This window comes from Athene noctua, chromosome 1 (genome assembly GCF_965140245.1).
Source record: "Athene noctua chromosome 1, bAthNoc1.hap1.1, whole genome shotgun sequence".
Taxonomy (NCBI): Eukaryota; Metazoa; Chordata; class Aves; order Strigiformes; family Strigidae; genus Athene; species Athene noctua.
Window position 1 is genome coordinate 124,962,339 of NC_134037.1, and position 252,329 is coordinate 125,214,667.

Consider the following 252,329-nt stretch of genomic DNA (forward strand, 5'->3'; position numbering starts at 1 on the left):
GGGAATAAAAGGCGTGGGAAAAAGGCGTGGGATAAAAGGCGTGGGAAAAGGTCCTGGGAAAAAGGCGTGATAAATAGGCGTGGGAAAAGGACGTGGGAAAAAGGCGTTAGAAAATAGGCGTGGGAAAAAAGACGTCGGAATAGAGGAGTGGGAATAAAGGCGTGGGAAAAGGGCGTGGGAAAAAGGCGTGGAAAAAGGGCGTGGGAAAAAGGCGTGGGAAAAGGGCGTGGGAAAAAGGCGTGGGAAAGAACGGCGTGTGAAAGAAAGGCGTGGGAAAAAAAAGGCGTGAAAAAAAAGGCGTGGGATAAAGGCGTGGGAAAAAAGGCGTGGGAAAAGGTCGTGGGAAAAAGGCGTGGGAAAAAGGCGTGGAAAAAGGGCGTGGAAAAAAGGCGTGGGAAAAAAGGCGTGGGAAAAAGGCGTGGGAAAGAAAGGCGTGGGAAAAAGGCGTGGGAAAAGGGCCTGGGAAAAAGGCGTGGGAAAAAAGGCGTTGGAAAAAAGACGTCGGAATATAGGCGTGGGAATACAGGCGTGGGAAAAGGGCGTGGGAAAAAGGCGTGGGAAAAAGGCGTGGGAAAAAGGCGTGGGAAAAAAGCGTGGGAATAAGGCGTGGAAATAAGGCGTGGGAAAAAAGCGTGTGAAAAAAAGGCGTGTGAAAAAAAGGCGTGTGAAAACAGGCGTGTGAAAAAAGCGTGGGAAAAAGGCGTGGGAAAAAGGCGTGGCAAAAAAGCGTGGGAAAAAGGCGTGGGAAAAAAGCGTGGGAAAAAGGCGTGGGAAAAAGGCGTGGGAAAAGGCGTGGGAAAAAGGCGTGGGAAAAAGGCGTGGGAAAAAGGCGTGGGGAAAAAGGCGTGGGAAAAACGGCATGGGAAAAAGGCGTGGGAAAAAAGCCGTGGGAAAAAAGGCGTGGGAAAAAAGGCGTGGGAAAGAAAGACCCGGGGAAAAAGGCGTGGGAAAAAAGGCATGGGAAAAAGGCGGGTGATAAAAAAGGCGGGGGATAAAAATGCGTGGGATAAAAAAGGCGGGGGATAAAAAAGGCGGGGGATAAAAAAGGCAGGGTATAAAAAAGGCGGGGGATAAAAAAGGCGTAGGAAAAAAGGTGTGGAAATAACGGCGTGGGAAATAAGGCGTGGGATAAAAAAGGCGTGGGATAAAAAAGGCGGGGAATAAAAAAGGCGGGGGATAAAAAAGTCGGGGGATAAAAAAGGCGTGGGATAAAAAAGGCGGGGGATAAAAAAGGCGTGGGAAAAAAGGCGTGGGAAAGAAAGGCGTGGGGGGAAAAAGGCGTGGGGGGAAAAAGGCGGGGGAGGAAAAAGGCGGGGGGGGAAAAAGGCGGGGGGGGAAAAAGGCGGGGGGGAAAAAGGCGGGGGGGGCAAAAGGCGGGGGGGCAAAAGCCGGGGGGGTAAAAAGGCGGGGGGGCAAAAGGCGGGGGGGGCAAAAGGCGGGGGGGGAAAAGGCGGGGGGGCAAAAGGCGGGGGGGGAAAAAGGCGGGGGGGGAAAAAGGCGGGGGGGGCAAAAGGCGGGGGGGGAAAAAGGCGGGGGGGGAAAAAGGCGGGGGGCGAAAAAGGCGGGGGGGGAAAAAGGCGTGGGGAAAAAGGCGTGGGGAAAAAGGCGTGGGGAAAAAGGCGTGGGGAATAAGGCGTGGGAAACAAGGCGTGGGGAAAAAGGCGTGGGGAAAAAGGCGTGGGGAAAAAGGCGTGGGGAAAAAGGCGTGGGGAAAAAGGCGTGCGGGAAAAGGCGGGGGAAAAAAAGGCGGGGGAAAAAGGCGTGGGAAAAAACGCGTGGGAAAGAAAGGCGTGGAAAAAAGGCATGGGAAAAAAGGCGTGGGAAAGAAAGGCGTGGGAAAGGAAGGCGTGGGAAAAAAAGGCGTGGGAAAAAAAGGCGTGGGAAAAAAAGGCGTGGGAAAGGAAGGCGTGGGAAAGGAAGGCGTGGGAAAGGAAGGCGTGGGAAAGGAAGGCGTGGGAAAGGAAGGCGTGGGAAAGGAAAGCGTGGGAAAGGAAGGCGTGGGAAAATGGCGTGGGATAAAAAAGGCGGGGGATTAAAAAGGCGGGGGTTTAAAAAGACGTAGGATTAAAAAGGCGTGGGATTAAAAAGGCGGGGGAATAATAGGGGGGGATTAAAAAGGCATGGGATAAAAAAGGCGTGGGAAAAAGGCGGGGGGAACTAGGCAGGGGGAACAAGGCGGGGGGAACAAAGCGGGGGGAACAAGGCGGGGGGAACAAGGCGGGGTGAAAAGGCGGGGGGAAAAAGGCGTGGGGCAAAAGGCGTGGGGAAAAGGCGTGGGGAAAAATGCGTGGGGAAAAAGGCGTGGGGAAAAAGGCGTGGGGAAGAAGGCGTGGGAAAGGAAGGCGTGGGAAAGGAAAGCGTGGGAAAGGAAGGCGTGGGAAAGGAAGGCGTGGGAAAAGGGCGTGGGAAAAGGGCGTGGGAAAAAGGCGTGGGGAAAAAGGCGTGGGGAAAAAGGCGTGGGGAAAAAGGCGTGGGGAAGAGGCGTGGGAAAAAGGTGTGTGAAAAAGGCGTGAGAAAAAGGCGTGCGAAAAATGCTTGCGAAAAAAGGAGAGGGAAAAAAAGAAGTGGAAAAAAAAGGCGGGGGAATAATAGGCGGGAGATTAGAAACGCGGGGAATAAAAAAGGCATGGGAAAAAAGGCGTGGGAAAGAAAGGCGTGGGAAAGGAAGGCGTGGGAAAGGAAGGCGTGGGAAAGAAAAGAGTGGGAAGAAAAGCGTGGGGAAAAAAGCGTGTGAAAAAAAGGCGTGGGAAAAAAGGCGTGGGAAAAAAGCGTGCAAAAAAGGCGTTGGAAAAAAGGCGTGGGAAAAAGCCGTGGGAAAAAAGGCGTGGGAAAAAAGGCGTGGGAAAAAAGGCATGGGAGAAGGGCGTGGGAAAAGGGAGTGGGAAAAAGACGTGGGAAAAAAGGCATGGGAAAAAAGGCGTGGGAAAAGGCGTGGGAAAAGGCGTGGGAAAAGGGACTGGGGAAAAAGGCGTGGGAAAGAAAGGCGTGGGAATAAAAGGCGTGGGAAAAAGGCGTGGGAAAAAAGGCGTGGGAAAAGGTCGTGGGAAAAAGGCGTGAGAAAAAGGCGTGGGAAAAGGACGTGGGAAAAAGGCGTTAGAAAATAGGCGTGGGAAAAAAGACGTCGAAATACAGGAGTGGGAATAAAGGCGTGGGAAAAGGTCGTGGGAAAAGGTCGTGGGAAAAAGGCGTGGGAAAAAGGCGTGGAAAAAGGGCGTGGGAAAAAGGCGTGGGAAAAAAGGCTTGGGAAAAAGACGTCGGAATACAGGCGTGGGAAAGAAAGGCGTGGGAAAAATAGGCGTGGGAAAAATAGGCGTGGGAAAAGGGCGTGGGAAAAAGGCGTGGGAAAAGGGCGTGGGAAAAAGGCGTGGGAAAAAAGGCGTTGGAAAAAAGACGTCGGAATATAGGCGTGGGAATAAAGGCGTGGGAAAAGGGCGTGGGAAAAAGGCGTGGGAAAAAGGCGTGGGAAAAAGGCGTGGGAAAAAAGCGTGGGAATAAGGCGTGGAAATAAGGCGTGGGAAAATGGTGTGGGAAAAGGGCGTGGGAATAAGGCGTGGAAATAAGGCGTGGGAAAAGGGCGTGGGAAAAAGGCGTGGGAAAAGGGCGTGGGAAAAAGGCGTGGGAAAGAAAGGCGTGGGAAAAAAAGGCGTGAAAAAAAAGGCGTGTGAAAAAAGCGTGGGAAAAAAGGCGTGGGAAAAGGGCATGGGAAAAAGGCGTGGGAAAAAAGGCGTTGGAAAAAAGACGTCGGAATATAGGCGTGGGAATAAAGGCGTGGGAAAAAGGCGTGGGAAAAAGGCCTGGGACAAAGGCGTGAAAAAAAAGGCGTGGGAAAAAGGCGTGGGAAAAGGTCGTGGGAAAAAGGCGTGGAAAAAGGGCGTGGGAAAAAGGCGTGGGAAAAAAGGCGTGGGAAAAAGACGTCGGAATACAGGCGTGGGAAAGAAAGGCTTGGGAAAAATAGGCGTGGGAAAAATAGGCGTGGGAAAAGGGCGTGGGAAAAAGGCGTGGGAAAAGGGCGTGGGAAAAAGGCGTGGGAAAAAAGGCGTTGGAAAAAAGACGTCGGAATATAGGCGTGGGAATAAAGGCGTGGGAAAAGGGCGTGGGAAAAAGGCGTGGGAAAAAGGCGTGGGAAAAAGCGTGGGAAAAAGGCGTGGGAAAGGCGTGGGAAAAGGGCGTGGGAAAGAAAAGCGTGGGAAAAAAGCGTGTGAAAAAAGGCGTGTGAAAAAAAGGCGTGTGAAAACAGGCGTGTGAAAAAAGCGTGGGAAAAAGGCGTGGGAAAAAGGCGTGGGAAAAAAGCGTGGGAAAAAGGCGTGGGAAAAAAGCGTGGGAAAAAGGCGTGGGAAAAAGGCGTGGGAAAAGGCGTGGGAAAAAGGCGTGGAAAAAAGGCGTGGGAAAAAAACGTGGGAAAAAAGGCGTGGGAAAAACGGCATGGGAAAAAGGCGTGGGAAAAAAGGCGTGGGAAAAAAGGCGTGGGAAAAAAGGCGTGGGAAAAAAGGCGTTGGAAAGGCAGGCGTGGGAAAGAAAGGCGTGGGAAAGAAAGGCGTGGGAAAAAAGGCGTGGGAAAAAGGCGTGGGGAAAAAGGCGGGGGAAAAAGGCGGGGGATAAAAAAGGCGTAGGATAAAAAAGGCAGGGGATAAAAAAGGCGTGGGATAAAAAAGGCGGGGGATAAAAAAGGCGTAGGAAAAAAGGTGTGGAAAAAACGGTGTGGGAAATAAGGCGTGGGATAAAAAAGGCGTGGGATAAAAAAGGCGGGGAATAAAAAAGGCGGGGGATAAAAAAGGCGGAGGATAAAAAAGGCGTGGGATAAAAAAGGCGTGGGATAAAAAAGGCGTGGGATAAAAAAGGCGTGGGAACAAGGCGTGGGAACAAGGCGTGGGAAAAAGGCGTGGGAAAAAGGCGTGGGAAAAAGGCGTGGGGAAAAAGGCGGGGGTAAAAAGGCGGGAGTAAAAAGGCGGGGGAAGAAAAGGCGTGGGAAAAATAAGTGGGGTAATAATAGGCGGGGGAGTAGAACCGCGGGGAATAAAAAAGGCATGGGAAAAAAGGCGAGGGAAAGAACGGCGTGAGAAAAAGGCGTGGGAAAAAGCCGTGGAAAAAAGGTATGGGAAAAAAGGCGTGGGAAAGAAAGGCGTGGGAAAAAAAGGCGTGAAAAAAAAAGGCGTGGTAATAATAGGTGGGGGATTAGAAACGCGGGGAATAAAAAAGGCGTGGGAAAGGAAGGCGTGGGAAAGGAAGGCGTGGGAAAGGAAGGCGTGGGAAAGGAAGGCGTGGGAAAGGAAAGCGTGGGAAAGGAAGGCGTGGGAAAAGAGCGTGGGAAAAGAGCGTGGGAAAAAGGCGTGGGATAAAAAAGGCGGAGGTATAAAAAAGGCGTGGTAGAAAAAAGGCGAGGGATTAAAAAGGCGGGGGTTTAAAAAGACGTAGGATTAAAAAGACGTGGGATTAAAAAGGCGGGGGAATAATAGGCGGGGGAATAATAGGCGGGGGATTAAAAAGGCATGGGATAAAAAAGGTGTGGAATTAGAAACGCGGGGAATAAAAAAAGTGGGGGAAAAAAGCGTGGGATAAAAAAGGCATGGGGACAAAGGTGTGGGAAAAAGGCGTGGGAAAAATGAGTGTGAAAAAGGCGTGTGAAAAGGGCGTGGGGAAAAAGGCGTGGGGAAAAAGGCGTGTGGAAAAAGGCGTGGGGAAAAAGGCGTGGGGAAAAAGGCGTGGGGAAAAAGGCGTGGGGAAAAAGGCGTGGGGAAGAGGCGTGGGAAAAAGGCGTGTGAAAAAGGCGTGTGAAAAAGGCGTGGGAAAAAGGCGTGCGAAAAAAGGAGAGGGAAAAAAAGAAGTGGAAAAAAAAGGCGGGGGAATAATAGGCGGGAGATTAGAAACGCGGGGAATAAAAAAGGCATGGGAAAAAAGGCGTGGGAAAGAAAGGCGTGGGAAAGGAAGGCGTGGGAAAGGAAGGCGTGGGAAAGAAAAGAGTGGGAAGAAAAGCGTGGGTAAAAAAGCGTGTGAAAAAAAGGCGTGGGAAAACAGGCGTGGGAAAAAAGCGTGCAAAAAAGGCGTTGGAAAAAAAGGCGTGGGAAAAAAGGCGTGAAAAAGGCGTGGGAAAAAAAGGCGTGGGAAAAAAAGGCGTGGGAAAGAAAGGCTTGGGAAAAAAAGCATTGCAAAAAAAGGCGTGGGAGAAAAAGGCGTGGGAAAAAAGGAATGGGAAAAGGGCGTGGGAAAAGGGAGTGGGAAAAAGAAGTGGGAAAAAAGGCATGGGAAAAAAGGCGTGGGAAAAGGCGTGGGAAAAGGGAGTAGGGAAAAAGGCGTGGGAAAGAAAGGCGTGGGAAAGAAAGGCGTGGGAAAAAGGCGTGGGGAAAAAAGGCGTGGGAAAAGGTCGTGGGAAAAAGGCGTGGGAAAAAGGCGTGGGAAAAAAGACGTGAGAAAGAAAGGCGTGGGAAAGAAAGGCGTGGAAAAAACTCATGGGAAAAAAAGCGTGGGAAAGAAAGGCGTGGAAAAGGAAGGCGTGGGAAAAAAAGGCGTGATAAAAAAAGGCGTGGTAAAAAAAGGCGTGGGAAAAAGGCGTGCGAAAAAAAGGCGTGGGAAAAAAAGGCGTGGGAAAAAAGGCGTGGGAAAAAAGGCGGGGTAATAATAGGCGGGGGAGTAGAAACGCGGGGAATAGAAAAGGGATGGGAAAAAAGGCGTGGGAAAGAACGGCGTGAGAAAAAGACGTGGAAAAAGGCGTGGAAAAAAGGTATGGGAAAAAAGGCGTGGGAAAGAAAGGCGTGGGAAAAAAATGCGTGGGGAAAAAGGCGGGGGAAGAAAAGGTGGGGGATTAGAAACGCGGGGAATAAAAAAGGCGTGGGAAAGGAAGGCGTGGGAAAGGAAGGCGTGGGAAAGGAAGGCGTGGGAAAGGAAGGCGTGGGAAAGGAAGGCGTGGGAAAGGAAGGCGTGGGAAAAGGGCGTGGGAAAAGGGCGTGGAAAAAGGCGTGGGATAAAAAAGGCAGGTGTATAAAAAAGGCGTGGTATAAAAAAGGCGTGGTATAAAAAAGGCGGGTGATTAAAAATGCGTGGTATAAAAAAGGCGGGAGATTAAAAAGGCGGGGGATTAAAAAGGCGGGGGAGAAAAAGACGCGGGGAAAAAGGCGTGGGAAAAAGGCGAGGAAAAAGGCGTGGGAACAAGGCGTGGGAACAAGGCGTGAGAACAAGGCGTGGGAAAAAGGCGTGGGAAAAAGTCGTGGGAATAAGGCGTGGGAAAAAAGGCGTGGGAAAAAAGGCGTGGGAAAAGGGCGTGGGAAAAAGGCGTGGGAAAGAAAAGCGTGGGAAAAAAGCGTGTGAAAAAAAGGCGTATGAAAAAAAGGCGTGTGAAAACAGGCGTGGGAAAAAGGCGTGGGAAAAAGGCGTGGGAAAAAGGCGTGGGAAAAAAGCGTGGGAAAAAAGGCGTGGGAAAAAAGGCGTGGGAAAAAAGGCGGGGGAAAAACGGCGTGGGAAAAAAGGCGTGGGAAAGGCAGGCGTGGGAAATAAAGGCGTGGGAAATAAAGGCGTGGGAAAGAAAGGCGTGGGAAACAAAGGCGTGGGAAACAAAGGCGTGGGAAACAAAGGCGTGGGAAAAAGGCGTGGGATAAAAAAGGCGGGGGATAAAAATGCGTGGGATAAAAAAGGCGGGGGATAAAAAAGGCGGGGGATAAAAAAGGCATGGGATTAAAAAGGCGTGGGATTAAAAAGGCGTGGGATTAAAAAGGCGTGGGTTAAAAAAGGCATGGGATAAAAAAGGCGTGGCATAAAAAAGGTGTGGGAAAAAAGGTTTTGGAAAAAAGGCGTGGAAAAAAAGGCGTGGAAAAAAAGGCGTGGAAAAGAAAGGCGTGGGGAAAAAAGGCGTGAGGAAAAAAGCGTTGGAAAAACAGGCGTGGGAGAAAAAGGCGTGGGAAAAAGGTGGGGGATAAAAAAAGCGGGGGATAAAAATGCGGGGGATAAAAAAGGCGGGGGATAAAAAAGGCGGGGGATAAAAAAGGAGGGGGATAAAAAAGGCGTAGGAAAAAAGGTGTGGAAAAAACGGCGTGGGAAAAAAGGCGGGGGATAAAAAAGGCGTGGGATAAAAAAGGCGGGGGATTAGAAACGAGGGGAATAAAAAAGGCGGGGGAAAAAAGGCATGGGATAAAAAAGGCGTGGGATTAAAAAGGCGTGGGATTAAAAAGGCGTGGGTTAAAAAAGGTGTGGGAAAAAAGGTTTTGGAAAAAAGGCGTGGGAAAAAAGGCGTGGGAAAAAAAGCCGTGGAAAAAAAGGCGGGGGGAAAAAAGGCGTGGGAAAGAAAGGCGTGGGGAAAAAAGCGTTGGAAAAACAGGCGTGGGAGAAAAAGGCGTGGGGAAAAAGGCGTGGGGAAAAAGGCGTGGGGAAAAAGGCGGGGGAAAATGGCGGGGGAAGAAAAGGCGTGGGAAAAAGGCATGGGAAAAAAGACGTGGGAAAGAAAGGCGTGCGAAAGAAAGGCGTGGAAAAAAGGCATGGGAAAAAAAGCGTGGGAAAGATAGGCGTGGGAAAGGAAGGCGTGGGAAAAAAAGGCGTGGGAAAAATAGGCGGGGTAATAATAGGCGGGGGAGTAGAAACGCGGTGAATAAAAAAGGCATGGGAAAAAAGGCGTGGGAAAGAACGGCGTGAGAAAAAGGCGTGGGAAAAAGGCGTGGAAAAAAGGTATGGGAAAAAAGGCGTGGGAAAGAAAGGCGTGGGAAAAAAAGGCGTGAAAAAAAAAGGCGGGGTAATAATAGGTGGGGGATTAGAAACGCGGGGAATAAAAAAGGCGTGGGAAAGAAAGGCGTGGGAAAGGAAGGCGTGGGAAAGGAAGGCGTGGGAAAGGAAAGCGTGGGAAAGGAAGGCGTGGGAAAGGAAGGCGTGGGAAAAGGGCGTGGGAAAAAGGCATGGGATAAAAAAGGCGGGGGTATAAAAAAGGCGTGGGTATAAAGAAGGCGTTGTATAAAAAAGGCGGGGGATTAAAAAGGCGTGGTATAAAAAAGGCGGGGGATTAAAAAGGCGGGGGATTAAAAAGGCGGGGGAAAAAAAGACGCGGGGAAAAAGGCGTGGGAAAAAGGCGAGGAAAAAGGCGTGGGAACAAGGCGTGGGAACAAGGCGTGAGAACAAGGCGTGGGAAAAAGACGTGGGAAAAAGGCGTGGGAAAAAAGGCGTGGGAAAAAGGCGTGGGAAAAAGGCGTGGGAAAAGGGCGTGGGAATAAGGCGTGGGAAAAAGGCGTGGGAAAAAGGCGTGGGTAAAAGGCGTGGGAAAGAAAGGCTTGGGAAAAAAAGCGTTGGAAAAACAGGCGTGGGGAAAAAGGCGTGGGATAAAAAAGGCGGGGGTATAAAAAAGGCGTGTTATAAAAAAGGCGGGGGATTAAAAAGGCGGGGGTTTAAAAAGACGTAGGATTAAAAAGGCGTGGGATTAAACAGGCGGGGGAATAATAGGCGGGGGATTAAAAAGGCATGGGATAAAAAAGGCGTGGGATTAGAAACGCGGGGAATAAAAAAGGTGGGGGAAAAAAGCGTGGGATAAAAAAGGCATGGGGAAAAATGTGTGGGAAAAAGGCGTGGGAAAACAGGCGTGGGAAAGAAAGGCGTGGGAAAAAGGCGTGGGGGGAAAAAGGCGTGGGGGGAAAAAGGCGTGGGGGGAAAAAGGCGTGGGGGGAAAAAGGCGGGGGGGGAAAAGGCGGGGGGGGAAAAGGCGTGGGGGAAAAGGCGTGGGGGAAAAGACGTGGGGGAAAAGGCGTGGGGGAAAAGGCGTGGGGGAAAAGGCGTGGGGAAAAAGGCGTGGGGAAAAAGGCGTGGGGAAAAAGGCGAGGGGAAAAAGGCGTGGGGAAGAGGCGTGGGAGAAAGGTGTGTGAAAAAGGCGTGGGAAAAAGGCGTGCGAAAAATGCGTGCGAAAAAAGGAGAGGGAAAAAAAGAAGTGGAAAAAAAAAGGCGGGGGAATAATAGGCGGGAGATTAGAAACGCGGGGAATAAAAAAGGCATGGGAAAAAAGGCGTGGGAAAGAAAGGCGTGGGAAAGGAAGGCGTGGGAAAAAAAGGCGTGGGAAAGGAAGGCGTGGGAAAAAAGCGTGGGAAAAAAGCATGGGAAAAAAAGGCGTGGGAAAAAAAGGCGTGGGAAAAAAGGCGTGGGAAAGGAAGGCGTGGGAAAGGAAGGCGTGGGAAAGGAAGGCGTGGGAAAGGAAAGCATGGAAAAGGAAGGCGTGGGAAAGGAAGGCGTGGGAAAAGGGCGTGGGAAAAGGGCGTGGGAAAAAGGCGTGGGATAAAAAAGGCGGGGGTATAAAAAAGGCGTGGTATAAAAAAGGCGGGGGATTAAAAAGGCGGGGGATTAAAAAGGGGGGGTTTTAAAAAGACGTAGGATTAAAAAGGCGTGGGATTAAAAAGGCGTGGAATTAGAAACGCGGGGAATAAAAAAGGTGGGGGAAAAAAAGCGTGGGATAAATAGGCATGGGGACAAAGATGTGGGAAAAAGGCGTGGGAAAATTGAGTGTGAAAAAGGCGTGTGAAAAGGGCGTGGGGAAAAAGGCGTGGGGAAAAAGGCGTGGGGAAAAAGGCGTGGGGAAAAAGGCGTGGGGGAAGAGGCGTGGGAAAAAGGTGTGTGAAAAAGTCGTGGGAAAAAGGCGTGCGAAAAATGCGTGCGAAAAAAGGAGAGGGAAAAAAAGAAGTGGAAAAAAAAAGGCGGGGGAATAATAGGCGGGAGATTAGAAACGCGAGGAATAAAAAAGGCATGGGAAAAAAGGCGTGGGAAAGAACGGCGTGGCAAAGGAAGGCGTGGGAAAGGAAGGCGTGGGAAAGGAAGGCGTGGAAAGAAAAGAGTGGGAAGAAAAGCGTGGGGAAAAAAGCGTGTGAAAAAAAGGCGTGGGAAAACAGGCGTGGGAAAAAAGCGTACAAAAAAGGCGTTGGAAAAAAAGGCGTGGGAAAAAGCCGTGGGAAAAAAGGCGTGGGAAAAAAGGCGTGGGAAAAAGGCGTGGGAAAAAAGGCGTGGGAAAAAAGGCGTGGGAAAAAAGCGTGAAAAGGCGTGGGAAAAAAAGGCGTGGGAAAGAAAGGCTTGGGAAAAAAGCGTTGGAAAAACAGGCGTGGCAGAAAAAGGTGTGGGAAAAAAGGCGTGGGAAAAGGGCGTGGGAAAAGGTCGTGGGAAAAAGTCGTGGGAAAAAAGCATGGGAAAAAGTCGTGGGAAAAAAGGCGTGGGAAAAAAGACGTCGGAATACTGGCGTGGGAAAAAGGCGTGGGAAAAAGGCGTGGGAAAAAGGCGTGGGGAAAGGGCGTGGGAAAAAGGCGTGGGAAAAGGAGTGGGAAAAAGGCGTGGGAAAAAAGGCGTGGGAAAAAAACGTCGGAATATAGGCGTGGGAATAAAGGCGTAGGAAAAGGGCGTGGGAAAAAGGCGTGGGAAAAAGGCGTGGGAATAAGGCGTGGGAAAAAGGCGTGGGAAAAAGGCGTGGGAATAAGGCGTGGGAAAAGGGCGTGGGAAAAAGGCGTGGGAAAAGGCGTGGAAAAAAGGCGTGGGAAAAATGCGTGGGAAAAAGGCGTGGGAAAAAATGCGTGGGAAAAAGGCGTGGGAAAAAAGGCGTGGGAAAAAAGGCGTGGGAAAAAAGGCGTGGGAAAGGCAGGCGTGGGAAAGAAAGGCGTGGGAAAGAAAGGCGTGGGAAAAAAGGCGTGGGAAACAAAGGCGTGGGAAACAAAGACCTGGGGAAAAAAGGCGTGGGAAAAAAGGCGTGGGAAAAAGGCATGGGATAAAAAAGGCGTGGGATAAAAAAGGCGGGGGATAAAAAAGGCGTTGGAAAAAACGGCGTTGGAAAAAAGGCGTGGGAAAAAAGGCGTGGGATAAAAACGGCGTGGGATAAAAAAGGCGTGGGATAAAAAAGGCGGGGGATAAAAAAGGCGGGGGAAAAAAGGTTTTGGAAAAAAGGCGTGGAAAAAAAGGCTTGAGAAAGAAAGGCGTGGGGAAAAAAGCGTTGGAAAAACAGGCGTGGGAGAAAAAGGCGTGGGAAAAAAGGCGTGGGAAACGCGTGGGAAAGAAAGGCGTGGGATAAAAAAGGCGTGGGATAAAAAAGGCGTGGGATAAAAAAGGCGTGGGATAAAAAAGGCGTGGGAACAAGGCGTGGGAACAAGGCGTGGGAACAAGGCGTGGGGAAAAAGGCGTGGGGAAAAATGCCTGGGGAAAAAGGCCTGGGGAAAAAGGTGTGCGGGAAAAGGCGTGGGGGAAAAGGCGTCGGGAAAAAGGCGTCGGGAAAAAGGCGTGGGGAAAAAGGCGTGGGGAAAAAGGCGTGGGGAAAAAGGCGTGGGGAAAAAGGCGGGGGAAAAAAAGGCGGGGGAAAAAAGGCGTGGGAAAAAGGCGTGGGAAAAAACGCGTGGGATAGAAAGGCGTGGAAAAAAGGCATGGGAAAAAAGGCGTGGGAAAGAAAGGCGTGGGAAAGGAAGGCGTGGGAAAAAAAGGCGTGGGAAAAAAAGGTGTGGGAAAAAAAGGCGTGGGAAAGGAAGGCGTGGGAAAGGAAGGCGTGGGAAAGGAAGGCGTGGGAAAAGGGCGTGGGAAAAAGGCGTGGGATAAAAAAGGCGGGGGTATAAAAAAGGCGTGGTATAAAAAAGGCGGGGGTTTAAAAACACGTAGGATTAAAAAGGCGTGGGATTAAAAAGGCGGGGGAATAATAGGGGGGGATTAAAAAGGCATGGGATAAAAAAGGCGTGGAATTAGAAACGCGGGGAATAAAAAAGGTGGGGGAAAAAAAGCGTGGGATAAAAAAGGCATGGGGAAAAAGGGGTGGGAAAAAGGCGTGGGAAAAGGGCGTGGGGAAAAAGGCGTGGGGAAAAAGGCGTGGGGAAAAAGGCGTGGGGAAAAAGGCGTGGGGAAGAGGCGTGGGAAAAAGGTGTGTGAAAAATGCGTGGGAAAAATGCGTGCGAAAAAAGGAGAGGGAAAAAAAGAAGTGGAAAAAAAAAGGCGGGGGAATAATAGGCGGGAGATTAGAAACGCGGGGAATAAAAAAGGCATGGGAAAAAAGGCGTGGGAAAGAAAGGCGTTGGAAAGGAAGGCGTGGGAAAGAAAAGAGTGGGAAGAAAAGCGTGGGGAAAAAAGCGTGTGAAAAAAAGGCGTGGGAAAAAAGGCGTGTGAAAAAAGCGTGCAAAAAAGGCGTTGGAAAAAAGGCGTGGGAAAAAGCCGTGGGAAAAAAGGCGTTGGAAAAAGGCGTGGGAAAAAGGCGTGGAAAAAAGGCGTGGGAAAAAGGCGTGGGAAAAAAGGTGTGGGAAAAAAGGCGTGGGAAAAAAGGCGTGGGAAAAAAGCGTGGAAAAGGCGTGGGAAAAAAAGGCGTGGGAAAGAAAGGCTTGGGAAAAAAGCGTTGAAAAAAAAAGGCGTGGGAGAAAAAGGCGTGGGAAAAAAGGCATGGGAAAAGGGCGTGGGAAAAGGGAGTGGGAAAAAGACGTGGGAAAAAAGGCATGGAAAAAAGGCGTGGGAAAAAAGGCGTGGGAAATAAAGGCGTGGGAAAGAAAGGCGTGGGGGGAAAAAGGCGTGGGGGAAAAAAGGCGTGGGGGGAAAAAGGCGTGGGGAGAAAAAGGCTTGGGGGGAAAAAGGCGTGGGGGGCAAAAGGCGTGGGGGGTAAAAGGCGGGGGGGCAAAAGGGGGGGGCAAAAGGCGGGGGGGGCAAAAGGCGGGGGGGCAAAAGGCGAGGGGGAAAAAGGCGGGGGGGGAAAAAGGCGGGGGGGGAAAAAGGCGGGGGGAGAAAGAGCCGGGGGGGAAAAAGGCGGGGGGGAAAAAGGCGGGGGGGGAAAAAGCATGGGATAAAAAAGGCGTGGGAAAAAGCCGTGGGAAAAAAGGCGTGGGAAAAAAGGCGTGGGAAAAAGGCGTGGGAAAAAAGGCGTGGGAAAAAAGGCGTGGGAAAAAAGCGTGAAAAGGCGTGGGAAAAAAAGGCGTGGGAAAGAAAGGCTTGGGAAAAAAGCGTTGGAAAAACAGGCGTGGCAGAAAAAGGTGTGGGAAAAAAGGCGTGGAAAAAGGGCGTGGGAAAAGGTCGTGGGAAAAAGTCGTGGGAAAAAAGCATGGGAAAAAGTCGTGGGAAAAAAGGCGTGGGAAAAAAGACGTCGGAATACTGGCGTGGGAAAAAGGCGTGGGAAAAAGGCGTGGGAAAAAGGCGTGGGAAAGAAATGCGTGGGAAAAAAGCGTGGGGAAAGGGCGTGGGAAAAAGGCGTGGGAAAAGGAGTGGGAAAAAGGCGTGGGAAAAAAGGCGTGGGAAAAAAACGTCGGAATATAGGCGTGGGAATAAAGGCGTAGGAAAAGGGCGTGGGAAAAAGGCGTGGGAAAAAGGCGTGGGAATAAGGCGTGGGAAAAAGGCGTGGGAAAAAGGCGTGGGAATAAGGCGTGGGAAAAGGGCGTGGGAAAAAGGCGTGGGAAAAGGCGTGGAAAAAAGGCGTGGGAAAAATGCGTGGGAAAAAGGCGTGGGAAAAAATGCGTGGGAAATAGGCGTGGGAAAAAAGGCGTGGGAAAAAAGGCGTGGGAAAAAAGGCGTGGGAAAGGCAGGCGTGGGAAAGAAAGGCGTGGGAAAGAAAGGCGTGGGAAAAAAGGCGTGGGAAACAAAGGCGTGGGAAACAAAGACCTGGGGAAAAAAGGCGTGGGAAAAAAGGCGTGGGAAAAAGGCATGGGATAAAAAAGGCGGGGGATAAAAAAGGCGGGGGATAAAAAAGGCGTTGGAAAAAACGGCGTTGGAAAAAAGGCGTGGGAAAAAAGGCGTGGGATAAAAAAGGCGTGGGATAAAAAAGGCGTGGGATAAAAAAGGCGGGGGATAAAAAAGGCGGGGGATAAAAAAGGCGGGGGATAAAAAAGGTGGGGGATAAAAAAGGCGGGGGAAAAAAGGTTTTGGAAAAAAGGCGTGGAAAAAAAGGCTTGAGAAAGAAAGGCGTGGGGAAAAAAGCGTTGGAAAAACAGGCGTGGGAGAAAAAGGCGTGGGAAAAAAGGCGTGGGAAACAGGCGTGGGAAAGAAAGGCGTGGGATAAAAAAGGCGTGGGATAAAAAAGGCGTGGGATAAAAAAGGCGTGGGATAAAAAAGGCGTGGGAACAAGGCGTGGGAACAAGGCGTGGGAACAAGGCGTGGGGAAAAAGGCGTGGGGAAAAATGCCTGGGGAAAAAGGCCTGGGGAAAAAGGTGTGCGGGAAAAGGCGTGGGGGAAAAGGCGTCGGGAAAAAGGCGTCGGGAAAAAGGCGTGGGGAAAAAGGCGTGGGGAAAAAGGCGTGGGGAAAAAGGCGTGGGGAAAAAGGCGGGGGAAAAAAAGGCGGGGGAAAAAAAGGCGTGGGAAAAAGGCGTGGGAAAAAACGCGTGGGATAGAAAGGCGTGGAAAAAAGGCATGGGAAAAAAGGCGTGGGAAAGAAAGGCGTGGGAAAGGAAGGCGTGGGAAAAAAAGGCGTGGGAAAAAAAGGTGTGGGAAAAAAAGGCGTGGGAAAGGAAGGCGTGGGAAAGGAAGGCGTGGGAAAGGAAGGCGTGGGAAAAGGGCGTGGGAAAAAGGCGTGGGATAAAAAAGGCGGGGGTATAAAAAAGGCGTGGTATAAAAAAGGCGGGGGTTTAAAAACACGTAGGATTAAAAAGGCGTGGGATTAAAAAGGCGGGGGAATAATAGGGGGGGATTAAAAAGGCATGGGATAAAAAAGGCGTGGAATTAGAAACGCGGGGAATAAAAAAGGTGGGGGAAAAAAAGCGTGGGATAAAAAAGGCATGGGGAAAAAGGGGTGGGAAAAAGGCGTGGGAAAAGGGCGTGGGGAAAAAGGCGTGGGGAAAAAGGCGTGGGGAAAAAGGCGTGGGGAAAAAGGCGTGGGGAAGAGGCGTGGGAAAAAGGTGTGCGAAAAATGCGTGGGAAAAATGCGTGCGAAAAAAGGAGAGGGAAAAAAAGAAGTGGAAAAAAAAAGGCGGGGGAATAATAGGCGGGAGATTAGAAACGCGGGGAATAAAAAAGGCATGGGAAAAAAGGCGTGGGAAAGAAAGGCGTTGGAAAGGAAGGCGTGGGAAAGAAAAGAGTGGGAAGAAAAGCGTGGGGAAAAAAGCGTGTGAAAAAAAGGCGTGGGAAAAAAGGCGTGTGAAAAAGCCGTGGGAAAAAAGGCGTTGGAAAAAGGCGTGGGAAAAAGGCGTGGAAAAAAGGCGTGGGAAAAAGGCGTGGGAAAAAAGGTTTGGGAAAAAAGGCGTGGGAAAAAAGGCGTGGGAAAAAAGCGTGGAAAAGGCGTGGGAAAAAAAGGCGTGGGAAAGAAAGGCTTGGGAAAAAAGCGTTGAAAAAAAAAGGCGTGGGAGAAAAAGGCGTGGGAAAAAAGGCATGGGAAAAGGGCGTGGGAAAAGGGAGTGGGAAAAAGACGTGGGAAAAAAGGCATGGAAAAAAGGCGTGGGAAAAAAGGCGTGGGAAATAAAGGCGTGGGAAAGAAAAGCGTGGGGGGAAAAAGGCGTGGGGGAAAAAAGGCGTGGGGGGAAAAAGGCGTGGGGAGAAAAAGGCTTGGGGGGAAAAAGGCGTGGGGGGCAAAAGGCGTGGGGGGTAAAAGGCGGGGGGGCAAAAGGGGGGGGCAAAAGGCGGGGGGGGCAAAAGGCGGGGGGGCAAAAGGCGAGGGGGAAAAAGGCGGGGGGGGAAAAAGCATGGGATAAAAAAGGCGTGGGAAAAAAGGCGGGGGGAACTAGGCAGGGGGAACAAGGCGGGGGGAACAAAGCGGGGGGAACAAGGCGGGGGGAACAAGGCGGGGTGAAAAGGCGGGGTGAAAAAGGCGTGGGGAAAAAGGCATGGGAAAAAAGGCGTGGGAAAAGGCGTGGGAAAAGGCGTGGGAAAAGGCGTGGGAAAAGGGACTGGGGAAAAAGGCGTGGGAAAGAAAGGCGTGGGAATAAAAGGCGTGGGAAAAAGGCGTGGGAAAAAAGGCGTGGGAAAAGGTCCTGGGAAAAAGGCGTGATAAATAGGCGTGGGAAAAGGACGTGGGAAAAAGGCGTTAGAAAATAGGCGTGGGAAAAAAGACGTCGGAATAGAGGAGTGGGAATAAAGGCGTGGGAAAAGGGCGTGGGAAAAAGGCGTGGAAAAAGGGCGTGGGAAAAAGGCGTGGGAAAAGGGCGTGGGAAAAAGGCGTGGGAAAGAACGGCGTGTGAAAGAAAGGCGTGGGAAAAAAAAGGCGTGAAAAAAAAGGCGTGGGATAAAGGCGTGGGAAAAAAGGCGTGGGAAAAGGTCGTGGGAAAAAGGCGTGGGAAAAAGGCGTGGAAAAAGGGCGTGGAAAAAAGGCGTGGGAAAAAAGGCGTGGGAAAAAGACGTCGGAATACAGGCGTGGGAAAGAAAGGCGTGGGAAAAAGGCGTGGGAAAAGGGCCTGGGAAAAAGGCGTGGGAAAAAAGGCGTTGGAAAAAAGACGTCGGAATATAGGCGTGGGAATACAGGCGTGGGAAAAGGGCGTGGGAAAAAGGCGTGGGAAAAAGGCGTGGGAAAAAGGCGTGGGAAAAAAGCGTGGGAATAAGGCGTGGAAATAAGGCGTGGGAAAAAAGCGTGTGAAAAAAAGGCGTGTGAAAAAAAGGCGTGTGAAAACAGGCGTGTGAAAAAAGCGTGGGAAAAAGGCGTGGGAAAAAGGCGTGGCAAAAAAGCGTGGGAAAAAGGCGTGGGAAAAAAGCGTGGGAAAAAGGCGTGGGAAAAAGGCGTGGGAAAAGGCGTGGGAAAAAGGCGTGGGAAAAAGGCGTGGGAAAAAGGCGTGGGAAAAAAGGCGTGGGAAAAGGGCATGGGAAAAAGGCGTGGGAAAAAAGGCGTTGGAAAAAAGACGTCGGAATATAGGCGTGGGAATAAAGGCGTGGGAAAAAGGCGTGGGAAAAAGGCGTGGGAAAAGGCGTGGGAAAAAGGCGTGGGAAAAAGGCGTGTGAAAAAAGCGTGGGAAAAAAGGCGTGGGAAAAGGGCATGGGAAAAAGGCGTGGGAAAAAAGGCGTTGGAAAAAAGACGTCGGAATATAGGCGTGGGAATAAAGGCGTGGGAAAAAGGCGTGGGAAAAAGGCGTGGGAAAAAGGCGTGAAAAAAAAGGCGTGGGAAAAAGGCGTGGGAAAAGGTCGTGGGAAAAAGGCGTGGAAAAAGGGCGTGGGAAAAAGGCGTGGGAAAAAAGGCGTGGGAAAAAGACGTCGGAATACAGGCGTGGGAAAGAAAGGCGTGGGAAAAATAGGCGTGGGAAAAATAGGCGTGGGAAAAGGGCGTGGGAAAAAGGCGTGGGAAAAGGGCGTGGGAAAAAGGCGTGGGAAAAAAGGCGTTGGAAAAAAGACGTCGGAATATAGGCGTGGGAATAAAGGCGTGGGAAAAGGGCGTGGGAAAAAGGCGTGGGAAAAAGGCGTGGGAAAAAGCGTGGGAAAAAGGCGTGGGAAAAAGGCGTGGGAAAAGGGCGTGGGAAAGAAAAGCGTGGGAAAAAAGCGTGTGAAAAAAGGCGTGTGAAAAAAAGGCGTGTGAAAACAGGCGTGTGAAAAAAGCGTGGGAAAAAGGCGTGGGAAAAAGGCGTGGGAAAAAAGCGTGGGAAAAAGGCGTGGGAAAAAAGCGTGGGAAAAAGGCGTGGGAAAAAGGCGTGGGAAAAGGCGTGGGAAAAAGGCGTGGAAAAAAGGCGTGGGAAAAAAACGTGGGAAAAAAGGCGTGGGAAAAACGGCATGGGAAAAAGGCGTGGGAAAAAAGGCGTGGGAAAAAAGGCGTGGGAAAAAAGGCGTGGGAAAAAAGGCGTTGGAAAGGCAGGCGTGGGAAAGAAAGGCGTGGGAAAGAAAGGCGTGGGAAAAAAGGCGTGGGAAAAAGGCGTGGGGAAAAAGGCGGGGGAAAAAGGCGGGGGATAAAAAAGGCGTAGGATAAAAAAGGCAGGGGATAAAAAAGGCGTGGGATAAAAAAGGCGGGGGATAAAAAAGGCGTAGGAAAAAAGGTGTGGAAAAAACGGTGTGGGAAATAAGGCGTGGGATAAAAAAGGCGTGGGATAAAAAAGGCGGGGAATAAAAAAGGCGGGGGATAAAAAAGGCGGAGGATAAAAAAGGCGTGGGATAAAAAAGGCGTGGGATAAAAAAGGCGTGGGATAAAAAAGGCGTGGGAACAAGGCGTGGGAACAAGGCGTGGGAAAAAGGCGTGGGAAAAAGGCGTGGGAAAAAGGCGTGGGGAAAAAGGCGGGGGTAAAAAGGCGGGGGTAAAAAGGCGGGGGAAGAAAAGGCGTGGGAAAAAGGCATGGGAAAAAAGACGTGGGAAAGTAAGGCGTGGGAAAGAAAGGCGTGGGAAAAATAAGTGGGGTAATAATAGGCGGGGGAGTAGAACCGCGGGGAATAAAAAAGGCATGGGAAAAAAGGCGAGGGAAAGAACGGCGTGAGAAAAAGGCGTGGGAAAAAGCCGTGGAAAAAAGGTATGGGAAAAAAGGCGTGGGAAAGAAAGGCGTGGGAAAAAAAGGCGTGAAAAAAAAAGGCGTGGTAATAATAGGTGGGGGATTAGAAACGCGGGGAATAAAAAAGGCGTGGGAAAGGAAGGCGTGGGAAAGGAAGGCGTGGGAAAGGAAGGCGTGGGAAAGGAAGGCGTGGGAAAGGAAAGCGTGGGAAAGGAAGGCGTGGGAAAAGAGCGTGGGAAAAGAGCGTGGGAAAAAGGCGTGGGATAAAAAAGGCGGAGGTATAAAAAAGGCGTGGTAGAAAAAAGGCGAGGGATTAAAAAGGCGGGGGTTTAAAAAGACGTAGGATTAAAAAGACGTGGGATTAAAAAGGCGGGGGAATAATAGGCGGGGGAATAATAGGCGGGGGATTAAAAAGGCATGGGATAAAAAAGGTGTGGAATTAGAAACGCGGGGAATAAAAAAGGTGGGGGAAAAAAGCGTGGGATAAAAAAGGCATGGGGACAAAGGTGTGGGAAAAAGGCGTGGGAAAAATGAGTGTGAAAAAGGCGTGTGAAAAGGGCGTGGGGAAAAAGGCGTGGGGAAAAAGGCGTGTGGAAAAAGGCGTGGGGAAAAAGGCGTGGGGAAAAAGGCGTGGGGAAAAAGGCGTGGGGAAAAAGGCGTGGGGAAGAGGCGTGGGAAAAAGGCGTGTGAAAAAGGCGTGTGAAAAAGGCGTGGGAAAAAGGCGTGCGAAAAAAGGAGAGGGAAAAAAAGAAGTGGAAAAAAAAAGGCGGGGGAATAATAGGCGGGAGATTAGAAACGCGGGGAATAAAAAAGGCATGGGAAAAAAGGCGTGGGAAAGAAAGGCGTGGGAAAGGAAGGCGTGGGAAAGGAAGGCGTGGGAAAGAAAAGAGTGGGAAGAAAAGCGTGGGTAAAAAAGCGTGTGAAAAAAAGGCGTGGGAAAACAGGCGTGGGAAAAAAGCGTGCAAAAAAGGCGTTGGAAAAAAAGGCGTGGGAAAAAAGGCGTGAAAAAGGCGTGGGAAAAAAAGGCGTGGGAAAAAAAGGCGTGGGAAAGAAAGGCTTGGGAAAAAAAGCATTGCAAAAAAAGGCGTGGGAGAAAAAGGCGTGGGAAAAAAGGAATGGGAAAAGGGCGTGGGAAAAGGGAGTGGGAAAAAGAAGTGGGAAAAAAGGCATGGGAAAAAAGGCGTGGGAAAAGGCGTGGGAAAAGGGAGTAGGGAAAAAGGCGTGGGAAAGAAAGGCGTGGGAAAGAAAGGCGTGGGAAAAAGGCGTGGGGAAAAAAGGCGTGGGAAAAGGTCGTGGGAAAAAGGCGTGGGAAAAAGGCGTGGGAAAAAAGACGTGAGAAAGAAAGGCGTGGGAAAGAAAGGCGTGGAAAAAACTCATGGGAAAAAAAGCGTGGGAAAGAAAGGCGTGGAAAAGGAAGGCGTGGGAAAAAAAGGCGTGGTAAAAAAAGGCGTGGTAAAAAAAGGCGTGGGAAAAAGGCGTGCGAAAAAAAGGCGTGGGAAAAAAGGCGTGGGAAAAAAGGCGTGGGAAAAAAGGCGGGGTAATAATAGGCGGGGGAGTAGAAACGCGGGGAATAGAAAAGGGATGGGAAAAAAGGCGTGGGAAAGAACGGCGTGAGAAAAAGACGTGGAAAAAGGCGTGGAAAAAAGGTATGGGAAAAAAGGCGTGGGAAAGAAAGGCGTGGGAAAAAAATGCGTGGGGAAAAAGGCGGGGGAAGAAAAGGTGGGGGATTAGAAACGCGGGGAATAAAAAAGGCGTGGGAAAGGAAGGCGTGGGAAAGGAAGGCGTGGGAAAGGAAGGCGTGGGAAAGGAAGGCGTGGGAAAGGAAGGCGTGGGAAAAGGGCGTGGGAAAAGGGCGTGGGAAAAAGGCGTGGGATAAAAAAGGCAGGTGTATAAAAAAGGCGTGGTATAAAAAAGGCGTGGTATAAAAAAGGCGGGTGATTAAAAATGCGTGGTATAAAAAAGGCGGGAGATTAAAAAGGCGGGGGATTAAAAAGGCGGGGGAGAAAAAGGCGGTGGATAAAAAAGTCGGGGGATTAGAAACGCGGGGAATAAAAAAGGCGGGGGATAAAAAAGGCATGGGATAAAAAAGGCGTGGGATTAAAAAGGCGTGGGATTAAAAAGGCGTGGGTTAAAAAAGGCATAGGATAAAAAAGACATGGGATAAAAAAGGCGTGGCATAAAAAAGGTGTGGGAAAAAAGGTTTTGAAAAAAAGGCGTGGTAAAAAAGGCATGGGAAAGAAAGGCGTGGTGAAAAAAGCCTTGGAAAAACAGGCGTGGGAGAAAAAGGCGTGGGAAAAAAGGCGTGGGAAACAAAGGCGTGGGAAAGAAAGGCGTGGGATAAAAAAGGCGTGGGATAAAAAAGGCGTTGGAACAAGGCGTGGGAACAAGCGTGGGAAAAAGGCGTGGGAAAAAGGCGTGGGAAAAAAGGCGTGGGGAAAAAGGCGGGGGGAAAAAGGCGGGGGAAGAAAAGGCGTGGGAAAAAGGCATGGGAAAAAAGACGTGGGAAAGAAAGGCGTGGGAAAGAAAGGCGTGGAAAAAGGCATGGGAAAAAAAGCGTGGGAAAGAAAGGCGTGGGAAAGGAAGGCGTGGGAAAAAAAGGCGTGGGAAAAATAGGCGGGGTAATAATAGGCGGGGGAGTAGAAACGCGGTGAATAAAAAACGCATGGGAAAAAAGGCGTGGGAAAGAACGGCGTGAGAAAAAGGCGTGGGAAAAAGGCGTGGAAAAAAGGTATGGGAAAAAAGGCGTGGGAAAGAAAGGCGTGGGAAAAAAAGGCGTGAAAAAAAAAGGCGGGGTACTAATAGGTAGGGGATTAGAAACGCGGGGAATAAAAAAGGCGTGGGGAAAAAGGCGTGGGGGAAAAGGCGTGGGGAAAAAGGCGTGGGGAAAAAAGGCGTGGAAAAAAAAGGCGGGGGAAAAAAAGGCGTGGGAAAAAAAGGCGGGGGAAAAAAAGGCGTGGGAAAGGAAGGCGTGGGAAAGGAAGGCGTGGGAAAGGAAAGCGTGGAAAAGGAAAGCGTGGGAAAGGAAGGCGTGGGAAAGGAAGGCTTGGGAAAAGGGCGTGGGAAAAGGGCGTGGGAAAAAGGCGTGGGAAAAAGGCGTGGGATAAAAAAGGCGGGGGTATAAAAAAGGCGTGGTATAAAAAAGGCGGGGGATTAAAAAGGCGGGGGTTTAAAAAGACGTAGGATTAAAAAGGCGTGGGATTAAAGAGGCGGGGGAATAATAGGCGGGGGATTAAAAAGGCATGGGATAAAAAAGGCGTGGGATTAGAAACGCGGGGAATAAAAAAGGTGGGGGAAAAAAAGCGTGGGATAAAAAAGGCATGGGGAAAAAGGGGTGGGAAAAATGCGTGGGAAAAATGAGTGTGAAAAAGGCGTGTGAAAAGGGCGAGGGGAAAAAGGCGTGGGGAAAAAGGCGTGGGGAAAAAGGCGTGGGAAAAGCGCGTGGGAATAAGGCGTGGGAAAAAGGCGTGGGAAAAAGGCGTGGGAAAGAAAGGCTTGGGAAAGAAAGGCTTGGGAAAGAAAGCGTTGGAAAAACAGGCGTGGGAGAAAAAGGCGTGGGAAAAAAGGCATGGGAAAAGGGCGTGTGAAAAGGGAGTGGGAAAAAGACGTGGGAAAAAAGGCATGGGAAAAAAGGCGTGGAAAAAGGCGTGCGAAAAAGGCGTGGGAAAAAAGGCGTGGGAAAAGGTCGTGGGAAAAAGGCGTGGGAAAAAGGCGTGGGAAAAGGACGTGGGAAAAAGGCGTTGGAAAACAGGCGTGGGAAAAAAGACGTCGGAATACAGGAGTGGGAATAAAGGCGTGGGAAAAGGGCGTGGGAAAAAGGCGTGGGAAAAAGGCGTGGGAAAAAGGCGTGGGAAAAGGGCGTGGGAAAAAGGCATGGGAAAAAGGCGTGGGAAAAAGGCGTGGGAAAAAGGCGTGGGAAAGAAAGGCGTGGGAAAAGGGCGTGGGAATAAAGGCGTGTGAAAAAGGTGTGGGAAAAAGGCGTGGGAAAGAAAGGCATGGGAAAAAGGCGTGGGAATAAAGGCGTGGGAAAAAAGCGTGTGAAAAAAAGGCGTGTGAAAAAAAGACGTGTGAAAACAGGCGTGGGAAAAAAGCATGGGAAAAAGGCGTGGGAAAAAGGCGTGGGAAAAAAGCGTGGGAAAAAGGCGTGGGAAAAAGGCGTGGGAAGAAGGCGTGGGAAAAGGCGTGGGAAAAAGGCGTGGGAAAAAGGCCTGGGAAAAAAGCGAGGGAAAAAAGGCGTGGGAAAGACGGCATGGGAAAAAGGCGTGGGAAAAAAGGCGTGGGAAAAAAGCGTGGGAAAAAAAGCGTGGGAAAGGCAGGCGTGGGAAAGAAAGGCGTGGGAAAGAAAGGCGTGGGAAACAAAGACCTGGGGAAAAAAGGCGTGGTAAAAAGGCGGGGATAAAAAAGGCGGGGGATAAAAAAGGCGTAGGAAAAAAGGTGTGGAAAAAACGGCGTGGGAAAAAAGGCGTGGGATAAAAAAGGCGTGGGATAAAAAAGGCGGGGGATAAAAAAGGCGGGCGATAAAAAAGGCGGGGGATAAAAAGGCGGTGGATAAAAAAGTCGGGGGATTAGAAACGCGGGGAATAAAAAAGGCGGGGGAAAAAAGGCATGGGATAAAAAAGGCGTGGGATTAAAAAGGCGTGGGTTAAAAAAGGCATAGGATAAAAAAGGCATGGGATAAAAAAGGCGTGGCATAAAAAAGGTGTGGGAAAAAAGGTTTTGGAAAAAAGGCGTGGGAAAAAAGGCGTGGGAAAAAAAGCCGTGGAAAAAAAGGCGTGGAAAAAAAGGCGTGGGAAAGAAAGGCGTGGGGAAAAAAGCGTTGGAAAAACAGGCGTTGGAGAAAAAGTCGTGGGAAAAAAGGCGTGGGAAACAAAGGCGTGGGAAAAAAAAGGCGTTGGAACAAGGCGTGGGAACAAGCGTGGGAAAAAGGCGTGGGAAAAAGGCGTGGGGGAAAAGGCGTGGGGAAAAAGGCGGGGGAAAAAGGCATGGGAAAAAAGACGTGGGAAAGAAAGGCGTGGGAAAGCAAGGCGTGGGAAAAAAAGGCGTGGGAAAAATAGGCGGGGTAATAATAGGCGGGGGAGTAGAAACGCGGTGAATAAAAAAGGCATGGGAAAAAAGGCGTGGGAAAGAACGGCGTGAGAAAAAGGCGTGGGAAAAAGCCGTGGAAAAAATGTATGGGAAAAAAGGCGTGGGAAAGAAAGGCGTGGGAAAAAAAGGCGTGAAAAAAAAAGGCGGGGTACTAATAGGTGGGGGATTAGAAACGCGGGGAATAAAAAAGGAGTGGGAAAGGAAGGCGTGGGAAAGGAAGGCGTGGGAAAGGAAGGCGTGGGAAAGGAAGGCGTGGGAAAAGGGCGTGGGAAAAAGGCATGGGATAAAAAAGGCGGGGGCATAAAGAAGGCGGGGGTATAAAAAAGGCGTTGTATAAAAAAGGCGGGGGATTAAAAAGGCGTGGTATAAAAAAGGCGGGGGATTAAAAAGGCGGGGGATTAAAAAGGCGGGGGAAAAAAAGACGCGGGGAAAAAGGCGTGGGAAAAAGGCGAGGAAAAAGGCGTGGGAAAAAGGCGTGGGAAAAAAGGCGTGGGAAAGAAAGGCGTGGGAAAAAAGGCGTGGGAAAAAGGCGTGGGGGGAAAAAAGCGTGGGGGGAAAAAGGCGTGGGGTGAAAAAGGCGTGGGGGGAAAAAGGCGCGGGGGGAAAAAGGCGGGGGAATAATAGGCGGCGGATAAAAAAGCAGGGGATTAGAAACGCGGGGAATAAAAAAGGCGTGGGGAAAAAGGCGTGGGGAAAAAGGCGTGGGGGAAAAGGCGTGGGGAAAAAGGCGTGGGGAAAAAGGCGTGGGAAAAATGCGGGGAAAAAAAGGCGGGGGAAAAAGGCGTGGGAAAAAACGCGTGGGAAAGAAAGGCGTGGAAAAAAGGCTTGGGAAAAAAGGCGTGGGAAAGAAAGGCGTGGGAAAGGAAGGCGTGGGAAAAAAGGCGTGGGAAAAATAGGCGTGGGACAAACGCGTGGGAAAAAAGCGTGGGAAAAAAGCGTGGGAAAAGGGCGTGGGAAAAATGCGTGGGAAAAGGGCGTGGGAAAAATGCGTGGGAATACAGAGGTGGGAAAAGGGCGTGGGAAAAGGGCGGGGGGGAAAAAGGCGGGGGGGGAACAAGGCGGGGGGGGAACAAGGCGGGGGGAACAAGGCGGAGGGAACAAGGCAGGGCAAAAAAAGGCGGGGCAAAAAAAGGCGGGGGCAAAAAAAGGCGGGGCAAAAAAGGCAAAGGCAAAAAAGGCAGGGGAAAAAGGCGTGGGAAAAAGGCGTGGGAAAGAAAAGCGTGGGAAAGAAAGGCGTGGGAAAAAAAGGCGTGGGAAAAAGGCGTGGGAAAAAGGCGTGGGAATAAAGGCGTGGGAAAAGGTCGTTGGAAAAAGGCGTGGAAAAAGGGCGTGGGAAAAAGGCGTGGGAAAAAAGGCGTGGGAAAAAAAGCGTGGGAAAGAAAGGCGTGGTAAAAATAGGCGGGGTAATAATAGCCTGGGGAGTAGAAACGCGGGGAATAAAAAAGGCATGGGAAAAAAGGCGTGGGAAAGAACGGCGTGAGAAAAAGGCGTGGGAAAAAGGCGTGGAATAAAGGTATGGGAAAAAGGCGTGGGAAAGAAAGGCGTGGGAAAAAAAGGCGTGAAAAAAAAGGCGGGGTAATAATAGGTGGGGGATTAGAAACGCGGGGAATAAAAAAGGCGTGGGAAAGGAAGGCGTGGGAAAGGAAGGCGTGGGAAAAGGGCGTGGGAAAAGGAAGGCGTGGGAAAAAGGCAGGGGATAAAAAAGGCGGGGGTATAAAAAAGGCGGGGGTATAAAAACGGCGTGGTATAAAAAAGGCGAGGGATTAAAAAGGTGTGGTATAACAATGGCGGGGGATTAAAAAGGCGGGGGATTAAAAAGGCGTGGGAAAAAAAGACGCGGGGAAAAAGGCGTGGGAAAAAGGCGAGGAAAAAGGCGTGGGAACAAGGCGTGGGAACAAGGCGTGAGAACAAGGAGTGGGAAAAAGGCGTGGGAAAAAGGCGTGGGAAAAAGGCGTGGGAAAAAAAGGCGTGGGAAAGAAAGGCGTGGGAAAAAAGGCGTGGGAAAAAGTCGTGGGGGGAAAAAGGCGTGGGGGGAAAAAGGCGTGGGGGGAAAAAGGCGTGGGGGGCAAAAGGCGGGAGGGGCAAAAGGCTGGGGGGGCAAAAGGCGGGGGGGGCAAAAGGCGTGGGGGGAAAAAGGCGTGGGGGGAAAAAGGCGTGGGGGGAAAAAGGCGTGGGGGGAAATAGGCGCGGGGGGAAAAAGGCGTGGGGGGAAAAAGGCGGGGGAATAATAGGCGGGGGATAAAAAAGCAGGGGATTAGAAACGCGGGGAATAAAAAACGCGTGGGAAAGAAAGGCGTGGAAAAAAGGCTTGGGAAAAAAGGCGTGGGAAAGAAAGGCGTGGGAAAGGAAGGCGTGGGAAAAAAGGCGTGGGAAAAATAGGCGTGAGAAAAACGCGTGGGAAAAAAGCGTGCAAAAAAGCGTGGGAAAAAGGCATGGGAAAAGAGCGTGGGAAAAAGCCGTGGGAAAAAGGCGTGGGAAAAAGGGCGTGGGAAAAAAGGCGTGGGAATACAGGCGTGGGAAAAGGGCGTGGGGGGAAAAAGGCGGGGGAGAAAAAGGCGGGGGGGGAAAAAGGCGGGGGGGAAAAAAGGCGGGGGGGGAAAAAGGCGGGGGGGGAACAAGGCGGGGGGGGAACAAGGCGGGGGGGGAACAAGGCGAGGTGAACAAGGCAGGGCAAAAAAAGGCGGGGCAAAAAGGGCGGGGCAAAAAAAGTCGGGGCAAAAAAGGCGGGGGTAAAAAAAGGCGGGGGCAAAAAAGGCGGGGGCAAAAAAGGCAGAGGCAAAAAAAAAGGTAGGGGCAAAAAAGGCAGGGGCAAAAAAGGCAGGGGCAAAAAAGGCAGGGGCAAAAAAGGGAGGGGAAAAAAAGGCAGGGGCAAAAAAGGCATAGGAAAAAAGGCGTGGGAAAGAACGGCGTGAGAAAAAGGCGTGGGAAAAAGCCGTGGAAAAAAGGTATGGGAAAAAAGGCGTGGGAAAGAAAGGCGTGGGAAAAAAAGGCATGAAAAAAAACAGGCGAGGTAATAATAGGTGGGGGATAAGAAACGCGGGGAATAAAAAAGGCGTGGGAAAGGAAGGCGTGGGAAAGGAAGGCGTGGGAAAGGAAGGCGTGGGAAAGGAAGGCGTGGGAAAGGAATGCGTGGGAAAGGAATGCGTGGGAAAGGAAGGCGTGGGAAAAGGGAGTGGGGAAAAAGGCGTGGGAAAGAAAGGCGTGGGAATAAAAGGCGTGGGAAAAAGGCGTGAGAAAAAAGGCGTGGGAAAAGGTCGTGGGAAAAAGGCGTGGGAAAAAGGCGTGGGAAAAAGGCGTGGGAAAAAGGAGTGGGAAAAAGGAGTGGGAAAAAGGCGTGGGAAAAGGACGTGGGAAAAGGTCGTGGGAAAAAGGCGTTGGAAAATAGGCGTGGGAAAAAAGACGTCGGAATACAGGAGTGGGAATAAAAGCGTGGAGAAAAGGGCGTGGGAAAAAGGCGTGGGAAAAAGGCGTGGGAAAAAGGCGTGGGAAAAAGTCGTGGGAAAAAGGCGTGGGAATAGGGCGTGGGAATAAGGCGTGGGAAAAAGGCGTGGGAAAAAGCCGTGGGAAAAGGGCGTGGGAAAAAGGCATGGGAAAAAGGCGTGGGAAAAGGGCGTGGGAAAAAGGCGTGGGAAAAAGACGGGGGAAAAGGCCGTGGGAAAAGGGCGTGGGAAAAAGGCGTGGGAAAAAGGCGTGGGCAAAAGGCGTGGGAAAAGGGCGTGGGAAAGGGCGTGGGAAAAGGGCGTGGGAAAAGGGCGTTGGAAAAAAGGCGTGGGAAAAGGTCGTGGGAAAAAGGCGTGGGAAAGAAAGGCGTGGGAAAAATAGGCGTGGGAAAAACGCGTGGGAAAAAAGCGTGGGAAAAAAGCGTGGGAAAAGGGCGTGGGAAAAGGGCGGGGGGGGAAAAAGGCGGGGGGGGATAAAGGTGGGCGCGGGAAAAAGGCGTGTGAAAAAAGGCGTGGGAATACAGGCGTGGGAAAAGGGCGTGGGAAAAGGGCGGGGGGAAAAAGGCGGGGGGGAACAAGGCGGGGGGGGAACAAGGCGGGGGGAACAAGGCGGGGGGAACAAAGCAGGGCAAAAAAAGGCGGGGCAAAAAAAGGCGGGGCAAAAAAAGGCGGGGCAAAAAAAGGCGGGGGCAAAAAAAGGCGGGGCAAAAAAGGCAGGGGCAAAAAAGGCAAAGGCAAAAAAGGCAGGGGAAAAAAAGGCAGGGGAAAAAAAGGCAGGGGCAAAAAAGGCAGGGGCAAAAAAGGCAGGTGAAAAAAAGGCAGGGGCAAAAAAGGCATAGGAAAAAAAGCGTGGGAAAGAACGGCGTGAGAAAAAGGCGTGGGAAAAAGCCGTGGAAAAAAGGTATGGGAAAAAAGGCGTGGGAAAGAAAGACGTGGGAAAAAAAGGCGTGAAAAAAAAAAGGCGGGGTAATAATAGGTGGGGGATTAGAAACGCGGGGAATAAAAAAGGCGTGGGAAAGGAAGGCGTGGGAAAGGAAGGCGTGGGAAAAGGGAGTGGGGAAAAAGGCGTGGGAAAGAAAGCCGTGGGAATAAAAGGCGTGGGAAAAAGGCGTGGGAAAAAGGCGTGGGAAAAAGGAGTGGGAAAAAGGCGTGGGAAAAGGACGTGGGAAAAGGTCGTGGGAAAAAGGCGTTGGAAAATAGGCGTGGGAAAAAAGACGTCGGAATACAGGAGTGGGAATAAAGGCGTGGAGAAAAGGGCTTGGGAAAAAGGCGTGGTAAAAAGGCGTGGGAAAAAGGCGTGGGAAAAAGGCGTGGGAAAAAGGCATGGGAAAAAGGCGTGGGAAAGAAAGGCGTGGGGAAAAAGGCGTGGGAAAAACGCGTGGGATAAAAAAGGCGGGGGTATAAAAAAGGCGTGGTATAAAAAAGGCGGGGGATTAAAAAGGCGGGGGTTTAAAAAGACGTAGGATTAAAAAGGCGTTGGATTAAACAGGCGGAGGAATAATAGGCGGGGGATTAAAAAGGCATGGGATAAAAAAGGCGTTGGATTAGAAACGCGGGGAATAAAAAAGGTGGGGGAAAAAAAGCGTGGGATAAAAAAGGCATGGGGAAAAAAGGGTGGGAAAAAGGCGTGGGAAAAATGAGTGTGAAAAAGGCGTGTGAAAAGGGCGAGGGGAAAAAGGCGTGCGGAAAAATGCGTGGGGAAAAAGGCGTGGGAAAAGCGCGTGGGAATAAGGCGTGGGAAAAAGGCGTGGGAAAAAAGGCGTGGGAAAAGGCGTGGGAAAAGGCGTGGGAAAAAGGCGTGGGAAAAGGACGTGGGAAAAAGGCGTTGGAAAATAGGCGTGGGAAAAAGGACGTCGGAATACAGGAGTGGGAATAAAGGCGTGGGAAAAAGGCGTGGGAAAAAGGCGTGGGAAAAAGGCGTGGGAAAAGGGGGTCGGAAAAAGTCATGGGAAAAAGGCGTGGGAAAAAGGCGTGAGAAAAAGGCGTGGGAAAAAGGCGTGGGAAAAAGGCGTGGGAAAAAAGGCGTGGGAAAAAGTCGTGGGAAAAAGGCGTGGGAAAAAGGCGTGGAAAAAGGGCGTGGGAAAAAGGCGTGGGAGAAAAGGCGTGGGAAAAAAGACGTCAGAATACAGGCGTGGGAATAAAGGCGTGGGAAAAGGGCGTGGGAAAAAGGCGTGGGAAAAAAGCGTGGGAAAAAGGCGTGGGAAAAGGGCGTGGGAAAAGTGCGCGGGAAAAAGGCGTGGGAAAAAGGCGTGGGGAAAAGGCGTGGGAAAGAAAGGCGTGGGAAAAATAGGCGTGGGAAAAAAGCGTGGGAAAAGGGCGTGGGAAAAAGGCGTGGGAAAAGGGCGTGGGAAAAAGGCGTGGGAAAAAAGGCGTTGGAAAAAAGACGTCGGAATATAGGCGTGGGAATAAAGGCGTGGGAAAAGGGCGTGGGAAAAAGGCGTGGGAAAAAGGCGTGGGAAAAAAGCGTGGGAAAAAAGCGTGAGAAAAGGGCGTGGGAAAAGGGCGTGGGAAATAAAAGTGTGGGAAAAATGCGTGTGAAAAAAAGGCGTGTGAAAAAAAGGCGTGTGAAAACAGGCGTGGGAAAAAAGCATGGGAAAAAGGCGTGGGAAAAAGGCGTGGGAAAAAAGCGTGGGAAAAAGGCGTGGGAAAAAGGCGTGGGAAGAAGGCGTGGGAAAAAGGCGTGGGAAGAAGGCGTGGGAAAAAGGCGTGGAAAAAGGCGTGGGAAAAAAGCGTGGGAAAAAAGGCGTGAAAAAGACGGCATGTGAAAAAAGGCGTGGGAAAAAAAGCGTGGGAAAAAAAGCGTGGGAAAGGCAGGCGTGGGAAAGAAAGGCGTGGGAAAGAAAGGCGTGGGAAACAAAGACCTGGGGAAAAAAGGCGTGGGAAAAAGCCGTGGGATAAAAAAGGCGTGGGATAAAAAAGGCGTGGGAAAAAGGTGGGGGATAAAAAAAGCGGGGGATAAAAATGCGGGGGATAAAAAAGGCGGGGGATAAAAAAGGCGGGGGATAAAAAAGGAGGGGGATAAAAAAGGCGTAGGAAAAAAGGTGTGGAAAAAACGGCGTGGGAAAAAAGGCGGGGGATAAAAAAGGCGTGGGATAAAAAAGGCGGGGGATTAGAAACGAGGGGAATAAAAAAGGCGGGGGAAAAAAGGCATGGGATAAAAAAGGCGTGGGATTAAAAAGGCGTGGGATTAAAAAGGCGTGGGTTAAAAAAGGTGTGGGAAAAAAGGTTTTGGAAAAAAGCCGTGGAAAAAAAGGCGGGGGGAAAAAAGGCGTGGGAAAGAAAGGCGTGGGGAAAAAAGCGTTGGAAAAACAGGCGTGGGAGAAAAAGGCGTGGGGAAAAAGGCGTGGGGAAAAAGGCGTGGGGAAAAAGGCGGGGGAAAATGGCGGGGGAAGAAAAGGCGTGGGAAAAAGGCATGGGAAAAAAGACGTGGGAAAGAAAGGCGTGCGAAAGAAAGGCGTGGAAAAAAGGCATGGGAAAAAAAGCGTGGGAAAGATAGGCGTGGGAAAGGAAGGCGTGGGAAAAAAAGGCGTGGGAAAAATAGGCGGGGTAATAATAGGCGGGGGAGTAGAAACGCGGTGAATAAAAAAGGCATGGGAAAAAAGGCGTGGGAAAGAACGGCGTGAGAAAAAGGCGTGGGAAAAAGGCGTGGAAAAAAGGTATGGGAAAAAAGGCGTGGGAAAGAAAGGCGTGGGAAAAAAAGGCGTGAAAAAAAAAGGCGGGGTAATAATAGGTGGGGGATTAGAAACGCGGGGAATAAAAAAGGCGTGGGAAAGAAAGGCGTGGGAAAGGAAGGCGTGGGAAAGGAAGGCGTGGGAAAGGAAAGCGTGGGAAAGGAAGGCGTGGGAAAGGAAGGCGTGGGAAAAGGGCGTGGGAAAAAGGCATGGGATAAAAAAGGCGGGGGTATAAAAAAGGCGTGGGTATAAAGAAGGCGTTGTATAAAAAAGGCGGGGGATTAAAAAGGCGTGGTATAAAAAAGGCGGGGGATTAAAAAGGCGGGGGATTAAAAAGGCGGGGGAAAAAAAGACGCGGGGAAAAAGGCGTGGGAAAAAGGCGAGGAAAAAGGCGTGGGAACAAGGCGTGGGAACAAGGCGTGATAACAAGGCGTGGGAAAAAGACGTGGGAAAAAGGCGTGGGAAAAAAGGCGTGGGAAAAAGGCGTGGGAAAAAGGCGTGGGAAAAAGGCGTGGGTAAAAGGCGTGGGAAAGAAAGGCTTGGGAAAAAAAGCGTTGGAAAAACAGGCGTGGGGAAAAAGGCGTGGGATAAAAAAGGCGGGGGTATAAAAAAGGCGTGTTATAAAAAAGGCGGGGGATTAAAAAGGCGGGGGTTTAAAAAGACGTAGGATTAAAAAGGCGTGGGATTAAACAGGCGGGGGAATAATAGGCGGGGGATTAAAAAGGCATGGGATAAAAAAGGCGTGGGATTAGAAACGCGGGGAATAAAAAAGGTGGGGGAAAAAAGCGTGGGATAAAAAAGGCATGGGGAAAAATGTGTGGGAAAAAGGCGTGGGAAAACAGGCGTGGGAAAGAAAGGCGTGGGAAAAAGGCGTGGGGGGAAAAAGGCGTGGGGGGAAAAAGGCGTGGGGGGAAAAAGGCGTGGGGGGAAAAAGGCGGGGGGGGAAAAGGCGGGGGGGGAAAAGGCGTGGGGGAAAAGGCGTGGGGGAAAAGACGTGGGGGAAAAGGCGTGGGGGAAAAGGCGTGGGGGAAAAGGCGTGGGGAAAAAGGCGTGGGGAAAAAGGCGTGGGGAAAAAGGCGAGGGGAAAAAGGCGTGGGGAAGAGGCGTGGGAGAAAGGTGTGTGAAAAAGGCGTGGGAAAAAGGCGTGCGAAAAATGCGTGCGAAAAAAGGAGAGGGAAAAAAAGAAGTGGAAAAAAAAAGGCGGGGGAATAATAGGCGGGAGATTAGAAACGCGGGGAATAAAAAAGGCATGGGAAAAAAGGCGTGGGAAAGAAAGGCGTGGGAAAGGAAGGCGTGGGAAAAAAAGGCGTGGGAAAGGAAGGCGTGGGAAAAAAGCGTGGGAAAAAAGCATGGGAAAAAAAGGCGTGGGAAAAAAAGGCGTGGGAAAAAAGGCGTGGGAAAGGAAGGCGTGGGAAAGGAAGGCGTGGGAAAGGAAGGCGTGGGAAAGGAAAGCATGGAAAAGGAAGGCGTGGGAAAGGAAGGCGTGGGAAAAGGGCGTGGGAAAAGGGCGTGGGAAAAAGGCGTGGGATAAAAAAGGCGGGGGTATAAAAAAGGCGTGGTATAAAAAAGGCGGGGGATTAAAAAGGCGGGGGATTAAAAAGGGGGGGTTTTAAAAAGACGTAGGATTAAAAAGGCGTGGGATTAAAAAGGCGTGGAATTAGAAACGCGGGGAATAAAAAAGGTGGGGGAAAAAAAGCGTGGGATAAATAGGCATGGGGACAAAGATGTGGGAAAAAGGCGTGGGAAAATTGAGTGTGAAAAAGGCGTGTGAAAAGGGCGTGGGGAAAAAGGCGTGGGGAAAAAGGCGTGGGGAAAAAGGCGTGGGGAAAAAGGCGTGGGGGAAGAGGCGTGGGAAAAAGGTGTGTGAAAAAGTCGTGGGAAAAAGGCGTGCGAAAAATGCGTGCGAAAAAAGGAGAGGGAAAAAAAGAAGTGGAAAAAAAAAGGCGGGGGAATAATAGGCGGGAGATTAGAAACGCGAGGAATAAAAAAGGCATGGGAAAAAAGGCGTGGGAAAGAACGGCGTGGCAAAGGAAGGCGTGGGAAAGGAAGGCGTGGGAAAGGAAGGCGTGGAAAGAAAAGAGTGGGAAGAAAAGCGTGGGGAAAAAAGCGTGTGAAAAAAAGGCGTGGGAAAACAGGCGTGGGAAAAAAGCGTACAAAAAAGGCGTTGGAAAAAAAGGCGTGGGAAAAAGCCGTGGGAAAAAAGGCGTGGGAAAAAAGGCGTGGGAAAAAGGCGTGGGAAAAAAGGCGTGGGAAAAAAGGCGTGGGAAAAAAGCGTGAAAAGGCGTGGGAAAAAAAGGCGTGGGAAAGAAAGGCTTGGGAAAAAAGCGTTGGAAAAACAGGCGTGGCAGAAAAAGGTGTGGGAAAAAAGGCGTGGGAAAAGGGCGTGGGAAAAGGTCGTGGGAAAAAGTCGTGGGAAAAAAGCATGGGAAAAAGTCGTGGGAAAAAAGGCGTGGGAAAAAAGACGTCGGAATACTGGCGTGGGAAAAAGGCGTGGGAAAAAGGCGTGGGAAAAAGGCGTGGGGAAAGGGCGTGGGAAAAAGGCGTGGGAAAAGGAGTGGGAAAAAGGCGTGGGAAAAAAGGCGTGGGAAAAAAACGTCGGAATATAGGCGTGGGAATAAAGGCGTAGGAAAAGGGCGTGGGAAAAAGGCGTGGGAAAAAGGCGTGGGAATAAGGCGTGGGAAAAAGGCGTGGGAAAAAGGCGTGGGAATAAGGCGTGGGAAAAGGGCGTGGGAAAAAGGCGTGGGAAAAGGCGTGGAAAAAAGGCGTGGGAAAAATGCGTGGGAAAAAGGCGTGGGAAAAAATGCGTGGGAAAAAGGCGTGGGAAAAAAGGCGTGGGAAAAAAGGCGTGGGAAAAAAGGCGTGGGAAAGGCAGGCGTGGGAAAGAAAGGCGTGGGAAAGAAAGGCGTGGGAAAAAAGGCGTGGGAAACAAAGGCGTGGGAAACAAAGACCTGGGGAAAAAAGGCGTGGGAAAAAAGGCGTGGGAAAAAGGCATGGGATAAAAAAGGCGTGGGATAAAAAAGGCGGGGGATAAAAAAGGCGTTGGAAAAAACGGCGTTGGAAAAAAGGCGTGGGAAAAAAGGCGTGGGATAAAAACGGCGTGGGATAAAAAAGGCGTGGGATAAAAAAGGCGTGGGATAAAAAAGGCGGGGGATAAAAAAGGCGGGGGATAAAAAAGGTGGGGGATAAAAAAGGCGGGGGAAAAAAGGTTTTGGAAAAAAGGCGTGGAAAAAAAGGCTTGAGAAAGAAAGGCGTGGGGAAAAAAGCGTTGGAAAAACAGGCGTGGGAGAAAAAGGCGTGGGAAAAAAGGCGTGGGAAACAGGCGTGGGAAAGAAAGGCGTGGGATAAAAAAGGCGTGGGATAAAAAAGGCGTGGGATAAAAAAGGCGTGGGATAAAAAAGGCGTGGGAACAAGGCGTGGGAACAAGGCGTGGGAACAAGGCGTGGGGAAAAAGGCGTGGGGAAAAATGCCTGGGGAAAAAGGCCTGGGGAAAAAGGTGTGCGGGAAAAGGCGTGGGGGAAAAGGCGTCGGGAAAAAGGCGTCGGGAAAAAGGCGTGGGGAAAAAGGCGTGGGGAAAAAGGCGTGGGGAAAAAGGCGTGGGGAAAAAGGCGGGGGAAAAAAAGGCGGGGGAAAAAAAGGCGTGGGAAAAAGGCGTGGGAAAAAACGCGTGGGATAGAAAGGCGTGGAAAAAAGGCATGGGAAAAAAGGCGTGGGAAAGAAAGGCGTGGGAAAGGAAGGCGTGGGAAAAAAAGGCGTGGGAAAAAAAGGTGTGGGAAAAAAAGGCGTGGGAAAGGAAGGCGTGGGAAAGGAAGGCGTGGGAAAGGAAGGCGTGGGAAAAGGGCGTGGGAAAAAGGCGTGGGATAAAAAAGGCGGGGGTATAAAAAAGGCGTGGTATAAAAAAGGCGGGGGTTTAAAAACACGTAGGATTAAAAAGGCGTGGGATTAAAAAGGCGGGGGAATAATAGGGGGGGATTAAAAAGGCATGGGATAAAAAAGGCGTGGAATTAGAAACGCGGGGAATAAAAAAGGTGGGGGAAAAAAAGCGTGGGATAAAAAAGGCATGGGGAAAAAGGGGTGGGAAAAAGGCGTGGGAAAAGGGCGTGGGGAAAAAGGCGTGGGGAAAAAGGCGTGGGGAAAAAGGCGTGGGGAAAAAGGCGTGGGGAAGAGGCGTGGGAAAAAGGTGTGTGAAAAATGCGTGGGAAAAATGCGTGCGAAAAAAGGAGAGGGAAAAAAAGAAGTGGAAAAAAAAAGGCGGGGGAATAATAGGCGGGAGATTAGAAACGCGGGGAATAAAAAAGGCATGGGAAAAAAGGCGTGGGAAAGAAAGGCGTTGGAAAGGAAGGCGTGGGAAAGAAAAGAGTGGGAAGAAAAGCGTGGGGAAAAAAGCGTGTGAAAAAAAGGCGTGGGAAAAAAGGCGTGTGAAAAAAGCGTGCAAAAAAGGCGTTGGAAAAAAGGCGTGGGAAAAAGCCGTGGGAAAAAAGGCGTTGGAAAAAGGCGTGGGAAAAAGGCGTGGAAAAAAGGCGTGGGAAAAAGGCGTGGGAAAAAAGGTGTGGGAAAAAAGGCGTGGGAAAAAAGGCGTGGGAAAAAAGCGTGGAAAAGGCGTGGGAAAAAAAGGCGTGGGAAAGAAAGGCTTGGGAAAAAAGCGTTGAAAAAAAAAGGCGTGGGAGAAAAAGGCGTGGGAAAAAAGGCATGGGAAAAGGGCGTGGGAAAAGGGAGTGGGAAAAAGACGTGGGAAAAAAGGCATGGAAAAAAGGCGTGGGAAAAAAGGCGTGGGAAATAAAGGCGTGGGAAAGAAAGGCGTGGGGGGAAAAAGGCGTGGGGGAAAAAAGGCGTGGGGGGAAAAAGGCGTGGGGAGAAAAAGGCTTGGGGGGAAAAAGGCGTGGGGGGCAAAAGGCGTGGGGGGTAAAAGGCGGGGGGGCAAAAGGGGGGGGCAAAAGGCGGGGGGGGCAAAAGGCGGGGGGGCAAAAGGCGAGGGGGAAAAAGGCGGGGGGGGAAAAAGGCGGGGGGGGAAAAAGGCGGGGGGAGAAAAAGCCGGGGGGGAAAAAGGCGGGGGGGAAAAAGGCGGGGGGGGAAAAAGCATGGGATAAAAAAGGCGTGGGAAAAAGCCGTGGGAAAAAAGGCGTGGGAAAAAAGGCGTGGGAAAAAGGCGTGGGAAAAAAGGCGTGGGAAAAAAGGCGTGGGAAAAAAGCGTGAAAAGGCGTGGGAAAAAAAGGCGTGGGAAAGAAAGGCTTGGGAAAAAAGCGTTGGAAAAACAGGCGTGGCAGAAAAAGGTGTGGGAAAAAAGGCGTGGAAAAAGGGCGTGGGAAAAGGTCGTGGGAAAAAGTCGTGGGAAAAAAGCATGGGAAAAAGTCGTGGGAAAAAAGGCGTGGGAAAAAAGACGTCGGAATACTGGCGTGGGAAAAAGGCGTGGGAAAAAGGCGTGGGAAAAAGGCGTGGGAAAGAAATGCGTGGGAAAAAAGCGTGGGGAAAGGGCGTGGGAAAAAGGCGTGGGAAAAGGAGTGGGAAAAAGGCGTGGGAAAAAAGGCGTGGGAAAAAAACGTCGGAATATAGGCGTGGGAATAAAGGCGTAGGAAAAGGGCGTGGGAAAAAGGCGTGGGAAAAAGGCGTGGGAATAAGGCGTGGGAAAAAGGCGTGGGAAAAAGGCGTGGGAATAAGGCGTGGGAAAAGGGCGTGGGAAAAAGGCGTGGGAAAAGGCGTGGAAAAAAGGCGTGGGAAAAATGCGTGGGAAAAAGGCGTGGGAAAAAATGCGTGGGAAATAGGCGTGGGAAAAAAGGCGTGGGAAAAAAGGCGTGGGAAAAAAGGCGTGGGAAAGGCAGGCGTGGGAAAGAAAGGCGTGGGAAAGAAAGGCGTGGGAAAAAAGGCGTGGGAAACAAAGGCGTGGGAAACAAAGACCTGGGGAAAAAAGGCGTGGGAAAAAAGGCGTGGGAAAAAGGCATGGGATAAAAAAGGCGTGGGATAAAAAAGGCGGGGGATAAAAAAGGCGTTGGAAAAAACGGCGTTGGAAAAAAGGCGTGGGAAAAAAGGCGTGGGATAAAAAAGGCGTGGGATAAAAAAGGCGTGGGATAAAAAAGGCGTGGGATAAAAAAGGCGGGGGATAAAAAAGGCGGGGGATAAAAAAGGTGGGGGATAAAAAAGGCGGGGGAAAAAAGGTTTTGGAAAAAAGGCGTGGAAAAAAAGGCTTGAGAAAGAAAGGCGTGGGGAAAAAAGCGTTGGAAAAACAGGCGTGGGAGAAAAAGGCGTGGGAAAAAAGGCGTGGGAAACAGGCGTGGGAAAGAAAGGCGTGGGATAAAAAAGGCGTGGGATAAAAAAGGCGTGGGATAAAAAAGGCGTGGGATAAAAAAGGCGTGGGAACAAGGCGTGGGAACAAGGCGTGGGAACAAGGCGTGGGGAAAAAGGCGTGGGGAAAAATGCCTGGGGAAAAAGGCCTGGGGAAAAAGGTGTGCGGGAAAAGGCGTGGGGGAAAAGGCGTCGGGAAAAAGGCGTCGGGAAAAAGGCGTGGGGAAAAAGGCGTGGGGAAAAAGGCGTGGGGAAAAAGGCGTGGGGAAAAAGGCGGGGGAAAAAAAGGCGGGGGAAAAAAAGGCGTGGGAAAAAGGCGTGGGAAAAAACGCGTGGGATAGAAAGGCGTGGAAAAAAGGCATGGGAAAAAAGGCGTGGGAAAGAAAGGCGTGGGAAAGGAAGGCGTGGGAAAAAAAGGCGTGGGAAAAAAAGGTGTGGGAAAAAAAGGCGTGGGAAAGGAAGGCGTGGGAAAGGAAGGCGTGGGAAAGGAAGGCGTGGGAAAAGGGCGTGGGAAAAAGGCGTGGGATAAAAAAGGCGGGGGTATAAAAAAGGCGTGGTATAAAAAAGGCGGGGGTTTAAAAACACGTAGGATTAAAAAGGCGTGGGATTAAAAAGGCGGGGGAATAATAGGGGGGGATTAAAAAGGCATGGGATAAAAAAGGCGTGGAATTAGAAACGCGGGGAATAAAAAAGGTGGGGGAAAAAAAGCGTGGGATAAAAAAGGCATGGGGAAAAAGGGGTGGGAAAAAGGCGTGGGAAAAGGGCGTGGGGAAAAAGGCGTGGGGAAAAAGGCGTGGGGAAAAAGGCGTGGGGAAAAAGGCGTGGGGAAGAGGCGTGGGAAAAAGGTGTGCGAAAAATGCGTGGGAAAAATGCGTGCGAAAAAAGGAGAGGGAAAAAAAGAAGTGGAAAAAAAAAGGCGGGGGAATAATAGGCGGGAGATTAGAAACGCGGGGAATAAAAAAGGCATGGGAAAAAAGGCGTGGGAAAGAAAGGCGTTGGAAAGGAAGGCGTGGGAAAGAAAAGAGTGGGAAGAAAAGCGTGGGGAAAAAAGCGTGTGAAAAAAAGGCGTGGGAAAAAAGGCGTGTGAAAAAAGCGTGCAAAAAAGGCGTTGGAAAAAAGGCGTGGGAAAAAGCCGTGGGAAAAAAGGCGTTGGAAAAAGGCGTGGGAAAAAGGCGTGGGAAAAAAGGTGTGGGAAAAAAGGCGTGGGAAAAAAGACGTGGGAAAAAAGGCATGGAAAAAAGGCGTGGGAAAAAAGGCGTGGGAAATAAAGGCGTGGGAAAGAAAAGCGTGGGGGGAAAAAGGCGTGGGGGAAAAAAGGCGTGGGGGGAAAAAGGCGTGGGGAGAAAAAGGCTTGGGGGGAAAAAGGCGTGGGGGGCAAAAGGCGTGGGGGGTAAAAGGCGGGGGGGCAAAAGGGGGGGGCAAAAGGCGGGGGGGGCAAAAGGCGGGGGGGCAAAAGGCGAGGGGGAAAAAGGCGGGGGGGGAAAAAGGCGGGGGGGGAAAAAGGCGGGGGGAGAAAAAGCCGGGGGGGAAAAAGGCGGGGGGGAAAAAGGCGGGGGGGAAAAAGGCGGGGGGGGAAAAAGCATGGGATAAAAAAGGCGTGGGAAAAAAGGCGGGGGGAACTAGGCAGGGGGAACAAGGCGGGGGGAACAAAGCGGGGGGAACAAGGCGGGGGGAACAAGGCGGGGTGAAAAGGCGGGGTGAAAAAGGCGTGGGGAAAAAGGCATGGGAAAAAAGGCGTGGGAAAAGGCGTGGGAAAAGGCGTGGGAAAAGGCGTGGGAAAAGGGACTGGGGAAAAAGGCGTGGGAAAGAAAGGCGTGGGAATAAAAGGCGTGGGAAAAAGGCGTGGGATAAAAGGCGTGGGAAAAGGTCCTGGGAAAAAGGCGTGATAAATAGGCGTGGGAAAAGGACGTGGGAAAAAGGCGTTAGAAAATAGGCGTGGGAAAAAAGACGTCGGAATAGAGGAGTGGGAATAAAGGCGTGGGAAAAGGGCGTGGGAAAAAGGCGTGGAAAAAGGGCGTGGGAAAAAGGCGTGGGAAAAGGGCGTGGGAAAAAGGCGTGGGAAAGAACGGCGTGTGAAAGAAAGGCGTGGGAAAAAAAAGGCGTGAAAAAAAAGGCGTGGGATAAAGGCGTGGGAAAAAAGGCGTGGGAAAAGGTCGTGGGAAAAAGGCGTGGGAAAAAGGCGTGGAAAAAGGGCGTGGAAAAAAGGCGTGGGAAAAAAGGCGTGGGAAAAAGGCGTGGGAAAGAAAGGCGTGGGAAAAAGGCGTGGGAAAAGGGCCTGGGAAAAAGGCGTGGGAAAAAAGGCGTTGGAAAAAAGACGTCGGAATATAGGCGTGGGAATACAGGCGTGGGAAAAGGGCGTGGGAAAAAGGCGTGGGAAAAAGGCGTGGGAAAAAGGCGTGGGAAAAAAGCGTGGGAATAAGGCGTGGAAATAAGGCGTGGGAAAAAAGCGTGTGAAAAAAAGGCGTGTGAAAAAAAGGCGTGTGAAAACAGGCGTGTGAAAAAAGCGTGGGAAAAAGGCGTGGGAAAAAGGCGTGGCAAAAAAGCGTGGGAAAAAGGCGTGGGAAAAAAGCGTGGGAAAAAGGCGTGGGAAAAAGGCGTGGGAAAAGGCGTGGGAAAAAGGCGTGGGAAAAAGGCGTGGGAAAAACGGCATGGGAAAAAGGCGTGGGAAAAAAGCCGTGGGAAAAAAGGCGTGGGAAAAAAGGCGTGGGAAAGAAAGACCCGGGGAAAAAGGCGTGGGAAAAAAGGCATGGGAAAAAGGCGGGTGATAAAAAAGGCGGGGGATAAAAATGCGTGGGATAAAAAAGGCGGGGGATAAAAAAGGCGGGGGATAAAAAAGGCAGGGTATAAAAAAGGCGGGGGATAAAAAAGGCGTAGGAAAAAAGGTGTGGAAATAACGGCGTGGGAAATAAGGCGTGGGATAAAAAAGGCGTGGGATAAAAAAGGCGGGGAATAAAAAAGGCGGGGGATAAAAAAGTCGGGGGATAAAAAAGGCGTGGGATAAAAAAGGCGGGGGATAAAAAAGGCGTGGGAAAAAAGGCGTGGGAAAGAAAGGCGTGGGGGGAAAAAGGCGTGGGGGGAAAAAGGCGGGGGAGGAAAAAGGCGGGGGGGGAAAAAGGCGGGGGGGGAAAAAGGCGGGGGGGAAAAAGGCGGGGGGGGCAAAAGGCGGGGGGGCAAAAGCCGGGGGGGTAAAAAGGCGGGGGGGCAAAAGGCGGGGGGGGCAAAAGGCGGGGGGGGAAAAGGCGGGGGGGCAAAAGGCGGGGGGGGAAAAAGGCGGGGGGGGAAAAAGGCGGGGGGGGCAAAAGGCGGGGGGGGAAAAAGGCGGGGGGGGAAAAAGGCGGGGGGCGAAAAAGGCGGGGGGGGAAAAAGGCGTGGGGAAAAAGGCGTGGGGAAAAAGGCGTGGGGAAAAAGGCGTGGGGAATAAGGCGTGGGAAACAAGGCGTGGGGAAAAAGGCGTGGGGAAAAAGGCGTGGGGAAAAAGGCGTGGGGAAAAAGGCGTGGGGAAAAAGGCGTGCGGGAAAAGGCGGGGGAAAAAAAGGCGGGGGAAAAAGGCGTGGGAAAAAACGCGTGGGAAAGAAAGGCGTGGAAAAAAGGCATGGGAAAAAAGGCGTGGGAAAGAAAGGCGTGGGAAAGGAAGGCGTGGGAAAAAAAGGCGTGGGAAAAAAAGGCGTGGGAAAAAAAGGCGTGGGAAAGGAAGGCGTGGGAAAGGAAGGCGTGGGAAAGGAAGGCGTGGGAAAGGAAGGCGTGGGAAAGGAAGGCGTGGGAAAGGAAAGCGTGGGAAAGGAAGGCGTGGGAAAATGGCGTGGGATAAAAAAGGCGGGGGATTAAAAAGGCGGGGGTTTAAAAAGACGTAGGATTAAAAAGGCGTGGGATTAAAAAGGCGGGGGAATAATAGGGGGGGATTAAAAAGGCATGGGATAAAAAAGGCGTGGGAAAAAGGCGGGGGGAACTAGGCAGGGGGAACAAGGCGGGGGGAACAAAGCGGGGGGAACAAGGCGGGGGGAACAAGGCGGGGTGAAAAGGCGGGGGGAAAAAGGCGTGGGGCAAAAGGCGTGGGGAAAAGGCGTGGGGAAAAATGCGTGGGGAAAAAGGCGTGGGGAAAAAGGCGTGGGGAAGAAGGCGTGGGAAAGGAAGGCGTGGGAAAGGAAAGCGTGGGAAAGGAAGGCGTGGGAAAGGAAGGCGTGGGAAAAGGGCGTGGGAAAAGGGCGTGGGAAAAAGGCGTGGGGAAAAAGGCGTGGGGAAAAAGGCGTGGGGAAAAAGGCGTGGGGAAGAGGCGTGGGAAAAAGGTGTGTGAAAAAGGCGTGAGAAAAAGGCGTGCGAAAAATGCTTGCGAAAAAAGGAGAGGGAAAAAAAGAAGTGGAAAAAAAAGGCGGGGGAATAATAGGCGGGAGATTAGAAACGCGGGGAATAAAAAAGGCATGGGAAAAAAGGCGTGGGAAAGAAAGGCGTGGGAAAGGAAGGCGTGGGAAAGGAAGGCGTGGGAAAGAAAAGAGTGGGAAGAAAAGCGTGGGGAAAAAAGCGTGTGAAAAAAAGGCGTGGGAAAAAAGGCGTGGGAAAAAAGCGTGCAAAAAAGGCGTTGGAAAAAAGGCGTGGGAAAAAGCCGTGGGAAAAAAGGCGTGGGAAAAAAGGCGTGGGAAAAAAGGCATGGGAGAAGGGCGTGGGAAAAGGGAGTGGGAAAAAGACGTGGGAAAAAAGGCATGGGAAAAAAGGCGTGGGAAAAGGCGTGGGAAAAGGCGTGGGAAAAGGGACTGGGGAAAAAGGCGTGGGAAAGAAAGGCGTGGGAATAAAAGGCGTGGGAAAAAGGCGTGGGAAAAAAGGCGTGGGAAAAGGTCGTGGGAAAAAGGCGTGAGAAAAAGGCGTGGGAAAAGGACGTGGGAAAAAGGCGTTAGAAAATAGGCGTGGGAAAAAAGACGTCGAAATACAGGAGTGGGAATAAAGGCGTGGGAAAAGGTCGTGGGAAAAGGTCGTGGGAAAAAGGCGTGGGAAAAAGGCGTGGAAAAAGGGCGTGGGAAAAAGGCATGGGAAAAAAGGCTTGGGAAAAAGACGTCGGAATACAGGCGTGGGAAAGAAAGGCGTGGGAAAAATAGGCGTGGGAAAAATAGGCGTGGGAAAAGGGCGTGGGAAAAAGGCGTGGGAAAAGGGCGTGGGAAAAAGGCGTGGGAAAAAAGGCGTTGGAAAAAAGACGTCGGAATATAGGCGTGGGAATAAAGGCGTGGGAAAAGGGCGTGGGAAAAAGGCGTGGGAAAAAGGCGTGGGAAAAAGGCGTGGGAAAAAAGCGTGGGAATAAGGCGTGGAAATAAGGCGTGGGAAAATGGCGTGGGAAAAGGGCGTGGGAATAAGGCGTGGAAATAAGGCGTGGGAAAAGGGCGTGGGAAAAAGGCGTGGGAAAAGGGCGTGGGAAAAAGGCGTGGGAAAGAAAGGCGTGGGAAAAAAAGGCGTGAAAAAAAAGGCGTGTGAAAAAAGCGTGGGAAAAAAGGCGTGGGAAAAGGGCATGGGAAAAAGGCGTGGGAAAAAAGGCGTTGGAAAAAAGACGTCGGAATATAGGCGTGGGAATAAAGGCGTGGGAAAAAGGCGTGGGAAAAAGGCCTGGGACAAAGGCGTGAAAAAAAAGGCGTGGGAAAAAGGCGTGGGAAAAGGTCGTGGGAAAAAGGCGTGGAAAAAGGGCGTGGGAAAAAGGCGTGGGAAAAAAGGCGTGGGAAAAAGACGTCGGAATACAGGCGTGGGAAAGAAAGGCTTGGGAAAAATAGGCGTGGGAAAAATAGGCGTGGGAAAAGGGCGTGGGAAAAAGGCGTGGGAAAAGGGCGTGGGAAAAAGGCGTGGGAAAAAAGGCGTTGGAAAAAAGACGTCGGAATATAGGCGTGGGAATAAAGGCGTGGGAAAAGGGCGTGGGAAAAAGGCGTGGGAAAAAGGCGTGGGAAAAAGCGTGGGAAAAAGGCGTGGGAAAGGCGTGGGAAAAGGGCGTGGGAAAGAAAAGCGTGGGAAAAAAGCGTGTGAAAAAAGGCGTGTGAAAAAAAGGCGTGTGAAAACAGGCGTGTGAAAAAAGCGTGGGAAAAAGGCGTGGGAAAAAGGCGTGGGAAAAAAGCGTGGGAAAAAGGCGTGGGAAAAAAGCGTGGGAAAAAGGCGTGGGAAAAAGGCGTGGGAAAAGGCGTGGGAAAAAGGCGTGGAAAAAAGGCGTGGGAAAAAAACGTGGGAAAAAAGGCGTGGGAAAAACGGCATGGAAAAAAGGCGTGGGAAAAAAGGCGTGGGAAAAAAGGCGTGGGAAAAAAGGCGTTGGAAAGGCAGGCGTGGGAAAGAAAGGCGTGGGAAAGAAAGGCGTGGGAAAAAAGGCGTGGGAAAAAGGCGTGGGGAAAAAGGCGGGGGAAAAAGGCGGGGGATAAAAAAGGCGTAGGATAAAAAAGGCAGGGGATAAAAAAGGCGTGGGATAAAAAAGGCGGGGGATAAAAAAGGCGTAGGAAAAAAGGTGTGGAAAAAACGGTGTGGGAAATAAGGCGTGGGATAAAAAAGGCGTGGGATAAAAAAGGCGGGGAATAAAAAAGGCGGGGGATAAAAAAGGCGGAGGATAAAAAAGGCGTGGGATAAAAAAGGCGTGGGATAAAAAAGGCGTGGGATAAAAAAGGCGTGGGAACAAGGCGTGGGAACAAGGCGTGGGAAAAAGGCGTGGGAAAAAGGCGTGGGAAAAAGGCGTGGGGAAAAAGGCGGGGGTAAAAAGGCGGGAGTAAAAAGGCGGGGGAAGAAAAGGCGTGGGAAAAATAAGTGGGGTAATAATAGGCGGGGGAGTAGAACCGCGGGGAATAAAAAAGGCATGGGAAAAAAGGCGAGGGAAAGAACGGCGTGAGAAAAAGGCGTGGGAAAAAGCCGTGGAAAAAAGGTATGGGAAAAAAGGCGTGGGAAAGAAAGGCGTGGGAAAAAAAGGCGTGAAAAAAAAAGGCGTGGTAATAATAGGTGGGGGATTAGAAACGCGGGGAATAAAAAAGGCGTGGGAAAGGAAGGCGTGGGAAAGGAAGGCGTGGGAAAGGAAGGCGTGGGAAAGGAAGGCGTGGGAAAGGAAAGCGTGGGAAAGGAAGGCGTGGGAAAAGAGCGTGGGAAAAGAGCGTGGGAAAAAGGCGTGGGATAAAAAAGGCGGAGGTATAAAAAAGGCGTGGTAGAAAAAAGGCGAGGGATTAAAAAGGCGGGGGTTTAAAAAGACGTAGGATTAAAAAGACGTGGGATTAAAAAGGCGGGGGAATAATAGGCGGGGGAATAATAGGCGGGGGATTAAAAAGGCATGGGATAAAAAAGGTGTGGAATTAGAAACGCGGGGAATAAAAAAGGTGGGGGAAAAAAGCGTGGGATAAAAAAGGCATGGGGACAAAGGTGTGGGAAAAAGGCGTGGGAAAAATGAGTGTGAAAAAGGCGTGTGAAAAGGGCGTGGGGAAAAAGGCGTGGGGAAAAAGGCGTGTGGAAAAAGGCGTGGGGAAAAAGGCGTGGGGAAAAAGGCGTGGGGAAAAAGGCGTGGGGAAAAAGGCGTGGGGAAGAGGCGTGGGAAAAAGGCGTGTGAAAAAGGCGTGTGAAAAAGGCGTGGGAAAAAGGCGTGCGAAAAAAGGAGAGGGAAAAAAAGAAGTGGAAAAAAAAGGCGGGGGAATAATAGGCGGGAGATTAGAAACGCGGGGAATAAAAAAGGCATGGGAAAAAAGGCGTGGGAAAGAAAGGCGTGGGAAAGGAAGGCGTGGGAAAGGAAGGCGTGGGAAAGAAAAGAGTGGGAAGAAAAGCGTGGGTAAAAAAGCGTGTGAAAAAAAGGCGTGGGAAAACAGGCGTGGGAAAAAAGCGTGCAAAAAAGGCGTTGGAAAAAAAGGCGTGGGAAAAAAGGCGTGAAAAAGGCGTGGGAAAAAAAGGCGTGGGAAAAAAAGGCGTGGGAAAGAAAGGCTTGGGAAAAAAAGCATTGCAAAAAAAGGCGTGGGAGAAAAAGGCGTGGGAAAAAAGGAATGGGAAAAGGGCGTGGGAAAAGGGAGTGGGAAAAAGAAGTGGGAAAAAAGGCATGGGAAAAAAGGCGTGGGAAAAGGCGTGGGAAAAGGGAGTAGGGAAAAAGGCGTGGGAAAGAAAGGCGTGGGAAAGAAAGGCGTGGGAAAAAGGCGTGGGGAAAAAAGGCGTGGGAAAAGGTCGTGGGAAAAAGGCGTGGGAAAAAGGCGTGGGAAAAAAGACGTGAGAAAGAAAGGCGTGGGAAAGAAAGGCGTGGAAAAAACTCATGGGAAAAAAAGCGTGGGAAAGAAAGGCGTGGAAAAGGAAGGCGTGGGAAAAAAAGGCGTGATAAAAAAAGGCGTGGTAAAAAAAGGCGTGGGAAAAAGGCGTGCGAAAAAAAGGCGTGGGAAAAAAAGGCGTGGGAAAAAAGGCGTGGGAAAAAAGGCGGGGTAATAATAGGCGGGGGAGTAGAAACGCGGGGAATAGAAAAGGGATGGGAAAAAAGGCGTGGGAAAGAACGGCGTGAGAAAAAGACGTGGAAAAAGGCGTGGAAAAAAGGTATGGGAAAAAAGGCGTGGGAAAGAAAGGCGTGGGAAAAAAATGCGTGGGGAAAAAGGCGGGGGAAGAAAAGGTGGGGGATTAGAAACGCGGGGAATAAAAAAGGCGTGGGAAAGGAAGGCGTGGGAAAGGAAGGCGTGGGAAAGGAAGGCGTGGGAAAGGAAGGCGTGGGAAAGGAAGGCGTGGGAAAGGAAGGCGTGGGAAAAGGGCGTGGGAAAAGGGCGTGGAAAAAGGCGTGGGATAAAAAAGGCAGGTGTATAAAAAAGGCGTGGTATAAAAAAGGCGTGGTATAAAAAAGGCGGGTGATTAAAAATGCGTGGTATAAAAAAGGCGGGAGATTAAAAAGGCGGGGGATTAAAAAGGCGGGGGAGAAAAAGACGCGGGGAAAAAGGCGTGGGAAAAAGGCGAGGAAAAAGGCGTGGGAACAAGGCGTGGGAACAAGGCGTGAGAACAAGGCGTGGGAAAAAGGCGTGGGAAAAAGTCGTGGGAATAAGGCGTGGGAAAAAAGGCGTGGGAAAAAAGGCGTGGGAAAAGGGCGTGGGAAAAAGGCGTGGGAAAGAAAAGCGTGGGAAAAAAGCGTGTGAAAAAAAGGCGTATGAAAAAAAGGCGTGTGAAAACAGGCGTGGGAAAAAGGCGTGGGAAAAAGGCGTGGGAAAAAGGCGTGGGAAAAAAGCGTGGGAAAAAAGGCGTGGGAAAAAAGGCGTGGGAAAAAAGGCGGGGGAAAAACGGCGTGGGAAAAAAGGCGTGGGAAAGGCAGGCGTGGGAAATAAAGGCGTGGGAAATAAAGGCGTGGGAAAGAAAGGCGTGGGAAACAAAGGCGTGGGAAACAAAGGCGTGGGAAACAAAGGCGTGGGAAAAAGGCGTGGGATAAAAAAGGCGGGGGATAAAAATGCGTGGGATAAAAAAGGCGGGGGATAAAAAAGGCGGGGGATAAAAAAGGCGGGGGATAAAAAAGGCATGGGATTAAAAAGGCGTGGGATTAAAAAGGCGTGGGATTAAAAAGGCGTGGGTTAAAAAAGGCATGGGATAAAAAAGGCGTGGCATAAAAAAGGTGTGGGAAAAAAGGTTTTGGAAAAAAGGCGTGGAAAAAAAGGCGTGGAAAAAAAGGCGTGGAAAAGAAAGGCGTGGGGAAAAAAGGCGTGAGGAAAAAAGCGTTGGAAAAACAGGCGTGGGAGAAAAAGGCGTGGGAAAAAGGTGGGGGATAAAAAAAGCGGGGGATAAAAATGCGGGGGATAAAAAAGGCGGGGGATAAAAAAGGCGGGGGATAAAAAAGGAGGGGGATAAAAAAGGCGTAGGAAAAAAGGTGTGGAAAAAACGGCGTGGGAAAAAAGGCGGGGGATAAAAAAGGCGTGGGATAAAAAAGGCGGGGGATTAGAAACGAGGGGAATAAAAAAGGCGGGGGAAAAAAGGCATGGGATAAAAAAGGCGTGGGATTAAAAAGGCGTGGGATTAAAAAGGCGTGGGTTAAAAAAGGTGTGGGAAAAAAGGTTTTGGAAAAAAGGCGTGGGAAAAAAGGCGTGGGAAAAAAAGCCGTGGAAAAAAAGGCGGGGGGAAAAAAGGCGTGGGAAAGAAAGGCGTGGGGAAAAAAGCGTTGGAAAAACAGGCGTGGGAGAAAAAGGCGTGGGGAAAAAGGCGTGGGGAAAAAGGCGTGGGGAAAAAGGCGGGGGAAAATGGCGGGGGAAGAAAAGGCGTGGGAAAAAGGCATGGGAAAAAAGACGTGGGAAAGAAAGGCGTGCGAAAGAAAGGCGTGGAAAAAAGGCATGGGAAAAAAAGCGTGGGAAAGATAGGCGTGGGAAAGGAAGGCGTGGGAAAAAAAGGCGTGGGAAAAATAGGCGGGGTAATAATAGGCGGGGGAGTAGAAACGCGGTGAATAAAAAAGGCATGGGAAAAAAGGCGTGGGAAAGAACGGCGTGAGAAAAAGGCGTGGGAAAAAGGCGTGGAAAAAAGGTATGGGAAAAAAGGCGTGGGAAAGGAAGGCGTGGGAAAAGGGCGTGGGAAAAAGGCATGGGATAAAAAAGGCGGGGGTATAAAAAAGGCGTGGGTATAAAGAAGGCGTTGTATAAAAAAGGCGGGGGATTAAAAAGGCGTGGTATAAAAAAGGCGGGGGATTAAAAAGGCGGGGGATTAAAAAGGCGGGGGAAAAAAAGACGCGGGGAAAAAGGCGTGGGAAAAAGGCGAGGAAAAAGGCGTGGGAACAAGGCGTGGGAACAAGGCGTGAGAACAAGGCGTGGGAAAAAGACGTGGGAAAAAGGCGTGGGAAAAAAGGCGTGGGAAAAAGGCGTGGGAAAAAGGCGTGGGAAAAGGGCGTGGGAATAAGGCGTGGGAAAAAGGCGTGGGAAAAAGGCGTGGGTAAAAGGCGTGGGAAAGAAAGGCTTGGGAAAAAAAGCGTTGGAAAAACAGGCGTGGGGAAAAAGGCGTGGGATAAAAAAGGCGGGGGTATAAAAAAGGCGTGTTATAAAAAAGGCGGGGGATTAAAAAGGCGGGGGTTTAAAAAGACGTAGGATTAAAAAGGCGTGGGATTAAACAGGCGGGGGAATAATAGGCGGGGGATTAAAAAGGCATGGGATAAAAAAGGCGTGGGATTAGAAACGCGGGGAATAAAAAAGGTGGGGGAAAAAAGCGTGGGATAAAAAAGGCATGGGGAAAAATGTGTGGGAAAAAGGCGTGGGAAAACAGGCGTGGGAAAGAAAGGCGTGGGAAAAAGGCGTGGGGGGAAAAAGGCGTGGGGGGAAAAAGGCGTGGGGGGAAAAAGGCGTGGGGGGAAAAAGGCGGGGGGGGAAAAGGCGGGGGGGGAAAAGGCGTGGGGGAAAAGGCGTGGGGGAAAAGACGTGGGGGAAAAGGCGTGGGGGAAAAGGCGTGGGGGAAAAGGCGTGGGGAAAAAGGCGTGGGGAAAAAGGCGTGGGGAAAAAGGCGAGGGGAAAAAGGCGTGGGGAAGAGGCGTGGGAGAAAGGTGTGTGAAAAAGGCGTGGGAAAAAGGCGTGCGAAAAATGCGTGCGAAAAAAGGAGAGGGAAAAAAAGAAGTGGAAAAAAAAAGGCGGGGGAATAATAGGCGGGAGATTAGAAACGCGGGGAATAAAAAAGGCATGGGAAAAAAGGCGTGGGAAAGAAAGGCGTGGGAAAGGAAGGCGTGGGAAAAAAAGGCGTGGGAAAGGAAGGCGTGGGAAAAAAGCGTGGGAAAAAAGCATGGGAAAAAAAGGCGTGGGAAAAAAAGGCGTGGGAAAAAAGGCGTGGGAAAGGAAGGCGTGGGAAAGGAAGGCGTGGGAAAGGAAGGCGTGGGAAAGGAAAGCATGGAAAAGGAAGGCGTGGGAAAGGAAGGCGTGGGAAAAGGGCGTGGGAAAAGGGCGTGGGAAAAAGGCGTGGGATAAAAAAGGCGGGGGTATAAAAAAGGCGTGGTATAAAAAAGGCGGGGGATTAAAAAGGCGGGGGATTAAAAAGGGGGGGTTTTAAAAAGACGTAGGATTAAAAAGGCGTGGGATTAAAAAGGCGTGGAATTAGAAACGCGGGGAATAAAAAAGGTGGGGGAAAAAAAGCGTGGGATAAATAGGCATGGGGACAAAGATGTGGGAAAAAGGCGTGGGAAAATTGAGTGTGAAAAAGGCGTGTGAAAAGGGCGTGGGGAAAAAGGCGTGGGGAAAAAGGCGTGGGGAAAAAGGCGTGGGGAAAAAGGCGTGGGGGAAGAGGCGTGGGAAAAAGGTGTGTGAAAAAGTCGTGGGAAAAAGGCGTGCGAAAAATGCGTGCGAAAAAAGGAGAGGGAAAAAAAGAAGTGGAAAAAAAAAGGCGGGGGAATAATAGGCGGGAGATTAGAAACGCGAGGAATAAAAAAGGCATGGGAAAAAAGGCGTGGGAAAGAACGGCGTGGGAAAGGAAGGCGTGGGAAAGGAAGGCGTGGGAAAGGAAGGCGTGGGAAAGGAAGGCGTGGAAAGAAAAGAGTGGGAAGAAAAGCGTGGGGAAAAAAGCGTGTGAAAAAAAGGCGTGGGAAAACAGGCGTGGGAAAAAAGCGTACAAAAAAGGCGTTGGAAAAAAAGGCGTGGGAAAAAGCCGTGGGAAAAAAGGCGTGGGAAAAAAGGCGTGGGAAAAAGGCGTGGGAAAAAAGGCGTGGGAAAAAAGGCGTGGGAAAAAAGCGTGAAAAGGCGTGGGAAAAAAAGGCGTGGGAAAGAAAGGCTTGGGAAAAAAGCGTTGGAAAAACAGGCGTGGCAGAAAAAGGTGTGGGAAAAAAGGCGTGGGAAAAGGGCGTGGGAAAAGGTCGTGGGAAAAAGTCGTGGGAAAAAAGCATGGGAAAAAGTCGTGGGAAAAAAGGCGTGGGAAAAAAGACGTCGGAATACTGGCGTGGGAAAAAGGCGTGGGAAAAAGGCGTGGGAAAAAGGCGTGGGGAAAGGGCGTGGGAAAAAGGCGTGGGAAAAGGAGTGGGAAAAAGGCGTGGGAAAAAAGGCGTGGGAAAAAAACGTCGGAATATAGGCGTGGGAATAAAGGCGTAGGAAAAGGGCGTGGGAAAAAGGCGTGGGAAAAAGGCGTGGGAATAAGGCGTGGGAAAAAGGCGTGGGAAAAAGGCGTGGGAATAAGGCGTGGGAAAAGGGCGTGGGAAAAAGGCGTGGGAAAAGGCGTGGAAAAAAGGCGTGGGAAAAATGCGTGGGAAAAAGGCGTGGGAAAAAATGCGTGGGAAAAAGGCGTGGGAAAAAAGGCGTGGGAAAAAAGGCGTGGGAAAAAAGGCGTGGGAAAGGCAGGCGTGGGAAAGAAAGGCGTGGGAAAGAAAGGCGTGGGAAAAAAGGCGTGGGAAACAAAGGCGTGGGAAACAAAGACCTGGGGAAAAAAGGCGTGGGAAAAAAGGCGTGGGAAAAAGGCATGGGATAAAAAAGGCGTGGGATAAAAAAGGCGGGGGATAAAAAAGGCGTTGGAAAAAACGGCGTTGGAAAAAAGGCGTGGGAAAAAAGGCGTGGGATAAAAACGGCGTGGGATAAAAAAGGCGTGGGATAAAAAAGGCGGGGGATAAAAAAGGCGGGGGAAAAAAGGTTTTGGAAAAAAGGCGTGGAAAAAAAGGCTTGAGAAAGAAAGGCGTGGGGAAAAAAGCGTTGGAAAAACAGGCGTGGGAGAAAAAGGCGTGGGAAAAAAGGCGTGGGAAACAGGCGTGGGAAAGAAAGGCGTGGGATAAAAAAGGCGTGGGATAAAAAAGGCGTGGGATAAAAAAGGCGTGGGATAAAAAAGGCGTGGGAACAAGGCGTGGGAACAAGGCGTGGGAACAAGGCGTGGGGAAAAAGGCGTGGGGAAAAATGCCTGGGGAAAAAGGCCTGGGGAAAAAGGTGTGCGGGAAAAGGCGTGGGGGAAAAGGCGTCGGGAAAAAGGCGTCGGGAAAAAGGCGTGGGGAAAAAGGCGTGGGGAAAAAGGCGTGGGGAAAAAGGCGTGGGGAAAAAGGCGGGGGAAAAAAAGGCGGGGGAAAAAAAGGCGTGGGAAAAAGGCGTGGGAAAAAACGCGTGGGATAGAAAGGCGTGGAAAAAAGGCATGGGAAAAAAGGCGTGGGAAAGAAAGGCGTGGGAAAGGAAGGCGTGGGAAAAAAAGGCGTGGGAAAAAAAGGTGTGGGAAAAAAAGGCGTGGGAAAGGAAGGCGTGGGAAAGGAAGGCGTGGGAAAGGAAGGCGTGGGAAAAGGGCGTGGGAAAAAGGCGTGGGATAAAAAAGGCGGGGGTATAAAAAAGGCGTGGTATAAAAAAGGCGGGGGTTTAAAAACACGTAGGATTAAAAAGGCGTGGGATTAAAAAGGCGGGGGAATAATAGGGGGGGATTAAAAAGGCATGGGATAAAAAAGGCGTGGAATTAGAAACGCGGGGAATAAAAAAGGTGGGGGAAAAAAAGCGTGGGATAAAAAAGGCATGGGGAAAAAGGGGTGGGAAAAAGGCGTGGGAAAAGGGCGTGGGGAAAAAGGCGTGGGGAAAAAGGCGTGGGGAAAAAGGCGTGGGGAAAAAGGCGTGGGGAAGAGGCGTGGGAAAAAGGTGTGTGAAAAATGCGTGGGAAAAATGCGTGCGAAAAAAGGAGAGGGAAAAAAAGAAGTGGAAAAAAAAAGGCGGGGGAATAATAGGCGGGAGATTAGAAACGCGGGGAATAAAAAAGGCATGGGAAAAAAGGCGTGGGAAAGAAAGGCGTTGGAAAGGAAGGCGTGGGAAAGAAAAGAGTGGGAAGAAAAGCGTGGGGAAAAAAGCGTGTGAAAAAAAGGCGTGGGAAAAAAGGCGTGTGAAAAAAGCGTGCAAAAAAGGCGTTGGAAAAAAGGCGTGGGAAAAAGCCGTGGGAAAAAAGGCGTTGGAAAAAGGCGTGGGAAAAAGGCGTGGAAAAAAGGCGTGGGAAAAAGGCGTGGGAAAAAAGGTGTGGGAAAAAAGGCGTGGGAAAAAAGGCGTGGGAAAAAAGCGTGGAAAAGGCGTGGGAAAAAAAGGCGTGGGAAAGAAAGGCTTGGGAAAAAAGCGTTGAAAAAAAAAGGCGTGGGAGAAAAAGGCGTGGGAAAAAAGGCATGGGAAAAGGGCGTGGGAAAAGGGAGTGGGAAAAAGACGTGGGAAAAAAGGCATGGAAAAAAGGCGTGGGAAAAAAGGCGTGGGAAATAAAGGCGTGGGAAAGAAAGGCGTGGGGGGAAAAAGGCGTGGGGGAAAAAAGGCGTGGGGGGAAAAAGGCGTGGGGAGAAAAAGGCTTGGGGGGAAAAAGGCGTGGGGGGCAAAAGGCGTGGGGGGTAAAAGGCGGGGGGGCAAAAGGGGGGGGCAAAAGGCGGGGGGGGCAAAAGGCGGGGGGGCAAAAGGCGAGGGGGAAAAAGGCGGGGGGGGAAAAAGGCGGGGGGGGAAAAAGGCGGGGGGAGAAAGAGCCGGGGGGGAAAAAGGCGGGGGGGAAAAAGGCGGGGGGGGAAAAAGCATGGGATAAAAAAGGCGTGGGAAAAAGCCGTGGGAAAAAAGGCGTGGGAAAAAAGGCGTGGGAAAAAGGCGTGGGAAAAAAGGCGTGGGAAAAAAGGCGTGGGAAAAAAGCGTGAAAAGGCGTGGGAAAAAAAGGCGTGGGAAAGAAAGGCTTGGGAAAAAAGCGTTGGAAAAACAGGCGTGGCAGAAAAAGGTGTGGGAAAAAAGGCGTGGAAAAAGGGCGTGGGAAAAGGTCGTGGGAAAAAGTCGTGGGAAAAAAGCATGGGAAAAAGTCGTGGGAAAAAAGGCGTGGGAAAAAAGACGTCGGAATACTGGCGTGGGAAAAAGGCGTGGGAAAAAGGCGTGGGAAAAAGGCGTGGGAAAGAAATGCGTGGGAAAAAAGCGTGGGGAAAGGGCGTGGGAAAAAGGCGTGGGAAAAGGAGTGGGAAAAAGGCGTGGGAAAAAAGGCGTGGGAAAAAAACGTCGGAATATAGGCGTGGGAATAAAGGCGTAGGAAAAGGGCGTGGGAAAAAGGCGTGGGAAAAAGGCGTGGGAATAAGGCGTGGGAAAAAGGCGTGGGAAAAAGGCGTGGGAATAAGGCGTGGGAAAAGGGCGTGGGAAAAAGGCGTGGGAAAAGGCGTGGAAAAAAGGCGTGGGAAAAATGCGTGGGAAAAAGGCGTGGGAAAAAATGCGTGGGAAATAGGCGTGGGAAAAAAGGCGTGGGAAAAAAGGCGTGGGAAAAAAGGCGTGGGAAAGGCAGGCGTGGGAAAGAAAGGCGTGGGAAAGAAAGGCGTGGGAAAAAAGGCGTGGGAAACAAAGGCGTGGGAAACAAAGACCTGGGGAAAAAAGGCGTGGGAAAAAAGGCGTGGGAAAAAGGCATGGGATAAAAAAGGCGGGGGATAAAAAAGGCGGGGGATAAAAAAGGCGTTGGAAAAAACGGCGTTGGAAAAAAGGCGTGGGAAAAAAGGCGTGGGATAAAAAAGGCGTGGGATAAAAAAGGCGTGGGATAAAAAAGGCGGGGGATAAAAAAGGCGGGGGATAAAAAAGGCGGGGGATAAAAAAGGTGGGGGATAAAAAAGGCGGGGGAAAAAAGGTTTTGGAAAAAAGGCGTGGAAAAAAAGGCTTGAGAAAGAAAGGCGTGGGGAAAAAAGCGTTGGAAAAACAGGCGTGGGAGAAAAAGGCGTGGGAAAAAAGGCGTGGGAAACAGGCGTGGGAAAGAAAGGCGTGGGATAAAAAAGGCGTGGGATAAAAAAGGCGTGGGATAAAAAAGGCGTGGGATAAAAAAGGCGTGGGAACAAGGCGTGGGAACAAGGCGTGGGAACAAGGCGTGGGGAAAAAGGCGTGGGGAAAAATGCCTGGGGAAAAAGGCCTGGGGAAAAAGGTGTGCGGGAAAAGGCGTGGGGGAAAAGGCGTCGGGAAAAAGGCGTCGGGAAAAAGGCGTGGGGAAAAAGGCGTGGGGAAAAAGGCGTGGGGAAAAAGGCGTGGGGAAAAAGGCGGGGGAAAAAAAGGCGGGGGAAAAAAAGGCGTGGGAAAAAGGCGTGGGAAAAAACGCGTGGGATAGAAAGGCGTGGAAAAAAGGCATGGGAAAAAAGGCGTGGGAAAGAAAGGCGTGGGAAAGGAAGGCGTGGGAAAAAAAGGCGTGGGAAAAAAAGGTGTGGGAAAAAAAGGCGTGGGAAAGGAAGGCGTGGGAAAGGAAGGCGTGGGAAAGGAAGGCGTGGGAAAAGGGCGTGGGAAAAAGGCGTGGGATAAAAAAGGCGGGGGTATAAAAAAGGCGTGGTATAAAAAAGGCGGGGGTTTAAAAACACGTAGGATTAAAAAGGCGTGGGATTAAAAAGGCGGGGGAATAATAGGGGGGGATTAAAAAGGCATGGGATAAAAAAGGCGTGGAATTAGAAACGCGGGGAATAAAAAAGGTGGGGGAAAAAAAGCGTGGGATAAAAAAGGCATGGGGAAAAAGGGGTGGGAAAAAGGCGTGGGAAAAGGGCGTGGGGAAAAAGGCGTGGGGAAAAAGGCGTGGGGAAAAAGGCGTGGGGAAAAAGGCGTGGGGAAGAGGCGTGGGAAAAAGGTGTGCGAAAAATGCGTGGGAAAAATGCGTGCGAAAAAAGGAGAGGGAAAAAAAGAAGTGGAAAAAAAAAGGCGGGGGAATAATAGGCGGGAGATTAGAAACGCGGGGAATAAAAAAGGCATGGGAAAAAAGGCGTGGGAAAGAAAGGCGTTGGAAAGGAAGGCGTGGGAAAGAAAAGAGTGGGAAGAAAAGCGTGGGGAAAAAAGCGTGTGAAAAAAAGGCGTGGGAAAAAAGGCGTGTGAAAAAGCCGTGGGAAAAAAGGCGTTGGAAAAAGGCGTGGGAAAAAGGCGTGGAAAAAAGGCGTGGGAAAAAGGCGTGGGAAAAAAGGTTTGGGAAAAAAGGCGTGGGAAAAAAGGCGTGGGAAAAAAGCGTGGAAAAGGCGTGGGAAAAAAAGGCGTGGGAAAGAAAGGCTTGGGAAAAAAGCGTTGAAAAAAAAAGGCGTGGGAGAAAAAGGCGTGGGAAAAAAGGCATGGGAAAAGGGCGTGGGAAAAGGGAGTGGGAAAAAGACGTGGGAAAAAAGGCATGGAAAAAAGGCGTGGGAAAAAAGGCGTGGGAAATAAAGGCGTGGGAAAGAAAAGCGTGGGGGGAAAAAGGCGTGGGGGAAAAAAGGCGTGGGGGGAAAAAGGCGTGGGGAGAAAAAGGCTTGGGGGGAAAAAGGCGTGGGGGGCAAAAGGCGTGGGGGGTAAAAGGCGGGGGGGCAAAAGGGGGGGGCAAAAGGCGGGGGGGGCAAAAGGCGGGGGGGCAAAAGGCGAGGGGGAAAAAGGCGGGGGGGGAAAAAGGCGGGGGGGGAAAAAGGCGGGGGGAGAAAAAGCCGGGGGGGAAAAAGGCGGGGGGGAAAAAGGCGGGGGGGAAAAAGGCGGGGGGGGAAAAAGCATGGGATAAAAAAGGCGTGGGAAAAAAGGCGGGGGGAACTAGGCAGGGGGAACAAGGCGGGGGGAACAAAGCGGGGGGAACAAGGCGGGGGGAACAAGGCGGGGTGAAAAGGCGGGGTGAAAAAGGCGTGGGGAAAAAGGCATGGGAAAAAAGGCGTGGGAAAAGGCGTGGGAAAAGGCGTGGGAAAAGGCGTGGGAAAAGGGACTGGGGAAAAAGGCGTGGGAAAGAAAGGCGTGGGAATAAAAGGCGTGGGAAAAAGGCGTGGGAAAAAAGGCGTGGGAAAAGGTCCTGGGAAAAAGGCGTGATAAATAGGCGTGGGAAAAGGACGTGGGAAAAAGGCGTTAGAAAATAGGCGTGGGAAAAAAGACGTCGGAATAGAGGAGTGGGAATAAAGGCGTGGGAAAAGGGCGTGGGAAAAAGGCGTGGAAAAAGGGCGTGGGAAAAAGGCGTGGGAAAAGGGCGTGGGAAAAAGGCGTGGGAAAGAACGGCGTGTGAAAGAAAGGCGTGGGAAAAAAAAGGCGTGAAAAAAAAGGCGTGGGATAAAGGCGTGGGAAAAAAGGCGTGGGAAAAGGTCGTGGGAAAAAGGCGTGGGAAAAAGGCGTGGAAAAAGGGCGTGGAAAAAAGGCGTGGGAAAAAAGGCGTGGGAAAAAGACGTCGGAATACAGGCGTGGGAAAGAAAGGCGTGGGAAAAAGGCGTGGGAAAAGGGCCTGGGAAAAAGGCGTGGGAAAAAAGGCGTTGGAAAAAAGACGTCGGAATATAGGCGTGGGAATACAGGCGTGGGAAAAGGGCGTGGGAAAAAGGCGTGGGAAAAAGGCGTGGGAAAAAGGCGTGGGAAAAAAGCGTGGGAATAAGGCGTGGAAATAAGGCGTGGGAAAAAAGCGTGTGAAAAAAAGGCGTGTGAAAAAAAGGCGTGTGAAAACAGGCGTGTGAAAAAAGCGTGGGAAAAAGGCGTGGGAAAAAGGCGTGGCAAAAAAGCGTGGGAAAAAGGCGTGGGAAAAAAGCGTGGGAAAAAGGCGTGGGAAAAAGGCGTGGGAAAAGGCGTGGGAAAAAGGCGTGGGAAAAAGGCGTGGGAAAAAGGCGTGGGAAAAAAGGCGTGGGAAAAACGGCATGGGAAAAAGGCGTGGGAAAAAAGCCGTGGGAAAAAAGGCGTGGGAAAAAAGGCGTGGGAAAAAAGGCGTGGGAAAAAAGGCGTGGGAAAGGCAGGCGTGGGAAAGAAAGACCCGGGGAAAAAGGCGTGGGAAAAAAGGCATGGGAAAAAGGCGGGTGATAAAAAAGGCGGGGGATAAAAATGCGTGGGATAAAAAAGGCGGGGGATAAAAAAGGCGGGGGATAAAAAAGGCAGGGTATAAAAAAGGCGGGGGATAAAAAAGGCGTAGGAAAAAAGGTGTGGAAATAACGGCGTGGGAAATAAGGCGTGGGATAAAAAAGGCGTGGGATAAAAAAGGCGGGGAATAAAAAAGGCGGGGAATAAAAAAGGCGGGGGATAAAAAAGTCGGGGGATAAAAAAGGCGGGGGATAAAAAAGGCGTGGGAAAAAAGGCGTGGGAAAGAAAGGCGTGGGGGGAAAAAGGCGTGGGGGGAAAAAGGCGGGGGAGGAAAAAGGCGGGGGGGGAAAAAGGCGGGGGGGGAAAAAGGCGGGGGGGAAAAAGGCGGGGGGGGCAAAAGGCGGGGGGGCAAAAGCCGGGGGGGTAAAAAGGCGGGGGGGCAAAAGGCGGGGGGGGCAAAAGGCGGGGGGGCAAAAGGCGGGGGGGCAAAAGGCGGGGGGGGAAAAAGGCGGGGGGGGAAAAAGGCGGGGGGGGAAAAAGGCGGGGGGGGAAAAAGGCGGGGGGGGAAAAAGGCGGGGGGCGAAAAAGGCGGGGGGGGAAAAAGGCGTGGGGAAAAAGGCGTGGGGAAAAAGGCGTGGGGAAAAAGGCGTGGGGAATAAGGCGTGGGAAACAAGGCGTGGGGAAAAAGGCGTGGGGAAAAAGGCGTGGGGAAAAAGGCGTGGGGAAAAAGGCGTGCGGGAAAAGGCGGGGGAAAAAAAGGCGGGGGAAAAAGGCGTGGGAAAAAACGCGTGGGAAAGAAAGGCGTGGAAAAAAGGCATGGGAAAAAAGGCGTGGGAAAGAAAGGCGTGGGAAAGGAAGGCGTGGGAAAAAAAGGCGTGGGAAAAAAAGGCGTGGGAAAAAAAGGCGTGGGAAAGGAAGGCGTGGGAAAGGAAGGCGTGGGAAAGGAAGGCGTGGGAAAGGAAGGCGTGGGAAAGGAAGGCGTGGGAAAGGAAAGCGTGGGAAAGGAAGGCGTGGGAAAATGGCGTGGGATAAAAAAGGCGGGGGATTAAAAAGGCGGGGGTTTAAAAAGACGTAGGATTAAAAAGGCGTGGGATTAAAAAGGCGGGGGAATAATAGGGGGGGATTAAAAAGGCATGGGATAAAAAAGGCGTGGGAAAAAGGCGGGGGGAACTAGGCAGGGGGAACAAGGCGGGGGGAACAAAGCGGGGGGAACAAGGCGGGGGGAACAAGGCGGGGTGAAAAGGCGGGGGGAAAAAGGCGTGGGGCAAAAGGCGTGGGGAAAAGGCGTGGGGAAAAATGCGTGGGGAAAAAGGCGTGGGGAAAAAGGCGTGGGGAAGAAGGCGTGGGAAAGGAAGGCGTGGGAAAGGAAAGCGTGGGAAAGGAAGGCGTGGGAAAGGAAGGCGTGGGAAAAGGGCGTGGGAAAAGGGCGTGGGAAAAAGGCGTGGGGAAAAAGGCGTGGGGAAAAAGGCGTGGGGAAAAAGGCGTGGGGAAGAGGCGTGGGAAAAAGGTGTGTGAAAAAGGCGTGAGAAAAAGGCGTGCGAAAAATGCTTGCGAAAAAAGGAGAGGGAAAAAAAGAAGTGGAAAAAAAAAGGCGGGGGAATAATAGGCGGGAGATTAGAAACGCGGGGAATAAAAAAGGCATGGGAAAAAAGGCGTGGGAAAGAAAGGCGTGGGAAAGGAAGGCGTGGGAAAGGAAGGCGTGGGAAAGAAAAGAGTGGGAAGAAAAGCGTGGGGAAAAAAGCGTGTGAAAAAAAGGCGTGGGAAAAAAGGCGTGGGAAAAAAGCGTGCAAAAAAGGCGTTGGAAAAAAGGCGTGGGAAAAAGCCGTGGGAAAAAAGGCGTGGGAAAAAAGGCGTGGGAAAAAAGGCATGGGAGAAGGGCGTGGGAAAAGGGAGTGGGAAAAAGACGTGGGAAAAAAGGCATGGGAAAAAAGGCGTGGGAAAAGGCGTGGGAAAAGGCGTGGGAAAAGGCGTGGGAAAAGGGACTGGGGAAAAAGGCGTGGGAAAGAAAGGCGTGGGAATAAAAGGCGTGGGAAAAAGGCGTGGGAAAAAAGGCGTGGGAAAAGGTCGTGGGAAAAAGGCGTGAGAAAAAGGCGTGGGAAAAGGACGTGGGAAAAAGGCGTTAGAAAATAGGCGTGGGAAAAAAGACGTCGAAATACAGGAGTGGGAATAAAGGCGTGGGAAAAGGTCGTGGGAAAAGGTCGTGGGAAAAAGGCGTGGGAAAAAGGCGTGGAAAAAGGGCGTGGGAAAAAGGCGTGGGAAAAAAGGCTTGGGAAAAAGACGTCGGAATACAGGCGTGGGAAAGAAAGGCGTGGGAAAAATAGGCGTGGGAAAAATAGGCGTGGGAAAAGGGCGTGGGAAAAAGGCGTGGGAAAAGGGCGTGGGAAAAAGGCGTGGGAAAAAAGGCGTTGGAAAAAAGACGTCGGAATATAGGCGTGGGAATAAAGGCGTGGGAAAAGGGCGTGGGAAAAAGGCGTGGGAAAAAGGCGTGGGAAAAAGGCGTGGGAAAAAGGCGTGGGAATAAGGCGTGGAAATAAGGCGTGGGAAAATGGCGTGGGAAAAGGGCGTGGGAATAAGGCGTGGAAATAAGGCGTGGGAAAAGGGCGTGGGAAAAAAGCGTGGGAAAAGGGCGTGGGAAAAAGGCGTGGGAAAGAAAGGCGTGGGAAAAAAAGGCGTGAAAAAAAAGGCGTGTGAAAAAAGCGTGGGAAAAAAGGCGTGGGAAAAGGGCATGGGAAAAAGGCGTGGGAAAAAAGGCGTTGGAAAAAAGACGTCGGAATATAGGCGTGGGAATAAAGGCGTGGGAAAAAGGCGTGGGAAAAAGGCGTGGGAAAAAGGCGTGAAAAAAAAGGCGTGGGAAAAAGGCGTGGGAAAAGGTCGTGGGAAAAAGGCGTGGAAAAAGGGCGTGGGAAAAAGGCGTGGGAAAAAAGGCGTGGGAAAAAGACGTCGGAATACAGGCGTGGGAAAGAAAGGCGTGGGAAAAATAGGCGTGGGAAAAATAGGCGTGGGAAAAGGGCGTGGGAAAAAGGCGTGGGAAAAGGGCGTGGGAAAAAGGCGTGGGAAAAAAGGCGTTGGAAAAAAGACGTCGGAATATAGGCGTGGGAATAAAGGCGTGGGAAAAGGGCGTGGGAAAAAGGCGTGGGAAAAAGGCGTGGGAAAAAGCGTGGGAAAAAGGCGTGGGAAAAAGGCGTGGGAAAAGGGCGTGGGAAAGAAAAGCGTGGGAAAAAAGCGTGTGAAAAAAGGCGTGTGAAAAAAAGGCGTGTGAAAACAGGCGTGTGAAAAAAGCGTGGGAAAAAGGCGTGGGAAAAAGGCGTGGGAAAAAAGCGTGGGAAAAAGGCGTGGGAAAAAAGCGTGGGAAAAAGGCGTGGGAAAAAGGCGTGGGAAAAGGCGTGGGAAAAAGGCGTGGAAAAAAGGCGTGGGAAAAAAACGTGGGAAAAAAGGCGTGGGAAAAACGGCATGGGAAAAAGGCGTGGGAAAAAAGGCGTGGGAAAAAAGGCGTGGGAAAAAAGGCGTGGGAAAAAAGGCGTTGGAAAGGCAGGCGTGGGAAAGAAAGGCGTGGGAAAGAAAGGCGTGGGAAAAAAGGCGTGGGAAAAAGGCGTGGGGAAAAAGGCGGGGGAAAAAGGCGGGGGATAAAAAAGGCGTAGGATAAAAAAGGCAGGGGATAAAAAAGGCGTGGGATAAAAAAGGCGGGGGATAAAAAAGGCGTAGGAAAAAAGGTGTGGAAAAAACGGTGTGGGAAATAAGGCGTGGGATAAAAAAGGCGTGGGATAAAAAAGGCGGGGAATAAAAAAGGCGGGGGATAAAAAAGGCGGAGGATAAAAAAGGCGTGGGATAAAAAAGGCGTGGGATAAAAAAGGCGTGGGATAAAAAAGGCGTGGGAACAAGGCGTGGGAACAAGGCGTGGGAAAAAGGCGTGGGAAAAAGGCGTGGGAAAAAGGCGTGGGGAAAAAGGCGGGGGTAAAAAGGCGGGGGTAAAAAGGCGGGGGAAGAAAAGGCGTGGGAAAAAGGCATGGGAAAAAAGACGTGGGAAAGTAAGGCGTGGGAAAGAAAGGCGTGGGAAAAATAAGTGGGGTAATAATAGGCGGGGGAGTAGAACCGCGGGGAATAAAAAAGGCATGGGAAAAAAGGCGAGGGAAAGAACGGCGTGAGAAAAAGGCGTGGGAAAAAGCCGTGGAAAAAAGGTATGGGAAAAAAGGCGTGGGAAAGAAAGGCGTGGGAAAAAAAGGCGTGAAAAAAAAAGGCGTGGTAATAATAGGTGGGGGATTAGAAACGCGGGGAATAAAAAAGGCGTGGGAAAGGAAGGCGTGGGAAAGGAAGGCGTGGGAAAGGAAGGCGTGGGAAAGGAAGGCGTGGGAAAGGAAAGCGTGGGAAAGGAAGGCGTGGGAAAAGAGCGTGGGAAAAGAGCGTGGGAAAAAGGCGTGGGATAAAAAAGGCGGAGGTATAAAAAAGGCGTGGTAGAAAAAAGGCGAGGGATTAAAAAGGCGGGGGTTTAAAAAGACGTAGGATTAAAAAGACGTGGGATTAAAAAGGCGGGGGAATAATAGGCGGGGGAATAATAGGCGGGGGATTAAAAAGGCATGGGATAAAAAAGGTGTGGAATTAGAAACGCGGGGAATAAAAAAGGTGGGGGAAAAAAGCGTGGGATAAAAAAGGCATGGGGACAAAGGTGTGGGAAAAAGGCGTGGGAAAAATGAGTGTGAAAAAGGCGTGTGAAAAGGGCGTGGGGAAAAAGGCGTGGGGAAAAAGGCGTGTGGAAAAAGGCGTGGGGAAAAAGGCGTGGGGAAAAAGGCGTGGGGAAAAAGGCGTGGGGAAAAAGGCGTGGGGAAGAGGCGTGGGAAAAAGGCGTGTGAAAAAGGCGTGTGAAAAAGGCGTGGGAAAAAGGCGTGCGAAAAAAGGAGAGGGAAAAAAAGAAGTGGAAAAAAAAAGGCGGGGGAATAATAGGCGGGAGATTAGAAACGCGGGGAATAAAAAAGGCATGGGAAAAAAGGCGTGGGAAAGAAAGGCGTGGGAAAGGAAGGCGTGGGAAAGGAAGGCGTGGGAAAGAAAAGAGTGGGAAGAAAAGCGTGGGTAAAAAAGCGTGTGAAAAAAAGGCGTGGGAAAACAGGCGTGGGAAAAAAGCGTGCAAAAAAGGCGTTGGAAAAAAAGGCGTGGGAAAAAAGGCGTGAAAAAGGCGTGGGAAAAAAAGGCGTGGGAAAAAAAGGCGTGGGAAAGAAAGGCTTGGGAAAAAAAGCATTGCAAAAAAAGGCGTGGGAGAAAAAGGCGTGGGAAAAAAGGAATGGGAAAAGGGCGTGGGAAAAGGGAGTGGGAAAAAGAAGTGGGAAAAAAGGCATGGGAAAAAAGGCGTGGGAAAAGGCGTGGGAAAAGGGAGTAGGGAAAAAGGCGTGGGAAAGAAAGGCGTGGGAAAGAAAGGCGTGGGAAAAAGGCGTGGGGAAAAAAGGCGTGGGAAAAGGTCGTGGGAAAAAGGCGTGGGAAAAAGGCGTGGGAAAAAAGACGTGAGAAAGAAAGGCGTGGGAAAGAAAGGCGTGGAAAAAACTCATGGGAAAAAAAGCGTGGGAAAGAAAGGCGTGGAAAAGGAAGGCGTGGGAAAAAAAGGCGTGGTAAAAAAAGGCGTGGTAAAAAAAGGCGTGGGAAAAAGGCGTGCGAAAAAAAGGCGTGGGAAAAAAGGCGTGGGAAAAAAGGCGTGGGAAAAAAGGCGGGGTAATAATAGGCGGGGGAGTAGAAACGCGGGGAATAGAAAAGGGATGGGAAAAAAGGCGTGGGAAAGAACGGCGTGAGAAAAAGACGTGGAAAAAGGCGTGGAAAAAAGGTATGGGAAAAAAGGCGTGGGAAAGAAAGGCGTGGGAAAAAAATGCGTGGGGAAAAAGGCGGGGGAAGAAAAGGTGGGGGATTAGAAACGCGGGGAATAAAAAAGGCGTGGGAAAGGAAGGCGTGGGAAAGGAAGGCGTGGGAAAGGAAGGCGTGGGAAAGGAAGGCGTGGGAAAGGAAGGCGTGGGAAAGGAAGGCGTGGGAAAAGGGCGTGGGAAAAGGGCGTGGGAAAAAGGCGTGGGATAAAAAAGGCAGGTGTATAAAAAAGGCGTGGTATAAAAAAGGCGTGGTATAAAAAAGGCGGGTGATTAAAAATGCGTGGTATAAAAAAGGCGGGAGATTAAAAAGGCGGGGGATTAAAAAGGCGGGGGAGAAAAAGACGCGGGGAAAAAGGCGTGGGAAAAAGGCGAGGAAAAAGGCGTGGGAACAAGGCGTGGGAACAAGGCGTGAGAACAAGGCGTGGGAAAAAGGCGTGGGAAAAAGTCGTGGGAATAAGGCGTGGGAATAAGGCGTGGAATAAGGCGTGGGAAAAGGGCGTGGGAAAAAGGCGTGGGAAAGAAAAGCGTGGGAAAAAAGCGTGTGAAAAAAAGGCGTATGAAAAAAAGGCGTGTGAAAACAGGCGTGGGAAAAAGGCGTGGGAAAAAGGCGTGGGAAAAAGGCGTGGGAAAAAAGCGTGGGAAAAAAGGCGTGGGAAAAAAGGCGTGGGAAAAAAGGCGGGGGAAAAACGGCGTGGGAAAAAAGGCGTGGGAAAGGCAGGCGTGGGAAATAAAGGCGTGGGAAAGAAAGGCGTGGGAAACAAAGGCGTGGGAAACAAAGGCGTGGGAAACAAAGGCGTGGGAAACAAAGGCGTGGGAAAAAGGCGTGGGATAAAAAAGGCGGGGGATAAAAATGCGTGGGATAAAAAAGGCGGGGGATAAAAAAGGCGGGGGATAAAAAAGGCATGGGATTAAAAAGGCGTGGGATTAAAAAGGCGTGGGATTAAAAAGGCGTGGGATTAAAAAGGCGTGGGTTAAAAAAGGCATGGGATAAAAAAGGCGTGGCATAAAAAAGGTGTGGGAAAAAAGGTTTTGGAAAAAAGGCGTGGAAAAAAAGGCGTGGAAAAAAAGGCGTGGAAAAGAAAGGCGTGGGGAAAAAAGGCGTGAGGAAAAAAGCGTTGGAAAAACAGGCGTGGGAGAAAAAGGCGTGGGAAAAAAGGCGTGGGAAAAAAGGCGTGGGAAAAAAGGCGTGGGAAAAAAGGCGTGGGAAAAAAGGCGTGGGAAAAAAGGCGTGGGAAAAAAGGCGTGGGAAACAAAGGCGTGGGATAGAAAGGCGTGGGATAAAAAAGGCGTGGGATAAAAAAGGCGTGGGATAAAAAAGGCGTGGGAAAGAAAGGCGTGGGAAAAAAATGCGTGGGGAAAAAGGCGGGGGAAGAAAAGGTGGGGGATTAGAAACGCGGGGAATAAAAAAGGCGTGGGAAAGGAAGGCGTGGGAAAGGAAGGCGTGGGAAAGGAAGGCGTGGGAAAGGAAGGCGTGGGAAAAAAAATGCGTGGGTAAAAAAGCATGGGAAAAAAGCGTGTGAAAAACAGGCGTTGGAAAAAAGGCGTGGGAAAGAAAAGAGTGGGAAAGAAAAGCGTGGGGAAAAAAGCGTGTGAAAAAAAGGCGTGGGAAAACAGGCGTGGGAAAAAAGCGTGCGAAAAAGGCGTTGGAAAAAAGGCGTTGGAAAAAAGGCGTGGGAAAAAAGGCGTGGGAAAAAGGCATGGGAAAAGAGGCGTGGAAAAAAAGGCGTGGGGAAAAAGGCGTGGGGAAAAAGGCGTGGGGAAAAAGGCGTGGGGAAAAAGGCGTGGGGAAAAAGGCGTGGGGAAAAAGGCGTGGGGAAAAAGGCGTGGGGAAAAAGGCGTGGGGAAAAAGGCGTGCGGGAAAAGGCGTGGGGGAAAAGGCGTCGGGAAAAAGGCGTGGGGAAAAAGGCGTGGGGAAAAAGGCGTGGGGAAAAAGGCGTGGGGAAAAAGGCGTGGGGAAAAAGGCGTGGGGAAAAAAAGGCGGGGGAAAAAGGCGTGGGAAAAAACGCGTGGGAAAGAAAGGCGTGGAAAAAAGGCATGGGAAAAAAGGCGTTGGAAAGAAAGGCGTGGGAAAGGAAGGCGTGGGAAAAAAAGGCGTGGGAAAAAAAGGCGTGGGAAAGGAAGGCGTGGGAAAGGAAGGCGTGGGAAAGGAAGGCGTGGGAAAGGAAGGCGTGGGAAAGGAAGGCGTGGGAAAGGAAGGCGTGGGAAAGGAAAGCGTGGGAAAGGAAGGCGTGGGAAAAGAGCGTGGGAAAAGGGCGTGGGAAAAAGGCGTGGGATAAAAAGGCGGGGGTATAAAAAAGGCGTGGTATAAAAAAGGCGGGGGATTAAAAAGGCGGGGGTTTAAAAAGACGTAGGATTAAAAAGACGTGGGATTAAAAAGACGTGGGATTAAAAAGGCGGGGGAATAATAGGCGGGGGAATAATAGGCGGAGGATAAAAAAGGCGTGGGAAAAAAGGCGTGGGAAAAAAGACGTCGGAATATAGGCGTGGGAATAAAGGCGTGGGAAAAGGGCGTGGGAAAAAGACGTGGGAAAAAGACGTGGTAAAAACGCGTGGGAAAAAGGCGTGGGAAAAGGCGTGGGAAAAGCGCGTGGAAAAGAAGAGCGTGGGAAAAAAGCGTGTGAAAAAAAGGCGTGTGAAAAAAAGGCGTGTGAAAACAGGCGTGTGAAAAAAGCGTGGGAAAAAGGCCCGGGAAAAAGGCCCGGGAAAAAGGCCCTGGAAAAAGGCGTGGGAAAAAAGCGTGGGAAAAAGGCGTGGGAACAAGGCGTGGGAAAAAGGCGTGGGAAAAAGGCGTGGGAAAATAGGCGTGGGAAAAACGGCGTGGGAAAAAAGGCGTGGGAAAAAAGCGTGGGAAAAAAGGCGTGGGAAAGGCAGGCGTGGGAAAGAAAGGCGTGGGAAAGAAAGGCGTGGGAAACAAAGACCTGGGGAAAAAAGGCGTGGGAAAAAAGGCGTGGGAAAAAAAGGCGTGAAAAAAAAGGCGTGGGAAAGAAAGGCGTGGGGAAAAAAGCGTTGGATAAACAGGCGTGGGAGAAAAAGGCGTGGGAAAAAAGGCGTGGGAAACAGGCGTGGGAAAGAAAGGCGTGGGATAAAAAAGGCGTGGGATAAAAAAGGCGCGGGATAAAAAAGGCGTGGGATAAAAAAGGCGTGTGATAAAAAAGGCGTGGGATAAAAAAGGCGTGGGATAAAAAAGACGTGGGAAAAAGGCGTGGGGAAAAAGGCGTGGGGAATAAGGCGTGGGGAAAAAGGCGTGGGGAAAAAGGCGGGGGAAGAAAAGGCGTGGGAAAAAAGCATGGGAAAAAAGACGTGGGAAAGAAAGGCGTGGGAAAGAAAGGCGTGGAAAAAACTCATGGGAAAAAAAGCGTGGGAAAGAAAGGCGTGGAAAAGGAAGGCGTGGGAAAAAAAGGCGTGGGAAAAAAAGGCGTGGGAAAAAAGGCGTGGGAAAAAAAGGCGTGGGAAAAAGGCGTGGGAAAAAAAGGCGTGGGAAAAAAAGGCGTGGGAAAAAAGGCGTGGGAAAAAAGGCGGGGTAATAATAGGCGGGGGAGTAGAAACGCGGGGAATAGAAAAGGGATGGGTAAAAAGGCGTGGGAAAGAAAGGCGTGAGAAAAAGACGTGGGAAAAAGGCGTGGAAAAAAGGTATGGGAAAAAAGGCGTGGGAAAGAAAGGCGTGGGAAAAAAATGCGTGGGGAAAAAGGCGGGGGAAGAAAAGGTGGGGGATTAGAAACGCGGGGAATAAAAAAGGCGTGGGAAAGGAAGGCGTGGGAAAGGAAGGCGTGGGAAAGGAAGGCGTGGGAAAGGAAGGCGTGGGAAAGGAAGGCGTGGGAAAGGAAGGCGTGGGAAAGGAAGGCGTGGGAAAGGAAGGCGTGGGAAAGGAAGGCGTGGGAAAGGAAGGCGTGGGAAAGGAAGGCGTGGGAAAGGAAGGCGTGGGAAAGGAAGGCGTGGGAAAGGAAGGCGTGGGAAAGGAAGGCGTGGGAAAGGAAGGCGTGGGAAAGGAAGGCGTGGGAAAGGAAGGCGTGGGAAAGGAAGGCGTGGGAAAGGAAGGCGTGGGAAAGGAAAGCGTGGGAAAGGAAGGCGTGGGAAAAGGGCGTGGGATAAAAAAGGCGGGGGTATAAAAAAGGCAGGTGTATAAAAAAGGCGTGGTATAAAAAAGGCGGGGGATTAAAAATGCGTGGTATAAAAAAGGCGGGGGATTAAAAATGCGTGGTATAAAAAAGGCGGGGGATTAAAAAGGCGGGGGATTAAAAAGGCGGGGGAGAAAAAGACGCGGGGAAAAAGGTGTGGGAAAAAGGCGAGGAAAAAGGCGTGGGAACAAGGCGTGGGAACAAGGCGTCAGAACAAGGTGTGGGAAAAAGGCCTGGGAAAAAGGCGTGGGAAAAAGGCGTGGGAATAAGGCGTGAGAATAAGGCGTGGGAATAAGGCGTGGGAAAAGGGCGTGGGAAAAGGGCGTGGGAAAGAAAAGCGTGGGAAAGAAAAGCGTGGGAAAAAAGCGTGTGAAAAAAAGGCGTATGAAAAAAAGGCGTGTGAAAACAGGCGTGGGAAAAAAGCGTGGGAAAAAGGCGTGGGAAAAAGGCGTGGGAAAAAAGCGTGGGAAAAAAGGCGTGGGAAAAACGGCGTGGGAATAAGGCGTGGGAAAAGGGCGTGGGAAAAGGGCGTGGGAAAGAAAAGCGTGGGAAAGAAAAGCGTGGGAAAAAAGCGTGTGAAAAAAAGGCGTATGAAAAAAAGGCGTGTGAAAACAGGCGTGGGAAAAAAGCGTGGGAAAAAGGCGTGTGAAAACAGGCGTGGGAAAAAAGCGTGGGAAAAAGGCGTGGGAAAAAGGCGTGGGAAAAAAGCGTGGGAAAAAAGGCGTGGGAAAAACGGCGTGGGAAAAAGGCGTGGGAAACAAAGGCGTTGGAAACAAAGGCGTGGGAAAAAGGCGTGGGATAAAAAAGGCGTGGGATAAAAATGCGTGGGATAAAAAAGGCGGGGGATAAAAAAGGCGGGGGATAAAAAAGGCGGGGGATAAAAAAGGCGGGGGATAAAAAAGGCGGGGGATAAAAAAGGCGGGGGACAAAAAAGGCGGGGGACAAAAAAGGCGGGGGATAAAAAAGGCGGGGGATAAAAAAGGCGGGGGATAAAAAAGGCGTGGCATAAAAAAGGTGTGGGAAAAAAGGTTTTGGAAAAAAGGCGTGGTAAAAAAGACGTGGGAAAAAAAGGCGTGGAAAAAAAGGCGTGGAAAAAAAGGCGTGGAAAAAAAGGCGTGGAAAAAAAGGCGTGGAAAAAAAGGCGTGGAAAAAAGGCGTGGAAAAAAAGCCGTGGGAAAGAAAGGCGTGGGGAAAAAAGGCGTGGGGAAAAAACGTTGGAAAAACAGGCGTGGGAGAAAAAGGCGTGGGAAAAAAGGCGTGGGAAAAAAGGCGTGGGAAAAAAGGCGTGGGAAAAAAGGCGTGGAAAAAAGGCGTGGAAAAAAGGCGTGGGAAAAAAGGCGTGGAAAAAAAGGCGTGGAAAAAAAGGCGTGGAAAAAAAGGCGTGGAAAAAAAGGCGTGGAAAAAAAGGCGTGGAAAAAAAGGCGTGGAAAAAAAGGCGTGGGAAAGAAAGGCGTGGGGAAAAAAGGCGTGGGGAAAAAAGCGTTGGAAAAACAGGCGTGGGAGAAAAAGGCGTGGGAAAAAAGGCGTGGGAAAAAAGGCGTGGGAAAAAAGGCGTGGGAAAAAAGGCGTGGGAAAAAAGGCGTGGGAAAAAAGGCGTGGGATACAAAGGCGTGGGATAGAAAGGCGTGGGATAAAAAAGGCGTGGGATAAAAAAGGCGTGGGATAAAAAAGGCGTGGGATAAAGGCGTGCGATAAAAAAGGCGTGCGATAAAGAAGGCGTGCGATAAAAAAGGCGTGCGATAAAAAAGGCGTGCGATAAAAAAGGCGTGGGAAAAAGGCGTGGGAAAAAGGCGTGGGGGAAAAGGCGGGGGGAAAAAGGCGGGGGGAAAAAGGCGGGGGGAAAAAGGCGGGGGAAGAAAAGGCGGGGGAAAAAGGCATGGGAAAAAAGACGTGGGAAAGAAAGGCGTGGGAAAGAAAGGCGTGGAAAAAAGGCATGGGAAAAAAAGCGTGGGAAAGAAAGGCGTGGGAAACGAAGGCGTGGGAAACGAAGGCGTTGGAAAAATAGGTGGGGTAATAATAGGCGGGGGAGTAGAAACGCGGTGAATAAAAAAGGCATGGGAAAAAAGGCGTGGGAAAGAACGGCGTGAGAAAAAGGCGTGGGAAAAAGGCGTGGGAAAAAGGCGTGGAAAATAGGTGTGTGAAAAAAGGCGTGGGAAACAAAGGCGTGGGAAACAAAGGCGTGGGAAACAAAGGCGTGGGAAACAAAGGCGTGGGAAACAAAGGCGTGGGAAACAAAGGCGTGGGAAACAAAGGCGTGGGAAACAAAGGCGTGGGAAACAAAGGCGTGGGAAACAAAGGCGTGGGAAACAAAGGCGTGGGAAACAAAGGCGTGGGAAACAAAGGCGTGGGAAACAAAGGCGTGGGAAACAAAGGCGTGGGAAACAAAGACCTGGGGAAAAAAGGCGTGGGAAAAAGGCGTGAGATAAAAAATGCGGGGGATAAAAATGCGTGGGATAAAAAATGCGTGGGATAAAAAAGGCGTGGGATAAGAAAGGCGTGGGATAAAAAAGGCGTGGGATAAAAAAGGCGTGGGATAAAAAAGGCGTGGGATAAAAAAGGCGTGGGATAAAAAAGGCGTGGGATAAAAAAGGCGTGGGATAAAAAAGGCGTGGGATAAAAAAGGCGTGGGATAAAAAAGGCGTGGGATAAATAAGGCGTGGGATAAATAAGGCGGGGGATAAAAAAGGCGGGGGATAAAAAAGGCGGGGGATAAAAAAGGCGGGGGATAAAAAAGGCGGGGGATAAAAAAGGCGGGGGATAAAAAAGGCGGGGGATAAAATAGGCGGGGGATTAGAAACGCAGGGAATAAAAAAGGCGGGGGAAAAAAGGCGTGGGATAAAAAAGACATGGGAGAAAAAAGGCGGGGGATAAAAAAGGCGGCGGAATAATAGGCGGGGGATAAAATAGGCGGGGGATTAGAAACGCGGGGAATAAAAAAGGCATGGGGAGAAAGGCGTGGGGAGAAAGGCGTGGGGAGAAAGGCGTGGGGAGAAAGGCGTGGGGAGAAAGGCGTGGGGAGAAAGGCGTGGGGAGAAAGGCGTGGGGAGAAAGGCGTGGGGAGAAAGGCGTGGGGAGAAAGGCGTGGGGAGAAAGGCGTGGGGAGAAAGGCGTGGGGAGAAAGGCGTGGGGAGAAAGGCGTGGGGAGAAAGGCGTGGGGAGAAAGGCGTGGGGAAGAGGCGTGGGAAAAAAGCGTGGGAAAAGGGCGTGGGAAAAATGCGTGCGAAAAATGCGTGCGAAAAAAGGAGAGGGAAAAAAAGAAGTGGAAAAAAAAAGGCGGGGGAATAATAGGCAGGAGACTAGAAACGCGGGGAATAAAAAAGGCGTGGGAAAGGAAGGCGTGGGAAAGGAAGGCGTGGGAAAGGAAGGCGTGGGAAAGGAAGGCGTGGGAAAGGAAGGCGTGGGAAAGGAAGGCGTGGGAAAGGAAGGCGTGGGAAAGGAAGGCGTGGGAAAAAAAATGCGTGGGTAAAAAGGCATGGGAAAAAAGCGTGTGAAAAACAGGCGTTGGAAAAAAGGCGTGGGAAATAAAAGAGTGGGAAAGAAAAGCGTGGGGAAAAAAGCGTGTGAAAAAAAGGCGTGGGAAAACAGGCGTGGGAAAACAGGCGTGGGTAAAAAGGCGTGGGAAAAAAGGCGTGGGAAAAAAGGCGTGGGAAAAAAGCGTGGGAAAAAAGGCGTGGGAAAAAAGGCGTGGGAAAAAAGCGTGTGAAAAAAAGGCGTGGGAAAAAAGCGTGGGAAAAAAGCGTGGGGAAAAAGGCGTGAGAAAAAAGGCGTGGGAAAAAAGGCGTGGGAAAAAAGGCGTGGGAAAAAAGGCGTGGGAAAAAGGCGTGGGAAAAAAGGCGTGGGAAAAAAGGCGTGGGAAAAAAGGCGTGGGAAAATTGGCGTGGGAAAAAAGCGTGGAAAAAAGGCGTGGGAAAAAAACGCGTGGGAAAAAAGATGTCGGAATACAGGAGTGGGAATAAAAGCGTGGGAAAAGGGCGTGGAAAAAAGCGTGGGAAAAAGGCGTGGGAAAAAGGCGTGGGAAAAAGGCGTGGGAAAAAGGCGTGGGAAAAGGGCGTGGGAAAAGGGCGTGGGAAAAGGGCGTGGGAAAAGGGCGTGGGAAAAAAGACGTCGGAATACAGGCGTGGGAATACAGGCGTGGGAATAAAGGCGTGGGGAAAAAGTCGGGGGGAGAAAAAGGCATGGGAAAAAGGCGTGGGAAAATTGGCGTGGGAAAAAAGCGTGGAAAAAAGGCGTGGGAAAAAAAGGCGTGGGAAAAAAAGGCTTGGGAAAAAAAGCGTTGGAAAAACAGGCGTGGGAGAAAAAGACGTGGGAAATAAGGCGTGGGAAAAAGGCGTGGTAAAATTGGCGTGGGAAAAAAGCGTGGAAAAAAGGCGTGGGAAAAAAAGGCGTGGGAAAAAAAGGCTTGGGAAAAAAAGCGTTGGAAAAACAGGCGTGGGAGAAAAACGCGTGGGAAAAAAGGCGTGGGAAAAGGGCGTGGGAAAAAGGCGTGGGAAAAGGGCGTGGGAAAAAGGCGTGGGAAAAAGGCGTGGGAAAAAGGCGTGGGAAAAAGGCGTGGGAAAAAGGCGTGGGAAAAAGGCGTGGGAAAAAGGCGTGGGAAAAAGGCGTGGGAAAAAGGCGTGGGAAAAAGGCGTGGGAAAAAGGCGTGGGAAAAAGGCGTGGGAAAAAAACGTGGGAAAATAGGCGTGGGAAAAAAGATGTCGGAATACAGGAGTGGGAATAAAAGCGTGGGAAAAGGGCGTGGAAAAAAGCGTGGGAAAAAGGCGTGGGAAAAAGGCGTGGGAAAAAGGCGTGGGAAAAAGGCGTGGGAAAAAGGCGTGGGAATAAGGCGTGGATAAAGGGCGTGGGAAAAGGGCGTGGGAAAGAAAAGCGTGGGAAAAAAGCGTGTGAAAAAAAGGCGTATGAAAAAAAGGCGTGTGAAAACAGGCGTGGGAAAAAAGCGTGGGAAAAAGGCGTGGGAAAAAAGCGTGGGAAAAAAGGCGTGGGAAAAACGGCGTGGGAAAAAGGCGTGGGAAGAAAGGCGTGGGAAAAAAGGCGTGGGAAAAAAGGCGTGGGAAAGGCAGGCGTGGGAAAGAAAGGCATGGGAAAGAAAGGCGTGGGAAACAAAGGCGTGGGAAACAAAGGCGTGGGAAACAAAGGCGTTGGAAACAAAGGCGTGGGAAAAAGGCGTGGGATAAAAAAGGCGTGGGATAAAAATGCGTGGGATAAAAAAGGCGGGGGATAAAAAAGGCGGGGGATAAAAAAGGCGGGGGATAAAAAAGGCGGGGGATAAAAAAGGCGGGGGACAAAAAAGGCGGGGGACAAAAAAGGCGGGGGATAAAAAAGGCGGGGGATAAAAAAGGCGGGGGATAAAAAAGGCGTGGGATTAAAAAGGCGTGGGATTAAAAAGGCGTGGGTTAAAAAAGGCATGGGATAAAAAAGGCGTGGCATAAAAAAGGTGTGGGAAAAAAGGTTTTGGAAAAAAGGCGTGGTAAAAAAGACGTGGGAAAAAAAGGCGTGGAAAAAAAGGCGTGGAAAAAAAGGCGTGGAAAAAAAGGCGTGGAAAAAAAGGCGTGGAAAAAAGGCGTGGAAAAAAAGCCGTGGGAAAGAAAGGCGTGGGGAAAAAAGGCGTGGGGAAAAAACGTTGGAAAAACAGGCGTGGGAGAAAAAGGCGTGGGAAAAAAGGCGTGGGAAAAAAGGCGTGGGAAAAAAGGCGTGGGAAAAAAGGCGTGGAAAAAAGGCGTGGAAAAAAGGCGTGGGAAAAAAGGCGTGGAAAAAAAGGCGTGGAAAAAAAGGCGTGGAAAAAAAGGCGTGGAAAAAAAGGCGTGGAAAAAAAGGCGTGGAAAAAAAGGCGTGGGAAAGAAAGGCGTGGGGAAAAAAGGCGTGGGGAAAAAAGCGTTGGAAAAACAGGCGTGGGAGAAAAAGGCGTGGGAAAAAAGGCGTGGGAAAAAAGGCGTGGGAAAAAAGGCGTGGGAAAAAAGGCGTGGGAAAAAAGGCGTGGGAAAAAAGGCGTGGGATACAAAGGCGTGGGATAGAAAGGCGTGGGATAAAAAAGGCGTGGGATAAAAAAGGCGTGGGATAAAAAAGGCGTGGGATAAAGGCGTGCGATAAAAAAGGCGTGCGATAAAGAAGGCGTGCGATAAAAAAGGCGTGCGATAAAAAAGGCGTGCGATAAAAAAGGCGTGGGAAAAAGGCGTGGGAAAAAGGCGGGGGGAAAAAGGCGGGGGGAAAAAGGCGGGGGGAAAAAGGCGGGGGAAGAAAAGGCGGGGGAAGAAAAGGCGGGGGAAAAAGGCATGGGAAAAAAGACGTGGGAAAGAAAGGCGTGGGAAAGAAAGGCGTGGAAAAAAGGCATGGGAAAAAAAGCGTGGGAAAGAAAGGCGTGGGAAACGAAGGCGTGGGAAACGAAGGCGTGGGAAAAATAGGTGGGGTAATAATAGGCGGGGGAGTAGAAACGCGGTGAATAAAAAAGGCATGGGAAAAAAGGCGTGGGAAAGAACGGCGTGAGAAAAAGGCGTGGGAAAAAGGCGTGGGAAAAAGGCGTGGAAAATAGGTGTGTGAAAAAAGGCGTGGGAAACAAAGGCGTGGGAAACAAAGGCGTGGGAAACAAAGGCGTGGGAAACAAAGGCGTGGGAAACAAAGGCGTGGGAAACAAAGGCGTGGGAAACAAAGGCGTGGGAAACAAAGGCGTGGGAAACAAAGGCGTGGGAAACAAAGGCGTGGGAAACAAAGGCGTGGGAAACAAAGGCGTGGGAAACAAAGGCGTGGGAAACAAAGGCGTGGGAAACAAAGGCGTGGGAAACAAAGGCGTGGGAAACAAAGGCGTGGGAAACAAAGGCGTGGGAAACAAAGACTTGGGGAAAAAAGGCGTGGGAAAAAGGCGTGGGAAAAAGGCGTGGGATAAAAAAGGCGGGGGATAAAAATGCGTGGGATAAAAAATGCGTGGGATAAAAAATGCGTGGGATAAAAAATGCGTGGGATAAAAAAGGCGTGGGATAAAAAAGGCGTGGGATAAAAAAGGCGTGGGATAAAAAAGGCGTGGGATAAAAAAGGCGTGGGATAAAAAAGGCGTGGGATAAAAAAGGCGTGGGATAAAAAAGGCGTGGGATAAAAAAGGCGTGGGATAAAAAAGGCGTGGGATAAATAAGGCGGGGGATAAAAAAGGCGGGGGATAAAAAAGGCGGGGGATAAAAAAGGCGGGGGATAAAAAAGGCGGGGGATAAAAAAGGCGGGGGATAAAAAAGGCGGGGGATAAAATAGGCGGGGGATTAGAAACGCAGGGAATAAAAAAGGCGGGGGAAAAAAGGCGTGGGATAAAAAAGACATGGGAGAAAAAAGGCGGGGGATAAAAAAGGCGGCGGAATAATAGGCGGGGGATAAAATAGGCGGGGGATTAGAAACGCGGGGAATAAAAAAGGCGTGGGGAGAAAGGCGTGGGGAGAAAGGCGTGGGGAGAAAGGCGTGGGGAGAAAGGCGTGGGGAGAAAGGCGTGGGGAGAAAGGCGTGGGGAGAAAGGCGTGGGGAGAAAGGCGTGGGGAGAAAGGCGTGGGGAGAAAGGCGTGGGGAGAAAGGCGTGGGGAGAAAGGCGTGGGGAGAAAGGCGTGGGGAGAAAGGCGTGGGGAGAAAGGCGTGGGGAGAAAGGCGTGGGGAGAAAGGCGTGGGGAGAAAGGCGTGGGGAGAAAGGCGTGGGGAGAAAGGCGTGGGGAGAAAGGCGTGGGGAGAAAGGCGTGGGGAGAAAGGCGTGGGGAGAAAGGCGTGGGGAGAAAGGCGTGGGGAGAAAGGCGTGGGGAGAAAGGCGTGGGGAGAAAGGCGTGGGGAGAAAGGCGTGGGGAGAAAGGCGTGGGGAGAAAGGCGTGGGGAGAAAGGCGTGGGGAGAAAGGCGTGGGGAGAAAGGCGTGGGGAGAAAGGCGTGGGGAGAAAGGCGTGGGGAGAAAGGCGTGGGGAGAAAGGCGTGGGGAGAAAGGCGTGGGGAAGAGGCGTGGGAAAAAGGCGTGGGAAAAGGGCGTGGGAAAAATGCGTGCGAAAAATGCGTGCGAAAAATGCGTGCGAAAAAAGGAGAGGGAAAAAAAGAAGTGGAAAAAAAAAGGCGGGGGAATAATAGGCAGGAGACTAGAAACGCGGGGAATAAAAAAGGCGTGGGAAAGGAAGGCGTGGGAAAGGAAGGCGTGGGAAAGGAAGGCGTGGGAAAGGAAGGCGTGGGAAAGGAAGGCGTGGGAAAGGAAGGCGTGGGAAAGGAAGGCGTGGGAAAGGAAGGCGTGGGAAAGGAAGGCGTGGGAAAAAAAATGCGTGGGTAAAAAGGCATGGGAAAAAAGCGTGTGAAAAACAGGCGTTGGAAAAAAGGCGTGGGAAATAAAAGAGTGGGAAAGAAAAGCGTGGGGAAAAAAGCGTGTGAAAAAAAGGCGTGGGAAAACAGGCGTGGGAAAACAGGCGTGGGTAAAAAGGCGTGGGAAAAAAGGCGTGGGAAAAAAGGCGTGGGAAAAAAGCGTGGGAAAAAAGGCGTGGGAAAAAAGGCGTGGGAAAAAAGCGTGTGAAAAAAAGGCGTGGGAAAAAAGCGTGGGAAAAAAGCGTGGGGAAAAAGGCGTGAGAAAAAAGGCGTGGGAAAAAAGGCGTGGGAAAAAAGGCGTGGGAAAAAAGGCGTGGGAAAAAGGCGTGGGAAAAAAGGCGTGGGAAAAAAGGCGTGGGAAAAAAGGCGTGGGAAAAAAGGCGTGGGAAAATTGGCGTGGGAAAAAAGCGTGGAAAAAAGGCGTGGGAAAAAAACGCGTGGGAAAAAAGATGTCGGAATACAGGAGTGGGAATAAAAGCGTGGGAAAAGGGCGTGGAAAAAAGCGTGGGAAAAAGGCGTGGGAAAAAGGCGTGGGAAAAAGGCGTGGGAAAAGGGCGTGGGAAAAGGGCGTGGGAAAAGGGCGTGGGAAAAGGGCGTGGGAAAAGGGCGTGGGAAAAGCGCGTGGGAAAAGGGCGTGGGAAAAAAGACGTCGGAATACAGGCGTGGGAATACAGGCGTGGGAATAAAGGCGTGGGGAAAAAGGCGTGGGGAAAAAGGCGGGGGGAGAAAAAGGCATGGGAAAAAGGCGTGGGAAAATTGGCGTGGGAAAAAAGCGTGGAAAAAAGGCGTGGGAAAAAAAGGCGTGGGAAAAAAAGGCTTGGGAAAAAAAGCGTTGGAAAAACAGGCGTGGGAGAAAAAGACGTGGGAAATAAGGCGTGGGAAAAAGGCGTGGTAAAATTGGCGTGGGAAAAAAGCGTGGAAAAAAGGCGTGGGAAAAAAAGGCGTGGGAAAAAAAGGCTTGGGAAAAAAAGCGTTGGAAAAACAGGCGTGGGAGAAAAACGCGTGGGAAAAAAGGCGTGGGAAAAGGGCGTGGGAAAAAGGCGTGGGAAAAAGGCGTGGAAAAAAGGCGTGGAAAAAAGGCGTGGGAAAAAGGCGTGGGAAAAAGGCGTGGGAAAAAGGCGTGGGAAAAAGGCGTGGGAAAAAGGCGTGGGAAAAAGGCGTGGGAAAAAGGCGTGGGAAAAAGGCGTGGGAAAAAGGCGTGGGAAAAAGGCGTGGGAAAAAAACGTGGGAAAATAGGCGTGGGAAAATAGGCGTGGGAAAAAAGATGTCGGAATACAGGAGTGGGAATAAAAGCGTGGGAAAAGGGCGTGGAAAAAAGCGTGGGAAAAAGGCGTGGGAAAAAGGCGTGGGAAAAAGGCGTGGGAAAAAGGCGTGGGAAAAAGGCGTGGGAAAAAGGCGTGGGAAAAAGGCGTGGGAAAAAAGGCGTGGGAAAAGGGCGTGGGAAAAGGGCGTGGGAAAAGGGCGTGGGAAAAGGGCGTGGGAAAAAAGACGTCGGAATACAGGCGTGGGAATACAGGCGTGGGAATACAGGCGTGGGAATACAGGCGTGGGAATACAGGCGTGGGGAAAAAGGCGGGGGGAGAAAAAGGCGGGGGGGAAAAAGGCGGGGGGGGAAAAAGGCGGGGGGGGAAAACGGCGGGGGGGAAAAAGGCGGGGGGGGAAAAAGGCGGGGGGGGAAAAAGGCGGGGGGGGAAAAAGGCGGGGGGGGAAAAAGGCGGGGGGGGAAAAAGGCGGGGGGGGAAAAAGGCGGGGGGGGAAAAGGCGGGGGGGGGAAAAAGGCGGGGGGGGAAAAAGGCGGGGGGGGAAAAAGGCGGGGGGGGAAAAAGGCGGGGGGGGAAAAAGGCGGGGGGGGAAAAAGGCGGGGGGGGAAAAAGGCGGGGGGGGAAAAAGGCGGGGGAGGAAAAAGGCGGGGGAGGAAAAAGGCGGGGGGGGAAAAAGGCGGGGGGGGAAAAAGGCGGGGGGGGAAAAAGGCGGGGGGGGAAAAAGGCGGGGGGGGAAAAAGGCGGGGGGGGAAAAAGGCGGGGGAGGAAAAAGGCGGGGGGGGAAAAAGGCGGGGGGGGAAAAAGGCGGGGGGGGAAAAAGGCGGGGGGGGAAAAAGGCGGGGGGGGAAAAAGGCGGGGGGGGAAAAAGGCGGGGGGGGAAAAAGGCGGGGGGGGAAAAAGGCGGGGGTGGAAAAAGGCGGGGGGGGAAAAGGTGTGGGAAAAAAAAGCATGGGATAAAGAAGGCGTGGTAAAAAAGACGTGGGGAACTAGGCGGGGGGAACAAGGCGGGGCAAAAAAAGGCGGGGCAAAGAAAGGCGGGGCAAAAAAAGGCGGGGCAAAAAAAGGCGGGGCAAAAAAAGGCGGGGCAAAAAAGGCGGGGCAAAAAAGGGCGGGGCAAAAAAGGGCGGGGCAAAGAAAGGCGGGGCAAAGAAAGGCGGGGCAAAGAAAGGCGGGGCAAAGAAAGGCGGGGCAAAGAAAGGCGGGGCAAAAAAGGGCGGGGCAAAAAAGGGCGGGGCAAAAAAGGGCGGGGCAAAAAAGGGCGGGGCAAAAAAGGGCGGGGCAAAAAAGGGCGGGGCAAAAAAGGGCGGGGCAAAAAAGGGCGGGGCAAAAAAGGGCGGGGCAAAAAAGGGCGGGGCAAAAAAAGGCGGGGCAAAAAAAGGCGGGGCAAAAAAAGGCGGGGCAAAAAAAGGCGGGGCAAAAAAAGGCGGGGCAAAAAAAGGCGGGGGCAAAAAAGGCGGGGGCAAAAAAGGCGGGGGCAAAAAAGGCGGGGGCAAAAAAGGCGGGGGCAAAAAAGGCGGGGGCAAAAAAGGCGGGGGCAAAAAAAGGCAGGGGCAAAAAAGGCAGGGGCAAAAAAGGCAGGGGCAAAAAAGGCAGGGGCAAAAAAGGCAGGGGCAAAAAAGGCAGGGGCAAAAAAGGCAGGGGCAAAAAAGGCAGGGGCAAAAAAGGCAGGGGCAAAAAAGGCAGGGGAAAAAAAGGCAGGGGAAAAAAAGGCAGGGGAAAAAAAGGCAGGGGAAAAAAAGGCAGGGGAAAAAAGGGCGGGGGAAAAAAAGGGCGGGGGAAAAAAAGGGCGGGGGAAAAAAAGGGCGGGGGAAAAAAAGGGCGGGGGAAAAAAGGGCGGGGGAAAAAAAGGGCGGGGGAAAAAAGGGCGGGGAGTGGGTGGGAGTGTGCAGCTTGATTTCGTCCAGCTCTGAGGCGCAGGGAAGGTGCTGCCAATCTATACCAACACAGCAGCTGAAGAAAGTCAGTCTTTCAACAACCCCGACTGGTTGTGCAGTCACTGGTCCTTTGAGTGCCCTTTGACTGCAGAGCCCACTCCTCGCCTCAGCATGGAGAAAGCTCATGGCAAAGACAAGGACAATCCTGCATCACCCTCTGCCATCTACTGCCAGTATTTCCCCAAATTCCTCTTGCAAATAACATTTTATTCCTATATACGTTTGCCTCGAAGCAGCTTAGCATTGCTCAAGCAAAGATCATTTGTAAAAGTTAGCAGAAGAAAGGAACTCTGTTTTGCTCCCAAGCTGGGTATATTCTTTAAGAACCTGTGAGTTAATTCAGCTCGGGAATACATGGAGCCGCTCTGCTTCCTGGGGAATTTCCTGGCTAGGTTTTCTTAATATCACCTCTCGGTTGTCTGTTCTTTTCTGTACACATGCCCTTCTCCAGATTAACTTTTGGGCAGGTGAAGTCCCCAGCCAGATAATTCTGTGGTGAAATCATTGGATGTTGCAGGGTTCTATAGATCCCAGTGAGAGCAACGTGAATGTACAGCCCATCACTCATGAAGAAGTGAGACAGAATTAAGAAAAATCACCATAGAAAAATGAGACCGAATTAGCCAGAATTCACAGTAACAATCTATCACAAGTGTATCAACAAGGGACAGAGTTTCACATCTGAAAGGGCTTTTCAATCCACATCTGAAGCGTAGTATATAAATGCTACAGGTTATTTAAGGTGGCCTTTCAAGTAGTATAAATTGTTGAGTCGGTCCCAATATTAATCACGAGATAAATGTTAAGTCAACCCGAGTTCTTTTTATTGGGTTTTTGAGCCTGCAGAGTCACTTTGTGACTGTTTTTCTTAAGTCATGAGGACTAAAAAAAAAAATAAAATGCTTTTTTGATGAAAGCTAGTATTTGCAGAGAACTGAAGAATTCCCAACACTGGGGTGTTTTGTAACCCCCACACCATGAGGCACGCAGTAGGAGCTCACAACATCAAAAACCTTTCCAAGGCTGGGTGTCTCCACTGGCAGGCAGAGCCCTCTCACCTTGGATAGCTTCTTCCAGAAAGCTCTTCCGCAGGATCTCATGCCATTCCCTTTGAATGCTCGCTAGTCAACTCTAGGTTTGTGTGGTATACCATGATAACCAAATACAGCTTTTTTTTTTTTTTTTCCTCCCTAGAACGCAGCTTTTTAACGAGAGCATAATAAATTATTTACAAGACACAACAAAGTGAATTTGTTCTTAGAGACACACTCAAACATACAGAAAAGGAACTCTGAGCATAGTAAATGTTGGTATGAATCATCCTTCTCTCCAGCCATTTAATTACTCCAGGATTAGGTGTGTAAATTATGGTCTGCACTTTTATTAATGAAAACATCCATTATTATTCTTTTATGTGGAACACCTGGAGGCCTTCTGCAGCTGAGCCCTTTATGCCTGTATTCAGGCTTAGGAAAAATATGCCCTCAAACACCTTTGGATCATGACAGATTTGACTGCTAGTGATCCTGGTCTAATCATAAAGAAACTCTGAAATATTAGACATTTAAATTAAAAAAAAAAAAAAAGCTAAATCCTGCAGAAAACTGGCTTTGGGCATATTCCAGTGATAGGGGTGAACGTGACTTGCTGAGAAACAGCACTTTTAAGTTGCTCCCAACTGGATAATGAATGATTAAAAGAACAAAGGAATTGAGCCAAGTAAAACGCATGGGTGTGCCCACAGCACCCTTCAACTCTGGAGCACATTGGCTTCGTAAGATTATTTCAAAAGGGAGGAGGCATCTCCACACAAAGGAGCGCTATGTACCAGATCTGCACAGCACGTGACTGCTGACAGTGCTCAAAAAAGCCCATGTCATCTTGCCACCAAAATGCAGCTCTGCCCAACAAACTCAATGCTAGATGGATGACATGCATCAGGTATGTAGCCCTAGGTCAGGAGACGCATCGTGTTCGGGTAGGATAAAGGCACCTAAAGATTTATCTCAGCCTTGTGGGTGTTACGTGGGAAGTATCACAACATCTGGTACCTCAGCACTTGTCTAATGGAAGAAAGGTTTAGCCGAAGCCATTCTCCTGTACCAAGACGCACTTTTCCAGGCAGTGCTGTAGAGCAGCAAACAGACACGCTCTCCTGATTTAACTGCTCTGTTAATTTTCTTGCAAGGCTGTCACCAACGTGGTTAATTGCTGTTGCATCCTTTTTCCAAGTGGTGCGTCACCCACCCAGCTCTGTGCCTGCATGATGGCAGTGCTGGGAAGGCTTCTCCAGGGCAAATTCATAGCTCATTCCACTTCGGAAAACCTCTCTGAGTTATGTAGCACCTGACAGGGCAACCTATGCAGCAACCTGAATAGGTAATTAATTACAAAGGAGAAAAGACAGATGCTACTCCAATATAGGGCATTTTCCTTTTTAAAATCAAGGAAACTACAGGAAAAAAACAAAACAAACAACACCTGAGGTCAGAAATGGTAAATAATACCTCCTGAGTGCCTCTAGGCTGTGTGGATGACACCTAGGAGCTCAGAGATTCCTGAGACACCTGCAGAAATGCCACCTCAGAGAAAATAACAGACAAGAACCAAAAGCAAAGATGCTTAGCCCAAGAGGAATTTGATGCAAGCTACAGGCACTCGTCTGAAAAGTATCCCATAAGAAAAGATACCAATGGCTAAATCCTCTATTTTTAATTCTAACTTCCACATGACAGCAAGTCCAGAAAAATGCCACAGACATTAGAGCAACGGAGGAGCCACAGAAGCCCACGACATCCATTTTTCAGTTCTGGACATTACTGTGCGACTGTGAGCAGCATCATGGGAGGTATAAGGAGATGGCATAATGCTTGTTTGCAGAACTTTTATTGCTAATCGACATTTCTGCAGAGGTCCCCAGGCAGTTGCAGGCAGCGCTGGTTGGCCAGGCTGTGTAAAGCAGCCTAATGCCGCATCCTGAGTGGTACACAAATGGGGGCCGTATTTCTGACGGAGACTCTGGCAAAGAAGTAATGGATAGAAACACGCCTAAATGTGCTGAATCTAAGCAAAGGCACTTGTAGCCAATCTTTGTTCAAACAATATGATTGTCTTACAAATTGCATACTTCCTTTAATTTCCACATTTGGTGTGAAATGAGCTAAATCCCTCAGGGACCATCAAAGCATCTAATTTAAGAAATATCAACATAGACAAAGGAAAGCTTTCCTTTCAACCAGCAAGAATGGCTTCAGAAGCTCATGAAGGGCTTTTTCTTGTTTCATTATTCCCTCTGTTTAGCTCATCTATCTAGGGAAGTAACAAGGTGTGAAGACAAACTTTGCGATCACAGGGGAATGTTGCTAATGATTTCCCTTCCAACCGCTTGCTCAGCTTTACCTTTGCTAGAAAGGATTACCTGTTGCTGACAAAAGGTGTCATCTCCACTCAGATTAATCGCACTCACATTAATTACTGGCATGGACCAAGGCTGACTACGTGTAACATTATTTCAACACATTGGACCTAACAAGCTTTAAAGTAGAGCTTGCTGTAATAAGACAGCACATGGTTATTCCAGTTAGATACAGAATTGCTGACCCCATTGTTCACAACCAAATAATCGTTTTAATGTGACTCAAACCATGATGGTCGAGTTTTTAAGCCTTTTCTCTCTCATTACTTCTCTCTTTATGTCAGCTTTTCCTCCCCTCCATCATGGTACATCATGGCATGTTGCCCCGAGCTTTATTAAGTGACTTGTGGCAGCCCATTTCCTTGCTAAGAGCAACGCTCTGCTCTGCTGAAATTGCATCCCCTAAAATACACTGCTTGCAGGTTTATATTTCCCCACAGCACGCAGCAAGTACCTCAGACTCTATAAAACATAGTATCACCCCTGACTCGGACTGAGCCCCAGCAGGCGCAGATCCTTAACGATCTGCCAGCCTCCACAGTCCCCTTGAAGATTTTGCCCATGCAGTGAGGACAACAAACCCGCCCAGCTATAAGTGTCCAAGCAAATTTGTGTATGCTGTCCTGGTTGCAGCCTTCAGCTGACCACACATAAGCCTTAGGGAGGATGAGCCAGTGCCATAGCAAGAGGGAAGCGACCACAATTCGGTCTCTGAGGTTTCCTAACACTGGAGTTGGGGTTAGTGCTAGCTGCACCATCAGTAATTTTTTACTTGGTTCAGTACTTGCTTAATTAGGTATGAAGGAACATGACAAGTAGAGATAAGAAATTTAAGAGAACCTGTACCTTAAACATTTCACTTCATCTGTAGCCAAACTCAACACTGCAGCAATGTTGCAAGAGTTCATGTGCCGCCAGCCCAAGGGAGTGTGCTGAGCCAAAGCCATCAGGAGATACTCCCCTTCCCAACCAGGCTCAACCCAGACATCAAAGGAGCAGAGACGAGGAATCTGCTTTCCTCGCCTCGAGCTGCACTCTGCTTTGAGAGGCACAGCACCACTGAGCCCGACCAAAGCTCTTTACAGGCTAAACCAGCAGTCCTGAGCCTAAAAGTAATGCTCACAGAGGGGTTGGAAAAGATTTTTTCCACTAGAGCCGAGCTTGCTGCTTGGTAGGACAAAACTGAGAGCCGAGTTCACGGCAGGCAGAGTATCTTGCAAACAGGGAGCTTGTAAACTTAAATGATTTCTCGTATTGCCACAGGGCAAGACATGGGGATTAGACCAAGCAGCTTGGCATTTTCTCTCCTCATCTTTTTCTGTCTTAATGACTCATTAACTTGCAGTGCCAAAAGTACAGCTGGCCTTTGTCAGATACCCTGCGGGGACCCTGCCTCTGGCCACATCCTGGCCAGCCTTGCCATCAGGACACAGCTGTGTGGCTGCTCTGCAGAGCTCCAGACTCCAAACACAACCACAGGATACTCCCACTCGTGGTTCTGAGCAAAGCCCATTCACACACAGCTCCTCCTGGGACCCGTCCTGGAGACTAGTTAATAAATCGAAGAGCCAAGCCTCCTCTTTTTATGCAGCACTTATTACGGCAAAGCTCTCTTACCATATGTGCTGAAAGGTCTGGGGTGTCTGACAAGTACAACCTACCCCAAGCCCCCAGGAGAAGGCTTCCGTAGGGCAGAAGGAAACTGGCAGGATCTGCTCTGCACCCCCACGATCTCACATGAGCCTCTGCCCTTGGGCTGCCACCAGAAGTCCAGAAAAACCCCAAATCCCACAACACCCGACCCAGCATAATTTAGCTGCTTTGCAGTGTCCATGCAGCCCTGTTACAGAGGGTTTTGTCAATACGCTAGTAAGCAACAAGAAGGTTAAATTAGTTCAGTTCATACATATTTAAGTACCACGACCTACACTATCAAGCTCAGGCTCAAAATATTTGTAATGGCACAATTAGCCTCAGGCACATTATCTCACTGGTATCGGCAACTGTATGTATTTATTTACAAATGACACAGGGGGGAATTAAATGTTGCTGTCGCTGTTGTCAGGGAAACAATCTCCTTCTAAATTTTTAATTTTTTAATTTAAAATGCTGTATTCTAAGCAGGAATAGTCATTAAAATTGTATGAGAAAAAGGGGGAAAAAAACCCTAGTGTATCTATCTATGGTGGAATTGATGTACACTGTAATTACAGGAGGTTACGAAGGGAAAAAATGTAGCTTTCATGTGAGACCACGGTTATGAATGTTTCTGCACGTTACTTATGATTACTGTTGCTTAAGGAGGGGAAAATAATTTATTCTGCATGTGTAAATCCTTGGTAAAAATTGCAGGTTGGAATACATAATTTACCTTGTGTACTGCAATTTTTATGTAAATACTAGGATCATCACCATAAAAACGGTTGCTCAGTAGAGACAGATTTATAATGATATAAATGGTAATTTGTGTAGTCGAATTTAATAACTAATATCCTAATTTAGTACTTTCACAGAATTGGTGGTACTCGGAATGTGCTCTCCTTGAGCAAATACCTTCTAAAGCCTCCACAGTAGAAATGGACTATCAGATCTATAGGGCAAATTGCTGTAATATCTTGTCAACGCATTTCCACAGAAAGAAAAACAGGCAACATTAAGAGAAAACCAGCATATTTTGAATAACACAAGGCAAGACCAGTCCCCAGCCTTACAGACCTTAGAATTACTTGTAAACTGTGTTTCACCAAGGAAGAAACAATGCAGGTAGATCTTTTTTGAGCCCACTCCTTCAAAAACCTGAATGCCAGAAGATTTACCATCCTCTGCAAATCTAACCTCACTGCATCATTCCCTCCCCTCCCCTGTCCATCTCCCTGTGTTACATCGCATTCACATTTTGCTTTTTAAACTAATGGGATTTGCATGGCCAGAAAACATGCTGCGCTCCCAGTCTGTATTGGGGCGGTATGGGGAATGAGCCAAAAATCACTGTGAGAGCTGGGAGCAGGGTGGGCAGCATTTGTTGTGGGGCTGCCAGCACCCTCAGGATCCTCCTCGCCGTCTGGCCACAGTTCTTGCTCCCACCTCACACTCCACGGTGAAGGACCATTTGGTGATGGGAGTCAGATGGAAAGCTCGTTTTTTTGCTCCCTGGCCTATTTGCATTACCTGAGCTAATAGCTGGTGAGGAGGGGCTCTCTGGGGTACCCCACACATCTGCAGAAATCCTGGCTCTGATTTCTCAAACGTACAAACCATCTGTCAACAGCTCCAGTGATGGGTGCAGGGGCGGGGGGATGCCTTGGAGCTCTCCTCCGCTCTCGTGTCCTGGCGTGGCCCTCAGGAGCATCCACATGCCCTTATCAAGGGCAGCACCTGCCCTCATCCCAGTGGTCCCACGACACGCAGTCATGCAGCTGGGCTGGCTGTTGGGGGAAACATGCCCAGAGCTGGGAGATTTGTGGGGCAGCTCGGCCAAACCAAACAGCCCTCCTGCAGGCAGCCACTCCAGATCAGTCTGTCCAGTCTGCTCCAGCCCCCATGGTGCTGTGGGTACCACATGCACCATCCCACCACAGCTGCACTGAGATTAGAAAACCAGAGGAATTTTTTGTAATTTTTTGCCCCAGGGCCTGTTAACATGGGATGCATCTCTCAAATTAATGCTGGTTTCCACTCCCAAGCCCTTTATTCATTTTACTTTACAGCTGTGAAGTTGTTTGGTTTTCTCCCAAGTCTATCCCCGAATAAAAGACCTAATAACATGAGCTCTTGGACACTTTCGCAGTGGGGTTAGTAAGTCACAGCTTTAGCTGTGATTCTGTAGATTAAAGCTGAGAACATTAAATAGTGGCTAATGGGTTAACCTCTTGGTGTCAATAGGTTCCCAGCTTCAGTGGCTTCTGTTTGATAGAGTTGGAAAATCCTTGACATTTTGCACCAAGGGGTTAATTTGAAAAGGGATGAGAGTTCAGTTTCAGTTAAAAGCTTAGGTTTAATAAGGGAATGAAAAATTTAGGTTACCTGGAGACCAACCAGAGTGTAAAACTGTCCTTGAAGGTGCATTTCTACGTAAAGGTGAAAACAGAGGGTTTTGAACATCATAAAGGTGGAGGAACAGAGAGGAAATACAAAAACAAACAGGTACTTCAGCTTTCCTTTTTTTTTCCTCACATCTCTGGCACTATGTAAGGGGACAGTAAACAAATTACACCAAGTGAGTGAAAAAGGATCAACACAACCTGTACATTTAATCTCCAAAACAACTGCAACTGAAACGTGATTTACTTTAAAAAGGGCTTGGGCAAAGGAACCAGAGGAACTCAATGGGACTGGAAACCCACAGAGAAACCACAGAGTAGCTCCTTCGCTGTGACTTGTAGAAAGTCATAGAAAGTAATCAGTGAGTGCTGAGTTTTGTCAGGCGGGTTAACCTGGAGAAGGGGTGTTAGTCGTGGCTCTTGAGGGGCCCAAGTGGCACCAGCACCTTTCCTGGTCTCCCCCCTTCTGCCTCTACCCTCCTGCCACCACTAATTTCCTGTGTTTTGAATGGGCACCTACCACAGGAAGAAAAGTTTCCACCTGAACAGTTAATATTGGCCAAAGTGCAGACAAGTCACAGGCTCATGAAACAAATTAGTTATTGTAAGTTCAGCATATCTCCAAAAATTTCATGCTGACCATGAAATTTCCCACAGAGAGCTCTGTGCAGCCTCAGTAACCACAGCCCAACCCCTCCTACCTGAATAATAAATCACTCAACCCAGGAAAGTCCCATTCTCACCGATTTTCCAGAATACCATTGAGGCAGTCTCATTTACCAGCTTTGTCAAGCTCTTGTTGGAAAGGTACTACAACAGCCTTCATAATGGCATAGTGAAAATTTTTATATGCCTTTTGTCGTGAAATGTGTAGGATGGCAGATGGGTGTTAATAAAGCAGCCAAAACTCATCCTGTAAAATCTCCCAAATTCAAAGACCAGACTACTCAGTACAACTTTCAAATGCCACCCTTGATGTAATTCATGGGTGATACACATGTTGCCAATACACCCTAGTGTATAGCCCTGTTAAGACTGGGAAGCTCTCAGCATTTCTCAGTGACACAGTAAAACCTTGCTCCACCACTACAAGAGAACAGGGGAAGTGAAATCTTCTTGCCTAGCAGATGAGCTGTGCTGAAGAACACTCTCATTTGCTAGTGGACTTGCCACATTTGAGCAATTCTGGTTCCATTCCATAGATAATGCTATGCAAATGTTATTGTTACCACAGATTAAGAAATCTGTGATAATATGTTTTTAGAACAAGCACTTGGTTTTAGTTGGGGTTTTTTGGTTTGTTTTTAAATTTTCTTGCAGGTTTTTTTGGCATACTTCCATTCTCCATTGCCTTTCCTAACGACACCCAGTGCTACTCACACAACAGATAAAGCCAAAGTCTGGCACATAATTAAGATGTTAAGAGGTAACTTCATCTGGACACATAAAACTGAGCACCTGCTTATGAAAGCAGGTGCCAGAATCAATACACTCAGGCAGCTTGGAAGCTTGTCCAAGACTGATTTCACACACTGTTGAGCAACCTTTCCGTGTCGGAGCACAGAGGGCATCCACCATACCTCTTGGAAGCACTTGCTTCCCAGAACTGGCAATTTTTTTATCCACACTGTACTAATGAGCTCTCCCAAGCTCAGAACTGGGCAGATTTGAATATAGGACAAACTGAGGTATGTCACACAGTCGCATGCTAACCTTTCAGAGGGCTGTATTGCCCCTGCATTCTCCAACACTCATTCCCTGTTGCTCAGCAACTAAAATGATAAGAATCAGAGGTGGTTATGGACAGAAATGTGCCATGGCTTGTTTTTTCAGTAGTAGTGAATTACCTTGGCTCCTGTTAAACTCAATGGGAACAACAGGTTATTTGATACACAGATAGTTTCAGTTTCCACAGAACAATTCTTGAAACTCTCATTATTAGCATGCTCATCTGCACCATGGAGAGGAGTAATTTCCAACCCATGCATCTCCTAGCGACCCACATTTGGGAATAAAAGACAACGATGATGCAGAAGCTCTGAAAACACACTGAGATTTCCCTGGTCACACAATAACCATCTTTTTCTTTTTCCCCCTCCCTCATTTTTGAGATTCTGATTTCTGATGTAATTCTGATGTAATACCAAAAAGTAAGAACACTGATTTTTGCAGAATGTGACTTAAACCTGGTTTCAATCAGTGATCTCTGACCCATATCTTAAGGAAACACAAAAACAGATTACTACAGAGGCAATCCCTGTCTCAAGGTAACACTAAAACAGGTTAGCGTGGAGAAAATACACTGCTGGGCAAGGATGGCGACAACCGCAGTCCCGCAAAGACCTCCTGACCTAAACAAGGAGGTATCATTAAGTAGAAGGCTCTCTCTCCTCAAACACATTGTTTGAAGAATGACTCATGTCAAATGTTAATTACAACGGAAGAGAATATAGGAACGATCATGAAAGTACAATAATGCCCCAAAAAGCTGTGGCACGCAAGACCTTTGAAGGCTCAGAAGTTCCAAATAGGTAAAGAGATCAAAAACTAATGTTACACTTTGCTAGATCAGAAGATGAGATAACTACCTCTTTTCAGATAATAAAGGGTTTTCTTTTTCTTCAACTCTTCCCAGTACATTCTTCTAAACCATCTGTAAAACAAGAAAATAGAAAGGAAATAATCAAAAACTTACAAAAAATGAGAACAAGCCATTTGGACAAAACTGTTACGAGAAGATACAAGAAGCTATCAAAAGAAACCAAGGAGGACTTTGAAAAAGTCTGCAGGTTCTTTTCTTAGACCTATTTCTTTTTCTAAGACTGATTTCTTAAGAACAACAACAAAATTGCTGCTGAAACTCTGTTTGAGCAGACAAGCTGTGCTACGGGGAGCTGACACTTCAGCTGTGAGCATGACATTGGAGAAAAATGTCAGTGTTTGTAAAGAAAATAAAGTTATAAAGAAGAAGATAGAAACAGGGCTTCCCATGCTACCACCAGCATTTTTTGCTGCTAAGGCTTGTTATACACTGGAGACACAAGGCTAAGGCCTCTAGTCCAAAATTTTGCCTCTGTTTTATCAAACATTAATGTGATCACTTAATAAGGCTTCCACACACACATCCCTTTTAGAACTGTTTTAAAACTCAGTCTCAAGATGACAAAAGAACAGTTTCTAGTTGGACAAGCTCTTTTACTGATTTAACTGCAGTAGACAGGATGGCATAATGGAAGTTTACCTATTTCCCACAAAAAGCATTTTCAGGTCACAGATCACTTTCCCCACCTCTTCCTTTTTCTTTTTTTTCTGACCAACTTTGTTGTCATTGTACTGAAAAAAAAAAAAAGTGCATCTACAACAGCGTTCTGGTCTGCAACCAATTATAACCAAATACTCTCTTAAAATAATAAAATAACAATTTAAAAAAAAGTGTCAGGATTTGGTATATCAAAAATTCACTTCATAGAGACCCGAGAAAATAGATCCGGACTTCAACCCTTTAACACTGCTGATGAAGACTTTCCTGCAGAGGAACATCTTCTATTTCCCACCATGAGGCTGGAAGCCAACAAATTTTCCCTCTTCAGTTTATCAAACATACTTCTTTTCCCCAGGATCTAATGAAACACAGAGAAAACAAACCCAGTGGTGGACATAAGAAACTTGCTAAGTTAAAAATGATTAATTTCTTTCCATTTTGGGGCTTCAGAGCTGGCAGCATATAAAATTTCAAGCTTCACCACAGTCTAGTACAAAGGTATTTCTTGTTCTCATACACAGTATGTCTCATGGACAGTAAGTAGGAAATTCTGCAATAGCTTTTAAAGGCCCACTGATCAAACTGGAAAGATCGGGTCTGATTATCTGGAGCCACACATTTAGAGTCCCACTAAACGTGTCTTTTTTTTTTTTTTTAAATTTACATATTTCAGTTCCTCATTTTATCCCCACCAACTTCCAAAATTTGAAGTAACCAGCCAAGCTCTACACTGGTGGGTTTTTTTCCCCTCGCATATTTAGGGCATATCTGAAGATCCTCATCTCTAACATCATCTCCAACAGCAGCAGCTGAACTTCAGTTTTAGGACTGACCCTGCGGGCTCTCAGGACAGGGCAGCCTGTGCAGTGAGGCGACTGCCAGGAGCCGTTTAGCAGTGGGGCTTTGGGAGCTGCTCTAGCTCTTTCCTAAAAGCACTTCCAGTTAAAGGAGCAGAGGGTCAAGACCAAGAAGGCGGCTTTGCCCGAAGTTTTTTTGTATCTTGATTGAGTTGTCATGCAGAAAAATAGCCCAGCACCATCTCCAGTGTGCCCTTTGGCCTTTTTTGTGCATCCCTATTCATGCAAAATTGCTGTAGGGTCAGCAAGGATATAAGCCAAGTGGTTTGGTGACTTAAATGGAAGCATAACTGCAGTTGCATAGGTAAGAACGATGGCCCCAGTACAGTAAAGAACTTAAATACACACTTTGCTTGAAATATAGTCCCGATACAGAAGTTAAGGTTTTGCTTAAGGACTTCACTGATGCAAAACCCACAAGCGCAATTACAGAGGCACTTTGGGAAAAAAATCCAAACGGTACCAGCCCTGGAGACAACCTTCACAATGTTTTTGAAAGTGACAATATTTTGAAAATAAAATCAATGGAGAATTTTAGAGCCTTGGTGTATCTTCAGAGAAATGCAGTTGGAACATCTTAAAAATGGCTAATAATTTCAACACGCCTCTCAGTTTCTATTGAAAACTTCTTATGAATTCTGGGTTTAAAGACTGTATGTTATAAAGAGCCATCATATTTTTTACTGATGAAATTATTAAAAGATGCCTCTTAGTCTATCTAGCCTGAGCTTGCAGCCATTGGATACCACTGAAGGATAGATAAGAAGGTGGGAAAAGCTGGTAGCCTGGGGCTGTGGTCCTAATTGCATGCTTACACTTGCATTTCTGTAGCTTTTAACTTGATGACATTTTAAATGGAGTGATTAATCGGCCTTTACTTTGTTATTTGCAATGTACACATTTAACGCTGCAGGCCAGATAAGCTAGCCAACATAAATTAGCCACCTTATTGGCAGGTTTATACCACTAGAGCAGCTGGTCCTCCCTGAATTAATTTGTACTGTAGACAGGAACTGAGTACAAGTCTCCTTTTAAATTCATGTGAAAGATGCAAATATTCATATTTTTCACTCTACTTAACTCCCTGTCTTGCTGTGTTTCTCTTAAACAGGTTCTCCAAATCCAAAGTGACACAAAGCATAAGACTTACCTCTGGGAGCCCTGCGTGCTCAACCCTTCTCTCAGACTAGCATTTGCCACGTGGCACGATGGAGTTTTGCTTGTCAGGCTCTGCGCTGCTTGGCACTACTGGTAGTTTTTCAGGTATGACATCTGCAGAAACTGGGTTTGTGCAGCAGATAAAGCAGCCTGCCATTTCTTGGACTGCCAGGTCCTTTCATAGAAGTGGCACACAGGAAATAATGCTCCACAGTTGTGTAAAATCCATTTTTAAAAATTCTGAAACATTAATTCCTTATCATGCTGCATTTCAATGAGGTAGGAGGGGGAGAAGGCCAACGGATAAGGAGAAACAGAAAAGACTCTCTGGTTTTAAAGTGAGATTTAGGGTCAAATATGGAAACCAGCAATATCATGCCCAATTTCTGCCTCTGAAGCACTATGTGCATCAGGGGAATACAGCTGAGTGATGTTACCAATCTTCCATTAAAATGTGCAGCAACATCAAACTCCACTTACTCAGCTGACCATAGGAACCCAGCAAGCACCCAACCTCCACTTTTCTGGTTTGGGAAGAACAAGCAAAGCCAAACAGTGAGGTGAAGGAGGAAGGGGGGACATGGCCTCCTGTGGGGGGGTGATGTGTGCACAGAAAGGCTCTGGGAGAGACTGGAGAGGTGCAGTACAGGCACAGGCATGGTAAGGATCACAAGGTCAGGTCCCTGTCAGTGATGAAGCGCAGATGTGCATGACAGAGACAGGGAACGGCTGGGACACGGTGCAAAACAGTTTGAGAAGCATCAGGTTTGACTGGAATGCTTAGCTTAAAAACCTGCCTCCCAGTTGAAGGTATTACGATGCCTAAGTCAGAGTCAGATACAGTCAGACATATCCAAAGACATTAAAGTCTACCCTGCTGATAATAGGGTTCTGGTGGTTTAGAAATTTTATCCTAACTTTTGTTTTCATTGAAATTAATCAAAATAATAAAAATACTCTGAAAATTGACTTTTTTTTTTTTTTTTAATTAGAAATGCTTATTGTAGCAGGCTAGGCTTAATAATGGAACCCAATTATCTTCATACATCACATTAAATGTAAAACATTGATGTTCCTATAATTTAGGTCATGAAATAAAAGTGTCACCAGTGTTGTTTCTTTGGGTTTTAACAACCATTTTCTACAACATGAAATAGTTTGATTACCAAGACCTACTGGTGTTCAGTGATGGCAGCTCACAAAATGTTTCACACTCATAACAAATGGCACACAAAGCCTACCTTTCATTATACATTTTAATAATGGGAGGTTGTTTGATTCTGAGTTTTATACAACCAATTATACATTAACATGTACACATACTCAATTTCAGTCACAGTGTATATATATTTTTGGATCTGCAGCAATATAAAATGAGTTCTACCTGTATATACATGTGCAAGTCTGAAGAAGTCCTGAGTAATTTTAAAGTACTATTAGTCAAATCCTGTAAATTTTAACTGATGAAAATAAAACTCAGGTTTTACGGTGTTAGGCTATTGTGAAGAAGCTATTTTTCACAAAAAGAAATATAGCACTTTGCATTAGCTTTATGCATAGCTATGAGCTCTGTATAGTGCACAGTATCCACTTAGAGTCTGGGTAATTAGAAAATCTGAAAAGATGCTGACCGCATTCTTCAGTAACTATTGCTTCCTCTGCTTCTTAATTAATGGCGAGTAATTCGTTCTGCTTCAAAACAAACAAGTGTGGAAGACTTTTACAGGGTTGGTTTAAATTATATTCTTTCTGCTGCATATATTTTTGTAAACATTCAAGTTACTCAGGCCCTGTAACTCTTCTGAGGAAAACTATACAATTAGTCAAATAGTTAAAATGGGGGTCTGAGAGGGGATAAATGAAACAACAGTGGAGCATGACCATTACCTTAAACACCACAGTATACTACAAGGAAACAAAAAAGGAAGTGTTCTTTAAGGAACAGCTTGGACAGAAACCGAAAGGCTGCTTACAAACCCTCTGTCAGCATGACACACCGCCACAGTAAACACGAGATGCTCTCGCACCACCAGAACAAATTGTCTGAGCAAATGGGAAGGAAGCACTCCCGCTAAGGAGCAGATCCAAACTCAGCACGAGAATCAGAATCTTTGTACAGTATTAACAGAGCAACTTACACAAAAATGTCAGTATACCCCATGTCAGGAAAATGCAGGCACTAATATGAGAGCTGGTAAAGGACACAGGCTAGCGTCAGGGTGTAGCTGTCTTTAACCGGAGTAATTTTGATGCAGCTTTCCAGGTATGGAGGAAGATACCTTTTTTCTTCCCCCCATTTCTCTCACACTGCAAAAGTGAAGGCACTACTCCGACTGTGCTCCTCCGGCAGAAGGATCCTGGCCCAAAAATCAGCTGGTCCCATGGCTGCTATAGTCAAAAACACCTTTCCTGAAGAAGGGTGAGAATTCGCATATGGTGTGTTTTGACAGAGTTAGCCCAACTTTATCAACATGCAGCGGAGATGATGGAGATTTCAGCATTGCAGAGAAAAAGCTCCTGAGGTATTTCTGTGGAACAAAATGCAAAATACCATAAGGTTTACTTGATCAAATTGATTATGACCACTTTAAAGAATTAAATGAATAGCAGTATAAAAGAAAGTAACAAGATGTCCACAGACTGTGAAAAGTCCTTTTAATAACCATCAGCATTTAAATCCATCCATAAAACGGGTCCACTGAAATGTCTGTATTAAGCTCAGGAAAAGCAGAAAAGAAATATTTTCCACTTTCTTCATCTGGCCAGCTTAGTAACTGTTTTATTCTGTGCTTGTGTGACGCTCACTGGTTTATTCTGTAGACATGTAATGCTTTCTGCTAATCATGACCTGCTAATACTGCCGTCTAGCATTACCAAACACTATAGCAGGTGTGAACCTCCAATCTATTCTGTGGGAATTTCACTACATATGGACACAAAAGGACTTCAGAAATCTTTCCCTCATCAAGCCTCAACAATCCTTGCATCAAAAAGAATTTGTTTTGATCAAGGCCATCTGCACAAAGACTGCACGACTTCATTATTATCTCAGAATCTTTTCACTGAGCTGCCCTCTAAACTATTATTATTTTTAAGAAGTTTTACACTTAAGAAGCCTTCCCCTTCCCAAAAGTTAGTATTCACCAATTGCTGTGCAACTTGCATCCATTTGTATCTAGAGAAATTGTGACAAATATACACTAAGTTAGTTTTCACAAACCTGATGAGGTTATTTCACATATAGGTTGAATTATTACAAACATTTAGGATGATTTAACAAGTCATATTTATAACTTCTGAATGAAACACAGTAGGTAAATCACTGATCAGACCAGTGCTAATGAACTACCCAATGTCACCCAGTTAGCTGTAAGGGAAATCTCATCTGGAGCACAGGGATAAACTCCTTTGCTCTGCTACAGACTGACCACAGAAAAAGATAACTCGAGAAACTATTCACAGATCTTGGATGCAGTGGGAAACACAGCTTCAGGACAGAACAGCACAATCTCCTCTGAAGACCACAAGGTTTAGTTATTTGAATGCAGCAGCTTTTGGGTCATGGAAGTGGTTCTATGTTTGGGAAGCAGTCCTAATTATTCACTCTCTTCTCAATGAGAATTCCTGCACAGTATGACAACCTGTCACCTATTTAAGTGCCTTGGAAACCAGCTGTATTAATATCACAGAAAGCAGGATAACAAAAAACAACAACAAAAAAGCAGCTGACACATAAGATATTCTCTTGGCAGGATTGGTGAATATTCTTTTTTATTCAGATCTCCCACAGGTTGTATTAATGTTCATTAAAAAAAAAAATCATTACAAAAATGCCTTCAAGATGAATTCCAGCAGACTAAGAGGTAATTTAAAGTCAGCAACAGATGTCATATCAACATTTGTCATAATTAGTTCACAAAGTAGGGTCCTTTAAAAAAAGTCCCAATCCAGTAATGCCTAAAGGATGAATATGGTAGAAAATCAAATGTAAAACATCCATGTCCTGTTCAAGTTTTAGCACTGTACTGAAAACTCACTGCAGTAATTCCAGTTTACAGCTACTGAAGGCTCAAAGATAGGAAAATTTCTCACCAGAGACATTACGAGACCTATTGCATTCACCTTAGTATGTATGGCCAGATAATTGACTGTCATGCCTTTCCTGTAGAGCCATTATTCATTGTTTTGGCATGATAGCTTAATGGCAGAGCAAAAAGTCCCCCTGCTATAAGCGTATACTTATCTGACAGGAAAACACTAGGAACAGCAGGTATACTTATTTTCCCAGATCTGCACATAGGAATTGCTCAGTGAGTATCACAGATTCTTTGAACATGAAGAAGATCCTTGGGAAAATGGCAAAAAGCAGACCCTACCAGATTATGATGGAATTCATTTTCTATGAAGGTTTCCAGCCATCTGGCTTGGCATTATGTGCTCTTCAACAACCACCTCTGAGCAAATTAGCCCTCTTTTAAATCCCATATCTCCATTTGTCCTTGTTTGCAATGCTGATGTGTTAGCACAGCATAGAGCTGATGTGCCCTTGACACAAAGAAGATGTTGCTTCAATGAAATAAAGGCTGCTCTGCTCAGAACTGCTGGCCAGGAGCTAAGTCCCATAGTGAGGGGAACAGTGATTGATGGCAGAAGTGTTTGCTCACATGACAAGCATATGCCTCAATTAAAGAGCTGTGGCTATGCAGTTAGGGGGAAGGTTGCTCTCTCCTGTTGGCTACAATGTGGATGATGAAGTGGAAGGAAGTGGTAGAAGAGTGGTCCTTACCAGTGGGTGGAAAGACACTTCCCAAACAGAGAGAGGGTAAGGGTCACAAAAAGCTGGGAGAGGGGCAGGAGCACAAAAACAACAAGTGCCAAGAGATGACAGATAGAAAATTTTCTCAGTGATCTAGAAGGGACTTGATACAGACTTTGTTTCAATCCAGGAGGCCACTGCAAGCTGCTGAAGTGGGAGCAAGGCTAGATGAAAGGATCTCCTCTGTCAGGACTCAGTGGGCAGGGGGAGAGTAGTTTTCAAAGCTTTTATATTAATCCATTTCCAACAGCAGATACAAATTTTCTCTATTTACAGAATAGTGTTATTTGTGCTGAGTTAAAACTAGGCGAGAAGCACTCTGGTATCTTTTGATGTGTTCCTTTTAAAAAATTTCTTAGCAGAGACTGGCAAGCTCAGGGTGCCTTCACAGAAACGTGACCAATTTTTATACAAATTAGTGCTATGACTTCCTACCAGCACTTCACCATTAGCATCTAAATCGTCCCTCATATGCAAAGCACTATGTTATAGCAATCCTACTTTTGCTAAGTTTGCATGATTACCTTGGAATGAAAAAACTGTATAACTGCTACAAATATTCCAAAAGACTTAATTTTATTCTTATTTTTGTTTCTTAAGTCTTTTAAAACACTAGCCATTTGCTCTGGATCATTTAGTCTGGCAATCGGTGTTCTTCCAAATGCACTTAGGAGTTTCATTTCACTAATAGTGTTCAAGCTGCTACATTGCTGGTTTGCTGGAAAATATCCTAATTACAGATTTGTAAACGTCTCAGTATGAGGACACAGGACCCTGGCACTATAACAGGGATGTTAAATGTGTAACTTACACATGATGTTCATTGCTCAGTCTAAACACACATTCAGGAACACCAGTTCAGAGAACGGAAATACGTTTCGCATGTACAAAGAAAACCAGGTTAATAAAAAAAATCCAAAATAGAAAAAAGCAGTGGTCTTGCCCTCTTGGCACATATCATGATCTTCACAGACTCTAACTTAAAAATTTATGACAGCCATAACTGAAAGCTTTAACTTTGCATTCCAAGTGTTTGCAAATGAAAGAAGACTGGATAAAGTGTTGTGAGGCCCACAGGTTTTTCTTTACTTACTAGTTCAGGTAGCTTTCCCTCCCTTTTAATTACATGAAGAGAAAAATGGCAACCATTTTAAAGCTATTAAAAATGATTTTAATAGGGTTCACCTTTTTAGCAGTAGGCCAGCATTCATCTCATGCTTAATCCATCAGCACAGCAAAATCATTCTAATGATTCTTGCACTACTTCATGATGTGGGGACCTCATAATTTTATACATTTTAGTATAAAACCATAACTTAAAGTTATTACAATCAAAAAGCTTTCGGGAATGTAGAAGTGTTCTTATCCTTTCAGTTATGGCATATTAAAGAGAAATGCAGTTCAATGACATTGTTCTCATAATCCGTTACAAACGGCCACAGCCTCAGAGACCAATAGCGGAGCTTAGCGAGAATTGGATTTTTTCATTAAACTCCGGTGTGTTTAAAAACTCATCAACTCTGGTACTTCCAGAAAGTGAAGAAACTTTAAGCGTTCTCTTTCCTACTGCTGTTTCTACCAATTTCCTAAAAAATGCAGCATTTTAAATTCTTTAAATATAACACTTTACAATTAGTGGTATAAATATTGACTGTTAACACTTGACAGAGCTGAAAACACCAAAAACTTTAGTAAGATAAACCTGACACAGCTTTGGGGATTTTTGAAATAGCCTCTTTTCCTTGAAACAATAGCCCCCCTTTAAGCACCTACACATCAATGTGACAGTCAAAAGCTTTATCACAAGGTCACAAAAGGTCATCGGTGGCAGCAGCAGGACTAACTTGCTCATGTAACGTCTAGCATTGGTTCCTCTCTCCCTTCAGTACAGACACTCATTTCTCTCAGCACCCATCACATAATTATTCAGTTGACTAGTGTTAAGTGCTGCAAGCTTTAAATCAAATCTTGATTTGAATTATTCAAAGCATGCACAGGTATCAACAGCTGTTTTCTATAGGACAGGAATCTGATTACAGAAGAGACAGATTGAAGCTACTCCCCAACTCTGAAAAACGACATTACACTGCAATGATATATTTGCAAAGTAAGACCTTCCTGAGGAAGACTCCAGCCCAAGACAAGCAGACAGGAACATGCTTGGGTCCAATGTGTGATCACAAAAATAAGGATCTGCTTAGAAGACAACACATGGAAAGGGAGCCTGCTGTAATGCAGAAATGGGAGTGCATCTCCTGCCTTTGTCTCCTAGAAGGAAACTGTTGGGCATATGCAAAGGAAAAGGAACACTGGGGGACACTTTCCCAAATTATCCAACTTGCTCTATTTTGGACCTTTCCAAAGATGTCTTGAAGAGAAAAAAATTACTTCTAGGGTACTTTTTCAAATATGAAACATTGCATAAATGTCAGCTATCATCACTAACTACAGTCTCTACTCACGAAAAAAAAGTTCAGCTTAAATGGCACCAACAGGCGATGGTGTCCCACGGAGACTTCAGGGTGGCAAAGGGCCCTGTAGGGTGATACTAAATACAGAGTCTGATGAAAAGAGATCGTACATCTTCCCAAGAAAAATAAGATTCAAACTTCTCATTGGACAAGAAAAACCACTGGCCAAAGGTAGTTTCTTTATGAACTGAGTGCCAAGGGATCAGGTTCTTTTATGCCAAATAACCCAACATTACACAGCAAGGGGTATTCAAGCTGTCCAAACCAAGGTGTTTTGTCCAGGCAGTGGTCCCAACAGGCTCCTCTTGAGGTCTGCACAGATAGTTCAGACCTCCATGTCATGATTCGGTTCACCACAGTTATGCTTCTGTCCTGTGCCTGCCACTAAACCCATCTCCCCTTCCCCTGGGGATCACCTGAGGCTAAACTGGCTAATTAGGAGCGAGTAATTGACAGCATAATGCTCTAATAGCTCTCTAAAAGTAGTGTCAGATCAATTTCTGGATTTATTAAATTTGAGCAAGCAGGGACAGAATTGGCAGATAGCAAGAATATAAAATACGAGGTGGCATTGCTTAGGAGTACAGCAGCTCAAAGGATGGGGGACCAAACACAGACTGTGATTAATATCTTCACCTTCAGCCATTCAAGACTAGGATCACCCCTCCACTCATCAGATAGAACTGGGTCAGAAAAATTTTGGTCTTCTGTGGGTTTTTCTTTTTTTTTTAATAAAGAAAACATGAGGCTTAAATTCTTTTCCCCAACACTTTGACATATATTGCAAGATATCATAAAGCAGTTCTGAATAAAATATGGGAGCAGGACAGCATGTGATATTCAATATCTCAAGTGATATTTCAAGGCCCTTCAGGAAGTACCTAATGTCACCTCTGGATCTGTACACATTTATCTCTTGCACACACCCTTAGGTCATTACGTGCAGCTGTGATTTCATAGCAATGAGAAAAAGACTTACTGCCTGGGAGACTACCTGCTGCCTGAAGGATCTTATTTCTGTGAAAAATTTGGAGAGAAAGCTTCTAAAATTATGACATGATCACTTGAGCTGGTAACTTTTGTAGAAACACCAGGATAGCTAGGTTCACCTTACAAAAACCTACAGTATTAGACAGAGTTGTGCAAAGCTTCCTTGAGGAGTCCGAGGTAACAAATGCCTCCAGAATGTCTGTCCCATAGGCACCAGAGACCTTGCTCTAGTTGCACACAACTTGTGTGAGCACAAAGAGATTTTTCAGGAGAATAAAGACATATTTGCATGTTTGAAAATGACAAGTCACCACCGCATTAGTGATGATATTAAGGGTGGGGAGGTATTTGCTTCAGATTGACAGACATTGATTAGGCTCAAGGCTGGATTAACTGGCTTTACATCACACAAGCCAAGAATAAAGGATTGACTCGTTTTAATCAAACCCTTCCTGTTCACTTTGATTAGGCCTAATCAAAAGTGAGGCTGTTTACAGATAAAGCCTAGTAGTCACTGAATAAATAAATAAATAAATCAAGAACTTTCCAATCAGTATCACCTTACCCTGTATTTGCATGTCTTATACATATAAATACAACTCCACCCCATACACCGATGATTTCCATCCAAGACGAAGTCTATATATAGCCATACACAATGCACATCGCCAGCTCTCCCAAAGTAAACCTACATTAAACTTCCAGCTGTCTCACCGACAGACTTTGGCTGCATGACTGTCCTCTTACAAATAGAGGAAAGCAAGCCTGGCATCTCCAAAACCAGTGTTACTGGGGATGCAGCAGAGAGGCACAGCTTTAGGGGTAGCAGAGCATCACTGCAGGGTCCAGCTGCATGTGCCGTAGGCTGGCGGCGTTTCCTAAGAAACCAGGATTTATGGATTTCCCTTAACAGAAATAATACAAGTATGGCAAATTATGCTAGGTTGGGGTTCCTTTAATTTACTAGCAAATATCTTGCAAATTTGACTGTGATATACATATCTAAACTTTTAACTTCTTAGACTGAACTTGTTTGCTAAGCAGCTAGACAGGAGACAAGATTGAAAACTCCTACCAGAAATGTAATATAGCTTTTTTGTTAGTGAACAGATTTACCTATATAGCTTCCCAAATGTTAACATGGCTGTAAATGCTGGATCTATAAAAACAGAATTTTACTTTGATAGCAAAGAATTTAGCCTCTGCTTTTCTTGGAGCTACAAAACTGAACTATGGAGACTTTTGTTCTTGTCACTGCAGTGGCACTCACACTGCAGCATTCTGCGTTGGTGGTGGACTTAAGCACGGAGAGAAGCAGCAATACCATACACACCACTCCTTTGGGCATGTTTAGAAGTACCTAAACCACTCTGGAACTAAGCAGGTAAGAATCAAGCTCTTTAAGCAGCTGATTTCCATTAAAAAAAACAGGGTTTACACATTTAGTCCCCTGGGAAACTCTCCCTATGTGTTTTATGCACAGCATAATGCAGATTCCTTGAATCAGGGTTAGTTTCCTCCACAGCTATACAGTTGAAAGCAGATTTTACCACTACATCTCCAGAAGTGTTTGAGTGCCACTAAAATTTAATTTTACCCAAGGTGGTACTGGAATTTACTTGAATTCATATACCTTTTTGAATTTTCGTAATGTACAAGCATTCTGAGAGATGCCAGTTATGATTCAAGGTGAAATTGCTCTCCTAGGTTTTCAAAATCCAAACTATTCATTATAGCTATTTAGAGCATTTTTCTGTGCAAGTCTAATGGCATGAGCACATTATGTTGAATTACTATTATGCTGCATCAATTGAATTAACTTCTGAAGTCAGTTTACAACCCAAATTACAATCTTATTCTGCCTGAAATTAATTTAAAATCCACAGGACTTAATATTTCTTACAATGCCTGAATGTATTCAGGCTTTATATTCATTGGTTTTAAGTAGCTCCAATGAAAACTGAATTGTAGGCTGACAGGAAAAAAAAAAAAGGCAGCAAGGGCTATGATTTACAGGTGCTCTATCAGTGAGAGTCTTCTTTTGGAAGTGAAGGGCCATATTAAAAAAAGATCAAAACAGACCTGACTAGTGAAGGAAACCAATCTTTCTCCAGAGCACAAGTCAAAACAAGTCCTATCAAAATCTATTCAGAAAGAACAACAGCAGGATTGAATTTACCACGCATCCCTGGGCCAGCATCAACAGCGTGTCATCTGCTGGAGTGGCCTTGGCAAACAGCTACCGAAGCACTTGACATGTATCACCCTCTACTTCCTTTGGTGAAATCAGATGCTGGAGGATGACTGATACATTTGCTTTGAAAATGGATAGCACCAACTTCAACCCAGTGCCCTTGGTCGAGTGCTCCCCTTATTCATCTGCTCACATCTGAATCTGGAGAGCCATTATTGGAGACTGATAAAGGTACACAACTTCAAAACTTGATTTGTAGGAAGATGTTGGGAAATTTATTCTGCACTGACAGCAAAGCACATTAGGATGTAGAGCTAAACTGAAGTTCAAACTATATGCCGTCACATATTCTGGACTTCCTAAATCATGATAAACATACATCCTTATTTTCTGATTCTCTAAAATCTCAAAAAAGGAAAGGAAAAAAAAAAAAAAAAGGCCTCCAAATTGCACATCCTAGTTAATTGGTTGTAATGGAGATAAACATTTTACCACAAAAGATCCAGTTTTTGAAGTAGGAATCTGAAGTTACATACCTAAAGAAAGAAACACCAAAGTTACTGTAAAAGGGTATGTGTATTATGCAAAGTTACCTCTAGAAAACTCTGAAAAACAGGTTTCAGACCTGATCTTGAATAAGGCACCGAATTTGCGTAAATGAGACCAAGGGGCTGCTTACGCTCACTGTTCTTTTTTCATCCAGTAGCCTGTTGGACCAGAGCTTAAAATTAACTCATCCAGAAAATAACCCCAGGCTTTCATTCCTTCTAAATGATCATCTTTATCGTCTATTGCTATTATAAAAATAATGTCTTGCATTTGCTGTGGGCCTGGCTAGGAGTCTACGGCATTTAATCAAAATAACATTTTTATTGGTATGGGATCAACTGCTGACGTACTCAAAGTCCTAATTTCTACTTATTTGTACCTAGTGACTGTAATCAATAAGTAAAATTAATTTTATTTATTAACTTTTTGAAGCCAACAGGGTCTCACATGAGAAGCAGCACCACCCAAAAAAAGATGAAATGCTTCACTGCTCAGAGCTGCTACAACTCCTTTTTGAGGGCTGTCGCTTCAAAGAAAAGGTAGGTGCCTTGGGCAGCCTCAATGATGCACTGAAGGCTGGGACTCTGACATGTGAAATTGCTCTCAGATGGCTAACTGCAAAGTCTTACTGTCTGCAGGCAAGGCAAGACACCAGTGTTGTTGCTGAAAGGCAGTTAGTTTTTTTCTTTATTTTTTTTTAAATGGTTACTACAGGTTATGAAAGGCACTTGGTGCAGACTAACTATACCTAATCTAGAAAATGATCTATGACATGGATTTCATATAATTCATATTCATAATATGGCCTAACCACATCTCTTTGTGGATGCATATATGCTCTTTCCCTCTGTGCTCCTGTTGCATCCCTGTTCCTCTAGTAGGAAATCAAAACCATCACTCCAAAATGCTGCATTCTGTAGTTCAGTCTATGGGTATGAAAAAATCTCTAGGATTATCAAACACTGACATTTGCAGCAGCTCACTTTTGTGCTAGCAGTCGTATCTGGTGTGCATTCACATCTGTAACAAAAGGAAAAGCTTCCTTTTATCTTTCAATGATTATCAAATGTATTCTGAATGGTTCCTTAAGTCCATCTCACTGAGATGCTTCTAAGAACAGTATTTACAACTGCACTGTCAGAGGCAAACATTCAATCTGCAAGAGCCAGGCTGGCGAGCAGCTGGCTTTAAAGCTCTTCTCAAAAAGATTTGGTATTAGGGATGTTGTTGTAAGCTGATACTGGAGTCTAATAATTTCCTTTTAATAATCACTTTGAACCGACCCAAAATCAGTAGCTTTGAAAGGTCTTTGTGACTGGTGTCAGAGTCAGGAAAAAAACCAAAACAGAAATGGTAAGTCTGACCCCACCTGACAGGGTTTTTGCAATAGAAAATCAATTCACCTGTAACTAGCATGAAGCAGGTTGTCTCAGTTAAACATATTAAGGGATGGGGCTGTGAAATAAACACCAGTGGGATGTACTCATGAAGTTTAGATTAACTATTCAGATGAAGAATCATCTAAAATCTCATTAAAATGTTTCTGCCCTCATAACTTCAAGGAAAACCTCAAGAAATGAGATCTCAAACATTGTGTTTGCCAAAATTTGCTGACCAATATTTTGAGATTTTTAATTTTTCTCAGATATTTCTTTTGCTAGTTGCCAGCGAGGTGTTATTTATGAAACTAATAATATATTAAAATAACAAGAATGAAGTTCAAGGAAAAGGTGCTACTGTCGTTATTTCAGGTTTTCCTTATGAACCAGATTCTTGGAGCCATGCAAAAGCTGCAGTATCTCACTTTGAAAGGGGAAAGCCAGAGTGGCTAGCTTTAGGGCCCTGTACTAAAAAAACCCCTAGAAATTATCACCTCCAAAGGACCTCAGCTGAAAATACAAACTAAACACAAAACAAAGCATTTGGCTTCCAAGTTAAAGAATCTTATTTTGGAAGTTTCATTTCAACTGTAGGGAACAGCAGTATTTCAGTCAGTTCGGTGTCTGTGAAGCTTTCCCCAGGCATTCTACAGATTTGAGGGCAAAACTGAATTATGCAGTTGTCTTGGTTCAGCTAGGATAGGGTTAAGTTTTGCCATCAGAGACGGGGAAGGGATCTCCAGGCGGGTTATTCATACCATGCTGATGTCAGGTCCAGTCGAGGGAGCATGGGAATTTTTTCCTTTGTGGCTTTGGTGAAGGGGAGCATCACGAGCGAGCTGTCCATAACCACTGCAGTATTTCTCTGTATATCTTTTGTCTTGTTTACTGTTATTGCTGTTTATTGTTGTTATCATTGCTACTGTTGTTGTTCAGATTGCTTATTACACTGTTGTATTAAATTTCTTCTTATTTTAACCCAGGGTTTGTGCCCTACTTGTGTCCGAGGGTGGGGGAGGGACAATGGCAACATGGTCTCTGGTGTTGGCAGGGCTTAAAACCATCACAGCAGTTCATACAAGATTTATTTCTGCTTCTTGCATTAACACCTATCATTGAAAACCTCATCAGCAGACATGAGGAAGTGAGGAGGTTAAGGACAATTGTATTATTAATTTTAAATAAATTGAGCTTGTCTTTTTAAGAGGTTCAAAGTACCAAGAAAAAAAGAAGAGCAGAGACAATGCCAGGAAGATGTATGTGCTCCTACAAAACTTGATGTAGGCTTGCCTTACCATACTGTTACAGGTTAAGTTTCTTTCATTCCCCAAGCTCTGCAAGTAGCATCAAAAGGAAACACATGACTCCTACCAACTGTAGAGCTGTCTGCCAGTTTATCCCCAATCAGGGATTTTGCTTGTTCCCCTTTGCTGTCCACAAACCAACCTGACGAAATGCATCAGTGGGAATAGGGAATGGGAAAAAGGAAGCAGAGACAAGGAGACAGGCTGAGGCCTGGGGGATTCTTTGTCTTCCTTTAAGCAACAACCTACTGGGATTTTGTTAGCATAACAATTGGTTTTTTCCCTAAGCACACTGGTGACAGCAAGAGCAGAAAAGCAAGCCTAGTGTCTCCATGACTGCAGGGCTTCTGGCCAAGGAGTCAAGAAACAGGACTCAATCTGCTATGTCAGCTTAGACAGTTAGTCCTGCCCGGTTCTTCTGGCTGCACAATGGGAAAATGAGGCTAATAATCTTCATTACTACAATAAAGCACAAGTTTAAGAGAGGAAGAAAAATAATCATGGGAATGATAGGATACAGAAATGCAGTACTGAAAGAAGTTGGGATTTCAGGAAAACTTTTTACTGTCACCCAGAGATCTAGCAAGTCACCAAGAAATAAAAAATATCTTGCAGTTACACCAGGAACAAATACATTCACCGAATCACGCATCTCTGGTGACATGTGTTTCCTTTACAAAGTTTTTGCATAAAAAATAAAAAAAGGAATATACATCATCCGATTTTGTTGTAAAAAAGGATCCTATACTCTTATATGCTGATTTCTAATTGCATGAAAGGATAGATACACACTAACTTCTATTCATTAACTTTAATCAAAAGAACTCTTGGCTGTTTCATTTAAGGCGGATTTAATCAAGCAAAGTTGGCTCTGAAATTACAGTCTTTAGACTGCGGAACAATTAATTTAGAGTTTTGCCCTGCAACAGGTCCCTGATGAAATACCAAATTAAGAGATTGCAATGGGGCATTTTGGATAGGTAATTTTAAATACAATTTAGGTGATTCTCTTAAGATGCACAGGCAAAACCTTTGTGCAGACCTGCATGTTGTTTTTCCAAACCTCTATGGAAATGTAAGATATTGCTCAAAAGACTATATTACCAAGAAACACCAAAGCAAAAGTATTCACATTGCAACTACAAATTACACTAGAGATCAAAGACTTTTCCTCAGGTTCATCTCACATGAAAATAGTACACACAACATGCTTTCCTACCAACAAGGTAGTGTGAAGCTTTTGGTTATTAAGCATTTGTACCAACTAGGATAAAGAACTTAATGTTTTACAAGAACTTTGCATTTAGTGTGATTTTTAAATGACAGTCCTCATCATTTATGGGCTCTCTGGAGTCTTTTACTCCAAGTAATTTCATCTCCCCTATGATGAAATACACCCAGTTCTAATCTCAAGCTGAAACAAGGTCACACTACATGACAATCTTAAAATAAAGCAAACCCTACAGCCAGCCCCCCCTGATTCTAGTTGACTTGAAAGGTACCACAAACCCCTCTGCTGTTCTCAGCACTTCTACTGTGGCAAGAATCCAAGGTGATGTGTAGGAAAAACCAAACTCTTCCTAAACTGTCCCACACAGGATGTTTTGGACAAATCTTTTTATAATTACACACAAGGAAAATTTCCCTGACTAAAGCCAAAGTGAGTCAAATAACAGTTTCACTATCTGCACTAGAACCAGCTCTCTGATTGTTGTACATTTAGTTAACTGGATGAATAGTTTTGTTCCTACAATGACTCCCAATCTATCTGCTTCATTTTCCCAGATCAGACTGAGCGCTGCAATTTCATTTTGATGTAAAGAAGAGAGCCTGAAAGGCCATTTCAGTAACCAACTGCTAATTCCATCAAATATTCTAGTCAGACTGACTGGAATGACAGCTTAAATTGTTTTATCCCTCACACAGGTGTACATTGGCGTTTGAATGTTAATTTGTTATGTGCATAGTTAAAAAAGCAAAAAAATATAAATTCAAAAGAAATAAAATGCTGTTGCTCAGAGGTGACCTATGGAAAGCACTGGACTAGGCAAAGCTGCACTATCCCACTTAAATCCAGAAAGTTCAGGAAAAACAACATTGAAGTCACAGCCTATTCAAGATGTATAAATATCTAATGCAAAAACTGGAAGAGCAGAGAAATGTCTTTGTCATCCACCACTGGGATGACAGCTCTTACTAATGATCTTATAATACAGAATATTTTTGTTCATAACACTTACCAGACTGATATTTGTCAGGCTGTCATCTATTTTTAGTCAATAAAGTAAGTTCAGACGTTGGATAAGAACATAACATTTTTGTTGGCCTGGAAGCTGTATTTTGCTTTTTCTAAAAATGCTGTATTAGCTCATTAGCTCTTGACTAACCATGTGGAACAATCAAATAAGCTTTTATGCCATACTACAGCTATAACAACACATCACCTGTGAGGCTTGAAAGAGACTGCAAAGGGTTTTCAGCAAATCAAGGTATAGGATCAGGTGTGAAAGTCAACTGAATACAAGCCATGTTTCTGCTTGTTACCAAGGTCTAATGCTCTCACCTTTTACCTGATTGAACTCCCACATAAAAATGTGCTATGCTCAAAAGGCCAAGAAACCACGTCCCTTACAGAGGCAATCCACTACTTGCTGGTTAGCCCACTGCAGCGTGCTCAAGGCTCATACCAGACTGAAAGCCACAAGGCAGTAACAGCCAGTATTTTAAATAGAACCGGTGCCTGTGCCATCTTCCACTATCACACTTTCTCTGCCTGCCAAATACTTTCCCAGTATAACTCAAGATGTGCTTGGAGCCTTCAAAGCATTACGTGACTTTGGAAACCATCACTAAAGTGGTTTCTCTTTTCACCACAGAGGCTGCAGCTATGTTAGCTGAAACTCTCCAGCCATTGGCAAAGCCAGAGTGAACTACTGCAAAATATATAGTGAAAATACCATGATTAGAAATCTAGACATAAGGGGGTTTTTATCAGCTTGTTGCATTAAATTCCTCATTGCAAGGATGGTAATGTTTGCTTGGCTCCTTGTCCTCTTTATCTAACCTTCCCTTAGTCACTGGGGATCTTCAGTTTCTCCAACACCGAGTGATTTGTCAGGATTATTAAGTGGCACGGTCAAGTGTGCTATCTAACATACAGTAAAACATATTCATGTTAACAGTGGACATATTACTATTATTACCTTTGCAAATATATAGGTAGTAAGTTTTAATTACTTAATTTAGTTAAAATAGATACAATTTAATTTTAAGGTAAAAACTGACTATATAGAGAGCTTATAAGAACTATATGACCATGGTCAAAGCATGAACAACAGTTTTAACATTTAGAAATATTAGAATAAAATCTGTTAGTAAATCGATGAAAGGTCACAAAGATTAAGGGATTAAATTTCTTACTGGTAGAAAAATATGCAAATTGAGTACTAGACTGGAATGTGGCCATGTCTTTATGCCCTCTATAGAGGACATGAAATAAAAAAAAAAAAAAAAAAAAAAAAAGAGAGATTATAATTTGTGCTGCATGTAAGACAGCCTGACATCAAAAGTCAGTGGGAGGATGTTTTGTTGGTAGATCAAAGAAAAGGTAAAGTATGTAGAAAAAAATTCAATACATGTAATAAAAGTTTCCAGTTGGAAGCAATCTACTTTTATATTAATTTCTCTAAAGCTGTACTTAATGCTACTTCAGCTCTAAAAAGAATATAATTTTTAATGACTTGCATGATCAAGTAATCCCCATCTGGCTACAACACAGTTGCGGGGTGTATAGTTTAGTCTTTGTTCACACCTCTTCTTTCCCAAAACCCCGCCTCTTGCCCCTGGCCTGCAATAACACATGCATTAACATAGAAATATAAAGACCTAATGTGTGATAGGAGTCAAAATTATGCCATCCATGTGGGACCACAGAGCAAGCAAAAAACCCCAAACCTTCATAAACTCAGTAACCTTTTCCACAAAAAAATTAATTTGTAAAATTAATTGAAAGAAAAATACACTCAGAAAGCTGGGTTACAAAATAAAGCTCAAAAATGCTTAAATATCACTATCGTTCTGTCATGAGATATTTGGATATAGTAACTATGATAAAATAGTAAATCTTCAGCTAACAAATTGCATTTAAAGTAGCAATATTTTTTTTAATCTTGTCTTGCACAGAGACCATCTGTCTACAGTGAACACTTACCTCACTCACAACCTTTCCCCCTTAAATAAATGTGCCTCCTATGAATATCTCTAAAGAGATGTTATTTTTCCTAGGATTAATCCTAGGATTAATTTTTTTTAAAGGCATATTTTGTTACTTTGCAACCTACTGCTGCCATCTCCTGTGTTAAATGAGGCAGCAAGTAACTTTGTACTTACAAACAGGCTATTTAACTTTGACCAAATGGGAATGTTTTCTGTTGGTCAAGCAGAGAGTACTCCACCTAAATACACTGCAGAAACCTGTTAAAGAGTTGGCATTACCTCTAAGTGACTCCGTCGTTCTGCAATCACTCGTTCATCCTTGTTCCCAAAGAGCTTCTTCGGAGGGAATTCTAAAGTGGCAAGCTGGAAGACATTAAAGGATGAATCGGCATCAAAAGTGACAAGCTCAAATGAGAAAATTCTATTTAAACTGCGAAGAAACTCGGAAGAAGAAAATACCAAATATTTATGAGCTACACTATATGCTATTAGCAAATATTACATTGCACATTTCTACTGACATTATTATGATTTGGTCTGTCATACTGCTAAGATAATAACACATTTTGTTATAAATTAGCAACAGAAAGCAAATTTAGGAATTAGACTGCCACTGTTTGCCCACAAAGATTAGAAACTTGCAAACTCAGTTAGTGCTATCACATCAGATAAGAAGAAAGAAAGAAAGAAAGAAAGAAAGAAAGAAAGAAAGAAAGAAAGAAAGAAAGAAAGACAGACCGACCATTCGGTCTCTTAAAAACCATGGTCTCCAGCTGTACTGTCATGTAGTTTGTTTGCCCTTTCTTATATTGTATTGTAAACAGAAGATCATTGGATCTAAGAACTATCACTGAAGTTATGCTGTGGAAGTGGCATTGCTGGATTCCAGCTGCCACCTGAACCGGACCTGAGGGACCTTTTGTTGTGCCTTGAACTACAACTTCCTCTTTCACAGTACGTATGGATGTATGCTGTGATGGCAGCTAAGATGATGGGAAGTGGGACTTCTTAAGCTGTAACTCAACTGTAGGTCAATCACATTCAGATGTGTGTCCACATTGGAAGCTGATAGCTTTAATTTCTGAAGAGAACCCACAAGTAAGCAAAATCCTATTTATCACACTGAAAATGAAAACAAGGCAGCAGCACAACTCTTAAACAAATCTTCAGATCTGTCCTTTTAGGAGTTCTCCCACAGAGGTGTTCAAAGATATCTTCTCATTTCTCTTCCAGTAAGAACTGTGGCAAGCTACACTGGTAAGGGAGAGAGCAAGGGAACTGTCCTCCTTTCTTATACAGCACCTAATATAATGCTTGAACCAATTCCAGCAGCTGTATCTGGAAAACACACAAAATACTCAAAAGTTGCTAACAAGTACCAACAAACTTGGTCTGTTAAGCCACTGCTGCTGGGAGTGATGCACAAGACAGCAAGTCCTCTCCACATAATTTGTGTCTGCACTTGAAGGCACATCAAAAAGAATTTCTTCCTAGATTTCACTGTATGAGACAGAAATATGCAACCTCACTCACACTGGTATTGCTGGAGTTGTTTTGCAGGCACAAATACCTCCTACGTTAATTCCCCTGGCCATTTGATGATATTGAAATAATAAACAAGATGCATCATTTTCTAGTATATCAGCACATACAGGACTGTCGAGAATTTATAGCTGGTTACGAGGAGCAGAAATATACTGAATTAAATGAGGAGCTTCATTATTAACACTGAATGTAAGCATCTTTAAAATACAGAGGAATTCTGCAATACAAATAATTTATTCCCATTCTCTGGTTCAACTCCAACTTGGATAATTTAAAAGAAATGCCTAGACATCTTTAAATGAGCAATATAAAGTGATGTGGGGCACCAGAGGAGATGGAAGAGAATGCTGCTCTGCATCAGTCTTGCCAGCATGTCCCAATTATATCCCTCAAATTTCTCCAACCAACACTTCTCGGTGTGCCTGCTTCTTCATATTGGCAGGACAAGCAGTACACAACCAAACAGTATCCTATAATTACATCCCTGGGACTTATTTTCACTGCATTACTCACTCCTTAACCTATTCAGGATTGTAAGTGCTAATATTTTCAAGGACTTCAAAATCCCACCCCTGCAGAAATTATATTTTATTGAATAGTGCTGCATCATGTCACTGCCAGAAACAAGCAAGGTAAAACAACTACCACCATAATCCTCTCCTGGCCCTATGGAGATTGTTTTTATACTTACTGGCTACTAAATACATTCATTATAGAATTTTAAAATAGTGTCTGTTAAAAAACAATTTGCACAAAGAAAAAACATACTGCTACAACATCCTCAGACATACTCTGTAGAGTCAAAACAAGTTATTACAGATAAAGTCAGGAATTATTTATTTATCTAAATAAAGTTTGATTTTAACAAGGATTTGGGGACTGATTCTACAAAACTTTGGGACAGGCAAGATTAGGGAATCTGTTAGCTCTCTGGATGCATCTTAGAAGAAAAATAGTTGCATTTTCTAAAGCCAGTTAAGTTTTGCCAAACTCATTCAGACTGAAGTAGATACTGACATAGTTTTAACCTTTCTTAACTCCCAAATCAGTACAATGCACAAAGCTTTGAAACCAAGCCAGTGAAAGTCCATTATTACAGTCATGAATTTCATACACAAGAGAAAGGCTTTAGCCAGTAAACTTGGCTTTGAAATGTTCAAAGTCACAACATGAACCAAAATGAAAATCATAATTTTATTGCTGGTCAAGACCTGGATATGAATACTTTGGACTTAGAGAACTACGTATAATAATAAAAACCTCCACCCAGATCAAAACTCCAACGTGTTGAACTACGCTTGGCACACATATATACATTACTTATGTTTGTAATACACATATCTATGTACAGAATATACCTATACATACACATATGTAACTTGGAAGGATTCTGCATCCTGCAGAGGTTACATTACAAAGGACTGATCATCTACTGCAGTCACAATCTCTATGGGGATTGATGCAGAAGGTGCACAGCCTCAGGCCTGCTGGAACATTTCTGTGTCCCACGCTTTCCCAAGGGTCCTCTGGCTCCTCTTTTAGCCAAATGATTGCCAGATATCCATCTCAAATAAAAAATGGAGACGTTTCTTTCACATGACAGATGACCACCCAACTATATGACAGAAAAACCTCCAGCTATAGATTTCATCATCACTTCAGCAACTCTTGGAAACCCTGTATTACTCCAATGTGCTCTACTTCACTACATGCAAAGAGCCTAATCCCCATCAAAATGAATAAAATAAAAAAAAAAAAATAGACGACATTCAAAACTCTCCAGGCTTGAGTTTCCGGCTGTCCAAACACTTAATGGAGACATGACAGCACCAGTTTCCACCCAGTTTGCACCTTTAAAATTATCTTTGCAACATGAGAACTAGAACCATTCGTGCAGCAATATGAATTATGTAGTCCTGCTTAATTTCACTGTAACAAGAAGCTGGTCCGTTGTAGTATATTTATACAAAAATACAGTATTAGTATATTTAGCAGAGGTAGTGTGCTTATACATATACACCACTGATCTCTGTCACTCCGACTTATGAAGTTACTCCTTTAGCATGGGAAAAAAAATGTTGGTGCAAGAATTCCAGAAATATGCAGAGCCAAGATAAAATGTTTTCATCTCATTGTGATTTTGGTTTATAAAAAAAGAACACCAGCCCAGCAATATAAATATAGTGAAGTAGTGATAGATGTTACAATAATTATCTATAAAGATCCTCTGTCCTGATCTATCTCATTTGACATACAGACTCTGAATGTAATTGTGAGCGACTCAGAAACACAACGATTCAAGAGAATTTTGAGGTTGATATAAAATACCTTACTCAATTTAAGCCAAATTGCAGTGGCAAGTATTTCAGTAAGTTAAAATTTTGTTACTAGTAGCGCTACAATGCCTTTAAAAAACTGCACCATCACTTCAGATGATATTACCACCGCTACAGGTTAATGCACACAGCACAGTATGTGGCTGAGCCACATTTGTTCTGTCACTTAAATATGTAAGAGATCTGCAGGTATAGATTTTGCATTGAGATGTTTGCCTTGGCTCAAACACCGTAAGAGAATTTCACACTATCCAGATTCAGGACTATAAAATATTCTTTTAGAATTAAATGCCTGTGTACCCTCTGCCTCAAATTAATTCTTCAAGGGTCACACCTTAACTATGAGATTAATGTGTTGTGGCAATACAAGGCGTAACAGTGGGACTCTCAGATAGCAAGGTAAATTATTGTATTTTCTTGAAATTTCTGAAGCACACCCCTCCTCTCCCTGTCCCCCCTGCTGCAGCAGCAGTGAAAGTGTCTGGCAGTCAGTCTTTTTCGGCAGGGATGTTTTGTCATTTTTTAGGGCTGCTGATGAGGTGATATGTTTTCTGTCAGGGGAAATTAAGAGGCATATTCCCCAGTCTGACAGGAAGAGTGAGCTCAAATTATTTCCTGAGAAGCTTCTGCATGTAGCGTGCAAGATTCATAATTTTTACTTTGGCTGCAGAAGCATTTCCCTACTATACATAATTACAGCATCACTGCAACACAAATTCCATTATATGCAGACAAGTGTGCACACGCATGCACATGCATTCCATGGGCAACGCTGGGACTATCTTAGACCCAAAATGCAAAGCCAGTTAATATTTTAAAATAGTACACAGACACCTCAAGACTGAGTATCAGCACTCCTAATGTCTTTTAGATATTAAACTTTACAGTTAATGATGTTTATCCTATCTGGCAATTGTTGCTAGGCAGTAGCAGTCTTAGGGAGAGGCAAACAGTCACTTGCAATTTACTCCCTAATTTCTTTATAATAAATAAAGACTGTGTTTTATTTCTGGGTCTTGTATTGTTTGGGGGCATGTTATTTGTCTGTGACTCAGAAACCTTATCTGTAAGGAACAATACTTACCTACCATGATATAGTATTTGTATAGATTAGTATGATCAAGTTTAGACAGTCCTCAAGGGGAAGGAGCTTCATACCAAGCAAGTAGTATTCTAGTAAATTTTGAACAGCTTAATGGATTCCTATACTTCTCTCACATTTCAGTCAAGAGATTGGTTTTAACAAGGCTATTGGCAGGTGTTTAATGCTGGTAAGAGTAGATGTCAGAACAGTAAGTGTGGCTTTTTTTAGTCACCTGCTTTGTCTTATATACCACTGTTTGACCTTAAGATTCACCTACTTCTGGGAACAGTATATACCTAACAACATATATATGGAAGCGTACTCTTTTAAAGTGAAACCATGTGTCTTCATAGCCTTCAACTACTGAGCCCCAGGAAGAGATGCAAATTTGGATAATGGCCTTTTGGAAGCCAAGAGAGTGCGAATGAAGGCTCCAATACTACCAAAGGCTCTGCCTGGGATGAGGTGCAGTCTCATTTCAGAACCTTTAGAAACCAAAACCATCAGCATTTGAAGGGTGTCCTTTAATTTCTAGTATATTCAGTTGGAGACTCTTCACTGACATTAAATGAAGTTTGCTAGGGAACTGCTGGATTTAATTCCGTTCAGGGGTTTTATGGTACAGTGGAACATAATATGTTAAGAAAAAGTCTTGTACAGTACTTTGCAGATGATATTTCAATATATAGTGGACCAAAGTAAAATACACATAATACAGTCATGTAGGCTTGTCACTTCTGAAGTGTGAAATTGTTCAACGTGTTATGCTCCCTAAACATTAAAAAAAGTGCCATCACTTGACATCAAGCAAAAATCTACAGGATTGAAACATCTCATTATTGCTAGTGAGTAAAAACTATGTTTTAGTGCCTACAATATGGTAAAAGATTTTTTTTAAAGAAGAAAAACAGGACAGACATTGATGGAGGCTGAGTCATCTTTAATCTTTCATCCCAAATTCTCTTTGTACTTCAATGTTTTGATATATTTAAATGGAGGGAAAAAGGGGGAAAAAGAAAATTAAGGAAATGCTAACTATTAAATTAAAAAGTCAGTCGTCTTTAACTCTCATGTTACTTTTACAACTCTGAATTTTCTCATTTTTCAAAGGGCATGTCTGACTTTTGATCCTTTGTACCAGAAATCTCTGTCACAGATGAGAAAATCAAAGAGAAGAATGTGGCACGGTTTTGCAGCCAGTGTGGCTGCACCTGACTTGATTTTGCAGTGAGTAATGAAAGAAAGAAAAAAAAAATTGTCCTACTTTTAGTTTTTGAAGCAACTTAAGCCTCAGCTTCTCAAGATGTACTAAGACTCCCAGATGCTAACAATTGGACAAAAGGTGTATTCTTAACTAGGAACTTGCACTCAATATTTAGGGATTTGACAACAAGGTTTAAAAAAAGCTTAACTTCTATATTTTTACTAGTATTTTGTCTGAAATAAACCACCTATTCTACACAATTTCATAAGAGAGCCTTAGACAAAGGGAAAAAAGTTAACACAACGAACAGATTAAAGGCTACTTTATAAATTCAGGAAAAAAAATAAAATTAAAGATCAAAGATAAATCATTTGAACATCAACTGAAGAAGAAACCAACAGAATAACTTAAAAACCACTTAAGTTACATTTTTAGGTGATACAGCTCAAACTATTTAAAGTTCAAATGATTTTTTCACAAATATGAACAAGTAAAACTCTAAACTTATTCTCCTTTTAAAAAAAGGGTAATGTAGTCCTCCATCACGTAAACCCTACAGTGCTTCCCTCATATGTATGCTATAGGTAAGCAACTTCCTCAGAGGACAGGAAGATTAAAGACAGTATTTTCCATTATCAACTAACTGAGGAGAGGGAATACCCAGGGGATTATTTTCTGGATATTCAGTTTGTCATCTACTTTTCCTCTTTCATTTCTAATATTTTCTTTACTACTTTTCTCTATCTTCCAACATGTTCTCCTCCACTTTCCAGCTTGCTAGCTTGTCTCTTATTTTATTGATATGCTTTTGTCCCCCGTCCATGACCTACCTAATTCTTTTTCTTACTCCACTGTCCCTTTGCTTATTAAACTTCCTGTTCCCAGACCATTCTCCCTACTATCTGCCAGAAGGGGAGAGGGATTTGATATTCTCAGAGGCAGGATATCCAAGGAACTAATGATCAGCCAAAGCTCTGAGGTGGACCCATGTCAACCTTGTAATGTAGTGAACTCCTTGGAGAAGACTGAACAGCTTTTAAACAGCAACAAAAGCCACAATTTATTATAAAAAACAAACAGGGGTAATTGACCCCCTAAACCAAAGAAAACTCAAGTGACCAGGAGACCTGGAAAAAGGTTGTACGCAACCTTCCTCCTACACACAGGGTCCCTGCAGAGCAGTCCCTGCCAAAGGTCCCTGATAACAGCCTAACACAGTCAGACTTTCTCTGGATTTGAGGGGAGCAGACTCTGCTCCAGCCCCTGTGCTCCCCAGGTCTCTGCAGTGCTTCTGAGACCTGAGGAGCTGCTCTAGGCTCACCTCTGCTGTCTCTCAGCTCCTCCATGAGTGCTGCAGGCTTCCAGCTTTCTGCTGTTGTCTCTACTTGCTGCTACAGGCTGCAGCACCTGGATCTCACTCAAACATTCACAAAGGAACTAGTATCTCCCTCCCTCCTTCCTTGAGGGAGTCTACTCTGAAAAATCCCACATAAATCGGTCAGCAAATACCTCCCTTCTGACAAATACAAGAGAAACCATATTGCAGAGTGATGTACTGGAGTTTTGTGGGTTGCTTTTATTTTTCTGGTACCTCCCGAATACAATTTATGCCACAACTTGGTTTCCCATCCTTTTACATCACAGCCTTTTCTCAGAGAGGAAGCTGTTTTGCCCCATGTACATGAGAATACTTTTTTATTCCCGCTTTCCATCCTTTTTGCTCTGTGCCAGAGGTTTACTTGCCCACAGAATGGGTTTAACCTTTGCACTTCTATCTGGCAGGAGCAACTCCTGGTTTGCACGTTGCTTTTTGCCTGTCCCCCAGTGCAGGCAGCCCAGTGAGCCAGGTCTTCTGTATTTCCCTCCAGAACACACCCCATTGAGACCAGAGTGTATTGGAGACCCCACTAGGGTTGACCTGCCAGGTAAGCAATTCTGCTGCTTCCCCACTGTACTCAGACTGGCTACAATTCCTTGACTTTTTCCTACTTACCTCTGTGAAGCATCACCCATATATAAATAAGTACCTCCTCTACATCATTCCCCTGCAATACTGGCACTAAGACATGCCAAGAAGCACAAGCAATTACATCTCCTCACATAAATATATACAATTCTTTTGCAAGTCCTCTTAAAGTCTGGATGCTGCAACTAACCCCCACAGATCATCTTCTCTGGATTCACCAACACATAAATGTCTTCTGTGGATGCATAAGTTCTCACAGCTCTGCTCTCTCTAATTCTGGGTAACTCTCTTTGAACTTTTAATATCTTCCTGGCATACTTGCTAGTTACCTTCCTCAAACAGGCATAACTGTTTCTTCAAAGACCATTTCAACCTCATCTGTCACTGAAGAGGGCTAAAAACATAAAAAAGAAATTCACCTCCTGTGAACCTCCCTTTAACAATGCAAAATTACCACGTAGGATCGGATACCAAAGCTTTCTCTTTTGCATTTCACTAACTGTCCTTCACTGCCTTTGAATCATTCCCAGTTGCCTATCAATCATCTGTAATTATCAAAAAGGTTTGAGCGTTCTCATACCCAAGTTTCTCCTTTAAACAAGCAGGCTGACCTAGACTCAATATGCATTTTTGGAGCTATGGTGAGATGTGGAGGCCACTGTTTATCACATTATTTGAACTCCATTTAGTCTGCCACCTGCTACTGAGAAAAATCAAATTAACTGCAGCCAAAGAAGTTAACTTGCATTACAGAGGTGTTTTTCTTTTCCTTAAAAGCAATTTCAAGACTAGCTGGAATAATAACATACCAAAATAGAGTCATAAACGATGGTCAATATAATATTTGACAAATTACTTCAATGTTTTGTTCATTATAAGCAGTACGATAGCGTTTAAATACAAATAACTATAAAAATGAGCAATAGGATGTATCAAAGTTTATGCAAACCTTTCACAGTTCTGCAAAATTATGCAGCTTTAGAATTTTAATCTCACGAAAACCGGAAACTAATATAGCAGGGCTATCTCTCTAAATATAAACCACTACCTGTATAGCTCAGGATTACCAACTAAGGAAAGAGTGACAAAAACTTGCTCAAACGGCAAAAAAAAAAAAAAATTAAGTTCTCTATGCAGGCTGTAGAAGGGCAGAATAAAATGGTGCAGAAACAGCATAGACCTATCAAATGATATCATTATCTCACATGTAAGCCAGTCAAAAATAAACAAAAAATAATTAAATATGATTCACAGATGGAAAACAAGCATGAAAATTTGTAACGTACCATGTCCTTGCAACCTCTATTTTGCTCTCTTGTTCATCTATTCTTTGCCCCCAGATGGAAGTCTCTGGGGGAAAAACATCAGTATTGTGTGGTAGACCATGGACTAAGATAAGGGTACATGCTGACCTAGAGAGTCTATGGACAAGTTTAAGACATACTCTCTACACTTTTAGCTCATGATTTTGCAAACTAAACATTAATTTTTTTCATGTGGTCTCAGGTCACGGTGCTTGGTTATTTCTTTAAAGAAATGGCAACAACTGCTGGGTTTGCAAGGTCATGTCTTCAAAGCTCAACACATTAATCAATCTTCATCAACACATGGCTCAAATCCCACTTCTTAAAAAGAAGGTAAAAAAGGAATTTTCTGGTGCTTCTGTGGGGTTTATTTTCCTTGCAAAAATGATTTGGGATTTGATTCATTATCTTCCCAATGGGATTTCTAGCAAGGTTAAGGAAGTGTTTTCGCAATAGCACAAGATGGGCCACACAGCAGACACCATCTTCACTGTGGCTGCTTTGACCCACTCTGCACTATATTCCCGCCAATGCCATGTTGGCCATCAGGCCACTTCAACAACGTACCGAGAAGTCACAATACCATTTGACTTAAGCAAAAAATAGGTTCAGAGACGAGAATTCACCACAGCAGTTTTAACAGCTCTTCCCAAAAAGATTTGCTTGTTGCATACAAGCTCATTTCAGTGACATCTGGCAGCATTTATGAAACATCCCTGTCTCATGTGGCCAACTGATGCCATAAATTTCAGTCATCCTTGTCATTGAGAAATGCTAATAATGAAAACTCATCAAAGAGCAGCAATAATTTCTACTGCTGACTAGATGGATGCCTTTCTGACTACTCAAAATTAATGGCAGATCTCGGGGTCTTAAAGAACAGCTGTCACAGAGAAATACACCTGCAAACAAAGACACAGTATGCCTCTAAGTCTGATTTGTTATCGAGATAAAGCAGCAACTCTCAGAACAAACTGGACTGATTACAAGTTAACTAGCCTTCTGGACCATTTAAAATGGGAAAACCCAAGAAAACGCAGTGAAAGTACACAAATAGGAAGGAACTACTTAGTCCCTCCTTCAACAGTAAGAGTGATAGATACTCACATAGGTTATACATAAATTTTCACTTACAGTCATTATAGAACTAGCTGCTCTACCACACAGTTAAAAATTAGCTGTAAGCCTCATATAAATTTGGAATTTCACTCCCACTATCACTGTTGTCACTAGGTAAAGCTTAAAATGACAGATAACTAGGTAAATGCAATAAAAGATGTGTTCTCAGGAGCTTGCTTGGTAAAGAATTTTGAATCTGAAGGACAGAAAAAGCAACTATAAAACCCAGAAAGATCACTGTTACTAATAGTTTCACAAGCAATACCCTATTTAGTACTGCTCTTGAGATCCTAGAGTCACAGTGGTGGGTAAGAATAGATATTTATTTCCAAATATAATAAAATTTCTTGATCAAGCACTTGAAGATAAATGCTTAGAAAGCAAGACCCATGTATATACCACACATACATGCAAAACTCAATGACACACTTGATTGAAATGCCACGGTATTGAAGTCAACATCAGTTTTCAGGACAGAGGAGAAAAAAGGGATGTGTTTAACTATTGAAAGTATTTGGGTTTAGATTACATGTCAGTGATTTCACAATTACTGTCTGCTAGATGCTTTCTAGAAGGCAAGCACTACATCACTGAGTCTGTGTACAAGTGATGCTGCTCCACCTATACAAGTTTTAGTAACCCAGGAAAGCAGGGGAAAGCTAAAAGACCACAGGATTATTTTTTTTTTCCTACAGCATCCTTACAATGAGTTATAGTACATAAGAGCCTTCAGTACAATCAGAATGGAAATTATGCTACTCTATGTGTGTAAACAAACCCCTGCAATACAGTAGTTTGCAATTACTTTAACAATACCAGTACTATTCAAAAATTGAACTGAACTTAAAAGTAAAGGTATACTTATTTATTCACTGATTTAAAAATAAAAATAAAATTGGAGTTAGAATTGAATGTACAATGAGTAATTTAAAATACTGCTAAAGCTTTGATGTATTTTTTTCCAAAAAAGACATAACAAGACTAGGACATGCAGTGTTCAGATGCAGTTTGAAAGAAATTCCAAGTATTTCATAGAAAAGACAGAGTGTATACTCAGCCTCAGAGTGCCCACACTGCCAACAGCACTGCACAACACAAATCATTAAAGTAGCATTAATACCCAGTAGTACCTACAACGAAGTATGACAGAAAATAATAGATTCAATATAGAAGAAACTGACCAAACAGAACTGTAACGTGGATTCTTTTTATCATTCACAGCACGATAACCATTTATAGGTAACCATGAATTAACGGCATGTTTTAACACTGGCTGCCGAAGTTTGGCACCCGTGAAAAGTAAGCTTTTTCCTCTCATTCACACTCACATCACCAACAGCACCGTAACGAATTTTGTTTTCCAGATTCAGTTCAGATTCAGTTTCAGACAGCTGGCCCTCTGCACTATTATCCCTGGCTTTAGTTCTCAAATACGCTCTACAGTAAACTGGATAACATCCTCCACTTTCAGTCTTCTCCTCTTGACATTTTCAATTTTATACCTGCAGCTCAATATTTTTCCTGAGAGCCACTGCTTCTTTATGTTTATTTTCATATTAAACCACAAGAGATTGTATTTTATTGATTTTTGTCATGCAGGATGTGTAATAAAATTTACTGCTTGGGCTTCTTGCTTTGGGCTCTGTAGCGAGATAGACAATTCTCTCTTGTAAGATGAAGCCTTCTGTATGTTCTGAGTTGCAGAGACAGATGGCAAAAGGCCCTTCCAGATTTTTTTTTTAATGTATTTACATTACAGCAGTCAAGAAAATATCCTGAGTGCCTTACAGGAAGATGTCATTGTGAATACAAAACTGAAGGCTTTTAGAAACTCATTTAGAAACTATAATATCAGCTACAGGTCTGAAAAATTTGTTTTCTTCATTTCTTCCAAAGCCAACCCATTTTTAATTAAGAAACACAATATTATTTTCACCATATCGAGTCTGAAAGCTCATTAGCAGGAACATGATGAAGCAATATTTATAAAAGACCCCTAGATAAAAAGTGTCTTTTGTAGATTGTAACAATGCTAAATATCATGTTCATTTTGGTGGGTTTTTTAAAAACAAATTTACCATTTAACTGATTTAACTTACATTAAAAAGGGGGATATTTACAACAGAACACTGCAGTTGTAGACTAGTAATTGGCCTCTCTGATGGACCCTGATCTGATTTGCCAGCTGATCCCTGAGTGTCAACTGGTGTGGTTACTATGACCATCCCAGCCCTGCTCAGGTACTGTTGGACTGTGCCCTGGCCACTAAGGTTCCTGCTGTGACGTGTGCTGCAGTCACCCTCAGCTCCCGGCTTGTCTTCCTTTGTGGAACAGCTCCAATCTTGCTGCTCCCTGGCAGCTGTGTAGGATCCTCCATTGGGGAGTTCAGGGCAGGAGACTCCCCTCTGATGCTCTGAAATGCCACATGAAGGCACTGATCTCTCTACAGGGAACACAGATGGGGCCTACAGAGACAAGGAACCGTGCTTCAATTTAACCTTTACACCCAAAAGTATGACTGACAAGGTCAATGCCTCAGCATAAAATACATATCATATTTGAGTCTTCAAGAGCAGCTGGATAAACTATAACCCATAAATGTATATTAAAGCATATTAACAACTGTTGTCTTACAGAGGGGGAAAACTGTTTGTTCAGAAGGTCTTCTTTCTTGCAGACTACATCACTCTTATCTCAATGGGGCCTCCATCAGTCAACAGTCACCTGTATCTCAATCCCATTTAGATAGTAAGTCACTCATTTGCTTAATATAGCAACGCCAAAATAAACAGCTAAATATTCTTACTGTACTAGAAAAATCTGCAACTTGTATTTCACTGTTCATTCTCCCCCAGTGGTTAGAAGCTTGGTATAATTCTCCAGATAAAGCAGTAAAAGTTTATCATAACAGCTTCACATCTGCAGTTGTGTCGTAATATCATCTAAATGTGTAAGGAAGCAGCACAGTTGGAACCAGACAGTTTTTGCTACTATCTATGCTATATGTTCAAAATTAACCTGGGTATTTTCACAACAACTAGTGTTAGAGCTGGGTTATCATATCCTAAATCAACTGAAACCAGAGGATTCTACCTGAAAAGTCTACTTAATCTAGCAGCATATCCCTGACCACTCCAGTGAGAACAAGTTGTTCTTCACAAAACCCTTAGAAGACAGCAAGACTGTCGATAACAGCTAATGATTAATGGGGAATAAGTCTTAAAGCCCTCCCAAACAGGGCAATCATTAAAAGAAAGAAATAGCAAAACCTCCAGTACTTTACCTTTCACTAAGCAGGAAGAAAGCAGACACAAGAGTTGCAGCCTAAAATGATCCCCAAACCTACAGACACTCAGAAGCAGCTAAGAAATGGCTGAAAGTCAGCGAGCACCTTTGTCCAGGAATAGTTCTTCTCACAGGCATTCCTCTCTCATAGATAGCTGTTATCCGCCTAAAACTATTTTACTGATAAAACAACATGAATATTTTGATACCATGCAAATTCACTAGATAATTGAGCAGAGCCTTGAAAATCCAATTATCAAATAATCAAAGCAATTATTCTGACAAATGGTTCGTGAATTATGAGATAAAGAACTTGGCCCTCTCCAAATGCCTTTTTTCAATTTCTACATTACTAATATATAAGACTTTTGCACAGCACAATCAATGAAACTTGGCATTTGATGTCTGCCTGCAGGTTAATCTTGTCTCACACTGAGGAGATATACAGTGCTAATGGTATTTTCCCACAGAACCATTTGAAAACTCACAGGTTTTATTAGCTGATCAAGACAGACAAAAAAACCCCAAAACACATCACCAAAAAAGCAGGTCTCATCATCAACCAGAACACAGGAAGGAGGAAGAGGAAGGAGAAAAGAGAGAGAGCAGCCTTATCTCTGCAGAATGATCTGTACCAAGTGAAAAAAACCTTTTCTGCACAAATCTAGCACCCAAAACAACAATAATCAGAAATTAATCCCAAAGCTGGGCTTTCACAAGACTAACTCATTTAGATTCAGTTTTATAACACGAAATTCACATACTGAATTCATTTTCCCACTAGAAATAGAATAGGAAATGCAAAGCAAATATGCCAGGGGGTTTGCTGTCTCTCAGATGCTCCAGTCCTGGTTAGCAACTATGAATTCAGAGGGACCACGTGGAATAAAGACACTTCCCTGTAATCAAACCTGCACTGAACTACATGGTATGGTTTGCAGCAATGTTCTTCATACTTTACTTATGGGAACAAATTCTCCTGTTCATTTGTAGGCTGATATACTGAGCAAAGTCCTAAAATTTATTTTAAAAATACCAGCAGCCAAAAGTTTTGCACTGTAGAAAGGCCACATGAAGCATTTAAGGATCTACCTCTTAAATCACTTCTGTACTAGTGGCAAACTAAAGCTGATATGGAAGTACTATGTATATAAACCTTCAGGCTTTCAAAATGCTCTGAATATAAATAGGAATGGCAGCTGGAAACGTATATAACAAAATATGCTTCCCATGTATGTAATATGAATGTTAAAGTAATCTATATCATATTTACTGTAACTTGTATGGTATAAAGGTGAAGCCTATAATCACATCCCTGTATTATAAGGCTTACACACAGACCTATTCTAAAAATTACTACTTTATTTTTCCTTCAATATTTACAGAAAGATACATTACTAAGGCTAGCAAAATTCTAGACTATGAAGTAAAAGTTAAGGTCTGCCATTAGTTTAGGATTTATATTTCAAAAATTATTTTCTAAATGTTTTTCCGTATACTTATAAGTCTGCCAGAGGTATTATTTTAATACACATCATGGCATTTGCTATTTACAAGCACATCAATGTTACAAACAATTTTCATTTTACTCTGTGCCCAGATATACAGTTTCGGGGAAAAAAAAAAGCGCTTTTTGACTGTTTATGCATTCTTGGTGTTTGTCCAAATGTTGTCACATAAAATTTGTTACACCTATTATGTTTTTTCATTGTATAAAAACAAAACCACAGTACATATTCTTGATTATTAAAAAAACCCCTCCCAATTTGCTAGTTAATATCTAGAAACATCCTTTGAGTCCAGGCATAACACATCAACAAGTTTATATCTTCACTGGAACAAATTTTCAAATACAGAAATAAATCCTAAAATATTATCATAGACTATGTTCACTAAGGGTCATGGAGCTCCTAGAGGCTGCAAGAACCTGAATTAAGAATCCATATACAGACAAACCTAAACTTTCTAAAATAATGACGTATCATCTGTAGCAAGATTTGTACCATCATGTTCATTGCTATATGTTACACCCTGCTCTCTCTAGTACATGTAACCTTTGATTTTAGATTGCTTCTTGGTCACAAGAGTTTCTAAACATCAATCTCAATCATTGACCTTGTAAAGGGATTGGGACTTTGGTCACTGCAGAATCAAAGCTTTGGCACAAGCATTGCAGGTTTCAGAACAAACTAATTTTAAATATTGCCTTAAAAGTTTTTAGTTAGAGTTACTTACAGCTCTAGTGCTTTATACTACTTACAACTGAGCACTATAAGCATCCAAATATCCAGAATTTTGCATTCAGTGTGAACATACTACCTAAATCTTCTATATTAATTAAATATACAATTACTGATGCCAGTAAATGAGAAAATCCAATTGTAAAACCAGTAGAGCTTCAGGCTGGCCAGCTCTGATGCAACAAGCTTTTGACTTCTGCTGCCAAAGCAGCTCCTAAACTCCAGGAGTTCACTAGTTACATGGCAACCAGCTTGCTAGCCCTGCAAGCCAAGTACCTTGAAGTTATTGCTTCCTCATCCTTTTCCCTTTCAAAGTAATCCCAGGAGATTAACATAAATTTTACATTTAATGAAATGCTACAGCTGCACGGTTGCAAACCAGAATTGGAGCAGCCAGACAGCCAAGATCCCAGTCAAAATGCTGCCCTAAGTGCCCTGCAAAGTCTGCTGCCTTACTGCTTTGTTCTTGGTTTAATTTCTCTATTTGTCTTCTTCCTTAGGAGGGAGAACTCTACATCTCTGATTTTTTAAAAATAATTTAGTAATTACATAAATACACAGAAATTACCTAATTATCCTTGATATTATTAGGGAAGAATAAAAACCCCCAAACTTCCACCAACCATGTCTTAAAAGTTAGCCCAAAATTGCATTTCTCTGTCAGTGATCCTAGAGAGAATCTCTTCCAAAATCCAAGGACTCATCCCCTCACCATTATCTGTGCCAGCACTTCCTGTGAGGATTTCTTCCACCTATTACTTATCAAGAGCACCAGATGTATGGACCATTTAAAAAGAAGATAGAGATCCTTCCCTGGCAGTCACCCCGAAGAGGAGTATGGAGGCAAAAGGAAAGGACAGAGAGATCAGTCAGTGGTGGTTACATGAACAGTTCATGCCTCTTCATTTATCATTACAGAGCTGAATTACTCCTAAACAGTAAGTAGTACTAGAAAAGAGTCTACAAAGAATTTAAAAGATTACAAAACTAATGTCTGTTCTATTCTACTAGCAAACATATACATAATATGTCTGGTGGTTGCAAGCAGCATGGATGGATGAAACAGGAACTGACTTCACTGAGATACAGAACATTTCTTGTCTCTCTTCCTTGAGATGCAAAACACTTCCACTAAAAAATGAACAATTTTGAAAAATCTGAAATAATTTTTTTAGATAAGCTTGCAACAAATGTTTTGAATTCCATGTATTTTCAAAAACATTCACATACTATTTCTGAAGAATTTGAGAAATATTTTCTGCTCTTTGATTTTCATGCCATTCTTACAAGTATGCAAAGCAAAGAGCAGCCTGTTAACTCCTCCAGTTGACAGGAGCCTTGAGTTCACTCAAACAGAATGATACTCTGTCAAACAAAGAGATTTCTTATAAGCTGAGGATATTATCTTCAGAAATAAAAAGAAGGAATATATAACCCTTACTGACAATACCAATGAGAGCCTTTCCTCCAGAACACTACACTAAAAAAAGAAAATGGAAACCAGACAGCATTTTTTCCTAACAGTTACAAAATACAATCTTTACTGTCCAATATTTAATGTACCTGAAAAACCCTGTCATGCAAGCAAGTGTCTAATCCTAACCTCTGAGATTCATGATATTGATGTGTTACTGCAATATACTGTGGACACTCATTTCCCTGGTGGGAACAGCAGATGGGGGTAGAGGCAGATCACATGGTAACTTTGGCTTGAAGGTTTCAATTTATGTAGACATTCCTGCTGGTTTATATATGGATATTATGCATCCATTCAGTCATGTAAGTTGACAAAAACCAGACCAGCAGAAGGGGAAGATGGGTCAACTGCCACCTAAAATTGTTTAAAAATTTATAAACAGTCTTTTCATGCTTTAGACTGTGAAAAATACAAATATATAGAGATCTCTATACATCAAATACAAATACACAAATTATTACATTCTGTTAAATAAGCTAGAGTCAATAGCTTTGGCACTCCTGCAGAAACCTTGCTTACACATATCTCCTTATCTCCATGAATAAATCTATAAATACAAGCATACATTTTAGCTTCTCTTTGGCAGCTCTCCATGGACTTATTAATATTTTAAGTCAAGAATCACTATTAGTAATAAAAATGCCTCAATAGTAACACCATGTAGAGATTTTTATGCACACAGAAAGAGGTTTCAAGATTGACAAGAACTCTATAACTAGAACCCACAGTGAAAGCCCCACGAAATATGGCTTCAATACCTGGATGCAAGTGGGAATTCAGGACTCCCACATGAAGGAGGGACTTCATAAACCTTGGATTTGGGTAGGGAAAGACAAACATACAATTGTTCATCTGCTCTCATTTGAAAGAGGGAAGAGACAAAGTCTTAACAAGAAGGGAGCCACTGGCCATCATAAATGTGTATTACTTGAACTTGCTGAACTAACAGAGATGTTAGGGTGAGTTTTCCCTCACAGCAAGATAGGGATCAGGAAGGGAAGGTTTTCTGCAGAAACCAGCACTCCAGTAGTATTTCAAAACCATGAACTGGTAAGAAAAGCTGAACGAGGAAGAGAAAAAAAGGAGACTCTTACTCTGAAAGTTCTCCCTTCTCTATTAAAGAACCCATTTGCTACTCTTTCTGACTAATAACAAACAAAAAGTATATCCATTATGGAGACTACTGCAACTGAAAGCCAAGTATAGTCTTAATTAGAATTCCAAAAATAAGAAAGTCATTAACAATCTAGCAGCATAATAAAGCTGAAGCTGGGCAAATGACAATCATGCAGACCTAAAAAAACCAGGCATTGTTAAATGCTTGGTACTTATCTGCCACTGGCACAATCTCACCCTGCCGCAGCTTCTTCAGTCTTTCAAAATTTGCATGTGACACATTTCAATTAGATATCCAGTTGTCAGCAGCCACTTAATTACATTAGAACAAATGTGCAGGTATATAAAATATATGGCATATTGTAAGACTGGAAGACATTAGATAGCTTCTGCTTCTGAAAGTGATAGTTGTTTTTTTATTTTTTTTAAACCTTCCTAATAAATCAGTTTGCCAATACATTTGTTTGGGAATTCAGTGGCAGCAACACAAAATGCAAGATCAGCAAATTATTAAAATACTGATGTAGTAACTCAGAGCTGAGCACTAATGAGCTGTAAAGTTCACTTCTAAAAGCAGGACACTCAGACATTAAATGCGTCCACAGTATTTTTGCTGTTCATTATAAATATTAATTTAGTGTTGGAAGGTGAACTATGCAAAATAAAATTCAACTCTGATGGATTCTTGTAACATTGCTTTTAAGGATCAGGTTTCTTTGGAATAATATACAGTAATTAAGGATGCAACTTTGCCAAGTTTGGTATTAAAATGCATTTTAGCATCATGGTAAATCCTAAATTTGTCAATGACAGATCATCAGAAGCAGACAGATGATTTTCAATTTACCAAACCAACTGAACTCCTACTCATGTCACAAAACTAATTCAAAATTACCATATATTTTAAATAAAGGTAAAAATATGGGAAGCCATCGATCATTCATATATATAACATTGGTAATGATGTTCCTTCAAAGAAAACAAGCACCAAATCTTTACTACAGCGCAGGATATTATGTTTCATCCATCACAGTGTGCTCTTCCCCTCTGATAAACAAGGACACAGTGGTTTGTAGAAATTCTGACAGGTAGTAGAAATCAACTGTATATTAGCTAGGTTTCTTCTGCCCACAAACTTGCCATTTCCTTGTGGTGCCCTAAGTCTTAAAGCAGAAGTAGACACAAGACAACAGCCTGTACTATGTAAAATAGAGAAGACTACATCAGTACAGCAAGGGCTTCCAAAACAGATACTTAAGTGACAGTACCTATCTAAAAGCAGTTAATGACACGATCAAATGCTTATCTCGCTCCTCCTGAACTTTAGTGTGCTTTGTACTTGGCAAAGATACGTATACTTGAACCTCACTGCTAATTTAAAGATCTTTGTGAAGTGGAGGCTTGATAAAGGCTGGAAGAAGATACTACTATATGGATCCACTGTTTCAGAAAATAACATGACTAAATATTTCTTTCAAGTATATTAGAAGCCAAAACAGGTTACTATGCTTCTCTAAAGAGTATCTCATTTTAAGGAAAGTTATACTGGAAAACTTGTAAGACTTGGTATTTGCTCTGACTTTCAAAAATTGTTGAGAAGGGAACAGATAACTTCGTAAAACACAATGTGTATCCTTCATGGAAATTAGAAATTTATTCATGTGCATATTTAAACCAACAATTCCATTAATGTACTAGATGTAAATCTCAGTAAGTTTACTTAAGACACAGACATATGGCAACACAGAAGTGTCAGTAAGAAACAAACTGGCACATTAAACCAGAGAATGTATTCACCTTGCAAGTATGACCACAGACAGAGGGAAGAAGTTTAAAAGAGGCAGCAAAAGAATACTGCCTATATAAGATACCTATAAAGTGAGTGGTGTAGAGAATGGAAAATATAGTTAAAATCCAGAGGTAAAGTGAACTGTTAATTACAACTAAAACAACTTCAGCTTGGAAGACTTCAAGATGAAGAAAACAGTACCTTTGCTCTAGGCTAGGATTTTGTCTCAGTTGTATGGTCTTAGATGCTGGACTTTATTTTGACCTAGTAATACAACTCCTATGTTCTCATGGGTCATCAAAAACAAACAGAAACCCTAACAGACACCCCCCCCCCCCCATCCCGTAACACCAGAAAAGCCTGAATTTGTACTGTGAATCACAAACACTTGATTCAAAAGGTGACATTAATATGCTGCAGCACATGGGACATTTTAATAATGGTTTTAATAACATCAGATCCCTCCTGAATCTAATTACTAGATACAATAAGTTGATGTCCCTCTGACATAACTGTAAAGGCCAAATTCAATTGTTCCTCAGTGTATTATCAGTACCAATAACAGATTCTAAAAAAGACTACACAAACACACTTCTAAATGGGGAAGATCAGTCTGCAGAGGGATTCAGGTAGCCCTTTTCTATTTCAACTGGATGACTGCCTAGCTGTTTTTTTCAAGAGTTAGATGCAATTAGGATATTCCTGTTGGCAGACTATAACATCTGAGATGAAATGGCAATTCATTCAAATGAAAACTATGATACTGAAGTTCCTTCAGAAGTAATATATTTTTAAAGCATTCGTGGAAAGAGAATGTTTCAATTTTTCACTCAAAACTCCATTTTACCTTAAAAATTTTCTGACACTCAGAAAAGATGACCTAATTTTCTTTTTTTTTTCTCTCTCTTTTTTTATTTTTTTTTTTTTAAGAAATTTTGATATTTGGTGTGTGACAGTTTCAATTTCTGGTTTTCATACTGTTTTAGAATGGGAAATCTTAAGTCCTAGAATATCCACAAAACACAGGTCTTCATATTTTGCTCTTTAAACTCAAGGTCGTTCCATGCTCAATTATTTTTAGCTTAAAGAATAGGTCAGTGAAGACCAAGAAAGCATTTGCACGCTATTGCATCTCTTTCTTGAACATATTGTTTTCTAATATGTTGCCCATGAATATATGGTCCAGACTTCTTTACTTGTGCTAACGCAAATCAGGATCACTTCTGTTGCTTGAATGATTTATTTCCTGTAATACCCAAGGGAGCAAGTAGAAAGGAAACAAAATGTTAATAATTAAAAGTTAGAAGTGGAAACCAAGAACTGTAATTCTAAAAATGCTCACTCCAATGAACTAAAGCTCTGTCAAGCACAGCTCCTCATATCCTGAATGCCCAGTGTCTCCAAGGTGGTCAGAAAGATCAATTTTCCATTTTGCAGAAACCTGGAAGCCACTATTAGAAAAGGGTATCTGTGGAACAACGCTCTTTTAAATGAGAAGTTGTCAGGATTACATGATCTGACTGCAAGTATCTTGCAATGAACAAAAGAGCAACCTCCAGGGAACGATGCCAGTCAGCAGTAAAGGGAATTAATGGCTAGAGGCAACACACAGAGTCACAGTTCCACTGCAACATCCATCCTGTATCTAGCAGCCTTGGAGCTTTAAACTGCTGAAGGGCTTGCCAATCTTACTAGACGCATACGGCTGAAAGGAATCAAAATCATAGAATAGTTTGGGTTGGAAGGGATCTTTAAAGGTCATCAATTCTCCCCCCTTGCAGTGAGCAGGGACATCTTCAACTGGATTAGGTTGCTCAGAGCCACATCCAACCTGACCTTGAATGTTTCCAGGGATGGGGCATCTACCACCTCTCTGGGCAACCTGTGACAGCATTTCGTCACCCTCATTGTAAAAAATTCCTTCCTTCTATCTAGTCTAAATCTACCCTCTTTTAGTTTAAAACCGTTACCCCCGGTCCAATTGCAACAGGTCCTGCTAAAAAGTCTGTCCCCATCTTTCTTATAAGCCCTGTCCACTGATGTAGTCACTCCATCATTGAAGGCCACTATGTTGGTCTGACAGGACTTGCCTTTGGTGATGCCACGCTGGCTGTCCTGAATCAACCTCCTTTTTGAGTAAACAACTTTCAGAAAACTTTTTTTCAAATCTCTACCACCACCCTTTTCTGCAAAAGAAGTTTTACCAAAACTTACCTCAGGGTACTTCAGTTTTAAAGTTTTATGCATTTCTCGAAAACGACTGTACCGCCTGAACACTGTCCATGTCTCATCCAGGACTGTTATCTGTATCAGACAATATAAGAAGAACAGAAGTAAAACAACACAACACACAACACTAAAAACCATGCTGTACAGAAGGTCATCAGATTAAAACAGGCAATTCTTAGTTCCCTTAAATACATATGCTTTTATAGATTTACTTCATTTTTCTTTCATTACAGTGATGGAACTGTATTTAATAAGGAGCACTGATTGCAAAACAAAAAACCCGAGTGCATTTATTCTTTATTCCGGAGTGGTTTGACAAGGCTATAAACACATTAAAAGAAATCCCCAATCCCAATCATTCCTTGGTGCAGCTATGCAGCTCCCAGCATTAAAATCAGGGAGTGTTCCTTTAAAGAATGAATAACAGCCAGCACAAGTGTAGCATAGCCTCTTTATACATGCACAGGTATGTATATTCTCATGTACACACACACACATATACACAGATATATACAATTAATAAATACACATTTCTTGGACATGCAGGGTTCATTACCACAGAGAATAGGATTCCAGTTTGCAGGGTAAAAAATTACATATGTCAACTTTCAGTAGAAGATTCTCCTTTAAAACACTCTTGGCTTGTGTCATCAATATGTTGATGAATGTCCCATTTATACAGGCAGTTTCATTAAAATCAACAGTATTACTCCCATGAATAAGGCACATAGCAACAGGAGCAAAGGGGGAGGGCAAGCCAACCTTACCATCAGTTATTCAAAAAATCCTCTGAGAAAATGGAGAAACCAACAAAAATTTCAGGGAAAGAAAATTTTTCACTATCTGAAATTAGATGAAATGAAAGAAATTTGTAAGTGGGTCATAAAACTGATTCATCTGGAGCCTTTGATTTTACAACTGTTTCTGTAGCTCTGGTGATCCAAGACTACCAAGAAGCAATGCTGCAGGGAGAGGTGGGCATTTTTCTATACCGACTACTCGAGCTGGAGAAAGCCAACTGGCATTGCCTAAACCTAAAAAGGCCATCCCTTTTTTCATCTAATGTGCCTAATATATGGTATTACCTCTGCCTAGCTATGATTTCATGCAGGAAGATAAAAAATAAGCATTTTCATTTCACAAAGACATGGGCTTTTTAATCTTAAAAGAGACTACTAGAATTCACAAGTAGTTCCCTCACTACTGTGCACGTCAGAAAATTACTGAGGTAAACAAAGTTGTGATTGGGCAGGATAACCGAGTAGGAGAAAAAGAAACCAGAGCAATAAAGCCACAGGAAACCAGCATCCAAGCACTGCTGCTGCTAACTGCTACCTCACACTCACAACACACTCATCTCTGGTCTACCCTTCCCCCTCCCCGCTGCCTTTGCTGGCATATACAGAACAGGGAAACTGGAGGAAGTGTTCTGGAAACCTAAAATTGTTGCATGTCATGACATCAGGAACTAGGTTTTGGGTTGTTTTGTTGTTTGTTGTTTTTTGTTGGGTTTTTTTTTTTTTCCTATTTTTACCTTTAACAAAAAGATGTAAGTAAACAAAACTGGCCTTCCCAAAACTTTTTACAAGCACCACAACATAGGTTCCTCTAGCACATCTCTAAAATACAAATTCATTATTTTTGATAAAATTCATCTTTCATGTCAACAGTAAGCTTGTCTGCTACTAGGACACCTAGACTGTATTCCCTCAATATATTTTTAACAGTGTCACAAACCAGGTGAATGGATTTAACATGCATAGGCAGGTTTACCTAAAAGAAGTAACTATTCAGAAATATGCGTGTTGCACTGATCTTGACTAATTACTTTAAAGGGCTTTGCAATTTCAATGTTCAAGTAAGCATTAGAGTGCAATGAATAATCATAAAATAAAGATGTTACTCATTCCTGCCTTTTTTTTGCTTTAATTCTGTATTTTAACACTTCCGAGTTGTGAAATTTTGCTGTGATAATTTCAGTTGTACACGGTCTTTATTAAAAAGTAACTTCTTTTTCCCCTAGGGTCTTCGCAGACGCGTGCCTTTAGGGGAGCAACCTCACACAAAGCATTCAGGACTCTTCCAGCTACACAGCCTGGGGAAGAGCATGTATGTCAGCTTGCCAATCAAGCTGTTAGACTGACAGGTGTCTAGGTGGTAAGGTGGTACCAAACTTACCCAAATCAAATTGCCTGCAGCCAATTATTTATTAGCCGCCTTCTACAAAGTTTAATAAACAACTTGCTAGAGATGGACAGGAAGGAAAACAGCAAAATCATATATCTGTGTTGCCTAAAAACTGAAAGACTTTTTGTTGTGTTCCCTAGTGGCTTGGCTTGACCTAACTTGATCCCTGTCATCCTCTTTATTTACTTTCCTAATTCTTGTAATGAGACTAGCAGGTAACACATTGCAAATTTTATTGTTGTTACTGCTGATATTATTGGAAAATTAATTTCAAAGCTAAACAAAATCTTACCCAGTCCCTAAAGCTCAACAGTAATATTATTAGGATGAATAGGAGAATTACAGCATACCTGGCACAGCAATAGCATTTACAAAGCAGGGCCTTTTAGTTCTACAGTTGATCCAACCAGTTTGGTACTGGGATTCTTCCTCCCCACTCCCACTTAAAATAGCTGTATGACAAGACTATATAGGCTATGTATGTATGGGACTGAGACATGTGCAGATCTGCCAAACAGCAGCAAGTTAAACAAATTTGAATAGCCTTTTTACTTGTAATTGACTAATATAGTAGTTAAAATACTTTCTTAATACAAAAAAAATCCATGGTTGACTAAAACTGTAGGACAGATTTTCAAAATATTCTTATCTGGGCACTTAAGTGATTCTAGACTTGCTTCTTGTGACTTTTATTCAAGTACAGCATTTCCTATGTAAAACTTATAAATTTGAAAAAAGATACTCCAGTCCTGTCTCCCTTACTTTTGTTCTGCATGATGACTGACAGAAAATAACCTGAGACATTTTCAACTTAATGCACTGTAAAGCACATCACAGAATGTGTTCCCTTTCTGTCTCAGAGAAATAGAAGTAAAATCATGGTGGGGAGGGAAGGGAGAAATATTCCACCTAATTCTGAAGCAATCAGAACAGAACATGCCCACTTTACTTATCTAGGCTGGTTAAACTGCTGACACTAATTGTGAATATTCATATTTCTCCAAATGGACCTTGTTGAAACTTTTTCTCACACTGTCTACGAATACAGCATCCAAAAAGCTAAAAAACTTGCAGGATATTAAGGGATTTATGCAGATCTGTTTCTTGGAACCTTTTTTTATTAGTTATTGAGGGTATTAAACTAACAGAGTTGAGAGAAGATGGGCTTTTTCTTTTTTCTAATTTAGGTAGATATGGGGCATGCATCATTTTAAGAACTACATATCAATGAGCACTGCTTCTGCTTTACTCCAATTCTGTAATAATTTGCTGAGCTCAGAAAGAAACTGACTAGAAACATGGACATTTTGAACAGACCCACCACAGCATTTGGCTGAACAGAACTGTGACCAGACCTGGAAAAAAAGCACTGCTTTGGGGTGCATCTGCCTGGATTTTCTCCTCTAGAGAACTTGCCAAAGATGACTGAAAGGCTTTGAAACACAAAAAAAAGCCAGTTTTGAAAGAATATCAAACAGGATAAATAAAATGAGAGAACCCAGACGAATGAGGGAAAGCTGAATAAAAATGAGAAAACTTATCTACAACTTTCCCTCTTATCAGAGGATCCCTGCAGGGCTGTGCTTGATTCCAGGCTCTGCTTCCATCACCTGCTCTCAGGAAACCCTGCATGCCTTTATGAGAGCTGGACTTCTCCCCTCCCTGCTGCCTTGCTGCTCCTGCTGCTGTCCTGTCTGCAACCACAGGCACTGTCTGTAACAGATGCCAATGGTCTTATGGATGCAAAAGCTCTTCCCACACACTGTTCCTAGCACAGCCTTGTCTGAGTATTCTGTGTATCACAACAACATGAAAGGAAGAGGAGAAAACAAGAATAGTTTTCTGGTACTCAAATTCAGCTCTAACATAAATATGTTTAGACCTCATTAAGTTAGTAGTTTCACCATGTCTTTAAAGACAACATATAAAACTGTCACTCAAATGGAAGATTTTTTGGAAATGTATCTATTCATACTGAATACTTCATAGCAGACCAGCACAAACAGCTCCATGACATCTCTTGCTGCAAAAGGACAGGGTGCTATTTTAACTCTATTGAAGTATGGTTTTGTTTCTATTTTGAACTCTCTCCAATAGGTTCTCATAGGAGTCACTCAACATCTTAAAGCAGGATCTGTATCCAGTGGAAGAACCTGAACAGACAGACCACCTTGCTGACCCATTCCCAAATGCTATATATGTCTAGATAGACAAGATATTGAACCTGCACTAAAATATTTTTGGACGGTACATTAGGGTTGAAAGACTTATGAACTGTCTGTAATGCTGTCAAGAACAGTGGAACCCACTCTATCTCTTTTGGCATATAAAGGAAATAATCTTTACTACTGCATGTCACAAAAATTTATATATTTGTTATATACAGAAACTAATTATATTTGTTCCTCTATACAGCAATATGCCAGGAATTAACTACAAATACAATGACTCGAAACATCTCCTGAAGAAAATACATCTGAAATACCTAGGATTCAAAGGTTTACAATTCAACTCAATCATGCCTTGTTCCTTTGTCAAAGTGTTGTTACATGCAAACAGATCAGCTACACATTTTGGCAAGAGCAAGAGGAACCTTGGTGAAGAAAGCTTATTTGGGAGCTGGCAAAGGACATGAGATGAAAAATGCCCTAGCCCTTCCCCAAGACAGACATATATTCTGGTATGAGATCACCTGAAAATAAACTTGAATAAAGTAAAATAAGGCTGAAAAAAGGAATTATTTCAGCAACTGACATTGTATCCTGACTCATCAAGAAGGGACGAAATAAACAGGTACACATTCTCTCTTCCCTGCTCTGTCTTCCTACTTTCCTGATTTTTAAGGGGGGGGGGGGGGGGGAAATCACTCTACCATATATTCTGATTTTCTATAGAATAAAAATAACAGCAGCTGAAGATTAATACAGATCAAATTAAGAGTGGGGACCACTGCAGGGAAAGGTTTAAAATAGAAAAGTTTGTGGAAGGTCTGTGGATTGTAGCTTGGAGCCAAATCCTGACCACAGCAAAAGCAGCCCACTGTGACATACAGAGACCTGGAGGCAAAGCAAAAAGCATAAACAGTTGATTGATCTGTGTAAGGGAATGACTGCAAAAAACATCCCAAAGACAGCCAAACTAAGGTCCATCAGAGATTCAATATTTAGTGCTCTAAGGAAGTTGACAGCAATGAAATACAATTATGAAAGTGATAGCCCATTTCCTATACCATATGTCATCCATTTCTTTGATTCGAACTTCATCAAAGCAGTTATTTAAACAGCAGTTTCTTTTAGAGGCAACGTAGAAATGGCACAGGATTGATACATGATATGGTACTGGCAAGTACAACAGAAGAGAACAGCCAGTCCATACACACCACTCTTAGGCAGAGTGTCTTCTTCTTCCATGATATTACTGAGGTTGGGTTGCAAGCCTTGCTTCTCACAGAAACAAAATAGAAGCAACAGAACTGCTGGAGCCTAGTTTCATATGCATTTGTATCTCTCTCTGGTATATCCTCCTGTTCTTTCCTGGTTACAAATCCCACCCCTTTCCAACATATTTCTTCTATTACATTTCCTTCCAGGTAAGTCCAAGTCTTCCTGCACATACTTTTAAACTGTCCCTTCATCCTAAGATCTTGCAGCTGCTTATGTGGGTTTTAGGGATGGAGAATATTTGGAAAATAAATCTACCAACTTAATAAAAAGATAACATACCTTTTTACTGTATTTACCTTTATTAACCATTGTTTAGTAAATACTTGGTGCTGAAAATAGTTAAAGGCTAGAACAGTCCTTGGAGAAGTTTGGTATGTGCTTACCCTTCTCCCAGTATCTCCATGGCTCTGGGCTCTTGTTGGCCCCAAGAAATTCAAAGTTCAAAAGGCAAAAGGAAGTATTCTGTCCACAACTTATGCAATACGTTTTGAGATGAAAATTTAATTAGCTCAAACAGAGCTAAGATTACCCATCTTAATAAAATCCTTTGTAAAAGAGAATGTAATCATAGTTCAAAATGGTCCTGCATACTGTGAGGGCAGGTCACTCCTCCAACTTACACCAGCTAACAAAGCATCTGGCAGTACATTCAGTGAAGAAGGTTGCCAATTCTCTCTCTGATGCCATGTACATCAGTTATGCTACATGTCCACGTGCTCTCAGTGCACATTTCCAATTAGACTTCACATCATGCTTTGAAAAAACACTGGCTTAGTACCAGAGGAAACATAATGAATATGCATTTTTTCCCAACATTTCTGCACAGAAGATCAACTGAGGAAGCCACTAGAATGGAGAGGAAGCAGATAGTTTGGAGAAGTGCAACCTTGGAAACACATGGTGGGAAGGAATCAGAACAAAGAGAGCCCAAAATGAATTATAACTTTGTTATGGGTATGTGCAAAATACTTTAATTATGCTTTCATTATTACAGGCAAGTATTTTAAATCTAATCATTTTCTATACCTGACACCTGCATCTCAATAAAGGGCTTTCCTATAACCAATATTCATTTAATCCTCAGCTCTGGAACACTCTTAACTGAATTATTTGACATTGAAACTGGAATTGCTCACCCCAAGAGTTTACCCACCACCCCAAGAGTTTGACGCCCAACCTCCTCTGTACAACTGATTCACTTGGAAAACACCTGTCTTTATAGAGCCCTGTATTTTGCATGCTTTCTCACAACCTCTCGTATTCAACAGTAGTGAAGCCACTTACAACAATGGAAGGAGAACCAAAAATTGCACTTAGTGGAACAAAAACTACATTTCCTTGGGGTTGGTAAGGCGATTTCTGGAATCTGCAGATTCTCAGCTGCATTTCCAGCTGCCGTTTCCATCTTCGCTAACTGTGACACTGTCACTGTGAACACCAATGGCTGGACAGAGCAAACCAGGAACTATTTGGTTTTAAACAAAAGAGATTTTTATATTACTGTTGTTATTATGATGCTGCTGTTGTACAAATGCAAGCAACATGAATACAGAGACCCCAAACATGAAGGGCAAGCAACTGAAAAGCACTTACCTTTATTTCAAACTCATAGTGTTCATCCTTTCCCTGCCCACACAGGACATAGCGTGGAATACTAATTTTAACTGGGTCCTTTAGGTCGTCTGGATTTGCTCCCAGTGAACGAGAGACCATCCGCTTTCATGTGCATACCAAATAGGGAGAACAAAGGAAAACCAAAATCACTACATAAGGAAAAAAAGAAAAGAACTTCACTAAAAATGAGAAAATGCTCTTGGCCAGAAGAGAAGGGAAAGAGAGCATGGAAAAGGCAGAAATTATTTCTAAAGTAAAGGAATTATTTCAAAACAAAGTGGATCTTATTTTATAAGCGAGTTCTAGCATTTTGTTATGCATGATAAAATTAAGGTGAAGCATCTTCAAAAATACTGTTTTTTCTTTGAAAAGCCATTTTCAGCGGAGATATCAAAAACAAGGGAAGAGAAGACTTTGTATTAACACTCTTTAAAAAAAAAATATGAATCAGGCCTTCATGGTTATTTTTTTTTTAATGTCTTTATATAAAAAAACATCTTCACAACATCATGCAAAGCTGCAGGGGATCTAGGCAATTCAGAAAGCTCTTAGACTTTAAAAATCCAAACTAATTTTATAATTAAAAAGATATAGATAACATATCAATCCACTGTCAGAAGAGTCTCCTACTGTTTTCTTTAAACCACATCTAATGAACAGAAAATGCAACTATGATAAATTTGCATGGTCTGGACAAAATAATTTAAAAAGGTATTTGTAATGTGGGCACATTCCTCTGACTAACAGCCAGATGGAATCCGTAACTCTGAAGTTATGTCAAAAAATAAATATTTTTGTAACTGAAAAAATTAATGCTTTAGAGTGACTATGTCCAAAAGTGGCATAAGCATTTACAGTGAATAAGTAAAGAACCTGTCTTTTAAGAAGTCCTCCACTTCCTCAGTTGAATATATTTGGTCTGAAAACTTCAATGAACTTGTACTTAAAAAATAACAGCACCATGCTAAACGTAAGTTAACAATAACAAAAGAAGACTGAAAAACTATCACTGTGAAGTTATGACCATATCACATGTTTTAGTGATGCTATCCATCACTTGATCTGTAACCGTATTCTCAACATGCATTTTCAATCCTTTAGTAACTATGAGACATGTTGCTTGGCCAAAACTATTCAGTCTTGACCAACATACCTCCAAACATGAATATGGCTGCACTTCTCACTGACGCTTAGTTTCTTTGTAGCAACTCCTGGTGACTTCTAAATAGTACATGTGACATTGTAGGAGCTAGAGAAAAGTCTGAAACTCATTCATACTGTCTCTCTGATTGCTGCCTGTTACAGAGAGCTTTTTAGCATCCTCACCTGGCTCTTGAGAAGGGGAGCCTGTTACTTCATTACCAGTCAATTATAAATGCCAATGTCATTTCCCTTAACATTAGCATTAAGAGCAGTGAAAAATAAAACACAAAGAAAGTAAATTTTGGTTCCAATTAACTGACTTTATCTAAAAGGTGTTTTCCACAAGCTTTCTTGTTTTTGTGAAAATATTAAAAAAAAAATCTGTTTGAATGGAAAAATATTTTTAGTGACCTTTGCTTACACAACAAATACTTTCTCCTCTTCATTTTGCCCTTCTTTCACTTCTCCCCATGTTACTGGCTTTTCAACTAAAACTAATTTCTGGAGCATAGAAATGTAAGCAATTCTTTCCTTGGGGGAAAGAGGAGTTCATTGCCTTGACAGCAATATCATCTGTTTTAAAACAACAATAAAACCATGAAGTCACTCTTAAAGCCACCTCTCTCAACATGTAATTTATTGGCAGTCATTTTCAGAGAACTATTACAAACAACTAATAGTCAGAGAGGAAAATCATCTCAAACAAAGTGTTGTGAAAAAACACATCCTAATACATTAAATAATGCTTTGATATTCATATCATTCATCATTATGTTATGTTTAATTTACAGTAGAATAAGAGATATTGCCATGAAGTCATTTTTTTCATAAAAGTGCAGAATATTCATCAAGTTAATTTTGAAAATAAACACAAAAGAGAAAAACCAAGTTATTGGGAACACAACATGCACAAACATTTAACTTTGGGGTATACTTTGAAAAGGAATTAGTTGCAGAAATTGCAGCCTTGATTAAGATACTCTTCCCAGATAGTGCCGCTCAATGTTAACTTTTGGCAGGGCTCACAAGAAACGCCTTGGTGATGTTAAGGAGAGAGCCATTCTTCAACCAGACTGACATGAGGTTACGCTCCAACTCATCACTACGCTGTCTACTCCGTGTTATGCAAGGCATTTGTTTATACTTTTTTTGTTAAAAACAAAAACCATACCTCAAAATAACGTGACACATTTTGCTCATCTTTTGACTTCCTTAAGGTATTAGGAAGTTCTGTTATGATTAAGAAACATGTAAATCTCTATCCAAATGAGTCTTCATCCTTCCAGACATAACTTCCTCATCCAATGCAAGTTATTTCTTTTTAAATCCCATGTGAGTTACATTTTCATGTCTTAACATATGGTAAGAAAAAATGGGAAAAGTTCTTATACTAGTAGAGAGACTTAAGTCTAACTCTGTCTAGTAGAAGATTGCACCTCTACTGGCAATATGCTTACTGATTTTAGAATTTCAGATTAGATACCACTGTTTTTTCTGCCAAAGACCATCTTCCTCAAACAAGGCAGATGGCACATTCAAGCAACAGGATTCAAAAGGTATTCAGCTCCCTTTACAAGGGAAGAAACAAAAGATGGGAGGCAACTGCTTATTTCTTATTTGAACATCTGACAAGCATAACAGGTAAAGAATAACCTTGTACTAAGCTAAATGCAAGCATCGACTAATGGAAATCTTTTACTAATGTTCAGCAGTTCCATTATTTCTTGGAATGTAATATTAAAGAGTCTGTAAGAGATGCAATCTCACAGCATCAACAACCTTGTTAGTACGCAAGCAGAAAAAGAAGAAAGTCAGGCCAGGCACATTACACTGAAAGAACTGTAGAGTTAAACTTACTCCATCCACCAGGCAGTATCTCCAGTTGCTAACTATCCATTTAACAGCATGACAAACATGTACACAGATAATGAACCCCAAAACGTCAGTTTACCACAGGTATAGTAGCACGACCAAAGGTCAAAGTGCTATTTAAAGCACAACCAATGTCTGTTTACACCCTTTAATCGGATTTATTTTCATATCACATTTTTCTTAAACACTTGTATCAAAGGAATATAAACACTTATTCTACTGTGGAAGAGTACAAGTTAACTATCTGGACAAAATAAATAGGAATGACTTCAAGCCATACATTGCTTCCCTGCAAGAAAAGGAGGGGAGGGGAAATCTAAAAAGAGTATTTGATGTTCTCTGTATTTTTCTTGCTCCATTTTTCTGCTTCCACATAGCCTACACTCTCTTAGCCCTAGGCAAAGGGGGCAAACCCAAGAGAAGAGAAATATGGCAAATCCATCAATTCCTGGCAACTCAGCCAACACACTTAGAATAAGCTAAACACAACTCCTTTTGCACTTGTGACAAACTTTAATGCAAGAGTGCAATAATCCTTAAATGCAAAATTCAAACTGCAGAGAATTGTCAATGTTAAATCTTCACAAAATTGTAAGTATAAAAGCTATAAATATCCTTAGTATTAAGAGCATATAGTGAATTTAAGCTTTTAAAAGTATTGCAGATGTTTTGAAATATTGAGATCAAGGGGGTGAAATAAATGAGAAGCATGAAAAACAGATACTCAGAAATATTAAGGAAAAGGTAATCAAGGAGGGATAGAGAAGACATTAATGAAGACAGATAGTAGATGAAGAGAGCCAGAAAACACAGCCAACATGGAAATCAGAAGACACAGCTGTAATTACAGTTTTGATCCACCTACTATACGAGATAGAAACATTTTATTTCCTAACTTTCCCAAGAAAATGTACATACAGCGTATCAAGAGATCCACAAAAAGCAAGTACTCAAGTAATAATGATTTTTGCTAAGATGTACGTACACACCATACAGTAGTCCCTTACAGGCTCAAAGGATTCTCTAGCCTATTGATTAAAAAAAAAAAAAAAAAAAAGAAGGGAGGGATTTTATCAATATTCATTAGTCTCTTATTTTGAATGTATCCAAACGTATTTGGATTTCAGCACCTAGTCAGATGCATAATTAGCCAAATGGCTTCTTCACTTGAACTGAATGTTAATTTCCAGTTTTGCAAAGGGATATGCAAACTGCTTTGAAGAATTGATGGGATGACTGTCAGTTGGGTATTTATTTCTTTTTCACAGTATTTAGAAAAACCAATTCCTGAATCAGATCCAACCTTGCTCCTTGTAGAAAACACAAGCTCAATTTTTGTGAAATTCTCTTTGTCTGGCAAAACTACACATCTGATATCATTCAAACTGTATAACTGAAGGCTGTCAAATTGTGATCGCTGGCATGAAGCATCCAGAAAGTTAGGTGCAGGATAGAAGACATTATTTTCCCTTAAGAGACCGATATGAGTAGATGTAAGAACAAGAGCTCTATACACAGTCTGCTTAGCACAGTCTACTTTCACTGAGGTATACAGCAGTATACGAATGTCACCTAATGAAGGTTTAATACTACCCATATTTTCATGGAGTAAGTAAACCAGATCAGCTAATTCAGTTCTAAATTTACAGGACAATCGTACTCCATTTGAAAAAACTAAGTCATTTACTTCTGATGTCCAGTCAAGCGAAATCTGCATCAAATCATCTTTCAAGAGCTGGTGATTTAAATAAACAGCATCATCCATTGTAGAAATCAAAACACTCATTATGTCATAGCAAATTCTTTGAGTGAAGTGTTTGTTATAGGTAAATATTGTGAGTAAATGATCTTCAGCAGAACACAGAAGACTAATATTCTGTCCAGCAAAGCCAACTTGAATCTCCTTTATAGTGACGATGGGAACTTCATGAAATATTGCCAAGGAACTGTGGCAGACGTCTTGTTTAACTGACGAAACAACAACATACAGAACAGAGCTGAACAGCAGCAAGCAAGCAGGTTCTGGATCAGTTTTTTTGCAATTGCTGACAGCCAGCCAATATATGCCTTTCAACTCCTCCATTCTAATACAGATCTGAGGTAAAGCACAAGTCAAAAATTCCAGAACTTTTTCCAGAGAACAGAACTGAAGCTTCAAAAAGACATCAGGAAAATGCACAAATTCCTGTCTTAACATAAGACTGTTTTCCGGCTCTTCATTTTTACAACAGCACACAAAGCCTTCAGAGGGCTCTCTGACACAGGCATCGGAGACTTCTGTCCTTACACACATTGTGATAGCCTCCTGCACAGGGGATTTGGGTTGAATGCCATTTTCAGTATGAGCTCTGGTATCATCAGTAGAATGGGACGCATCTTGATTCATATCCGACTTGAAGAATACATTTACTTGTAAGTTTCTTATAAATGGCAAATTTTTTATTAATGATATCGCTTGTGCACATCTCTCACTTCTATCACACAAACTTCCCAACTCCTTAATTTGTTTAGGAACCCCCATACTGTTGAGCAGCTGACTACCAGTGTCTTTGTAAAGGCAGGAAAGCTTAGTGAAAAGGTATCCCAAACCATAGGTGTACTCCGGGCTTACATCAAAACGAGAAGGTAGTGACTTGAAAGAAATCAAATCAGAGGTTTTTTGTGTTGGAAGCTGAGAATTACTAGACTGGTTTTCAATTGTTAGGTCCACTGTTTTAAATTGGCTGTTTTCTTTACAAGTTATTATTTCAGAATTCACATTAGACTGAGAAAAAAGAAGGCACGATGTACTGTTAAAGCCAGCCTGCTCATTAGCACCCATTAAGATTCCTACAGAAGACAGCTGTTTCAAGTGGGAACAATCAGATTCAGTTCTTGAGCTGTCACAATCCAGAGAAGTAATTATTTTATCGTCAAAATGATTGAAATTTTCAACCTTGCAGAGCGGATAAGCCACATTATTTAAGTCATGACTTCGTAAAGAAGTAGATAAAACATTCTGATAAGAAACATTCTTACTCTTTAAAGTATTAGTATTTTTAGAGTGAATTAAACTACTTTCAGTGTCACAATGACAAGCAAAGCTCTCCTGTTCTGAATTACTCCTTTCATTCTCAAATGCCTTCTCTGATGTAAAAGGGGAGGAGATTCTTCCAGAACTGGAAAATAAATCCCACATCTCTGTATATTCCTTCTGTCTTTTATGGTCTCTTACTCCTCCGTTTTCTCCACACAACTCAGAAGCACAATTGCCATCTTTAGACATAAATGGAAAACCGTAATATGGCTGCCACTGTTGACTTTTCTGTTAAAAATTTCAAAAGAAGAAAATAGAAGTGTCTTTATAAAACCTCCTGATTTGAACATTTCTTAAATTGAGGATTGATTTTGATTATGTTTGTACGATCATTCAAAACTGGTACTAACATTGTACAATCTCTCAAAATCAGAGAAAATCCAACAGAAGTGATTGAGGTCTGATTCAGGAATAGTTGATCTTCCCAGCCCACCACTGCTGTTTCTTTGTACAGTATCCATTTCACTTGGTTTATATTTGCTTTACTAGAAAACCACAGGAAGTCAACGGGCAATGAAAGAATTTATAAGCCCTCAAGTATTTTTCCACACATGCACAAAGAAGTAATCCTATACTATCCAAGATAGTGTGATAAGTCCACAGTTTAAAAATAACAGTGTAAAAGTTGAAAAAAGTCCAAATTAGGGGTGTTGCAGCCCTCCTATTATTAAGGTTTAAATCCAGGATTTACTCACCAAGACAAGTAATTAACCATGTTTCAAGCAAAAGTTAGAGAACCAAATACGTTTGGAGGGGTCTAAGCCTCAGTTTAAAAATACGCATATGAATCCTTCATGGCATAGGCAAATTTGCCTGATGCTACTTGCTAATATTATAGACATTGTTCGAGCAGTTCTTGGTGAGTCAAAAATGTGAAGTGGTATTACGAATTCAGACAACATTTCATTAAATGCCTTATCCTCTAAAAATCAGGAAAGGGATACTGTTCCAAATTAAAATTCATGACAAAACACAGAAGCAAGATCCCAAATAACACCACACCTATCAAATAAGGAAAAAGCTGTGCCCAATCTGAAAAAAAAAAAATCACTTTCATTCCAGCTGGCAAAGTGCATTACTGTCTCTATTAGTCATTAATCTTGCTGTGAATTCAAAATTCTAATTATGCAGCTAAACATTAAGAAATTTAATTACAGGGCATGCCATAATTTAAGACAACCATTTCATTCTGACAAATTATGACCTACCTCATACTTCAGCTTGCGTTGAACAGTGCCATTATTAAGCCTCTCATTATCCTAAGAACAAAAAAGGTACAGGTGATTATTAAAAAGAGTGCCTTTCTTGTTTGAGTTCATTTAAAAGTATTCAGAGGAAGAGACATTATTTTTAATAGCCAAAAATAATTATTTTCTTATTGATATTTATTAAATCACTGGCTTGGGAGTCAATCAACTCAGTCTCTGGATTAATTAGATCACCAGTTTTTAAATGAACATTTGTTAGCAAGTATAAATAATTACAATTCCTCTGGAGGGAGTTTTATCAATGTATTTTACAGACTTAAAATGAAGATTTTTATTCTATCTGCGAATTTCCTATTGCCACATAAATCTCTTGCCTGCAAAAAAATGGAACACAACATAAAACAGCCACTGGTAAAAAAAAGACAGTCAAAATCTAAAACTCATATTCCTGATTTACTGTTTGCTGTTCTGGTAAATTAAAATTAAGTAAACATCGGAAAACAGTAAAATTATTGAACAACAAAATGAAATCAGTGGTTTACACATGGTGCACTGAAGGTCAGGATTTCCTACCCATCTCCACTCACCTTTAAACTTTCTGCAGACCAGGACAGGCTAACATTGTTATCCTCAGCTTTATGATGAATATTCTGGAGCCTTCTCCGCACTTCTTGTTCAATAAAGGCATTTATCCTTCAAGGTATAAAAGAGTGAGGGGAAAGAAAAGTATAAAGTATATTCTTAGATAAAAATCAAGACAGGCTAAAGGGCTCTCTGAAACGCTTATGAACCCTACTGCACAACTCTTAACTAGCAGGCTTAATGTTAGACCAGTCTTACCACTCCTTAAGGAACATGGACTTTTGAGCAAGTATTCATTTAACAGCCAAAGGTTAACAATTTTTAGGACTAAAACAATTCCATTTTTTTTGCAATATGGACAAGTAACTTTAAACACAAAAACATTTTAAATACATTTTAGCCTACAGTTTCCCAAATCTCTATTCTAAAACAAACTGCACAGGAGCAACTGATTCATCAGCTGTTGGTTGTTTCAAGTAAATACAGCAAATTTTATTTCCAGACTAGTCTTTAAGTACAATTACAGTATTTAATTAAAATCCAACCCTTGCAGAACGATCTTTCAAAATTATTTCCTTTCTAAAGCTACTGTTTGCATTCCTACCAAAACATTGCAGAAATGCAGGTTACCTACCTATCATCAACTAGTGGAGCCACTGGTAGCTGTGGCTTTGTTGGGCTGGTAGGGGAAGCGGTATGGGAGAGTCTCTCCTCTAACGTTCCATGATTTCCTTTCTGACCACCATCACCCTCACATATTTTTTGCTTCAGCTGCTGAATTTCCAGGTCCAGGCTATAAAGACATCTTAAAATGTAATTTGCTTTGTTTTAGAGTTGATTCCCACAATTCTCATGGGAAATACTGTACTTACACTGGGATATACGTACATAAGACTGTAGGTATTAATACTAATGAAGACATTAAAATATCATAATTGTTCTTTAAGCATATTTAAATAGGAAAATAGAGACAGCTCAAAAGCACATTACAACAGCAGTATTAAGTTAAATAAAACAACCTCAGTAACTTCCAATGCAGAAGGTATCTAGCTCAGAACATTAAATATTAATTAATAAGATTTAGCCTATCTATTAGGATCACTTGAATAAACTTTCCTCATTACAGAACTTCATCAATGACTTCAGTTATTAGCTTCCAGTGTAAAGTAAATTAATAAGGGGGGGGGGGGGGGGGGGGAATTAAAAACTCTAAATCAGCACGAGTCAAAAAAACCTAAGACAATCTAAACCAATGATGTGGTAAAACATATCTATAAGAAAAATCTTTGAATTGTGTACTACACATATGAATCTTGGTTTCCAATCATACCCTTGGTCTGAATATATGTTTTTAAAAATTTACTTAGAAAATAAAACATCTACTATTTATTTTATATATACCTAATAAATCATGTTTTGAAATGGAAACCTTCTCACTTTAACAAATAAATTTCATACACCAGCCAGATTTATGCAGAGAATAGAATATGTAAAATTGGATACTGTATTTTTGACTGAAAATGCCCAAGGCACCTAGTATGAAATAAGAAGCACTTCTTGCAATATTTATCACTTCGTCAAATTAAACTACAATATAACAAAGTCATCTGCAGAATACACTTGTCACTTGTAATGTAGATGAGATTAGTAACACAGTAATAACCTTCCCCATTTCCATTACAACTTTTGTCTCTAAAGGTAATTGTTTTTTCTATAGGTTACTTGAAAATTAAAGAATAAAAAAAGTTGCTGTAAAAGCAGGGGAAATTATGTAGAGTTGGGATTCTAGCACTTATCCTTCCATTGCATGTATCTAAATTGAAGTAGAATTCTACAACTACTTTATTCTGTCCTGGAGGTTAGAACAGAAAACTAAAGAGATGATGAACGTTGAAGCTTAGGCTGGAGTAAATCAGGCTGAATTGTTACTCCATTTTTAGAGTACTTTTTGCAGCACTGCCATAAGCCATCAGTTTCTTTTGATTAGCAGCACAACAATCTTGTGTCCTAAGGGAGAGTGGATGGGAGATAGCTGATTGATATAGGAGAGCATTTGCATCTATGGAAAATCAATTTAACCACAAAAATCAGAATTGCATTAAAGAATAAAGCTTATCTCTTGATTTGTAAACATCCTACTGTCAAAAGTTATCGCTTCTTATAGCTATAAACTTATCCAGCTGTGTGATGCATCCACCAGTAGGTACACTACTGCACCTTGCCACTTGTGAACAATACATCCCGTTGTCTCAAAGATGACTCTAAAGTTGCTTTATGTTCATTCTATTGCCACAGACCTCTGGCAGTAAAGATAAAACATGTATGCATTATTCCAGTATAAGTTAACTTCAAATTATCATTTTGGGGGTCATGCCTGTAGGCAAAAGAATTTGAGCTAAAATATTATTCAAACTGGAAAAAACATTTTATCCTGTTATGATGGACTTACACTCACAGATCACTTCAAATGAACATTGCGTTTAAACATTTCCAGAGTTAACACTTATCTGAACCAGAGCACAACAATGGTATAAACAGTAAGAAACATATACAATCCATATGCTTACTACAGTGCCCAACACATTGTATACTGTGAACTGTAAACTCAAACACGAGAGCAATAAATAGCCTGAAACATTTAACATATTATAAATTATCTTAAGATTTTATTCTGCCTCAACATTCATAGAAACATTCTGAATTGAATTATTCAGGCCCCATGCAATTCACTGAAAGACTTGAAAGTTTTATTATTTAGTTTGTGCAAGAGGACTTTAAAGTAAACAAGAGAAAAAAAAAAAAAAAAGAGACCTTTTCACATCTTTGGTATCTTTTCCAAACCTCAGTCTTCTAGCTGACAACATATTTTTTCATTTATCACACAACCCAGCAATCTCTTGAGGGCTAAGCTGTCTATTTTTGTGGAACCTCCAATTGTTTACAGCTGACTTTACTCAAGCAAGATGCATAGTGTAGTAAACAAGATTTTTGCGTTCAAGACAATTATGAAAAATATTAGCAATATCCTTAAAAAAATGATAAATCAGTATTAAAACTGATTGTCTAAAATCTACACAATGTGGCTCTAAACGTTGAAAAAGTGACCTTTACACAGGATATAGAAAGGAACTAATCCCTTCTTATAATGGTTTAAAAGGAAGAGGATACAGAAGAGCTCTTGAATTTGGCTATAGGAAAGGGGGTTTTTTAGGTTGTTTTTCTAATGAAGCATCTGTTTGAAGAATTTATGAAGAAGAGTCAGAGAACCAGTGAAATATTAAAAAACAAATGACAAATGCTACCTCAAGAAAAAACACATCACTTTTTTACCAATAATGACAGATTTATAAAGCTCTAGTAGTATTGTCTAGTAATCAGACAATACATTTAAAAGTGGCAATTCTACCTTTCTTCCATTCTGCATGGATTAAATGCATTAATCCCAGTGCATTTTTGCTCAGGCAAAAAACAAACCAAAAGATTTCTTCCTCTTCTACATAGGAAGACCATTCCTTACCTGAATACCTTTTCTCTGAGCATCCCATACTTAGGCTGAATGATATGCTACTAGATATCATGTGTGGAAGTGGTGACATTGCTTCTGTACATAAAAGGGGTTGTCATCACACAGGGCTGTATTAAAGCCTCTGTATATTTTCAAATAAGCCTAAAAATCACCATCAAATTTTACATGGCTATATGGCTACTCTATTTTATTTAGCCCTGAAACTAATAACAAAAAATTAAACATTACACCTGTTTACTTTGAATGCCAGAGCGTTCAGTACATCATCAGTTGAGACACACAGTTGGCAGCCTACTATAACTACCAGTCTCCAAATCCTGAACAACCATTTAGCTTGTTACTAATAAAGAAAAACTACTGATGTGTAAAATTTTGTAAGAGAAAAACTTTGTTAGATGGTACATGGTTTTCTAAGGGTAGAACATAAGGCTGGCTGAGCTTTCTACATAGGCAAAATAATTTAAGTACTGTGATGGTTAATGTAAATACTGTACTGCTGAGGATGAGATAAGTAGCCAAACACAATAGAAATTACTGAGTGAACAAGAATCCTTTAAAAAGCAATAGAGTCTCAATTCTGGGTGGTCTACTTGAAGCTCAACAAGAAACTCAAACCTTGGGACACAGAACAAATTGCTCTCTCAAAATCTAAGGTATAAAATGATTAATTTTTTGTGGATAGGTTCTAATAAATTGAAGCTACTATTACACTTACCGTTCTCGGTCTTGTTCAAGGGCTTTTTGCTCTGCTTCTAGACTAGCCTGCAGACCTGCCTGTTCACTGCAGCTGTTGTTCAAGATGGCAAGCTTCTGCTTCTGTTCTTCAATTTCAAAGTCTATCGTCGAACGACGTTGCAAAGCAGAGTGCCTCCTTTCTAACTTAGCAACAGCTTGCTCCAGCGCCTCTCTCTGCTGTTTTTCCCTCGATTCAAGGATTTCTTTTTCCTTCTTCCGAACCTTTTCTTCCTGACGAGCTACATTGGCTGTGAATTCAAAGGTTTCTTGAAGCTGCTGCAGCTGATTTGTGCTAGCTCTGTACTGGGCAAGCTGCTCTTCTTTTTCTTCTATTTCTTTCTCTATTTGATAGAGAGTATTATCTAACCCTAGCAAGCCCTTATCAAGGATTTCAGAAGCTCTTTGTTTTTCTTCCAGCAGAGCTGGCAAATGATTACTCTTCAGGTATCCAAGCTGGCGTACTTTAGATTGGAGCGTGTACTCTGCTGGCTTTATCCTGTCAACTTCTTCAGCCTTGAGTACGGCATCCACAAAGTTTTCATCATCCCTCTTGAGATTTAAATGTTCTTCATGTGCAAATTTTAAGTGTTCCAGAGCTATATTTTCATCTGCTATTTCCTTTTCTAGATGATCCATTTGTTGAACTAAATCTTTTTCCAAAATAGTCAACTGTTCCAGTTGTTTCTTTTTAAACTCTACAAAATCATGCTGTGCTTTTTCTAACTCTTCAGATTTTTCATCACCTTCAGATCGGGCTTCCTTGACTTTCAAAAGAGATTCTCTAATATCTTCAAGATCTCTTTTCTCTTCTTCAACTCTTTGTACATCCCCTCTTTTCAGGAGCTCTATCATGACCTGCTTCTCTCGAAGCTGTTCTTCTAGATGAGCAACCAGCATCACCTGCTCCCTTTCTTGTTCTTCAAGTCTCTTTTTTTCTGATTCCAGCTTAATATACTGTTCATCTTTTTCCTTTTTAAGTCTTTCTAGTTCACGGAAAATCTGCATTTTCTCTGCTTTTTCATTATGATTAAGTTCTTGTAGTCGCTGCAATTCCTCTTTGACCCGGGCAAAAATTTCTTCCTGCTGCTTTTTCTTTTGAAGCTCTATCTCCTGTTGTTCCCGTAATCTCTCTTCTTCAAATTTTTCTTTTTCAGCCAGCAAATCCTTTAACCTGCTTTCAATGTGAACACTTCTCCGTTTCAGACTCTCTTCCTGTTTCCGGATTTGCAGTTGTACTATTTCTGTTTCTTTGCGCTGTGACTCTACTTCCTGCTGCATTCTTACAAGTTCTGCTTTGTCAGATCTTTGTTTTTCTTCCATCTCTTCTATTTGTTTCCTACAGTGAAAATACTTACTTGTAATATTTCAAACTTTTTTTACCAAAAGACAACATATCCCTTAGAAGTTAAGAAGGCTGGATAAGGATTTTGCAGTATATATAAAATTTTTTAATAGTTTTGTTTTGTCACAGGTTAAGATCTTACATTGCTTGGAAGTGACTCAATGCACGACAAATGGTAGAGATTCATATAGTCTATTTCAACGTTAAAATTTGGGGATATGTGAAGTTACAGGAAGACGTTATATAGCACTTATGGTAACAGAAAATTAGACTATATTAGTTCTGTCAAATCCAATAAAAATATTGATAGAACACATCCATGTACACAGTGAAGAATACATACATATATATTTTATATATACATACGTTTTCATATACACAAACTTGTATAAAAGGACTTGATTAGAAATTTGCCTCACCAAATTTAAGCCAACAGATGAATTAAAACAATGTCTTTTCCTCAGGTGAGCCCAACTAAATTACTGATAAACAGGATTATAAAATTAGGAAGAGACGTATTTGAGAGAAAAATTACTTTAAAACAAATGACTGTCTTGTGTCATCTCTGTTTTAAAGGTTCTAGTGCATTCCAAATGAAGACAGACTGAGACTTGAAGGTCATTATTATGCCCATAATACAGTCACCTGAATACATGTGGAGACAACCTGCCAGTCAGTTGGTTATTTTGTGAGAAGTTAAAGTCAAATACATTAAAGCACAAACAAAGCAAATTCAGCACAATCTGAATTTAAATCCTATCAACATAGCAAAAGCATAAATATCAGTGGCTCTATTACATCACTTTCTGAATAACATCTAATGCTTCAGAGTTTCAGGTTTTTTCTGAGTTTACTTAACTTAGTCCAACTATGTAAACAGCTCTTCCAAAATGGAGCAAGCAGTCCAAAGCTGAGATGACAGAAAGTGTCTTTCAGCTTATGAATTTAATCAGTGCTGTGATACGTAACAAGGTGAGAGCTATTACTTCTAAAATCTTAGCAGGTGTGATGATTCAGAACAGCCAGCTCAGTTTGTCAGCTTATAGCAATACTCTCCTTTTGTACTTCAAACTGATTTCAAAATAATGTTCCGATAATTATGATTTGTTTGCCCATACCAGCACTACAGTTTTATTTAAGAGAAGGGGTTTATAGCATGGGGTTTTCCAATCAAGATTCAATCCAAAGACAACTAAGCCATAAAAAAGATCTGAACAAAGAATGCAATTTGCCATCGTAAAATAACACCATGAAAATTAAGTGTGAGAAGAATACATTATATTTGTATAATCTCCTCATACCGTTGTGTTTGGTGTTTTCTTTGCTAAAGATCACAGCTATAAATTCAGCTTTGTCTACCTGTTACTAATCAATATGAATGAACTGTTCAAGAAAATAATCAAAATCTTCATACATGGCAAAACAAAACAAAACTATTTATACCCGGATCCTCTGCTTACTGATTAACACCATGTCTCCAAATTAGTGACTTAAATGAGTCTACAACATGTGTGTGTATATACACACACATACGTAAAGACCACTGAGAACGCTGTTACCTTTTACTTTCTAATTTTTCAAGTTCCTCTCGTTGCTGTCTCTCAAATTCTAGCCTGATTTAAAAAAACAAACAAAAAAAAGAACACAGCAAAAAGGTTATTATTTCCTGAATATCACAAAAAATAGGAAGCTATGATGCAATTCAGTGTGTGTTTAGAAGATTATAACAATGGTACAAATCAAAAGCTTTTTAAAACTACTTTCTAGAATAACAGAAAATATTTCCTTTATTAGGGTTACAAATGAGATATCATGCTGTCTGACACGAGTACAAACAAAAAAGTAAATTAATTTCTGGGAGGAAAAAAAATATTTAAAATTAAACAAGACAGGTAAGTGATTAGCATAGCCTTTGTAAATTAACTACATGGGGACATGGCAATCAATACATAGAAATTGAATTTCTCTACCTTAGACAGATCGGTCCTTTTACAGGGAAAAGACTGCCATGGGAGGCAGGGGGAAACAGAGCAATCAGTTAAGAAAGGAATTGATAGAAAAAACATATTAGCAGTACAGAATATTTTAAAGTCAAAACCAGTTTGTTTTATTAGACATTAAATTGGTTAGGTTCATAGAACATTTGTCACATTACAACTCAAAAGTGGAATTTAAATAATTATTCTTTCTGAACACATTTTTCAAATGCCACTGACAGTTAAATTGATGCTGCTCTTCCTATGGTTTATTAACTTGGCCACTTCTGAGAAGGGTAAGAGCTATGAAACCACATTATGGCACACTTGTAGTTTTTCTTCCTTTTCCTCACAAGAAAAAAACCTCAAACTTTACTATGATGTAATCACTGGGGTTGAAAAACCTGAAATTCCTGCAAAGTGTAACATTCAAGCATAGAACACAATTCAAACCCATTTATCCAAAATCTTTTGAGATTTTCATGTATTTAGTTTGATGAGGTTCTGAAAAACGATGGGAGAGTATTTTATGTCAGTTTTAATACCAGCTCTTATTACAGTTGTTCTTCTCTTATTTTAATTTCCTTTGAAAGATTTATGATTTTCTAAGGAAATTTTTCAAAATAAATATTAAAAAAGCACAGAGAATCTATATACGGACTGAAATATCCAACCAAATAGACAAATAACTGGTTATTTCAGGCTTGCTACAGCTTAAGGAGTTTGCAGGTTTAGTGAGAGTCCATAAATGCTGAAAAAACGCAAGACTGCACTACAAGTTAACTTCAAGTATTTCATGAACTGCAGTTTAAGATGTCATTACAATTACATACAATGTCATACAATTATGTAGACAGGCTTTTCAAAAATAAAGTATTTTTAATATTTCTCTCTAAAAATCATACAAATGCCTACAACAAAAAGGAACTGCCCCTGGAAACATGCAGAAAATACACCAATAATCTATATTTATAAAGCAATTTAAATGAACTTTGATTCCTAGATGCTAAAGAATCATTCCAACCACTGTGATACTGGAGAAAGACTCGTTTCACAAATTCTATTTCTCCCTATTTCTCACAAATTCATTTTCAAAAAATACCTTCTACAATTCCTAAGAGATGAGAAAATGTAGATTTTTAAAATTTTTTTTTTAATATGCAACTCCAGACATTTGGAGCTTCCATGTTAAGTGTCTTACCAAGAGTCTTTTCACATTTGCATTGAGACTATGGCTAGAATGGGCACTCTCTCAACATTACAGCACAAGGAGAGATGGTAACATCTCCATAGTATTTTTAATTCAGTCAATTTCTGTAGCAGCAATGCAAAATCCAAAGTATTGAAAGAGAACAAAAAGCAGTCTTAAGGGGCCTTTGAATGCAAATCTTAATTCAATGGTTACAATGTGCTTTGGGTTATTCCCTCGCCTCTTTTTTTTAAACTGTACCTCAAAAGTCCTCACTTTGGCTATGGTCTACCTCTAGAATTAAGAGCTGTTAGTTATCACTTCTTATTTAGGGCTTGGCTGACAGATGCCACCATACTAATCATTACTTCAGTCCAAAATAATATAGACCCTGGGGAATATAGTTCTGGTTTGTGGAAATGCAGATGTTGGTTGGGTTCTGTCAGATGTAGACCATCTTTGCTTAGACAGTTGGCAAAGATATCTACAAGTATTCCCATGCTTGGTTAAGCCATAAGGAAGTAAAACATTTCAAATCAGCTAACATAATGTGCAAAACCCAGACCAAAAAATCTTCTAATATTTTGACTGTCCTATAAAATACATAATTTGGCAAGCATATTTTGTATAAGCATAAAAATGGTAACTAGCTTTTGATTGAGATCTGATACAAGGGAAATGAGCCATCCCAACAATCAGTCTGGTATAAAAAAACAAGTCAGTAGTAAAAACTCCGTGATTTTCTCTTTGAAAAAGTGTCTTTAATTCCTTCAACAGTGGTGTCATGACAATCAGATTTATCTTACACTGAAATGGAGCTGGTGGTGCTCAACAGGTTGTTCAGGAAAGAGAAACGAACTGTGCAGAAGTAGTTCTTTTGTCAGTGAAAATGGCTGTTACCCAAAGCCAAATACGAATCATCATCAACACCCCAATCAGAAGCTTCCAAACACTACAGGTAGCTGTTTTTAAAATGCATGTTTCATGCATTTTAGACAACTAAATACTCCTGTGAAGAGAAAAGCTAACACAGCCTGGTGTTTTGCTGCTACAGAGATTCAGTGGTGCCTAAGAAGGTGTGAGCTCCATTAAAGGCTCTCCTACCATGGGGCTATTCATGTCTTTATTCTCTACCAAAGGTGCTCATACTGCAGCCTTTATTTCTGCAGGGGTAATAATGATGCCTGTCTTACTTAGCTGGCTTCCTATTTTCTCAATAGATTTAGGAATTCACCACTTTTTAATCCATTACCTCTGCAATATTTGAAGCAAACTGGTTATGGGCTTAAAATTATTTCAGGACAGGAGAGAATCTGGGGAGTTGGGACAGGCAGTCAATGATTGCAGAAACCTTGTTTCATTAAGAAGCTAGTAAAAAAAAATAAATCTCAGCATCACCAAAAAAATCACTGCCAGTTTTACAAAGCACAGATGCAAGACTGATGTTTTCCGGTTTAGTTTATCCGTAATAAAAATCTTTTTCATATAACCTCTATTCCCTTTATTAATGTGAGCACTACTGTGAATAGAAAAAAATATTAGCTTGAAATTAAAAAGAAAGAAACGTACAGATATTAAGGACTAGAATGCACTCTTTCTTCTTTTGTAGATCTACCACAAAGGAACTTAATCTGATCAGTGTTGAATTAAATAGACACCATTTTCCTGGAAAATGTGGCATATCTAGTGATAAGAGCAGTGTAGATAAGCTGCAAAGAAAGGAAGTCAGTTCTACTAGCACAGTACTACAATAGCTTAATTTACACAGCACAAAAGTGCTATCTGGTACTACATCTGTTAAGAAAGACTCAGTACTGGCAGGACTACAAAGATGTTACAATGCCATTCGGTAGCCCAATTTATGAGATTAATTTAAAAAACAAAAACAAAGCAAAACAAACACCCCACCCTAAATCCATGACAAGACCAAGGTTTCTCATGACTGGTTTTAGTTACAGTATAATGTAGCTTACAAAAGGTCTACAAATGAAATCTTCAGCATAAATCTATATGCAAAACTCTATTTTATTCAAAGCTTATTATCTGAAGCAGTGTTGCATGCCACCAGATTTAAGACAAAGACTAGGAACAAGCAGAGCAAAGAATTTTGCATGTTAAGCCAAAATTTTATGCAACTATCTCCACATATGGGAAATCAGTAGCCAAACAAAAAAACATACAAACACACCCCAAAAGCCACCCATCTGAAAACACAATTAAAGATAACACTGATTTTCACATGAGAAAGCTACAATACAGTAAGCAAGATCCATCATTTATCTGTTTTCATAACAACTGAAGGCAATACCCCAGACTCTTCTACCATTGATTGCTGAAGATGTTAGATCTTACAAGCTGTTTATTGCAACCTACAGAAATTGCAGATTTAGCTCCCAGCCTTTAGGTTATCAGTACTGAAACTGGAAGAAAAGGTGGTCTTGAAAGTGCTAAATTAACAGCAGGCAGAATGCTACAGCAGTTAGCTACAGAAGTCACACACAAAAAACCAGCGGGCCAACTAACAAATCTAGATCTATACTGCAGGTAGGTAGTATATCATTATGTTATGAGAAACTGATACTACAATCTATTGTCGTAAAGGGTCATACCAAAGGACTTGGGGTTTACATTATTCAAAATGTATTATTTTCTTTAACTTGCATATACTCCAGCCGCTTGTTCCCCTTAAAGTAACATTTTCTGCAGAATTACCTCTTTGGGACAAGCTCACCACATGATCAGAAAAAAAACCAAACAGTGCTGTCATAAAGGAGGAGATAGAAAGAAAACAGTGTAAGCATCAACATAAATAGTTGTCATGTCCTAGCCTAAGCTGAAAAGCTGCTGTTGCCAAATTGCTGTCCATAAAAATGCATCAATTATGGAAGATGCTTTCTTGTACTGATTTGTAAGACCAGGGCTCAGTTAAAATGCAGTGCAAACTTCAAAGACTAACTTCTCTTTACAGCAGTCATAAAAGCAGTAAAAACAGTCATATTTGAGGTTTGTGAGGTTTTTTTGGTTTATGCTTTCTTGGGTTTTTTAAATCATTGATCTATTAGGACAATACCCACCCCTCTGCACTGCATTGGCAATGTGTATTATTCAGTGTGGCATCTATTGTTTTAAACATAGTTACAGCAACTAAAGATAGGGTTAAGAGTTTAAATTACGAATATGCAACCATTGGGACCAGATATTAATCTTCATCAATGATGCAAACGGTGAGATTGAGTGTACCCTCAGCAAACTTGCAGACAATACCAAGCTGAGTGGTGGGGGTGACACACCTGAGGGACAGGATGCCATAAAGAGGGACCTGGACAAGCTCAAGAGATGGGCCCCTGTGAACCTCATGAGGTTCAACAAGGCCAAGTGTAAGGTCCTGTACATGGGTCAGGGCAACCCCTGGTATCAATACAGGCTGGGGGTTGAAGGGATTGAGACCAGCCCTGCTGAGAAGGACTTGGGGGTACTGATGGATGAAAAGCTGGACATGAGCCAACAATGTGTGCTCATAGCCCAGAAAGACAACTGTATCCTGGGCTGCATTAAGAGAACTGTGGCCAGCAGGTTGAGGGAGGGGATTCTCCCCCTCTACTTCACACTGGTAAGACTATCTGGAGCATACTGCGTCCAGTTCTGGAGCCCACAGCATGGAAAAGACACGGACCTGTTGGAGTGGATCCAGAAGAGGGCCACAAAAACGATCAGAGGGATGGAACACCTCTCCCACAAAGACAGGCTGAAAGAGTTGAGTTATTCAGCCTGGAAAAGAGAAGGCTTTGAAGAGACCTTCTTTCAGCATCTCACTAATTAAAGAGGCCTTATAAGAAAGATGGGGACAGGCTTTATAGCAGGAGGCCTGTTGTGATAAGACAAGTGATAATGGTTTTAAAAGAGAGTAGATTTAGACTAGTTAGAAGGAAGAAATTTTTTACAATGAGGGTGATGAAACACTGGCACAGGTTGCCCACAGAGGTGGTAGATGCCCCATCCCCAGTATCTTTCAAGGCCAGGTTGGACAGGGCACTAAGTAACCTGATCTAGTTGAAGATATGCTCATTGGAGGGGAGTTGAATTACTTTATCTTTAAAGGTCCCTTCCAAACAAAACTATTCTATGATTCTATTATTCATGAGCTTCTTTGCTTAGAAAAACATATGCACATAACAGTGACTATGGAACAATCTCAGATAGGTTTTACTGCTCACAAACAAGTGATAGTCATGTAGACCTTCATTACACCTGTAATGTGAGTCTTGAGTATAATCCCTTCGTGTGTTTACAAATGAAGCAGAATAAAATATCTATTCCTGCAAGCCAGTTCACAAAGATTAACTGAATGCAGACTAGCAAGAGAGTATCAATAATTAACCCTCTGCTCATAGTTTATAGTCTAATAAAACACAGTCATGGAAGTGTTCAGGAATATGAGGAGTATTTCACTTAATCTTATCCTCGATTTCAACAGCAGCAGTGCTCTCAGTCACACCCAAGAAAGGAAAATAAAAGTTACAAGAAGTGTTAGATGGGAAAAATGGCAGCGTTTCTAAAGATTACTGCGTACATTGATAAATTAATTATATTATTCATACTGTTCAATTTCCAGGAAAGCAAGACAAGATGTTTCAAAAATTGATAAGGAAAAAAGAAGCAATATTCCACAAAACATATCAGGGAAAAGTAAGAATTTGCTGCAATCTACTCCCATCAGAGACAATCAAGTAACTCTCCAGATTTTCTCTTGTTCCTTGTAACTGTTATTTAAAAAAAAAAAAAAATCCTCTCAGTAAGACATGATTTGGCATTATCTGAAGACAGTATGAACTCCTTGGGCAGGGAAATCATTCTTAATCCCACTTGCCCATGCCATTACATTTTGCTGCAAATCTGAAAGACTAAAAGTGAGGCAATGATGAAACAATCTGTTCTACTCTATGTTGACTGTAAAGTCAGGGTCAGTACTGTGCAGTATAATGCAATTATTCGTAACTGTATTGTAGCAGAGTAACATTATTAGTCTGGGAAAAGCCCATGGTTGCTGATCAATAACCAGAGGTATCAAACAACAGCCAGAAACTTTCCCCAACCCACAGAAAATATAATACTAGCAACTGTCACTAGAAGTTTTTAGATTAAACTATTTGAAAAGCTAAAGAAATATAAAAATATACATGTACTTTTTTGATCTTCTCTTTCATGACTGTCTGAAAAAAAGATGTAATTTATCAGCAACTAGTTCACTATCTTGAGATCTCTGTAGGTAGCTCAGCAGCAAAACAGTAACAGTCACATATGAAGCAGTGTTATTACACATACTCACTGTATTTAAGACATTGATTAACTTGAAGTTATTATTACCTGTCCAATATTCCTAAATTCTAAAGGATGAAGAGCAACCCCACAGTAAAACTCAGGAATAAAGCTGCACTATCCAAGCCTATGATTCAATTTATGGTCAATTTTTCAAAAGCACATAGGTGGTTAAAGTGCCTCATCTCACACTCAAAACACAGGCACTAGCTATTGAAAAAAAAATAGAACAAACCACCATCAATTCTCTGAAAGTCACTTTAAGAACACTGATAAAAACATTAAAAACAGCTTCTCTACAATAAGCAGTCTATGTCATTGTAACTATAATAAAACTATTTTCCACATCCTAGCTCGGTCACCTACTAAGAGGTATACAGTGAGAACAAATGACATTCATTTTGCAGACTTTTTATGCTTGTATAGGTATTATATGAACTGAAGAAATCTTAATTTTCAGTTTACAATGCATTTTTCTCAGGAAAAATAGTTAACTTGTAATTCTGAAGAAAGTATAAGCATAAAACTTGCCATGTCATTATTGTGTTGTAGTGCCTTGTTTATAATGCAAATGTCTCCCAGATTTCAGGTACTACAACCTTCTTTTGTGTCAGATCTATCAGCGTTCAGTGATACAGTTACACTTGCATTTGAGTAGAGAAATCTCAGGAAAAAAAGTTTTAAGCAGGATGAAAGCTCCTCAGTGTCCCCTTCACCTCATTTTCTAGCATGCATTAGTTCAAATAACATTTCTGAAAAGTTCTGGCTTCACTCAGAAGCCCATTATTTAACAAGCATAACCTGAGAAATAAATATTTTCTGTTACTGACATTTGGAACACTCAAACCAGCTAAAATGAAGAACAGTTGGAATTTTAACAACCGCATTTTAGAACATACTCACCCTGGATTATAAAGCATAACTGCTGACAGGTTTTCACAAGATTTTGAAAGATCTGTCATAGACAAGCTGAAGGAAGACAGCAGACCACTCTAACAACAGACCATTAAAAAAAAAGCATTAGACAAACACTGATGTGCTCACGAACTCCTACTTTGTTTCACTTGATAAAATATTGACTAAGGTATGGGAAGGAAATAAAAAAGAAGTATTCTACAACAATCAAGATGTGTGAAATAAAATATATCAAGATATATGCAAGAAAACTGTGAAAAGGTTTAAATTTCCCAAGCACTTATTTAATCTCACCTTTCTTTTCTCTCTTAGCTTAGCAGCTTCTTTGGGGTGGTTAAAGCGAAACATATTGGTTCTTCCAAGTAATATAACAGCACCTGATGAGAAGAATACACACCATTCAGTGACAACATTTTGTACCTGAAAATGCCATGTAATTTTTTCAGACACTCAGTACATAATCAAAGACTTCCATTAAGCAAGAACAAAATGAAAATGCATTTTGACAATTCAGGTGTATAATGATAGATAGTCACAGCTACATTTACTGATGTATACAGGTTTTTTTCCTTCTCTTCCTACTTTAAAAAAAAAAGCCCCATGTATGTTCACACACACAAAGGTCAATCATATTCATACAGTTCAGTTAAAGATTAAATATAGGTAGAGGAAGCAGTGGAAGCAGATGCCCCAATTTGACTATATGCTCTTCAACACTACTACTTTAGAAGGTGTCAAATGCAATGGGAACATCCATAAATGTGACTAAGAACAAACTGTTATCCATCCACTATCGGTTGCAGTCATGTTTGAATCCACCTGCACTGAAAGCACCAGATCTCATAACCTGTACTCTCACCTTTTTCTTCTTTATGTAGAAAAACACGGAAGTTTATCATCACTCAAAACAGGATTATTGGACTTTTATATCCAATAGTTATTTTCTGCAGGAAGAACCATGAATAATTCATATAGCTCAATGCACATCCATTACTGTATTTAATCAGTTAAGGTACAGGTCACAAATAATATGATTCTGGGCAATTCTTATATTTTAAAGATAATGGCACCAAAATTAAAACTTTCCTACTACAAAGAATACTGTCAGTTATGTGTCACTGCTGTCACAACATGGAAGTCTTCCAAGTTCATCACCACAGAATCAACTGTTCAGCTGTTTATCTGTTGGTCAATGCGAGGCATTTTTAAGAAAAAAGACTCTGTTACATTCACATTACAAAAAAGTCTGCACCTAGAATGTTTTCTACAAAAGAATTCTTATCATCTGAGAATGAAATGCTGTCCTTAATAAGGAATGCTCCTCTTAAACTTAACTTATTTAGGAATATCAACCCAAATAAGGTCATTCAGTCTTGGCAAATTAATGGCAAAAAACACTACAGTCACAACATTGCTTCTCACCATCTATTCAGTGCCTCAATTTTGGACCACAGGAACTCTTTACCTCAGTCTAATCTTAAAAAGAATTACCTTTCATAAATCTGTATGTAGGTTTGTAGTGCAAAGTCACTTTGATACCACCTCTGTAATTTATGTGATGCCGCAGGCTGACCTTTCCTTTGAGAAGTGCACTGGGCATACGTTTTATGTAAGCACATTAAAAGAGATCCATGATGGTCATGACTGCTGTAGTGAAAGGGCTAAAATTGTTTCTAGTCTACCACTACTGCTTCATATGCTCACCACTGTCCCAAATATTTACCTGTTCCACTCTTGCTGACTGACTTAAGGGGGATTTTGCGAGGACTTCTATGAAATTCCTTCAGTTACTTTCAAATGAAGATAAACACAACCAATGGTAACCATTTTTACCACATTACTAGGTGGAAGCAACTTAAATGGATTAAAGTTTGAGAATGTATATACATATAGATATGTGTTGCCAACTACACAAACTTAAAAGAAAACAGGAGGGGCTTAACAACAAGCATGTGACAGTCAAACCCAGGTGATGGATCATATGACCAAATCCTAGATTTCTCTTTTAGTGCTTCTCTGAATTCTACAGTCATGAGCCCAGAAGGAGATGTGTCATAAATCTGGATAGGAGGAAGGAGAAGGGATATGTGCATGTCACATGATGCACGGTCATGGAAATATTTAGTACACTAACATGGCCAATGGACAGATTAGAAGGGGAACTACAATGCCCTTGCTTCTCTCATTAATTCCCTCTTTTTTTATCCAAGCATGTCACAGGCATAATTACTTCATGACGCCACTTCTTGCACTACAGAACTTCTATGTGTTTAATTTTTGCATTATTCTATTATTAAGGAAAATCTCTACAATCTTAATTCCCACTTGACAGAACTTAGATAAGCATCATCATCAAAGCCTCTTTAGGAAAAGAAGTCTGGACAAAATCATACAGTCAAATGTTTCCTAAGCACCAGGTTAGATTTGTCTGTTGTAGTACAATGCAGCTCCCTGCTAGAATGCAAGTGTGCAAAACGCAGTGTAAATGTCATCATGGAAACATAACTGGAGTAGCTATCGGGTCATAACTGGATTAGCTATCGGGTTTGCTTTTCATTTATTTACTGTAAGCAACAATTCTTATTCTCCTTGAATGCTAAATAGCAAAGAAAAAAGGTTTGTCAGATACAGGGATAGTACTAAAACCAACAAAAACTAAGCAAAAGAAGTCTTTATCATTTGTGGAGCTCTGACCTCATAATTTAACCGGTTGACTCCAATATATAAATGACTACAGAGCATAGGGAAAAAAAAAATTTAAGAATGTCTGCCGAGTGCCATCAAGTATCTCTGACCTACACAAAGCAGTATTTTGCAACTATGCAGAAAAATTTATCTATAATTAAGATCTTACCAACTTCTAAAAGTCACTTTTTTATTTTTAAAAGGCTTTTTTAAATTAACAAACTATAAAAAACAAGCAGTGGGAGGTTACATTAAGTACAGAAGGGTTGACAATTTGGCCTAAAACCAGAAAAGTTGGTTTCTAGTTGAGCATAAAGTTAAGGTAAAGGGCAAATTCTGAGTATTAATTCAGTTACCTCTAGAAATCCTACCATATGTTCTTAGGAATAAAAAAATATTGTAGTAAGCTGTGTTTACACGAAAAGGCCACATTAGCCAGAATTCACAAATGCTGGAAGTAATCTGAAGAAGGAAACGGTAATTAATTAGTATGCATTTTGGGGTTTTTTTAAACTCCATGACAGTCTAAAAATTTAACACATTTTCAAATGAACAGTTATAAATGATGAACGGAAGCATTTAAATATATCAGCAGTTAATCAGCATTACCTAAAGCGGATATTTAAGGAGGCTGGCACTTCATGCTGTGAGACTAAATGCTAACACAGCTAGGATACACGGATTGTGCATGAGTCGTTAAACTAGTTATTTCATCAGCTTGCCCATGTGATGTCACAGCTGACATCTTTCTCACTCAGTCTAGTTAGACAAGCTATAGGTCAGCTTATGCAGCTGTTTTTCACAGTTTAGGAACTCAAAGGAACCCTTCCCCCTTGAGTTACAAATTTCTTTAGACAGACAGAAATTTGGGGAGAAAAGTCATGTTTCCACTCTGCCCAGTCCAAAAAACAAGTTGTTGTGTATGACTGGAAGAGGAAAATAGCATCCAAACTCCTAGTTTCTTCTGAGGCACATCAAAACTTTACTGCCTTTGAAATGCAGTAGGATAAAGCAAAAGATGTGTCACTGCAACTCAACTCTTACTGTTTAGAGTGTTATCTGCCATTAATGTCAATGTTTCTGTTGCTAACAATTTATCAGTGAGATTTACTCAAATAGAAGACAAAAGGGGCTGGGCTTTCTTTTTTCTCCAGTATCTGTAACAAAAACAAGCACATACTCCTCCTGTTCTGCATGAAGAAATAGACACTTTACAAAAGCAATGTCCCCTCTCTACCTCAAAACTCCTTACTTTCTGAAAGCAGACTTTTGAAGCACTTGTTTCAGTCCAGAAAAAGATGCAAGACTTCCCTTGTTCAACACCACATTCTTCCTTTGTTAGAGTAAGTTTACTCTGAAAGCTTCTTTCAGGGAATGTAAAGTAAGATATTGTTTTCAGCAGCTGAGCTGCATGACAGCCCCACAGATAAACTGGTCTTCAGTTCACTGGTAAATGAGGAGATATTCTGGGTGCTCCCGGAAGATAACACATTCTGAACCTTGCTGCAGCACTCACCGGTTTACTGGTTAGCCAGTCCTTTCCAGGCCAACACAATACACTTTTGTTGCCAGCTGTCCCAGTTGCTTTTCCATTTTCAAATTTTAAAGCCTTTATATTAAAATTATAATTCTCTAAACTTCCTCCATACATCTCAGCCTCCCCCTTTTTGTCATTTCCCTACAGCTGCAGTGAACAAATACTCCAGCTGAATCTCCTGCTATACAAGAGGATTTGGCAACAGAGTGTTAAGTAGGACAGGCCTGAGGCTCAGGGAGGGGGACAGGAGTGTTTCTGACATTGTTTTAGTCCTATAGAGACCAATATTCTTTTTCTTAATATTGCAATCACCTAAGCAATCTAGCATGGAGTTCATTTTATGTATAAATATTCAACAAAATCAAAGGGTAAACCATACTTAAGATTATGAAGTGGCTTAAACTAGTAAAGAATTCTCCTTTCACCACATGGCAATTCTTTGACAGAACAAAAACTCTGTGGCTCTCCTGATTGTTTTGGGCTGTAGTTGAGAAGACATGGAATAACTAAACAATAACCCCTTTGTATACACATTTTTTTCAGTGCTGTTTCCAGAAAGAAACAAAAATGCTTTATCAAAAATTGCACTGTGCCGGATAATACCTTGATTAAGGTGTGTGGCCTCTGTAATCTGAATGCCATTCACAGAACACTGTGCTCCATTCAGTGGTATTAGATTCACAGTACCGTTGAGATTTTCGAAGACGCAATGTTCACTTTCCAAATCAAGGCCATGAAGAACTAAATACAAAGAAATAAAATAACATAATTAGTCTCTTAACAACTAGTAAGATTAGTATACTGATATCAATTTATTAAGGATATATTGCACTACATATTTGAGAGTATCTTTTCTCTTTATTCTCAACAATGTGGGTTTTTTCCCTCCTTCATCACATCTTAAATGTTGATGCTGTTTATTGATTCATTGCTGTGAAAAGAGAAATTCATTGGGTTGCTTGGGTTTCTTTGGTGTAACATTCTGTTCCCCTTACCACCAGATTAGTAAATGCTTCTTTCCTTCTGATAGCAAACAGGAAAGTAAAATTAACGTATCAGTAGAGACAAGGGGTTTTTGACCAGTTACTGGTAAATAATGAAAGCTTCTTGACCTTAAAGTAACCATGCTTAAATGTAAAGACAGTCTACAATCGCAAATTATATCCTAACAAGGATGACTGGAACAAGGTTCTTACATTCTATTACATTCAGGCCTTTTATCAATCAGTTATACTACTTTCTATCTCTTCTTCAATTAATGTATTATCCTCTCTACTAGCATTGTTTAATACCATAAAGCAACACAAGTTTGCTTTTAATGAGATTTATATGGAAATTTTAATCCAGGCATCTTTTCATTCACAAAAATATACCAAACTAAGTTATTTGACTCTCAGTCTCTCACCTGAGAATTAAAGGATGCAGTTTATTTAATGAAACTGCATTCAAGCAACATATTGACAGTAGTCCAGCTCTGGTATTTAGTTGCTTTGATAAGAAGTGAATATGAAAACCAGTATAAGAAGCTCACCTACTTTTTACTAACTTCCAGAATTTTCTTCAACGCAAATCTGAAGTCCAAAGACGACTTTATGTATAACAATATAACAACACTGTCATTATACAAAGGTTAAGAGAATGATGGTGCAGTAATTATGACAGGTGCTGTATGAAAAAGGATGGGATTTTTTTTTTTTACATGATACTATTTCAAAAGAAGCAAGAAGCAAACTAGTAACAAGTATGTGAATATGAATAAATTTTAAGCCCACAAGCTATTCTTGGAGCAAATCCCTCATAATTCAGCTCTCATATATGCAATAACATACAGACGAGTAACTGAAAAAGGGAAAAAAAATTATGAAGCTTAGTTCACATATTGTGATGTTAGAAGGAAAAGCAGCTGAAGAAAGCATGCAAAAAAATGCCAAATTCCATACCAATATCCTGTTCTGTCACAGCATCTTCCCTGCCAACATATGTTTGGCCCTCCTAATTAAGAGAGAAACACATGATTTTCAGTCGAAATCTCCCTTCCTCCCCTACAAAGATATGTTATCCTTCCACTTTCTCAGAGTGACCCAAACAAAATACATGTTTAAGCATATGTAAAAAAAAAAGTATCAGGTAGCATTTTTAGAATGGTTTCATGGTCATTATTATACAATATTATTATTAAATTCAAGTTTCAGCTGTCCTGTGCAGATTCATCTCTAGTTTTGAGGCAGTTAATCTAGATTTGGATTTCAAGTCAAGCTTTACTATGAGATGAATGAAAAAATATACATGGCTAGGAATATTAAACATCTATCTCTGGTTAACAAGTTGACCCTCAGGATAAACCTAAACAGTAAATTAACAGATATTTTAATGGAATCATTTGCAAAAGCTCTTCTTGTGCTACTGGAGAAGTGTAATGAGCTTTTCTTAGTATGGTGAAGGAATGTAATAAGCACTCTATTTAGATAGCAAATTAATACTACAATTTGTCTACTGAAAAAAAAAAAAAAAATCACAAGGCATATCAAAGCTACAGAAGCACAGATGTGTATTTACCTTCAAGTGGTACAAGATGATACCAGTACTGAGCAGATCATCGTCAATGCCAATGAGATGAGGCAGTTCAGAATCTAACACAACACCTATCCCTTCCTTCCTCAGAGCCAAGGTTTGTTCCTGTAAAGGACAAAAGTCTATTTACTGAGATATGCAGGAAATACTGCTCTTCCTTCTCTTTCTTAACCAAGTTTAATGTAACTTATTCTCTATAACAGCAGCCAAAAAAAAAAAAAGTGTTTTTTTAATGTGGGGTTTGGTTTGGTTTTTGGTTTGGTTTTTTTTTTTTTCATTTTCAAAGGCAACTGTTGTATTTCTATTGAGCATTCCAAGCTTGCTGTTCAGGAAATCTGTGAAGGTGTTATTTGAAAGAAACCAGACAAACAACTGAATTCTACCAGATAAGAAAGATCAATCAAGAGCATAACAAAACAATGCTGTCTAAAAGCAAGCTACATACCACCTTGCATAAAGGTATGGAGAATTTAAAACTCCTCAGAATTCAGCACAGTTAAGGAATTGAAAACTGAAAACTCTTTGGCAATCCTTTAAATAAGTTGAACCTTGAACAATAAAAAACCCCAGACATCTGAAAACTCGGTAAGTTTAAGCAGTTAAAACATCATCCAATGTAAGGGAAGCACTAACAGCAGTAAATCATTGTAGAAAATGTTTGCAGCATATAATTCCAATTCCTGAAAATTCCTTTGGGCCGCATTGTGCAGCCACCTGTAGGATGAAACATCATTCATCAGGACTACAAATGGGACACTTCAACCTTCAATAAAATATCATGCAATGTAGTACTGATCAGACAGTCTATGCAATAAATAAGAAATTATAGCTTTGAAATAAGTTTTAGTATTTAAGAAGTTTATTTTTCAAGTTGAAACCAAATCCTACTGGCTTCTAGGCCTGGAATATAACAGCAACCAAGACTGAACATAGACACCCATCACCGTTCAAAGTAAATGTATTTTTCCACCTAAAAGAGGTAAGCCCTTATAAGCCAGGGAAGACTGACAACCCAGGAAGGAGAAGCAACATCCGTAAGTACCACTTCTGTTTATTATAAAGCATATACTTTTCTCCTGGTGCTAGTAAACCCAGAAAATAGGTTTTCTGACAGCAGCATGACTACTCCTTTTCCAAATGAGCAGTATGCCTTCTCCGGAGCTAACCAAGACACTGCACTTTGTAAGAAAAAACAGATAGATTGTTATATGTATGTTCCCTAGTACAGTGACTTGACAAATCTGAAAGGAGAAAACAGATGCAATATCTAATTTCCCTGCACAGTAAGAAATATTGTCAATATTGATACTGTTTTAAAAATTCAAAGTATGGATACACCTGGGCAAGACAAGGTGATGACACAACATACAAAAGACACTCTAAAACAAAACCAGGAAATCCCACTGTGGTCATGGATGAATTAAAAGTTCTCCAGCATTCAGAAAGAAAGCAAGCAGACGTGATTCATGTTGCCCTGCAGCTCTCTGACATTCAAAATGCACCCAACTATTACTTGATATTATAAAAGTGTCATCTCATAAAACCAAAAACTACAGTTTAAATCATTGTCCAAGTGAAAAAGTAATTTCGGTCAAAAATACCTATCACATATTAAGTATTTATTGAGTAGCATCTACTGTTATTCATAATTTATAATGTTCCCCTATGACGAGGTTGAAGACTCAGAACCACTGAGGGCTGGTGGCCGTTTACACAACTGCTGGCACCTTCAGCCCAATGGAACCGATAAAATATTAGGAGCTGAACAATTTTTCCCCAGCATAACAAAGCATTTGCCAACATCCCTGACTGAGATAAGAATAGACATCCCAGGAGGCGAAGAAGTTATCACTGGGTGAGAAAAACATCTCACAAATAATTAAGAATAAAGAAAAAAAATGATTCTTCATTTTCCAGTCTTTTAATATTTAACACATTTTTACTACATTCAGAAATAAAACATGTCTAACTGTGAGTTAAAATAGATGTGTTGCTTATTTATTCAGATATAGAATTAAAGAATACTAATTGAGTTTCTAAACCCTTATTTTGTAAATGACTACCATTCACACACAGAATGTATCCTGTTGATAGAAGCATTATAATAAATGGAGTGGACAGCAGCTGCAATTTACTTTTTAAAAATTTTTAATACTTGCTGTAAATTAGCTTTTATCTTCAGATACAAATTACTATATATCCTGGATGTTATTCAGGTATCTGGAGTAACTACCAAACTTTAATTGTTTAGCTTAAAATGTAATTCCAGATTCAAAAGATTCTGCTAGGGTGCCTCCAAATGCCAAACTGTGCTCTTCTGCCCCAAACCAAAATCACAAAAACCTCATAAACAATAGATCTTTATTACTCTGTTCTCCCACAGTGAGACAAAGAGAAGAAAACGGCCAGAAAGAAATAGCCAAATTGCCCCTCTTTCATCCTTGACAGCATAGAAAGAATGTTCCTAAAGAACAGGCATCTTTTGAAATAAATTGAAGGTCTGTAAGCTATTATAAGGCAGAGAAATGATTAAGTTTAATCCCTTTTTTGATTTACTTTCATTTGTGCAACACAGTTTTAAGCAGCAGTGAATCCACAGTCAAATGACAAGAGCAGGAAAGGTCACTGTCCCTCTTAAAGAAACACCAATTCAGAAAATTTATGAAGACCTCAAGGTACACTAAGAAATCCGAACATACCACATGCATCTTAGCTTGAATTATCCTTGAAAAGTGTACACATACTCCCTCAATATTTAAGATGCGTTCATAAACTGTGGAAAATAAAGCAAGCCAAGTATTATCCACAAAGGAGCACTCCAGTTAATATAAACGGCTACTGTGTGAGGAGAATAAAAGGTTTTGTTCTTTAGAAGCAGCTAGATCAAATGGACTCATTTGAAGAGTAGAAACTCAGAAAATAATTCTGAGTCAGTACACAAGAAAAACACTTCCTTGAGTCAAAGTTTAAATAAGAGGATAATATTGTATATTTAAATGATAGTCTCTTTTAATTCAGCTCTGACTCAGCGGTCAGAAATATCCTGATATAGTAAATTCATTAACACTTCTGTGAAAGATATAAAAGCTATTGTGAAATCTCATCCCTTCTGCACTGAGATATTAAGTTTGCTTAACTGATAGTGTGGCATCTCTTAGCTTGCAGCTAAGATACGTTCTGGTAGTTTAAGAACAAAATCTTTGTCTAAAGTACTTATTTGAGCTGTAGACTTAATCTTCATCATATACAACTGCCCATGACAGGGAACATCTCTAAGATACATAGGATTTCTTTAAATGTATTTCTGTAAATGCACATGTAAAAATGGAAACACGCAAGTTTACCTGTTTGGCCAATAGGTTATTGAATTAAATCAAAAAAGAAAATAAGCCCGAAGGACATTTCTAACATTCCTTGACCAATCTACAAGTAGAGTGAAACATATGCTGCTACTGGCCCGGCACATATTCAACAGTACATGTAATTAGTACACTGCCCTTTTAATGAACAGAACCTCTTGGAGGAGTTTAATTTGTGTTACACTTTCCAATACAGAAACTCAATTCTTTTATTTAAATATTGAACAGTTCAGTGCTGGCACACAGTTCTGAGAATACACTATGCTGACACTTTCAGTAAAACATAACATTATGCTGGCTGAGTAAATTGTCCAGATGTCTATATTTGAATTATGCAAAAATGCTTAATAGCAAATTAAAGAAATTATGGATAAAAATATGCAACAGCAAAAGTCTTTACATTAATATTTAACCAGACTATACTAGAGCAGATTCTTATGCTAACAGGTACTTTGGGTGCATTTGATTTCACTGAAAATATGCTATTATATCCTCAGTCCACAAAAATGTCTGAAGATACTCAGTGGCCCGGCACTAACATTAAGCTCTCTATAAAATATATAGATGTAAACGGTACACAAGGGAAGTTCTTAATTCTTAATTGGTTTTCTTCCAGTTATGTACTTAGTACACTTCGCATTCCCTTTAAATCACTGGTAACAAATATTTCATATCTACAGAAAAACAATATTCTATACTGCTCAGAATTCAAAGACATGTGAAAATGCTTATTTCCAAACCCAGCAGATGACAGAATTAGGGGAATAGGAAAAAAAAAATTATTCAGCAGGAGTTGACAACCAAAAAGCAACCCCTTGTTAAACTGAAGGACACTGCAGACATCAATAATTTACACAAATGCAAGAAATTAAGTGGAGAAATTTTGAGAAAAACAAGGAGCTACCTATGGACAAATGCACAGGGTATATGTCACCTGTGGTTCCATAACCCCAAGAACCACAGACACAGAAAGCATGGGAAGTTTTCTGGAGAAGGACTGCTATCTGCTTGCTCTGTTTTATATTCCAAAATCGAGTACTGCTGAATAACCCTACTTCACCCACAGGGGTATTTAATCTGAGCCAGTATAATTTTTCTTTGAACAAGGGCACAAAGGACAAGAATGTTTGAAGTTTGATTTAAAACCAGATTTCCTAGTGTCTTAATATACATGATCAGTAAATATATCTTAGAAATTTGTGTTACCAATAAAAATTCTCAGTCTCTTTTGACTCCCACTAGTTTTTTACTTTAAAAAATTATCACAGCAATGACTTCTTTAGATACTATGCATAAAAAAAACCCCAACAACATAAGAAAACATTCCTCATTCATATTTACCGCTTTTTTGATACAATGATTTGCTTTGACACCCTAAACTATCCAATAATCAGGAACTCTGATCAACAAAGTATTATGTTATTATTGTAACCATCATCTGTCCATTCCACAGAATTCTAATTTACTTTAGAGTTACAAATTTTTCCAGGAATGTCATTGGGATATGTGATGTTTTTATTATTCCTGTATCAACCTCCATACTGTGGTACATTTATGCAATTATTTGTGTTATTCAAATATTCTTGTGAAATATGAAATGTTTCAGTGCAAATGAAAAAAATACTGTTTGTCATCATGTTTCCCCCACTTTTCAAACAGGGGAATATTTTTGCCTACTTATCTAAGACAGCTGATCCTCCAGCAGGTAATTCCCTTCTCTTTAAAAATGTTGTTTGCAAATATATTGAATTCCATATGACATTGGTAAACAATAACTGATCTTCATGAAAATGCCTCTAACTTTGGTCTTGAACTTCAACTTGCAGCAATTCTGCATTACTCATGCAATTGCTAGAGCCTCAAGTCTGATGCAAAACCTGTGGAGCATTTCTATTGTGTGTCCTTTGATGTCTGAGCAAATGCTTGCAAAACAGCAACCTGTTACTGAGACAAAAGTCTACATAAGATCTCTGACAAAAGACAGTCTTGTAAACTCAACTATGCAAAAAGATCACCACCCTTGTACAAAACAGCTGTAAACCATGGCCCAGTTCAAACTCTACATTCTTTTCCATTCTAAATACAAACTTTCTAACTGTTGCTTTCCACTCAGTGCTTATTCCCATTATTTGGGTGGTACAGTCCTAATGTTTGGAGAGGTTTTTAATTGATTAAAAATAGCAGGATTTAAGAGGAACACACTGCAGACAAATGCCTGTTTCTATTTACAGAAATTATCTGAATAATTCTAGATACATTTCTTCTGAAAGAAAAGTGCTATATAAACAGATGGACTACTCTAAATTTTCAACTGCATTGAATGCTAATTATTATATTTATAGAGAATACACAGCCAACTACTGAAGTTGCACTCACAATATTAAGAAGTGAGCATACTAAAAATTTAGCAAATTTTCCAGAAAGCCCTACAAAACACAAGAAAGTTTACTTGATTACTTCTGTAATTTAAGCAAAATTTCAGGAATTATTCCTCTGCTTAAAACACCAGCAATGTTTCTCCTACCTGAGGATGAAAGAAGTGAAAATGACCTCCTATATTACCAAGTGCAGTTCCCAAATACCATAATAAATACTTTTGTAGATTATACTCAGGTTCTCATCCATTATATAATGTAAATTGTTTTCAAATATTTGGCCTGAACTTACTAATAGTCAGTTCTTTCTCCAGCATTTATTCATTGATATAGTTATGGACAGCAATCATATCCACGCTCCTTACTGTGTTTATACCAGGCCAAACTCCAAGCAGGTCCTTTCGTATGACTGAGCTCACCATCCCCTGCGTTTAACACATCCTCTCATCCTCTCTCAAGGTCATCCTCCTTGACCTTGATGATTTGCATGCCATGTTCCCAGTGTATATGCAGTTTTGCCAGCACCATATACAATGCACTCCTACTTTCCACTCACCACACAAAACATCTAACTGATCCTTCCAAGATTGATTTATCTTTCATGTGGACATACTATCTCATGACAGCAAAGCCTCACGCCAACCTCCTCCTTTTCCACGGTGTACTAAGTTATTAATCCTGATGTTTTTGCACTGCAAACTATTTACCATCAATCACCCTTCTACTGCTCTAATCCTTAGTCATCCCATCCTCTGTGAGATGCTCTGCTAGACAAATTAAGTCTCCCAGCTTTAATATCAGCAAACTTCATCAGTTAACACACCTAAAAAAAAAAAAATTTTTTTAAAAAAAAAGCTAAACATGATCAAGCCCAAAAATAAGCTCCAACACCATCGCCCCGCCCCCCAAATCCAGTACTACCAACTTCCTACCCCTCCCAGTACCACCGCTTCCATTGCATCCTCTGTATAACCATTTTACTTTTGTGTTGGGTTTGTGTGTGTGGCAGGGTTTTGGTAGCAGGGGAGGGGCCTACAGCAGTGGCCCCTGTGAGAAGCTTCTCAAAGCTCCCCTGGCTCCAAGTCAGACTCACCTCTGGCCAAGGCCGAGCCAATTAGTGATGATGGCTGTGCTCTGTGATAACATAAGAAAGGGAATATGGGAGGAAGAGCTGGAGTTGTGAGGGAGACACTTCTGCAAATACCGAGGTCAGTGGAAGAAAGGAGAAGGAGGAAGGGGTGAGGTGCACTGGAGCAGACACACCCCTGCAGCCCATGGTGAGAAGTCAGGCTGTGCCCCTGCATCCATGGAGGTCGCCGGTGGAGCAGATGCCCTCCTGCAGCCCATGGAGGACCCCACACCAGAGCAAGGGAAAGAATGTGAGGAGTCCTCTCCCTGAGGAGGAAGAAGCAGCAGAAACAACAGGTGATGAACTGATTACAACCCCATCCCCTGCCCCCTGTGCCACCGAGAGGGGAGGAGAGAGAGAAATCAGGAACAAAGCTGAGCCCGGGAAGAAGGGAGGGGTGGGGGAAAGGTGTTTTTAAGATGTGGTTGTATTTCTCACTGTCCTAATCTGATTGGAAAATTAAGTGGTGATGGTGGTGTTTAATTTAATGTTCTTTTTCTTCCCTTAAGCAGTCTGTCTTTTGCCCATGACTCTCTGTTCTTATCTTGACCACCAAGCCTTTTGTTTTATTTCTCTTTCCCACCCCTGAGGGGTAAGGAGGGAGTGAGCAGCTGTGTGGTGCTCAGTTGCCCTCTGGGCTCAAACCACAACATTTTTATTTAAATTCTAATTGCCACACTACCTAAATAAGGAAATAGTTTCCTATGTGTCCCAGGGTCAAACGCTTTCCTGACATCCACAAAGATGAGAACCAGTACTACAGCTATTTCTAGCAAGGATCACTGATGGACAGAACCAGACCCAGCACATACTGACCAGACAAACCAGGACCAGCTAGCTCTAGAAACAATCACAGACTATAAGACAACATAATAAGTATTCATTAAATAAGAAATGACTATTTAAAAAACAACAGATTTACAGGGAAGAAGGTCATTATTATTGTTCCAGTTTTAGAAAGATATATGGCAGAAATACATATACCATTTTAAAGAAGTCTTCACAAGAAGAGCGTTCCTTAAAATTAAAGTCTCCTCACCAGCCCAGCAAAGATGAGTCATTCAGGAGGCAATATTAGCCAAAGTTTGAGTCCCTCCACAATTTACCTCAGCATAATGAGCATAGGCCAGAGTAGCAGTTCTGAATTTAACATTTATATTGAGCTTTAAATGTTTAGTTCCGCTAGGTAGTATTTTAGAAGACTATTTTTCTTTCATTTTGAGAACAGAGTTTATAACTACTTTTCTGGTAACTGATGAGGGTATAATCACCTTACTTTTTCCACAGAAATAATGTGCTACGTTTTACTAGGTCAGTGACAGCAAATATGAGTTGTCATTTACGTGAAGTTTTTAATGCAAATTAAAGGACTATTAAAAGGTCAGAAAACGCAAAAAATATAATCTCTTTGATCTCAAGGCAAACATTTGAGGATGCTACAAAAAGACAGAATGAAGTGCCCTTTAAAAACTATCAGTCTGATTTTGTGTACCCAAAGCATAAAATAATTGGTGCTTTAAGCTGGCACAAATGGCATTAGCAACTGGTTGTATGTCATGAAGTCACTAAGATTGTTGATACTCTTGTAAAGCTGGTAAACTCAGTTGTGGAAACTAAAATTTTCTTAGCAGCTATACACATCTTCCCTTAATTCAAATTCCAGTGAAATAAACCCTGTCTAAAAAACCCCTCAAATTCTATCATTAACAGTATACAATACATGTATATGTATGTATAATTATCACCTGTATACATATACATAGTATACTGTCAATTGACTTGAATTCTCTAAATGGCAGCATTTACAGTACAGCAGTTGAAAGCCAGGGGAAGAGACACAAGAAATGCCTATGCCTTTTAATTACATTTAATTAAACTAGTTTCACAATTTTAACAATGAAATAACAATGAAAAAGTCATTGTAATTTGCAATAGCCCAAGATACTAATTTAACTGAAGAACAGCATAAGGGGATGCCAAATGCTTGAACTGTAATCATAATAGAAGGACATCAATTTTAACTAAAAACAATAATGAATCAAATACCAAACAAGATCAAAGCATCAATTAAAAAAAAAAAAGAGTAAGTCAAACAAAGAGAATAAACATATAAAAATATAAAATAAGTGGAAAGGGCAAGTTGACAAGAGTATAACACAAAATACGGTCACAAGAAATTGGCATTATTTGTATCAAAGGGAAGTGTCCTTTAAAAATTAATTAAATAAAAACAACCTATATTGAGAAATCTATAATCTGGCATCAGTCCCTAATACCAAGGCCAAAAGAAATTTCATATCTAATAATAAAAAAGAATACTTAAATCATATTTCATAGCCAAGACACACAATCCAAATATTGACTGAAGGGTACAGTTCCCAACACATTTTTGATAAGTTCAACTAAAATGGAATGGAAAAAAAAAACAGAAGGGAGTAATGTTTTACATTATAATTACATATAATCTAGACTGCAGTATATTCTTGGCAGATTGCAGTTTTGCCAGATTCAAGTATTTTTAAAATTTAGGGCCCATTTAGATAATGAGAGTAAACGCACAGCTTTGTCAACTACTAACAGAAAATGCTTCCTTGAAAGATACAAAGCTGCTGCACCTTTAGGGAGAAAATGCAAAGCAATCTACCCAAACCTCAAGAAGCAATCACTGACCTTTGCACTTTGCTGATTGAAGTGAACCCTAACCTGGACAGCTGCCACCTTTTTTGCATTCTCAGAAAAACCTCCAGGGGACTACTTTTTGCCAGCTAATACAAAATAATAAAAAAGAAAGTCATGTTCACCAAAGGAGGTATGACATTTTTTCTCTTTACATACTGTAAAAAACGAGGCAAGTTTTTCTTCTTCAGTGGCAAAGCTTTATGTTATTTTTATAAGCCTACTGAGATTTGAAAACATTACTGCACAAATGCTGCATATCATGGCAGACTTGCCTCTCACCTGAATTCTCAGTGATTCCTGACAGGTACTGCTGCACCTCAAAATTATAGATCTAGTAGAGGCAATTCATCCCACTATGTAAATTAACTCAAAATAAAAGATTAAGGCACTGATATGGAGTGCATTGTAGCACTTTTCAATGACTTAGAATGACTGGCAAGTAAATATCACCAACCACAACAGACAGAGGGCAAATCTACTCTTTCAATGCTAAGCCTTTGAGGCAGCCAAGATACTAAGAGTTTCATATTTTCAGAACTTAAATAAGATCTCATAATGGGCCCCATTTTTAGTATTTCAGTAAAAAGCAGACTAGGTGTTTGAAACATTTATTTAAATGTTTCATTAACACAAACTGTCAGAAGTACATTAAAAATACCTTTAAAAATGTTTCCAACCAGGACTATGTGAAATCAAAGCCAGCTTGAACTTATTATGTACAACGTCCTTTCTTAATGAAAACCAGCTGACAGGTGGATTGAGACCAGCAAGATCACTAGTAAACAAAAGCTTACGACCTCTGAATAGTACTTGTTGAGTTCAGGATAAACTTCAATATTGCTTTACCAAAAGCAATCACATTAAACATTTAAATATGTCATTTAAAAAGCTGAGAAAACCTTCAAGTTTCCTATCTAAAGCACCTTAAACTTGGACAAAATTACAAAGATTTAAACCTAAAACTAAATATAATTAAATTCTTTCCCAGGCATATTTCAATTAAGTGTCTTAATGAGTTGTCTTAAATTCAGCTAATCAATTTAGGTCTTAAGAAACTGTCAGACTTAGAGGAAAATGGCCAAAAGAAAATTCCTCATGAGCAAACCCCCTCAGATGTCCCTGGGTAAGGAATATAGTAAGATACAATTTCCCTAGGTTAAAGGAATCTTAAATCCTTTGCCTTCTACTATGCTCCCTATATATGACCCTGACACCAGTCAAGGTGCGTCACACCACAGCCTCCTTCCCTCCACAGCTCAGAACTCCATGTTCAATTTTTCAGTCATCTCTCCACTGGCTGCAGAAGCCAGAGAAAGAAATATTGGGAAACTACAAAGTGATCACATAATTAAAGACTGTGTAAATAGAGGTAAATGGCAAGGGGATTACAGTAGTTAAGCTGGGCATTTTAAACATCTACATTTCAACTGGCCAGAACTGTGTCTTTAGATTTGTCACATTATCAGTTGCATTTCTCAATGGAAAAAGTTTTCCTTGCAAACATTAAGTAAGGTGGTTTATGTAAGCAAAAAGACAAATGGATCTGTGCTTTCTTATAGGGGCCAGTTAACAACTCAAATGAACATGAGAAAACAAACTATATGCGTCTTTTTCCTTTCTCACCTTAACACAGCTAATTCTTGGTTATGTGATAGTCACTCTGCTCAAGTATAAGATCTATTCTTTTCCTCAAAATTCAGAGTGTCCTGGCAGCAGGTAATCAGTAAAATAAATGAATATTGCAGAGCAACTGCCATATCAATATTCCAAACTCCGGTTTTCTCAGAGTTCCCATTAAAAAGCTGTCACCACAGATGCTGCAGAAGCACAAATGACAGGTGGATCCCACTGGTAAAAAAAGAAACAACTAAGAACATGTCATTCCTTCATGGAAAATATAATCTACAATTAGGTATCCTGATTTTTTTTAAAAAGCTTCTGGACAGCTTATCTTGTTCCTTAGAGCAATCAAACTTCCCAAGACTAGGATATGGGATTTTTAATGGTTTCCCTTGATCAGAATTTTTTCCTTAAGATAAACATCCCCACATTCAACTGAAAAAACAGAAGACAAGTCACTGCTTTTTTTGAAGATTCCAACATGGTATTTTCTCGAGTCACATCAGCACTCTCCTTGGCCAACCACCACCTTATCAAACTCTCATGCTGACCATGCCACTAACCAGCTGAAATTAGAAGTCTGATACTGTAGCTTAAGCTCAGAAATGGAAATAAAGGAGGGTGGTAAGAAGCTTCTAAGGGCAGGTAATAAACCAATTTCACTCCTTACGGCATCAGACTGTTTCTTTACAAAATTAAGGTCTGAGAGCCTTTGGACTGCTACAAAATACATGAAGTTGAAACACTTCTTTATGTTTTGAAATGCAACCCATCTCCAGATTTGTTCCCTTATGCTGTGTGAACACAGACATAAAATGAGAACACAAGGGGAAATGCAAAACAGTTAAAAACAAAAAAACAAACCTCCAACCTTTGACAATCAAAGATTTGGAGAAATGCTCATACAGGAAGATACTTTTTAACAGAAATAATGCCATACAGAAAATCCAAGAATGTAATGAAACTCACTCAGAACAAATCCTTCAGCAACAGTTTGACCAGATGCTGTGACTCAGACTTTTAAAGAAATTAAATGTAAATATTTAACAAAAAGCTCTACAAAAGTTGACATTTTGAAGATAAGCAAGTCCTTAACTGGTCTGTTGTGGATTAGTTGGTCTTAATCACATCTGCTGGATTTATCTAAGGGTAAAAACTCCAAATCTAGAAACAGTGATATTCATGGATGAACTATTACTAGGTCAGAAGCTGCCTGAACTCACAACTCTTTTGCTGAAAAAGTTCCTGAAAAACAATGAGACTTCTTTCACACAGAAGGAAGTTGTGCTGGGGAAAACAAAAAATTAACTACCCCATAGCATTCTGTCTATAAACCCTGTGTTCAGATATTCATACAGCCAAATCCACCTGAAAACAAATGGGAGTTAGGCACCTAAAATACCTTCAAAGCACTAACTGATGTTTCAGTACCTAACATAGGGATAACCTGAAACACTAGCACATTACCCTCCAGCAAATAAAACTGAACCTGCACTCTCTTTAACAAGGCTTTATTGGATGAGTCAATCACCAATGACAAGATTTTTGATTTCCTTCTGAGAAGACTGGAGTGGAAAGATACTAAGTTACATTAGATTGTCAGGGTTCAGTATTCTCTATACTATATGTCTCAGTAACATCCTCATACACAGAGGGGAAAACATAGAAGTGTACCAGAAAAAAGTATTCTGCATAATAAAGCAATCTTGTTATGGACCAATGGGAAAAAGCAACAACAGTGTCAGAAAAACAATTTGAAAACAACACAGATATGTTCACAGGACTTTTTGCATTTGCGTTGATGGGTTAAACTATTCAGACTACACGCTGAAGACATGGAACAGACACACTCCTTACTTCTGAGTGCTGCGTTGCCCCCTGGAAGACAGGCAGACATATCATCAACAGTTTTCCAGACAACTAGCATATACATAGTCATCCAGCCAATATTAGGAAATATTGGAAATGTATGCCAGGAAACATTAGAAATGTCAGCATTTGGAAGGATATTGATACAATGGTTTAGAATGTAAAAAGATTTCTCAAAGCATAATATTACTCAAAGAACTAAAAGAGGAACAAGCAACTTGCACTGCACAGCACAAGAAAACATTTACTGAATGGATCAGAGCAACAAGAGGTAGGAGAGGAGAAAAAAAGATTTCAAAAGATTGTGAAATCTGGTTCAGGCTTACTAGTAAGAGTTCCTTAAAAGATGAAGCAGAGCTGAGTATTTAGCTTGTTTTGGATGGGAACTAGTTACATGGACACCCTTCTTGCTCTGCAGACCGGCTCCCTTACAAAATACTTATCACAAAGAGATCAACCAAGACAAAACACCGAGCAGCAGCTGAAAGAAATTCGATTGTGTCTAATTGTGATTGACAAGACAATTCCAGATTAAAAAAAACCCAAAATCTATCCCAAGAAAACAACTTTGAAATATTTCAGATTCCCATTAAAGTGACAGCCTACACAGTAACTAGGAAAAGCTGTTCTGTTCCGTATTGTATCTGTGAAGCTGCTCCTCTTCTTAGTGGGCATCTGTTAAGCAAGTTTTTGTATCCTATAAAGCTGCATATACACTATCAAATCTCTGTCCTATGTTTGACTATGTTCAGCTTAACACAGGTATGGTTTCTGGAATAACAAAATAAATTTTGAATCAGCAGCCACAAAAGTAGCAGGTGCTATTTGGGGGACAAGGGGAAGAGAGGAGGAAATATGGAACACACAATCAGTGAGGAGGCTCATGCTTTAGAATCTGTGGACATGCCAAAGCTACATTTTGTACTATTCTAGGACTTCAATAAAAGGCTTTTAAACGTTTTTTTTAAATGTTCTTCCTTTATAAATAATAAATTATTTATATAATCATCAGTTATGAAAGGGGAAATTGATTCCCTCATGCATACGTACATTATATAAGGCAGTAATTCCTACTGTGTTTCTCCTTTTCAATGGGGCAGACAAATAGCACGATCCTGTTGGCTGTCAGAGTCCCTTTCAGCACAATTAAAACAAAAATTTTAGTATGATTAAGACACTTAGGTCTTCCAAAAAGAAGAAACTTCTACTATCCAAAGCCACAAAAAAAATCACAACTGAGAAGAAACTTCCTAATCAGATTTTTCCTTGTCTCCCAGAGCATTAGACCACACCACCCTCATCAATCAGGAAAAGCTATTAAAGCGTCTGCAACAATCAAGATCAGAAAACTGTAGTTTTGTTGTGAACAGCTTACTGTGAAAGTGCAGGTGCTCCAGCAGCAGCCCACACAGGCACCAATAGCTCTCTGAAATGAATGTCAATTAAAAAGGCAGATGCAGAATGCAGAACTGCTTAAATGAGCAACTGATAAGATAGTCAAGCTAAAATGATGCAAAATCAATGATGCTATTCCTTTAAAGAGTAAGGGAATTACAGGAGCAGTTCTTAGTCTCATAAGGTCAGCTTACTTTTTCCATTTTTCATTGTTTCTCTTTCACCCTCATAGCTGATTGCCCCATGCTCACCGCTGACATGCAGTTGTCTATCAATACACAGAAATCCTATTTTTGTAGTTATACCCCAAAGCACCACTACAGTTAATATGCTGCAAAGATTTCCATCAGAAGCCTTTGCAGATTTAAAGTAATTTTTCCCTAAATTTGGCCTACATTCCCGAATTACAAGGACAAACTTAACAAGCTGACATGCCGGCTCCTTGACACTTTAGACCTTGTACAGACAGAACTACTACTGACATCTGAGAAAAATTCTCTGAAGAGAACTGCAGGATTTCATAAGAATCACAGAATGGTTTGGGTTGTAAGGGACCTTAAATATCATCTACCTCCAATCCGTCTGCCATGGGCAGGGACACCCTTCACTAGACCAGGCTGGCTAATTGTAAATAGAGGTGCCTATTTGGTGGCCCAAACTTCCTGGACACTAGCCTGTAAAGTCCTATTTTCCAGCAGCATATGAAACTTAAACCATCAAAGCTGTCATTTTCCATGCTGGAATATCTGATGCAGGTTGGTTTCTGCCCCCACTAGCTTGGGTTCAAGGAAAAACTATTTGTCTATTTCAAAAAATGAAGTACAGAGAGCATTTTGCTGTCTCAAGTGGAGCAGGCTTCACCTCTTTCCAGCTTCCTATGTGTGACCACACTGAACATACATGAGTCTCAAAAGGAAAAATAAGTCCACATAGGGCAGCGCTGACATTTGGAGCAGAGAACAAAACTTTTCTTGACATTAGTGACCCTTCCTAGCAGGAGGTACTATACCTTCCAGCTAAGAGACAGCAACTCTGCCCTCAGAATTCTTCATGCTGGTATCTAAAAGGGGACAAGGGCCTGGCTGGAATAGAAAGAAATAGGATATATCTTAATTCATCCTCTTCTCCCATATGCATTACAATACAGTCTTTAATTACATGATCATATATTTTCTACAGGACCTGTGAATAATTCATTCCATAGACTGTACACTCTGGGAATGAATCAAGAGAATGTAGTGAACTAAACTATTATCTACAGGACTCCTACCTCATTTGTTGCTAAAGCTGGATGACGAATGAGTCATGAAATTGTAGAGTGGAAAAAAAACCCCACCCTAGTCTCATAGCTAATACATTTATTCATTTTTAAAGCTATTTCTTTCTTTTTATGTTTCTTTGGGGATGGGAGAATTAAGAAGTGTTTCACTTAACTAGAGTTGTGTTTTATTTATTATTTACCTCGAAATTAATCTCTACTTTGGTAGAGATGAATCTGAACTAATAAATTACTTTAAATCTATTAGTCCCTTCCTCAGGGCCAAGATGTAACCCTTGTTATTGAAAGAAATTGAAGAAAGGAGTAGGACTATGCATACTAGTAAGGAACAGCTACCAAGGATAAGAAATAGACTTCAGGAGTAGCAACACAATAGCAAAGTCTTTTGAAGAGGAAGATGCACAGGCTTAGTTGCTGGCACATTCCTGTCCCTGACAGCTCAGCTACTGAGGTACAGAGCAAATGAACCTGAAGAGACACATGGCAGCCAGACTGGACCTGCCCTTTCCTTCCTTCGTTCAGGAGTACAGCCTGATTGCAGCAGCAGCAGATTTGTACTGTCAGCTGTGTTTAAGACATCTCTTAGTGGATTTCCTTAAAAATATAGAGTTTGTCATTGGAAAGAAAAAAGAACAAGCACATTACTCCAGCAGCACTTCTACCACAATACAGCTGTATGAATCAAGGCTATGCTCATCTGCCAATTAAGACATTGTCAGGTGCACAACAGTACCATATACTCAAGGCTAGCAGAATCATGCAGTAATAAACTCCTAAATATACTGCTAAAAACACCAGCAGAATGAAATGGTTCTAGTTTTTCATATCCAATACACGCTGCCATCAGAAACAGTTCCTTGGTGAGGGACTCAAGATAAATTTACATTTTCCATCCAAACTGTTGATGTTGAAATGCCTCCTTACTCTCCCATAAAACTAAGTCCAATGAGAAATTTACATTCTGTCTTTTGTCCTCACTACTTCTCTGCTGATCTTTAGAAGAAACAGCTTTCAGGGTATATTTCTTCTTTTTTCTACAGGCTGAATCAGTAGCTTCCACTGCTTTCAATTTAGCTCCCCTTCCTGCCACAAGAAAAATTAATAGAAAAACAGATCAAATGCCCAGGAGGAGTTGTTGAACAAGTGGCATCTGAGCTGTAGAAAGGATTTCAAAAGCAACTCACTCTGTCTGACTCCCTCTCATTTGAAAACCACCTACAAGCCCTAGAGATGGATTAAAGCTAAGCATGGCCTGGATAATCTACAAATGCAGGGCCCCAGTTGTAGAGAGGGCAGCAATGAAATACTTGGGAGTATGGTTATTCCTAGAAACAGGAGGACCTCTTTTGGAATGCACAGCCTGGATCAACCAAACTATTCAACCCTGCCTTAATCCGTGGTTGGTGAACTCAGAAACGGCAGCCCCTGACCGTGCTTCTCTGATGGTCCAGGTGGTTTCAAGAGGGAAAACCAGTTTAAAACTGCAATAAAAACCAATCAGTAGCATTACGCATCTCATGATAGCAACTTTCTCGCACAAACTGACAGTTAAAAGTGGTCAGCCCACCGCAGAGGCATCACAAGCAGCTGAAGAGACTGCAAGAGAAAAAGGAGGTTTCTTAATAAGATAAACACAGGTGGCAGACAGACTTGAAATCACACAACTATTTCTTTTGAAATCTATTATACTTTTAACTGCTGCACTCAGCATTCCCCAGGTGGCTGGGACCCTTTCAATAGTGTTTCTATTAGGAAAAGAGCTACAGCAGATCAGTAGCACCAGTTCCCAGTTCAGTATTTTTTCTTCCTCTGACAACAGCAAGCTAATGCTGAGAGTAGACAAAGCACTGAAAAAAACATTAGTGAGTGAAGAGCAATGAGAGCAGCTCTCCTGAAGACAAAACAGTGTGTATCTCAGGACAACCATATAACCCCTTAAAAGTTTCTGTTTGGTTGCTGTTATAGAAATTTCTCTCCACTGTTTGTCTTTTATTCTCAGTTTGCATTCAGTTACCAGACTGAAGCAAGTGGGATGATCAGGTAAACTAATAATCATCATTTAATAACGGCATCTGTTCAGTAATATAGTATGAAAAAACAATGGCTATTTAAGGTAAAACAAATCATTTTCGAATGAACTCTGTCCAAACTGAAATTCCAAAGCAGAAATCTGTGTACTGGCCAATAGCATAAAGATCCAGGGATGTAAATACATTCATTTTATCTTAAAGACCAAAAAAATAAGGGGGGAAGGATATGATGTTATGTTTTCATGTCCCTGATTTTGAGAAGAACAATAAAGTCCATCTGTAGAGGCTTTGGAGGAGGGAAGCTATGTGACATTTAGTAATGACAATTTGTCCCAACTTTAAATCTTCTGACCAGAGTAGATGATTGTATGGACTACAACCACTGGCAGTAACTGCTACACTTGGGAAATAAATAAATAATGCACAAGGCCAGGTATAAACAAGATCAGACCCTAATAAAACTAAGAGCTAAACTAGACATTACTTGTCATTGCTCAGGAGGCAGAAGTTGCAGGTAAATACTGTACAAAGACTGAGAACAGTAAACATTCCCTTGTTGAAAGACAACTTTCACAGAAAAAGATCAAAAAAACCCAATAAACTTATTAAATTTTAATGTACTGAAATTCAATTATAAATCTACAGAAGTGATTAACAAAGGGGAAAATGTTAAAAGAAACTGTTATAAATAGAAGCTGCACATCATTGCCACTGGCACTTCAACTGCAAGATCCATTAAAAGAGAAAGCAAATAACAGAAATGGCCTGGTGAAAGACCTATATGTCCAAAAGCCTGTTTGCTTTCTCAACTATATTACCTGGTCAAATATAAGATACCTCTCCCTGAAACTGTTCTTTTATATCCCTAAAATATCAGAGCTACAATAAAGTTAAGAAAACAAATACCTTCTGAAGGCTTTAGGTAATTTGTCAAACATTCTAGCCATACAGTCATTTGAAAGAGAGAGTTGAAAAATGTACTGACAAATAATTGCAATAATTTTGAATGTACATCCCACCTGTAAATTGTTGTTCAGAAGCATTTCTGTCAAAACATGTACTCAGGTTCTTCAGGACTTGCTCCTAAACCAATGTTTTGGCATTCTCATAAACTTATTTTAGTAGAACCAAACAGCAATGAAGGTTAAGATATTGCAAATCATTTTGCCTTAAAATATCCGCATTAAATCTGAATTAAGCATGCAGAAGAACCTGATTTTTGTATCTGCAGTGACATCTAGTGCAAGAAACCAAACCCACATTTAGACAGGCTCCTAGAGAAAGAGAAGCTATTATCATTTATTGTGTGATTTCTGAGATAAACAAGAATAATTAACATCAGCCCTAATAAAACTTCCTTAGTATCTTGTCTTCTGCACAATATTCACAAGCCAGCTAAAGGGAATCCTATTAAGCATAATATGTTAATAAGAGACTATTTAATGCAAATGTGCATTTTTTCTTTCCATACAATTCCAGTTTGATAAATGTATAGATATTACATAGTTGTTGGATGGCAAAAAAATGTTGAGAAAGCAAACATCCCTAGGAAAAGAGTTGTTATTCTATTTATTCTATCAACTTTTCTAAAAGAAAACAAATTCAGCAGCAACATCTGACTTAAATTCTTTCTGCCAGCTCCATGGATACGCAAGCCTATTTTAATTTTGCAGTGCTTTCTAAACCGCTTTTTTAAAAGTGCAAGCAGAAGACATCATTTGCAGAAAGGAAACAAAAACTGACTGCAAGCACACAATGACTGTTGTCTAATATAGATGACAAATAGATGAAATTATACAATAACAAATAAAATTTGTTCAAATTAAAGTACAGATTTAAGTCTCCCATTAAAAGTACAGTTATGCTTCAAACACAGCCAACAGACATTCTAACCAAAATGCAACACCAACATGTCTAACTAGCAACAAATTTTACAAAAATGATTCACTTACTGAAATGTGAAAAAACCTTAGAAACAAGTGTTATTTCTGCCAAACATACAAATAAATACATATGCCAAAGCTGAAAATGAACAGTTTAAATACAGTATCATGCATATATCATTTTGTATATAAATGCACACCATTCCTGTAACTCCCTTTTTTCATTCGACACATGAATGTAAACACAACTATTTCAGGACCTGTGTTCCAAAGCATGTGTCCAGAAGTCTTAAAAATTCATATGTACTTTATAAGGGCAGGTGAAAGCCTGTATTGGCATCTTTCGTAAAAACATAACAATAAGCAATTTTCCAGTATCTAATTTACCCAATGGTAAAATGATTAGGTCGACAGAAATAACAGCAAACAAGATGAATTTTTGGTTCATCAGATTAATTTTATATCATTTATATCTTTTTTTAAAAAAAAAAAAAAAAAAGCAGCTATTTACTAGTGATCTAGGACAACTACCTTATGCATTAGGTTCCTAATCTTCTAGTAATCTTACTATGGAATAGGCACAAAACTCACAAGACTTTGTTGGTTACTAGAGGTATTGAAAAACGTCACAAGTACTGGTTTCTGGACAAGAGTATGCCATGGTTAATGAACTACCATTACTAGTGATGCAGTAAGTACTTTTAAAAAGTTCTAGTTTGTTCTTCAGGAGCCCCAGCTTCTTGCCTGACTTCTCTGCCTTAAGGCCATCAAAAATGGATTTAGTAGACACAAGAATTTTATGTGAAAGTAGCAGGTGTTAATTGAGAGCACTTTTCACCTAAGGTTGTTGAAACAAAGACATCGAAGAATGAAGAAAACAAATGCTCATCGAAGGGCAAGGTACTAAAGTAGAACACAAAACAAGTGAGAAGAGGAAAAGGAGACAAGCTAGCCAAGGTTAATGGGAAGTAACAAAAAGGCATAAAACAGGAGAACGGTGATACATGCCCAGCCTCACAGGCAGAACTGAGATAATGGGCGTTCAAATACCATTCTGCAACTGTGGTTTAAAAATTATCTGAAAATGCAAATAAATGTAGGCTAATGCAGCATTTATATAGAACACAACAAACAGTTCTTGACAGAGTTCACTACGGTACACAAGCCAGAACAGAAAGGAAATTATTAAAATCCAAATCTATTAGCTTCCGCCACTCTAATCAGCACCTCAAAGACCAACACAATGAGTTTTGGTCTCCTCCTGTCTTTGCTGGGTATAGCCAAAATTCCTAAAGAAAGGAAATTCCCCTGTTTAGATGAGTAGGTCTACCAAAATAACTGTTTGATATTAGTCTGTATTTATTCATCATGGCAAGTTAGAAGTATTTAATCTCCCCCAAAAAGACGCATGATAAAAAAAAAAAAAAAAAAAAAAAAAAAGTTCATGCTTGAAGACAGACATATAGTTTTCTTCCCCAGGTAGGGAACAACCTTTGTTAAGGCAGAAAAATGTACTATTAACCAGTACTCAACCAAAGTGCACAAAAAAGAAAAAGATCAAATAAACAGTATTCAATAACATATTTACACAACATGTGGTAAAATGCTGCAGCAGAATTAGGATTATTGATGAAGGTAAGGCTGTCACTAAATCCAACAGGACAAAGCCAGCTGAAGTAGCTATTAGTTAAACTAATGATCATGAGAATTAGACACACACAAAAAAAAGACCCTGTCCTTTAATAGACTGTGCAGACAGATATCTCTGCATCCTTTGACATCAGTTGAGCTCTGCCACACAAAGCTAATGACATGATTAGAATCAAACAACAAGATAAAAAAATAAAAGTTAAGTCTAAATCTACTTAAAACCAAAAAAAAAAAAAAAAAAAGCAGCTAAATACCTTAAAGGTAGGTACAAATGACATACATCAAAAACGCAAAAGCTAGAAGTCAAACCAATTTCTACACAAACAGTAAAGGGGAGAAGAAACTTAAAAGGAAGTTGGTAAGAAAAAACAGTAGAGAATTATATAAAAGAGTACACATTTTAGAAAGATTAATATAAAAGCTGCTAAAGGTTAGAGAAAGAAATTGGAACATGCACAAAAGATGATAAAAATAAGATGCCAGTAAGAGAAAAAAGATCTGTAGGAGAATGACAACACATGCAGTCAAATATAGCAGCCACATCAAAAGAAGTTTTGTACCAATTAAATGCTCAAAGAAAGAGAAAAATCAAAAGCTGGATAGGTTATCCTAACATCTTAGAAAGCATCCAAAGAAATTACAGACCTCAGGATTGATCTTTAACAGAACAATAGTTTAGTCCTTTCTCTAAGGAAAAGAGTAAACAGTTTTCTTCCCTCTTCCTCTTCTTTTTGGAGATGTGTATGGAAGAACATTAACAGAAGGTTAAAAAAAAAAAAAAAATCCATAGAAAGATTCAATGACAGTGAGTTGAAAGCAAAATCCTAGTTAAGTGCGTGCTGAGGTTGCAAGACACCTGAAGATAGAAAAGCAATGTAAATGTAAAGCAGTGCTGTTTTGTAAGGAACAACTCTTTTGATGGCTGGTGACATTTGAGAAAATAACCCAAAGCCTATGGGATCACTGTGGGTTTTGATGCAGCATTTTACCCAATGCTGAAGCATCAGTCCACATATTTAAGTTTATTAAGGATTAAAATATCCTCACTTAGATTAACAAGAGGGACAGGGGACTGTAATACTTAGGTTAGTAAGGTTAGTGTCATGTTGTATCACAGTGAGGAGGTCAAGGATAAAAAAAAAGCATCACCACTGGAAACAATGCTTGTCACTTCAGAGAGATTACCAACACCAAGAAGCTGCCATGCTACACAATAAAGAATACTTCATAGGGAGTCAGCACCAGTTTAAAACCCTGATGTATGCAGTGTAAGGAAAACGAGAGAATTTGGGCTTTAGGTGTGAGTTGACAGTAATTCAGACTCCAGAGGAACCCAGACAGTTGCCCTGCAAAAGGGCTGCTTCCAAATGCATGAAAGAAAGAGAGCATGCTATCAATACTACCATCACCAGTCCAAGACATGCCCAGTCTGACGGAAGCATATATGAAAGATTATACAAGATGTTCACAGCTGATAATGGCATTCAGCCATACAGACTCTGCACCAAATCCAAAACTGACAACATGTATAGATAGGATAGTTCAACATACTTGTCTAAAGATGCACACTGATGGAAAACCATAACTTCAGGTGAACTACATAGAGACAAACATCAAAGGGGATAAAAGCTACAAGCAGAAATAACGAAGAACACTGGGATGTACATGTCAGCTGCACACATGGCGCTGTGCCAACTGAAATAACTGGAATTTTAAGCTGCCAAATACTTTTTAATCAAAAACTTGCCTTCACACAGTATCTTCTCTTCCTCAGTATTTTCTAGCTGGATAGCATTTTCCATTTGCTATGAATTATTTTCAAGGTAGCATTTAAATTTTGCTGGACTAATTTACAACAAGGTTCAAAATAACTGGCAAGGGTGAACAAGTTTATGGAACCTCTTCCCTGCAAAACAGTATGCATCACTTCTTTGTCAATTCTGACGAAAGCACTATATTCAGTAAAAGCAAAGTAACTTTTCCCAGCAGTATCTGTTGATCCAGAAGACAACACCAGCATGCCCTATGAATCTGCCTTCCTGTATTTTGCAAGGCTTATGTAAAAACTTTTCAATTATTTTGGATTTAAACATTAACAGATTTTCCCATCAGTCTGTGAGAACAATTCAAAACTATGTGAACTCTGATATTTAAAACTTAGTATGAAAAAGCATAACTACATATAATAGAGTAGGAAATCCCATTCAGATACTACTAGCAAGTGCGCTTGCATCTGGCAGGCATACATGAATAGGTAATAGGTAGCTGTTTACATGAATTTTCAACATCAGCTGCCTCAAAGATTTGAAGCAAAAGGTGTTAGGGACTGAAAAGCAAAAGGTTTTTATTTCTCCAAGCCTGCTGCGAGACAGGAACTGAAAGGCAGCAACTACCTCAGGACTGCAAGCTCAGGGGGAAGCAAGGCAAAGCAGGTTTTAGACATAAATACAAACATGAAGTTCTAAGTTACTTAATGAATAATGTCCTGAAAATTACTGAATTATGGCGTAGAAAAAGTTGCCGTTGTGACTGCAGCAAGGTAGACATACAAAGACAGTTTCATTTCTGAAAGGGTGACGAGACATTCTAGTTCCCCAAGTGAACAATGTGTACAGTCTGTGTGGAAGAGGTGGTACATCAATAATGAAACAAAAAAAGCCAGTAAACTCATAGGGAGTCCATTACAAGAAACACTACCGCTCTCTCTAGCTTAAAATCTGCTTTTCAACAACTCAGCCTGGCAAACTTCCAGAAAGCCCTTTTCTGCTCGTGTGCTGGCAGTGATTTCAGGAATCATTAAACAAAAAGTGAATAAAAATATGGATAGCTTCAGTAAAATGGTGTAAAAACAGTACAACCAAGAAATCTTTTGCAGTTTTTCAGGGCCAAGAAAGTTTTATCAACTGCCTTTAACCCAAAAGTGAAATATAAACTATATTCATGTACTCAAATATCAGCATATGAAAGTACAAAATACAAAAGCTGTATGAATTAAACAGAAGCTCAGTACCAGAAAAGTTGAGTAACAGCTTCTGTGTTAAGTCCTTTATAACCAGCTATTTAACAAATGCAGCTTTCCTTTGTTTATATGAATTGTTCAGTTAACACCTCCTACAATTGTCTAATCTGTACAAGAATCAATGTTTTCCAACATAAAGCTTTAAAAACTTCCTACATGTTATATCATGTTTGTTTTCACAACTGACCAAAATTCACAAATCCTCCATGTGACAATGAACTCGCCAATCCAGACATGAGTAAAGAGAGGATTAATAAAGTTCTGTGTACATACAGATGCTTCAAAATAACACAAACTGGTAAAAAGGTAAATAAAAAGGTAAAATTGGACCTAAAACATCTCTGAGGAATATACAAATGGTAATTCCCAGTTCAGTATCGAGACAGACATTAAACAGTCCATTCTGTCATGCCATCTGCTAGGCAGTTACCAACACTGCTCTATTCTCTATGCTATTTGTGCTTTATTTTTATTTTTAAGCATGAAGCCATTCAACTTATTTGGAAGTCAGATAAAAGACACAGTGGTGAACTTAAAAAAAAATAAAGGAATCAAAAAGTAATACACAGCAAAAAATCAACTACAAAAAAAATCAAGTTTCAGATCAGTGATAAAGGGGATTAAAAAATGACTTCTAAATGCTTGTTCAAATTGCACTCCAAATGATGTGTTTCATGTTCAGCATATACTGCAAATCATGAAAGCTTAAGTTTTATTATCAAAATTTTTATTTAACAGAATAGTTAAAACATTTGGCAAAAAAAATCTTAAGTCTATGTTATGGAAAAAAAATTGTGGGAATTATACCTCTGTGTGTATGTGCACGTGCACATGTGTGCTTGTACATGTGTAGGGAATCCTAAAGTGGCCCATTAATATATCACCTCAGACTATCCCCCTAATCATAAGCCAAATGTCAATATAAAAATCTTACTAGTACAACTGGACAGCAGGAAAACAAAGATACATGCAGAGAACACAAAAGCCTCAGTCTACATCACGCAAAAAACCACAGTATGGAAATTATCAAATTGCTCTCTTAGATCTATGCTAAATCTACAAACTGCAAAAGAGCACTGTGTAGATTTACTTGCCCCAGAAGTAGTCTGGAGCCATATGAAGAGTGCAACACAGGCCAGCTTATGTGTTCAGACTGAACATTAGGAAAAAATTTTTCAGAGAAAGTGTGGTCAGACAGTGGAATAGGCTGCCCAGGGAGGGGGTGGACTCACCATCCCTGGATGTGTTTAAGGGTCGTTTAGAAGATATGCTGGGGGATATGGTGTCGGGGAGAACTTCGTAGAGTTGTGCTGATGGTTGGACTCAATGATCCCAAGGGTCTTTTCCAACCTGTTTGGTTTCATGAAGACCTACTGAGGGAGACTCAACTGCAAAAATCCCATCAAAAGTTGTTTTTCAAGTTTACAAGCCATTTCTGACCGAAATGTGAATCTGAAGGCCAATGCAAAAATCTGTATCCACTATCCACCGCATTCACTGAGATACACAATGTAAAATAAAAGGTGGTTATTCACAAGTCTTGTGGATACAATACAAATACCAAGAGGATGAGAGATCCACCTGCCTGTGCCTCAGCTTTTCTTCATTTGCAACTCAATAAAACATTCAGTAATTTAAAGAAGAGTTGTTAGAGATAAGCTGTTTTGCACTATGAGGTCACTATGCTGAAGGAAAGAGTTGTGCAACTTATTACTTAAAATCTTATTCAAAAATACCACTGTGTCTGCATATTTACTCCTAAAAGCCCTCAAAAATTAAGTCTTTGGAATAAGCTAAAACAAGACTGAGAACATTTTGTGTTGTTAAAAAACAAAGAAGGCGACTTAGAACAGAAACTTTTTTTTTTTTTTACAGAAACACTAAGGCTAGTTCAAATGCCAAGTTAAAAATTTATTTATTTGCCTTACTTTCAGAATATCTTGAGTTTCATTCCACTTGTTTGTCCATTCTTTGGTCAGTTCTTGCACCTATAAAAGAAAACAAATATTAAAAGACATGTGACTTTTTCCAAAATCCTTGATAATACATTCTCAAAGAAATACTAAATATTTGTGAAATCCCATCACAAGGGGGATGTTTAATACTTAAACATGAGAATGGCACTGTTGCTCCTGCAATACGTGACCATACCCACATCATCTCTCTCAAAAACGAACATCACAAAATTCTTATTTATAGCATAAAATGAAACAAAGGACAGGGATATTGCCTTCAAATAATGGCAGGCATTTTCAAAGATAGGGAATTATTCCCTAAAGTGCTTCATCAGTCCTACGAAGTCTACTGCCCTAGATTGATCCCTTAGTTGTAACAAGATGACAGCTCTTTTCCTCCCGCGCAGGTAGGCATGTTTAAGCTAAAATGCCCTCCAGAAGATGGTATGCAGAGGAAGCGGCAGACAGGCAGCCTTCAGGAGACAATCATAGCAAAGCTTGCTGCAACTTAGAAATCATGCACTTGGTTGAAATCAGCACAGAGTGAGAAGCTGCTTGCAAAGGCAATACAGACAGCAAGGGTGCTGGGAATACAATCATAGAATCATTCAGGTTGGAAAACATCTCTGAAATCATCAAGCCCAACTGTTAACCTGATGCTGCCAAGTCCACCACTAAACCACATCCCTTAAATTCCTCCAGGGATGGTGACTCAACCACTTCCCTGGACAGCCCTGTTCCAGTGTTTGATAACCCTTTTGGTAAAGAAATTTTTCCTTATATCCAGTCTAAACCTCCCCTGGCACAACTTGAGGCCATCTCCTCTTATCATATCACTTGTTACATGGGAAAAGAGACCAACACCCACCTCATAACAACCTTCTTTTCAGGTAGTTGTAGAGAGTAATAAGGTTTCCCCCGAGTCTCCTTTTCTCCAGGCTGAACGCCCGCAGTTCCCTCAGCCACTCCTCACAGGACCTGTTCTCCAGACCCTTCACCAGCTTCACTGCTCTTCTCCGGACACACTCCAGCACCTCAATGTCCTTTTTGTAGTGAGAGGCCCAACACTGAACATAGTATTTGAGGTGCAGCCTCACCACTGCTGAGTACAGGGGGACAATCACTTCCCTATTCCTGTTGGCCACACTATTTCTGACACAAGCCAGGATGCTGTTGGCCTTCTTGGCAACCTGGGCACACTGACAGCTCATATTCGGCCAGCTATCAATCAACACCCCCAGGCCCTTTCCCACCACACAGCTCTCCAGCCACTCTTTCCCAAAGCTGTAGCACTGCAGGAGGTTGTTTTGACCCAAGTTCAGGACCCAGCACTGAGCCTTGTTGAACCTCATACAATTGGCCTCAACCCATTGATCAACCTCTCCAGATCAATCTGTAGAGCCTTCCTACCCTCCAGCCGATTCACACTCCTGCCCAGATTGCTGTCATCTGCAGACTTACTGAGGATGCACTCAATCCCCTTGTCCAGATCATTGAAAAAGATATTAAACAGAACTGGTGCCAGTACTGAGCCCTGGGGAACACCACTTGTGACCGGCTACCAACTGGTTTTAACTCTATTCACCGCAACTCTTTGAGCCATTTTTTTACCCAGCAAAGAGTACATCTATCCAAGCCATGAGCAGCCAGTTTCTCCACGAGAATGCTGTAGGAAACAGCATCAAAGGCTTTACTAAAGTCCAGGTAAACAACATCCACAGCCTTTCCTTCATCTACTAAAGGGGTCACCTTGTCATAGAAGGAGATCAGGTTGGTCAAACAGGACCTGTCTCATAAACCCATGCTGACTGGGCCTGATCACCTGGTTGTTCTGTATGTGCCACATGATGGCACTCAAGATGATCTGCTCCATAACCTTCCCCAGCACCAAGGTCAGCCTGATAAAATGTTAGGTTTTGCCCTACCTTCCCTACTCATCCAGTTGTCCATCTCACTAAACTTTCACAGCTTCCATATCACTAAAGGTTCTTTTCATTTCAGAGCCTTCATGGTTTTTAGAAAGCAGTACATAGAGGGTGCTTCAAGCAGATCCACCTCAAAGCTCTGGCTGACTTGGAATCATAATCACAGTAAATAATAATATATATACACACACACACTTTATTTTTTTAAAGCACCAGATTTCTGTAAAGGAATTCAATAAGCAGACTTTTAAAAACATACACAAACTTTTATTATTTGAATTCACTTCATCTGCAGAAGAGCTGGGGAAAAAAAAAAATCCAACAACATCCCTTTATTATTTTACATATAAAACCACTGTAGGAAAAAAAAAAAATCTTCAACGCAGTTCCTCCAAACATCTCCACATTTTCCGCCTATGGCCTACTTTCCTAGTTATCTTTGCAGATCAGCTGCAAATTAATCAATAAGAACTAAAGAAACTCATCTCCACCTGTATCTCAAGATCTCAACAAAGAAGAGTAAGCACATTTTTCAATGCATTATTACCATTCCTAGTGCTGCTAAATGGAATGTTAAAACAACAAAAAAAATTAAAAGATTAAAGAAAAACATGAAGAAGATCTATCCTAAGTCTATTCACCATACCAGAACAATTTTTATTGCTCAGAAACAATTTTTAAATTATTCTTATATAAGGACAAATCAACTCATTAAAGAAAGTCACCATATATTTGTCAGATAATTTAAATATGGTGATAAAGTCTTTAGATCTGTATAAACAAATTAATTATAGCACTCATTCAATTATATAAAAGCTATAACCACTGCAGTATCTACTAAGATTTTTCAGTAATTATGTCTATTGTAATTATCATGAATAGTAATCACATAACCTTCTAATGAGGCTGACAAAAGATAATAAAATATGCTCGATATACTCCCCACACAGAGAGGCCAACCCTTCTGAGTAGGGCAAGCGGTGATTACTGTCAGAGCATGAATAACATACTTTTAATTAGCATATAGTCAGCAGTTTATACTACTCAGCTACTGTTAGATAAAAGTCTTTCATCTGTGCACAAAAATAAAAGTATACTACATGTACTAACAGTATTATCATTCATCTCTGACTCAGCTAAAAACTTTAAAACCTAGTATGAACAGGAAAAAAAATAACTTGCAACTGAAGGTTCATACTATGGTTATGCAAGTCCTACTTTAATTATTGAATACAACACAGTAAGGATTCCTGCATATACTACAGACTTGCAAAATGCATTTCCAGCAGAAAATTGACTTCCAGAGAAGCCTGGATTCTACTTTGCAGCTATGGTTCATACTAATACACATTTCATCCATTTTTGTCATGAAGTTTATTTTTAAAATGTCATTTCACGGAAAATTATTTCAACACATCTTTAAATTGGGTATTACCAATGAAAATCCCAAAAAGCGCAGACAGATACTGTTCCAATTACTTCGGTCAAAACAGGATTCTCAAAGCAATGCATTCATTCTCTAATTGTAAAGGGGTAAGCAGCACCCATGTAAACCTTACAATTACAAACCTTACCAGCTAAGAAATCTCTATTTTTAAAGGCATCATATCTACATTTGATTGGCATCTTGCTGACAGTTTTCAGAACTAAATATCTGCTGCCATGTAGGTGAATGATTCCAAATACTTTCCCTTCTTCTTTTCCAAAGTCTGAGTAATACTAATTTTTTAAAAACAGGCAAGTATATCGAAAAGAATTAACACAGAATGATAGAATAAAGAATGAAAGATTGAAAATTAGAGAAATGAGAGTACCATTATACCTATATTCTTTTGGACCCTATAAGTATATCTTAACTGTCTGGGAATTTTTCCCAGCCTCTCTACTAGGCTGGATTATTAAAATAACTTGGTGTGAGGCATACTATGAAGTACACCTAGATCTTAGATCCTCCCCAAAAAAAGACAGCTAAATAAGGCACTGAACATATTTGTACATACCAGATTTAAAGATGAAATTTTCTGAAAACCTACCCCACGAGTTATTGATTCTGTGAAAACATAAAAGAGTTGCCCATTTTGCCCATAAATCTTTTACTGTATTTTCTACACAGTGAATGCTTTGTTACTGTGATTACTGGTTACTGATTACTCTGATTTAATGTTTTTTCCCTCTCCATTCTATATACAAACATACCTTTTTTAGTAAGGCAAGTTGGCCTGGGAACAAATATTTTCATTAAATAGAACTGTTATATAAATACCAAAGAAATACTTTGTTCTTAGTTATAACATTATCTTACATTAGTAGGATAACAAAGTTCACACATAGTTGTTGTTTTTTTTTTTAAAAAAAGCACCAAGATTGTGCTGTTTGGTTGGAGAAAATGCTGTTTGGTGGGAGGAAATTTAGTTGTGTATAAATAAAAAAATCCTGAAAATTACCAACATTCTTGCATCCAAACCTCCTCTTACTTTTTTTTTTTTGTTTGACAACTGTTTTATGAAATTATAACTCACCCTTGCTTCATTCTGCTGAAGCTTTTCTTCCATACTTAAAGCTGTTGGAGAATCCAAGAGTGCAATCTAAAATAGTAAAAAGTAAACATCATCAAGTAAACAAAAAAAGGGAAGAAAATAGTAACAATTTCTGATGGGATCAAATGAAAGAAATTCAATCATTCAACTTTCTGATTATTTAGGATGAAGTATTTCAAATATACATCATTTTACCTTGAAATACTGTAAACAGAATATTCAAAATCTTGTCAAAACAAGTATTTCACATACAAGTCATTGGTTTCAGAATACTATTTTTATTCACTACATATAACACATGGTCATACACATGCAGACACTGAAACTGGACACAATATTGTAACAAATAATTCCTGATATATCTATCTACATATTTCTGTTAAACATGAAAATTTATTATGCATCAGTAGTAAACCATTTTGCTATAATACATATGTACATTGCTCACCGTTAGTAGATATATATTAAGGTAGCTGGCCTTAGAAAACTACTATACAACATGCACACACACAAACAATACTCATTGTTATGTGAACTTCTACACTGAATACAGCTCTGTATTTTGGTAACCGGTATCTTTGGTGATGTACAGAAGCATTTGCAATAGAGTATTCTGGGACTATAAAGGAAAACCACAAAAGAAATTATACACTGATTTATAATCTACTGTGCATACATAACACCACCTGCTGTTTTACCAACCATCACAAATTCAATTAACTTGAGCAAGTTCTCTATTGTCTCCCACACAGCCATCTATCACATCCTATATCTGAACCAGATTTATTTTGTGATAGTCACTGTTTTACAGCTTAGAATTAGGTCAAAGCATTAGATCTTCAAAGGGGTCCAAGCTACATTTACTTTGCCAACTCTAAATCAAACCATATTTTGAAAATAAATTAATTTTCCCCTCCTAAAGAACAGCGGAGAAACACAAGTATAATAGAGTAATTCAACCCCATAAATAGTTTTCTAATTGTCTGTAACAAAGCAGAGCTCTCCAGTCATTCACAATACCTATTACTGCTTCCAACTGTGGTCCCATCCCCTTTTTGAGTGAATGTTTTATGCATGAAATCTATCTGAAGTACTAGCCTTCTGTTAAAAGTCTATGCTGAACTGCCATTTCACACTGCACAGCCCATCTAAAATAAAATTACACAGTTCCAGAAATAAACCTGAGGTATCATTTGGGATACCTCCAAATCATATTCACTCAAATATGAAATCTAGCAGTCCCAAGTGACATTATTTAGAAAAGACAACTGGCCTGAGCCAATTGCATATTTCTTATTGTTAGTTTGGTTTCACCATCCTGGAAATAGAAGAGAAAAATCAGCTTAACTGAGCTTGTGGAGCGAATGTTTATAGTGGCTAATACTGATAGAAGAACAAGGAAGAGAATCATGCAAAAGGGAAGTATAAGCCTGACACATTTTCTTATATCACCACTGAAAATACTTCTATGTATTTAGCAGGCTATATGCTTTCTAATGTACTGTGCAGTCAAACACAAATAATACGTATTGTTCAAACCCCTTCATACTCCCTTATTTTTATTTTTACACATCTACAGTATATCTTCTACTCCTTTTAAGATACTAGGTAAAGTAGTTCTTCAGTCCATCAGGCTAGACCCAGGAAACATGTTACTGCTCAGCCTCCTTATGCTGTTGTGACTATCTGTTCCACAGCACACTGCAATCAAGCTCTGATTATATTAAGAGAAAGCTAAAAGCTTTGGGATGACAATTTTTCCCTCCTTATGTTAAAAGAGGTAATCTACTGGCCATATGGAAACTGATTCAATCAGGAAAATAATATTCATTCATAGCCTCATAGAGCTTGTTTACTCAAATCAATATAATGAAAGATAATTATCTCATTACATTCTAGAAATAGATGTTATAACTCAAGGAAAATTACACATAAATTTCAAGTAAAGCTAACCTGATTCCCTTGAGCAAGCAGGGCTTTTAACCGGGCTATTTCAGCTCTCAGCTCACGGATCAGTTTGACGTTAGGATCCTCATTAATAGTAGGCTTGTTGATGATGTTTTTGGCTCTATTTGCATAGCGAAGTGTACTTAAAGTTTCTCCGTAATTGACATCAGCAGGTGAAATAGCTAAGGAGATAAAATCAGAAACAGTTTATCCAGCACCATATGTTTCATTTAGTAAAGTTAGTTTATATTTTTAAAGTCAGATAATGTAGACAGAAATATATGATTAACCAGTATGGCTACAATTGGATCCAATTCTTCACTCAGCTCCACTGCTTTCATGTCACTACAACTTTGCTTAAGTAAACACTGTGTTAGAATAATCAGGTCCAACAAGCATTGTAAAGAAATCTTGCTGTCACTCTACTTAACACATTTTTCTGGCAAGCACATACGTCCTATATGAATACTTTAGACACTTGCAAATTTTTTTACAAGAACTGGGAAAAACAGTGAGCATTTTGTAAGTATCAATGTAATCACTAAATAGAAAAGTCATTTCAGGTAAAAAACCACAGTAGGTTCAATAAAAGTTTTGAAGGGAAATTAAACAATATTCAGATGAAAAGCAGACATGAAAACAAAACAGGAGAAGAGCTTCTATAATTTACAAACCTAGCTGTTCTGCAGAGCTGCAAGCATCTGGCAACATGCAGAACAGTTACCTATCTGATGCACCAAGAGAAAGCTAATATTTTTACACAGGCAACTTAACCAGGAAAAACAGTGGAGTTTAAATGAAAATGCTAATGCTATATTTCACTTACTTTTTCTAACAATATACAAAATATTCCCAGTTAAAAAGATAACCACTGCATCCAAATAGATGAGCAAAAACACAGAAGAGAGCACCAAGCAGAAATGATGACCAGAAAACTTAATCAAACTGAACAAGAGACCCAAAGACTCAGACAATTAAAACATCTGAAAAAAATAATCGAGTAACCAAAATATTCTGCCCTTCCTTGTTCTCTCAACAGTAATAAATATTTTTGTGGTAGAGACTCTCTGAATTAGGGGAGATGCACTTAGCAACAGACTATATACTTCTCCTAGTTCACACTATCACTTCCCTACTTTATCTACTGTCTCCTCTCCACTACTCAATTATTCTCTCTCCGGAAAGATGTTACAATACGTTACAGAAATATTACAAATCAGAATTGGATGTATTTTTATAAGAGCCTTTCCTACAATTTGAGATGATCTTCCTGCTTTTTTTTGTGTTTAGTTACAGAAAAGGCAGACCAAACATATCCAGACAGCTTGTCAGGCTCTGTTAGGCAATTCAGCCACATTACCAGTAGTTACTGTTGGACAAAAGATCAACCATCAGGCTCTGCCTAGCAGAAGCATCGTTAATAGATGAGGAGGTAGCTGAAAAAGCAGCTGGGCACTGTAATCATTAGTACAGGCACGGAAAGCTCACTGTGTTTCTAAAACTTCTCTTCCCAATCCCTCTGTCAAAAAACACAACGAAACAAACCAAAAGCCCAAGCTACTCAACCATATAGGATCAGACTGAGGAAAGAAAGCGACATGGATTCAAAAAAAATCCCCAAAAATCATGCAAGAAAGGAACTGCTATCCAGAGAATTTGACTGTAACAAAGAGACTGAAGAAAAATAATTTGATCCAGTCAATTTTATTCCCTTGATTCTGCTCTCCCACCATTCCCAGGTGAGGACTGCATCAGTTAGACTGCATTCAATCTGAGCAGGAGAGAGAAAAAATTTTAGAGCTGCCTCCTCTTCACACTTTACACCACCAACATCCAAAATCCTTCCCTCCCCTTAAACATCCTCCCAGCTTCACTTGGTTTTATTGGTAATGGAATTCCCATTCCAATTTGTTGAAAAACCTGCAATATATGTGTCATAGGTAGGTTTTTAAACCATGTGAACCTTACAGAGCTTCCTATAGGTAAAAAGAAAATCGTAAGAGAAGTTTGCAAGATGACTGATCATAAATAATTAAATTTAGACAAAAAAAGTTAAAACACTGTGTGCATTCAAGAAGTAGGTTAGATGAAAATGACAGTCCTACCCACTGAATGTCAAAAGAGACCAGGTTGTTTGTGCTACTAATGCAACAAAAGACAACACAGTTTTGGAAAAGCAAACTGTTTCACACATCAATATTCACTAGGTGCACAAAGCTGGAATTTTGTTTTTTTACTGGAGATCAAAGTCTGCAACCTCAGAAGGAGAGGTGTAATGGGAGAGAAGACTTTATCTAGGTCCAGGTTACAGCATTTGCATTTATGAGTAACAGAGCTGTCTGGAATGCAAATGAACCTCAAGAATAAACAAGAACTATTACTCGAAGTTTAACTGGTCAGATTAGCTAATCACCACACTGCAGGTGTCAAAGCACTACAGCAGTTAGATGTCAGAGCAAATGCAAGCAATTAGGCACATACATTTGGATGATCCTTACATATGCAAACATATGTCTAAGGACTGTACCTAAACGATCTGAATACCTTGTTACATTTGTGACCAAATACTCAGCCAGTGATATAAGTACTCAAATATATGATAATCTGCAAATGAAAATAAAGCTCTTAAATTTGGGAGGCATATCTGCCATTGTTCATGACATTACTAAACAACAAGGACTGTCCCCATACATACAATGAGACTCTATATAGTTCTATCGCTAGAAGAGATGTCCTGCAGAGTCTAGGTAAAGGCAGAGTGTTACTAGAAATCTCAGAAAGAAATAAATCATAAATATGTGTAAACAACTTTCTGTCTTAACAAAGCATCTGGAATCTAAATATTTGCAGCCACTCCTATTAAGCAAGAACTGTTCAGGATGCAAAAAAAGTGATTTGAAAGCACTTACTGGCAATCATTATAGTTTTAGAGTTTCCTCCTAGGCTATCTTTTAACAGCCAAGTCAACACAGAATCCCTGTAAGGCACAAATACTTGTTTCTTCTTTGAAAGAGGATTTGTTGCATCCTGAGATAAATCAGCTGTTTTGTGCAGATAGAAACAAACAAACAAAAAAATTGCAATTATGTATTTTCATTCATTTTCAAAACCAGTATGCATTAGGCCACTATTTGTTGAAGTAAAAATTAACAGAAGAGCAAGTAAATAAACAGAAAGGTATTTAATGACTAGAAAAAAAAAATCCCAAAACAGACAAGCACAAAAACCAGAGACTTACCTAAGGCAGAAATTACATTTCCCAGAGTAACTAGAGATTTGTTAATATTTCCTCCTTCCTTTAACCTAACCCCTGTGGCACCAGTGGCATCTGCTCTCTCACTTCCAGCAAGGTCTACCAAATGAATTTTGCTAACAGTTTCACAAGGCATTTCAGAATCAAATTTAGCCTACAGAAGAAAAAAAAAAAATACAAAGAAAAGTAAGTTAACCACAAAATTCTGAATTTTTACCGAATCCAACTTACTGGCCTTTCCCATGTCATGGTTGAATTTAACATGTTTACAACAGCTGAGGTTCAGAATACAGATGTATTATAGGTGCCACAGCAAGACTTCCGATCATAAATTGCTGCCTAACTCCCACACAAGTAGTTGCTTCTTGAAACTGTAACATTTGCAACTTTCTAGCCACTTATGCACATGCACTGACAACTGTGAACTGGTATTCACATGGTGCACAGTGAACATGTGCTGCATTCATTTTATTAAGCTTTCAACATTTATATTGTATTTATATTTAGCTTTCAACAAGTTATAGTACATAAGACACATTCACACTCAATTTCTCCCCCTGCCTCCAAGTTCAACTAAGTAGCAACTGCAATTTTATTCTACGATTTTAACTGAGGCCTCCTCCCAATTATTATCTTGATTCATATAAATCAACTCAGATTGCCATGTTTTAAACTTCCTTCTACTTATGCAGTAGGACAAAACGTTTTACTGCCTGACTTTCATCCTCTTCCAAAAGCTTTGCAATGAGCCATTCATCACTAGTGAACAGTTGGTGCACAGGATTTTCTGTGTGTGTGTTTCTGGGGGGGAGACATGCAAAGTTCTGTCAGGAGACCTAACCACCTCTATGCTACCTTCTCTTCACCTAGCAGGTTATCCATGGACTGTCTAAAAAGTTCCCCAAAAACAACAATGAAGAACGGGAGTCATTAGAAAAGGAGTTTACTATATATTAAAAAAAAAAAGGATCACTATGCTCAGAGAAAACATGTTAAATCGCTCCGTTATTCCATCAGTAAATCAAGGAATATAAAGAGTTTCCAATGGTAACACATGAAGAGTCAAGAAAATACTCAGAAAACATTTCCACGCAATACAATTTGGGCCATGGAAACCGGTTTTTCCATAAACCTTGGATAACATCAGAGTGTAAAAGGGAGCCCATGTTCAACTCTGGTTTAAGTCTCACACAACATGCCCCTCACCCACTCCTGTCACAGCAGCATCATCAAACATGCCGGCACTGGTCTGTTATTCAGCCTGAACTCCCAATAATTATCTCCTCAAAATCTATTAAATACCATTTTAAGTAATCACATTGCACTGTAAATTTTGAAGATTATAACTACTGATAATTCTCAAACCAGTATTTTCACACATTTAAATTTCCCCTATCACAAGACAACACATACTTATTATGACATTATTCTTAAATAATCGTATGAATTATGGAATGTAAACACGTATTAAGACGGGGGGTTTTGTTTTGTTACCTGAGTGAAGTTGATCGTGAAAATGGCATGTGACCTGCTACTGACATCATTCATTCCAGTTGCAGCTGTCGTTCTATTTATATTTCCTGCATCCATAAGTTCCTCTACATCAGTATAATTTTGCACCAAATGTTTAGACAAATCTAAAGAAAAGCAGAGTGTTACAGTATACTCATACATGCACTAGATTTTCTTTACAAAATGATTCAAGTTACCCTCACTACTGCAAAGTATTGCTGCTATTAGTGTTTATTGTCATACTTGTTTATCACTTAAGGAATGAGGCCTCATGTGAACAATGGAGAACTTGCACATTTACAGTCAATTAAGAAAAAAACAACACAATCTTGCTAAAGCAGTTAGTGCAATATCGTAAGTATAATCCCTGGAGAGAAGAGCCTTCCCTGGTAGAGGACAGGTTAAGACAATTAGATCCTAATAGGTATTTTCCATCTAAATACTAAAGATTTATAAATTATACTCAACAAATTCTTAAAATCAATTGCATCTCTTAATATTACTTTAAAATGTATTATAAATCTACAGATAAAAACTGTATACGTATAATAATCTTAGAACAAGGAAAGCAAGTGAGGATACAAAATGAGAGACTATTCTTTAATGCTATGATATAAAGGAAACACTGTATCCACCATCATAAAGATAAAAATGTCCCATGTAATTAGACATGACATTTTAGAATATAAAAAGGTAATAAAATATCCAGTGCAAAACACTGACAGCATTTTTACCCTCAACATATGGCCCCTCTTTTGGATGTTCTCGTATTCGTAAATTATTAGTTTTTGATGACTTCCGTCTGAGAAGATCTCTCACACGTTCATTATAAATTTCCAGATAACTGAAAGAAAAAGAGTAGAAAAAGAGTAGAAAACCACTGACTGGTTCAAGGCAAAGTCCTGTTAACACTGTGTTGGAAAGCGAGATGCCTGGAAAAGCAAATGGATCCAAAATTGGCTTAAGGTAGTAATGACTACAACATACTTGTATCATAAGGAAAAAAAGCCATAAAAGAGAGAAGAAAACAGAAACCAATTAGACACTAGCAAGATCAAGATCCCCTAATGTCAGCCTGAAATAAACAGTAAAAATAAGGAAGATGCTCTCCAGCAGAAAGGCATTTTCACTATCATTTAAATAAAGCAAAATGCACAGTTGTTAGATTGAAGCTAGAACTATCGTGTATTTTGACTATGACTGCCAACAAAAATCAATTATAGGACTGAGGTCAAGCACGGAAAGTTATTTGAAAAACCATACGCTTCTCTCAGATAAAGTGAAAAAGGGCTGTTTTAACTGAAACAAGTTTGATAACCAGCAAACTATTAACGCACCAAAACGTACCTGACTTCTGTTCGAAAGGATGCCTCATTCCGCTTTGTTTTTTCACTTATTTTGCTGAATAATCCTTCACAAATTCGGGGTATTAAACCTGCATCACCCTGCAATAACAACAATTCTTATTTCCAAGGCTATATACTCATGCACAATATATTTTGAAAAAACAAAACAAAACACAAGATCACTAGTTGAGAGTTCCAACATCCAGAAAAAAGGGAAAAATCCAAACTTTTCAGTGAATACTCTCTTTCCCTTTATTTAACTGCAGTCACCTTGTCACTTCAATTCTCATGTGTGTGTTGGAACGTATATACTAGCTCCAATTCTTTGCTACTGGGATTTATTTTGCACCTCTCATTTAGTTTGAATAATCCCAACTGTTTAAGGCAGAAACTGGCTTTTCAGAGCAACATATAAACTGCCTTATCTCAATACTATCTTTTCTAACAACCTCTATCTCATTTCACTGTGGACTTGGCACCATCTGCAGATAATGGGACAAGAGCCATATGCTTGCATCCATGAGCCATTCTCAAACCCCCAATCCCCAGCTCACAGTCCTTCCTGTCTTGAAAGATGCAGCAGGTCCTCTGGATATATTAGCAGGCAGTAACAAAATTAAAACTACATTCATTGTATCCCACAATACAGCCAAATTATATTTTATATTTAACTTCAGAGTTAACTCTGAACTCTGCCGTTAAAGACTTTATATATAAAAGCATTCTGTTGGTTTAATAAAGCAAACTGAATAAACATATTCCTTCTCACAGATCCCTACAGACTATGTGGTTTATTAGCAGGGCTGCAACTGTCCTTTACAGGCTCCTTGCCACTTCAGCTAACACAGCAGCCAGCAGCAGCAGGATGTCATCAGGGTTAAGGTGGCACTTGAGAATTGAGCTTCATCCCAGGCAGGCTGCTGCTTCACCACTGACATCCAACATGTGTCAGACTGCGAGGCAGCAGCTAACACTTACGAGATATCCAGAGACTTAGCATGCAGCTCTCCTCTTCCCACTGCTCCAGGGAGACCCTCTTCCAGCCAAGAAGCAAGGCAGTAAGTCAAAGCTAGGGTTTTCCCCAGCAGCAGAGAGGAGCAGGAGAATGTCATGCAGCTCTGGTCTCAGTTGACAAGGGGCTGCTTGCTCCCAGCTGCCCCCTTCCCACTGAGTCTGATTAGGGAGATGACCAACTACCTGCTGCGCACACCTCCTGCCCACCACCTCAGGAAGACAGCAGCTACCACTCCTTCAGAGCTGAAGTGAGGGAACATGGCTCCCAGGAATAAAAGGAGAGGACATATACATACAAATGAGCTTCGGGCTCAGAGCTGCAAACTCAGAAGTCGCTTTACAAAACAGTCTGCCAGCTACAATTTGCCTCCAGTCCAAAAATGCGTAAGAGATTTGATGCAATGGACTAATTCTAATCCTATGCACCGCTGAGGCAAGAAATGCTCTTGCTTACAGTTAGGGTCCTTGTAATTAAGCAGGAAACAAATTAGGACAAATCAGACTAAACATCCAACATGAGCATAGCCCAGGCACTCCAGGCACCCAAGAGTTTGCCTGGTGGGATTCTACAGATACCTGGCAGGAGGAAAACACAAAGACAGTGAACTCCACTGCAGGACAAGTGTTCCATGGGCAAAGATTTCTCTTCTACTCAGTCCCCCACATAAAATCTGACCCTTTCCGCCCAAGCTCACTCCAGTCTGCTCCCTCTGTTCTCATTCTTCAGCCTTCCCCTACATTCTCTGTCCCAGCAATCTTCTTTCAGGTGCCATCTCTGAGCTCCTCTTCCTCCTTCCTTTGCCCAGATACAGTTCCCAATTCATCATCCAGTCTTATTTTTTTAAAAAAAAAACATACTCTATCCCTCTATTTTACCCTTTTGCAGCTGCTTCCTCCTCTTAATCAGAGCCTCTCTCCTTCTCAAATCAGGCTTTATTCTTTGAAATAATAATCTATTCTCTCCTTCTGTCATACTTAGCCCTTCACCTGACCTCACCTTGTTGAAAAAAAGAGATAATCCCTAGATAAAGGAAGAAATTTGCAGCTTAATCAGGGTCTTTTTGAGACAGTTGCCTTTGGTAACAGAGAAGCAGCCTTTCCCAATATGTATTGATCTCTACCTTCGGACAAAGTTTCAGGGTTCAGTGCTGGAAATTCCCACACGCTTTTTTTTTTTTTTTTTAAACACAGGAAGAGGAAAAAGACTTTTCTTTCATCTCATTTGTGGGAATACCTTAATGGTTTTCATTAAAGCTTAAGGAAAAAATATGAAAGATCCATCACAAAGTTTTAGGCAAGTCATTAGTGTCTGACGTAATTTAGCAACTGCAAAGAGAGTTTTAAAATAGGAAATATTAGCTCTAATTGAGTAACTTCAACCATAGCGATATAGTGATGAGAAAGGAAGAACACACAGTTCCCAGCATATTTTATCAGTAAAATGTACATCTTACAGAATGTATGCTCTTTATTAGAAACCATATTTAAACATTTTCTCCCTTTTCACCCCCTACAGCTCCAGAACAGGATGAACTACAGCTTTGACAGTTTTTTTCTAGGTTACAGAGTTTACAGCCATGGAAATCTGTAGAACCAAAATAGGTGGTTCACTCCAGAAATGAATTTTCTCATTAAAAGCATGTTTTCCTTCTGTGCTATCTAGTCAGAAAACTCCTCATTGCAATTTAAATGTACTGTTTCTTATCCATCTACCTTGGACATAGGGAACAAATTATTCTCTTTCTTTCTGCAGAGCCTTTCACATCTTGGAATACTTTTGTTCCTCCACAGTCTTCCTTTCTCTGCATAGACAAGTCTGACTTTCCTGACAGATCATATTTTATAGATCTCTGATCATTTCAGTATCTCTGCTCAAGACTTATTCCAACCGGTCCACATATTTCTTGAAATTATTGCTGCACAGTATTGCAGAAGAAGACTTCCAGAGACAAGAACAGCAGATATTGAAAGCAAAATGACAACAGAATTCATACTTTGTAAGGAGAAGTCGAGAAAAAAGAAAATTTATTTACAATTCATGTTTTCTTACAGCACTGTAGTCTCTCTGACAGGGCCATCAATTTTCAAACATTTAACTTGGCGGCGGAGTATATTTTATACATGCTCTGTACAAAGCCAGATTAAAGTATTTATGTATCACGGCAAGAAGATTAGACCTTTATTATTGAATAGTGTCAAACGAACTTCAGCATCTATTCATTTGCAAAATGTCTTGACGATTACGGTCATTACATATAGTGAGGTAGTCTCGTAATACTGTCACTTTTATAAATTTCTGAAATAGAAATACACATCTAGGTCATAAGATCTTTTCTGGTTACAAAAGTCTATTCTGCTTACCATATTGAAGTTAAATATAAAGATACTTATTCTGTGATAACTGAAAGAAAAAGATTTACAGCTAATTTGCTCTCCTAAGCTAAAGGAGGTGCAAAGGGGCCAATCTTACTACATTTCAAAAGAGTGATCTATGTAAAGAAGGACAAATGACAATATTCCCCTTTTCAGTTCTGCTGGAAGAAGACATGATGTATTTTTTTTCCTCAAAGATTAAAGAATGAAACCTGTAGATGCTGCCTGACAAACATGTTTCATCAGTCGGACCTTTTAAGCCACTTCACTCCCAACAGTTTAGAGGGTTATTTCCGCTCTTGGATAGTCACAGAGGCAACAGCAAGAAACTACTCCCATCCTTCACTCAAACACTGCCAAATACTACTCCTATCACACTCTCCTCTTCCACGGTCTTCACTGCAGTGCTCAACAGCACTTAACCCTTAAAATTTAAATTATTGCATCATCTCATGATGGTTTACTGAAACTTACATTTAGCTACTCTCATCCCCAGTTTCTACTGCTCACTTCATAGTCTTTTCTGAACAGGGGTCAAGGAACTATTGTAAATTTCCGACCCTTCAAAAGAGATCTAAAAAACAGACCTCTTTGGAAAGAGCTAACTTTTCACGTTCTCAAAATCAGCATCTTAATTTTTTGTCTCGAGTTGGGCATAAAAAATCAGTGGTAATATTTGAAGTTATTGGTTTTGTTACTGAACAAAAATTATTGCTTTTTGTCCAGCATAACAGAGCATCACTTAAAGACACTTCTTCCAACTGTAAATATCTACCTATAAAAGAAAAGGCTTCTAAAACCTCTGATTGCTAATAGCAGGTATGACACATGGGGAGTCAGTAGAATACAGACAGAATTCCATGAAAAACATGCTCTTGCAATAGCATAATTTCAATGCATTGCTACAGGATTTTAAAAAAAAAAAAAAAAACAACAAAAAACAACACCTACTCAGCTGATGTGGGAAGAGTGGTGAACACTGCCTACCTGATTTCTCCAAGGCTTTTGATATGGTTCCTCACAGCCTTCTCCTATAGAAATTGATGCATTATGGTCTAGACAAGTGGTCTGTGCAGTGGGTGGGGAACTGGCTCACAGGCTGCACCCGGAGGGTGCTGGTAAATAGCTCTTTTTCAAACTAGCAGCCTGTCACAAGTGGGGTCTCTCAGGGATATATATTGGGCCTAACGCTGTTTAATATCTCTGCAAGTGATCTGGATGATGGGATAAAGTGTACCCTGATGAAGTTTGCTGATGATACCAAACTGAGTGGGGAAGTGGACACTTCAGAAGGGAGAGCCACCCTGCAGGAAGACCTGGATAGGCTGGAAGAGTGGGCTAACAAGAACCTTATGAAGTTCCAAAACAAATTAAGGTTTTGCACCTCAGAAAACATAATTCAGGAGTGCAGCACAGGCTGAGATCTGCCTGGTTGAGGAGCAGCTCTGTGGAAAGGGGCCTGAGGGTCCTGATGGACAACAAGCTCAATATGAGTAGACAGTGTGCTGCAGAGGCAGAGCCAATGGAGTGCTGGGTTGCATCAACAAGGGCATCACCAGCAGAGATAAAGAAGTCATTATCCCACTCTGTTCAGAGCTTCTCAGGCCACATCTGGAATACTGTGTTCAGTTTTGGTCTCCTCTATACAAAAAAGATGTGGACAAGCTAGAGAAGGTCTAGAGAAGGGCCACAAAGGTGCTTAAAAGCAGCCTGCCATGTGAGGAAAGGCTGAGAGAATTGGGCTTGTTCAGCCTTGAGAAGAAAAGGCTTAGGGGATATCTTATCCTCACATTCCAGTATTTAAAAGGTGGCTACAAAGAAGGTGGAGACTCCCTTTTCACAAGGAGTCAAATGGAAAAGACGAGGGGTAATGGGTACAGGTTACTCCTGGGGAGATTCTGATTGCACACAAGAGGAAAATTTTTCACAATGAGAACAATCAACCACTGGAATAATCTCCCCAGGGAAGTGGTGTATTCCCCAACTTTGGATACTGTTAAGATTCAGCTGGCCACGGTGCTGGGACATCTTGTCTAGACCATGCTTTTGCCAAGAAAGGTTGGACCAGATGGTCCTTGAGGTCCCTTCCAACCTGGTATTCTGTGATTCTGTGAAAATACAACTTACCGTATTTCCCATCATGGTGTAGGACTTCCCAGATCCAGTCTGTCCATAAGCAAAAACACAGGCATTATAACCTTCAAAAGCAGATTTAAGCACATCTGTACCAAGATTTCTGAAAACCTAAAACCAAATAAAGTTTTTTAAGATAACAGAAGCTTGGGGAAAAAAGTTGTTATCAGTATAGCACAGCAAATATTAAACAATAAATTAGCATAATATAAGCTGTTGGCATCAACCAATGATATTTACTATAGGACATAAAATTAATAATTAAAATATTTACTTTTACTACGATATTAAGTTTACAGCACTGCAACAGCATATTTTCTACTTCTTTTTCTGTCAGAAATCTGCTTGACATGTAGAAGAACAAAAATTATACCTTCTTTCTATAGCTCAAATTTCTTTCAGCAGTCTCAGATACTTTATTCTCTTTTCCTTATTGTTAATATCTACTCACTTTTTATATCTTTATCAACTCTCCATGTTCTGCAGATATCCAGCCCCTTCTCAAAAGGAAATGTTTCAGTGATCCTGTCAGTTTCTTGGTTTGTGATTTTGGAGGGGTTTGTTTTGTCTTAGTTTTTTGCTTTAACCAAGTGTAAGAAAATGGCCCATTATTTTCACTGTATTTCCTTCCTAACTGGCTTTTACATACTGATACTTTCTAGGCTGGCAAACATGGAAACATGTTTTCTATATGGTAAGTGACCCTCTTTCAGCTAGCCCCTTCTCTTTTGCCCTCAACCTTACAAACTGGTAACGACCCTTCCTCCAAATGCCATATCACGGGAGTGTGTTCTCACCTAGTAACTTCAGCTCTCACCAGATGCCTTCATCACCTTTCTCTACAATACTGGCTGCAGTATCCCTCCCAGATTCCTGACCTTTCATTATCATTACCCTTCATTTCCATCCACACTCCCCACTGGCCCACTGGGCAAGGAGCAATAATTGGCACAGCATTTCTCTCAATGAAAATATTAATCTGGGTCTCCCAATTCAGACGTGATTTTAAAAAATCTCATAGATGCTTCACATAATTTGGTTACTAGTCCACAGTGTATGTGGTTTAAATTAACCAAGATGCACAAGCCATTATTAACAGTGAATGGCACAGGCACAGTATAATCATGCTACTCCTCCCCTGAAGGAGTGCTGGGTAATTTCTTTAATCATTAATGCTCAGTTGCAAGCATGCCTTTGGAATACTTAATCTGACCTTCCCTTGAGCAAAGGAGTTACAATGCTGTAATCAGTTACACTTCCCAAAGAGGAAGAGTATAAAGATCAGCCAAAGCACAATTTCCCTTTTGTTTGTCATCTGCAAAGTAGCATCTTACTGAATTCTTCCTCCTGAGTAATTGCTCCTTTGTTTTTTCCCCTCTTTTCCCTTTCTCATTGTGCAAGTTTTTACGTCACCATCTGGACCAAATCTTTATCCACTACTGTTCTGACTGCATTTTCCCTTTTATACGTTTGTGTATGTCTTGCAAAGTGATTTGAGGTAGTACATAGGACAGTTACAGTCAGTGCTGTCTGAATACAGAGGCTTAACACACAGGTTAAAAGAAAAGACATTGTTAGGATGGGACTTTGTCAGAACCAAACAACTGGGACATTGGTTTGTCACAAAAGGGCAGTAAACATCAAAATTCTATTTGTTTCTCTTCCAGGAATACTAACTAAGTAGCTTGATGGCAGACTGCCACTCCCACTCTAAGTTTTGAATACTAAAGCATATTTTGCATCTACAAGGCATATTAATGGGGCATGTAGTATTAGACAGACTTCAATTTATTATTTTTCTGCCTTTCAAGTGGAAAAATATAACAATCATGGACAAAGCACACTAGGCAACCACATTACCAACAATCAAGATCAATTTTATTCCATGGTAAGATGAATGTGAATGAAAAACGCCCTTCTTCTATGCCACTGGTGCAGTAAACTGGAAATTCTGCAGCAACTCGATAAGAGCTTAACTACAGAGTCTTCCAATTAAATATGAAATGAGTAACACAAACAAAACAATAGCTTGTGCAGCATTTGTTTAGAAATTACACTCCCATGGTTTGAAAATTCATTTTGTTTTGAATGTGCTGCATACATTGTAATTAAAACAACACAGGGACAACAATATTTTTGTGGCTGAGCAAGCGAATTCAGAATTCTTGCCAGTAAGGATGAAGAAGGCAGTCTGGGGTTGTGGGACACACTGTAATAGCAGAATATTGAATATGGACATCTAAGCCATGTTTAGAATTCATTGGTAGCATGTTGTCACTATGAACCAAAAAGCTCACTGCTTTAAAAAAAAAAAAAAAAAAAAAAATCATTGCTCAAGGCTTCTGCAGCAATCCTTATATGGATATTTTAATTTATTTTTTTCCTATAAGCTCCTTACATGGGTAAATTACACTGATTTTGCCTCAATCTGAACTGCTCTGAAACAGAGGCAGAATGGCACCAAAAATGAAAAAAAAAAAAAAAAAAAAAAAAATCAGGAAAACTTATCACTTGCATGTGCAAATTGGATGTCAATACAGGATACAACTTGGATATCCATTTATATTAATTCAAGTTTCCTTTGCAAATGGCTGTTTTAACAAGAATTAACCTCATTATTTCACAGCACATTCAGATTCTGGAAAACACCTGTATTGTAACATCAACAGCCTAACAACACAGTGGACTCTTCCTGGGATTCTTCTCATGAGATCTGGTCTAACATAGCTTTTCAGAAGTATCTGAAGTTAGGTAAAGAAACAGCAAGATCCAGCAATTAAATATCCATAAACCTAAGCCACAATTGGTGCCTAAGAAGAATTTAATTTTGCATACTTTTCCAAATATGCATTGATACATCATTAATACCTCTTTATGGAGATGTACTCATCTATATCAGGAAGAACCAAGGAAAATGCAATCAGTTATCACTGAGAATTATACACATTCTCATAAAACTAAGTATTATTAAACTGAGACCCTAACTGATTTGTATGAGCAAGCTTAAGGCAATTTGTTGTGTCTGCAGAACCACAACCAAAATCTCTTAGAATCAGAGCAGAAAAATACATGATCAAAGCTGCTTTAATTAAAATAAATAACTATCTGCATGCTCAACTTAAAGCATTTGCTGAAGTTCTAGTAAAGCCATATGGTCTGAACCACCTGCTTAAAAACATCCCCTAGAAACTAGGGTTCCAATCATTGCACTCAAACACACTACTACTTGAGTTTGCCAGTGCTAAAGTAATTAAGGTATTTCTACATCAACACCCAAATAAATGTATACTTCCTGGTATTTCAGAGAATCTAGCAAAAACTGTGTCAACAGTTAACATCATCAAGAAATAACAATCCAGAAATTTATTAGTTTTAATTCTGAGGCTTTTTAGGATTAGCCATACCAGTACCCCTGATTTTGGGGGTTACAGAATAAATGGGGTACATACCAAAAAGGTGTGTATCCAACTGGCTTACAGTGTATCCAGCAAACCATTGCATGATGTTAAGAGGAAAAAAAATACTCCCACTTGAAGCTTACAGCATCCCAAGTTCCACAAAACCAAAAGAGAAGATAGCAATCACAAAACACTTGAATTTTACTCAATAAATTTATTTGGGCATGTGAAATAGCATAAAGGTTCAATGTTCACGTGAAATGCAAGGTCACGGAGGGTCTATGTGTTCATCTAAATGATGCCTATAGCTCAGAGCTTGATCTTCTGTTCCAAGTGTACAAGAAGATAGGCAGTTTTGTCCTTTTCCTAAGCTGAATACTCAAGGGAGGAGAAAGAATAATCTTCTTCAATGTGTACCAAGACTTCTGGACAAAAAAAAAAAAAAACCACTTCAACCAGATAAGGAGAATGTTTCTGTCTAAGTGAATTAAATATATATGCTTGTTTCTCAAAAGTGATTTTTTTCAAAAACTCTAGTGCTCAGAGAAGCTTTCTAACTTGACCTTAAAAGACAAATCAGACAAGAACTAGAAAGAAGGCAGTTAGCCTGTAGTATGGGAAAACAGAGCACTTCACAATATTAGAGAAGTTTAAAAAAAAAGAAAACAAAAAATTCAAATTCTCAGGTGCCTAAGGAATTTCTAAATTAGAAACCAAACACTTTCAATGGAAAGAGATTTCAAAGAATGCTTTCAAGCCAAAGAAAAGGGAACAGAAAAAATCCATTATTAGCATTCAGAAATCTTACCATTTCTTGACAAACAAAGTTGGGACTTTTGCTGTCTGCTGAGAAATAGGAAAAATCATAGGTAAATGTCTTAGTTCTTTCTCGTCCTGTCTCTCCAGTACCACCCTCTGGTACCTATTTTTAGGGGAGGGGGGGGGGGGGGAGAAAAAAAAAAGCTCAATACATCCTGACGAAGTAATTAAAAACATTTTACAATAAATAATCAGAATGCAAATTTAACATATGGCTATACTATACACATTTAGAAATGTATAGTGACAGGTTAGCCTATTAATCCTGCAACAGTAAAAAATTAGCAACAGATACACCCTGCAGCAAGGACATCACATTACAAGACAGTATAGCAGGACTAATTTGGACTTTAGCTTACTGCTCCTAACACCACAGTACATTTTTGTCATAATACTTATGTTCAGCTAAATCAGTCCTGTATATAAAATTCAGATTATAGGAAGTGATTAGCCCACACATATAACTAGTAGGAGCCAGAGACACTTTTGCACTGTGAACAGCATTCCAATGTGGAGTCATAATTAAAATAGTGTTACATACCTGCTGCTTAAGGCTATCATCATGCTCGAGACATGACAGCTACTGCTATACTTCAGCAATATTCACTGGGATCTGAATTGGTCTAAACAAACTACACACTGAAATCCCTTTTCACATATTTGTCATTGGAAACTATCTTGCTGTGCAGGATTTCTCTTGCTGAGAGAAGTGTTAAAATATACCATCAAAATATTACAGCAAGTGATGGGTATTTTGGGTTTAGTTCATTTTCATGGGAATTCCAGAAGAATTCTACTGAGTCTAAGCAAAAGTTTAACAGCTACCAGGCACGCACCTGCTTCTATCATTGGCTTTCATCTTCCAGCTAAGTAATGACCAGTGATAAACCTTAGAAAAACCTATGAGATACAACCTACAGAGTGGTTTTCAGAAAACCATGATGCTGCAAGTTAACCATTTAACCAGTTTCCCCAAAGGATTACTTCAACACTGTATTTTAAGAACTAAGGGCTGTTCTCCACAGTGCAGTGAGTACCACCGTTCATCTGGTCATATTCTGGGAACTATTCAGTTAAGAGTTCCTTTTAAAAACTGTGTTTACTCACCTTTAAGTTTGTGATTGTCGTTTTATTTTTTTCCATTGAAATAATAAACTTTGCATTAAGGTCCTTCTCCCTGAAAAAAAAAAAAAAAGAGACTTGAGTATGTTAAATAAAACGTATCACAATCATCCACAGTCATATTTCCACTCAAAAGGTTGCTTGCCACAGTGAAGTGGCAAGTGAATGAATTTTTATTTCATTTTTTAATTGCTGTGACCAATGTTTATTTACTGCTATAGAATATATTTGAAGTATTTGGGCTTGTCTCCAGATGCCTTCATCTAGAAACAGAGCAGCAGCTTGGGGAAAGCTGCTTCAGAAGTTTGACTCTGCAAGTCAATTAAATGGTTTGCTTTTAATTTGAAGTACTCTGATCCAAAGCCCAGTGAAGTCAATTATGTGGCTCTAAGGAACTGCAAAACAGAATGTTACAGCATAACCCCCAACCTCTTATCACCACCCTAGTAGCAGCAGTTCCCATTTACCCATACAGGCTATATGGGTAACATAACAGAGCCTAAATATTTAAACAAAAAAAAACCAGTATTTTTAAACTCTCTTAGAAATGAGGTACCCAACATATTTTTTGAGCTGCAATGCATCATGGCAGTGCAGGAGAAAGGCTCTGCTACCAAGGGAGTGTTACACAGGTTTGTTGCTTCCCAGAGCACTACGGTTCCAGAAAGAAAAGAAAGTCCAGTTCTGCAGCAGCATTTTCATGCACCTGCATCTATCTCACATCAGCTGGTTTTGACTGTTTCCAAAACTATCATAAAAAACATTAGCTTAGTGTCTAAAACCAGCATGTATCAACCTGCTTGCTAGAGATAGGATTTCATTATAGTTAGTCATAACAGTAATACAAGCTGCTCTTGAATGACAGCCTTGAGCATAGCATCTCCTGTGTTATTAAGAGCAGGCACGTGAAAAAGCCAGAAGACTGCTATACACACCACAGAAAACCTCACTCCCCAAATGCTAACAGACATGCCTGTTCCAAAACCATCTGCTAAGTCACCTGACAAACTGGTGTGCCAACTAGTGCAAAGGAAAGCAGAGGGCTTTAAAGCAATAAACTGCTGCTTCAACACACTGCGTGGTATCACAGCAATTACTGGACATCCCCTTGCACCAACCCAAAATGAAAAAAGAGAAACTTCTTCCTAGTAACAGGAGACCCAAGTGTGACATTTTCTTCCTCGTGGTGCACTGGATCACCCAAGTCCATGTTCCTCAGCTGACTCTGCAGCTACCCTCTATTCACATTAAGTTTTCCAGTAGAAACTCTAAAGAAAAGCAAACCCATCTAAAAATCTACACTAATGAATAAAGATTTGGCAAATAAAAGTGCTTATTTAAATATCAAGACATTGTTCTTTTCTAATATAACAACATATATAACTGTAATAATTACAGAATTATACAACCAAATTTAGGTCTACCACAGGAAAACACCAGAGGCATGCCTTAAGAGATGCCTCTTAGTCATTTCCATGTCATCCTTAGTACCTTTTACTAGGTCTCCTCTTAAGAGACTGAAATACTAAAATACAGCTATGAGTAATAAACAGGGAAAGTTTCCAATGGTATTTTTTAGTAGGAAATAGATTTTGGCATCACAGTAGTGTAGCCTGTGGATGACTACCATTCATCCTGCTTCCTCAGCTGTCTCTTACCTGTCTGTGACTACTTGCTGAGCAAAGGTGTAGTAAGTGATGTGGCACAATTAAATGGTCAATCTTACTATGAAAATTTATTTTAAATATAATTTGTAATCTGCTTCCTTTAGGAAGGTCTAGACAGGAAGAAGTTTGGGCCAGATTTATTGCTTCTTTTTGTCTGGATTTCTTCATGCTTGATGTATACGAGGGAAAACAATAAAACATGTTGGTGCTTTATTTCCCAGACCTAGCCAGATCTCCATATTACAAACCTAAAGCTACTCAGTAGCGGAGGACTGATACAAAATGCTTAAAGTCTATCACCCATATATGAACCACACAAAATTCTTAAAAGCCTACAGTCATTATTTTTTTGTGATAACACTCATAATAATATTACTAAACATTACTAAAGAATGAGGATTTCAAAGTAAAAAATAAAAAGCCCTTGTAAAGCACTAATCAATAAAAAATTTCCTAAGTAGAATTTTGTGGTTTTGTAGGGGAAGGGATAGGACAACCTGAAACAGGATTACTATGATCAGAATCAATCAGCCAACCTGACAGAAGTGAAAAGAATTAACAGGAATCAAATGCTAAAGCTTCATTTTAACATGAGACAGCCAAGTATAATTTATTGTACACATAAAGAGTTTGAAAGGATCCCATAAAAAAAAACTGCTCGCATGATGACAGTTATTTCCAGGTACTCATTTAATCCTGTTCACCAGGGGCTGAGCCCCTTTCAAAAAAGTTCTGATTGCAAGTTCCCCCTTAATTAAAGGCTGAGGCTGCAAACAGCTGTACTGCAATGTTGGGTACCCTTCGGCAAACCATCAGGGCCAGGAAAACCCTAGAGCAGCCAGCTGGTCCTCCAGCATCCATAGGAACCACTAACCCTACCCCTGTCCAGAGACATGCCCCAGCCACTAACTGAACACTCTACCCCCACAAATTCCATCCCCCTCATCCCAAAGCAACGTAAAGGGGCTGGCTACCAAAACTAGTTTACAATTAATGCTTTGATGATTTAAGAAAGCTTGCTTTCCCCCCAAGTGCAATCTGCTCATACAACACTCTTTGGGACCAGCCTCCAGGCTGTTCTCGCTGCTGTTTCATACACCACATGGAGTTCCAGTATCACAAGGGAAGGAAACTTATAACCCGTGATCCCGTGGCCCAACTACAAAGTGATCAAACAGGCAAGTTTCTTGGCACAGATACCAGGATACACATCAGCCCAGTGCTGTTATTAACCCTCCACTATTGCTAAATTCAGCTAGACATCTAGCAATTACTTGCAAGGAGGAGAAGAAAAAAAAAAAAAAATCAGAAAAGCTACTTCAAATAATACTGGCACTGGGGGGGAAAGGGGGGAGAGAGAGAGAGGGGAGAGAGAGAGAGGGGAGAGAGAGAGAGGGGAGAGAGAGAGAGGGGAGAGAGAGAGAGGGGAGAGAGAGAGAGGGGAGAGAGAGAGAGGGGAGAGAGAGAGAGGGGAGAGAGAGAGAGGGGAGAGAGAGAGAGGGGAGAGAGAGAGAGGGGAGAGAGAGAGAGGGGAGAGAGAGAGAGGGGAGAGAGAGAGAGGGGAGAGAGAGAGAGGGGAGAGAGAGAGAGGGGAGAGAGAGAGAGGGGAGAGAGAGAGAGGGGAGAGAGAGAGAGGGGAGAGAGAGAGAGAAAATGAGATGCACTTCATCTGGGGGGTGGGATGGGAACAAACAAAAAGGACAGGACAGAAATTACAAACCGTTTTCCCAGTGTTTCAAAAGACCACTTCAGCAAACCTCCAAGGCTGCACAGACAAGGACACAGGCACTACCTGAACTGCCTGCGGAGCACCTCTGTGTCAAAATAGAAAGATGGTCTGGAAAACACACTGCTGAAAATTCACTTATCTGTGGACATCTAATGGAACATCTATTGGAAGGGGTTTATACTGAAGAGCAGATGCGTGATTTCGCTTTTCATCTACTCAAAAACATGGTCTGAGCACTTGCAAAAACGACTCAACCATGATCAATGGCTTTTCAGTAAAGTGCCTGCTACTTCTTATGCTCACATTTTAGGCACAATGTTACGGATGTCCAGTTTTATCACTCTGCTTGTTCACTACCCAGGTGTGTTTCTGGGGTCATGAAGTCAAAGCATGAGGGCTGCTTAATGACCAGGAGAATTCAAGGTAGATTTGACTGAAAAACAAGCACAAAGAGTCACAGAAAGAACCTGGCTTTTTCTTGCAGTGTGGTCAACATCCTTACTGTACATTTGCCCTGATGTCCCATTGAATTACACAGACCAAGAGCACTTTCCTTTGTCTGAGTAACTCTTAAAAGGCAAACATTCTATTCAACCATGTACTTTAAAAACTCAAACAAAACCTCTCCTACACAAGACATTTTTGTCACTTTCTGTAACTACAAGAAAAGTAAAGTTTGTGCACCTAAAATTTCACACAATTTCTCTTTCCTATCCAGAGGTTTTTGTTTGGTTTTGTGGTTTTGTTTTGTTTTTTTTTTTTTAACTTCAATGCTTATTGAATCATTTTGTAGAAAATATTTTTTTTTAAATGTGATTTCATATCTGGGTGCAGTTAAAACCACAAATCTGGTGGTCTGCATATAAAACATCTTTATTACCCTTTGGGTTAAAGTGATTTTTTTCCATAAACATCAATAACAAATAGTTTCAATATATTGTTGACCGAGACCTAAATCAGAACAATTCAAACAATCTGATTTCATGGGTTTCTGGGAATTCTGATTCTGGGTTTGGTACTACATGATTGTACTGTATAAAAAATGCAGTTGTCTCCATAGCAGTGCAATATCCTGAGCTCGAAGGGACCCCATACTCTTGACTGGTAAGACTAAAAGACCACAATTAAATGGCTGAAGCCATGTTTACACTAATACAGCCTAAAAATTAACAACTACACATTGCAGTTGCATTGCCTGATGTACAACCAGATGTCCTTCAGACTCAAGTTTGAGGGGAGGAGGTTCGTAGGTGAATCCTCTGATAGCTGGTAAGGGCTGCAGCCTCCCCCTCCTTCAGGAGGGCTCTGCAGACTCTTCTACAGCCACCCATTTCCTCCAAACAACACAGCTTCATTATCTTTGAGACCCCTACCAAGCTGTCAAATCTGGCTGATATTGGCCAGCAGATTCCAAAGCTGCTAGATGAGACCAGACTGGCTGACAGACGGGCTGTGCCATCTCTCTCAAGTTTCACCTCAAGAAGCCAGACAAGAAAAAAGAAAAAAATCCAGGGGACTGAAGTTAAAATAAACAGCTTTCTGTGGATACAACTGCAATTTCTTTCTCAGTAAGAGAAATAAATTGTGCACATAGTTGGTACTTTAAAAGAGGGGTTTGTTGTAAAGCACATTTTGTAGGGGCATAAGGTTTTCTGTGATCAACGTAATCTTAATAATTTGCCAGTGCAGAGTTATAACAATACCCACATGCCCTTTTGTGATACAGGTTTTATAAAAAGCATTGGCAAACTTTGCAAACAGTTAAATGGGAGAGTTCTGCTACTCCCAGAACTTTCTACACAGTGCAGCTGAAACCTGAATAATAAACCCAGGGACAGAGAATGCAGAAACAGGGGAAATCTTGTACATCTCATGAAACAGAAATATTCCCCAAGTTTATATACTAGTACACACATACCAGTTCTTGTATGAAGGACAATCTAGATTAAATGCCTTCAGCCATAAGAACAAATTTTACCAACAATACTGAAAGGCGGTAGTTTAATCTACAGCAGTAAGCTCTCCTAGAAAATGAACATACAGGCGTCCTTGTGCTGTCTTCTGTCGAATGATAACTAGCTTTTTTGGGGAAACATGCACGCTTGTGGTAACATACCTACTGCTCACTGCATTAAATCATGTACCTGACCTCCTTTTTAAATTTTTATTTTTAATAATATTATAGGTAGACTTTACCACCCAACAACTCAGATGAGGTCTGGTGGGTGGCCTCAAAAGTAAATTCTGAAGTCCTCATTAACAGCTAATTTAAAAAATAAAAAAGTTACTGTATCCACACATGCCATGGTCAGTGATCACATATTAACCTGAAAAATATTTAATCTTTAATTAGCAGACTACTCTGCTACAGCAACTCTTCTGCTTTGCCTGCATAGATGGACTGTCAGACCAGGCTCAGCAATGGTTTCACCAGTAGGAACTAGTTCGGCATAGTTAAGTTTTAAGATATCCACATGTGAACATCCTCTTACACATTTCTGATGTCAGCCTTTAAGGAAGTGTAACAAATGCTCATCTTTGGCAGAAGCAACATAAAATACATCCTAAGACACAAACAAGTTGATTTGAATGACATCCTGGAATTTCACTGTAACTATTACGACACTGTGAAGTTTCTCTAGGACTCCTGGATTTTAGTCCACATGGTATTCTGCTTTTAATATATTGTTTCTTCCGATTTGTTCTTTTTTTCCTGCTATCCCAAGTCATAAAGACAGTATTGGCTTAAACTCTTGTGTGCAGCAAAGAGATTCAAAGCACTTTTTTTTTTCCCTGCAGTGCCCTCAAATTAGAAATTCAGGGGAAAAAAAATTGCTTGACCTCACAGATTTGTTAGTCCCTCAAGTAATCCATAAGGTTATTCTGTTTTTCTTTTCCTCTACTGAGACACATAAAAGCAATGTGAACTGAGCAGCAAATTATTCCAGTTATCTAAGTACAAATATCTTTCAAATGTATAAGCATACAGAAAAAATGATGGGTGTCCTCCAGGTTTCTGAGTCTCATTATTGCTTTGTATTTACCACACAAACTTTTTGGAGAAGAGTCTTCATAAAGGCAGTATTTGAAGTGTCTGAGTATTCAACATTAAGAACTTCTGCCCATCAGCAATTAAGATGTCAAGTGCCATCTATGCCCTCTTCCTGTTAGATAACTGAAAAACCCTCTCTCAATAAATAACCCTGGCTTTGTATTCATAGCTACTGCAAAATACAGGACTTTGCTCTTCGATTCAGTCAGCTCTTCTTACCAACAATACCCGCCTTTCAGATACTCAGACTTCTAAGAGTCTTCAAGTCCAAGTTAGGTTAAAACAGAAGAGTGCTAATCCCATTTATTTCAAAACTGGCCTTAATTTCAAATAAACAAAGCCTGAGAAATCGACAAACTCACCTTTCTCTCTCTTCCTTTCATCAGGAAAGCTAGGGACACATTACCTTTTTCTCTGCTGGTCTGAGGGAGCTCTCAAGAAAACGCAGAATTTGAAAGTATTGTGCATCATTTTAGCGACATAACATGCATAGGCAACATGGCAATGTGTTTGATAATACTGAAATAAATGCGGTAGGAAACGTTATTCTAAAACTATGTTTTCAAGGTCAAAATACTTAAGATCATAAAGTTCTGGGGATTAGAAACTGTAAATGAGGCTGGTTTAATTACATTGCCCCATACATGCCCACGCTGCCCTGCTGGCAGTGGAAGGTCTTTGTTCTTCAATACTAGGGAGGGGGACAAACGAAACAAGGTAGCGATTGTGACAAATCCCACAGGCTTGAAAAACTTTTGAAGCGTTTGCATTAAAGTCCTAAAAAGGACAGAAAAATAAGCACATGTAAACAGAGACTATATGTGGGCTTCCCAATCTTTGATGGTTTATGCAAGATTAACTGTCAGTCCCAGGCATTAACTCTTCACTTAATGGGAACCCAGTATTTGGCTGAAACTCCTTAGAGCTCCTTCTGCAGCAGTTAAATCTGTTCCAGTTTTGCTGCTCACCAACACCAGGATAAAGCTCTGCACTTGGGACTCTCCCTCCCTGAAAGAAAAGGCAAGATCCTGTTTTAAAGACTGCATACCCTGTTTATTCTTCTCCTGTCTACAAAGCTGTGCAAAAACACTGCAGAGAAGGTCAGAGGTAGAACAGCAAGTGCTGGAAATACTTAAAAGTCATCTAGGTTAGTCTCACCTTCCCATTGATCAAAGCAAGATCATTTCCTGTAACGACTTTCTTCAAAGGAATTAGCTCTTCCCAACTGCCTGGGCTTTCAATTCCCCTCAGGAGACTCTTCCACAACCTGCACTATCTCGTTAAACAGTATCCAAGGAATTACTGCTAAGCTGATCCATTATTAGCTTCATTCCATTACTCCCAAGGTATTATGCAGGAGCCATAACTAAATATTTAATTCCTCTTTTCAACATTTAAGCCCTGTAAATATTTCTAGATTTGCATCTCCTAATCTATTTCGGTGGTCATAACACATAGAGTACACACACAGCTCAATACTTTGAATCGATGACTCCTGTCGTTTTTGTTAATCTTTTTCAACATAATTCAGATAATGAGGTTCCAGAAACAGGACTTTACAAGATATTGACCCAGGGGCTTGCTGGGGGAAGTGCCAACCACAGCTTCAGTATTTGCAGTATATTTGCAAACAAGAACTGCACTGTGACTGTAGCACACTGCTAAATTCAAATTAATTTCTTCTAAGTGAAAAACTTCAAAGATTAACCACAGAAGAAAAGAGCATAGAAAGGAGAGGAAAACAAGCCACTGATGTTCAAAGATCATGTACTTTATCACAGGTGAGAAACTCTAGAGAAACAAATCACCAGGGAGTGCTGGCATTCTCTATTGCTTGTACCCCTAAGTTTCAGCTTGCTTCAGTTCTACTGACATCTGCTATTGTGGAAAAAGCCTAAGGAAAGTCCAACAAGTTTTTCTAGAATATCCTGACCTGTGGCATCCAAATTCCCAGCCAACTATTATCGTTGGTGCTGGTTTCTCTATTTGGCTTTAACTTCTTATTTTAGCAAAGGCCATACTCTCATTAGCACCCCAACCCCCCGCCCTTAACATAGCTGTCCAATACCACATTTTACCACCCATTAAGAAACACATAGCTAGACCATTTGCAACATAAATTCTTCAGGAAAGTGACTATTCTGCTTTACATCTGCATTGTTCTCCTTAAACTACTGAGTGAAGTAACTTTGGCATTTTTCCCACCACCTCACGGCTGTTGCTTCTTCCATTCCTACATAACCAGGCCTGAAGTATTATCTACTACTTATTACCCCTATGCCAAATAAACCCTTAAAACCCGATCATCTCCCGTGCTACTATACTGATTATAAGATTTCTGTCACCTCTTACTTAATCCTGCCACTGACAATCAAGACTTCTGTAAGCCCATTATGCTCTTCTCTATTTCTTTTCTAGTTCTTACAAGTCTGAGTCATCACCCTACTGTGAGGAAGCTGTTGCTTCTATTTCATTTGCTCCAACAGCAAACTCTCCAGCCTTTCCTCAGTTTTTAAATGGCCTGCTTACAGCCTTGTAACACGGCTTACTACAGCCCTTTCTCAAATATATGATCCGCGTAGATACAATTTAGAGGAGCCTCATAACACATAGCACCTACGTTTCTTAGCAAACACTGTTAGCTCAATTGCATCTTCATTCCAGAAGTACAGACAGCAACAACAACTACCATAAACTACCATCACTGAGACTTTTATAATCTTTGAGGGCATTTTTACATAATTATGTTTATGTCATGATTTATTGTTGGTATCCATGCTCGAAGAACACACGTTCTCACCATGTTTCACAAGCAAAGGCCTTCCTAGCACTGGTCAGATAGCAGCAAAAGCAGTGGCTAACAGCCCCTTCAGAACAGGCACATCTGTGTGTTCTACCCACCTCTCCTTTCCTCTCTCTCTAAGTCCTACTACTTAAACACATGGCCATACAACGATCATTTCATTTCACCTGTAGGGAAACATGTATCAGATTCTACGCTTCTTTCTCACAACTGAACAAGTAATAAATTTTTGTGCTCTCCCATGTCTGGCAGCCTCACTGTGCTGAGCTGCCAAAGCCAAATGAATGAAGCAGTCCACTGCCCTCAACCCCACTCGAGAACCTGGCCATACCCACTGGGTATCACTAAGCCATTGCCAACCATAACCCATCTGTTAAGCACATCTTCAGGCAGGTCAGGTAAAAGGCATGATTATTAAGGAGAGATGACGTGTACACTGTCATGCTGATGCTCACTCCTCTGGTCCTCCCTGTACTAGAGGACCTCTCCCGAGAAGGGGTGCATGACCGTACTGTAGAATAAAACTGTCCGCTCCTTTTGAAGAGATAAAGAAATAATAAATATAAAATAAAGCCATTTCTTAATGTACCTTACAAAACTAAAACCACTTCTCATTTGAGACTTCAAGTTCTCTTAGTATCAACTTTACATGATCCAAGAACTCAGATCAGAGTCCACACCTTTATGCACTGGTCCAATGCTAGCAACAGAAGTAGCACACAGATGAAGGTCCTTATATACATATGTATGTATAGCTTACTTCCAGGGAGAGAACTATATCTACTCTGAACACTTTTCCAAAGGGGAATAACTGCTGGAGGTCATTAAATGGGTTCAAGGTTTTGGACACAAAATATGGCCAGGTGAAAAAGTCACATTCAGAAGAGTCTGTTTATCTTGCCAACTCAGCATCAAAGTAGATTTTGTTGGATTCAGACTCACCCACAGATAAAAGCAGAGGCAAGAGAGAGGGGAACACTCACCCCAGGCACAGCACAGCCTCACCTACCCTTACAGATCTTTCAACTTCTTATAGCAGAGAACATGATTACAAATCAAATCACAAGCACCATTATCAAAACGGAAGTTCAAAGAGTTAACATAAGAAACAGCAAACTCAGCTTGCTGATAAATGGCTTATCCTCATCAGTACTGTGGTTCAGAAAGTGACAGTATTGCAACACTTGGCCATATTTAAACTCTGAGTTATGCTTCTGCTATCACTCTGGACACCTCTTAAGAGCAACAACCAACAATCAGTACTCAGAAACAGATGAAGCAAAAATTTCACCAATCACTTCAGAGACAAATATAATATTTAACTATGGGTATTCTTGCTTGTAACCAGTCCATCTTTTTTCACTCCACCTGTGTTACACTGACGTTATACACATTTTGCCAAACCCCTCTATAAATCCATGAAAATGAGAACTATATAGGTTACTGTGTATTTTAGGCACAGCAATTAATCAGGAGATACCAATTCAGGCCCCTCTTCCCTGCATTGGAAATTCTAAAAAACATATTCTCCATATACGTCTTTGGCTCCTCTTCCCAATTCTAAAAAGCATGGATAGTTAATTATCACTTTCATGCTCCCAGTCCGCTCCTACCTAGATCACTTGGAAACGTTCAGAATGGAAATTAAGATTTCAGCTGGCTCTTCACTGTTTACTTGTTTATCTCTTTTTGCTGGTACAAAAACACTCTAGTCACATGTTCCTTGTAAAATGAAACAGCTTATTTTGTATTTCTGTCCTTTGCATTGCTATATTAATTCGAGCTGTTGAAAACTCTGCTATTGATACTAAGGCTTGGATTGTGCAAGCAGTTATTTTAAAAGATAATATAACGTTGGTCATAAATTTCCCAAGGTACTCTGCTGCCAGCTCTGCACGTAGAGGAGTTACTTAAGACTTACAAGCATAACTGAGAGGTGTAATAATGTAAAACCAAGAGGACCAGCCTTATGTCTAATGCATAATCATGCAGAATGTATTTGTGGATTAAAGTATCGACATTGGCATAGCTTTTATTCCAAACAAACCCCAGAGTCACACAAAAACCTCCTCTAAGCAATAAAACACATTTCCTCTGTCTCCCCACTATCAAACATAAAAGCTGTTAAATCTTCATGTGATAATTGTGAATGACTGTGCAACCACGTAGAGCACTATAGCCACTAACACATTTCTGCCATCCCCATCAGTCACGTCTGTTTGGAGAGCAAATCTAAGTAGTGTGTGCATGCAGGATTAAAAAGTGACCATTCAAAAATTAAATCAAATCGGAACTTCTACTTCATTATATTAGAAATAAGCACAGAGCTGTGAGAAAGTCTACACAGCTCATTTAAATCCAGAGCACTGGATAAACACAGGGAAAAACCTACCGCAGTACAAAGCTGCATTCTGATGTCAGCTGCATCTTCTGAAGGTAAGGATAGTATATAACCCTCGTTTAGTTTGTTTCACCAGTTAAATAGTTTATGAAATGCAAGAAACAGATGAAACAGGTTAAAAAATCAGAAAAAGCTTGTTTTCCTCTATTACTTCATTAATTAAAAGCCAAATAGAATGGAGCTATCAAGTCTAAGAAATTGAGGGGCACAAGAATTAGTGATAGTATCTGAAAGAATCAAGCTGATATTGCCTTTGTTAAGTATCAAAACTGTTGTTCTTATTTAGCATACTTTACATGGCTTTGACTGACAAAAAAAACATAAAAGTGGTTTTCCTGAACACTAACTGAATTCTAGTTCTCGTGCAAAGAAAACATGACATAAAATAGAAAATTATGCCCTTATTCATCTTAAAAGACTCTGAGCAGATGAACATAAAGCAGTGTATTTATTTGAACTGTGCAGATGCAGTGCATAATACAAAACAGAGCACCAGAATTAGGTTAGGCTTAACAGGATGCCAAATATCTCACACTATGCAAAAGACAGCGACTAGTAACCAGCAACCCAAAGTCATCTGTTGAAGTAAACAGAAAAGTGCCTTGAAGTTGATTACACTTCTCTATAATCCCATAATTTTTGCCCAGGAAATGGCCATTCTGAGAAATGACAGGATCTTGATGAGAAACTGCATTTTGTGAGACCTGATATAGGATTCTCCAGTCAAGTCCTCCATATTATAAGATAAGAAATGAATGCTTCTAAGGACTGTTACGGAACGTAAACCTTAGAAATAATAGTGACCAAAACCATTAACTTGCCAGAGCAAAATACATCAACCACCCAACCCAACGTCCCTGCAGATTTCTACTCAATGAAGAAAACCCAGTCTTCTGCCAGCTGGCAGGTTTTTAGTAACTTTAAATAAAAATTAAAATATAAGCACAGAGTGAAAGGTTGTCATTGCAATTCAGTATTGAATGAGGGAAACAGACTAACTCAACTTGCTAAACTCATGCTCACAACTGGTTCCAAAGCAGTAACCGTAAAGCTATTAGACATAATTTTTATTATGTTATCCAGAGATACACTCAAAAACCTCTAGTGCAACACAACTTGGGATGTTAACTACTTTAAGAAGAACTGTCAAGGGCTTTGACAACAGCCCTGAAATGAACAAATTCCTTGCAGGCCAAGTTAGAGAACAAGACTAAAATCACAGCAGGAAAAAAAAAATTAAAGTTTGTCATTTAAGCAATGGAACAGCAAGTAATCCTTAAACAACCACCCCCTCCCTATCACATGATTCATTCCAAGATCCATGTTCATGACTTATTACACAATTAGCAGTACTATGACACCACACAGTGCAATTGCTCCATAATGCAGGAGTCTTACCAATAACTATACATTAACTCTGTCTTCTCTAATTAAAAATGACTCATGAAATAAGCTGCATTATATGATTCAGCTTCGAACAAACCAAAGCAAATTTAGAGACACACACGAAATTAACTCTACAGTATCACATTCAAGATTTTGAAAGTAAGTGAGGCAGAATGACCACCAGATTGGAAACTTCCTCTGAAGGAGCAGAAAGGCCCTTCCTCTGTAAAACCCTGCAGCGACCCACAAAGGGGAAGGGAGCACAGCTGAGAGAAAACACATACAGGGGAAACCAATATCAGCAAAATATGATTACTGCTCCTGTCCTAGGGGACACAATACCTTCACTACCACAATAGGAAAAGCTATTGGATCCTCTAAAGGCTTAGGATCTCAGTTTTACAATATACAGCACACAAGTCCAGCGCTGACTGAAGCAGAAGAGCACCACCAGTCCTAGGCTACAGGACTAGGTGCCATGGGAACAGCAACCGTACCTCTGAAAAATCAAAACTTAAAAGCAACATCCCATGACACTAAATCCAGATTCCTGATAATATTTTATAAACGTCAAGGACAATCCCATAAATAGCAAGGTTTTAACAACTTAAACCAGAAGTCTCTTCACAGTTTGCCTGTTTCCATAGACAGACACTTACCCGTTTTCAGAAAAAGTTTATTCACAGCCTGCTTACTACCACCCAGTACATGGTGTCAAAGATGTTGATCACACCAGGCTTCTGCCTGCCCTGCTCTTAAGTTCTTCCTTTTCCATCATATCATAATTTTCATCATTTACTAGGTATGCTCTGATCCAGCCCCATCCAAGTTATCCTCCCCTGTGCAACCCAGATGACAGGTCCAGAGACACTGTCTGAAATATTCTTTTGCCATACTCATGAACTTCTACTCACACTTCATCAGTTGGTGTTTCCACTGCATATCACAAATACCAGACTTTTTCCCTTCTGCATATGCTTTCCGTTTCCCTTTCTCTTCTGTTTCTTAGCAGACCACAGTTCTAGTCCGCAAAAAAAAAAACCAACTTGCTACCAAACCACTATAAATAACAAGTTTTAGCAATACTTTAAGGACCTATGCTACTTGTTGTCAGAGATTCCAGATGAAAGAGTGAAGTGTATATATATAATAATTTTTAAAATTTACAAGAACCATATGTTAAACTCGGGGAAGGGAGGGGGGGAAGCAGGAGGCTGTGACGAGATTATCCATACTGACCCTTGACCTCTAATCCCTGGGCTCCAAACTGCCTAAACTACTTGAAATCAACCTGCAGTATTTTCCCCTTCCAACCTGCATCAACTTTATTTACATAAGGTTTGTTTTACCCCCACTGAAAATGACAAGATGTCAAATGACTTTCAGAGCTTGGCAAATATTTTTCAGTTAGTTAGTTAGTTTATGAAATGCAAGAATCATATCAAGTGAAAAGAAGGGTGGGAGCATGACTGGCTGCCTGCGCTTTGGAAACACCTTCCTTTTTAACTGGCTACACCATTCTACAACAAGGGAAAAAGGAACAGTAGTAAAAGCCTGTATAATATGATCATTTTCTACACATGGTTCTTAAATTATATCAGTAAAAATTAACTCTACCATGCATATTATGCAGCTATTTCACAAAGAAAACAGTGTTTATTTCCTTGAAAAATCTCAGGAAGTAGGTAACAAACTCTTGTCAATGTAGTAAAAGGAGTCGACTGCCTCTTTTATACTTCATTCTTAAGTAGCCAGCTAATAACTTTTACCATAATGCCTCCTCCACAAAAGCTGATGTTACAAATGAACTAGACAACAAATCTTTCTCTTTCAAGTAAGTAGAAGAGGTTATAGTTTCTAGCTGAAATAGCCTTCTTTCATAAACATATTAGAAGCCTGGTTGTCCACCCTTGGCAGGCCCTTGCCTCTCAACGCTTTCCTATCATCACCGAAGTAACTTTTCCCTCATTATACAAGGATCAAACAAACCAGTACTTAAGACCGCGACAGAAAACTTTCCAGGAAACACTCCCCACCTTCCAGCACAACAGGGGAGCTACTTCCCAGCCTGCTGGGGAAGAGAGGCGTTGCCAGCACTCGCTCCTGCCACGCAGAGCCGAGCGCCGGGAAACCCCTGAAGTCCCAGGCGGAGCTCACCCTCCCCCTCCGTAATGGCTGTCACCGCCTCCACAGGTGGGACACGGAGTTCCACGCACCCCCAGCGAGCGGCAGCGGCTCAGGGGCCGCACTACACCCGGGGTCGCGCAGACACTCCGGCGTGGGGCGCAAGGCCGGGGAGGACCCGCTGCCAGGCCGCACTCACCTGCGGTTCATGGGCCGCACTCGCACGGCCACCTTCACCGAAGCCATGGCTCATCCCCGCTAGGGCCCGCACCTGCTCCGGCCTGGCCTGGCCTCGCCTGGCCTCGCCTCGCCCCGCCCCGCCCCGCCCAGCCCAGCCCAGCCCGGCCCGGCACGGCCCTGCCGGCCCGGCCCAGTCCTGGCTCTCGCCGCCCGCCGGGGCCGAGCGCAGGCCGCCCCCCGGCCTAGGCCATGTCGCTATGGCAACCCCCGCCCGTCCCCCGCAGCGTCCCTCCCCGCGGGCGGCTATGGGGGCAGCGCAGGGACAAACAGCCTCGCAAGGCGCTGCTCCTCCTGGCCAGGCAGCCCCGCCCTCGGCCGGGCGGGGGAGGAAGAGGAGGAGGAAGGCGGGGGGGGGGGGGGGGGGCGGTTTGGAGAACCTTGGTGAGGAAGGGTATGGGAGTAGGGGCAGTGGCTGGGGGTGAGTGCATGGGAGCTTCTCCACAGGGCCGTCGCCCGGTGTGTCTAGATACATATATATAGTGTATATATAAGCATACTATGTATATAGTGTATATATAGTATATGTATAGTGTATATATAAGTATACTATATATACACTATATAATCTATATATACTATAGTGTATATATACTATATATATACTACATAGAAGTATATATAAGTATATATGTGTGGGTTTATATATGCGTATAAATATATATATATCAGTGAGGGTGTATATGCCTACATATACCTATATATACTTATATAGATATGTAGGAAGATATATAGGTTTGTAGATACGGGTGTCTATATATCTTTACACCTGTATATATACTCTTATATACACCCCATACATATCTTTCCCTATATATATATAAAAAAACTATACACACACCCCTGTACATATAGACCTATATATACATATATATGGGGGAGACATGTCTATATAGATATATCTATGTATGTCCATATATATGTATGTATCCACATATATATTTGTATGTCTATATATTTCTGGTAATACCATTTTTTCCTTCTTGGCTATATATATATGCACATACACATGTTTAAGAGGAGGTGTTAAAAAAAGCTGCATGCACAATTCCTGTTGCACTTGGCCAGGCTACCGCTGGTGAGCTGCAGCTGAGGCTGGGCTGCTCATGGTGAGATGGCGCCAAGGCATTCTGCAGATCGAGGATGCCAATTGAACTCAAACACCAGAGTGAAAAGAGTAGGCTTCTTTTAATAATTAAAGGATATAAGTAATACAGAACATAAGCAGTAAGAAAAATACAGAATGGTACACTTAATTATTAGTATATACAGTTAAGGCAATGCACCTAATCATTAGTACACGATGGGGGGAAGAGTGATCAAGAAAGATCCATCACCATTTGCACATGCTACCAACACCCAGACCCGCAGTTGCTGGGAGTCCCGGTTGCAGCAAGTATCCGGAGAACCTTTCCCTCCAAGTGGGAAGTCCTACACAATGCATCCATCTGCAGGTGAGGTATCCAAAGCCACAGCAAGCGGGTCCAGCCTTATATACCAAAAAATCAGCAAGCCAGAATAACTTACACCTCTGTTTTGAGTCGAAACACCTGTTTTCATCCTCCTGTTGGATTCCATCTAAAGCCTGGCCAGGGCTTGGAGGGGAGAACCAAGAGAGTTTCTAACAAGGCCAAACTCTTGGGTTCTCAGCCTTGAACAAGGCTAAACAAGGAAAGTTGGATACACAGTCTCACGGCATTTCATCCTGTATTCATAATGGTTGGACTAGATGATCTTCAAGGTCTTTTCCAACCAAGACGATTTTGTGATTCTGTAATCCTCGCTACTAATTACATTTTGTCTAAGCTCCATCTTTCACTAGGGAGCATATGTATTTCATTAATGATCAGATACTAATTAATAAACATTAATGCTAATACAGAATTTACTAATTAGCAGATACTAATAATGGATAACGTTTTGTTGTGAGGTTCATCTAGATGTCAACTTTGTTTCAGGGCCTGTTATTCAGGCCCTAGCACTACACAAGGACAGGCCAAGGCCGGGCTGCTGCCACACTGGTACCGCAGGGCTGGGGACAGGGCCTGGACCTGGCACCCCATCATGTCACACTGCCCAGAGGGACACGCTTGGCAAAGCGTGGGCGCAGACGGCACTGTCTCAGCGAAGGAAGGAAAACATTTCCAGGAGATGAAAATAGTTAAGTAGTGGGCATCACAGCCAAATAATAACATCTATGTATATAACGTGATAAATCTGAATTATTGTTGGTTTACTGCTTATAAAATAGGGCTCACAGCAGTTCTCCCAATAGGTATCAGCACTGACTCCATCACCTGCATATAACAAGAAAAAGCTAATTACGGTCAGCTTAGAGAAAAGCGGAATTAAAAATGGTAAATTCATATATATATATTCAAGTGTGATGTATGATGGAGAGCCACAGCTTCTTCTGTGTTTGTTGAAACCCAGCCTGGGTGCCTATGACGTGGGGAGGCTGGGCAGTGCGGGCAGTGGGGGTGAGCCCCCATCCCAGGGGATGCATTCTGCACAGGGAGCTGGAGACCTCACACCAAACCAACACCAAAGCCGGTGGCAGGGCTCCAGCAGGGAACACTACCATCATCTCTACCTTGAGTCGAGCAGCCGGACACTGGACCAGCCTGAGACAGGACCCCTCACACCATGCTTAAGTAATGAAAAACCCCAATGAGGTCTCAGAAACTGCCACAGTGCTGGTGCCATGGGAGGGTATAAGCACTCCACTGGCACCAGCTGGACACGTCTTCCCCTGGGGAGCAGCCAGCCACAGCAAGATGCCTGGCTCATAAGGAGTAACTGTGAAGTAGACAACATAAAAAAGCAGGATAAGTAATATTATCATAAATAATAAATATTTTTGTTTGTTTGGAGTTGTCAGTGCCTGGAAACTACACCCAAGATGGAGACACCATTTAAAATGCTGTACAAACATAATTGCATTCAAGTCATTAAGGTGTTACCAGCTTGGCAAGCCAAAAAACCCCAGTTGCCGAGACACAGAAAGGGGTCTCAGATGCAAATACGTTGTCTTTAGCAGTGGTGTCTACTGACAACTTACCATCTCTGAAAAGGGGAAGGAATAAGGAAGGGGAGGTAACAGTAAAAACATCAGCTGATGAGCAATTAGCATTGGTGGCAACCAGGATCACATAGATGAATGAGATCGCCTGGGAAAAGGAGGATAGCAGAGAAGAGAAAGTGAGAGACAGAAGGACCCCACATTTGAACCCCAGACGTATAGGGGAAGCACTAGGAGAAGAGTCAGAGGCAGGATCAAAGACATTTGGAAGATGACTGACTGCTAGAGGTGGTCAAAGGACATGGGGTGGAACCCCATAGAAATACAGATTAAAACCAGGGCAAACAGAGATGCCACAGTGTGGAGAGAGGATGAAGAAAGAAGCCAGAAAAGTGATGTCCCCAGAAGTGCATCAGATCAGCTGAGAGATGAGGTGATGTTTGGACAGAGGTCAGGTCCAAGGGGTGATTTTACAGCGAAAGAGAAACTATTATGTGTTCAAATTTTTAGAGAAAGAGACGAGGAGGGATGAGAACAAGAGGGGTCCAGGGCAAGGGGTTAGAAAGCCACTAGTGCACAGCTTAAAAGAAAGGAAGGGAGGAAGAAATATAGGGCTAGTAATAGGAAAGAAGGAGGAAGGAACAATGTACGGAGAGAGAGAGAGAAGAGTACATTGTTGAAGACCCAGGCCACTTTCAACAGCCAGATGGGACCTCTCACCTGAGAGTTAGAGATTAAAAACAGTTTTGAAAGTTTGGACATGGAAAAGAAAGTAGTGGACTCATAAAGTAAATTTTTCCTTTTAGCAAAGTGAGAGGACAAGCATGGGGGAAAGATGCAAGGAAGGAGCTGGAGTTTATGGTGATGGAGGTTATGGTGCTGAGATAAACTCTAAGAGAAAAAGAGTCAGGAGAAGTTTCAGCCCCAGTGTCAGAGCACCGCAGACCAGAGGTCACAGGAATACTAAAAAGAAGAGAATGGATCAACTGTGCTATGCCAGAGAGGTGTTAGAATGGGAGAGAAAGAACTGGGCTGTTAGGAAATCACAGAATATTTGCTTAAAGAACAGCCAAGGAACAGGTCACCCTGGTGAGCACAAGAGCTGACACACTGCAGCAGTCAAACATGCAGGCAGGGAAACACCCGCAAAGGCATTGGGCAAATTCATTAAAGTGTACTGAAAGCTTTAAAGAGGATCTGGGAGATGTGTGACAAGCTGACAGGGAATAGCACAAACACATTAGAAAAATAAGAATAAGATAAAAAGTGTGTAAGAAAAAAAATAGGCATGTACATGCATGCATAATAGGATAAAAGGAAAAAAAAAAAAAGCAGTGGTAAAAAATACAAAAAAAAAGGCAACCATTTTCAGCACCAGCTAGGCGTGCTAGAAAAGTCAACCAATATGCAGCCTAATTCGTAGAGCATCTACTAACTTCTCTTGAGGCAGTTGTGCTTCCCCTTTCCCTGATTAGCAAAGCTATTGAAGAAATACATCTGATTCAGTTAAGTACATGCAGTGTTTTAAGACATCCTGTGATTAGGGGATACAATGAGTTTCTCCACCTGCACAGCTCTTCCCGTGACATAGAAAACACTTTCCCACTTCCGTAGCAAGTGCCCGTAGCAGATGGGAGCTGGACCAGCCAACACACCCACAGCACACCTGGCATGAAGTAGCAAAACATCCCCAGGCTCTCCCACCCTCCTGCAATTCTCAGTGCCTTGTATTTCAGAAATTTATTTCCTTCACCTGGCCATGACACAAATGCTGCAGGCAGTCTATGGAGAGTAAAGCCAGATCTGTTTTTGTCCAGTGGCATCGATGAACCCTTGTCTGTGGGCTGTAACCAACATTGAGTACTTGGGGGGTTGTGGTGTGACACAGCAGCAGGGTCAGAGGGGCTGGCTCCGCTCAGGTTGTAATTCAATACAACACAAATTACAGCCAGAAAAGTGGGATAAATTAGTCTGCTCAGTAAAACTAAGCAGAACTTAGTACAATATTGCTCTAGTCACACACATTCAGCATCAGCACTATTTGCCTGGTTTTAACGTACATCCATAGGCAGCACAGGTCTGCTCCTTCGACCCATTTCTGTCTCAGTGTACCTCCCTCTTCTACCACTTGGTTCAATAAGGAGTTACTTGAAACTTTCATCAGTTCAGTCTGCCACATCAAATTATTACACACCACATAAATCATCTCCTGCAATTTCAGTACAGAACAAGTAAGTTTTACAAGAGGAGGAAGGCTGCTTTCTTAGGGCTGCATCCTGTAGTTAAGCTGCTTGGCAGATGTTCAAAGGATTGAGGCTGTGGGAAAATCACTCAGTTCTCAGCCTGGCTTCTACAAAACTTGCCAGAAAGGGGTATTTTTGAGACTTCTATACACAGGTCACAGTTTGTAGACATCAATCCAAAAAAAGCAAATATAAAGGTGTGGAAATATACATACCCACACTAGGCACCTTCACCTCCTTTCCTTAAAATTCTGGTGGAAAATACAGCTGTCAGTTTCTAAATACTAAATATTTTGCACTCGGAAACACCTGGCAAACTTTGTAAACCCAAATCCAAACCAAACCCAAAGCACAGCCATTCCCAAATACTCCTCTACTCCTGTGTTATAAATGTCTTCAATAAACACACAGTTCAGATATGGTTAACAAAGCATTTCCAAGGTTTTTCCTTGCAATACCACAAAGAGCCTCTCTGCTACCCTTCACTCGAGTCGGGAAAGCCAGTTCCACGTGTGGTAGAAATGATCTTTGGCCTCAGAAGTGAGATCTCTGGAGCTTCTGCAAACCTCTGGCCTGTTGGCAAGGAGACAAGCAGGGCTGGACCTGATTCCTGACCACCACCATCTGCATTTCCTTTTTGTTCCCTAATTGACCTCTTGCAATGAATCTGCTCATTCAGAAATGCCTTCAGGCACACACCTTCGTTTTCTGGGGTTGCAAAACAGGTCCCAAGCCCAGGAGATGACAGGCTGGACCTTACTAATAACAAGTGGTACAAAGTCTTTCATTGAGGTCCTTTCAAGGCACACTTCCCCGTGACAATGACTGGCTGTTTTTCCTTGTGTTCATATGCAAATAGCCTGGAAGGGAAGGAATTAACGACTCAGATAGTGATTACATCTTACCTGCTACAATCCTCTTTTCCCATCACACTTTGAAATGTTTTCAAGGAGACATTGACCAGAACCTCTACCTGAGCATGCTGAGGTACCCTTCCAGTTGACAGACAATGGAGGGGACAGATGGATGGGCATCTCCCCATCCCTTGGGACTCACCATTGGGCCAGAGCTGGCCATTAGCTTCGGTTTAGTTTGCTGATTAGCAAATCATCCTCCTCAGGCTGCTCTGATTTTCCAATCTGTCAAAATCACAAGGAATAAGCAGCATTGCCTATTCCCAGCCCTCTACAGCACACAAACACAGTCCTTTAAATCCATGTACACCGTTTGCTTTCCTGAGCTCATCCCCAAGCCAAGTTTTGGGTCTATATACATACCCACTTTGCACAAAATACGGCTGTACATCTCCAGTTTGAACTCACACTTGTATTCAGATGGAGGTGCCTGCTGTGGGTAACTTCTCAAGGGGACAACTGCCCCTCCACTAGCCCCAGCAGGTGCCAGGGCTTCACTACAGCTTCCCAATAGAAGGTCCAAACAGAGCCCGACTGATGGCTGAAAAATGAAGGATTTCACTTTATTAAGAATTAAACCAAGTGCTCCATGAATCCACACTAAACAAGGGGAATTATCGTATTTCCAGCAGGTCTCAGCATGCAGTTTCAAGTAAATAAGCATCAAGCTGTCATCTTGAAATTCTCCTCGGGAGCTGTGCGGTTTTAATGAGCTACCACCAGTGCTGGGTTTTGGTATTTCCCCCTTTGCTCTTTCCTGCAGTTGCCTTTTTCTTTTTAATGAAATGCCATGGACACCGAGCCAGTCCATCAGCCAGGGTACAGCCAGCAGCTCAGGGTGGGAGTAATGAATTTGGGGCAGCTCAGGAGGGTCACCTGGAGCTGGCAGTGCCAGCACCATCCTCAGCAATGGCTTGGGGAGAGCAACAGCACAATTGCAGAAGACAGGGCAGGGCTTAATGCCTTTGGCGGCAGCAGCAGCAACCATTGCTGTGCCAGACTGTGTGCCAGTGTTCTGCTTGACAAAATTTGGGAAATTAGCTTAAATTAAATGGTAGTGGGTCCATTTCCCTCACATCTTTGTCATCTGCATCCAGCCTTCTTGTTGACCTTCACGGTTATAATGGTGATAATATAAACCAGAATGTAACCATTCCTCCCGCACTTGGCCAGAGTAGCTCATCTGGCAGCTGGATGTCACGGTCTATGAGCACTGCCCGTCTTTCCAGGTGCATTCCTTCCTGAAAAGTGCCCATCACAAATGTTTGGAAGCTGCATCATGAGAAGTTGGTACAGGAGATAGCGGCCTGTTTCCAGTGCAGACAGCACATGTGCAGGGATCATCCAAATTTCTGGCCAGAGGTTATAGGGAGATGGCTAGCTGGGTGTCCTCACTGGCACCCCTTTACACAGACCTTTTTCTGAGCCACAAGGGTGAGTGCAAAGGGTTTACAGCCATACTGGCTCTCTCGGCGAGATAGGGAAGCAGACACAGCTCCCTGCCCCACATCAGAGGGACCCAAGAAGCCACCACAGCTGTGGCAGGATGGGGAAACACCAAAGTCCACACTAAAAGTTTCCTATGGTCTGCTGGACTACACAAAAGCAGAAATAGTTTGTACACAGACCAAGTTTGATCATGTGGGGAAATTAATCAAGCAAAGGTTCAAACCACTGGGTGTGCATCATCATCTTCAAGTTGTGTCAGGCTTGATCCAGAACTGAACCAGAACAGCTTCAGCCAAATCTTAGTTGGAACTGAACCACAAAGTCACTGGCCTGACTCTCTGCTGCTTTGATCTCCTGCTAATTGCTTAATTAATTCTCCTGTGAGCTGATTTTTCTTTTGCTGTGCTTTCCACCTCCATTTAATTTCAAGGCAGTTTAAACATGTTTCATGTGGAAATAAGCAAGTAAGGTACCTAACAACAGAGAAAAGAATGTACTGCCTATATTTGTTTATTTATTCTATAGGAGAGGTCTTTCTCCTTTGACACACAATTGTCACCTTGAACTCTAACCATGAAATTACAGACAATTAATTTCTATCTTAAAATATTAATGGGAGATGGCTTTGCACAATCAAAGTTTACCCTACACAGAAACTTTTCTCATTATAAAGAGCACTCATGAGTTTCCCAGAGTATGCTCTAGCATTTAAAACATATTGTTGGCTTCTTAGAAATGAGGTTGGTTTTGTCCCCTCTCCTGCTTCACTTTCACTTAAGAAGTGTGACAAGAAAAAGTATGGTACAGAGAAGTGGAAATGAGGAATAAGTGGTTGTAGTTGACATTTAATTTCTGCACAGTTGGAAAGAGAAATGAGATTGCCTGCTGTTCAACTCATTATTTTTCCCAGCCATCCAAGAACGTTGCAACTGGTTGTTTCTTTATTAAATAGAGAGATGTTCTGATAATTTTTCCTTATCATGTTCTTATTATTTACAATTCATGGACAGTTGCAGCCTCTAAGCTCTCGTTTGCTCTGTTTTCTGGTGTATCATTCAATTAACACAGAGGCCATTGGTTATGTCCAAAAGGTAATATGACAGGATTTGATAAGCAACCAAGCCACAGAAAGATCTAATAACATTTAATGAATTATTGTAGTGCCATGTTTGGAGATGTTCTCTTGGCAGCACCCTGGAATTTACACAACACATCAACACGTCACTACTTGGAATCAAGAATAGCCATATCTTTTGAGGCTATGACAGGGCCAAGTTCTTGGGTATGACAGTGTAGTTTTATCCATGAGGCCAAGGAAATTCCTTGCATACAGCACTGCCATTTACTCCTGGCTTTTTGTAACACAGGCAGTGCATTCCCCCTTACTCCTCATTCCGGAACCCCTTTTATTGCCTTTATTGGCATTAAAGATGGAGGAGGTTTGGGTCAGCAAAGTCTCTTCCAGACTTTCCAGTGAAACATGAGATTGAGCACCTACCTGTTGACATCTTGCATCCCCAGCCATGCCGCACCTCAACACGCCATAGGGCTGGAGGGACCAAAGAGTTTAGCATCAAGAACTGCATCTTCACCCACATCCAGAGAAGCAAAACTGATGATGCTCATGCTGACATCCTCACCAAGCAAGAGATAAAGGCTGTGAAGGGCACCTGTCTGGCATGTTAAACCTAGGAGCTCAGCTATGGTTGCTGACAGGGTATCTAGGTTTAAGGCAGGGAAGTGACCTTCAGATATCCACCTTGGAGGACATCACACTGCAGAGTGAGGCCATGAGTTGTGTGAAAGAAAATAAAATGCATGAGAGGTTTTCCTGGAGGCCAGAGAAGGTTTGGTTGATGGCATACAGGAAAGGAATAATAACCTTTCTTTCTGTTTTTCCAATGCTATTTGTATTCCTTCTCATGGCAGAAAGTCCTTTTTCCTTTCCCTACAGAGGTTCAGGGTAGGAATTAGGGAGCAATTTATTATGGGTTCAGGGCACCTGATAATGAATGACCGCTTGAGGCTGGACACTGGAAGGCTGTGGGCACAAAAAGTATTTCTGCATGTATTTTACACTCAGTGTGTTGCCTGATCTTTAGCAGTTACTGGATTTTCAATGGAAATGAAGCTAGTGTTATAGACAAGCTCAGAATAACATAAGAACAACCTGGGAAAATAGAAATTGATGCAAAGCTGAAGGTAAAACACTGAAAATCATTGAGAAGTCTTGTACTGACTTCAGAGCAATTTGATCAATATCTACAGGGAAAAGCAGACAAATATATGATTGGAATAATGTTCCCTGAGAAAATACTTAGAGGATTTGGCTAAGCCAAATTTGGAGAGAAATAAAGAGATTACTCTGAGTTAGTATAGAGCACGTTTATGTCCTAATACACTGCTTCTACGTGAAATCTTGTTGCATTTAATGTTAAGATTAGGATCAGTGGAAAAATAGACTGGAGTACAGGTCAGCCTTTAAGGCTTTATCTGTAATCCTCAGGGAAAGAGACGGTGTAGGTCTGAGCTGCTGAATATGGTAATATCTATAAGAAAACTATTTTTGGAGGTACTTGAAAGGTGGCACACGCATCTTCAAAGATCTACAGATTCCTCTCAACTGGAATGAAATATTTAGGCAGTCTGGAAAGCTATTTTCCTGATACTTGCTCATGAAAATAAACATAACCTTCTTTCTAGTAAGCCAAGTCTACCACCCAGTGTGCCAGTGTGTGAGTCCCGCTGAGAATTTCAAGGGGCAAAAGAGATGGCAAGAAAAGAAACAGCAAACAGAAGCCAGGGTGAGATGAGAGACTGCTGTCTGGGACTGGGGAGGGCAGGCAGACACTTGCTGAAGGAAAGAGCCCATGGGAAGTGTCGGTGAAAACAAATGACTGATGAATACAAGCTGTATTTCTGCACGGGGTGGTCAAGGGAAGATTCAGCCCATCGGGGGAACATCACGAGAAGCCCGCTGCTCACATTTATCCCTGCAGCTCCTGCTTATCCCCTGGAGATCGATTGAACTGACTCCACTTTTGTAGTTCAAAAGTTAAAATAAGCTTCATCATTGGCTTCAAAGGCCGCTTTTGCCTGAATAAAGAGTAAGAACTGCAGGACTTGGCCTCTTTTGAAAGGCAGATGGATGGGTAGAGTTGGTGTGCTCTCCAAAATCGCCATCAGTATTGCTCCAGCTGCAGAGCAGCCCCCACGAAGAGGGCATCCCTTTACAGTGTGGCAGGGTATCAAGCCTGTGAAACACACTCCCAAACATGGCCCTTAGCAGATGGCTTTAGATGACTCCCTTCTTTCAGTGATGAAAAATATACTGTCCATGAGTGGAAAAGGGATGCTCAGACAAGGTCATTGAACAGCTCAGAGCCCCCCCCCCCCAAAAAAAAAAAAAAAAAACAGATGTGGGTAATGGTATATATTTAAAAAAGCATTTTGGGGAGAATTTAGCAAGAAACTAAACACCATCAGAAATATTCTTTTTTTCTTCCAAATTGCTGGCATTACCTGGTCCTAGTTCCTTTCAGAAATAACCCTTACTAATAAGAAATTACTCATGTGTGATTAAGTAGTCTTTCAATTTGCAACATTATTTCTTTTTTAATAATATTCACAAAGGGCATTAGGCAATGCTTGCTGCAGTTTACACTCAAATCAAGCCAAGTGAAGTATTTTAATAAAACTACAGCTTGTCATTCTTACGTCATTGTGTTTCTTCAGTGAAATAAAATGAGATTAGAATCACACAAACCAGAACAAGAAAAACAGGTTTTATGTGTCACTAACTGCATACAGAAGATGTATTTAACATGAATAAAAAGTATTCATGTCCCCAAATAACACATAACCTCTTCTCCCTCTAGTGGCCACTACTCCTCCTTTAACAAAAAAAAAAAATCGTGGCATGAAGATAAATCATACCGTGCTGGAAAAGAAAGAAAAGTGATGAAGACCTGAAGCTGCTTTTCATTTCAAGTGTCTACTTTTCTGCTTAGCAATGTCTGACTAACAGATGTGATGGTGCTGGTCAAAGGCAGCACAATGAGATCTTGCACATCCTCCTGCATGAGCTTCAGGGAGGATCATCTGTTTTGAAACCAGAGTCGAAATGATTTTGTTGGAGAGAGGCCAGCCGCCTTTCAATTGTGGAATTACTGATCCAGCAAAAAAGCACAAAACCAGCTTCTAATCGGCTGTATAATGATTACATTAAAAAATCACTGCTCTTCACTAGAGTTCAAAATAGAATAAACACTAAGGTATGAACACATTTTTGCTCAGTATTTTGATTGATACAGTAACCAGTATTACAGTTATTTAAGGTAATATCACTTTCTTATTGGCAAAAAGTTGTGCATATAAACACATAAAACACTAATACAGTATTTCACTGATACTTGACTACATAAAAAAACTGATAGCATTTATGTTGGCTGTGAGAAGCATCATTGCTGCTATAATGATGATGGCATATTTACAAAATTTACATGGGGTATTGTTGTACACATACATTCAGATGATAAGCATTGCCGGAGAGAATTTATGTTTCCCCTTTTTGCCTTAGAATAAATATGGTAACATTATTATTGGCAATAACAATTTATATTGCTATATAAAATATCCGGAGTGTCCACTCAGTCAAGCCAGCAGATATCCTGCAGCATAGCTCCTTCTGTGCCAGAAATTTGCAGCCTGACTAGGGAAGATAGGTAAAAGAGCATGGAAAGGAAGAAAGGAAAGGAGATGCACAGGGTCACACAAGAAGTCAATAAGCACCTAAGAACAGAGGTTTTATGAACAGAGGTTTTATGAACCATATGCTCACAGCCCAACACCTGGGTCACACGGACTTGATGGAAAGGGCACAGCCACAGCTCAGTGTACATCACGTTAGAAAACCAAGGAACAGCCCCCTGTACACCCCTCCATATAATCCTTCCACTGCTTAAAAACAAGCAAAAGACTAACAATATAATGTGCATGCGTTTTATCTCATATACCTGCCCAGTCTGGCATGTCCCAGAGAAATGGGCCCTGCCTCTAAAAAAAACCCAACCTGCTCGTGTATGAAATTGAGTCTAGTAAATCATAACGTCCTGAAATTTAAGTCAGTACAATTTTAAGGTGTATTTACCATTCAAAAGCTGAAATGAAACACCTCATAACAGTGTTTAGTCAGAAGACACGTTGCTAATCTGATGTGGAAAAGCAGCGGTAATCAGTATGTTCCTGCGTGCTGATAGCAAAGGAGAAGCAGCCCTGGACAGTGAAGGTTCTTGCAGCCTAAATACAGATCACATTTTCAGCCATTATGTTCGTAATGTAGCCCTAAATCATCTGTCAACTAACAGAGTCCCAAAAGATGTCCCTTTGACTAAGGGTAGCTTGCTTCGTTGCTCCATCACAGACATCTTCCAGGTGTCTACCCATCACCAAGCCAGTGCAAGGTCAGCGTTCATCTTGCTGAGAAAAGGCATCTTCCTAAAGGCAGGGCAGTAGGCACTTGCCATTAGAGAGAAGCAGCCATATCCACTGCATCTGTTTCACAGGGCTGTAGGTCTTCCAGGAAATCATTGGACTTCTCGCTTTCTCCCTAAATCCATCTAGAGGAGGCCTCTAACACAAAGGCAAACACAGTGCTTTAGGGCTCTCTTTTGCTCTGCTTTGTCCTCTCTCAGAAGCTCCCCTCTGAGGAATGAGCTCTGCCTCTTTAATCTCCCCATTTTCACATCCCATCGGCTGGAAAGGTCAAAACGACAGGCACATTTACCAAGGCTCCTTGCTTCAGAAGCTGGGTAATACCTTTCACAAGATTGTTTTTGCTGCTCTCAAGAGATATTTACCAGAGGTTAGCGCACTTTTTTTCCTTTGGAGATGATTGCTATCAGCACTGGAAGAGCTTCACAAGATTGCTAAAAGGAAATGTCATATCACAGTATCTAATTTCTAAAGCAATGGTACAAAACAGCCTCTTCACATGCAACCCCAGAGCCGCTCTCAGGAGTTGTGCATCACCTTCCGTTGTGGGAAGTTTTGAGTATTATTACAAATTTTAACATTTCTTAAGAAGTGCTATTTGAATAATTAAGAACAAGATACAGGTTTGCTGCTTTTGGGATGATTGCAATTGAAGACACATAAATGGCAGTCTGGCCGTCAGAAGACGAGTGAGCTTTCCAGGGTGATGGGCACTGTTAATGGCAAGGAGATGTGCAGCTGCTGCTGACACCTATATCAACATTGCTTCAGCTGAGCTATACTTTCCACTGAGCATTTATAAAACACATATGGAGTCATTCTAGAAGAGCCATGCACACAAAGATTGCTTTTCTTGAAGATTAAAGAACAGAAGGACTAAAAGCAGGCTCAGACTTCCATTATGATCAGCTCCCTGACTTGCTAGAAGTCTCCTGTATGAGAGTCCAGCAGAGGGCACTGAGATCTTCCCCGGTATTTCATGGGGCTTTTGCCACCTTTGAAATTTCAGCCTAATTACAAGTGATCAGTCAGAGTGAAAAATAGGTGTTGCTTTAAAAAAACCAAAAAAATTTCTCAACATCTCTGAAGTCTTTGCTATAGTTCACTATATTCCTGTTGCACACATGTGAAAAAATTATTCTGAAGGAGTGGTACAAACCAAAGAAGTAGAATCACTTATGATTTATAAAGTTTTTACTTTACAAGATTTCATTACCCTTACTAGGAACTAATCGTAATCCCTTGAAAGTCAGGAGGTCAATATCAAGTGCCCTGTACAGGACAAACCATTAAAAACCTACCATTTTATGAATGCACAAATACCTCATATCGTTCCCACTGAGCAAACACTACAAGATATTGCACACAAGAAACAAAAATAAAAGCCCACAACTTTAGGTAAAATCCTGACCACTGCATCCCCACTCCTAGGATTTACTAAAGGTCTTGTCTTGATTCTGTTCACAGTGTGAAAGCCTATCTAGAGAAGACCCTTCTTAATTTAGCAGGTTCTGTCTTTGCCTTTTGCAGTAAAAATATAAGCATCCCTCTGTTTATTAACTAAGGATAACACTCAACAGTCCCTGATCCTTGCAGAGGCAAGTTGCTTTTAGTTCTTACCTAAAAAGCAAACAGCACATATACTTTATGCATTAGTATAATATCCCATAAAACTGTATTCTACAGGGTAGGGGAGGATTTTCTAGAGCTCTACCTCGATGCTGTTGTTGGCTTAAGCTCTTCTAATGTTCCACATTTCTACAAAACCATTACCAAACGATATTCTGAAATTTCAAAAAGCCTGTGCAGGCATTCATGTTTGCAAATGATAGAGATCTCGTGTCTGCAAAGCATGGGATTAATGCCGCTGCCCTGTATCCCTATCATCAAGCTGGCATCCCTATACTTTCATTACCGTTTCCTGGCAACAAAGCACTGAGGCACTTTCATGAATGCTAACAATCTGTACTCAGCTCCTCCGCAGACCTCTCCGGAGAGCCCTGCCGAAATGAATGAGCGGATCACTGGTATCTGCTTCTGCAGTATCAGACTCAAACACTTTTTTTTTTTTTTTTTTTCACAGGGAAAACATTAATAACGTGATTTTTTTATCTAAAAATCACTTCTATTTTACTTTCTAGGCATTTATTTTTGAAGTCATAGAGTATTATTTCACCCCAAAATATAACAATCCCATACCTGTTCATATTGCATAGAAGCAGCCTGATTTATCAGTTTTATCACCTGGGCAGTTTGATGGTTGGTTGGGGTTTTTTTTCCAGTTTACAGGATCAATGTGTGGTAACATGACAAATCTAATACTAGGCATACGTATTTTTTTTATTTTAAAAATGAAAATAATTAGTGTTTCCGTTTTTAAGCAGAAAGACTGTTTCACTAATACCAAGACTAAAAGACGAAGAGCTATGTCATGAGGATGTTACTCTTTCTTCTGTTTGACTGACTCTTGAGCCTTCTCAGCGCTAAACTAAGACAGAAGTAACTAGTGGCAGAAAAGCAGGAAAAGGAGATGCTTTTAGTATCTTATACTGTTGTGAATGCACAAGGAGAGAGGAATGCTCCCTCCAAGAGTAAGTCATCCCTGATGTTTTAGCATGAAAGAGGTGAGAAAGGCAATGCAGAAAGAGCAGCTCATAAAAGTGTTTTCAAACAAAAAAATATTTGCCCTTCTTTTCCCCTCCTCCCCATAGTCAGCTGCTGTTTTGGAGGCTCTGAAATGAACCAAAATCAGAAGAGGGGAAGGGAAGGGGAAGGGGAAGGGGAAGGGGAAGGGGAAGGGGAAGGGGAAGGGGAAGGGGAAGGGAAGGGGAAGGGAAGGGAAGGGAAGGGAAGGGAAGGGAAGGGAAGGGAAGGGAAGGGGCAGGATCTTCCCACACCACTGTGATGCAACCCCGAGGGACTGCAGGCCATGCTCCTGCCTCTATGCTGTGCTGGGGATTTTGCAGTCCGCCAGAAGCTTTTCTCCATTGCATTTGTGATCTGAAACGGTACCCACTAGCAAGCATCTTTTTCAGTCTAGAAGAAACCTGGACTTGTTAAAAAAAAAAACAACCAAAGAACCAAAAATACTTCTGCTGAATAAGAATTACAACATGTTTTGAATATATGGGAAGATAGAGTTCTTGATTATGGAGAACTTCCACCGGTATTCAGATACCAGTAAGCTTCTCTTTCATTTCCATTATGTTGGTTATATTAGATTATACAGGGTATCATTCCTCTGATGAACATCTCATTTGACTCTCACTCCTTACAACCACCCTTCCCATCCCTAGTGAGGCCTTATTTAATCTTACAGTGTTTAACAAATTAATAGACCCTTAGGGGTTTGCCTCCCCCAAGGGCTTGCTCAGGCCAAAATGCTGTCAGCTTCACAGCATGTGCATACAGAGAAGATATATTACATGGTCTTATCATCAAGATAAAATACTGAATTGGCAAAGAATCGATACTCAGGTTTGTACTGATGCTGCCAATATTGTTAATACTTTAATGTGCTAAGGCAAAATTTATTTGCCTTGAAAAAGATCTGAGCATATCCTTAGAACAGTTAATTTTCTGTGCTCTTCCCTCTGGCAGCTGGCTCTGGTTTGAAGTCAGGGTAAAGAAACCTTTTGGATCATTAACAATGCTCTATGACCGTCTGCATAGAGAGCTTTTTCCCCTCAACAATTGTTTCCTTGGATAAAACTGTCCAGGTAGTGAGAAAGTGAGTAATGGGTTTCAATCACACTTAGCAGATCTAAAGGGTTAGCTGCCCCTTTTTGTAATATACAGCTCTGACTGTGTTAGCCTAAAATGAGTTTAAGATGGATTCCTTGAAGAAACGGTTCATGGCATATAATCTGGCTGCTGAGCAGTATTTCTTAGGGTGACAGCATCCCCAGCTGACTCGCTCAAAAGTTGTGGCTGTTGAACAAAGTCAGTATGGGGACAACAGATGTCCTACAAAAAAATTAACATTTTCAAAGGACTCACTGAAGAAAGGAAATACAACCCCTGACATACGAGCTGTGACACAATCTGCAGCTGCGATTAATTTATAGACATGTGTGGTCTCAGTACACAGGAGCAAGAGGTGACATCCGTTATGGCCTCGATGGACTGGGGAAAGTCACACAGGGTGCAGAGACGTGAGTGCCAAGCACCCAGCACCAGTATTCATCCTCTCCTCATCGATAGACCCACTTAGGCTAAAGGACAGCCTACTCCCTCCCCAGGGTATGGATTTCTCCCTTTGAGTATCACCTGAAATTGAGAGTTCAAAGTTTGCTGAAGTCCCAAGCCTTGTTTGCTGCTTAGCTATAAAGAGCAGGCACAGATGCAGCATAACAAAGTCCAAATGCAAGCAACTAGCTAACTCTCCCTCAGACATGTTTTGGATGCCAGTTCCCACCCACAGTCCCTGTTTTTAGGAGATGAAAGGCCGATTTTCTCATCAGAACTGAGAAGCTACAGGCTGCCCCTCACAGGCCTGCTGCAGAGCAGTAGCTGGTGCTTGAATGGAGAATGAGGGAGTCTTTACTGGGAACACCCAAATCCAGTATGGGAAAATGGGATCAGAAGCAGATTTGTGCCTTTATTTGATATTATAATATTGCATAGGAGAGGCTATAGAAATTTCTTCTCTTTCACAGAAAATGCATTATCAACCACCAAATTTCGATTTGTCATTACTTAAGAATGGTTAACACTCTTTTATTCCTAATGCAGTGTTAGGAAGGACTAAATATTCACAGTAACTGATGGACTAGTTAAAACAGACAAAAAAAAAAAAAAAAACCCAAACCCAAAAATATTTTTCAATCAGCAACAGAAAGAGACTACACCTTCTCTATATAGTTAGGCTGAGATTTTGTATAATGTGGAAAAGGTAGTATTATATTTCTAATGCTTTATTGCAGGCTTGGGAAAGGGAAGTCTAGAAGAAGTCACTGTATTTTAAGGCAACACTACCCAATAGGTTCATGTTCACTAACAAATTCATATAAGCTGGCTCTGCTCTGCTAGTCCTGCTCCACACTCTCAGATGGAGATGTGGGGAGATCATTCTTGTCGTCTGCTTTACAGCTGCACTTCTCTGTGCATTTTTAGATGGTTTCAATACCTATCTGAATCAAGCAGGGGAGGGAAGAGCAGTGAAATGCTGCCATCCAGGTACCTGAGATCAGCAGTGGTTTCACAGAAGTCATCCTT

The 252,329-nt window shown here is 42.3% G+C and overlaps 1 protein-coding gene across 5 annotated transcripts; it reads right to left on the minus strand.

The window, feature by feature from the left end:
- Nucleotides 1-92,460: 92,460 nt before the first annotated feature.
- Nucleotides 92,461-234,061, minus strand: KIF16B (kinesin family member 16B). 5 transcript variants are annotated; one of them, XM_074918280.1, is made up of 27 exons: nucleotides 233,954-234,061; nucleotides 218,578-218,647; nucleotides 217,460-217,573; nucleotides 213,248-213,364; nucleotides 207,735-207,832; nucleotides 207,122-207,231; nucleotides 206,370-206,512; nucleotides 204,861-205,029; nucleotides 204,532-204,663; nucleotides 201,629-201,804; nucleotides 199,658-199,723; nucleotides 195,187-195,246; nucleotides 168,957-169,076; nucleotides 168,341-168,392; nucleotides 167,004-167,141; nucleotides 162,473-162,555; nucleotides 162,167-162,255; nucleotides 154,753-154,785; nucleotides 154,342-154,395; nucleotides 151,421-152,776; nucleotides 147,814-147,972; nucleotides 147,185-147,290; nucleotides 146,598-146,648; nucleotides 139,278-139,400; nucleotides 132,040-132,129; nucleotides 109,640-109,723; nucleotides 92,461-93,970 (listed from the first exon to the last, which is right to left on the minus strand). In XM_074918280.1, exons 1-27 carry the CDS (start codon nucleotides 233,998-234,000, stop codon nucleotides 93,812-93,814), a joined length of 3,999 nt encoding a protein of 1,332 aa, XP_074774381.1. In that variant the 5' UTR covers nucleotides 234,001-234,061; the 3' UTR covers nucleotides 92,461-93,811. The 5 variants fall into 5 exon arrangements, 4 of the variants coding, with proteins under 4 accessions (XP_074774381.1, XP_074774294.1, XP_074774469.1 ...); XM_074918193.1 differs by having other exon boundaries at nucleotides 147,814-147,984; XM_074918368.1 differs by lacking the exon at nucleotides 154,753-154,785.
- Nucleotides 234,062-252,329: the final 18,268 nt, after the last annotated feature.

Bases quoted from the DNA above. Each gene is read 5' to 3' on its own strand.
- KIF16B (XM_074918193.1), bottom strand. From the start codon at position 234,000: ATGGCTTCGGTGAAGGTGGCCGTGCGAGTGCGGCCCATGAACCGCAG. The intron at 168,393-168,956 runs GTAAATACACAT...TCTCTTAATTAG, and splicing joins TCATCTTGTACCACTTGAAG to GAGGGCCAAACATATGTTGG. The intron at 139,401-146,597 runs GTAGGTCATAAT...TGCACATGAAAG, and splicing joins AACGCAAGCTGAAGTATGAG to CGGATGGTCTCTCGTTCACT.